Source organism: Lichenostomus cassidix, chromosome 6 (genome assembly GCF_008360975.1).
Source record: "Lichenostomus cassidix isolate B80296 chromosome 6, HeHo_3.0, whole genome shotgun sequence".
Classification (NCBI taxonomy): domain Eukaryota; kingdom Metazoa; phylum Chordata; class Aves; order Passeriformes; family Meliphagidae; genus Lichenostomus; species Lichenostomus cassidix.
The window spans coordinates 12,907,898-13,135,586 of NC_139487.1; the positions used below are offsets into that span (position 1 = coordinate 12,907,898).

The 227,689-nt window shown below is 47.7% G+C and overlaps 6 protein-coding genes across 19 annotated transcripts; 1 reads left to right on the plus strand and 5 right to left on the minus strand.

Moving 5' to 3' along the window:
• Window positions 1–6,228: 6,228 nt before the first annotated feature.
• NPM3 (nucleophosmin/nucleoplasmin 3) lies at window positions 6,229–10,514 on the minus strand. Its single transcript, XM_085065008.1, has 6 exons — window positions 10,372–10,514; window positions 8,609–8,694; window positions 7,807–7,926; window positions 7,493–7,586; window positions 6,949–7,072; window positions 6,229–6,833 (listed from the first exon to the last, which is right to left on the minus strand). Exons 1-5 carry the CDS (start codon window positions 10,412–10,414, stop codon window positions 6,981–6,983), a joined length of 435 nt encoding a protein of 144 aa, XP_084921134.1. The 5' UTR covers window positions 10,415–10,514; the 3' UTR covers window positions 6,229–6,833; window positions 6,949–6,980.
• A 1,285-nt stretch (window positions 10,515–11,799) lies between these two features.
• On the minus strand, window positions 11,800–34,373 carry OGA (O-GlcNAcase). The gene is made up of 16 exons (XM_085065009.1): window positions 33,838–34,373; window positions 30,165–30,216; window positions 29,746–29,843; window positions 28,395–28,525; window positions 27,551–27,722; window positions 26,608–26,706; window positions 26,174–26,458; window positions 25,475–25,633; window positions 23,602–24,212; window positions 23,041–23,215; window positions 19,418–19,503; window positions 18,455–18,559; window positions 16,803–16,888; window positions 15,708–15,900; window positions 14,741–14,900; window positions 11,800–14,089 (listed from the first exon to the last, which is right to left on the minus strand). The coding sequence occupies exons 1-16, from the start codon at window positions 34,022–34,024 to the stop codon at window positions 13,953–13,955; spliced, it is 2,736 nt and encodes a 911-aa protein (XP_084921135.1). The 5' UTR covers window positions 34,025–34,373; the 3' UTR covers window positions 11,800–13,952.
• A 2,746-nt stretch (window positions 34,374–37,119) lies between these two features.
• On the minus strand, window positions 37,120–82,077 carry KCNIP2 (potassium voltage-gated channel interacting protein 2). 9 transcript variants are annotated; one of them, XM_085065014.1, is made up of 9 exons: window positions 81,812–82,077; window positions 42,882–42,981; window positions 41,635–41,755; window positions 41,174–41,243; window positions 41,007–41,077; window positions 40,362–40,469; window positions 39,873–39,977; window positions 39,573–39,635; window positions 37,120–39,242 (listed from the first exon to the last, which is right to left on the minus strand). In XM_085065014.1, the coding sequence occupies exons 1-9, from the start codon at window positions 81,882–81,884 to the stop codon at window positions 39,195–39,197; spliced, it is 759 nt and encodes a 252-aa protein (XP_084921140.1). In that variant the 5' UTR covers window positions 81,885–82,077; the 3' UTR covers window positions 37,120–39,194. The 9 variants fall into 9 exon arrangements, with proteins under 9 accessions (XP_084921140.1, XP_084921139.1, XP_084921137.1 ...); XM_085065013.1 differs by having other exon boundaries at window positions 41,635–41,759; window positions 42,886–42,981; window positions 81,812–82,075; XM_085065011.1 differs by lacking the exon at window positions 81,812–82,077 and adding an exon at window positions 61,814–62,404 and having other exon boundaries at window positions 41,635–41,759; window positions 42,886–42,981.
• Window positions 82,078–89,952: 7,875 nt separating this feature from the next.
• ARMH3 (armadillo like helical domain containing 3) lies at window positions 89,953–210,820 on the minus strand. 4 transcript variants are annotated; one of them, XM_085065024.1, is made up of 26 exons: window positions 210,702–210,812; window positions 203,630–203,741; window positions 203,103–203,159; window positions 202,796–202,942; window positions 200,888–200,995; window positions 199,935–200,027; window positions 199,018–199,092; window positions 198,263–198,349; window positions 196,474–196,530; window positions 195,402–195,445; window positions 194,256–194,316; window positions 193,283–193,329; window positions 192,578–192,653; window positions 189,892–189,985; window positions 184,890–184,991; window positions 180,351–180,409; window positions 178,945–179,010; window positions 177,782–177,851; window positions 176,233–176,293; window positions 173,563–173,651; window positions 160,824–160,906; window positions 160,216–160,342; window positions 157,507–157,582; window positions 123,469–123,547; window positions 98,227–98,343; window positions 89,953–92,350 (listed from the first exon to the last, which is right to left on the minus strand). In XM_085065024.1, exons 2-26 carry the CDS (start codon window positions 203,729–203,731, stop codon window positions 92,258–92,260), a joined length of 2,070 nt encoding a protein of 689 aa, XP_084921150.1. In that variant the 5' UTR covers window positions 203,732–203,741; window positions 210,702–210,812; the 3' UTR covers window positions 89,953–92,257. The 4 variants fall into 4 exon arrangements, with proteins under 4 accessions (XP_084921150.1, XP_084921154.1, XP_084921151.1 ...); XM_085065028.1 differs by lacking the exon at window positions 210,702–210,812 and adding an exon at window positions 210,439–210,675; XM_085065025.1 differs by lacking the exon at window positions 210,702–210,812 and adding an exon at window positions 210,047–210,359.
• A 4-nt stretch (window positions 210,821–210,824) lies between these two features.
• On the plus strand, window positions 210,825–214,971 carry HPS6 (HPS6 biogenesis of lysosomal organelles complex 2 subunit 3). Its single transcript, XM_085065020.1, has 2 exons — window positions 210,825–211,099; window positions 211,371–214,971. The coding sequence occupies exon 2, from the start codon at window positions 211,372–211,374 to the stop codon at window positions 213,817–213,819; it is 2,448 nt and encodes an 815-aa protein (XP_084921146.1). The 5' UTR covers window positions 210,825–211,099; window position 211,371; the 3' UTR covers window positions 213,820–214,971.
• Window positions 214,972–217,180: 2,209 nt separating this feature from the next.
• On the minus strand, window positions 217,181–227,391 carry LOC146435239 (prominin-1-A-like). Of its 3 annotated transcripts, none has more exons than XM_085065022.1 (25): window positions 227,264–227,391; window positions 226,859–227,009; window positions 225,632–225,687; window positions 225,197–225,402; window positions 224,652–224,772; window positions 224,442–224,505; window positions 223,945–224,034; window positions 223,504–223,694; window positions 223,344–223,418; window positions 223,003–223,066; window positions 222,615–222,774; window positions 222,197–222,349; window positions 221,627–221,750; window positions 221,393–221,475; window positions 221,084–221,168; window positions 220,835–220,978; window positions 220,537–220,608; window positions 220,256–220,345; window positions 220,077–220,130; window positions 219,655–219,735; window positions 219,276–219,344; window positions 219,090–219,179; window positions 218,710–218,822; window positions 217,751–217,768; window positions 217,181–217,361 (listed from the first exon to the last, which is right to left on the minus strand). In XM_085065022.1, the coding sequence occupies exons 2-25, from the start codon at window positions 226,986–226,988 to the stop codon at window positions 217,310–217,312; spliced, it is 2,385 nt and encodes a 794-aa protein (XP_084921148.1). In that variant the 5' UTR covers window positions 226,989–227,009; window positions 227,264–227,391; the 3' UTR covers window positions 217,181–217,309. The 3 variants fall into 3 exon arrangements, with proteins under 3 accessions (XP_084921148.1, XP_084921147.1, XP_084921149.1); XM_085065021.1 differs by having other exon boundaries at window positions 226,859–227,072; window positions 227,264–227,355; XM_085065023.1 differs by lacking the exon at window positions 227,264–227,391 and adding an exon at window positions 227,114–227,231.
• Between the last annotated feature and the right edge of the window lie 298 nt (window positions 227,392–227,689).

Consider the following 227,689-nt stretch of genomic DNA (forward strand, 5'->3'; position numbering starts at 1 on the left):
CACTTCCAGGACCTGGTCCCAAGACATTCCTGGCTGGCACAACTTCCCCAGCATCACAGCCCCAGCCCAAGCAGCAGCAACCTCCTCAGGGTCTCCAGCCACACATCATCAGGCAGGGCTGGGAAAGGAGGGGGGTCAAAGCCAGGCTGGGTAGGAAGGGGCTCCCCTGGCCACCCAGGAAGGTGGGAGCCATCACTCAATGCCAGGTGTCACTGTCCTGTCTGTGGGATGGGGTCTGTGGCTCCTTCAGGATCACAAGTAGCTGAGACAGACGCAAAATGCTGTTCCTTTCTTGCCTCACTTCCCAGCCAGCTCCATCATGCAATTGGCTTTGGTTTGGGTCCTCTTAGGAAGAGGACTTCTGCGCCCAGCCTGCAGTGGGGTTAAGCCTAAAACTAACAGCAGCGGCCAGGGGGGAGCTGTACGTCGGCTGTAACTCTACCTTCGTTTGTTTGCTTACAGCATCCACCCAAAATGCCCGTGTGTGTCTCTGGGCCTCTGTGTCAGTGGCAGCTGAACTGCTGACCCCAGGAGTTTGCAAAACACCAGGGTTATGGCCCCTGTGACATCCCAGCCCAGCAGAGCCACAGCTCATCCTTACCCTGGCCCCAAAGAGCCAGGCCCCAGGGCACTCCACATGGCCCTGAGAGAGCTGGGGCTATGGGGGGAGACAGTGGGGCCAGTGGGAGTGAACCCCAAAGAAGTGTCAAGGTGGACACACTTCTCATGGCACCTGCTGCTGTCCAGGTTTGGCTGCAGCCCCACACCTTTTTGTGGAGCACCACCCCACAGACCTGCCTCAAACCCCCTGCTAGTCCTTATCCTAAGCCCAGCTCTTCATCTTCTGTCAGCCCTGCAGCCCCCACCCCATGCTGGGATGGGGACTGGCACAGGAACTGCACCCCTTTCCAGCTTCCACGCCCAGGCCATGTCAGGTGTCTGTGCTGCCCTGCAGACCTCTGTGTTTTGGGAAGGTAAGAAACATATGGCCACAGGCAAAACAACAGCCAGAGCCTGGAGACAGCCTGTAACTCCTTTCTCCCCAGCATCAGCTGTGGTAGGGGACTTTATGGCAACCTGGAGTGCGGCCACAGTATGCACAACCCAAGCTCTCTTAATGGTGCAGACACCATCTCCAGGGTGTGCAGGCTTGGGTCAGGGCTGTAGAGAGCCAGTCTAGTCACAGGAGCAAACACCCATGGAGTTCAGATGGAGTTTGAGAGCTCTCCAAATATTCTACTTCCCATTTTTCCCCTAGGAGCCCAAATCCTACCTCCCAATGGCCAAGCCCCACTGCTAGACCATGATGCCTTCCCCTGTGAGCTGAGCTTCAGGAGGTCTAACAGGACAGACCTGCCACAGGCAAGGTCCCTGCCCCTCTGCTCTCCTCATCCTCTGCTCTGCCCACTAGCAAAAACCCTTCCTATCCAGCCCCAAAAACCTTATTCACTGCAGCTTTGGGGTCTCTGCTTGCCTAAGAGTCTGTCAGGGGAGCAGGGACTGGAGGCATGGGGTGTTCCACAGGCCCTATGCAGAGACATCATCAGCAAGGATACCACTGAAGATAAATCCTGACTGTCCAGCCTAGGGCTCTGCCACAGATGGGGCTGGGAGCAGGGGACCACAACTCAGAGATTCTAAATCCCCTTGGGACACAGCCCAGATTCTCCGCGCAGGCCCAGTTCCCCTGGATGCCACCAACCTGGCAGGGACATGTGGCCAGTAGTGACAGTTCTGTCAGTGTCAGGGACAGCCCGGGCCAGAGTGATTAGATTTGCACCTCGGAGGGGTCGAAGGGCAGGACACCTGTGACCTCGGGGTATCTCTGCCATGGGTGCCAATCACAGAGCTGCCAACACTGCCCTGACGAGAGGCGGCTGTGCGGGGGGCTCAGGAGGGGACAGTGTGGGACAGCTGCAGGGACCCTCAGCCCAGGCTGTCTTGCATGGATCTCTCTGCCACAGCCCAAACATATTCACTTTTAGCACCTGCTTTATGTGTCTGTGGATTTAAACCCACACAACCTGTGCTCCAGCATTATCCCGTGCTTCTCCAGCTGTGTCCTCACTGCAGAAAAAAAAGCCACAGCTGCCACAGCAATACCTTCAGGGAAACAGCCCCCCCATATATTCTGGGCAGCACTGTGGGACTGGGGACACGAGTCCACACCACGAGCAGGCACATTATCACAGCCTGCCACCGCCCGGGGCAGGAGCAAACTCCTGTGGCAGGATGTGCATCCAGACATCTGCTGTGGAACTGGGAGCTGGAGGAACCCCTTCGCCTCCCCCAGAGAAGTTAGGGGGTGAACAGACACGTGTCCAAGCTCCCAACAAACTTGAGGCACCCTGGGGAGGACCCAGTACATGTCTGAGCACCAGTGAGCAGGAGATGACCCCAGACTTGAGCTTCAGCTTCTTCAGCAGAGAGGGCCATTCCCACACTGTGCATCAGCACCATTTCCTTTTTCAAGGCATATTGATGGGAAGAGGATGGGAGTGACTGACAGCCTGGCCCTTCCAGCTCCTGCTGCTGCCTCTCTTAGTTGCAATCTGCCCACAGGTGAGCTCTGCCAGGGCCTGCCCTGCCCTTGTGGCTCCCTGAGGCAGCAGCAGAGGTACCCATGCCCACTGCCAGGCAGGATGGAACAGGGATAGCACAGTCAGCTAACACTTCAGAGAAGAGGACACACTCATCACACCCACCCTCAGGGTGATTCCTGCTAAGGGTGGCCCTGCTGGCCCTTTTCCTGGCTCCTGCTGCCACTGAGGTGCCACATGGCTCTCTGCCCACCTGGCAGGACTGCTGAACCCCAGGATAACAGGGGATGCTGCATCTCCTGGGGTGTCCCCCTCACTTCCTTCGAAGCCCAGGCAGCAAAGACTCAGAGAAAAAGAACTTTGCCCCAGATCAGCGTGGGAACCAGCAACAGAGAGCTCATGGAGCAGGGGACCAGCCCCACCTACAGCACAGTCACAGCTGCGCTTCTCAGCCGCCCTGGGGCCGAGGTCTAAGCCACAAAGAGTTCAAACCCAGCCAGAACTCTGATGGGGCAGAACCAGCTGGGGCATCACAAGGAAAACCGCTTCCTGGCCATGCTCAACGGAGCAGCTCCCCATCCTGCTCCTCCACCCCTGAAAAAGCAACTCAAACCTGACCTCTGAAATCAGAGCATCCTCTGGGAGCTGTTGGCCTGGCCCAGCCACCCAGCTGGAGAAGGCAGCCAAGCCCCAGCCCAGTGAGGCTGCATCTGAGCCAGAGCCTGCAGTGAGCCTCTCACTGGGAGTAGCAGGCTGGTTTAGGAGAGTCACTTACAGTGGAGTGTGTGGCACCAAGGGTACCTGGCCACGGTGCTCAGGTATTGTGACCTCCACATTAAGCCCCACTACAGCCACGTTTCTCTGCTGCATGGCTCTGCCAGGGGCAGGGTTCCCTGCTGCTGCCAGAGCAGAGAGGGATCCATCACCAGCTGTATTAGCATGCAGAGTCCTGAAGCAGCAGAGAGGAGGGATGCTCAGAGCAAACCAACTCCCGGAGCAATCCCAGAGCCATCGTCTGGACTGGGGCAGGTTTGATTCCCCAGGTACTTCCACCTCCACCCCCGCTTGGGAGAGTGATGAGCCCCACACTCTTACATGTATCTCCAGCATGCGGTGCTCACATATGTACATAGAAACACAACTTGATTACCCCCTCACCCTATGGAAAACAAGGCAGCCCTCACACCTGGAGCCTCACGCTTCACTCCCTGTGCACAGAGAGCCTCCAGCCCCCCACCACCACCAAGTATCCCCCAGCCTGGCCATGCCCGAGCTCACCTGCTCTTAGACAGCCCTGTTTGTTTGCCCAAGGTATTTGCAGCCGGGGGCACCTGCTTTGATACCATCAGCTCCACGAAGGAAGCTGCTCACCTAGCGTGACCCCTGTAATCCCATCCTTCCCCGTTAAGTGCTATGTGTGAGCGCATCCCCCCTTGCAGCCTCCTGACATTTCAGCATTTATCTCCCTCTCCCCAAGCTGAGCACACCAAGGCTGTGACACTGCTGGGGAGCAGGGAGCAAACCTCCCCGAGTCACTTAGAAAGGGGCTTGGCAATGCCAACACCCCCCAGCACCTCCATCACTCCCTCTGGGTTTGGGGCATCCACTTCCCCTGGCATTGCCCTACAGCAGCACTGGGCACCAGCCAGCATTTGTGACAAGGGGTTGAACTGGTCCTCCAGTGGGTCGCACAAGCTTTGTCTCCTCAAGCCTCCTGCCACCATTCTCATGTCCCCCATGGTGCCACCTTTGTCCCCTGCCTGCCTCTGTTCCAGCTCCCAAGGACACCAGCAGCCTGAAATCATCTCCTTTTACTACTGAAGAAGCCAAATGCTCCTTCTCATCAGCCAGCACAGCCTCTTCCATTCCGTGAAGCAACAGTACCAGTCTTCCAGGACTGAGCTGTGCCCACTCCTTTCACTCATCACTCCCCATCAGGCTCGGTACCAGCCACCTCCCCCAACCCTCCCTTCCAAGAGGGCCTTGTTAAAAATGGACTGCTGGCTCTTGTTCTCCTGGAGTCAAACTGCAATTCCATGAAGCACAAGCACGATCACGGTCTGGCAGACAGATTATCCCTGACCCCTTCCAGGTGCATACAGCCAAGGAAATCTGCGAGTTGATGGAGTACCAGCTCTGGCAGAGGCTGGGCATTGTCCCGGCACTGTCCCAGCCACGGTTCCATCCACAGCCCAGGACTCCTTTCCCGTACCATCAGCACAGGGTACTGTGCACTGTGCCCACCAACACCTCTCAAACATACCCAGGCCCCAGGGAGGATGCTACTGCATCCCTTCACCCAGCTTAGCTGCAGGAATGTCTCGCTTCTTACCAACTTCCCAGGGCAACGGGATTTGCCGAGAGAGCTGACCGCACCTGTGGGCACAGACACCGAGCGCTAGCCCCGGGCTCACGGGACGGCGGGAGAACCGCACCTTCCCGGGGACAGGACCTCTGCCAGCCGCACCCGCCCCCTCGCAGGGAGAGGAGGAGTAGCAGAGAGGAATGCCCTTTGCATCCCGGGGTCTGCCCGGGGAGAGCGGCCGTGCGCCGGGGATAGCCCCCCGCGGGCCGGGCAGCGGGAGCGGCCGGAGGTTCCCGGTGCCCCGGGAGCGGGGCCGCAGAGCCCGCCTGCCCCCTGGCGGTGCCGCACTGTCCCCCGCCGCCTCTCCAGCCCCCCGGCACCTTCCCTCCGCTCTGCTGCGGGGGTCGTGCACGAAACGGGGGTTCGGCACCCCCGAGCCGGGTTTCTCCGCTGGTGCCCCCCAGGCAGCCGAGGTCGCGTGCCCCGGGGTTGGGATGCCAGCAGTCTTGGAGTAATGGAATTTTTTGGGTTGGAAGGGACTTTTAAAGGTTATCTAGTTCAACCCCTCTGCCATGGACAGGGGCATCAACTAGGTCAGGTTGCTCAGAGCCCTGTTCAACCTGATCTTGAATGTTTTTGGGGATGGAGCATCTACCAGCTCTCTTGGCAACCTGTGCCAGTGTTTCACCACCCTCATTGTAAAAAACCTTTCTTCCTTATATTTGATTTAAATCAACCCTTTTAGTTTAAAATTATTACCCCTTGTTCTACTGGAACAGACCCTGCTAAAAAGTCTGTCCCTATCTTTCTTATAAGCCCCTTTAAGTACTGAAGTGCCACAGAAAGGTGTCCCCAGAGCCAGCTCTTCTTCAGTCCTTTTCCCTGTGCTGCAACAGGCTTTGAAGCCTCGTTCTGAGAGCTAGGCATGGGCTGTTTGGGGCCAGAAGGAAACAGTGGGTAGGTGGAAAGGAGCTGTACAGGTCCCAGAGCAAACAAATATAATCTAGAAAGGAGCCTGACCTGAGGATCTGGATTTCCTACGAGTCCATGCAACTGAGAAACTCACTGTCCGAGGGCATCAGCAGAGCCAGCGTGACAGAACAGTCCATGGTGCTTCTCAGGAACAATATCCAGTGTCTCAGACAAGGAGAACTGGGATAGTTATCAACACATGGGCCAAGAATGCAAGACTGGCTGCAGAGAAACCACCAGAGGAACATTTAAGGGCAGAACCAGCCACTAGGGGTGAGAAATGCCACCTGGCTGGAGAAAGGATCAAACCCTCTCCAAATACCCAGGAGTGGGGGGACACAACTCAACAAAGGTCACAGCTCAGGCTTGCCCCACTGCAGTGTGCATGGGAAGAATCTGCCAGCCAGCAGAGACCTTTCTTCAGACCTGATGCCTGAGAGACCTTTATTAAGTGTAAGAACAGTTCTTTACAATGCATATTGACCCAGAACCTCCCCCCAAATCAGACAGGCTGTGAGCTCCCACCCCACAATAATTGCAGTCCAGAACAGAGCTTGGGCCCCAGTTTCACCATTCCAAGTGCATAAAAATAACCAAACTGTGAGTAAGCAAAGGCAAACACATTAGAATCAGTGAAAGTGCCTGTCCCATAGCTGGCTTTACATCCATCTGCTGGGTAAGGGGCCAGGAGTGGGTATTTCACAGCCAGGAAAAGGGGGTGCACAGAGCTGAGGTCCAGGACAGCAAGAAGGCACAGGGCAAGGATCACCTCCTCCATCCCCAACTCCCAGAACAGGGATGGGGTGGGAGAGGAGATACACCAGCAGCATCCATCCAGTTTTGGGATCACCCTCCCAGAGCTGTGTGAAAGGAGACACCCCAGTGCTGGGAGCAGCCCCTGCTCCCACCAAAAAGTTACAACAGCATAAAAACCAAAACAAAGTAGCAAATGTCGAGGTCCTGGCAAGAGGTGTCCAAGGTAAAAACCATCCACGGAGAGAAGTCCCAGTGAGTACCTAGAGGAAGAACCAGACTGAGAACAGCAAACTCCAGCAGCACATTCCACCCTCACTTGCCACACCAGTATCACAGCCACCCAGATCCTTCCTCCAAGGCTGTTTGGCCCCTCACCTTGTCTGGAGACAAGTTACTGCTTCCTCCTCCTACTTCTTGGCTGGCATAATAGGAGGAAGCTCCTCCTCATCCTCCTCAGACAAGTCATCTTCCTCCTCAAAGGAAGCATCTTCCCTGTGCACTGGGACACAAATAACTGTTATTCACCAGTGTATGTCTGTGCAAATACAACTGGCCCCGAAGACATCCCAAGAGCAGAGCAGCCCATGGAGCACTGAAACAGCTTCCATAGCAGCTAACAGTGGGAAATAAGCAGCATCCCAGTAGGAGGGAGGTCTCGGAGGGGAATAGTGACAGCCAGACATGGTAAAAGTGGACAGTTTGAGACGTCCAGACTTTTCCCAAGCAAGGCTTTATGGGAGGGAGGGAATCCCTGCATGGAGATGGCCCTTGGGGAACTAGCACAAAGGAGGGACAGAGAATGCATGCCAGGCAGCACCCAATGCATCTCCCAGGGGCTCCCGGGCTGGTGGTCACACTGGAGGGAGCCCCTTCATAGCCCTTACTCCTCCCAAGATTTTTCCCTTCCTTCAATCCTTACTGATCCTGTGCCAGCCGGCGAGGTGCACTGGGCCAGAGCCTGCTGCCAGGCGAAAGGTCACTGGAGGCTGAAGCTTGAAGTTGTCCAGACTCAGCTGCAAAGTGCAGAGACAGAGCTGAGTTAGGGGCAGAGGCAAAATGCAGAATATCCTGTAGCTCCCAGTGCAGCACCTGGCCCAGTTAAACACATCCATCTGAGGGCACCCAACACATTTGCCTGTGAGCTGCAGATCCTAGATCAGGATCCACAAACATCCAGAGCTGTCCTGTTCCCTGCAGCCATCCCCCCACCAAGCCTTCAAATCAACCTCTTACCAAGGGCTGGCATGACAACTTCAGATTTGCCACAGGCACAGCAATCTCTTGGTTCTCATGGTTTCGCCCAACGACTTCCACCACGTTGCATTCATCCTTGGCACCATCTGTGAGGCACACCTGGGTGGGAGGGAGATTGTGAACTACTGTTCACACAGGGGACACACCAGGAAGAGCTGGGGCTCTCCATGGGACAAGTAACCCACAGCAATTCTACCAGCCCAGATACCATGCAAGGTGTGAGGATGCTGCTCCACAAAACAGGGAGAGCACTGAACCACCCTGTAGCAATTGTCCCCTGACTGCCTCGGAAGGGGCTCTGTGCCTTTCCCAGCTGTGACTTGCAGTCACCTCAAGGGATGGCCCCCAGGTTGCATTTTCTGCTGATATGATCCATGCTGGCAGGTTCTATGCTCCCAGGAGAGAAAACATCCCCAGAGAGAGGCAGGAATGAAGCCCTGCACCTATCTGGGCTTGGGGAGCAACAAGCCAGAGACCCAGCTGGTGTGAATCTGATGTGAAGCTCCAGCAAGGTCAAATACAAGAGAAAAAATTTTTCCTTCACTGCCTGCTTGGAGCATTCCCCTACTCAGCAGTCTCCTGCTATCATGGGCTTTGCACAAGCACTTCCGTATGATGGATAAACATGACCACTCTATGTCCTGCCCTGAGATCAGCCAGTGCTGGGACCTCAGCCAAGAGAGGTCCCAGGTCCAGCCCTGCTAAGAAAGGAGGATGAGGCTGGAAAGGATATGGGTGACTACAGGAGACAACAAGTACAGTTAATTCATATTTCTCTTACCACAGAGAGTGCCAAAATGTGGTCAGAGTCATCTTCTTCATCCACCTGAAATGTGTAAGATTTGGTACTGGCAGTCAGCTCACAGCCTAGAAGGAGAAGATCAGAAAAGCTGTAGCAGGCATTACACAGCACAAGGCACCACAGGCAAAGGGTTCTGAGGGAGAGCTCTGCCCAGACATGCACATGGCATCCCTAAAACTTTATTTTCTCTTGTGAGGAGCAGCGTCAGGCCAGGGCACCCTGGGCTCCTGGGTCCCAGAGAATTACACACCTGCCTCTGCACCATGCAGGGACAAAACCTGGTGTCCCCAAAGTGGGCTGCCATGAAGCAATGCCCATGGGCACCCAAGGTTCCCAAGCACTGGCAGGGAAAGGCTCTTCCCCTCCAGAGAGCAGAACAGTCAGGGCACACCACTGTGGGAAACAGGAGGGAGCAGAAAAAACAGTGACTCTTCTCATGCCATCGCCAGCACAACCTTTTCTTGGATGGGAGTCTGGAAGCAGAGTGCAAGACCTGAATGATGAGGCACAAGCCAAGGGGAGGAAGTCAGGCCAAGCTGCAGGGAGCTGGAGTCCCTCAAGAGAAGTTTTGAGACATATTTTATTACATATTTCTTCAGACAGTTACAAAACCAAGGCAGACACATAACTATGTCTTCAGCTCTTAGGAACAGGATTCAGCCAACCAAAGGGAGGGAGTAAACTGCCCTGGGTGCGTTTACTTTTTGCAGGATGATTCACCAATGCGAGGCAGATCGGAAAAACACAGGGCTGAACTCTGCATACCAGTGCCGGCATTGGCAAGGGAGAGGAATACACGAACGCAGCCCAGGGCGGGACCTCTTCTTGCCCACGCTACTGTATTCAACTCGCCGAGGGGAGGACCAAACCTTAGGTGCATAAAAGGCCTGGGGACCTGCAGCTCTGCATGGCGCGCACTCTGCATGGCGCGCAGAGCCGCGCTGCCCCGCTCGGGCTGGGCGCTGGCCGCACACGCGGCTGCGAGCAGCGCAGGGCAGGGTGTGCCGGGGTTTCCACAGCCCGGCCGAAACCCCTCCCAGAGAGGAGGGGCACGGCTCCACCGCCCCGCCACAGGCGCTCACGAAACGCTGACGTGCGAGCGTGGGGGATTAACCGGAGGAGCGGGACAGACCGGCGAGAGCCGGGGCTGCCAACCCCCCGCCCCACTATTTCCAGCCCTCTAAAGCCGCCAGAATACCAAGACCCCACGCGGCTCTCCCCGAACTGCCCCGGGACCATCAGCATGTGCCCGTTCCCTCCCAAGCCCGATCATACACGTGTCTCTCCCCCTCGTCCTCCCCGCAGCACGTCAATGCCCTCCACGTGTCTCTTCAAACCCACGTGTCTCTCTCGCCTCCTTCCCCGCTCAAGGTGTCTGCCGTCCCCAGGTCTCTCTTTGACCGCCCCCCGGCCCTATTGCCCCCACACGTGTTCCCCGCCACACAAACGTGTCGTTCCAGCCTCCACGCCGTCCCATTTTTTACTCACCAAAGTCGCTTTCTGCCCCGTCTCTCTTCTGCCCCCCATTTATTGCTCCAACGCGTCTCTCCTGCCCCCCAGTTCCCTTTTACCCTCCTACCTCCCCCTCTTGTCCCCCCACCCCCTGCCCCACGTGTCGCCTCCCCAATTCATCTATGACGCCGCACGTGTCTCGCTTCCCCCCACGTGTCTCTCCGTCCCCCTTCCCCGTGTCCCCGCTCTCCTTCCCCGTGTCCCCGCTCCCCTGGCCCGGCTCCGCTCACCGAACAGGACGCTGCCGGGGCAGGCGGGCCCGTGCGGCTCCATGCGGCGGCGGCGCTGGCGGCGGCTCTGGGAGCGGGGCGGGCCGTGCAGTGCCGTACCGAGCCGAGCCGCTCCGCCCCGCCCCGCGCCCGCCCCCGGGGACCGAACCAAAGGGTCCTGCAGCAGCGCCCCGCAGGCTGTAACGCGGGGATCTCCTGCCCATCTTGCGCCTTCAGAGTTTACTGACCTCACGGCCAGCTGCGGAAACACCACACCGGAAAAATAGCCCTTCTCGTGGGCACCATCCCCGCCCACGGCAGCAGTCGCCCCAGCATGGGGGAGGAAACACAGGGCATCCACAGAGGCAGAAGGCTGAGGGCATAAAGAGGGGTACTGGGGGACTGGAGAGTGACAAGGACGGAGGCAGGGCCACAACGGGAGGGACCTGTTCATCTCTATCCCTTTAAGCATGGGCGAGAGCAGCGTGTCCTGACACTGGGGACTGCAGCACAGGAGCGTTTGAGCGTAGAAGGCAATATTCTACTTCAAAATCTACAGCAGGGAGCAGAGGGCTGGACTGGCCTTTCAAAACAGAAAGGGAAGCAGCCTGCTTGGTGCTGCAGGGACACTGCCAAATTAAAACAAACCCCACTGAGTTCACACTGCATTCTGGGGACAAACCTGGCTCTGCTCCCACGGCCACTGCCAGCCAGCCACTTGCTTTGCTTGAGAGGTTTGAAAAGCTGACCCAGGTCCCAGAATGAGGCAAGTGCTCATGCAGCAATCGTTATACAAGCACAGCCATGTGCTTCTCAGCAGCTGCTCTGCGCAGCCACCTGACCCTACCTGACCCATCTGCAGCCACCACCCTGGAGCAATGGAAGCAGGAGCATCCACTGCTGCATTATGCTCCCTTAAAGGAAGTCTGGTGCAACATCAGAGCCCAGCCTTGATTCCTGGGCCAAGCTGTATTGTACAGAGGCAAGTCTGTCATAACCTCGTGAAACAGGCTCCAAGAAAACAGTCACCTATATGCAACACATTACTCATTTTAAGAGAATGTTTACTGGGCCAGGAGAAAAGTTTTACAACTGCTAACTTCCCTGCTTAGTTTGTGTGTTATCCTGTTCTCTACACAGCTTCTGAACCACCCCACCAGTGCACTTGTACAGCAGGTGAATGAACTCTTGTGAAGTGACCTTAAAACAAGCTGCTTTCCATACCCCTGGCCCATCCCTTTGCTTAGCTGTCATTCTAAGCAGGAAGCTCCTTGCTTTGGGTATCTCAGTATTTAGATTCCCAAGTTAATTTCTGAGGATGTACAACTGTCAGCACCAAAACCAGACAACTCTCTGACAGCTGATCCAGAGGGCATCCAACACTTACAGTGTGATGTAACATGTTGCTGAACCACTTCTGGTTCTGGAAGCTCATACACAAAATACACATTTATTTACATTCACTTCTCAATTTTTATTCTATTTCTCGCATGGTCTTCAAATACAGTTTTACAGGTCTTTTTCTGCTACAGATACTGTTGATCTAAAACAGATTAATGAAAGTGGCATTCCAACCTTAATGAAAATTCATAACCATGAAAGATATGTCAACGTATCACTTTACAATCCTAGAATGATGGTATTGGCCTGACATTCCATAGGCTTAGACAATTAACTTCTATAATAATAACAAATTCATAGGAAGAGAAAATGTGGCAACTCCTTAAAAGCCAAGAAATAAGGCCACAAGCATCCTATGCTGTAATGTTATGCATCCAGATAAAATAAGTCGAGTCTGGTATCCATGAAGAAACAAAACTCTCTCACCTGGTAAATCAAGGTATCAGCTACTCAACATGCACTCAAAGCTGTATAAAAACTAGTGGCATTCAGCTTGGACTTAATGAAATCCCACAGCACAACCCCGTACCTCTCTCTAAAAATGAAATGAACTTGTTTCAACTTAAATACTTCACTACCGCATTAAAAATCATTCACATTCTGCAAAGGGAAAAAAAAAAGAAAAAAAGAAAATAAACACCTTGCACTTGACTGCACCAGAAGGCCAAACACAGCATCTCCTTACGGGCTGCAGAGAGCATTACTGCAGTCTTAATGCCATTCATTACAGGCTGCAAATCAACTTCAATGCAGCTGGAGGCTTGTAAGAGCAACCAAGCTTCCTTTGTGCACCACTGAAAAAACCCCAGGAAAATTTAAACATAAAATCTAGACAGCTGATGGCAGCAGGTGGAAGAAACAAAGCACTGCAAGGTGCATGCCATTGTCCAATCACCTGTCTGGGACACTGGGACTTCCATGAAATACCATTTTCATAAATGATCCAACCTGACTGCCAGGTCCCATATGATGCTGGTTCCATCCCATAACCAAGCATGTCCATCCTGGGTAAAAACATTAAACTCTTGGAACATTTAAAAGTAGATAACCATTTAAATAATGTGTAAAAATGTGCTTATTGTGGCATTTCTTATAGAAAAGTTATTTGATACAAATGTGCAGGACTTGAAGACCCTGATTTAATCAAACTAGTACGAACAGGCTTTGAAACATGGTGACTCTTCCAAGGACAAATCCCAGCTGTGGGCCAGCTCTCTCTCCCTCTCACCATCTTTCATCCATAATCCCATGTGAACATTACCAAAATTAACGGGTTCAGCAAAGCATCCTGTAAATTGCTGTTTCAGTCCCAGGAGAATAATACCCTCAAGCAGTGACAAACTGCTATCTGAAGGAAGGGTCAGTTGGGATCTGCTCCCCTGTCCCAAGATGGTCAGTTCCTAGCCCTGGATATGAGGCACAAGAAGAAAGGTCAGTGCTGAGGACAGACTTGTTCTCGATTGTGGTTTTAGGTTATTCAAAAGTGCCATCTTGGACCTATACCATTTTACTTTTCAAAAGAAAAAGTTACAAAAACTAGTAAACAAAAAGTTAGTCAGCATACAGCTAAATTTATATACACTGAGATTTACAAGTTTGTCATTAAGTGACTTCTGCCACAGACCACTGCACATTCGTCCCTAACAAAACACAAAGCTTGAACCAATGGTCATTAGAAATGACAACAGGTCATTGCTTTATCAACAAGCGTAAAGGTAGTAAAAAATAGAACTGTAACTACTTATCTTTAAAAATGCTGATTGACACAAGCAATCCCTCCCATTTCTGCAACTTCCAGTTGCACATCCTATTCTATGACAGAGAAAAAAAACCTGCATCTTTATAGGCATTCTGCCAGAGACCTATTTTCTGTTGACACTTGAACACAGAGAACTGTCGTCAACCACAGCACCGATTGAGAGGGATTCCTCTGAGAAGCTATAGCCCATGCAAGATTCCTTGGCACTTCACACAGGACCAGGAGAGGACAAGGTTTCTCTTTGTTATAACGATGTTTTCAGCAGCATTATCCCCTTCCAACAAATTACAGTCTGAATGTGTGATGGGTGATTTTCGCATAGCCCCTTTTACCAAGCTGGCTTATTGCTGGCTTTGTGCAGTTAGACCATATGAAGATCCCCACCACTACCTGCCCAGCTGTTAAGGGTCTACAGTACTGGAACAGTTCACTGTCAAGCACTTCACAGGCTTCTTCCAAGGATAACAACATCCTTTGGAAATCCTTCCATTTTAGCAATTTCAAAACAACCCAGCTTGCTGTAAAATTCCAAGATTCTTTTATCATCTGGTCTCACTTCACAAAAAGCCCCACGGGAGCCTGAAGAAGGAAGAAAAGAAAATACTGTTGGAGACCCGTTACAGTAAAAGGCACAGACATAAAATATTACTAGAGTTCCCACCTATTTTAACAGGTAAATCAGTGATCCAATTCGACGTGGAGCATAGTGCCCAAGAGTCTAGATTTATGGCAGCATAGCTGATCATGCCCTAACAGGATGGCATCTCATCAGTCTGAATAAACCCTCTGCACACCTTTCACTGCACACAAAAATATCTGATGCTGGCTCCAAAAACAGCATTACAAGAGGGCACAAAGAAGTACAAAGGAACTGTGAGTGTGGGGAGAGCAGTCAGGGCAGGGAGCCAAGCACTTCCCATACTGAAAGTTTGGTAATTACTCACTAGTGCATACAGCCACATATAAAAAAAAAAGCAGCATCACAGCCAGCAGGGAAAATACAGACTTTTGTGCAATGGTCAAGACGTAAAGATGTGTGCACTCAGTGCCAAATTGCTCCCTCAGTTCTGCCTATCTTCTAATTGGCAGGATAATAGCTAAAGTGAAAAGCTACCTTTTTCAAGGCAGCAGCAGAAGTTAGCTATTCAAAAGCTTCTTCCCAAGTTTGCCTTGCACCCTAGAACTGACATGTAGTTAGGAAACAGGGAATTTTAAGTGCAAGAAACTTACCATTAGCCTTTAGAGAAGAGAGCAGGCAGGCCATCATACTTTTGGCCACACTTGGATCTGTCACTTTTTTGTGGATATCTATCTTTATCAAAGATGGGAAGTTAGCAAGGAATGATTCTGGCAATACTTCTTGTTCTTCATGGAAGCTTAGCATTATTTTCTGAAAAGAATACAGGAAGCAGGTATTTAATAATTATCAAGCTTTTCATTTGCATTCATTGTTATCAGGGGAGACTGCTTTGCTCACGGAGTATACCTCCAAACCAGCAGGCTTTTCAGCTACACCTCTGATGGACCCTTAGTTCCTCATCTGCTGAATTGCTGTCTGTACTCTAGACAAAAAGACTGGGTAGAAAACCTCCTCAGACCACCTAAGGAGGCATGCAAAGCTCCTTCTCAGTGACCCACGCTTGAAGTGAAAGAAAATATAAGCCAACTCATAACCAATAGCTGATGCACAGATAACTCTTTTTTGCTTCTTTGCATTTTTAGTGGGCAATTTTAGGTTGCTTTGCACCATTTACAGCTGTCACACTCCACAAATAATTCATAGATTTTTACACCAAAACCAAGTGCTCTTGAATTTGTTTCCCATACTTAAACTGATGTGACTTGCAGTGCTCTACCTGCAGCACAGGAAAACTAATACTGTATTTTTTAGCAGAACAGAGAAGAAGCAATACTTTATTTTCAAAATGTAATTTTGTCTAGTTAAGGTGCTTTACATTTACTGCATTGATTACTACTAAAATACACCTCATGGGTGTGTTACAGCACACAGCTGTATCTCACTAACAACGAATAATTTCATATCTCCTTCTCATACATCAGATGCTTTAATACATGCTCAAAGTCTGCAGAAAGGTGCAAAAACTGAATTTCATGTGAGCTCAAAATGCAAGAGAAAAATAAGGCCCACTTTGGAAAGACTTCAGCATACAGTTCTGATCTCACAGGTTATACCAACCTCTGCCTCAGACAGCTCCTTGTCACTATTTGGTTTAGTATATTTCTCTTGCATGAAAGGGATCCAAGACATTTTGCATTTCTTAATGAAGGGAGTCACATCAACCGTTCCCAAAGCATAGCCACATATGCCATCCTCATCTTCTAAGACGAAGCAGTAATCCAGGCTGAGGGTGAGCAGACCTCCAACTAACCTGCAGAGTGAAATGTGCAAATTCAGTCAAAATGTCAGTTTGAAAAAGTATGCCCTTTAGGTACCATGGAGGAGACTCCAGGGTCAACCAAAATTCCAGTCATAGAATTAGTTCTGACAAAGCACTAATTGACAGATCAGCTGTCAAAACTCAGCTATAAACAACATCTGCACCTCAGGATTCCACAATTTAATTCCATACACACTGCTCTTCAGCTTTTGCCTTAGTTGTTCTGCTGCCATTTTTCTCTTGTTCTTTCATCATTTCCTTTGGGTATTGTTTGATACCAGTTACATATCCTTCCTTAACTGCCTTCCTGTCACTCAGAGCAGGCTCTCTATTAAATTCTATCTAAATTAAATCCCTGAGACAAAAAAGCCCCACTCAAAGTAGCTCATTTTACAGCTCAGATTTAACATCTTTTTTTTTTTTTTTAACTTCATCTACCATTGCTTATCCTTTTTAAAAGTTCGTGCACATGCTTCAGAAAAAACTTGAGGCACTTGGCTGGGAGACTGTGCCTCAAAAACCTTTCAATTCTATCTTAAGAACTACAGTAAGTTGGAAAAAATACCAGAGGGTAACTACAGATTATGGACACTCTCATGATATACCTTCACAAAATCTTAAATAAGATGCTATGATGCATAGGTTTCATAATACAGAGATTTCAGCTAAATCTATTTTCTAACAGCTCACAACAGGTTACTAGCACAGGAACTGAGACATAAATGTCAAGAGTCTCTTTAAGAAACCAAAATCCCAGCTTCCTGAGGGAAAATTATTTTATCTATTTCAAATGTTCTTTGTATTCCTCGCACACACACTTCTAAACATTCAAATTAAATACACTGTCAGGACTTCATCCTTTAGAACCACCTCTGCAGGACACTAATACATACTTGTCTCCAATTAAATCTGGTAAACTATGGAAGGGTTGATCAGCTCCATCAGCATACATTTCTCTGCAGATCTTATATACAGATGCCTAAGAGGAGAAAAGAGACCATTTCAATTTATTGGTCACATTCAAAAGAGATGATGCCATTAACAGCTACATTGTAACCTACTACTGACAAGCACTGAGTAGCCAGAGATCAAAAGTATCCATCTATGCAAAAGGATGGCCTTCACCAACCCCTTGAAAGTAAGGGAAAGTTGACTTCAAAAACACTGAGGTTAAGTTGAATGGCTGGAGATCATCCTCCTGCTGTTGCAACAGCACAAGTTTAATTCTGAGGGTTAGGCAATAAACACTCAGTGAAGACCAACACCATTGCTATAAAGTCCCTTTACAAAACCTCTGATGTTCAAGCACAGCAACTTAAACTCTGTGAAGGCCAGACACATCCTGCATCTTAAAATGCTTTCCCCTGAATCTCTTTAAAAAAAACAAACTTATATCAGTCATATTTAAATAAAAACTTTACTTTTTTTGTTTTTTAACAAAAACGCTTTGCATTTGACACTTTTCTGTCCTCCTTTCATAAAAGGAGAATGCCTCAGAAGAAATATTGTTTATGACTGCATGCTTAGCTGCATCTCCAATTGCTAAGGCAGTTTAGAAACATCAGTTCCATTTTCTACAAAACAAGTCAGCTTAGGTTGAGTCCTGCATGAAGGTATGGAAAAGGCTGTTTTACTGCTTGTGAGAACAGCACAGGACAGACCTGGCCTAAAAATGGCAGGAAAGAGACTCTTCATGTGCCAGCCCTGTATGTCTGACTGGCTTCAAAGTTAGGACTTACGTGAACTACTGCAAACTCAACCTAGAAGCTCCTGTTTCATTTCAATGTACCCACCAACACAAGATTTCAAGCTGCATTAATCCCTACATTGTCTAAATGGCATCCATAAAGAGTTAAGTAACTACTGGCTGATAACTCAAGTTTCAAGTATCCTCCATGCCAAGTTAATAGGAAAGAACAACACTGCAGATCAGTTCAGAAAAAAAAGTAAAATGCACTAATCAATAATGACTAATAAAATTTTCCTGATTTTAAAGTGGCGATTGCTCCAAAGCCAATTTGACAACAATTCTTTCAATATCACACCAAAAAGCTTCCAACGTTAACTAAAATGGTATGAATTGCTGAACCATGATCACATTTTTCAGCTCCATTTTGAGATGCACCTCAATGTTCTGCCTATACAGCTCTGCAAATACCTGCGGGTACCACAATAATTACTGAGTGAAAGCAGCATACCCACCTACCCTCTAAGGTTAATCCACTACATGTCTCCCTGCTGTAAGAATTCTTCTACCAGCTGTGAACAAATTTAACTTGCCTTTCATAAATATGGAATGCATTCCCAGATTTAAAAGGGTGGTGGAGTGGGAGGCTGGGAATCAAGCTGTGGGTGTATGCATACCGTTGCACGGCATATTGCTGAACCAGAGGTAAATCATTTAACCCCAGCTTTCCTGTGAGCTGGCATTTGTGCCTTGTGCAATATATCAGAACATCTGCTTCATCAGGCAGCAGTAACCACTGTTGCCACTAAAGGAAGTGCATCACTAACAACAGAAGTGACAAGTGTCAAAAGCGGTTACCTCATCTTTAGGGAAGTAGGGTCGTATGGTGTACACTTTGGAAGTGGGTGTTAATGGAGGTGGTTGAAAAAAGAGGTCATTTGCCCCATCAATAGGCAGCAAACGCTGTGAAAACAAAATATTTAATATGACTGTATGAACAACAAAACCCATCACTCTTGGGTGTGCACTGCAGACTCCCAAATTAACATTTGCTACTTGCTACCCCAGAAGAAGGTGGGGTTGGTATGCTTTACAAATGCAAAGACCTTATTTGAATAGAAAATATCCAATTGGTGTTCTAAAATATGCAATTGAAACAGCACATTAAGAGTCTGTTAATCTTAACTGCTTTAAAATACTTTTTACCAATCATATCTACACTTTCTAAGAACACAGAATGTCAGGAGGAAAGGTTTGGTCTGAAGAGGGTTAACTGGCCAGAGGAGACGCTTTATCCCAAAAGCAATGCGCTGATTCAATTTGCTGCGCGCAGAGCACCTGTGAGGGGGGAAAAGTATAGTGCCTGAAAAATCCATGAACAAATCCGCACATGGTACAAACAGCGATTTAGGAATATTTGCCAATTGAATTCCTCGCAATAAAGCGCATGACAGCATTATTTCGAGAGGAACCAAAATTTGGATGACGATCCCTTTTGCTCATGGAATTCCCATCGGCAGACAAGCATGCGCGCATTGTGCAATTGCGGGCGCAGGTAAAAATGCTGTGCGACCTGCAAAGAAACAATGTGAAATGTACAACTAAAGCCGCTGCGCTTCGCATGCGCGTGGGACAGGCAGCATCTCCTTGAGAAATTACTGTAGAAAGGGGAGGAAAATTATTTTAAACCAAGCTGTAAGGCTAATGGGCTTTGGACCAGAAAGCCTTCGGCAGACCAATCCTTCCAGACCTCTGATGTGCAACAAAAGGTTTCTCATAAAACAAAGAAAATGTCATTCAGTTGTGAAGTCATATTGATACCTGGAACTCTCCTGCTAGACCACCTCTAAAGGCCCAGGGTTCTTGGTCTCCACTTAAGAACTGTGCTGAAGATTGACTACGACACCCTGTTGAGATCAGATCCAAGCGGAGAATGTTACGAGAAGGGGGATTTCCTGGGTGTCTTACATGTCCAAAAAGCTAACATACACTTGTGGAAAAAGCTCTCTAACTGAGCTAGAATCCAGGGCTTGGGGAGGGGGAGGGGCTGTAATAATGTATGATTTATAAAGATTTTATACCTGCCCACTAATTGCAGTATTTCAAATTTTTGATTAAGTGTAACAGACAGGTGAGGCAATTCAGCTACACATTTTATTCTTGACCAGAAAGCACAAGAACGGTGCTATGCACAGCTATGTAAGTTTCCCAGACATTTTGTACACTTTTTTTCATATTTGTGTCAGAAACATTCATTTCATCTATGAAAATATGACAACTTGGAAGCTAGGTGGCTCAATAGCTACTACCATAAATTTTAGATCGATCAAATGCCATTATCACAGCCCCTTGAAAAAAAAATGGACCTTTCTGAAGTCACATTTTAGTACTGATTGTTTCTAATCTTGTCAGAAAACTAGGACTGGCAATATATGCAAACAGTCTGGAACAGATCACGCAGCCAGGACAGCTGTATGAAACAGCATTCTTACAAGAGACGACTCAGATTTACATAATCCAGGCTACACCTTCAAAATACTGCTGGCATGTCAAAAAGCTAAGTAGTGTTAACCGGAATTAACTCACAATTTAACTAATACACCTTGGTAGCCACTACTGGTTTTCCTTTTCGTATCTTGATTTTTTTCCTTCATAAGCATAGTGGACACACCAGGGACCTTGCTGCTCAACCAGCAGCAGCAGGCCCATTGCAGCGATCAACTTTAGCTTGCATTTGCTTTAGGAAAGAAGCTTCCATTGGCTGTTTGACTTCTAACACTGCTCTGCCAGCAAGGCACTGCAGCCTTCACCAAGTAACATAAATGACAGCTCTGGAGAGAGAAAAAAAGCAAAGTGGTATCTGAAGCAGAGACCTCAACCACCCGCCTAGTTTTCTGACAAGAGGAGCAGCACAAATACTCTTCCTTTTGTGGACAGCAATCTACCTCCTGTTCAAGTAACAGTCTCAGATCAGTACAGACAAGTATGTTGTGCTAGTCAGTGAGTCCCAAAGTGTGCCAAGTTTGACATTTATAAAAGTTTAGGAATATAGGTTAAATACAAACTACCCTAAGTACAGTAAATTTCAGAAACAATCCAAACACCAGAATTCAAATTTGGTTTTGTCCCGCATTTTAGAATTCTCACGTAAGAAGATAACTTCCACAAGAAGATTTAGTCAATAACTTGGAAGACAGTATCTGTCTGTCCTTTGAGACTACAACTTAACTAGCACTTCCAATTATTACAGTAAAGAGCTGTGTGAATGAAGAGCTGTATAAATGAAAAACATAGTTAATGCCTTAGTCGCTGCGCAAATGTGACTTCAGTTCATGCCTGTTGCACATCTAATCTATCTGAGCTGCCTCACAGACAAAACCTTTCCATTTTAATTAATTAATGACGACGCGCTGCGAACATCTGGCGCTGTCCATCCAATAGCAGTAGAAACTTGTGCTGAGGATTCTCCCATCTGTACACAATGGGGAAGAAGACAATAGAAGTCATTAGTAATCCATAGTACTGTACAGCCACACTAATTTAAGGGACTGAATGCTAGCTGGACTTGGGAGGAGAGGTGAAGAAAGTGAACATCCAGTGGATCATTGAGCACACCACTGTTAAAACTAACTTGTTTGGATTTGTAACGTACTTGACATTATATAATGAGGTATTTTATCAAAGACCTTCACTCTGTATGTATTTACACTAGGGATAAAACACAAGCTGAAGACAAAAATGGCCCCTCTCACAGAACCACTTTTAGCATAAGAGTATTAAACTGTACATGTGAAAAACCCTGAATTTTTCAACCATCTAATACCAGTGTGAGTTCTGGAACAGAACAGTGCCAAAGTTAAGAGAGTTCGTGTTTACTGAGTTGGCTTTTATTGTGAACTATTCCAGATATTTCATACATTTAGAGACTTGAACCTAACTTTACAGGGACACTGAAAAGTGAAGACAATTTCAGCTGAATTTAGTGTGTAGTCTGATAATTTTGAAATGCAGTCTGCATTGGGCTCTCAATGTTTACAGAGATTACAAGAATCACTGTTCCCTTTATAGAGCTTTGGCCTAGAGTTTTAAGCAGATTAAGTTATCAAGAAGAGAGCATTCTGTCTAGCTAAAGGTCAACATAGAGCAAGAATAGTAAAGTTGAGGGAGTTGTGTTACACTTAAAAATGCACAAACTAAAGCTTTTAAAACAGCATGAGGTTGTTGAAGAAATGTTAACATACTGAGTTAACTAATGCTGCTGAGTTTTCTTCCCACACTGGTCTTCTCTGCACTTTGCAGAAGGCAGTCTTAAAAACTCTCTTCTTTATCAACTATACATATAGGGATCAGATATTTAACAAGCACAAAACACAGGAATTTGTTGGGCACAGACCAACTTGATGATTTAACAGGTCTTCTCTGTCCATGCTTAAACCTACCAGTGTTTCAGAATAGAATTTAAAGACAATCCAAACAGCAGGATTTAGACCAAAGTTGTGTAATGGTTAGCCATGGTGAAGTTTGTGACAGCTACAGAAAGTGTGACTTGAGACCATCAGCTTTGCTGTCTGCTGTGTATGTCAAGCAACTCCACAGCATATTCCTTACAGTTGGATTGAAACCTGAAAGTGAAATGAGGTCACTAGAATTACCCAGGCCATGCTGGTGCTATCTGCCAACTTAGGATCTCCCAAAAATCTTTCAGGAAAAATACCAACAAAACAAAGAAAAAAATGCCACACACAACAAAAAAAAAAAAAAAACAAAACAAAAAAAAGAAAAAAAAAGCTGTTTTAAAATCATTTTAAGTCTCAGACTAAATCTGTCCAGAGAGCTTCACAATTTTCACCCATTACCAAAAAATAAAATTACAAAAAAAATTAAAGAAAAATCAGTAATTTGGAAAGTGTTTAAAGGAAATTATTTTGCACCAGAATAGCCTTATGCTAAAGCTCGCATGCGCACAGGGGCTGGGAGGATCACCTTCCTCATGGCCAGGCCCATTGAAAGGTCTGTTGAAGACAGCAATGTTATCAAGACAGAGCAAACAGCAGATGGCTGATGTGATCACATTTCGTAGTGTCATTTCCAATCATACAGCGGGGCATCCAAGGAGTTACATGGCATAGTCCAGTGTGCATTCAGTCAAGAGTAAGTTAAAGTCAACACTTACGTGTCAGATGAGATTCAAGTTTCATTAGCCCAAGAAGAAAATCAAGGTCTCCAATCTTAAGCATCCAGCAGACTTCACTTATAATAGCAAAGCAAACTCACTGCAAGCGTTGCTTCAAATAGCAAGACAGGAAAACCTTTAAAACAGGGTCAAACCAGACCCCCTGTCCAAGAAAACACATTTGCCTAATACTTCAGTTTTCCCCGTGGGCTAATTAAAAACACATTAAAAATATGCTGTCTGGGATTATAATGGCTCCCAATGCACCTACCTAACCACTGCACAAAAGATTTCACCATTGACATAATACTCTTGATATCCCAGACGTAGGAGTACATGTCATAAAGGATTGTCCTGTTGGCACAATTGGAGAGACGAGTGAACATGCCCATCACCAAGCTGCACATCTCTTCAAACTTGGCTGCTCGGTTACGCCATTCTTCTATCTATGAAAAAGATCCACAAGATCAAACACAAGCTCCTAGGGAGGAGAGGTACTCTAAATATGGAGGAAGACTATACAGTTCATTATTTCATTTTACCAGGATGGACTACCACACCACACATGACTCACAGGTACTCTCTGTAGCTGTTAGAAGTGAGGCCAATACAGGGAACACTGGTCAAATGCAGACACCAGACTGTCTTCACAGCTACATGGCACTACATGCCTTAAAACAGTAGATTCCACTGGAGGAATGAAAATTACTGTGACCTGTGATTCATTATACACTACCCTTCAGGTCCTACACAGTAAAACACCAGTCTCTTACAGACAAAAGGTAATTTTGGGATTTTGACTTAAAAGGAGAGAAACAAGATTTGCACTCACTTTTTCAGCATCCTTTCCTTTGCAATTAACGCTGACAACACTGCTATTTGCTCTGAGCCACTGGAATTCCCTCAGCATCTGTGCACCTTTGGGCCCATGTTCATAAGGAAGGTAAAACAAGTCAGCAAGAAGCTGTAAGTCCTCTAATGTCACTGGTTCTACTGTATAAAGGGGCTTTTCATTCGGCCCAGGCACAAAATGTTCTTTGTTAATTTGCTCATCAGTCTGCATAGGTGCAATGTCACTACCAGAGTCTTCCTGCATAGACATCTCCGGAGACTTTGACTCAACTATACTCTCCTTATCCGTATCCATTGGCTTCAGCTCCTCTGCCATCTTGGCTTCAGCAATATCTGTCAGGATCTGGTTTGCATTCTTGTCTGCATCATCTTGTTTTTCCACCACCATGTCCATTGGTTCCTCATCAGATTGCTTCTTCTCCTCCTCCTTGGCCAAGGCTGGTGATTCACTGCTCAGGACTGCACCCTGGCTCATGATGGGCTCCTGGTACACTGTGGTAACCACTGTTGCTGCATTTAAAGAGGATGGTGCCACCAGTGGCCCTACATCCCCTACAGAGGTTTTAGCACCACTGTGGGCCACTTGCCTACCTGAGAACAAGAAGAAACAAGTTTAGTTTTCAGTATCTGCCAATTAACATTCAAATCAGCAACTCCTGCTGATTTGTTACCACAGCATTCCATTAGCACAGCTTCCTTTTGGTACTTTCCAAGTTCATTTCTGTCACTGTAATTCTAACTATTGATTTTGGGGTTTGCAAGTTTCCTTTTCACGTAACTAGTAAGCAAAATTAGGATGAAGAAAAAGTTATGAAAATTAATTAACATTTATGTACTGCTAGCAGCATTTTTTAACTACGTCATCAGAATAAAAAGCTCTCAAAGTCACTATCTTCCCTCTACATCAACTGACTTGGTAAAGCTGTATTTGAATATAAAGGATGCTTCATAATAAAAGGCCTGATGCTTATATATTTCAATTTCAAGTACGTCTTTAACCTGGGGAAAACGGAGACATTCAAAACCTTACTGGATACAGTTTTGGACAACCTGCTCTAACTCACCCTCCCTAAGCAAGGTGGTTAGACTCAAGATAGATCTCAAGAGGTCGCTTCCAACTGGTCATCATACTGTAAAAAGAGAGGAAGACTGACACCTTAATTACTACTCCTCACCCACTGTTTCTGCTGCGGTTGAGTTTTAGAAAGATACAAAACCCTACAGCAGTTCAAAAGTACAAATCTGCCAGAGCAGTTGGGAGAATAGGCTCTTCCATGACATTACCAGTTACCACAGAAAGATGCTCTGATCACCTGAAACCCACATTAGAGAAAAACAGATTTTACCTCACATCCCAAGCTCCCACTGGTACAAAAAAGGTGTACAATGCTGGAAGCAACTTAGCTGGTTTATGTAGACAGAAACTCAGGAAAGCAAAACTATCTTAAAACAACTGGAAGAACATGGAATCTTCAGGACCAGAACTAGTGTTTACTACAATCTAACCAACTTGAAAAAAAATCCCACTGTACTTCTTATTCTCTCAGGTTCCACTGAAGTCTAGTAACAACTGGGACTAGCAAGATCCAGATCCTTTTCTGTCTTGTATCAGAAGTGCCAAAGGATAACACATCAAGGTTGCTTCTGTTGAGCAGTCAGAGCATTACAGGCACACTGCAGAACATCAAGCATTCTTACTTTCTTATTAATGCTCCCCAATTACTAAGGCAAAAAACATTTCCAGCTGAAGTGTATGAATTGCCAGGATCTGCAAAATATTTTTAATCTAAACACAAATACTGATCTAGCACCATTTTTCTATGAACCCCAGAGTGATACCAAATCATACTCACTGCTGTATTGCTGAGGTACTCCAAATTCCTGCAACCATTCTGTTAAGGCCAACTTCAGAGCCATTTGCGGGCTGTAGAGAACATCTGTTTCAATATCTTCATCACTCCCCTCATTTTCCAGTTTAATCTGGATCGAAACTGTGCTGTCTTCAGTATCAGCTAGAGACAAATTTTAAGATGTTATCATTCAAGTTTAATTAAAATAACAAAAATAAAAAGTCATGTCGGACAAGGCACTCAATAACTCAAAGGCTTACTTCACAAAAAGGCCAATTTACTAGATTCTAGCTAGGAAAAGATGAAAATTATGGTCACCATCAATGTCAACAGAGAAACCAGACACCCTGGCATTCAGGGTATCTTCTGATCTGGACTGCTTCTATTCCAATAAAATTATATCCATGGAAACATGTCAAATTTGGGCACTAAGTTTGCTTTCCAATAGTATTAATTACATAACCACAGAAACCTCTTAAGACTAAGAAATTCTTTGATACTATGTGTCAGAGATATGCCCCAGGAAGTCAGTAAAACAAGATCATTATCTACCAGGCAACTGCCATTTACTTATGGAACAGAAAAGGCTAGGTGATCGTAAGAAAAAGTTGGTGAGGAAGAAATAAAATCATTAAAAACACCAAGAATTGGTATGATTTATATGGTTAAGCATAGGTCCAGCCAACAGTTATGCATACTTACTCATCACTACATCTTTTCTCACTCCATTCATGTTAGACTTGTACCAGGTCGCAAGCGTGTGAATGGCAACATAATTGGCTTCAAATTCACAGTTTGGATTGGTCAGAACGCCCTTTAGTCGAGGGATGAGTTCAGTTGACCGACCCTTGTAAGGCCCAAGAAAAAGCCTCTTTTGATCATAATCATTAGCATGAATGTTATCCCAGATAACTGGTGCTCTCCTGATGATCTTAGAAACTTCTTCAATGGATTCTACCGGAATGTCTTTGGATACAACTTTTGGACCTAAGTGGGAAACAGGATAATCAGAGGGCTTTGCATATGCTTGAAGATTTAACCCTCAAGTAGTTGGACAGTTGATTTTACTAAATACTTAGAATACTTAACATGAACAAATTAAAAGAAATAAGCCACCAAACCAAGCAATTTTTTACCTGTCCATAACACTTCAATGCCAGGGAGCAGTTTTTCTCCTACAGTCCGTAAATACGGTGACTGGGCAACATTCGGGTAACAGAAAGTTCCACAGTACTCTGCACAGGAAAAGAGAATGTCGCTGTTGTTAGAAGGATCTACGTGTGTGACAACATACCCAACTGTCCCACAAACACACTGAGAGAATATCACCCTTTGAAATGAGAAACATTTATAAAATTAATCAAGTAAAGCCCAAAAGTCTAAAGTATAAATAAAAAGGACATTATGAATGACATTTTTTAGCATAAGTATCAGAAACAAAGGGTAGATAATTACTTTAAATTGCTCAAATGCCAAAATTAGGAAAAAATTAATCAAGTCCATAAATAGAAGGCCATGTTACAGCAGACAGTATCCAAGAGAATGAGAAAACCCCAAGACTCATTACAAAGTGTGAATTCCTAAAAACATTAACACTGGAACATATGCCTCTAAAGTTAAGGCCTGCAACAGAACCAAAGTACTACAGTGTAAAAGGATAAACTAACAATTTTTGATAAATTAAATGACTCAATGAAGTGAGCAATCTTACTAAAAATAGGAACACCAGTGACAGCCATAAGCACAGACTGTACCTCTACTTTTAAAAAATTCTTAGAAACTAACAACCTGCCAATTCAAGAAGCCAAACTATTTCAGTTCAAGTTTAAAAGAAAAGAAATCTTCCTTTAACCTAATTTTCAGTTCAAACTTCTTAAACTGTTCTGTCAAGCTGCCTTCTTTGCTTGGGATTGAGCCTTTCAGAGATGTATATATTTGGCAAAATATCTGCATACATTTGAATAATCAAACTTTTCTTTGTAAGTCAATTTCTTCAATCAACCCCAAAACACTCCTTAAGGCAGTAAGATAACAGTCCCCCTCCCTTAAGGCTGAACCAAACAACTCTGCTCATTTTACCTGTTGGACAGAAAAGGAATGTATCTGGTTCTCCTAGATATTGGTAAATTTCATTTGTGATCGAGACTTGAGCATGAGCAAAAGAACTGAAAACTTCTTTGTCTGCTGCACACATGTTGTGATCGATATCATCAAACAGCAGTGCAAAAGATCTGCAGCCAAACTGAGAAACCTAACAAAACAGACAAGAGCAAAATGTTTAATTTGTTAAATTATTATTGTTTTAAATCAAACTGCAGAATTTTAAAATCCAATCTATCTTAAAGGGACAGCATGAGTAATGGGAGATATAGTGGAAGCAAGACAGACTTTGCTTTCTATTCGCAATGAATGCCCATCTCTGATCCATAGCTCTGCTTCTCTTAAAGATTAGACCTCTAAAGACCTGCAATCTGTTCTAGTTTTAACCATCCAAAGCTGATCTCACAGGATAGACAGCTGGGAAAAAAGCTAATTCTGTAACAGCTCTTGGACAAAGGAGAGGAGTCAGTTAGGAGAACAAAGATGATGTGTATGTCAGGTCTGCCTGCGAAGGCATTTATTGCGGGCAAGAATTCTCCCTTTAGCAGTGCATCTTGGCTTCAAAATTCCAAAATACTCTGAAGACAAAAATAGCCTTCAGCATCCAATACAAGATGAGATTTTTCTTTTTAAATCTGAGTCATCACTGGCTACTTCTGCAATGCAACCTGAACATATCCATCAGAATTGTTCAGACACCCCCAAACTAACACCAGTGCTGAAAAGGTTCAAGAAGCTGGTGAAAAGCCACAAGAGTGAGCAAGGTATTGGAGCTTCCAAATTAAGTAGCACTGCAACTGTGCTAAGTTTCTGTCATCCTTACCTGGTCCAGCTTACGTTTCAATGTGGATACCTCTTTAGGATTGGAGAAAGTGATGTCAAGTCCAGGAGAGATTGCATAGATGAATTCTATTTCATGTTCTCGTGCAGCTGATATTAGAGTCATTAGCTGCTCTGGAAATCAAATTAAAATATTTCAGAAGGACTCAACAATTAAAAAAATTCTCAAAATTCTCAGGCATCATTTAAAGTATGTTATAAAGTGCAGATGCCTCCTCTATCATAATTAGAAAAAAAAATTGCTGGAATTTCTTGAAACTAACACAGCAAAGAACACCAAATTATTTGTAAGAGTTCTCAGCATCTATGCCAAAAGGAATACAACTGTCCTTGCATCCTGATTTTCCATATTAAAATTTTATAAATATTTTTAAATTTTTTTTTTCATAATGCTGTGAGACAACTATGGATATAGTCTGCTTCCACAGCATGCACATCAACAGTTCTAGAATTGTAACTCAGTTTTTCCACACATACTAGCAATTTATTGCAGTAATATCACCCCATGTGACAATGGTTCACATACTACTCATGTGATTGAATCCTGGGCACATCAAAAATGTGGGGTTTAACATCAGTCTGCAAAAGTTCTTGCTTTAAGAAACAAACTTGCAATTGAATCTTCCATAAAATGAAAAAAGATAATTATTTTTAGCGTATTTAACAATCTTTGCTGTAATTGGCAATTACCCACAGTATCCTTTAGATTGTATTTCTGCAGTGATTCAAACAGGCCTCCAAGTAGGATTATTTAATTTCTGGAGAGTATAACTCTTCACCTCACACAAGGAAAACTATAATCTCCTCTGTCTAATAAAGCATCATAAATCCCATAAACTCCAGAGGTGGATAAAGCAACTCACACTAGCATGAACAGATCTTTTAAGTTCTGACCAACTAGCCAAGAGCTGTTTTTCTAACAGGTACTCTTTTCATTGAGACAAGGACTTAATGAATCACATAAAAGGACATGCTATTTATGAGTCAATCTTTTCTCCCTTTTCTGAAGCAAGAATTTCTACTTCAAAATACAGCCCAGATGTTCAAGAGACAGAGGAATAATTCTAAGCAACCTTTCCCTTGACAAAAACTAAATCTTGTAAGACAAAACCCTAAAAGCAGTTTCAGAAATCATTTGCAGTTATAGTTAAAAGAAGTAAATCCATGCTCATTCCAAAGCTCCAATAAACACACCTGCAGGGTATTAAGAAGAGATCTCCAGTCACCTTTGGGAATGGCTACTGGGATTAAACACACACAAGTATACACAGCAATAACCAATTCATTCAAAAATCTACTTACAGAAAACACAGAGGAGAAATAAAGGCAATTACCTGCTTCCTCCACAGAGTACATTTCTCGCCAAAACATCCTGTGCTTGTAGTCATCCTTTGGCGCATATAGGTATGTATTCAGTCCCCACTTCTGAAGCCTACAAACACAGGAAAAAAGCCTTAAAATAGCCTACAAATGCAGGAATTCTATGTTTTACTTCATTTTACTATTTTACTTGATCTAATTCACTTTTTTCTTTGCTGAACATTGTGTTATACTACTAAGTCACAATTAAGCATGAATTATATTGGACAAATTTGGTTTATGCAAGATGAAAAGGTGCATACAAGTCCCTAAGAACACAGATATTAGGCAAAAAGTTGCTCTAGGTTAGAACAGTAATTCTTTCCAGGCTGAAGTGGAAGATTATGATTACATTCCAATGGAATGTGCTGCAGTAAGAGGAAACATGACTTGCCTTCTAAAAAGTTCTTTCCTCTGCTCCATCACCCAAGGTCTTCCATAAAATCCTATGGGCAAAAAAGATTAGAATCATCCAGTTAGATTATACCTGCTCCATGAAACTTTATATTACAACCTGCTGTCTTCTTCCTCTTCTGCAATATTTGTCAAAAAGCTTCCCAAAGCAGAAAGGGGGGGGTGGAGGAAAGTTAGCATTAGGAAAGTATAACAACCTAAACTGATCTAAATTTAAAATGCAATTATAACTTATTTTATTTCTTCTGATCTAAGGTCTTGTAATTTTGGCCACTGAAGCAATTAATTTTGAGAATACAAACTGTGTTCCTGAGCATATGCCCTTGACAAGTCAAGTCAGCATTATTACAGCAGCAGACTGAACAGTTATAACCTAATTAAACTATCACTCCAGACACCTACAAAATAGACTTGAAGGTGAACACTGAAGACACCTGAAAATACTTACCATCTCAAAAATGCTTAACTGATGGTACAGACTAGAATTTGTATATACAGAATATAGAAATACATACCTGGGGAGATGATGCGTAATTTTAAAAAAAGTGCAAGTCAGTCAACAAAATGCCTAGGATTTCATTCCTTTTATTTTGTTTAATAGGATCCTTGTCAAAATTCAGTTGCAAACTGGTATCTTACTTTACCAATTCCACATTTTACAAGCTAATATTATGTCTGTGAATAATCATATATAAAAGCATCTACACAAGTGATTTTAGAGTGTATTGAAAGTCATACAATTCCATGGAAATCGCAACTACTTCTGGCTTTAAACCTAATCTTTCCATTCTAGAAACATAATACTTTAAAAAAGCACTCTCAATGCACTCTTAGTCAAGCCAACTCACTTACACCTATGTGCAAACAGTTCAACCACAAGTGGGCACTTCAAAACAAAGCTTCACCTTGCAGTCTATGCAAAGACCAGAGACTAAAATAACATGAAATTTAATAAGCTCTTATTTTCAAACAGCATGGCCACTCAGTGGTGAATGATACCACTAATACACAAAGCTCACAAGTCCCTGTAGAACACCAGTTCAAAAAGTAAACAGTATCTTCATTTCCAGAGCTATTGAGGTCAAAACCTTTTACCTTTCAAAACCAACCTTTTACCTTTATAAACTCCAAACTGATGCAACTGAAGCATTTTTTAAATATTGTATTTCAGTTGCATGTTAAGTGTACAATGCTCTTTTAAGAAGCTCAAAGCATGACGCTCAAGTTTTAAGAATTATTCTTTCAAAGAGTGATTTCAACCTGCCTGGCACCACAACGTGGCAAAACTGAGCAACTACTGCTCCTCACAACTGCCCACTGTCAACAGGAAGCAACAAGAGAAATTTAAGAGGTCTGAAAACCTCCCATTTTACTTCACCCAGAAAGAATTTCTTATTTTCACTACAGTTTCTTAACTCTACCTGATGGTGTCCTGAGGGAGCTCGAGAACTCACAAAAGGAGCGAAATCCTAGGGGACCTAATGAATATCACCTATGCCTCATAACTCGTTCACAACACTTTTGCTTTACTTATGATACCACTGTTTCAGACTTACAAGCCTAAAGCAGAGCACAGCCTATTAAAAAAACAAAAAGGAAAATCAGTTACCAAAAATTAATTAAATAAGGCTGAAGAGAACTTGCTAATCTGAAGCGATACTTTTCCATCTGTCACCACAATTCTTAGGTTACTACTGTCACCAGCTGATGACACTTCTTGGACTTTCTGTCCAACTAAAAATTGACCTGGTTTTGTATTACTCCCTCAGGACTGTGTGTCAGGTTAATACAAAGTCAACAGATCATGCCAAAATACTTCATCTCATTACCATGCTCTCCATCACTAAAAGCGAGGACATCCTAGAGGCAGCACACCAAAGCTTTACATTTCACACTCTCTTAGATCTTATTAATCTGCAAAACAGCAAATTTGTTGGCATAAGGTCTTCACTTTCTTAAGGCAAAAAGTGGCATAAGTTCTTCACTTTCTTAAGAGTGCACACCCAGTATTTGACCACTTGCCTTCTGCCTTTTCTATCAAAGATCCAAATTCCTCATCTCAGTGCTTTAATCTCACTATACCTCAGTCTGTGTTAACCACGACTCCATATGTCAGTATTTACCTACACTTCTGAAGTTAATTCCTGTTTTTCTCTTACCTCTGTTAATTCCCTTGAGTCACTAATGAGACAGATGTTTTCACTCACTACCATTTACCTCATTCACCACAAGTTTGTTTTTCTGGTGCTGATGGTTTTCTGTTTGCCCCCCCCCCCTTTTTTTTTAAACACACCCCTATTCCTTTTTTTCCTGTACACATATTATTGTTAGACTGGTGACTCCTAACCAGTGTTTAACAGCTTCATCGGGCAGAGGCCATTTTCTTACTTTGTTTTATGTTCAGTACACTCAAAAAAACACCTGCAACAAAATACGTGCTGAGGCAACCACCAACGTAACTAACGACAGGAAAAAAGATTATGGTATTCTTGGTGGTTCTGACAGAAACCTGAACGAATAAATCATGTTCCAGATGTATCAGCAGGAACATGAGAAAACAACCTGTGTTTCTCTTCACTGTTATCTGTCTCCAAAGCCTTCAATTTGGCATCTGCCTTCACAGACTTAAGTCTATTAACAAATTAACAGCATTTTTTCCCACAGTCTGTATTTAAGCCCTACCAAGTGCTAAAAACCAAAGGTATCAACTGTGCCTAATTCACCTCTCATAGTGATATTTACAGAAGCCAAATGATCTTCTCTTTCTAATATATGAACAGCAAACAGCCTGCAAAGCAATTCAGATACTGACTTTGATACACTGCCTGTCCTCCTCTCTGCTCCATCTGTTAATAATTTTGTTTTCCTACTCGAAAATCATTACAGGTACAGAAATAATAACAGACCACAGGAAATAAACAATTTCAAACCAACTGTTACGCTGGGAATAAACAATTTTTCTTGCTGGCTTTCAACCACCTACCTTAACTAACCTGTCATAAATGCATTATTGAGAATTGAGAGAAGTCCCTTTATTCTGCAGCTTCAGCAACAATTTAAACCTTTTAATGCTGCAACTATGCCAAAAGACAGAAGATTGTTCTACAATTAAGATGATAAGCTATAACACTTCAGAGAACAAAGTGCATTTAATATTAATTACAGAACAGATGTCTATGTAATCACCTATTCCCTACTCCGGGCTGAATACGAGCCTCCAGCGCGCAGGAAAAGCACGTACAGCCGAGATAATCCCGCGGTAGCTCTGCTCTCTGCTACTTCCCCCTTTAGACACATAGGAGCAAGCGAGCCCCAGCACTGCCTCTGCTTCTCTGAGGAATCATCGGCGCGCTGGGGTGCCAGGCCTGCCCTCGCCCCGCCGCACAGCTGCCATCAAAGGGCGCTCCCCGTTCCAGCACAAGCCTCGGGGGCAGAAGCCCCGCCCGGGAGCCGCGGCTCCTCCCCACCCTGGCGGAGTCCCGGCCAAGAACCGCACACCACCTCCCCGCCGAGCGGGCTCCTCCGGGCGGGGGAGGAGACGGGAAAGCAAAGGCAGCTGGGACCAGCCCACCCTCTATCTCCCGCGGCTACCGAACCCCCAGTTCTCCCGCACCCCCCGTCTCCCAGGGCAGACCCCCTCCGAGAGTTCTCACCTTCGACGACTCCGCAGAGGAAACGGCGGGAGCCCAGCGCGGTCTCCGTCTCGGTGTCTGTCTCCTCGCCCCCCGGGACCGGCCCTGGAGTGGCGCCCGGAGGCTCTAAGGGGGCGCCGGGTACCCCGGCAGGGTTGGGACTGCCCTGGGGCTCCTCCAGCGCCGCCTGCCCCTCCTTCTGCACCATCCTGCCGCCCGCCGCCAGCGCCGCCGCTCGCCAGGCCGGGCCGAGCCGAGCCTCGTCCCTGCCGTTCCCGCTCCGCAGCCCCTTTGTCTCCGCCGCTCCGGGGCTGCCGCCGCCGCTTCCTGTTTACGGGGCGCTGCGCCTGCGCGGGGAACCGGCCCCAACCGGTCCGCACCACTCCGCCCGCAGCCGCCCCGCTCCGAGGAACAGCCACGGGGGCAGGGGGAGCGTCTGCCTCGGCGGGAAGAGAGCGAAGGACGCGAGCGGCCGGGACCGCGCCGGTGGAGCAGGAACAACGGGCTGGGGCGCGGGAGGCTCCTCAGGGAATGAGGCGGGCGGGCGACGCGCGCTGTCTGCGCAAGCGCGGGGCGAGGGAGGGCGCGCACTGCGCGTGCTCGGCGGGGCCGGCAGCGGGTGGGGCGAGGCCGCGGCGGCCTCAGGGCGCTTGCGCGAGGGGCAGCGCGCGCCCGCGGCGCACGCGCGAGGGGCCGCGGGGACTGAGGGGGAAGCGGCAGTGGGGCAACGCGCATGCGCTTTGGGGTTTGTGTAGGGAAGCAGCGCCGAGGGGGGAGGGAGGGTGGGGAATGAAGTGTTTACTTCGGTTCTGCGCATGCGCCTCGCGGCGCAGCGCGCGGGTGGGAGCGCGCCTGCGCGGGAGCGAAGGGTGCGCGAGCTCCCGTGAGACGTGACCTACTTATGGCGGTGCCCCGCGAGCTAAGCAGGGTCCGCCGGGGCCGCGGCGCGGAGGGGAGGCTGCGGCGCTGCGCGGGGAAAGCCCCGAGCGCTGCTCCGACCCTCCCGGCTCGGCACTGCCCAGCCGATGACACGCTTGGAGCTGTTTCCGTGCTGGAAGAGAGACGACGGGAATGCTGAAGGGAAGGATCCAAAGCTGAGCTGGTGTCAGCAGATCAGAGGAGCGGTCTAAGGTCACACGGCATCGCTCCGGGGAGGAGCTGCAGCCGCACGGGAGCACGAGGCGGGGAGCGCAGGGCTGAGAAGATGACCTCCCTTGTGGAGACAGGCCAGCAAAGTGATCCTGCCTGCCCTCCCGGCGCTGGGGAGGCTGCAGCAGGTACCAGCCACCAAGAAACTAGTTAGCAAAGAGCTGCGGAAAACCCCAGCTCGTGTGGAAGGGCCGGAGAGCACCCGCAGACATCGGGGCAGACACACCAGGTTTCAGCTTGTTCCCACTGATGACATTCGGGCATGACAAGAAACCTAAGACGGCTGTGCTTCCGGCACCATCAGTACCCGTGCTCAGGAAGCTGCAGCAGAGCCCCTGGCCAAGGAGCATCTCTAGTTACCACCATCTTCAGGCCAAAGCTTTCAAAGAGCAAAAATAGAAATTGTGCAGATACCCTAAATAGGAATCAGCTAAATTGTATTGATACACGACCAGACTTTAGAGAAGAGTTAGAGAGGAGAAATGCACAAAACTTGGGTGGAGAACACACAGAGCTTTCATACACCTACAGAGCTGGGTGGTGACTACAGGGTCAGAAAGGACCCTGGAGGGCTGCTCATATCTCTGATCATGCCAAAATAATCCTGCAGTAATAGTTCTCCCAGTGTTGGCATCTGATCCTTTTACAAAATTCTCGTGTTTCTAGGCAGTATTCAGGATGCTGGAGTGAATCACAGCTCCAGGCTGCATCAGCTGCTTCATTCAGTTGCTCAGCTGTTTTACCACATAGCTGTTATTAATTTTTCCTCTGGAAGCTGGGAAGAACTTGGCTGGAAACAACATGAGGCTGCTCTTTTCCAAGGATCCATCAGCTCTTATCTCTGTTCTTATCATAGACTGAATGACTTAGCTGTTACCCACCTACCTCCTACCAACAAGGGTCATCCAAGCCCTGGCTCACACAGCAGCTTCTCATAGCAAGCTGATGGCACACCAAAAGGGGCTGATCCAGGCCTCCCTGACCTCAGCCCCTTCCTGAGGGCCTGTTTGGGGCTAAACAGATTATTTTTTACTCCCAGAGATTCTTCCCCACCTTCCCCACCCCCAACAGCTACAACCCCTGCACAAACCTTTTCCCATTTGGTGTGAAAAGGCTGCAGCAGCATTATAAAGGCTGATCCCCAGAACGCTGTTTTTCCCATTATCACCTCAGCCTCTTTCCTGCCCTTCACCCTGGGGACAAGGACCCACAGGATCTCATCAGTGGCTCACAGCATCCCTGTACCACAAGAGGGCACATCAAGCCCTTGGATGTCATTGCCCAAAATAGCAACCAGACAGAGCTTGGGGGATAGGATATACCAGGAAAAGTGGGTTAGAGGGGAAAACGTGCTCAGGCCCCTTCATACTGCCATACACAGCCTTGGGTGATGGCCAGCAGCCCAAAAAGGTCCCTGGAGAGTCAGAGGCTTTGGAAAGATCAGACTTACTGCTTACCCAGTCCCACAGTGGTAATTCTCCCCATAGCCAGAGCCCAGCTTTTTAAGATGTTTGGTCTCCAGGCAGCTCTTTGCATTGAGTTTTCAGTTCCTGGACCACAGACTATATAATGCTGGACCATTTTGCTGTCCCACATCAGGTCCATTACTGTCTTGTTCCGCTGCTTTCTTACTTACATGTCTCTGTTTTGCTTCATTTTTCCCAGTTCTCAATGCTGGGTTTTTTCCAACAACCAGTGATTGCCCATCGGTTCATGTACCTAAGAAAAACCCTTTCCCAGTCCATACCTACTTCCTCAAGGTGCTATGTGACCATACTCCTATTAGCTCAGCCTTAAATGCTACATCCTAGCAAGGGCCACCTGGTCCCAAGCTTGAGTTCACCCAGCAGCATCTGTGACAAACTGAAAACACACCTGGCAGCCCAGCTCCTGAAATGTGACACGCTGGATATAAGAGCTTTCTAGCATTAACACCTACAGCCTCTTAACAGGGGAAAGTCTGTACTTACAGGACCACCAATGGCATGGCCAAGCTCAGTGTGCACCCTGTCCCCCATGCAAACTCCCAGAGCACCATGCAGAGCACCCTGCAGCCACAGCACCCCAAAAAGGATACCAACCCTCTGCAGAGACCCCTCATTTTTCTTGCCCCCATCCCAGGCAGCTGAGAGATGCAAAGACATAACGGTCGTGTGCATAGCGATTGTGGTTAGATTTTATTGGTTTTTGTTGTTTGTTGTTTTTTGTTTTTTAACCCATATAATTGTTATAATACAAAATATACAGACTGGAGATGCCAAGCGGGTTGTGGGTCACCATGCCCAGGGGCAGGGGGTCACACCATGCAACCTACAGCGTGAGGGGGGAGGTGGCATCTGCTCCACGTGGCAGGGGACAGTGGGTACCCCTAAGAGCCTGGGGGGAGGGAGAACACAGCTGAAGAGATGGAGGGGTAAGGCCCTCCCATCCTTAGGAGAATGCAAGTGGGAGCTTAGCCCCATAGCAAACCTGGGACACAGGTCTGTGAGATGAACTGTGTTGAATGAGCCTAAAAAACACATCATGTCTGCGAGATGAATAATGTGTCGAATGAGCCTAAAAAACACATCATATCTGCAAGGACTGGGACGGGGATGGCCCCCTGGGAAGCAGCCCCATAGCTTTGGCTCAGAGTTCCAGGAGTTAAATTCTAATGTCTCCAACACCAGGGACTCAGCCTGGGTCTGGGGCCTGGCCCAGCATGGGTGCTGATCCCAGACATTGCAGCTCAGGCCAGCCCAAACGACCCTTGGCCAAGGATGCAGAGGGTGGAGCTACAGTCAGGGGCTGTCAGGGCTGGGTACATTCCCAGTGCCTGTGAGGGGCTTCTGGGGTTGCATGGGAACATTAGCCCATGGGCATCACTCCCCCAGCTATGACTTGGAGTGGTATGTGGGCAGGACAGGCCTGCCTGCACACACCCATCTCCAAGGAGTTGGTGGTGACAAAGACACCCAGGGTCCCCATCCCCAAGGTCCTCAAGCAGGCTCTCACGTGGCCGTGCTGGGACAAGGAGATGAGCCCCCGTGCCCCAAAGTGACTCTCCAGCCTGCCAGCAGCATGGCAATCACTCCTGTCTAACCCCAGCCTCGATTTTCTCCTCCAGGGGCTGCCAGCTCGGCCATGTCACCAGCACAGGGCTATGCCTATGGGAACACCTCTCTGCCTCATTGCTCATACCCCAGTCCCCTGGGCAGCAGCTGGGCTGGGATGGCCCAGGGCACAGGAGCAGGGCAAGAGCAGCAGCAAATAATGCCAGGAGCAGGGCCGTGAGCCCTTTAGGCCAGAATAGTCACCAGAGACCAGCCCATCTCCCTCTTCCTCGTGTTCCCATACCCTGGCTGTCATGTCCTCAGGAAGGGGTGGAAAGGGTGTCTCTCCATTTGAGCCTCAAAATGGATGCTTGGGGTCCCCCTGTGCCAGCCCCCCAAACCTGAGGGACAGGGGCTGAGGCTGCAGCTTTCCCAGCCCTGCATCCTCTATCCTGGGGGTAAGTGCCACAACAAGTCACCCTGGGGGTCCCTTTAGCCTCCCCTCTCCCCCTGTCAGGACGAGCCTCATAGGTCTAACCAGGATCCCTGGGATCAGGGGATGATCCCCATAGCTCATGCAGCAATGAACCGCAGGGGCCCACGGGGCTGCCTTCTCCAGGCATAGCCCCTCTGCCCACCCCCCAGCCCAGTGTCAGGACAGGGAGGGTGGCTGGCAGCTCACAGACAGCATGCCAGACACGCTCCCCATGGCAGGGCACAGCCAGGGCAGGGGAGGAAGCCGAGGCATTGGCGCCCATTGCAAAATTTTATTGGTTTCTAGACAGTGTTGCTGGAGGGTTTCAGCCGGAGCCGGGACTGAGGGCTCCTGGGGAGGATCAGGGTTAGGGGAGCTGTGGCTGCACAAGGTGGTGTGTATGGGGATAACCTCTATTGCAGCCCAAGGCTGCATCTTTTCCACTGGGATTGGGTGCAGGGAGGTCCATCCAGGTGAAATGCTCATCCTGTGCCAGCCATTCCCACACTCCAATGTCTGGGAGCACCTGCTTGGGATCCCCTGAAGAAAGCACAGCTGGCCCAGGGGGAAGGGAAGATCTCCGCGCCGGCTGCATCTTAGGGAAGGAAGGCCCCTTTCCATCTGTGCAGCCAGAGGAGGGGAGTCTCAAAGGAAAAGTCAAGAGAGAGAAGCAGGTTCTGGGCCTGGTGTCAGGAGAGCTCATCTGGAGGCAGGTCCAGGTGCTAAATCACACTGTCGAAGAGCTGCATGGATCGCATGATGTTCTCATCCTGTCGGGAGCAGGTGGGAAGCATGCAAGTTGGGCACAGAACAGCAATCTGGGCAGCTCCCCCAAGCCTGGCTTTACCCTCATGGCAGCTTTGGCACATGGGACAAGAGCCCCACGGATTACAGGCAGTTTCCAAGCTTTACTAGGATGCATGGCTCTCCTCATCTGTACAGGGATGCTGGCATAGGTACAGTTCCCAAAGCAGAGCTCCAGCCTTGCCCCTGGGAGCCCTGGCTTCACCCCCTCTCTGCAGGAAGGAAGCAGGAGGGACAAAGGTCCCCAAGGAAGAGGGTGGTGACCTAGACCAGAGCAGAGCTGCTGGTGACTTTACCTTCTGGCAGGACTCCAGGAACTCCTCGATTGTCACCACACCATCCTTATTCCGGTCCATTTTCTGCAGACAAGCACAGCACAGGGAACATGGCAGAGACAGGCCCAGCCCCAGGGAGAGCCTGGTACCCCCTGCCTAGGACCCACAGGGGCTGGACACAGTGCACACCTGGCCCCAGGCATGCCCAAGCACTAGCAGGACCAGCACAGTTCTGCTTCATCCCTGGAGTAGGGTGTTTTCTACTGCACCCACTGCAGCTCTTTGCTGGAGCTCTGCTTCCCCAGGATGTGCCCAGCTCACCTGGAAGAAGTTCTCCACATGCTCCCGAGGCGCTTCCTCCCTCATGGCCGGGTAGGTATATTTGCCCATCATGTCGTAGATGGACTTCATGATGTCCAGCATTTCCTGATGGGAAAGGAGCAGGGTTGCAGTGTCAACACAGGGCTCTGCCTCCACCAGTCCCCAACCCACGCATTTTTCTTGATGTTCCTGGAGGACCTGCAGGGTGCTCAGTGTGTTTCTGCTGGCTCTGTGCACAGTGTGGGGCCATGTGTGCATGTGCATGTGCGATGGAGCCCCAAAGCTGCACACCACTCATCCACCCTCCATCCCAGAGACACACCGGTGCCAGGGGGCCAGGAGGGATGTTTGCAAAGCTGAGCTCAGTTAAATATTGACCCCCTGAGCTCTCCTCCAGAGCTCAGCCAAAGCCCCCGAGTTCTGCCCTTCTCCCTGCCAGGTGCAGACCTGCACTGACCCTGGGGACCAGTCTGGATCCCTCCATCCCACCTCTTTGGTGATGCAGCCATCTTTGTTCAGGTCATAGAGGTTGAAAGCCCAGTTCAGGCGATCGTCAATAGTGCCCCGCAGGATGGTGGACAGCCCAGACACAAAGTCCTGCAAGGATGGACAAGGCAGGTAATGGGAGTTACAGATACAAAGGGCCTCACAGACACAGAGGGCACAGCCCTGCTTGATTCTCCTGCAGGGGGCAACTCAGCCCCAAAGCAGATGTGCCCTGGGGCTGGGCTGACAAGGTGAAATGTTTGGTATCAAAGAGTCTGAGGAGAAAAAATTGTTTAACCCTATACATTTCCCACACTAGTCCCTTGGGTCACAGCAACCAAGAGGTCTATGTCCATCATGACCTGCTGCTCAGCCAAAGTCTGAACAGGACCCAGCCACACCTATGTCTGCCAGTCTGGGTACCTACACAACCCTACCCAGAAAATACAGAAAGCCCCTTTTTTGTTGCTTTTCACTTGTTTTCTACTACCTCGGGGAATTTAATAATCTCCACCAGGCCTGCAAAGCTCTTCATCCATCTGCAGCAGCAACACCAGCCCACCGTCCGACCCCAGCCCACCGTCCCCAGAGGGATGTGCTCTCCTTGCCCTGCTGCACCCCAGCACTCCCTCCTTGGCCACAGCTCACCTCAAAGCTGACGGAGCCATCATGGTCAGTGTCGAAGGCGTTGAAGAGGAAGGTGGCGTAGGTGCTGGAGTCTGCAGGGAGGAGACAGCATGAGGGGGTGCTGTGTGACCCTCTGCCCTGCAGAGGTACCCATGTGTTTGGGGACAGGGACAGGGATGGGCACTCACCTCCTTGAGGGAAGAACTGTGAATAAATCTGCTTGAAGTTTTCTTCATTGACAATGCCACTTGGGCACTCCTGTCAGGGCAAAGCCACAGCGTCACTTCCACATTACAAAAATGTGGAAAGGGCTGATCAACCCCTCTAAAACCCTGTGGCTTCCTTGCCTTGCTCCACCAGCCCTGTGCACCTTGAGTGGCTGGTAAGGCTGCTTGGAACACCTCCCAGATTTTTTGGGCTGCACCCCTTGCTGGAGGGGCTCTGCATCCCAGGCACCCAGGAAGGGGGCTCTCTGCACCCAAGGAAATGAAGCACAGGATCAGGTCTTACCCCTGGAGGTAAGATCAGGCTGTAGCCTTATATAAACTCCAACCCCAAGGTCCCAAAAACCTTCACAAAGAAAGCACCATCCCGAGGTGGACATGGCAGCAGAGGTGGGGACTACCAAAGCTGGTCAAGGGGTACTCACATTCTTGAAGCCTCGGTACAGGACCTGCAGCTCTTTGCGGGTGAACTTGGTCTGCTCCTGGAGCTGCTCCAGCCCCTCGGGGCGGTGGCAGACGGTGGAGAGCTCAAACTCATCCTCAACACTGTCTGCAAGGAATCCAGGGGAAGAGAGTGTGGCTGAGGCCAGCACTACCCTGCCTATCTTGTCATGCCGGGGTGGGGAGAGGCACCTTGCACAGCACGCCCTGTCCTCTCACACCTGCCCAGGTTGACACATTTTTGGGGTGCTCTCTCAGCCACAGTTGGGTCTGTGCCAGCAGGGGACACTCATAGACACCCTGGGGGCAGACCAGAGACTGACACTGAGCAACAACCCCCCTCCAGTTCAGCCCAGGCTGGGCAGAAAGGAGGTGTGAAAACCCCCCAGTGCTAAGACCCTCCCTGCCTGCCCTTCTCCTCCCACCAGCAAAGGCATCTGCCCTGTGGAGTTGAGACCCTTGACATCCTGCAGGTCTGTGCAGCACCAGGGTTCAATGCTGTGCAGCACCAGCCCCTCAGAACCCCCAGCACCAAATGTCCCCCATCAGCCTGTCCAGATTCCATCCTGCCCACTGTGCTCCCACCTTCATCTGTCGCTTCTCTCCACCACCTGCCAAGCTGCACAACCCCTACCTGCAGCAACCAGCACCTCCAGACCCCACTCAGCCTAGAGAGGCACACAGCAAGTATCCCCGCTCCATGGGACAGTTCAGACCCTGCCCCTCCATACTCACCTTTTCCCAAGGGGTATTGGCTTGCACTGTAGGCCTGGGAGAGACCCTGACCAGGGGCTTGGACTTACCAAGGGGCCAAAGCACATCCAGTGCAGGGGATTAAGGGACTCTGCACTCACTCCCTCCTCAGCCTCTTTCATCCCCCATCACACCTCCATCCCAGACTGACCCTGAACTTAGAGAAACAACCCCCCACCCCTTAAACCAGTTCTGGGAGGGCCTCACTGCCCTGAGCGAGCTCCTAAGCGGTTCTTGCCGCTGTGCCTCCTGTGGGAGCTGCTCCAGGGAGCTGAAGAGGGATAAAACCAGCCTGTGAGCAGGTAAAGACAGAAGTCTGTGCAGAGCCCATGGGATTGGACCTCTCCAGGACACGGCTGATCCTGACAGCCAGGGCAGGGGAGAGGTGGAGGCATCCCCTTCCCGCAGGCAGGGCCAGGGTGGAGAGCAGGCAGCAGCACCGCCGGGGACAAACACACACAAAGGCAAGAAGAAGCACTTGCTTTCACTGAGCGAGGGGATGGATTTGGGCCGGCAGCAGGGCAGAAGTTTGAGGAATCGCTGCTTCAGCGCTTTTTTAGTTTGGACTGGCGGGTTGCCTGGAAGAAAGAAGGAGTCACCAAGCAGAAGAAGAGTTAACAGAGCATCAGCCCCCGGTCCCGACTGGCAGCAGGATTGGGCACCAGGCACGGGGTGAGCTGGGCAGAGGCAGCACATGCAGCGTGAGGCTGGAGGAGCAGGAAGGCAAAACCCAGCCCAGGCTCTGGTCGGCCTTCCTGCTCCATCCCAGGACAAACCCGGCACTGGAGTACCCGTCCTTGGGAAGGATGGGGGAAACCCTGCTAGGCTACTCATACCCAGCACCTCTGTACACCCCCATCACGCCTGGGTGCACTGGAGATTCCAACGAGCCCACAGAGGCAGGAGATAGCAGGGCCAGACTCTGTCCTTTAGCATTGAGGACAAATACCTGCTCCCTGGGGACCCTCCCCGAGGGGCTCTGCAGGGAGGCAGGGTAGGATGAAGCCCAAGAAACAGCCTGTGGATGAGCCAGGGCATTGCATCCTCCCCAAGCTCAGGCTGGGTTTGATCCTGCTGGCACCCAAGGGCTGAAGGCAAAGCATGCACCAGACCCCCATGCAGCCCAGACTGCAGCGTGCACCCCCACCCCAGTGCAGCACTGGGACCCGAGCCCAGGGACCTGCTTTGAGACAGCCAGAAGGGGAATGGGGCTCAGGCCTTCGCCTTGGCCAGGCTACAGGGCAGGGTGAGGGATGCCCACACCAGCCTGGCCCATGGCCATCACATCCAAGTTGCCCTGCATTTATAATAGGTCACCTCACTGCACTGACCCAACTGCCACCCCCGCCTCTTTCCCCTGTTTGGATCCCAATGGCTTCACTCAGCCCCATCTCTCCCAGCTGGTGTTGCCCCATGGCTGCAGACCCCCTCCCTCCCTTCCCACAGTGCCTCAAGCCAGCAAACTCAGCTCAGGACTAATGCTGCAGGTAGGGAAAGGAGGAGGAGGAGGGGATGAAGGCCATGCTGGGCTCCAGCCTCCAAGGGGAGGCAGACAGCAGCATGGGGACAAATGGGACAAAAGGTGCAAAGTCCCCTTGGGGCTCTGGTTTGTCAATGTGTTTGCTCCAAGCATCCTGGACATCTGCAAGCAGCAGGTCACAACGCCTATGAATCCCAAGGCCTGGTTTTAGGGTTTTTTCTCTAGGGTTCTAGTGGATAGCTGCCAGAGAAGCCCTTTCTCAGCCTTGTGGGGTTAAGCTGAGCCCCAGATACTGGGGAAATGGTGTTGCATGGTACCCAGCTCCAGGACTGGAACATGGGTCTGCATCCAGTAGCCACTGCTGGGCAGGTTGGCCCCAAAGTGCCCACAGGCAGAACCTGGGACCCTTTGAGCTCACACCAAGGCAGCTCCATCATTCGGGGGGATGAAGAATAGCTGCAGGAGGTCATTGTCCCAGCAGATCACACAAAGCCACTCAAAGAGGGCAAACCCTCCCCAGGGATGTGGCATCCACAGCAGGTTGATAGTGATGTGCAAACCTATAGGGATGAACAAATGCACCCCCTGGCAGGGGTGCATTCGTCAGGGGTGACAGAGGCAAGGGTGAGGACCAGGATCTTGGCACTGGCAGAATAGCACAATTGGCTCCTGTCTGCTCCAGGGTTTGCAGGCAGGTGAGGAAAGAGAATTTTTCCATCCTAGAAGTGGGCATCAGTTTTACATAAACCATGATTTTGTCCCAGCTACCCTTCCACAGCCTTATTTTGCAGAGGGAAAGGGATTTGCACCTTTCAGTCTTCCAAGGATGCTCTGGGGCCAGGTCATTCCGGCAGTGCTGAGCTGTGGGAACAGACCTGGCAGGCAGAAGTATCCCTTTTGCTGAGAGGGAAGGGACAGGGCGGGCAGAGCAACACCCAATGCCAGGGTGATGGACCCGGGAGGGAGCAGGGCAGGAGGGAAACCACACAGCGAGAGAGATGCAACAGAGAGTAAACTGTGGTTGGACTCACAGGGGCAGCAGGTATAGGCACGTGCAGTAGGTCAGGTCAGGTGCAAGTTACACTTTAGTTTGTTATAAAGAAGGAAGAAGAAAAAAATAAAGAACATGGGCGTTTTCTCAAGGAGGAAACTGAAGGGGGCCCAATTCCAGGGTCCCCAGGACAGGGGAGGGAGCACATTTAGCACATGCAGCTTAAGAACAGGAAAGGGGTGACCAGGACTGGGGTTTTGCTGTCCTGGCTTCAGTGAACACGAGGGCTCTGCTGGGTAGGACACACCACCCTCTTTCTGTCCCCAGCATCCAAACCACAAGCAAGTCTGGGAGCAACCCCTTGAAGGGAAACAGCTCTGCCCAAAGATGAGGAGAAGAGCACAGCCATGTGCTGCCACTCTGGACACAAGGGACATAGCAGCACGAAGCCCTGTCCCTGCCAGCAACAGCTCCTTTTCCAGATGCCTCTCTGCTCTCCAGCCTTCTGCAAGGGCCATCCAGCAGCTGGCACAGAACAAAAAGGGCTGGTGGTGTTTTATCTGTGGCAGGAGGTCTGTGTTAAGGAGGTTAAGTGGCTTGTCGCTTCCCATGCATCATTCCACAGCTCGGCAACTTCAAACACACAAACACACACAAACTGAGACTCCAACCTTGGGCAGCACCAGAAGGGGAAGGGATTTCCCATCCTCAGCTCCACACACTGTTGAAATTAATCCTGAAGGCTGGCTCCGAATGGACCTTCAGTGGGTAGATCCCTGCCCCCAGCAATGATTGCCACCAGGATGGCTGTGGACCACTTTGTATTGAGCCACCAACAGCTGATGTGTCCTTGGAGGCTGGATCCAGCCAATGCCACCATGCCGAGGGTTACCCAGTGCTTGGCTGACACCCCCTTCCCACAGAGGACCCAAGCCTGAGCTGCTCCATGGTCTCCCCAGAGGAAAAGCAGGAGACAGAATCAGTCTGATGCATAACAATGTCCCTGTCCCCCCCACAGAGCCACAGCCACCAGTGCCCTCCCAGTGACAGCTAGCTGGAGACAGCAACCCACCCCTTCCATGGCACCCTCCTGCTAGAAAACACCCTACAATGACAAACCAACAGGCAATACCAAAACTCACCAATCACTCTCAGTAACTTGTTAATAAATGCATAATCATGATGGGTGCATCCCACCACAAGACCCCCACAGTGTGCCCAGCTCCTGGGCACAGCACCGTTCCAGGAGGGGAGCAGAACACCAGCAGCCCACCAGTCACGCAGAACCCACAGCCCCTGCTTGGCCCTCTGGGGCAACACTGGGTCAGTGGGCAGGTCAGGAGGCACTGGCACCCAAGGCTGATCTGCCCCAGCACCCTGCTCTAGGAGCAGGGCTGGGGTGGCAGAAAGCAGCTGGGCAAGGGAACCCTCTGCTTTTTCAGATAGCCTGCCTGGGAAACAGGAGGGCAAGATCAGGGGAGCATGGAGAAGAGGCCAACAGTTCTCAGAACACATTCTTTTCAGTAGAACAGCCTCAATCCCCCTCCAGAGCATCACCTTTTCCCAAGAGGCCAGAAGCAAGTCCCCAGGCTCACTGCCAGGACATAGCACTGGCTCCATCTGGACAGCAGTGTGGCTAGCACAGGTTTTTCCCATGAGAAATTTTCTTGTGTTTTATAAATAAAGTTTGGATGTTGTTGGAACAGTGTGGCAGAACTTGGGCAGTGCAGGCCTGGCCAATCAGGCCTGGGGGAAGGCTTCTGACTGACCAATCTGGGTGACTTTTGAGAACTCTATATATGTGATGAAATCAAAACAATAAAGGTCAGTCCTTCTTGCCACTGAGAACTGGTGCATTCATTACTCTGCTAGCTGCTCAACAGCGACACAGCAGTGCTGAACCCAGCTGCCCCTGAAACCTGTGGCTGACAATCATCCCTGTGCAGGGCTCAGCCCCTCAGGGAAGTACCCAGCCTTAGGCAGTGCCACCAATCACAGCTCTCTGGAGTCTGCAATGAAGGTCAGCAGGAGGAAGAATGAGTCCCTATAGGCGCCCTGGGGAGGTCAGGATGTGTCCCACCAACAGCAGCTCTGCAAATGACCCTCATCAGACAGCAATGCAGAGCAAAGTGTAGCAACGTGCCAGACAGTCATTCATCAGAGGAATGAAATCAGAGCTGGCATCTCCCAGGGCCAAAGAGTCCCTGTCCTGAGGGTGGTACAGAGCTGGCAGCAGCAAAGCTGCAAAGCAAGCTGCAGTTTGTGGGATAGCAGAGGCTCAGGACCAGGATATTCCCCAGTGCCAGAGGCAGGAGCAGCTGCACAACCCTTGTGCTGAGAAGACCCCAGAGGGAGAAGGTAGGGCCATGGGCCAGAAGAAGCTGCAGAGCCAAGTGGGGCTCACAGCAGTGCTGTCCCCATTCCCCTGCCCAGCCTGTGACAGTGCTTCCAGATAGCCTGGCTTTGCCCAAAGGAGGTGTTGCAGAATAATAATTTCTTCAGCCCACACCATGTACAAAATGTTGTGAGCAGGGAATGGGACAGGATACACATTTCAAGGGACAGTGGAGCTCAGGAGCTCCTCAAATGGAGCAGACAAAGCTGCAGGAGTGGAACAGCCATATGCATCACTCTGTTGCAAAACCCCCACACAAGGACACATCCTGCCCCCATCAGCACCTCCATGGCAGGAACACCTCTGGCAGCAGGAACCAGCACATCCAAGGTGCCAGAGTAGCTACCCAAAAAAATGCCCCAGCAGAGCAGCAGCTCCTCTTGGCTGCAAGCAATGTGTTACACAAGAGAGCTGTTGCTCTGCATACCCATTACCCAGATGCCATCCCATTCCCTCCCTAGTAAGGCACAGGGACAGAGAGGATGCGTCTCAGCCACACCCCAGCCAGATCCCAGGCAGCTCAGGGACATCCTCCATCAGAAGGGGGTTGAAAGCACCTCCTGGGCACAGCACCCTCCTCTGCTCCCTTCCCCTCCCTCTGCTTTACTACTAATTGCTCCTCTGATCACTCTTATCCACAAATCCTCCCATTCCGAGATCTGGCTACCCTAGGGGGTGTAATCTGCAGTGCCTTCATCTCACAGCATCCCCAGTGCCAGCACGGAGGCAGAGATGAAGGAGGCAAAGCAGCCCCAAAACACGTTCATTCAAAGTCTGTTGGCAGCCCTTGTCTGAGCTGGGACTATCCATGGCGCAGTCGAGGAAACAAGGCATCAGCAAAGGAAACAAGGCATCAGCACCCTGAAGCTCCCAAGCTCCCTGCACTCCCACCCTCACCAGGCACAAACAACAGGTCATATATCCAGTGCTCTGACATATTTTGGGTCCTCTTCTTTGACCACATCCAGTCCAGTCCTCAGCACCCACATGCCAATCCTGGAAGCTCAACACCCACAGCATCCTCTTCCCTCCCCAGCCCTGGCACAGCCCAAGAGGGAGGGCAAAGGGGCTCTAGCCTCTTTTCCCAGGTTTCCCCCATAGCCACCAGTTCCTGTAGCAGTGAGAAAGCTTTGCCCTGCATGGTGCTGCACCCTACATCCATGGCTCTTTTCTCCCAGCTCACACTTGTCTCTTCAGCTCCAGTTACCTGCAGTCCTTTTCCCTATCATCTGACAAAGCCCAGCCCTCTGCATCCCATTGCCCTCAGACCCCAATAGCCCAGACAATCTCCATCCCCCAGCACCCCCATATCAGTGCAGCCAGTGCCTCCAGACCCAGATATCCCCCAGTCTAATCCTCGCAGACACCCTAAATTTCTAGCATCCTGCACCCAACACCACACATTCCAACGTCCACAAATATTCCCACCCAATATCCTAACACTCTGAAACACCCCCAGACACCCTCACTTCCCCAGTTCCCTACACCCTAAGGCTGCCAGACACCCTAATTCTCCCCCTCCCCCCAAGAGCCCCAAACCACACTAATCCTTCAAAAACTCCCCCAAGCACCCTGTAGTCCTTGAGATAGGAGGAGCACCTCCACCACAACATCCCCATCGTGTTGTAGCCGCATCCCCATCCCTGTCCCAGTCCCACCTCCCCTGGTGAGGTCGATGATGCCCAGGGCATGGAGTAGCTTGAGGCTGGAGCAGAGCAGCAGGATGATGCCCACCGTTTGCAGCCCCTGCAGGTCCCAGGGCGCCTCAGCAATCGCCATCCCCCAGACACACAGCCCCAGCTGGCAGCTGCTCTGGCAGCAACAGATCCAGCAACGCAGGAGAGGGGAGGGCAGGGGAGGGGAGACCTGCCTTGGCCCTCCCTCTTCCTTCCCTAGCACCCTCTGGGGTCCCTTGGAGCACCCAGGCTGCAGAGGATGAGAGCCCACATAACTGCCCAAGGGACTTAGGGGTCAGCTCTCCCCCAGGACACCCCTGCACTGCACAGCCTGATGCAGGCACCTGCAAAGGGGTGAAGAACTGGCACCTGGGGTTGCACAGAGGTGGAGGAGGCTCAGCCACACTGACTTCCATTGGAACAGCAGCCCGTGGGGCCACTGGAACTGAGCAGTCTGCAGGGACCCTCGAGCTCATCACACACTACTGGGATACTGCTGCCACCAGCCCAAGGACCAGCCCTGCCTAAGATCCCCATGACAAACGACAAAACCTTCCCCCCAGCAGTGTCCCCACGTTGCATGCACCCACAGCATGGCACAAGTTCTTTGCCTTGGAGCTCAGCCTTATCCACTGATCATCTCCACAGACACCTGCAACCCTTGTCTCCTCCCTCTTCCCCTGCATCTCTGCACCAGCAAGTCAGTCACAGCCACAGCTGAGGGCTGCCAGCCCTGGGTACCTTGCTTGCTTCTGGAGCGAAATGTGCTCCACAGGGTGCAAAGATGTCCCACAGGGTGTTGCCTGGAAGGAGGGCAGCATGTCAGGGACAGCCAGGGTGGCTGCTCCCCACAGCCCACCCAAAGTCCTGCTTTGAGAGCAGCAGGACAGAGACTCCAGCCTGGCAACAGTGGTTATTAGAAAGTCTCTTTTAGACAGCTGTCTATGCATCTCTCACCTAAAAGCTGCTTCTGATCTGGCCACCTCCTGCACCAGCAGTACAACAAGCCCCAGGGCAGGCATCCATGGGGAATGAGACATTTTCCTGTGTCCCTGGAAGGGGATGCTGCAGCAAGCAGGGACAGCACATCAGACATCCTGCTACTTGCACTCTGGGAACTGTAGACTCCATACTCCATAGAGCCCAGTTCAGGGCACTTCTATTCCCACCTGTGCCCAGTCCTGGGGTCTAATCCTGCCCCTCACAGGGGAGAGGTGAAGGAGACCCCATTGAGCTCCCACAGCACCCTGCAGCCCAATACAACCCTGCATTAAAGAGTCCCAGCCTCTCCCACTAGATTTGAAGGGTTCACCCTCCACCAACAGAGCAGGGCTATAAAGATGGGCTGTTCCAATAGGCTCCTTTGCTCTCTAGATTTATTGCTTTTTCTCCAGCCTGTGATTTTCTTTCTTCCCTATGGCTGAGGGATCTCCTGCTCCCCTGTCTGTTGGTTCAGAGCCCATCCTGGGACCAAGTGGGGGCCCTGCTCCATGTCCAGGTGGGTTCCCTTGCTCCCCTCTCCAGGCACATCAGCAACAGTAAGAGCAAATCAGACCAGAGGGAATTGGGAAAGAAGCAATGTGAAAAGTGATTAACACAAGGCCGGAGGGAGAAGAGATTCAACAAGCTAATTAGGTCTGGCTGGGCTGAGCAGGACGTGTCACCACACAGCAGCAGAGGCACAGGGTGCACCACAGGTACTGTGGACCTTGGGGAGTTCAGGGCTGCCGGGAGAGCCAACACACCCTGCACAGCCCTAGAGCCAGCTGATAAACCTGGGAGCCCTTGGAAAGGCAAGGGTTAAATTCACTGCAGGTAGGGAAATCTCTGGTACAGCCCAGCCCAGGAAACCCCAAACTTCAACCAGGACTGCCTGCAGCTGTCCTGGGCTAGATTTCGATACTCCAAGATTTACCCCCTGCAGCAAGCTCACCTTGACCTCTGGGGTCTGTCAAACCCACCAGGCTGGATAATAATTCCCTGAGCCCAGGGACTCAAGCACCACAGCCCAAAGGACCAGTCCCTCCTGCAGCCAAGACAGCACTCCTGCCAAAGAGGTTCCTGGAAAGCAGGAGGAATCGGGGCTTGGCACAGGACTTTGCTCTCACCAGCACCTTGGGGATTCTCGCTTTCTCCTCTCTCCAGAGGGATCCTCACCCTGAGCCAGCCATGAGGAGGTGTCCGTACTGCTCACTGCCACCACCCTCCTGCCTGTCACCTTTTGGGGTACCAGTGGCACCCAGGCATGATGCTGCTCCCTCATGTTTCTCCCTACTTCTCTGTATCCTGAGCTCTAGGGCAGCAGCAGCAGCTCCCAAGGAAGGCAGAGGCCAGCACACCCCATGTTGGGGGCTCTCCAAGACACCCCCAATCCTGTCTGCCCCCCCAGTACGTACCCTTCACAGCCGAGTCAGGAACAGCCCTGGGGCAGGCACCAATTATCCTGCCGACAGCAATCTGCAACTTCATTTAATATTAATCTGTGGCTGGGCGACGCGGGTGGCTCTCCCGCCTTTTCCCTCCTGCCATCCCTCCTCCCAGCCGGGACCGATTGCTCCACACTGAATTATTGATGCTGCACTTCAAGAGGCAAAATTGATAGCATTTCTCTCCACCTGCCCCATCCTGAGCGCTTGGCCAAAGCAGGCTCTTGGGAGGGGTCTGAGAGCCCCCTGCATGGGTCTGCCAGGAGATGTTCAGGGCTGGGGACAGGCACGATGGCACCGGGCAGAGGTGGGGTGACACAGTCCATCATTGATTATCCAGCTGGTAAACGTCAGTTCCAGCATTGATCACCCTGAAGATCCTGGAGCACAGTGCACTCATGGGAGATGCTCCACTGCTACTGACGGACAGTGGTTGTACCCATGCCACTAAGGCTGTGACAGGGTCCAAGGGGGCACAGTGCCAAGCAGACATGACAAGGGGTTGCAGACAGTCAGCACTTCTGTCCAAGCTCTTTCTCAGGGAAGTGCCAGCTCCAAATGATGGATGGGGTGCTTGAGGCCTCATCCAGCTGAGTTTGGGAACCCATCAAGCCTGGAACTCCCCCAGGGTCTTGCTGCAAGATGCTCCCACTGAACCCTTCCCCAGGCTTAGAGGGATTGGCTTAGTCCCCTCTGGAGCTGCTCCATTCCCAGCCTATCACTGTGGTGGCACAACACTTCCCAGCACAATCTATGCACAGGACACAACTAGCACAGCCTGGGCAGAGAAACAATTGCAGGCAGGGGACCAGCAGGGATGAGGCAGGGAGAGCATGGGCCAGCAGCCAGAGCAGGGGAAGCATGGCCGGCAGCATCGATGGCTTTGGAGCAGGTGGCAGAGCCCTGTGTCCATTAGCAGAACTGAGCCATTAGTGTTTAGTTTCAGGCTCTTTGCGGTCTCTGGGCTGTGACTGTTGACCGAGCCACAGCTTGTAAACAACCCCTGGAGGGGACACAGCATTTTCCAGCCCCAGAAAACTGCCTGGGACCTTCCCTGGAGAGCAAAATCCTACCTGCTGCCTCTCAAGTCAAGGCGGGAAGTGACCTATGCAACAGCATCTCTCCCCCATCCCAAACCACTGCCATTCACACACAGGACTCCTCATACAGTGCCCAGGGCTCAGCTTAATCTCAGCCAATTTCTGCCCCTTGAGCAACATGTTTCCCTGTTCTCTGGGCACCTTCAGGCAATGGGAGCAATTGCTGGCAACCCAAGGCACCTGGATCTCATTCCCACGCTCATGGCTGGGGCACATCTCCAGACAAGCCAGAGGGAACTGTAGCTCCTCACCATGGGAGTGTGGGTGAAGGGGGACAGGCATGAGCCTGTTCCTTCTGGAGGGGTGACAGATGGGGACACAAGACACCCCATCTCCAATGTCCTGCTCTGGCCCATGCTAGGGAAAAGTCAGTAGCAGGTGAAGTGTGCAACTGGAATGTGCCCCGAGTGTGCCCCAGGAAACAGAGGAGCCACACAAGGAGTGGCCCCTGCCTTGTCCTGAGCCCCTCAGCAGGGTTGCTGCAGGGCTGGGGGCTCTCTGTCTCCACTCTTTCCACCACACCAGGGAGCTGCAGAACAGCTTCAATCAATGCCACCGATTTTGGTCCAAAGCTTCAGGAAGCTACACAGGAAAGGGGGAAAGCAGGGTCTGGGAGTGGCACCCCCAAATCACCAGCAGAACTGGGGAGGGGGGTCACCCTAGGCACAGTCAGCATGCCCTTCCCCGGTGCTCAAAAGGCAGGTGTCTGTCTGTCATTTAGGTCAGCTCCTGCCTCAGTTTCCTTCCTGGTATGATCCACCTAGGAGTGCTGCTGCTGGAGCACAGGCACTTAACAGTTAAGCAGTAATGAAAACTTCCACACATCTTTCCTGTCCTGTGATCAGTTTCACAGGATCAGAGGGAGAGATACCCCAGATCTGCCCCCTCCCTCCCTATCTCCAGGCACAGCCAACCTGTAGGTGCATCCTCGGGATGCTGCCTGCTCCACTGCTTTTGGAGGGGAGCATTCACCACTACACCCAGCCCGTGTGGGAGCCAGTGCTGGAGAACCTGAGTAGAGTATCCCAGGGCACCAGTGGACCAGAGAAACTGTCTGTCTCCTCCTCATCCTGTGCCTGCCCTGATGCCAGAGGCCAGGCAGGCTGTGGCATCCTTCAGGGAGGTGTGTGCAGGCATGGAGCTGGGTAGGGCTCAGGGGGACCTTCACAAAATCATCACCCTGGGAGTCCAGGGAACACCCAGCCAAACAGTCCTGACCTCCCTCCCACCATGCACAGAGCAGAGTCCCCCGAGCAGATCCAGACTATGCCAAGTGTGTCCCATGCACACCACTCATCACCTCGCACAGCCCATCCATAGCTGGACAGCTCCATCTGTGTCCCCCCACCCTGCCCAAGGGCCACAGAGGGCAGAACACAGAGGGGAGAACCAGGAGCAGGGAGCCCACCAGGCACCCATCCTGCCTGAGCCTGGCTGCTCTGCAGACTGGTCCTGAATCAACACCTCACGTGCAGGGTGAGGTGACCATAGTCTCTAGTAACACCTTGCTCCTGTAGAGGTGCTGGAAAACACCCTAGTGCCCACATATACACTCACACACAGTCCCAGCCCACAGCACCCCAGCACACATCAAAGTCACCACCATACAGCAGACACCCTGCCAGTCCTGTCCCCTCCCCACATCCCCAGCCACTGGGACAGGGAGGACACTTCGCTCCTTGCATCCTATGCCCCTACAAGCAGCTGACAGACACCATATCCCAGGACTCTGTCATGGATGCAGCAGCCTTGGAGCATCCTTGGGGGCAGTTCTGGACACCCACCACCTGCCCCTCATGTCCCCAGAGGCGACAGCACCACCCCACAGCCGTTACCTTCCAAGGACACAGGCTCGAAGAGGCCAAATTGCTCCAGCACCTTGACGAAGAGGACCAAGACCACCAGCACCGCGATCATCTCAAGGCCTTCCAGGTTCATGGTGGGGGTGTCTCATGGCCCCTCACTCCCCCACCCCTCCCCACCACAGTCCTGGAGCCCCTTCACCCCAGCACCTCAGCCACCAGACCACTCATCCCCAGGGACACCCGCCTGTGTCCCTGGTGGGGGTTCGGCTGTCACCCCTACTCAGGGGCACCCGCCATCAGCCATGGCTGAGCAAGGGGCCAGCGCAGGGCTGTGGTGGAGGCTCAGGGAGCCACAGCCGAGAGCCCAGGCAGAGAAGGGCCGTGCCTGCGAGTAAGAGTGGAGAGAGGCCAAGTGGAGGGAGGCGTGGGGGGTGGCGGGGATGGGGGGGTTGGAGGGGGAAAGAAGGCATGCCCTCCCATTCCAATGACACCACCTCCATCGATTTGCTTAATGCAGTTGCTAAGGAAACGGGCCACAGATATTAAAAGGCACTTGGTTCCCAGGGGGGGACACGGGGAGGGGCAGGACGCTGGGCATTGGCAAAACATCCAGGATGGGGATGACTCAGATTTGTCCTCTATGCCCCAGACATGTGTCTGCCCCATGGGGACAAACTTGGCTGAACACCCCAACATCTCCCTCCTGAAGAGTGTCTGGGGCAACAACTCCATCTGCCCCATTTCCAAGCAGGCACATGGATCCACCTGTTTTTCTGGGAACATTGAGGGAAGATGGGGAGCAGGTCTGGGAAAACAAGGTGGGAGCAGGTCTCGGAGAACAGAGTAGGAGCAGAGGCCGTGATGCAGGATGCCCAAGACACTGCCAGACCCCCAAGTGGTGCAGCAATGAGCAGGAGAGGACGAGATGCAGAGGCTGGGGACCCAGCCAAGGTCACACAACAGCTGGAAACAAAGGGTGAACCTGTGCATCCATGTGCCTCGAGCACACATCCATGCACAGCCAATGGGGCTAAATTCAGTTCCCCTGCTCTCCTTTAACAGAACTCCAGCCCTTGCCTGTGATCACAAGCCACAGGAACCACTGGGGATCCAGGTGACCGTGGTCACTGCCTGTCACCAGGGCTCAGCACCCGAGGGAAGCTCCCCCACAGCTTTCCCCAGGGATGCCACTGGCACTGCCCATCTCCAGGCGGACAATTCCCACATCATGCATGTTGCAAGACCAGTTCTAACCCCAGCACCAGTGTGGTAAGCAGGCAGCGGGGCTGTCCCGATGCCACTGCTGCCCCCACATTTCCCAGTTCATCCCAGGGGCAAAGCCAGCTGCCACAGGTCCAAGTGGGGTGGCCATGTCCAGGCTATGGAGCAGACCCCCTGCAAGAGCTCCCAGCAGGACTGCCCGACACCAATCTCCCAGAAATCCCCATTTCCAGCCCAGTGAGCTGCAGGTTTGTCCCCTGGTAGGGGATGGAGAGGGCTGTTGTCTCAGTCCCAGGCTGTGGCATAGCTTGGCTATCTAGTGGCTCCATGCCACCAGGCTTTGCATCACCTGCCCACTTGAGGCATGCTCCCAAGTTTGTTCTAACACAAGCAGAAGATGCCAGAGATGCATCAGAGGCATCTTGGGGAAAGAGCTGATTGTCTTCCCTAGGGAAACATCCCTCAGGCTGGAAGTTTTCAGACCTGACATTTCCTTTTCTTGGAAAGAGGTGAGTTTCCAGGCACTGAGCCTGGATTTCACGTGTCTGCCTCCCAGTTTTGCCCTCGAGTCAATCCCTCCGGGTCGGGACGGCACAGACCTGTTGCACACTTGCAGGAAGTTTCCCACTGACATCAACTGCATTTTTAAAGCCACTTTTCTTGCTGAGCCCCAGTAACAACCCCAGTAACAGCCCACCCTCTCCTCAAGCCTCTAGCTGCTTCCAGTGTCAATGGCTGTCCTGCAGGCCATGAATCTATTTTTGCAACCTTGTTTTGGCCAGACATAGAGTGAGAGGAATCCTTCCAGCCTGATCCAGAGGGTTTAGGGCAGCTTCTCTCCAAAGGGAACCTGCTGAGCCCTTGTGAATGGACTGTCATCGGTCCTTCATGTGTCTCTGGCAGCATCATGGGGTGCTGGGGCTGAGAGGCACAGCAGCAGGTCAGTCACCGAGAGACAGCTTCCCCACCTGCCCTTGTGCCTCTCCCATGCCAGCCATCCTCCCCAGCAGAGCAGTGATAATTTTCCCACTGGCCACCATGTCAGGATTACACATTTCCATGCTGGAGCCATTAATAAAAACACTCCACTGTTTGTCGCCAGCATGACACAGAATCCCAGCAGGACCAGCATAGGCACCCAGCACTGCTCCCATGTCCCAGTGCCACACACTGTGCCCACATCCCAGCAACCCCAAACTCCCCAGCGTTTCTTGCCCAGAGCATATTCTCTCTGACTGAAGGCAGCTCCAGATGGGCTAGGTGTGACAAAGGACCACCCCTTCACCTCACCGAGGTCCCCAGGGATGTTACTCCATCTGGAGCTGCCCCCAGGATGGAGGAGACACATGAGAGCACACGTGGGACTTCGCCAGTGGAGCCAGACCTGCAGCTGCTTGCAAGGGATGCTCAAAAGCATACATAGCCCACTTGAAGTGTGGGACAGGACTTTCCCCCCACCTATCCCACTGAGGAGCATCACTCCCAGGGGTGCTCCTTGCCCCTGCAGCCAATCAGTGTTTGGCCATGTCACAGGAAGAGCCTCAAGGCCCTGGCTGAGCTGTGCAAAGAGGTCTCACGGATGGATGGAGCAATGCACACTCCAGGCAGGAGAAGCTCTGCACATCCCCAGACGTGATGCCAGTTTCACCCCTCCTGCCCTGCTCCTTGCCCTGGGGTCTCACCCTGCAAACCTCTGGCACTCGCATTCCACTGCAGCGGGGCTTGGAAAGAACCTTCACCAGGGAAACTTGGACCCTCACCACATCTCAGACCTCCCCAGAGCTGAAGACCAAAGATGTGGGTCACGCCCAAAGGGACCCAGAGCCCCAAAATGCAGGTTGAGGCTGAGCATGAGCTCTGGGCACCCTACAAGAGTGGGAAGCTCCACAGAGTCCATCTGCATCCCCATATCACAGCGAGGGGCAGCAGTACCTAGACACGGGCAGCATGGTGGATGCCGGAGCAGCCCTGGTCACAACCTGAGCCACAGCTCAGCCCCAGGGTTGCCACCAGCTGCTCTAACACACAGTAGAGTAGGACCAGGGCCAGGAGGAACAAATGAAGTGACCGAGGAAGAGATGGAGGTCTCCCAGAAAGGCAGAGAGGGAATCTCCAATCCACCTCTCCCACACCCAGCATCTGGCTCACCCCTCCACTTAGTTTGTGGACTCAGACAGGACAGGCCACCCTGTTCCCCCATGTCCCCAGCCCCGTACCTTCAATACCACTGATGATTTTGAAGCAGCGAGTGGTGAACCAATAGGAGATGAGGAGGAGGATGGCAATCAGGGAGGCATAGAGCAGGCTGTCGTTGTGCAGGGGTGTCCTCTCCATGGCTCCATCCCCCGTGCCCGCTCGCACCCCGCACTCAGCCCCGCCGTGCTATGTGGGGCAGCCCTGTCCCGGCAGTCCCCCTGCCAGAGGAGCCACGGCGGGCAGGGAGGCGGGGGGCCGCACGGGCAGGCAGGTAATTGGGAGCGTTGTGTGAGAGCCAGGCTCCCAAACCAATTACCTTAATTGTGCTCAGACAGCACATGGCAAACAGTTAAAAATAACCCTCCTGGCCCGGGGGGAGAGTGGCACCATCAGCCAGGAGAAGCAAGCAGGGGGCAGAGAGAATAGACGGGGATTGTTACACATGTGGTTGTGTCTCAGTGCCATGGGGCTAGCAAGGCATCACCACAGCCCAGGGGCTGCTCTGAGTTCCCTGATGACCTTGGGATCCTCAGGGCTCAGTTCCTTGCTGCCACCCCACAGGTGTCTCCTGGAAAAAGGGCTGCCTAGGGAATGATGCTGCTAGGATCTCTGCCAATGCCTGTGTCTGTCCTTGCTCCAGACATGGGGCCTTGAAAGAAGGTGTCTCTGCAGTTCTGCTATCCCAGAGAGCTGGGTCTGGCAGAGAAGCACTGGCATCTCGTTCTGTGTCCCAGCACAGCACCTCCCCAGGGATGCCTGGGATCAGCATCTGCTTTTCTCAGCCTGGAATCAGAATCAACCAGCCTGATTCCTGCTCTGCAATGCCAGGTGCATTTAGGCAGTGTCACTGTGGGTTTGGGCACACTCACTCACAGATACAAAACCACATGGGATTAGCTGCACCCATGCCTGAGACACCTGTGGTCCATGGACTCTGCTAGGCCCTATCTGCTGCCCAGTGAGATATATGGCTGAGGAAGACACTGCACCCAAGTGTTTCATCCCAAACCTCTTTGCACACGAGTTGTCCCATCCCCACCCTGCAAGCACAGCCAGGGGATATGGCTGCCCGGGTGTGGGTGAGGAGTACAGAATTGCCTCAGATATTCCCCTTTCAGGGAGCAGAATCCAAGCATCCAGATCCATCCCTCCCTTCCTCCCTTCTCTCTCCCCCAAGATCAACTGCTCTGAGCATCCACAAGTGACACAGGACAGGATGGCACAGTGGCCCTGGCATATGCCCATGGCTCAGCACTGGGGAGGGCGGCAGGCCGTGTAACATTTTCCCAGAACCAGCTATGCCATGACGGGCAGCCCAGGCTGGCAGAGTCCGTGCTGCCTGTCCCACTTTGGGCTGTGACAATAACAGCCAGAAAGTATCCCCTACTCAGCTGACCCCACCCTGGCTCTCTGGTGTTGCCGGCAGCACAGCCCTGCCACACAGCTAAATTTAAGCACCCCGCCAGCCACCTGCTGGGTGGTGTATAAATAACCCCTGGAGTGGGGTTTCTTGCCCAAAAAGCAGCTCCATACACGCAGCATGCAACAGGCACACGGGGGGGCAACACCCAGAGCCATCAGGTAGCCAGGTGGCTGGTGCCTGGATCCATCCTCCCAGCACCACCAGCAGCTGAGGATGGGGAACTGTCCCCCACTGCAGGATGGAGCAGATGGGGACAGAGCAAGGCAATCATCCACCGTCAAGGGACCTACCTCTTCAGGAGGGGACCATGCACCTTGACTGTGGCCAGGCTCTGCCCTCCTTGAGAGCCACCCTTGTGCCTACCCCTAAAGTGCTCTTCACTCAGTGCTGCAGGGTGTTAGGGCACTACCTCTACAAAATGTGCCACCAGACCTCCTGGGCCACAATGAGGTGATGGTCCCTGGGCACAGCTGGGCAGCTGCCACCCAGGTCCCTTAGATGCTCCTGACCTGCTGGGGGGCCAGCCTGATGAATAGGAAATTCTCCTTTTTTTTGGTTCTCGGGGCCATCATCCATTAGGGAGAGTTAAATTTAGGTTAAAGCTGATCCCTTATTACCTTGCTGCTAATCAGAGCGTGAGCAGATTATTAATAAGCACATTAAAATATTGGTGAAATGCTATTTTTGGGAGGTGAAGTCACAGTTTTAATCTGGTTAATTGATTGAGTCATTTCTCTTTCCCCTCTCTGGCGACCCGTCCTTGGCCAGCTCCCCAGGGCACCCAGCCAGGGGGCCCCCTGCCCTGGGCCCACCTGGTCAGGCACCCAGTGCCTTCTGCAGTGAGCTCCATGGGACCTCCTTTGCTTATGCAGGGAGGATAGAGAGGATCCTTGTCCCCCAGAAGGGAATGATGGGGTAGGATAACAGACAGGGAGTGGTCAGCATCTTGGTGACCCACAGACCAGAGCAGCAGCTGGGGAGGAGGGGGTGCTGCAGATGGGAGAAGGTTGTGCTAGCCCCCACATCCCACTCCTAACTCAGAGCTGCCCAGCTTTGGGTTTCATCCCACTTTGGCTGGTCCCAGAGACTGGGAGGACACCAAGAAGAGGGTAATGGCAGTCAGTGCCCCACGGCCAGCCATGCCCTCTGTGCCCATCCCAATCCCATGTACACTCAGCAGGGCTGTAGGGAAAGCCCTTGGTCCTGCTGAGCACCACACATGGCCAGTCCAGAGACCCAGTCCCAGAGAACACCTGCTACAGCCCCAATGTCATAGTACCCATCTGCAAAGCCCAGGACACTGGGAGAAGGACCTGCAAGACATCCTTGCAGACGGCAGGGTTCGGGAACATCCGAGGTCCCATTCCCTCTTTGCTCCATCACCTGCAGCTCTGCCCCTCATGGCCAGGGCCAGACTCAGCTGACTCATCCTCTGCCCCCTCCACTCCAGGCGAGTTGGCTGGTGCCCGATGGAGCCAACTAGCGGGGATGGACCTGGCACTGCCTGCAGCACGCCCAGCCTCCAGAGCCTGGCATGCTGCTGGGCTTGGGGGACTGTCCTCTCCTCTGTTCCAACCAGGAGCCTCCATCCCAGGGCTCACATCCCTGTGGACAGGAAGGTAGCATGCCAGCTGGGCATGGCTCACGGGTCAAACATTTCTCCCACATCGCAGCCTCCAGGGCTGTGCCAAGTGCATCTCCACACTATGCCAGCATTTCTCTGGCCCCAAGGATAGGCACGGGCTGTTGGAGACCAGGGGTTTCCCAGGCAAGGAGGGGACTGAACCTGGGAGGGGTTTTCCAGGCAGGCTGGGTGCTGGCAAAAGCAGTGCAAATCCCAGCCCTGCTCCAAGGCGTGACGCTGCTACACTGGTCTAACAATGCTTTCCCTGCACTCACAGTACAGTGCATCCCTTCCCAGCACTGCTGGGGACCAGAGGGGCAGCCCACTGGTCCTCAGCAGGGCAAGGCCATGGGGACTACAACTTTGTCCCTGCACAGGAACATAGGGACAGGGGTGGGAGTTGAGCACCCGGAGTCCCAGCACACACACGGGTGCATGATGACCTCCCTGAGATGTGTCCATTGGGTTTAGGAGGTGGTTCTGGGTCCACCACCCAGAAGAGAGGGTTCTGGCCAGCTGGCAGGCCAGTGCAGGGGCTGGCACAGGGGTGAGGGTCCTGCCATGGCTGTGACAGCAAACCAGGAGCACACAGAATGCAGCTCTATCCCCAGGACCAAGCATCCCAGGACAAAAGCATGGGTAGATGCAGGCACCAGGATGTGTCCATGCCCTGGCTCAAGCGACACACCCAGGGCTTCTTTGTCCAGATAGATGGAGGGCACAGCTCCAGCCCCAGAAGAGTCAGATTCCTTGACATGTCAGGGAAGGGTCAGACGAGCTGCGATTTATTTGTACAGCAGTTCTTTCATGCTCCGCTTTGCATCAGTCCCCTCCCCAAATAAAACATTCCCACCGCCCCAGGTCCACAGGGGGCCTTCAGGGTCTTTAATTGCCTCCTGCAACCATCTTCAGCTTTGCTCCACACGGAGCTCAGTGCAACCCCTTCACCGGAGGCTGATGCACTCAGCACCTAAACAGCATTTCTCCCCTCCCCAAATAACCCCACAGAGCTCACCAGACAGACACCCCCTCTCACAGAGCAGCGGTCCCGCGTCCCCCAGGGCGGCACCTACCTTGGGAGAGAGTCCCGGTGACAAACTGGTAGAAGAAGCGGATCACCCGGCCCAGCTGCCTCTTGCAGCGCTGCTGGCAGTGGCTCATGGCTCCAGCTCCCAGCGCTGGGGAGGGACCCAGCCGCACCCCCTCCCGGCCGCCAAACAGCCCCCCAGCTCCTCCGAGCACCCGGCGATGCCCGAGGGAGGACTGAGCCTTTCTGCCCGGAGCGAGCCTGCGGGCATCGGCGTCCGGTCCAGCCCGGCGGAGCGGGCAGCGGCAGCGCCCGGCAGCGCGGCAGCCGCCGGCCCCGCTCCCCGGCGGCGGGCAGCGGGAAGTTTTGCGCGGGGATGCACCGGTGCAGGCGGGCAGTGGGACAGAGGGTTCGGCGGCGATGCCTCTGCCGGGGCTCGGGTTCACGAAAGCTGACCGCTGAGAGGGAGCGGGGTGTCCGGGCTCGCCCCCCGCGGCCGTGCCCGCCCGCCGGCCCACTCCGTGCCGCAAAGTTGCGGGGAGCGGTGGGGAGCAGCGTCAGGGTGGTGCGGGGTGCCGGGGACACCCGTGGTGCCAGCCAGCTCTCCAGCAGAGGCGGATGGACGCCTCCCTGGCTGGCAGAGCCTCGGGTTGCCCCTGGCTCCTGATCCGCCCCTTGGCACCAGCTCGACCCGGCACTTCACGCCCCGGCTGGCCGGGAACCAGAGGTAGGTTGGTATGGCAACCCGCAGACTCCACAGGTCCCGCTGACCAATGAGGTACTGCTCCATCCCAGGGCCGCCTCTCTCCAAGAGCAGGCAAGGATGCTCCTTCCGGAGGCAAACAGGCACCGAGAGCATCCTGCATCCTTGGGCATCAGCCATCCACTCCCACTATCAAGTGTTGTGGGCATCCTGAATCCCTGGGCATGGGTCCTTCAGCACTGCAAGTGTCCTGCATCTCCAGGCATCCACTCCTGCTGGCTCCACACAGGGGAGGAGAAAATGATGGGTGAAAGGATCGAAGGAAGAGGAGTCAAACTGCAAGACCACCCAGGCTAAGAGCTGCTCGCTCCAAATCTCAGCCTGGCAGCAAGTTGCTAACTTGCACAGTATGTCAGAGCCAGAAGACAGACTGTGTGGTGGCAGTGGGATTTCCCTGCTCCCAGAACCACCCTGAGATTGTCTGTGCAGACTCAAAACAATATCCGTTCCTCAAGTCCCATTTTCCCAGCTGTATTTCATCTCTACAGTGCATTCACACCCCACAGCAGCAGGATCTATCAGTTCTGAATCCATCCAGACTCTATAATCTCATAAGTTTCATCTCTTATTAATAGGGAAGGAAGAGAACCAAAAGGGACCTGATGGAAATTACAGCTTTTGCTCCCTCAGGGATGGAAAAGAGGGCGGAGCTATGACACAGCCGGGAACAACCAGATTGTCCAGTCCCTATGAATACCTCAAGAAGGAGTCCCAAGAGAAGGGGTAAGAGCACCACCACCTCCTACCAACCCTATACCAGGGTTGGCATAGGGGAACCTCACCTCCTGCTCCCCAAAAGAAGGGCCATCCCCCCTCCAAACCAAGCCCCCTGCCATCTTATACAGGCTATGACCCTGCAAAAGGGGGACAGCCCCCCAACAGAATATCTCCACAGTATGGCATGACAGTGTCCCAGGGCAGGGGGGACCCACAGCAGGGGATGCTGCACTGGTCACTGCATAGCTAAGCCAGGTTTGGAGAGATCCTAACCAAGACACTGCACACAGCACAGCAGGGACTTGCAACCCTATAATAATACATCCACAAAGCCTCAGGCCAGGGAAGGGCTGCAGAGGGTATTGATCTCACAAGGGGAAGGGGACAGTCCAGGCCAAAGTGGGCAGCTCAGCAGACAGAGACACAGATGTAGAGACAACGTGTGAATGCAACACCTTGACTGAATCTACCCCTGTGAACTGCTTGCCCCCAGCTGAAAGTTCAGAAATTTGAGTAGTCAGCAGTGCACAGTCCACTCCTGCCACCTTCCAGGGACAGGTCTGGGGTTTAGGACCCTCATCCGTGTCTACAGTATCCAGGAGCTCTGCCCCTGGCTCAACCCCACACCACAAACACATTGGGAGAGTTCCTTGCAGTGATCAGGTCTCATGAGTCGTGGGATACAAGGCCAGATCCTGCAAATGAACAGCTTCCCCCCACGCTGGGGCAGAGGGGCAGCTCCGCAGCATCACCACGGGCACCAGCCAGCGCAACTAAGACCAAGGCAGCTGCAGCATCCCAAAGCCCCGCGGGATACAGGACAGGTGACAGAACAGCCACAGGAGGGTGCCAGAGCCCACAGGACGTGACAGCACACAAAGTGTGCAGATCCATCCCAAACCCTACTATCCAGCTCCTTGGAAGCCAGTTTCCATTTGACAGGGAAAGTTAGTCCATCCCAGCGTGTCCCGGGCAGGTGAGAGATGCAAGTGCCATCCTGTGCACCCTGGTTTTCATGGTCATGCAGGGCAGAGGATCTTCTGCCCTTTCCAGATCAGCAGGTGCAGACCACCCTCGTCACTCTACTCCTCCCTGGCAAGCCAAGCAGGAATTCAGCACAAATCAAAAGGAAACCACAACGCAGAGCTGTTCAGCCCACCCTTACACAACTTTTCTTGCTGAAGATGCCACCTGGGTCACAGGTCACATCCTCCACGGGTGCCACTGCAGGGTGCATCCTGCCAGCCTCCTGCCCCACTCCCAGCCTGTGGTTCTCCCAGATCTGCTCTGTGCTTAAGGAGGCCAGTGGTTCCCCAGGCCCTGCCCCAGCTGCAGCCCCAGGTGAACTCACAATGTTTCACTGTGATGCAAAGGACACAAGCTCCCAAAAAGATACTTCGAGTCAGCCTGTGAGCCCAGAGCATCTGCTGGGCCCCCAAAGGGGACGTGCCATTGCTGGAGCCGCAGCAATGGGAGGGAGGAAGACTATGGCTCCAGGCTCTGTCTCCAGCTCTGCTGCCCCCACGAGCTTTGACTCTGGTAAAGGAGATGCTGCCTGCACCTCCTAATGCCGAGCCCGCACTGGGGACCAGCCCAGCTCCCCGCTGTAGGGGATGAAGGACAAATTCAGGGAGGCGGAAGACCAGCATTATCCCCCACCACCCTGCCCCAGTTCCCGTGCCTGCCTGCGGGCTGTGCCGGGACACCTCCAGCTTGGAAGCATAGGAGTCGGGACAGGTAGTAGAGGCGATGTGACGCACCTGCGGTGTCACGGGTGGGGACACGGACTGCCCACGCCCCGTGCCCCGCGCTCTGTGCCCCGCGCTCTGTGCGGCCGCGGTGCCGCTGCCTGACGCTGAGAGGAGCCCCGGTACAGCGCAGCAGAGCGGCAGAGCGGCGGGAGGTGAGCCGGGGACACGGCTCGTTCAGACGGCTGTGGCAGCTGATGGCACACGGGGGACAGGAGGGGACACGTGTTGTTGTGTCGGAGCGTGGCCCTGCACGCGTGTGAGAGGATGCACGGGAACCGCAAAGGCCATCCCTGCACGGTCCGCTGGCAGACTCTTGGAGGCTGAAGGGACAGTGGCAGCACCACCGACGAGGGGGACACGACACAGCTGCCCACACCAGAGCCATTGCTTCCTTCCCTACCCAGGTCCTCTCCTCCTGAGATGGCTTCCTGGAAGATACATCCTTCCTAAGCCACCGATTACCGGGCTGGTACCTGCCGCGGGAGTGGAGGGAGCCGGGGGAATTCACGCTGTTTCCTGGCCATGAAATATTCATTAGCACAGCCGCCGAGAGAAGGGGGGAAATAAAAGATAAACAGAAGAAAGTGGGGGGGGAGACAACATAATGCTTGCAGGCAGCTCAGCGTGGCACTGACAAGCCCATGGAGTGGCTGAATCAAGGTCTTTATACCAGTCATCACACCAGTGTGTAGGTCCCCTGGTGTTCATGCCAAGCCTGACTCACTGTCATGGGTGTTGTGGGCATATAAACACCCCTAGAAAACGCAACCAGGAAACAGCAGTCCTTGCAGGCACATCCAGCATGGGTAGGGATACCCTGCTATATGCACATCACCAAGGGGCACCATGCTGGGTTGATGATCAGAGATTGTTCCTGCCTGTGCCAGCCCTGGATGGTGCCTGGGCTTCAAAGTATTTCAGCCTGGGCTACATCCCCCACGGACAGCACCAGAGCAGGGGCCCAGCCCAGGCCCACCTTGGCCAGGGCATCTGTGGGTTCTCTGGAGTCATCCCATGGCTGGCAGAAAGCAAATGCCATTTCTCTCAAGGAGAAAGGGCTGTCAGGGTGGGAGGCATATTTCCAGTAATGAGGAAGGGCAATCAGGGTGGGAAGGAGGAAAATTTCCATTACCAAGGAAGGACAATCAGAGTAGGACGGATGCAGGATACCCTGCAACCCTGTGCCAAGCCTCAACCCACAACTCAGGCCCACAGAGACTGAGCAAATGCCCTGTTCTCTCTGTAAATAATTCAGACTCACCCTTTTTTTTTGGGATGGAGGGCATACACATCCCAGCAATGCCAGACCCACAGTGTTTGGCAGGGACAGAGCAGGTCCTGGCTTCAGGGAGAGCTCAGCATGACTCACCCCAGAGCCAGAATATGATGAAGGAGAAGGAGATGGACACCCCAGTAGCAGGGATCACTCCAGGAGCCATGAGCTTCTGGTTCCAGACACACCACATCGGGGTGGGTGGCTCCGTGGGATCCCAACACCGCTGCCACCAGCAGAGGAAGGCTCAGCCCAGCCAGCCCTGCGTGATGCTGCTCTGCTCCTGCCTCCTCCCAGCCCGGGGAAACCGCAGCCTCCGGGTCTGGGGGAAGTGCTGAAAACGTGATGCCAGAGAAAATAAATAAGGCAGCTAATGAGGTAATTTGCATAGCTATTAGCAGTCAGGATTTGCAGCGGGTCTGACATGGGATGTGCTGTCACAGCGAAGCACAGCCCGAGGGCTCTGCTGTGCTTGCAGAGGGAAACACACAACACAGCCGTGCTGCACGGGCACACCGCAGGCACCCACCGCAGGCAGCCGCCACCCCACCACCGGCGAGACAAGGGGGCAGGAGCAAATCCAGCAAAGAGGAGGAGGAAGGCTCGGAGCAGGGCAGACGGCCTGGGAGGAGCTGTGTGCTCTAACCGTGAGCCCCTCCTGCCTTTGGCCACACACCCCGCGGCTTGGCCCTGGAATGTACAGATCATGGGCCAGCACACAGCTCCTACCTTGCCAAGGCACAGAGAGCATCCATGAAAGGACGAGCTTGCGAAGGCCAAGGAAAAGCTGCCAGCAGCCCAGGCTGCCTCACGGGGCAGCTCTGCCATGTCACTGCCAGCTGGCTCCATGTGCTTTCCCATCCAGAGCTGGCCACAGCTCCCTGCATCCCTTACCTCTGCTTGCTCCCTTGTGAACCTGGCCTAAAACACATCCCAGGACAAGCACAAACCCTTTCCTACCCCAATGCTCGCTGCCTGGCTCCCAGCAGAAGGTGCAATTTTTGGGATGTAGGACTGTGCACGAAGCATAACACCATCAACAGCTCTGCATCATAACTACGCCCATCCTTAGCTGTTTGGGTCAGGAATTCTTGAACCACAGCAGGCAGGAGGGCATTGATCATCCTGATACATTTGGGAATGCAGGGGCAGCACACCTGCAACCTGTGACACTGCAGGATCCCCAGCCTGCTGTGCCCAGTGAATCAGCCATGTGATGGAGAGGAATGGCACGCAGGGCACTCTGCCTGGTGCTGCCAGGGCATGTCTGGCTTTGATCACAAACATGCGACGACAGCTCAGCTCGTTCTCAGCCGGTGGATCTTGTTAAAAAATGCATGTGACGTGATCTGTCTGCTCGGGAAGGCACTGCCAGGGAAAGAGCCCAGCCTCACGTTGTGCACTGGTCCTGCAGCACCCACCTGCCAGCAGCTGGCAGGCAGCAGGTGATGGGGCAGCAGCCTGGCTCTGTGGCACCACGCTGGGGACCAGCACATGCCAAAGCATACCTGCAATGCAGGGACAGGATGGGGACAATCCCACCATCTGATGGCAGAGAAAAGCAGGAAGACCCAAGGGATAGGTGGTTAGACAAACAGACACAAACTCCACCACCAGCCTGGGTGGTGTGTGTCAGGCCAAGACAAAGGTCAGAGCCCCACAGGGATTACCCTGGTGTGTCCATCACCCCCAGAACCCCCGTGATGGCCCCCAGACACCCAGGTTACACTGAGGTACTGACTGCTACCAAGCAGAATTTTTTTTTGTCAGTTCTGCTAAATATTTTAGGTATTTACACAGAAAAGCTCTCTGTGCTCAGCGGCATGTTGGCCCCCTTGGCATCGCACAGGCAGCCACGGACACACCCTGTCTGCCAGTTCATGAATAATTCACTGACCCCATGAACAGGATAGAAGCAGAGGGTAGGAAGGAACAAATTTGGAGGAACAAGCTTCATCAACCCCCGCCCTGCTCCTGGGGTGTGCCCCGAGCCTCTCCATGTCCTGCAATGGGAGAGCAAAGAACTGCACCATCAGCTGCAGGGAAACAGAAGCACAGGGAAGGAAAAAGAGCCAGGAGCTGAACCCAGCCCTGGTTATAGGGCTGACACATCAAGAGTGTAGATGTAAGCAACTAGAACCATAACCTGCCTGGACCATCTGGGGGCATTTCTGAGCTTACTTTGTCTGTAAAGCACAGCAATGTTGGGGACACCCAGAATATATCAGGCAGTGAGGCAGAACAGCCCCCAGGACCTCCAAAGAGCATGGCCTTCGTAAGAGGGCACTTCGGTGCATGGGGGTACACAGCCCTCACTGGGGCACAACACAGACAGAGCATCTACTTACCCTGAGCTAGCATCTTGTTGCCCCTCAGATGCCCACCTTGCTCCACGCCCATGGCACCCCATGAAAATCAGCAGGGGTTTCCATCCCCAGCCCTGTTCCAGCGCCCACTCCAAGCTTCACCAGGGTCTCCTGAATTGAGAGGCTGGGAAAAATCTCAGCCTGGCCACAAGTGATGCCAGCCCTGCTCCCAAGGCTGCTCCAGGAGAGGACATGGCCCTCAGCGTCCCTCCAGCCTTGCCACCCTCAGCACCCCTCACCAAGCCACAGTGACGGTGACAAATTAACGAGCTCCATGCAGTGACACATAGGTTGGGCTCCAGTAAATGGGAGGTGGCACTAGGCTCATTTCCTTGCAATCAGCGCTCGTTCGGCCACCAACAGGTCTGTCTCGGCAGGGTGACAGGAGGAAGCACAGTGGGAACAGGCTGGGACACGACCTCAGATCCCACGTGTGCAAGCAGCCCGGGGCTGCCTGTGGGCCAGGGAGAGGGACACCCTCTGTCACCCAGCCGGATGCCGCCGCGCCGAGTGACACAGGCTATTAGCACCACCGCTTATCCAGGGGCTCCCGCACACGCTGGCTGCACAGCTGAGAGAGGGAGATAAGACGCCCGGAGGGGAAACATGCTTCAAATGGCAGGAATCTCCCCCAAAATGGACTTGGCTTGAAGGCACCGAGAGTGTTTGCTGCTATTAATAACTCCAGCGCTGCAACAAGGCGCGTGCCCTCAGCTCAGGGAGACACAGCAGCCAGGCAGGGAGGGAGAGCAAAGTGGTGCTGGAGATGGGGATGAGGTCCTGGCCCATGGCTCCTCACCAAGCCCATGGAGTCCCCATGCCAACAACACCCCGGCACTGGCCCGAAGCCCCTCGATGGGTGGCAGGGTGAACCTGGGGGGCTCTGAGCAGGGCAGAAACACAAGGTCAGTGCTGTCCTTCCTACAGCCCACAGCCCTCCTGCACCTTTCTCCAGCCTCAAGCCAAGGCACTGAGCATCCCCATGGCTGAGCTAATGACCCTCCACGCCAGCACTGACCCTCTCTCCAATTTTACCGTGTGTGATGGCTCAGCCCCCAGCCTGCTGCACTCTCTGCCCCATGGGGCAGCAGGGCCATCCAGGACACCTGCTCAGTTCACTGCCGGCCTGGGGGGGGCCCCGAGACTGCCTTTTTAAACTGACATTTTGGGGACAGGAAAGCTGTTTTAGGTTGTTTCAGAGGCAGTGTTTCCATTGCAGTTTGTCTGCCCCCACTGGAGGGAGGGATGCTCTCCCTGGAAGTGCCATGGCAGGCAGCTTTGTGTTGGGCTGTGGTGCCCAGCACCAGCTCCACACCACGGGGTCATCCTCATCCCTTCTCTGCCTACCCAGTACCCTGTGCTCAGGAACACATGCGAAAAAATATTCCTGGGTTCCCACTTGGGCAGGAGGGTCAGGAGCATCCCGTCTGGGAGAGGGGCTGGTGGGAGGCACAGAGAAGAACCTGGGGACCTTGCTCCCACCCAAGACCTTCTCAGCATCAGCAAGCTGTCTTCCACACACCTTAATGAGACAATCCCAAAAATGAGCACACCGAGCTGAACAGCTTCCCCTCCCTGGAGCCCCAAGGCACTCTTGATAGGAATAAATGTGCCTAGCAATTATGGAGGGGGAGTATAGCCTCCCAGTGCAAGACCTGCTGAGAGACTCAGAAATAAATATGTTAATAATCAAATATCCATCCTGTGTCTGAGCTCACGGGAGGACTTTCAAGTCTAATTAGCGGAAGATTTGTACCATCGCTGCCAGGGCTCGGGGGACAATTTGCTGAGGTTCCCACGAAGTGAGAGGTTCTGCTATAATTAGCAAGCAGCATCCCGTCTGCAAGGATTACCTCCAAACCTCCCCTGTGTTCTGGGCTGGGGGCAGGCAGGACCCAGGTAAGCCAAGATGAGAGATGGCCTCAGGCTTTGATCTGTGCAAATCGAGTCTGGAGCTGCAAATCCAGGGCAGGCAGGAGGATAGGCGGTGAGGATGGGCAGCACACCAGGAGGAGAGCTACCCTGAGCCTGCAGGCCACCCCTCACCCCCACCTGTACACAACCCCTACATCATGGGTGTACTCCTCTCCCCACAACATCCTGCCATGAAGACCCAGGGTGCCTCCAAAACTACCCCATCTCCAAACTGATATTTTCCAAACCAGAGCCCCAACGCCCAGGGCTGTCCACAGTGGGGAGCATTTCCCAGTCTACCCCAGTCAGACCTGTTGTACATCTCATCCCCAGTCCATCACAGCAGAATAGGCAGTGCCCAGGGGAGTACTCCCACCACCCCAGCCCACGTGTTTTTAAACAGAGACATATCCAGCTCCTAAGGATGCCATTACAGACTCCATTTCCACTTCTACAGCACATTGTGGGGTGTGTGTGATGGGGACAAAGGAGCACCCAGAGGAGAAAGACACGGAGGCAGCACCTGGAGGTGCACCACTGGCAGTGCCCAAACTCGGACCAACCTCCTGGGGAAGGTGCAAAGGCAGAGAGACAGCAGAGGGATGAGGGAAGGATGGAGACAGTGCAGAGGGAGCCATGTCCATGTTGAGGACCAACTGCACCACCAAGGTTGCTCTGCTGAGCAGGGTGTGGGACCCATGCATCTGGTCCCACCAGAGGAGAGCCTGGCAGATACTCAGCCAGAGATCACTGACCTGGCAGCAGCTGCCAGGCACACTCATTAGCACCAACTAATTGTGGGCAGAGGTGGCTGCCCTGGAAGCAGGCATCCTGCCCACACACTCTTCCCAGCCCGACAGTGGGCAAGGCTCCAAGCAGAGGGGAGAATTACAGATGGGGTGTCAGGGGTCACATCCAGGGCACTTCCTCAGGGTTGCCCTGGAAACATCTGTACCAGAGATCCTGTGCCCATGAACAGCAAAGCCAGCACCTCATCCTTCCCAAGAGCATCAGGTACCCCATGTTCAGCCCTGTTGCCCAGGCCAGGGCACAGCCATCCCCATCCAGCTCCTTTGCCAGCCCTGAGAGGTCTCCCCAGTGCCACGGGGTCATTCATGCTGGCTAATAAGGGGTTACCAGCCCCTCACTTCCCCACAGTTATTTAATTAAGCAGTGATAAAAGAGAAGATGTATTATCCAGAGAGTGACAGTGAGTTGTAATTACAGCAGGGCAGGCTGAGAAAACAAACAGTGCTGAGGGAGGCGCAGGGTGGCACAGGGCTGGGAGGACACCGCAAGCCCTTGGGACCAATGTCCCGGTCCCGGCACTGTGGTCCAGGGCAGAGGTGGAGCTCTTGAGTCTGTGAGGAATGGAGGAGGGGAAAGGCTCCTTTGCCTCCATGGATGTGGTCCCAAAAGACCCTCACCCTCCATCTTACACTGGGTTGGGGCAGCCCCAATCCCAGCCTCTTTTGGCGGTGCTGGGTTGGGACCAGCTCCAAGGAACAGGAGGTTTTCAGTGAGTCACTTTGAAATATTAAACACCATCTCCTTCTTCACCTTTCTGCCTCAGGGTAGCCCCCTGCACCAAGGGAACTCACTGTCCAGCTGAGGCGAGGGGACAAAGTCCCAGCTGGGACATGGCACCTGAAAGAGGCTCTGCCTGCTCCTTCCCCTCTACTCCCCCCAGCCAGGCACGATGCCCTTCTGCTGGGTTACTCCAGGCTTGGGTTTGAAACTTCCACCTTGTGTCTCGTGCACATCATGGACAGGGGCAGAACATGGTGCATGGCCATGCTGCAAACAAGCAGCTCACAGCCTTGTCCCCACTCAGCCACCCAGCAGCTCTCCCTGACAAGGGGAACAGGTTCACTCCCACGTTCCCTTCCAGGGGCTGGAGGGTACCACGGGTACCAGCACAGTGGCAGTTGAGACACATCAGGGTGGCTCAGTCTTGAGGACTGCACAGCACTTCCCACCTATCCTGCACCATCAGACCCTGTGCAGCCCCCAGCCCCAGCTGCACTCCTTCCCTTCGTTAAATCCTCCTGCCCTCAGCCCAATCCTCTTATGCTCTCCCTCTCCCATTACAGCATCTTTAAATTAATGCCTGACTGAGCATGGGATAGAAGGAAATTAACCCTGGGCAGGGGGAGCAGCCTCCACAATGTCTCTTATCACCTAAAGCACTCTTCTTCCCTGCCCTTCTCTCACTCGACATGCAGGGGAGACACTGGATTTACCACAACCACAGCGAGCATCACTTGAGCACAGGCTCTCAGCCCCCACAGCCTTTAGCTGGTGGGGGTGGCAAGTGCTCCCTCCAGCCAACCCCCTGCTTCGGAGGTTGCAAGGTCCCCAGGAGAGACAGCCAGCTGTGCTTGGGTTTACACCAAAAACAGACAGCTGGGAACTCACTGGGAGCAGTTCCAGAGCTGCCTGCACCCCTGCTGGGACACCTTGGGGTCCCCAGTTCCGGAGCAAGAAGCCAGGAGGGATTTGGCTGCTGGTGGGAAGCACTTGTGACCCTACAGCTTGGGGAGCTCAGAGGAGCTGGAGTGAGTAGGAGGCAGGGATGTGGCCGGAACAAAGGGTGCCACAACACACACCCTGACCAATGCAGGGGACATTTCTTGCCTGTGTCACTGTAGGGCAGGTGGAGCACGCCCCTTTCGGAGGATCCGTGTGAGGGTAAGCAGACACCAAGGCCATGACGAACAGCTCCATCCCCCCAGGCTGGGATTCAGGCAGGACTTGACGGGTTTTGGAAAAATGCCTCAGGGAGCCAACACCACTGCTGCCAGCATGGTGCAGCCATGAGACCAGCAGGATCCCATCAAGCTGCCCTCTCCCAGGGCAGTGGTGGCCAGGGCCAGGAATTGCTTGCCAGAGCAGAGCTCCCGCTGATCCTCTCCGTTATGCAACAAATTATTCCACTCGCATTAATGACTTTGCGGCAAAGGGGGAAATGACATGAATGATTCCTGGTGCCTGGGAGTGACTCACTTTGCACGATGGAGGGGAGGCAAGCAGGGAGGGCGGGCTCCAGGGGAAATTTGTTTGGGTCAGCATGAGCAGCAGGGGCCTGGGGATGGGCTCAGAAGATCAACTTCTAGAAGCAGACTGAAGGGGAAAGAAAGAAGTACTTAAAGGCAGATTCCACCAGCCGGGTGAGGGCTGAGATGTCTCCAAGAGATGCTGGGATCAGTCATAACCACAGCATATCATAACATCTGTCACTGTGCTGCCCAAGCCCCACTCCCTTTCTCCACCTGTGCTGCAGCCCCAAAACCTGGCACCAGAAGCTGTCCCTCCTTCCTCCAGAGTCAGACAAGACCTCCAGCAAGTGCAACCAGGGCTGGGGGTGCTGTGGCCCATCACTGAACCACCCAACTCCAATGTGCTCCTAGGGGTCCAGCAGGATGGGCAGCTGCCCACCATGGCCCTCGAGGCAGCAGTGGGTGGGGGCAAGAGGGACCTCTCACATGGGCTGCAGTACAGAGCCCGGCATCTGACCCACTCCCTTCTCCCTCACCTCTGGAGACTTCACTAAATCACACCATTAAAAATTAATGCATATTCCTTCCTGGAATAAATCAAGAGCTGTCAAGGGCCAGTGCTGCCAGCCACCTCCTGGGGACACCAGAGACACATGGAGATACACTGGGGACTTCAGCAACCCACTGCCAAGTAGCCCCAGGGGGGCCCTTGCAGTGACAGAGGGCCGGGTGGATTATTGCCTTTAAACCCATTCAGGGGCTTTCTGTAAGCAATGCAATTTTAAAAAATTCAATCTAGGAAGAAGCGATTAACCAAAGGGGCTAGGAGCAGTGGCTTGCCTGTCTAATCTCGTTAGCAAGCAGGCAGGTTCTCATTTCACCCCACCACAGCTGCATGGGCTGCAGTAACCAGTGAAAGCAGCTGGATGACTCTTCCCTGGCTCCTGACCTGGCTCCTGATGGGTGTGCAAATTTTCTGGTGCCTCCCTGCATCCCACAGGCTACAGCTGGGTCAAGGAAACTCCTCTTCCCTGTGACTCAGATCCTGGCCAGACCATCACCAACACTCCATCCCTAAAAAGCACTTTTTCAGTGTCCAAAACTGTGGTTGGTAAAGGGAAGAGGACAGGAAAAGGAGCTGGTGCATCCCAGCTCTGCTCCTGGGGTCAGTGCTTGAAGCCAGGAGCTGGGTCCCACTTTCTGCCCCACAGAGGCTCAGTGACTGGGTCATGCAAGTCTCTCATGGTAGCATCTTGCCAAGAAACCTTCCTCTACTTCAGACTGCCGAGCCCCTTCCCAGCAGGAATGTCACTGCCATGGGAAGTCTCACAGGGACAGCAGGGCAGGACAGCCCAGGGAGTCCTACCCTATCTGGTTCTCAAGTCTCTGCAGGAAAGAGCTGTGGCAGCAGATTTGTGCCACCACCCCACCTGCTGAATTAGTCACCTCATCATTGTCTCTGACCTGCTCCCTGGAGAGGGAGCGCAGGTGAAGCTGTCCAAATCCACTGCCAGCCTGGCATTGTCCCCTGGGGCTCTGAGTGCTCCCAGCCCACAGGCACTGCTGCTGCTGCTGCTGCTGCTGCTGCTGCTGCTGCTGCTGCTTCTGCTGCTGCTGCTGCTGCTGCTGCTGCTGCAGTGTGGCCCCTGTAGACCTTTCTGTGAGCAGTCAGACCCCACACCCTCCTGTCCAGGACAAAGCTACTGCTTGTCCAAGGTTCAGCCCAGGTCTCTCTAAGCGGAGTGTGGATCAGGTTTGTCTGCACACAAGGATGTGCAGTGCCCCCACCTGCCCAGGGCACAGCCCTCAAAACACTCACTGCGGGTGAAGCTGGCACAGGAATCAGATCGTCACCAATGCACAGAGCTGGGGCTGCTGCTTGTTTGTCCTGCAGACCTCAGGGTCCCCAGGTGGAGTGAGCAGGAGCAGCATGGATGGGACATTGACCATCTTGCCCAGAGTTCCCAGCAGCAAGGCCAACACTGACCTGGGGTTGGGAGGGGTGCCAGCTCCCTGAACAGGAGCAATCTCCAACCCAACAGGTTCAAAAGCAGAGTGCCTCCTGCCAAAGTGAGGCTGGAGTCATCTGGAACCGGATGGAGCTGAGCCGCTGGGGCTGGAGAGGTGTGCAAGGCACGGATACAGAAGTGCATGTCAATGGCACCCCTGCCCAGGAGTGCCCATAGGTGACTTGCCCTGTCTGGACCAGAGAGGAAACATTCATGGAAGCCCAGGTTCAGAGGCAATGAAGATGAAGCCCTGCACATCCCCCATCCCTGTCAACTCCTGTTGAAGGCAGCACTATCCTGCCCCCAGCTCCTCTCCCGCAGGGCTCTGTCTCCAAACAAGCTAATTACTCTCACTGCTCCCCAGGGGCTGCACCACCCGTTTTCATTTGAAGCGGAAGACAAATTTATTTAAAAGCCAGAAGCAGCCAGAGCCACAGCAGCTCGGGGATGGGAGGACCCCAGTAAGAGATTCCCATCCAGCACAGCCTGGCTGCCACAGACTTTGTGAAGCACTCCGGGTATTGCTGGGAGTGGGGCCACTCATCCCCATATCCTGCCTCTTACCCCCATGGCATGGCAAGCAGCCAGTCCCAGCTGCCAGCAGAGCACTCTGGCATGGACAATGGGTTGAGCACAACCCCTGCACCCATACACAGACCCTGCTCCATGGGAAGGAGCTCCTCTGCCCCTTTGCTCCCAGGGAAGCTGCTTGCAACAGCCCCAGAAGTTCACTTGCTCAGCAATAACCACCCTCAGAGCTCCACGGTGTTAGTGAAGGGTTGTGATTCCCCACCTCAAGCCCCTCACCATGGCATCAGCCCACCCAGCTCAGCACCCCCCCGGCGAGGGCCAGCAGGGAGATTCATTTCACTAAAGGCTCATTTATCTGCGGTATGATTAGAGAGCAGGGCTGGGATCCATCCTGGCAGCAGGAGAGCGATTTGCCAGCAGATGGATTTATCATCTCCCAAGCACAGCAATTTGGCTTAAATGAAACCAAACCACTTCTCCTAATGAAAACATCCCTAATGAGGAGAGCCAGCAAGTGAGGCAGGGGCAGCTCCATGAATGGGGTCTCTCCTGTCCTTCAGGGCTGGAACAACCCACTGATGTCCCGGCTGTAAGGCATGAGGCTCAGCTCCAGCTGGGATGTATGGATCCAATACAGCCTGGAAGAAACCGGAGTTTGCTCTAGGGACCAAACCTCATCATGTCCTGGCTCCCAAAGCTCTGAGGGCAAATGGTTCTGGCACTACACACAGTATGAGAACATTACCACTGAGTCGAGACACCTTCTCCACCAGTAACATGGCCAGCAGTGAGGTAAAGCTCTATGCCCAGACACAGAGATGGTGAAAGAGCCTGTGCATGGCCAACCTTGTGCAGCAGGAGCTGTATCCCTTGGCCAAAGTTGCGACAGTCCATGAATTATGCATCAGCATCTGTAAAAATCAGCCGTTTAACCGCCCCAACCAAATCCGTGAACTTCCTGTCAATTAATCCTGTGCCACCAATTCCCCGTGGACTCCAACCTGCCTTTGCTTGAAGGGATGCAGCAGCAGCTGCCAAAACTTCAGCTCCAGCCTTTCCACCTGCAAAATTCAACCTGCCCATGAGCAGTGGTACCCAGCAGCATCACCCACATGCTCCTTGCCCCATCTGTGGCTCTGCCTTAGGTTTGGAGCATCCCCTCCATCAAGGACCCTCAGGATCTCAGCCTCTGGTCAGCCAGTGCCACAACACCCCATGAGAGGGGAGTCATTGGAATCAGAGGACTGCAGACAAGCCAGGACAGCAAAGAGGGAAGAGGAAGAGGGTCGAGATGCTGGGAGGAGGGAGACAGCAGACAGAGATGAGGCAGTCAGGCAACAGTCCCATCACCCCAGGAAGGTGCAGCAGCCATTGAGGGCAAGGCGCTTTGGCACAGAGATGACCCACGGGAGCTCCTAACCCTAGCACAAACACCCTTCCCTACAGTACCCCACCCTGACACAGGACCTCCTGGGAGCTCAGGGACCTCGCTTGAGGGTCAGTGTGGCTTCCAGCCCAGCCTCACTGCCGGGCTGCAGGAGCAGAAGTGGCAAGCAGAGGCAGGTCGCGTGGGGCAGCAGCAGGAGGGGAGGCAGGTTGGCAGGGGAGCAGGGGGATGGATGGGCAACACACAGTTCCCATGGATCAAATACCCAAAGAAAGGACTGGTGGGTGTCATCCCTTCTGGGGGCTGCTGCTAGGAGGAAAGGACAGTTCAGCACCCTGGGCTGTTCTTGAGGAAGCAACTGGGCAAGAGAAGGAGCTTTATTCTGGGTGTGGGTGAGATGGTCTTGGGCAGTCTCCACCCCAATGGCCCTCCATGGGATACACCCCAACACACAGGCACAGCACACAGCTGCCATCCACACTTACAGTCGGGCTCCTGGCCAGACCCTGCCTGCCTCATGCCCTTGCTCCCACCCAATGACCCTATCACTCTATCCTCCAGCTGCAGATCCCAGAGCTTCCCCCTACACACCCTATTATTTGGGACAGGCTAGTACTGACACCTCCTCCACACTCTGGGAAATAAATTATCCCCCGTGCAGATGGAAGTCCTACGCTATGGCAAGCTGGTGATGTTCCCCCCACCTGGCTGATCACGGGCTGTGAGCAGACACGATGAAGCTGCCAGGTTTGCCGGCAGCAGAACAAGCCCCTGGCATAGCCCTAGATCTCCCCATCACCTGGGATCCTCCTGCGGCATTGCCGGGACACAGCTCCACAGCTTTATCCCATGGCAGGGACCAGAAACTTGCTCCCACTGTCCTCCCACCGACCCGTCTGGCCTGTCCTCCCTTTGATGTGTCTGTGGGGGACAGCATGGCCCCACCTCTCCTTTCTTACTGCCACGGGGAGAAATACCTCTGAAACACACTCCCTCCAGGCAGGGAGGAGAGCTCAGCCAGATGCTGCACTGCCACTCAGCTCCTGCCTATGGCTTTCATCTCACAGGGTGGGCTGCTAACAGTGCTAGGAGTTGGGGAGTCCCCATCCATCAGCTGTGCCTCTGGAGACAGGAGGATCCCAAAGCTCTGCAGATGATCTCTATAGCAATTGCTCAACCCTGCAAGCGCTGCGGCTGCCTTTGGGGTGGAGCAAAGCGGTTGCTCGAGTCCCCAGATCATGACAACTGGAGGAAAAAAGCAGGGGTGAAAAGTGAAACTCCTAACCCCCTTCTGGGGACCCAACAGCACTGGAGATGAATCCGTCATCTTTCCAAAAGGCAGTTAGGGGGTTTGCCCCACCCCAAACAGCCTAGATATTGACCCCGTGCTGGCTGTCCTGCTCACACGATACAGCATGCCTGGGAGGGGCTTGTCCAATGGGGTAAGACAAGTCCCGGGTCACTCACCTCTGCTCCCCGTCTGGGACTGGGGCAGCCCTGATGCCCACACATCCCTGTGGAGCATCAGGCAGGAGGGAAACCCACCTCCTATCTCACTCACCTCTCACACTGCCAGAATTCAGGGTCAGGGATGCGGTACCTGTGCTTCTCAGGACAAAGTGGTGCTGGACTCCCATTTCTTCTGCATGGAGAGCCATGGCCAGAGCAGTCGAGAGACACTGGCTCTGTGTTCTGCTTGCACACTAATCGCTCATGCCATTAGAGGCTGGAGAAATAATGTAATTTATGGATGGCTTTCATTTCTCGCTAGCGTCATCTAAATATCCCAGAAATGGACCCGTTTAATTTCCTGGTGGTGTAACCTAAACATTTCTCTCCTTAACACCCAGGTGGGTGCCCAGCCACAGGCTCAGCAGCCAGGCATGGCTGTTTCCTGCCTTTGCCCCACGCTGCCACACCAGGGTCAGCACAGGCAGGGCCCATCCTAGCTCTCCCCATCGCAGCCAGCCCGTGCTCCCCCTGCACAGGGAGCGCTGCTGCTCTCCCCATTGCTCACACACAGGCAGTTCTCATTCACTCGGGCCTCTCACACACACATCCACGTGCCCGCACAGCCGGGGCGGCTGGGCACCGCTGGAGATGCCGCAGGGAGTGGGGGCTGTCCTTACATCCTCATTTTCAATGGCTTTTTAAATTTAAGAATGAGTGGACATTGTGAAGAGTTTCTACCATGAGCATAGCTGGGGGTCCTGCTTCCTGTTAGCCCCTCTCCTCCTTTTGGAAGTGGGTATTACTCACCCTTCTCTGAGCATACATAGGTGGGAATCACATTGCTCTCACCCCTGTTTTCAGGCAGTGATGGGGAGGCAGCAGGACTAGCTGCTGTCCCTGTGCACACCAGCAATCGCTGGAGCTGCGGTGGGGCTCTAGCCTCGCCTGACACCAAATCATCTGTCAGTGAACAGCTCTCCCATGGCAGATGTCCTCTAGGCTCTGACACACCCTGATGAATGGGAGTCTCCAAAGCTGCAGAACACCCTAAACTGCTTGTGCTTGACCCCAAGCAGAGCTGAGGTACCAAACAGCAGGTGCCAGTGGCAACCCTCCCATCGGCAGGGAGAGACTAAGCTCACACTGGCACTGCCAGCTTCACCCCAGGGCTTTGCTACAGCCCTACGGAGGTTCTAGCTCCTCACCACATCTCTAGGATATCAGGAGAGCCAAGACCACTTTTGAATGCAAGCTAGTAAACCCTCCCTAGAGCTCAGGTTGCATCCCCTCTCCTGCCTGCATCACTTCCACACTTTCAGGGAGAAAGACAACTTTCCCTCCACAGCGGGGGTCGGCTTCAGCGCATTCAGCCAGCGCAGGGGAAATCAGTGCCACTGGAGCAGCTCCCTCTCCTCCGTGGTGTTACTGCAGGCTCTGCCCTGGCAGGTCATGGACTTGACAGCGCCGGGAAATGAGTGACATGCCCTACGGGGCTTGCTTCCTGCTCTGGGAAATGGGGCAGATATTTCCAGCCTCATTCCCCAAAGGCTTCCCCAAAGCCCCATGCCTGCGGGCAGGGACTTGCGCGGTGGCACAGCTCGGCTCCATCCAGGCTCGTGCTGCACAGCTGGCTCAGAGGTAAGCCCAGGCATAAAAGGTCTCAGTCTTAGAGAGACTGGAATTTATTTTTAACTTTGATATGATTTAAATCCATATGGACATTTTAAAGTTACCGGAGAAACCAAAAGTTGTGTGTGGGTTCCAAGTTCCTACACAGCTCAAAAATATCTTCCCTGCAGCACGTTTGGGCAGACAGTAAGCAGCGTTTCCCATGTGTGGGGCTGCTCAGGAAAGCAGAGCAAGGGTCCTGCCCTGCTACCACCTCCTATTTGAAATTCTAGAGCAAAGCCTGAAATCCACCCCAGACTTTGGCAGAAAAAGCATCACCGGGACTCAGGGAAGCCGCCTGTGGACACACAACAGTCCTGCGGCACAAGGACACTGAACCCCACTGGCTAAGGAAAGGTACAGTTCCATCGCGGGTCCCAGGAGGCAAGTGGGAACTGCTGCCCCATTTCACAGGTGCTGCGACAGAGGCCCTGAAAGCGGACAGGATTTGGCCTGATCTGTGGAGAGCACGTGGGGAAAGAGGGGTGTTGCCAGCTCCAGCCCAGCTGCTTCCCTATCGGACAGTGGAGGATGAGGTGTGACGGATCGACAGATGTTGTGGGATGTGGGATGCCCGGAAATTCCCTGATGGGGCAGAGGATGGAGTGGAATACAATAGGGTCACGAATGGGTCGTCTTAATCCTCTCTGTCCCAGAGCTACCCCATTCAGGGGCAGGGCGTCTCAAGGGATGCTCTAGGGAACAGCGGGTGATGGGTGAAGACACCAGGCACCGTGGTGCTGCTGAGGTTCTCTGAGCGGAGTGAGCCTATCTTTCCTGGGGAACGTGCTGCCGGGATGCTGCTGTGCCACCCCAGGGTGCAGCGGGGGCCCAAGGCATGGCAGAGAGAGCCCAGCACCAGACCCTGGTGTCCCGAAGGGCTTGGGAGTAACAGTGAGGGAGTGTGAGCTCGGGGGGCGGCCAAGAGCGATCCAAGCATCCCTCCCGCCGTACAAGGGGCCTTTTCCTTGCCTCGGGACAACCTCTGCACGCTGGGACCAACCCTATCGCCCCCGGAGCATCCCCCCGGGGGTTGGGACTGTCCCCCTGCTCCAGCGCCGGGGTCGCAGGCGTTTTCCCTCTCCCCGAGCAAGGCGTGCTGCGAAGCGGAGCGGGCAGGGAGCGGGGCTCAGCGGGGCTGGAAGCGGGTGCCCGGGACCGCCCCGCGCCGTGCTCCGAGTGGCTGCTGCACCTTCCCCGGCGGCGGCACTCACCCGTCAGCTGGTCGTAGGAGCCGTCTAGGTCGCGGGAGTCGGACAGGCTCTCCTTCCTGCCCTTGCTCCGCATCTTCCCGCCCCGCCGAGCGGCGGGGGGAACGGCGACGGGGCGCACGGGCAGCGCCGGCGGGCAGGAGCGCCCCGCGGCCGCCGCCTCCCCCCGCCCCGCCGCCCGCGCCGCTCAGCGCGGCAGCGGCAAGGGGCCGGCGGTGCCGGGAGCTGAGCTCGGCTCGGCGCGGCTCGGCACGGCAGCAGGAGCGCGCAGCCGCCCCGGTCCCCGCCGCCGCCGCCGGGGCTGGGCACGGCCGCCCCCTCCCTCCCGTCCTTCCCCGCCTCTTCCCGGGAGCCGCCAGCCCGGCCCCGCCACCGCGGGGAAACTGAGGCACGGGCGGGGGGCGGAGTGCGGGGGCGCTCCCGGGAAGAGACAGGGAAAGAGCTGCTCCGGACCGCACCGAGACACGATCTCCGGCTGTTCGGGAGAGCGGCGGGGGTCAGACACCGCGCAGGGACGGAGAAGGGGACAGAGATGGAGACGGCGTGGGGCAGGAGGGGCGCAGACCCTTACAGCCCACTGCGGGGCAGCGAGGCACCCCCGAGCCCTGAGGGTCTCTGCCCGTGCAGGGCTGCGCCGTGGGACCCCCGGGAAGGGGAACCCCAGCCCTGCCCACTCCCGCGGGGCTGTTGCATCTGCGCCTCGGGGGAGAAGCTGGATGTAAAATCGGTCAGAGAGGGAGGACATGGGCAGGGGTCAAGAGATGCAGGAGAGGTGTGGGGAGGGCGGCCAGGTCCCCCTGCCTGCAGCCAAGCACAGAAGCGGGTCCCACTGCCGTCCCCACCCCGAGCATGACTTTCCATACAGGGTTGGAGTCTTTAGCAGGATTTTACCCCCATCTCCTGCAGCCCCAGGGTAAGAGTGAAGCAACAGCTTACTTGTAGAGACTACCAGAGGCACGCTGCTGCCAAGAGAGGAGCTCACACCCCACCGGTACATCTGGCACTGGGAACTTGATGTCCTGCTGCTGCCCCTGGTTATTTGTTGCCATCTGTGTAGGATGCCATCCCCGGGGGATGCAGACTGTGCTGGAGAGTCCCCTCCACGGACAAAGCCAGGGGCTTTTGTCATGCCACTGCCTGAGTACTGACTGCACCATGACAGAGGTCCTGGGCACATCTCAGGCGCTGCCCAGCGCCCATCGCTTCCCAGAGCTCCTCCCTTCATTCTCTCATCCGTGCAGAGAGACAGGAGAGCAGGGGCTGCGGGAGGAGGCAAAGCATCCCTCCTGATCCCTGTGCCCAGCCCGGCCCACAGGAGCCGCAGATCAGAAGGGAATCCAGATCAGCAAGGAGGGAGGGCCATGCTCACGAGGCAGCGTGTTGTCAGCGTGCTTTGGTGTCAAGCCATGAAAGAAGCCGCCTTAGCGAGGCAGTGATGCTTAGCAACTGCCTGGATCTAAAAATAAGAGCCATTTAGCAAGGAAAACGCAGTGGAGAAATGCTTGGAGAACTAAACACATTCCCCCAGCCCTCCCTGTGGCCCTGCCAATGCACAGAACCTGCATGCACAGACTGGCTGGAGAGAAACTCCCAGGACAGCTCTGGCAATGCCCCCTCTGCTTAGCCTGACAAACAAAGCTGGAGCCTGGCCAGCCCACAGATCCCCTGCACTTCTGGGCTTGTCCATCCTGCTGCTCCCTGGTCTCTTCAACCTCCCTCCTCCAACCTCTCCACCACTTCGTCAGCCACATCTTCTTGGTGGCTCTTGGGGACCAGCAGTGTTCCAGGGAAGTAGGTTGGGAGGGCTGTGTGATCCATGCCCAAGCTCACCCACTGACTTCACCTTCCCTGGGGTCCATCCTGCTATGGATGTGGCAAGCCCAGCAGAGCTGCACAGGGAAGTTTTCACCTTCTGCCATCCCTGGTCCATTGGGAGGCAAACATGGCTATTTTTATCCCAGCTAAGTGCTCCTGTTCCTGCAGGCAAACAAGAGATGCTTTGCCAGACTGGGGAGAGGGGGGAAATTGGGCAGTTCTGTGGATATCACAGGGTAGGATGGGGCAGCCCCAGGCCCAGGCTGACATATCCCACCCTCCTCACAGTGTAGAAAAAGGGGGACACAACTCACTTGGTCGCTGGTTACAGTTCCTTTCCTTAGCAGACACGAGGGCTGGGCATTCTGCCAGGATTCGCAGCCTTTCAGCCTTTCTCTGCTTGGGAAAAATACAACATCCTCCCCTAAACGTTCCTCTGGGCACTGGAAGCTGGGGGGCTGCAGGATGCCAGGGTGGGAGAAGCAGGAATGGGTCTGGTCTCTGCCCTCTTGTCCAGACCCAGAGAGGTGCCCTGCTGTGGGTGCACTAGGTGCAGAGATGCCTTGGTGGACATGTCTGGCCAGAGACAGGCACAGTGACAAAGTCACCCCGCAATGCTGAGCGTCCCTTGCAGCACATCTCAGCCTCACCGGGACGTGCGGCAGATGCAGAAAGACCGGGCCAGGCTGAGGAAAATCACCCAAGCAGTGTCTGAGGCTTTAATCAAAGTGTGCCTTGTGCAGCCCGGCTGCTGCTGGCCACATCCACCACAGAAGCAATCAGCGGGTCCAGAATAGGCAGGAGCTGGTGGTCTGCACTGCTGAAGATGTCACTGGATTAACTATTTCCACAGGATACAAAGAGCTCTGTCAGCTCCTGAGAATGCAGATCCCAGTTACAAGGGGTCACTGGGAGGAAGGGCCATGCCCTAGATGGCCGAGGCATGGCACAGGCTCCACAGGCACAGCTAACCATGAAGCCCATAAACCAAAACCCAGGGCCAGGGAAGTGTGGAAGGCAGGCAGGTGGATGGGTCGAGTCAGCTGAGGTGGGCAAGGGCCTTGTGGATGCACCCAGGCCCCCAAACTCATCTCTGGGATTGCCACAGGAGAAACAAAGCCACGTAAACAAGTGCCCAGGGCTTGGCACAGCCAGCAGTGGGGTGGGATGGCTAGGAAATGCAAGAAGGGAGGCAGGCTGGGGGCCCAAATGGTGCTGCCCCCTGAGGTGCACCCCAGGCCATGTGCATGTCAGAGGCAGCGTGTCCCTGGGACCCACATCAGGATGGAAATCACCCATTCACATTGGCCCAGGCACAAGGCATGTCCCCTAAGTGGCCTATCTGTCACCCTGTCAGAGACAGCAATGCTTTGATAAGGGACATCTGCACAGGATTACTGCTGCTCCCCAGGCAGTGAAGCTGCAGCCAGAAATTACTCTTAGGGTGAGAAAGGCTGGAAAGAATGAGCAGAGCCATGCTGTCCAGGAGCCTTGTTTGTCCCCAGCCCAGCATTTGGTCAATGCAGCCTTGTCATAACTGGGAAAGAGGACAAGTTTGGGAATTCACTGGATGAAGAGCGTGCCTGGAGGCAGAGCTGTGCTATGCTGCCACCAGCCTCACCCAGATCCAGGCTGAACTGAGCTGAGCCCACCCACAACCATCTCTGCTCCTCTCCAGGACACTCAACCTGCAATACAGTGCTGATTCATTCGGCTCATCCATGCCTCCTGCTCCCTGCTAGGACACCCCAGCTCTGGGGGCACAAGTACCCACATTCCCCTGCTGAAAACTCCAGGCTCAACACAAAACACAAAACAGCTCCAAACCACAGAAGAAGACCCTGGAGAGGAGGCAGGAGTGCTGGGATCTGTGCCCCAGGGGTAAAAGAATGCAGGGAGCTCTCCCCCAGGCCCCTTGCTCTCTGCAAAGAACCTGGGGTAGGTGTGACTGGGGGACAGGGAGAGGGAAAGACGTAATTTAACACTTCATTAGGTAACTACAAGGCATTGATCTGCCCTACCAGCCTGCATGCTCTCTAATTGCATATCTCCATTCTTATTAGTTCTATCGAAAAAGCAGAGAGCAGGACTCAGGAGTCTGATCCTATCTTTAGGAAATTTCAAACAGAGATGTAATTGTCGAGTGCTCGAAATCACGGTGCTTTATCCACTGTTAACAGTATTTTAAAGCCATGGTCATCAATAGCAGTCCTTGGGATGTGCTCCCAGCAGATGCCATTAATCCTATTTTGGCTGCAGTCACCAGGTGTCTCTGGGCTCAGATTTACACTCGGTGACAAGGGACAGCTCTGCTTCCACAGCAGTGAGGGCTCCCAGGCAGCTCCTGGGCTGGGACATGGAGTGCAGCACCCAGGGACTGGTTCCAGAGGCAGAGGGCAGAAACAGCAGCTCCTTAAACAAGCTTCACCCCTTGCAAACACACCAGCAGTCACCGCCTTGGAGATGAGCAGCTTTGCACCAGGGGCTATTCCCCTCCCAGGACCCAGACAGGCCCCCAGTCCAAAGCAGGGATGTTCATGGCTGCACAAGTGTCTGGAGAAAGCTCTAGGCAGGGCAAATGGGCTCAATCAGGAATAAACCACAGTATTTACTACATCTGCAGAGGAAATGGATCAGGGTGGCACAATACCAAGATAAGCCCCTTGGTCTCTGCAGGGAGGTGAGTGTGAGGGTCTCTGGCATCTTGGAACAGCTACAGCAGACCAGCAAGTCCCCAGGACACACACAGGGGAGGGCTGCTCCCATCTCCACTAATCCACCCTGCAGACATACATGGGCAGGTGGGAGCCACTGTAAGATTCAGACCCAGGGGGAATTTCGGCTGCTGAAAATGTTGCGAAGCTGGAGGAGGAACAGATGATGCTGCAAGCTGCTGGGAGAGCCTTGCAAGCAGGAATACTGCAGGAGGAAGGGAACCTCCTCTGTCAAATGCAAACCAGCAGGTGTGAGAAATCTGGGTGTGCAGGAGGCAGAAAGGACTTTGCATCACACTTTCTATCCTCGAAAGCCAGGCACCTGCCTCTGCTAATGCAGGGAGGGATTCCCCAGCATGGTCTCACTGCTGGGTGGGCTGCAGGGCACTCCGTGCCCACCTAGAATGTTTCTTTGCCACTTCTTCATTACAGATACAAAAACCTGGGCAAAGACTTGGTCTGAGGAGTGAAGACTGGAGCATTCCTGGGCTCAGGATATACCCTGAGCCTCACGAGCCCTCCCAGCATTACAAAGCATCTCATGTTTGTGTGCTCAGGGCCTGTGGGCTCAGCTTTTATTTAAAGAGGAACTAGATACTGTTTCCAGCCTTCATTTATGCCACGCTGGATGCCACACCAGGGACTCTTTCAGCAGATCAGGTCTGCTATGAGAACAGATGTGCATCTCTGTCACGAGCGACTCCACACTGCAGACACGTGTCCTCCTGCTCTGCCAGGGCAGGGCCCTCTGCCCAAGCTCACCTCATAGGAAGGGATATCTGCTATGACTGCAGTCTCAGCACTGTGCTCTCAGCTGCCCATCCCATCAGCCTGGCAATGGCTACAGCAGAGGGGCCAAAAGGAGGGTGTGAGGCTGGGATGCTGCAGGTGGGTAGTGCTGGAGTACCACTTGCTCCACTTGTAGGCTGGGGGAACAACAGGACCAGAGCTCTTGAGCAGCCGCAGGTCATTAGAGCATCCTGGCCCCTGTGCACTGCTGGGAGGGCCCTGGCTGAACCCTGGAGCAGGGGAGCTCCAGCTAATTAGTCATTAATCGCTTCAGAAGGGAAACGAGCCAACCCAACCTCTGTATGCCTGTAGCAGAGTGACCTGTGTGCCCTGAGACACAGCCAGGCTGCCCGTCACTGAGAGATGGCTGAGGGTTCATCTGCCACAGCAGAGCTGGAGAAGCAGCCCAGAGCAGTGGATGTCCATCTCCCAGCAGCCTCCCCAGCCCCTCCTGCCCCCACGGGATTCCTGGGAGCTCCCAGCCTCTGGCAGTAGCTTGGCAAGGCTCTGAGCTGTGCTGCAGTGAGTGGCAAGCCCAGCTCATTTAATCTATTCAATTGGATTCAATTTCCAGCCACATGATTCAATTAGCCCTGGAGGGACAGCACGGAGAGCAGAGGCTGCAGAGCATGGCCCAGCCCACGCTCCGGCAGCTGCCAAACTGGGAAAGGACAGTGCAAGACCCTGTGCTTGTTCTGGCCCTCTGGGATGTGCTGAGATGTTGGGGGCTCCAGGGGAGCCCCGTTCTGTCCAGGAGAGCAGGGGCTCCTCTGGGCACAAGCTGCTGGCCCTGAGTGATGTGTGGGCAGCTGTAAGGCAGAAGCTGGGGAAGCTCCACGCTGGGTCAGATCCGAGTTCTGCATCCCTGAGCACCTGCCAGGGTGGCCCAAAGCAGCTTTAGAAAGACAAAAGCATTGAGCAATGCTCCCTCGAGGGTGCTGCCTACCACACCAGTATTTGGGATGACTCCTCTGCTTGATCAGTGCTGCCCTGGGCACAACCACACTGTGCTGTACTGCAGAGAACCAAGACTCTGGCCAGCACGAAGGAATCTCAGCAGCCCCAGGGCCCTCCAGGCTCCACAGGCCTTGCAACAGCCCTTCTCTGATCCAGACTCCCATCCACCACTCTTCTGTCTGCCCTCCCCTGGAAGCATGAGCAAAGGCATTAGTAAGTTGCCACTAGGGGAAAAGCATACCTTATCCTGGCCCCTCTGGATTTCTACACTTCCCAAAGCCAGGCTTTACCTTTTTTTTCAGGTTACTGCAATGGCTCATCTACCAAAAAAACCCATCACCTTTGCAGGAACACAGTTCTGTCCAGCACGACCCTGCTCATCCCAGTAAGTACCAAATGGGAAAACAGAGCCCCACAGGAGATGAGAATAAATATCCATAAGGCATCAGTGCTGACACCAAGAGATGCTTTTGAGTGCCAAGAGCCAGCTGTAAATCTTACATGGACTGCTGGCCACACTGTCCCAATACACACAGTGGCAGTTGTGACTTGGCAGGGGGAACAGCCACTCCCTCTGCCTGCCCTGTACTGGAAAGGGAGTTGGGAAAGAGAGCAGCTCCACCGTGGGAGGGAAGTGTAGGGAAGCAGGTGAAGCACACTCGAGTTGATCCCCTGTGTAAGTGCTGTCTAGGAGACAACTCTTTCCAGGATTTCACCTCCTGATATCCACCATGCAACAGTGTGCAGGACCCTAGAGCAGGGAGTGTCCAATTCCTCAAGCAGGAGAACAGCACCCCTCACAAGACACCAGGACATGCTTACACGGAAGGCAGCTTGATAGTGCAGAGGAATGATCCCTGGGCTGTGGATGCAGGATCACAGCAGGCAACAGCCATGACAAGAAAGAGGACAAAGAGGTTTGCAAACCAAATACAGCAGCTGAGCAAAGGTGCACCCGACCCACTGGCTGCTGTACATGATCAGGGGTTTGCTACTACCTGCTCCTGGCAGGCCCAAAGAACAGACAAAACATCACATGGAGCTACCAGCCCGTGTAGGGAAGACTCAGTTCCTGAGGAGCTTGAGTCTGCATGAAAAGTGGGACCTGTAAGAGCTAAGGAAAAAGAGATCAAAAATCATAGTGGCACTTACAAAACAATTTTTAGTAACTCCCTCCAAAGTTTAGCTCAAATTCTATTGTCTTGCAGAACTCGGTCATTATTTTGTGAAATATTTGTCTCCCTGCAGCTCCTGCATAATTTAAAGGCAGCAATCTGATTTCTTCCCATACTCCCCAAGCCTCAGAAACAGCTCTTCCAATAACAGACAGAGTTATGAATTAGATATAACAAAATACACTCACCTGCTCAGATCAGAAACGGGAAAAGTTTGAGGCTGTCAGACACGTCCTGAAGCTGAACGTTCAGACTTAAACGACTTGCTGCTTAGTTCAAGCTGGCCTCAAAACATAGATACTAGTAGGGTGTTTAACAAAGCAGGTAAACGTGCAGCAGAACCTGTGAGCAGGAGTTTGCTGACACCAGCAGCAGAGAGCATCACACCATGCACAGGCAGGTCCCTGCAGCCCTCGCTCAGGGGCTCTCAAGCCTTGCTCATGGTTTCCTTAGTGCCAGCCCCAGGGACATGTAAGAGGAAAAGGGATGCTGACTAGTGGATGGGACCTGCAGACTGAACCAAGGACAAAGCATCACTGTGCAGCACCACAACCTCCCTCTGCACAGGCAGGAAGAGCCCAAGGGCAGGTGACAGCCCTCCTGCGGCCCATGTGCCACCAAATGGTGACAGGGCCACCCCCATGACCACCCCACTCTCCCTCCTGTGAATGACAAACACCGCACACTCCAGACAGGCGGGGCTCTGCTATTTATTGAGCTCTAGGTTTGTATGTACATCCATTTACAGTGCTTGGTTCAGTGACAGTGTGACAAGAGGACATGTGTCAGAATCCTCCCCAGCTCAGACTTGGATGAGGGCTGGGCTCAGGAGCTGATCTCCCTCACAGCCTTCTTGGGCTTCTATGATCATCCCAGCAAGGGAGCATCCTCAGGGAGACAAGAGTTCTGATAGCTGAGCCCAGAGTGAGAAGCTGAAAATTCCAGAGGTTGCCGAGTCAGAAGCAGACTCATCCCAAACTCTCTCACGTACGTGTCTAGGCTCAGCCTAAATGGGATCGGAGAACAGGAGGCATGGGGACAGCTGGATGACTCAATGTTCTGACAGTCACAATGCTGGGGCTGCACCTCAACTCCCCTTGAGAAGGAACTCCCCCCTCAGAGGTGAGATCCCCCTTGTCCCCTCCCACACAAGCACCATGTGCTGCAAACTGTTCCTCATTTTCCACCAGAGAATCTGCCCCCTCTGCATGCCCTGGCCTGTTCTCAAGCAGTGATTTTATGGAGCCTGCTTGCTCTCCTAAGCACTGTCCCTCTGACACATGCACATTTCCATACACTTGCATGGCAGAAAGCAAATAAGTGTCTGGCTTAGCTGTTAAAAGCCAGACAATTCCCTGCTGAGGAATAGTATCTTCTGCTGAGAGAAGCCAGTGCTCCCAAGGAAAACATAGGGACTTCATCTGGTGCTGTGCCCAGTGGGTGGCCAAGGACACAGCTTTCAGTTTCCCATGCTCATAGCAGGTAAGATGAAACATTAACACAATTAACGCATATTAGCATGAAAAAACCTTGCCTAAAAATGGTAGTAAATGAGCATGACATCCACATTACTCACACTAACCTACAAGGCTAAGAGCAGGACTAGGCACTTTAACAAAAAAAAACAAACCTGTTTTCTAGGCGGGGAAAAAAACCATGGATCTGGGATGTAAATAACTTCTCTGCTTCAGTCCACCAAGTCAGGCCAGATCCTAACATCATAACATCACTGCTAGGAGCTGAAAATGCATAAGCATTTTCAGGGAACAGGTGTGGAGCAGGTGTTTATGCTGCATATTCCTGAGCTGGGAGCCTGACACAGCACTCTGAACAGACTCTGCCAGATCTGGGCACTTCTGAAATACTGGCTCTGGAGCAGAAAGGTCTGCCTGTGCCCCACAGCATCATCCCAGAGCTCTTCCTTAGGAAGCTCTCAGCAGACCACGGCTGTAAGTTGCTCGGTGAAGACAGGAGGGCAAGCGAGAAAGTGAAGTCACTGCTTCTCCAGATGCATTTTAACTGTGTGCTACACACAAGGGAAAAACTGGAGACTTCTTCATTCATGAAGGTCACCAGGCACCTGCAAACATGTGCAAGGCAGACGTTCCTGTGAGGAAGAGGAGGATTGTCGCAAAGCAGTCTCTGATGGGCCATAAGTTGAGTGGAGAGAAGGAGTCAGCCTGTTCTCTGCCCCATGAAAGCTAAATATCTAAAAATGTCCCTCTACCTTAGAAACAACAGATGAGCTGGGGCTGCTGGAAGCAATAGTGACCCCAAGCAGAGCTGGTCTCCAGTAACAAAGTGCTCTGTTTGATGACCCATAGTCTTGCATATTGGCTCACACTGGACTCCATAAGCCAACAGCCTTGGAGGCAGACTTTCTCCTTCTCCAGTAATCTGATGGCTTAGTTGAAAGGACACCTTCTGGCATCAGGAGTCAGTAGTGAGCAAGGCCTGATCCTTGGGGAAACTCTTGTATAATCCAGAGCCATTCCCAATGGGACAGCAGTGGATTTGACTTACATTACAAGAGGACATGTTGACCCAGGCTGATGGAAGAGAACAGCCCTCACCTGGGATCAGAGAGCTTTCCCCATAGAGCAGGTGAGCAATTGCTACCTAGAACAGTTTCACACAGCTGCGCTGGTTTTATTATTTCAGGTGTGAGCTCTCCCCAGCTCTGCTACAAAGGTTTCCAGTGCATCTTCCCTGAGGCTGTGGAGGGAATCTCCCATTGCTACATCACAGGAACAGCTGCCCACTCCCATGGCACCTTAAAAAATTGCTTCCTCAACATGCCAACCACCTCTCCTCAGCCCAAGTTCTGTTGAAACACATTCTTTTGGGATCAAACACACAGCAGCAAGGCGTTCCCCTAAAAGAAACACAGTCCCTTCTGCAGGCAGGAGGCAAGGGGTGACCGGCTGCAGAGCTGGACTGTCCCTGCCCACACAGGCTCGTCCATCTCTGCTCAGCCGGCGCAGCGGCAGCGTCCTCCTTCAAGAGATTGTAGAGAATTCCTTCAGCAGCAGTTCCTGGCTCAGCGTGTTGAAAGCAAGGTTCTTCCTCACATTGATGCTGATGGACCGAACCTGACAGAAACAAAATGAGATGTTTTAGCCACAGGACTCTTCCCGGCTCCTCATGAGCCTGGTAGTTTTGACACTGCTGACCTCCATGCTCAGCATGAAGCTGTTTTGCATTTACAGCTCCACAGAAATTGCTGCACCAAGCTCTCAATAAGACTCCAGCCTAGCAAGGAAATGTTGAGGTTCAGCCATTTCTTGGAAAAACAGGAATCTCTGTAGTGACATGCCAGCAAGGAGAGTAAATTCCCAAGGAGACAGGGATGGGAGAAGATGCTCTATGTGGATACATGAGCTATGATGTGTTTACTGTTCTGGGGCAAAGAGAGGAAGTGAGCACTCCCAGGTTGCAGCTTGAAGATCATATTCTATCAGTGCCCATTGATAAAATCCAGCCAGCATTTCCTGGATGAATGCATTGTCATGGCCTCTGTCCTGCTCCAGAACCCACAGAGCCAAAGATACAGACTGAAGGAAAGGACAGAGGCCATGCCACTGTGCTGTAAACACAAAATATCACCCTGGGTTCAGAGCCAGCTGAGTGTACTGCGAGTGCTGTACACGTGCAGCTGGCTCACTGACTGTCTCTGAAGAAGAGACACCTTTATCCCTCAATGACATCCAGACTTCTGGTCACCCACAGAGCATGAAGAAGAGCTGGGCAGCCCTGTTGACAGCAGCTTCCCTCCCCACCTTGTGCCTGCAGACTCGTTGGCCAAACACGCAGGCCCCAGACTGGGCTCAATCTCAGCTGCACTTGGCAACGAGAAAACAAAGTCAAACATCATCTGTGTCAGCGACTGTGCAGCAGTGACAGAAAGCAAAACTGACACAAGCTCATCCAAACAACGGGATTACAGTTCCCAGAGACTCGGAGCCTGTGATAATAAGGTTGTTGCTGACCTGGTTAGTGTTTTGTGCTTTATAAAAGCACTGGGGGAAGAATTACAGAGATGCATAATAAGGAATCCAACACTGGGGGCTGGAAGAGCACACAAATAAATATGCATACTGCCAAGGGTCCCACTTGCTGCCCTGGTGAGAAGAAAACAGGGAAAAGGCAGAAGGCCACCCAAAAGGCAGAATGTGCAAGAGAGGGAAGGAAACCAAAACTTGGAAAAAAACTAAGGGGAAAGCTGTGAAATGAACCTCAGTGAGCCCTGCTGCATAGACCCTTACAAACTGAGCATGCCAGCAAAGATATCACTCCTTAAAGACAAAGTACTTAAGTTTTATGTCATCTGCAGAAACCACAAACTCTTCTTCACCATGATGCTTGGCAGAGACCCCAAGTATCTTTATTCCCTTTGAGCATCCCCGCACCTTTCTTCTTTAGGTGTCTTTTGACTTACTCCATCCTCAAACAGCTTGGCACCATGCCTTGCAAGATCACCACAGGTTGTACCCTGTGTTAAACACCACTGCAAGTGGTCTCCAGAACACTGGTTGGCACTGGGCTGTCTTGCTGCCAGGAGACAGGAGTCCCACTGACAGGATTTGGTCCCAGGCCTACCAAGTGCTCCCATGCCAGTGTTCCAGTCAGTTCTTACAAGAAGGAAAGAACGTGGGTAATGAGCTGTAGGGAAGCCTCTGCCCTGGGGAATGTGACTGCCTGAAGAAAAGGGGCAGATGCTACAAGTAGCGTAAGCGTAAGAATAAGTATCCTTATTCTGACTAGAAGCATTTCTGTGGGTTCCAGCAACAGAAAGAACAAGGAGGAATGAGCTCCTGGCCTCAGGAACTGCTGCCAGAGGCCAGGCATCAGCAGTAGAAGATTCCCAGCTTGTATACACACCAAGGTCTCCAAGAAGGAGTCTCTGCAAGCCCAGAAAGGGAGGCTGGAATGGCACAATGAGAGCACAGGGCTTAGCAGAAATTGTAGCTATAGGGTAGAGCACAAGAAATTAATTAGCCTGATTAGTTTGCAAAGAGAAGGAGGAATAGAGCAAACACACTCCATTATGTAAAATGAGGTCAGAAAGAGAACAGTGAGTAATATTTATCTGGCTCCCCAGGGATGGAGCAAGAAATACTCAGCCTAATTTAAGACAAAGAAGATTTACACAGGAAAAGATGGAAATACTTTTAAAACCTATGGCCTGTGAAGCTGTGGAGTAACTCACCTAAGGCTACTGTGAAGCTAGTTTCATTTAAAGACAGCTTCAGGTTTCAGGAGGTGCTTTAGATACAAACTTTGGTCAAGAGCAGTCTAGATGGATGCAGACCTGCCTTAACACAAGCTGGGGAGAAGAGTGGGCATGATAACACACAAGAGTGACATTTATACAAATCTCTGCCCAGCATTTCTTCTGCTGTGAGAAATCAGGCAGCCTGAGCCAACCTGCTTAAAAGGTAAGAATATTAGTGTTAAATCAAGTCATCTCCAGCACCACGGCTCAGCATAAGGAGTCAGAGCTCATCTCCCTTTTGGAGTTGGAAGACCAGACAGTGACAGGGAGATGTCAGTCTGCAACAGGGATAAACTTCAGAAGCTTCCTGTAGTCGACTTAAGCTGCTCCATGAGGATACACCCCAGGACTCCTCCTAGCTCATGGTGCAGTGGGCAGTCCAGGCCTGGCTGCCAGCCTGGAATTTACCATATCCCTCCAGACTGGCTTACACAAAGGCCCCAAAACCACAGAAATTAAGGTCAGAGCTTTAACATTCATTCTGCGAGGAAGCACAAGCAGAGCACATGTCCCCTCTTGCTTCTGTATGGATTGTCCTGAAGCATTAGGGCCAGAAGAGCTTTTAAATTGTTTTCTTACTATTAGCCCACGAAGTTTGAAGAAATGGGAAATGCATGAAATGCTGACATCATCTGGAGAAGGATGAGAGAATGAAAGAATGGATGATGCAATGGCATTAACCATGGGGGGAAAACACGATTCAGTTCTAGTTTTGTGTCATTAGAGCTGGAAGTGTGCAAGGTTATACTGACACTCCTACTTCACAGCAGGTCTCATCAATTAAACCTTTCTAATCAACAAGCAGCCCTTAAATTATTTGCACAATGGGAAGAAGGTTTACACTGACTACTACACTTAATTAAAAGTCAAATTAAAATAATTTCCCCTGTAGAAATCAATCCCTAATCAGACTATGTTGAGACTGATGAAACCTATCCAACTGCAAAGACAGAGAATGTTTTGGAAAGATGCTGAAATCTCTTTCCACACAGTCCTCCAGCTGCAATGTGAGGCACCAAAAGCTAACATCCAAATCATTCATTCTATCAAAGCAGCACAGACCTCAAATGACACCCCTGAGGCTTCAAAGGAAAAGAAATAAAAAGTATTAGAAAACTTCCTAACTTCCTTCCTTTAGCCCCTCAAAGGCAGCACAACATGCAAAAAAACCCAGTTGATAAAACAATCTGCACATCACCTTCTGCCACAACGTGGCTGCAGTATCGCAGCCTTTGAAAACCTCTTTGTAAAGGGAATGGGAGAAGAAAGCAGATTTTTCTTTGGGATTAGCAAGAAAGAGCAGCACTGAGGCAAAGCAAGAGAAGTGCAGCAGTGCATTAGCAAAGCAGGTCAAAAGAGTGAGAACAAGATTTCTAAGCATAAAGGAGCCCACAGAATGGCTTGGGGAAGCTTCTGCTCACCTACTTAATGGGAGCAAAGAGAGATAAAAAGATAGCTAAAAAGGAAAACGTCTCCTGTGTGTCATTCCCCACCCAAGACGGGTTTGCTTTGATGCACTCACAGATAGTGATAAGAAAACCTGGTAGAATTTGGAAATAATTATTTGCGAACAGATCCTGTCCAGGAAGACCTGATAGGACTGATGTGAATTTGAAAACCCGTAGTTCACCACCAGCCCTCCTCCTTTGGTACAGCCCACAAAGAGAACTGCAGCAACTTCCCTTTGCCCCCTCCATGAAATCCTGCAAACCTCAGAGGTCAAACACAAAGCACTGGGTAGGGGGTTATTATCCAACATCAGACCAGCAAGAGAAGCTGAAGTAAAGACTCAGAAGCTTCACAAAAAGAAAGCAAGTACCTGGTTTGAAGAGGCTATGGGGAGGATAGGGCAGATTAGGGCCTTTTTGATGAGTTGTTTGAACAATTAATAAAGTCATCAGTTACTGTGCACCTAGAGAAAAACAGAGTGAGGAGGCCAGGAGGCCAACTGGATTTGCTGAAGACAAATCACGACGTATCAGGTTCATTTCCCGCTGTGTTGAGGGAACGGCTTAATGGAATGCAGGGGATTTTCTGTAGCTGTGAGTAAAGAACATTTAATAGGGTCCCAATTCTCAGGGCATCTAGAGACGTGGATTAAACAGATTCACAACTGGGTCAAATCAGCACATTTATACAGTAATTATTCAGGCTTTCATATGCTCTTGAGGAGAGGGTCCCAGGGGTACCTGGATGGACAATTTTCAGAAGGGAGTTGACGGGCTGGTTATGATAAACAGATTCTTAAATGATACAAAATTGGGATTTGGAAAAAAAAAAAGGAAATTGGTCGAGGAAGAAAATAATTTTAACTGAAGTGTTTTGTTTTGTGGCTGTGATGATCATAGGACTGAGAATGTCATTTTAATCAATTGGCATGATCAGCCTGAGCTTCTGCCAGGCCAAGTGGAAAGTGGGACATGCTGGAAGCAGAGCAGTCATGTGGCCAAGAGGCTGGGGAAGGAGATGCTGGCTGAGGGTGGGAGCCCTTGGGACAGAACAGATGACAACAGAAACAGGAATGTGTTTTATTTCCAGTGCACAGTAATAGAAGAAGCCTGTGTCACTGGAAGGCTATGGCCAAATTTCTTTGCATGTATTCCAGGAAAGCTGTATCAAACAGCAGGCCAGAGAGACAAAAACAGGCACAAAAGAACACAGAAAAATAGCAAAGAAGCAATTGCAAATGGGTTTTCAATTGCATTTACTACCCAGTGTCAGGGCTCGAATGACCCCCAAAAAGAGCTAAAAGCATTCTGTAAAAGGTAACAAAAGCAATTTGGGTGCCTGTTCTGGAGCAGAGCAGACAAGAGGGATGCACAACATGCCCAAACTCATGGAGACTCGTGACAGAGTGGGCAGGCATCAATTACTCATCAATCAGCAGGAACAGAGCTGGGAGAAAGAATCAGTTCTCAGACTGATGGAGAAGGCTGCCAAAGTTAGAGATCCCTCCCTCTGTTGAAGGTGTAATGATTCAAGAATGAGGCTTCCCTCAGAGACTAGCCACTACAAAAACCCTGCCTCCATCTCATGCGGCTGTTGGACAAGAAAAATTCCATCAGGGCTCTCTGGAGCAAGGTAAGCAAGCTGGATTGCTGAAGAATTATAACTACCAACCTGAATTATTTAGACTAATTTTTGTCTTCGCTCTATAATTTTTCTGGGGCTTCCTACCATAAGTCTTCTCTTGCAGATGGAGACATTTCTAGGGAATGCCTTCAGTTGCTTTGCTTGGGAACCCTATTTTGTGAGCAATGGAGGAAAGAAATGAGCAGGAACGTGCTTCACCAGCATCACATCCTCTGCTCAGTCCCAAACTTTATGGTCCCCTTAACAACACCCAAAAAGCAAAGCTGCTCTGTGTGATAAACCCCAGGTGGGAGCAGTCAGCTCAGTCAGCTTCTCCCCATACAAATTTACCACTACAAAGCACAGCAAATCCCCATGGCAAAAGGGATAGAGACTGTCTGACCAGCGCTGGCCTAAGCAGCCTGGAGGTTCCTCTTCAGCCACACAGGGAGCTCCAGGGAGCTCTCAGATCTGTTAAGATCTGCAATGTCTGTCCAGATCTTGCCCTGTCTTTGGAGGCAGTCCAAGGGCTGCTCAGCTATTCCCCAAATGCCACTGCCCAGGCCACAGGTAAAGGCTCTGGAAGAGGGCTCTTGATTGTGCAGAGTCAAAGCAGCTTACCAGCTCTTTGAAGAAGGCAGCCTCCTTATGCTGCTCTGAGTAGCGCTCGTACTGGTCCAGTCCATCCTGCAGCTTCAGGGTCAGCGTGTCGTAGTTGGACCGTACTACTTCCAAAACCTGCCAGAGACAGCCAAACACAGCACAGGAATCAGTATCCATGGATGCCTCAGCACAGGAGGAGCAAGGCTGAGATAGATCACAGCTCTGGCACCTGTTTTCACAACATGGATGGCTTTAACAGCCAATATTTGGCTCATGACTAACAACACGGAGGTAGGCACTAAAGTCCTCCTAATGCCAGCAAGGAACAGTCCTGAAATTTACTGAATTTCTCCATTCATGAGAATGGTAGATGTAACCTACATCCATGACAGCAGCAGCTTTCTGTCATCAAAAGTAGACATATTAATAAATCAAACAGCTAATTACCATGTGTACACCCAGATACAACACAGTAGGCACTGTACAAACACTGTTTGCCCAACCCCACTGTCCTTCCAAGGTTAGTTTTGCCAGCATACTTCCCACCTGGCTTGTGAATCACCATTCACAGCCTGCTAAATCACCAGCTTCTACAGCTGCTCAGGTCAGCTTCCATACAGAGCACTGCACGTCTTTCCTGATAGGAACAAGCTTCTGACAGGCACTAAGAGAAGACCAGCCTTGGTATGGACTCTGCTTTTAGAAACAGATTAAGACATTAATCCAGGTCTTCCTGCCCAGGAGATACTTTACTATCAGCCTTCACTGCAACCAAAGCACTTCAGCTTTTATTACTGCCCTACTCTGCTCCCACATTGGGCTATACTTGCAAATTCATAGTTACACATCTCCGTCCTATTGAACTACTCATTTTCTTAACTAGGGAACAACAAGAGGGACTCCCACAATGATTTTTAGCTTTAAAGCATTGTGTGGACTAACATATTCCTCAAAGCATTTGTGAGATGGTTAGTGACAATAATCTTCCTACAAGGAGCCATAGAGCTCAGCACTCCTGGGCAAACATATGCCTGAAACACAAGAACTCTCTTCTTAGGCTAATGCCATTTGCTCTGAGAGCTTAACAGTATCAACATCTGAGGTTTGCACTACAGTAGCCCCTGCTTATGACAAACCTCAGCCAGGAGGACAGCAAAGGAACTCTGCTCCAAGGCATCACAACTCAGAAAAGATCCTAAGAAGGGCATTGCAGAGGATTTAAGACAACAATGACCAAAACAACAAGGAGCCCTTGCACTTTTCCTCTTGCACTTCCAACAATGTAAATACTCTCAACCACCCCTTCAGGCAGCTGGCAGCTCATGCCCTTTACAGGACTGAATCTTGTCCTTACACCCTTTATCCCAAGAAATCTGACTTGCATAGGGCTCCTTCAAAAGCTTGTTTCCCCCAAATTCAGCATGTGGCAGTGGTGCACAGAGACACCCCAGGGCCTCAGGTGGCAGAGCCACAGGGAATCATCCAAATGAGGACAGAGGCAAAAAAGGGGTTCCAAAAGTGGTTCCCAGGTAAGATGAGCATGCAGCAGTCTCTGCAGCTCAGCAGTCCTCCAGCATTGCAGAGGCAACCAAAGGATAGGAATAAGCATTTTGACTTGAAGGTGTCAGAGGCCTTTTCCAACTGCATTGATTCTGACTCTGCCAAGTCATTTAAGAACAGCCTGCCAGGGTCCAGCTGTTGCAAAGGCTCACAGCCTCCTCTCCAGGACTCATTTCCTAATGCTGTTTTGTTTGTCAGCTCCACTGGCAGAGAGAAAGAAAGAAACCCCTACGATGACAGCCATCTCCAAATTCAGCCTGTCCTTGTTTTTGTGTGCAGAAGCTGCAAGAAGTATTGCAGAGTCAAGAGCAGTGATGAAAGAAAGCCACCTGGGCACAGGAATAACTATCCACTAGGGAGGGACTGTAATAGCATAATGCACCTTCTTCTGAGCACAAAAGCTCTGGCAGCTTGCTCCTGTCAATTGGAGGAAGCCAAATTGGCCAAAATTAATAACCTGCAGGGGAAGAACCTGGTTTGAAAAGTGAAGAGTTGAACAGGCTTCTCCAGCAGTAACTCAAGAACAAAGACATTTTATTTAGGGCTACCCCACCCCCCAGGAACCTTCCCTAGGGCTCCTCTTCACTCTCCTTGTATTCCCACACATACAGGCATGCACAGTGCCACACAGGTGTGATCAGTCAATGGATGCACATGTTTCTACAGGAAGAATCAGGATTCCTCCTTGCTAGCTCTGAGTAGAGATCTCTTCAGATATTCAAGAGAGGCACCCTCAGACCGTGGTGAAGAGTACTAAACTCTGAGGACATCAGTGAGCTTGGTAACCAGAGCTTTAAATCTGCTCTCTGGCAACACTGAAAGGCAGCTAAAAACTCAGTTTGATACTTTAGGATGAGGACAGGGAAGGAAAAAGAGGCCCCAAAGTCTCTACTCTGTTATTTATCATAATCTCTGCAGTGAACTTGAGATCAGCTTATCCCTTTAGCTACGTGTTTCATTGGCTTCCACTCCTTATCTCCTTTAATTATTAAGTAGAACTTAAAAAGAAAGGGTAAGTTTAAAATAAACAGCTTCTCCCCACTGCCTGATAATTTCCCTTTCTTGCTGCTGCTGAGAAAAAATGCTACGTGGGATCTGAGATGAACCCACTCACAGATCATTTCAACTTCATACCTTGTAATGGATAGAAACTATTACTGAGATTAGGACCTGCCATCCCCAAGACAATTTCATCTGCTCTTTAAGATGCAGCTGCTAGACAGAGGACAGGTCAAAGAGCAGCAGGAGGTATTAAGAATATCTAACATGAAGTTTTAAAAGGCATCAACTTCCTACACAGATGACAAAAAACTCACATCCTCTGTGTAACAGAATTGTGTGTTAGCATCCTTTGCCCTTCTTACACGTTGCTTTGACTTTTGCTCAGGGAAACTACTGCAAAAAAACAGCCTTTTTCCTTAAACACATGAGATCTTTATCTGCACCTTTTGGTCAGATACAAAGGAGCGAGAGCAATTTAATTTTGAGATTAAAGCATTTCTCCTTCAAGGTCTTGTTCAACACATTCTTCTTAGAATTCTCTTGTCTAGAAAATATGAATTCCAAGATGGTCAAGTATGAATAACTTAGAGGAAGGGACTTTCAGCTGGATTCTTCTGAACAGATTTTAAATAATCATTTAGATATCTACAATCTCATGAGAAGACAGAAAAACACCAGTTTTAGAGTCAGGTAAGGATAGAGGAAATTGGACTGCAGGCAATCTCCAAGGAGCTTGATGTGATATCTCTTGGATTGTAAGGATAAACATGCAGGGGAAGTTTGGTTTGTTTTTTTTTAATGGTTTACCAGATCTTTACAGTGGGAAAAAAAACCCTAATGGAGTCAAAATCTAAAATTCTATTTGTAGGTTACCTTAGGGGGATCAGTGTCTTAAAAAAGCAGCATGATGGAAGTGAGCAACTCAGACACGGTCAATACAAGAAGTGCAATGGCTGCTGAATTCCCTTCCTGCAGTTACCTGTACCAGCCCCAGAGGCTACATTCACTCATTTATTCCACTGCAACAAACCAGGACTCAGTGGAGCTGCACCACTGTAATTTAAAAATAATTTGCCATCAAATTAACCCCCTGCCCCACCACTCACTCACTGACTGCTTTCCAGACGTTCCAGAGAAATTCTAGCAATTCAGGTCCCTGCATGTGTGTCCCCAAACCAACTTTTCAGGAGCTGTTCTGAACAGCAAGTGCTTTCTGTGGCATTCAGATTTCAGCTTCCTCCTGCAGTACAACTGCCCATGCCCCACAGAATTCTCCTTTGCCAGCAACACCAACAACTTGTGAGTAGAGGTATCCCCTCAGGAACATGGCAGGAGGGTTGGCTTCCAAAGGAGGGACTGATGTGAGGCTCAGCTCTCTGCAGCATCCCACCCATGCCATGCCAGGTCACTGCACCCAGAGGAATCAGATTATTTCACAGAGTTTGTGGTTCCTTACTTTGCTCCATCCACCAGCTCACTGCAAACTGGATGGACAATCTTGGTTGGCTGAGTCAATGGCCTCCAGTGGGCACAAGCTCTGAAACCATTTCCCCCAGAGCCAACTGTCCCTGCCCTGAAATTGTCAGCATTCAAAACAGACCATCATTCTGCTGTACCAGTCACTACACAACGACTTCTTCCTGACTGTACCAGAGCCGTTCCCCCGACTGATCCTCAACAAGAGCCAACGTACTGCACTCCCACAGGGGAGACCAGACCTCCTGGAAGAGCCTGTCCTGGGGAAACAGGGATTATACACAGCAGTCTCCTATCCCCATGGTGCCCAGGAGAACACAGCCACTGTTAGCAGCAAAGCCACAGGGGAAGCTGCACCAGCAATAAAACCTAATGGGCAACACGCAACACTAGGGCTCATCTATCTGGCAGACATCATTTGCTTCATTGCTTAGTAACTTTTTAACCTGCAGAATCTTTCATCATCTGCAACTGCAGTCTCTGCCTTACTAGAACATAAAATTAGAGAGCACCAGCAATTCACAGCACCCAGCAAAGGACCCAGCAGTGGCTAGATTCCAGGAAGCATGCACAGGTAATGACAGAAAAATAAAAGGAAAAACAGAAGCAAGAACAAATCAAGGTCTCCACACTGTCTTTTTAATCAGCACAGAAAAGCACAAAAATGCAATCAGTCAGCATCACCAGTACCTCACTAAAGCCTCTCTGTGCCCATAAGATAGTCATTAACTACCATGACACAGGAGCAGCTGGAATAGCACTGATTGAATGCTCTCACATCAAGCAAAAGGCAAAAATCCACCCCAACAATGCCCAGGTTAAAATGCACTTGCCCCCTCTGCAGCTCACACACTTGGGATGGGGGAGGCTCTCCAGGTCAGGACTAGCAAGCCCTCACAGGGTGGAAAAGCCATGGGCTCTGTCCCATCTGTCCCATGCCAGAGGATGGAGCAACCATTCTATGGGGCATGTAATGCCAGCCTCTCATCAGCGTTACTGCACAATATGGCACAGGGACCGAGGGCAGCCAAACATGCCTTCTGTCCTCCCTGCAGAGGTGGTGGAGTGCCTGTCACTGCCTGTGAACCACACACAGAGAGAATTCTGGCAGTCCCACTCCCAAACCTGGGCAAAGCCCAAAGCACCACAAGCAAACTCAGCAGTCTGTCCCCTCAGCTCAGAGGGTGGAGGCTGTAGGCATTAGGATTTTCCTATTCCAGTAGAAAATGTGCATTTTACATTGCAGTCCTCAAACTGGCTTGTTTATTCCAGGTTTAGTACAAATCTTGCCCTTTTTCTCCCTCCCTAAGCTCCACAACAACTCACAGTCCCTGTGTGTTTCTCCTCATGAATTCAACTGAATAGGAACATTTCTCACTGTAATGAAAAGGCTGCTGACACCTGGACTACGAAGAGGCTCTTGCCTCTCCATAATAAAGTGCTGGATAATTGACATCAATTTTACAGTAGTAACTTCTAATTAATACGGAAAATGATTTTTTTTTCCAAGAGCCATCACACTTCTCACACAGCAACTTTAAAGTTGCTGATGCAGGCTGAAGTCTTTGTTGAAATTAATCCCCAGAAGCACCACAGACAAAGAACATAACTAAATAATTAGAAGTTAAATAAAAACACACACACACAGCTGCCACATTTCCCAACAGACTCTGCCCAAACCCCAGCTGCACTCGTCTCCTTCTCCCTTTCCTCCTTCACTGTCTGCAGGAGCCAAGTTCAGAGAGGCTCCACTAAGGCTGCCAATGCTACACACACATGCTGGAAGCAGCTGCCATTCATACTGGCTTCCAGGAAAGCACCCATCCAGGTCTAGCAGCAGCACAGAGCTTTTGGCTGACCCAACAGTACCCAACCTTTGCAGCTATGCTGGAGCTAAATGCAGTGCTGATGCTTTAGCACCATTCCTCACCCCCACGCTGATCAAGCCACGACTATTAATTCCATGTTCATGAATGCTAAGACAAAGAGGAGGAGGATGTTGCTATGATAGTTTCACAACTCAGATTCCCAAGACATGCTGCGTGTACAGCACATATCTATGGAACCAGAGGATGTGGAGTGGGTCTGATGGGAAAGACAAAGATGTGGGCTGGAGATTCAAGTGTAATCATGCCGCATACATGCAAGACTCAGAGCACGTTGCCAATCCTGCTCCGGTGCCGCAGATCTCCTGCATCCAGCAGCTGCAGCTTGTACTACATGCAGTGAAGGACCCATGGCCCTCTTGTGCTGTGGGCTGAGAGCGTGAGCCTGAAAGACAGCCCCCACCAGCTCACACATCTGTCATTCCCAGAGTAGAAGGTATCATCTGTTCTGCCCTGAGTATGGGAAAATTTCCTGGAAGAAGGATATTTTTCCAATAGTAAAAAGTACAGCCAGACCAAAAGATTAAGTGAAAGCAAACAAGGGCAAATTTCCCCTCTGAGGTATGAAACAGGATGCCACTAATGCAGGATGCACCAACACTGCTGAGCAGTATGACTGTAAGAGGTCACTGGGGGGAAGAACAGCCTGCAGATGTGGAGCAGCTGCCCATGAGCTCCAGGGTAACAGTGGGACATGGGAACATGCTTCAGTCCTGCTGTGGAGAATCCAAAGCTGATAGAACTCGAAGTCCTGTTTACTGTCTGGAGCTGGACACATGGACAAGGCTAAGTAGCACATAACAAAGATGAGTGAGCCAGGAAATAGGGAGAGGAGGTGCTTTACCCTGCTCTCCATTGCTAAGGTTGGCGCAGGGACCCTTGCAAACAGTTCCCACACAGTTTACTCTGACACTTTTTAGTTCGTGTTTGTCAGTCTCCCTCCACTCAGCTCACTGAGCATTAGCCAGGACACTGCTTGCAGGAGCTTGGAAATGAACTGTCTCTGCCCACCAGTTTGTCCTTTGTCCCTGCCAGTCACTTCTGGCAGTCCTGCTGTGTTCAGTGAACTGCTCCGTGCCCAGCCAAACACAAGGAAAGTCTAACTCTCCATGTCCCAAATCCTTCTTGAGGACTGCTTTTATACATCTGCACTTAAGTGGCATAGAAATCCAGGCCTCACCACTTCTCTACACAAGGCAAAAGGTTTTGATTGTACATAAAAGATTACCATTATTATTTTACTTAGCAACATCAAGGAGGAACATTTCACACCCCCTTTTCTCACCTCAGCATAGAGCCAGTCAGTCAGGCTCAGATGATACATAGTAGCTCAGATGCTTGTTCAATGATCTCACAGGGATCTGTGATCTTTAAAGGAACAAGCCTACCAAGGCAACAGTTTCTATCCATGGAGGGCCACGGTTTGGTTACAGTCTTTCTCCTCTACCCACAGGTGCCTCTTCTAATGATAAATAATTTACAAACTCACTCAGAAAATTACTGTTCTCTGAACTCTGTTAGCAGAAATGGCATCCTATTTTGAGACAAGAGTTATCTGCTCCAGAAATGTATTAATCCCACAATCCATCGGAAGCCTTAGGTGTTCAATCCTATTTAATGGTGGTAAAAAACACACTGATCCAACCAATCTGGAAACCACTCAGATTTCTGAAACATCTCAAAGCCAAAACTGTTATCCAGCTCCACCAAGAAGTAACTGTAAATGTACAAAACAGTGCCCATTCCAAGTTTCACAGGACAGGCATTCCCAAGAATCAACATATTGTACCCTTACTTTAAGAAGCAGTAAGGCTGCAAACAAGGAGAATGGCAAGTACCAAGGGAGACGGATGGTCTCTGTGTGCACAGCTTGCAGAGCACTTAATTTGTAAGAAGTATAGACAAGCAGAACAGATTAATGTGCTGATAACCCTGGACATTCCTGTAGCCATCACCAGGACTAGGTAGTGCTGTGCTACAACATCCTCTGAGCTCCAGCTGTCAGGTAGCTGAAAGCTGCCCACCTCGCCAGGAGCCTATGCCAGGAATGCTTCTGCTGCAGACTAATTTGAAGAAGTCACATCTATACACACACACGACAACTCCCACATGTGTTAAACACACTTTGATCAACCCATTCAGGTTTGGAGCACATGGAGAAAAAACTGCATGTAGCCTCACACTGCTTTTTCTGAAGACTAATCCACTTTTCCCAGTTTTAAAGATGGTCAATTTGTTTATAATAATCTGCAAATCCCACCTGGCACAAAGAACCAGACATTCTCTGTGGGGCCCTGGGTGTCCTTTCCCAGACTGCAGGGACAGGCTCTCCAGAGAAAATAAAGGAGGCAACTGCACCATTCAGGGGGGGAAAACAGGTTCAGTGGGCTTCTGCCAAGGGAACAAACATCCATATACTGCACAACGCTGGCACTTTCAAAATCTAGGCAGGGAAAAAGAAGTCAAAGATCCTGAAACAAATTATCTTTAAAATTATCAGTTAATAAAATAAGCAGTCTCCAGAGCAGACGTTTAGATCTGGAAGGGGAGATATGCCAGAAACCGAATGAGGCCCCTAAGCTTGCCTGGTTTTAGAAATTTTGTTGAGAAAGGCAGACAGCATAAGAAAGGCCAGGATGATGGCAGAAGCATAAAACCCTGAGATAGATAGATTTGCTATTTTGGAGTTACAGCCCATTTTGGAGTTGTGAACCCTTATCTCCAGCTGGTGGCATTTATGAAAACATTTCTCACTGTTAGGTACGTAAGAGCACTTGCAATTCTGCCAAGGTTTGAAATGCACTGCAGATAGCTATGGACTGGACCGTTAATTTTTTTATTTCCCCGTTGTGCTTACAATTAACTTAAGTGCTGAAATGTGATGGGCTATTCCAGGAGAAGCTTTTTATCTACCAGCTGCATTCTCACAGAGCAGTAAATCAACTGCTGTCACCAAAACATCACAGAAGAGGACAAGAGCATCCTTATGCTCACTGTTATCATTCATGTTACCCGTTCAGCCTAAGTGGCTAACCAGCATTCAGCAAATGAATTCTGTGATTTGTGTGCAACCTTTGGTGCAATTCTCTATTTACAGAAGACCTTGTCCTCCTGAACACAGAGGAAAAAAATAGCAGCAGCTCTTCTGCACCTTTTAACTGACCAAAGCAAGGCCGGTAACCTTGGTCCCCGAAACAAGATAAAAGAGTTTTAAGTTGTGAACTGCTGCTTCAGTTGAACTGAGAAGCCAAGATGTGCAAAGCCTACAGAAATCAAAGACAGATATAAGAACCTTAAAAATGGTAGCTGAAGATTTTCAGAAAAGGTTTGAAAGAAAATCTTTCTAGGACCAATAGCCAGAAAGCATCCTGGCAAATGCTGGAACTCAAATACACAGCTTTCAGCTGAGATTGCCTTGATGAAATGACAACAGGATACCTGATATACACCAGAGGAAACTCATTCCCAGTAAAGAAATTCAAATTTGCCCAGAAGACAGTTAGCTCAGGAATAAGGCTGTCTAGAGAACAGATTAAGGCAGGATATGCAACAAAGCTCTTTCTGTTCAATCAAACCAAGGCAGAAGTAAGTGCACTGCTCCAGTTTGAAGAAACCAAAACCTAATTGTGCCCAAGTTAAAAACAACGGGGAGGCTTATTCTGGTTATGGCTTAATCAAACACCTGCAGTCACATGAGGCTTCTGGAACTACGTCACCTGGTCAGGTTCACAGAAATCAGTAGAGGATCCAAGAGAGCTTGTGCCCCTCTCACACAGCCACCAAGGACTTCTATGGGATATAATGATTGCAGACTAACTTAGAAATAAAACCAAACCAAAACTCACCAGGACACTGACTTGAACATCAAGACAAGAGAAAGGAGACCACAGACATTCCAGAAAGCTAGGGAGCTTGCCATGCATTTTGATTTTCTTTTTTGATCTTTTATAGCAACTAGCAAGCAAATGGCCTTTATGAATGTACAGCCCTGGGTCTGATGCTTGCTGAGAAAAAGTGGATGCTAATCTAGCTCATGACTTTTTTTTTTTTAAATGATCAGAAATCTTTTTAAACTTGGTTTGCACAGCATGAATAAATTTAATTAAAGGAAGCAGCAAAACTAAATACCAATAAGCTAAAAAACTGGCCACGAACCAAGTGGATGCTGTATCTAAAGTAAGCCAAATCAATATAGGACATGCTAGAGAAAACCAGCTAGGACCGGGGAAGGAAGGTACACATTTGGAGAGGCAGAGGTTAGAAAGATCAGTTCCCTAGCTCCTAGTTACATTTCAGCAATTAGTGGAAGTGGTAAAAGGCAGTGATTCAGTGGCCTGAGGAGATGCAATGAAGCCAAGAAATAGGAAATACAAAGCTCACCTGCCTGACTACATGTGGAAAATAAACTGAAGTCTGTTCTCAGATGGGGAAAATGAAAACCTTTGAATGCAAGCAAGAAGTCTGGATATCCAAGAAACCCATTGAGCAAATAGCTATTTGATTATTTGCACTATTTTGCAGTTCTACAGTATATTTAATGAACTAAGGGCATTGGAATCAATACACAAGATATAAAACATGGGTTATCAGAGACTTACACAGAGACAACACAGTTCTCCTTTATTTTTCTGCTCTCTCTAATAATTTCTAATTCCCTATTTGCCTTTATGACTACTGTTATGTCCTGAGCCAACATTTCCAGGCTCATCACAATGACTCCATGAGTTCTTTCCTGCATGACAGTATCTAGCAGACTTTTCTACAGTTTAATGATTTTGAGAGACTTACAAATTCAGTCTACAAAAATGCCTTCTAAAGATAGAGCTCAAAAGAAATAGAAGATCTATAGTCAATTGGTTAGCTACAAATAGCTGTAGCTACAAATAGCTACAGAGACTGTAGTAGCAGTATGCTAAGGTAGCAAGCTAATAAGGAAAGGTGGGCTTGGAAGTTTGTGTGAGTCAAATACAAAAGTTCGATACAAAAGCTCGATACAAAAGTTCGAGCTCTTAAAGCTTTTGCAAATCTGGAGTTGGAACAGACAGCTATAAGCTGCTGGATGATCCTTATAGGCAGAAAATCCTGTAGTGAAAACAAAACCTCAGTTGCAAAATGTCTGCTATAAGGCTGCAGTTCCAAAAGTGGTTTAAGTCAATCTAAGTGCAGGTCCACCTGAACTGCAATCCAGAGTCTGGAGGTTTTTCTTTCCAAGTCATTTACTGCAGAAGTAAGACATTCTACTGTGCAAGTCCAAGTCTCTCCATTCTAAGCACAAGCACCAAAGGTGCTGGGGACCAGGCAGTACTGACATCAGGAGGGACTGAGAAGGTAAAGGAGGAGCAGAGATGACTGAAATACTGAGAACACAGCGCGCAAGTCAGGTTTATAAGAATTACAGAGTGATGAAATTCCTACCAAGATGAAGGGATCAAATCAAATCTGTCCCAACTGACTCCTCACAAACCCCAGACACGTTCTGGGATTCTAGACTAAGCTGCATTGCACAGCTGGAGGAAAAGGAATGGACAAAGCCTGTGATGGGGGCAAAAACAAGGGAACCAAATAATTTCTGATATAACATGCTGAAGGAGTGATGCTTGTTAACATTTTAATTTGTTGAATTATTCCCTTTTGTGCTGCTTGAATGTGTCATTCTTTTGAAACTCCATCTGGGCAATGACCAGAACTGAAACAGAACGAAACCATTAATGCTTGAAAGCATCCATGGCCAACATAGAAAACATTTTCTGCCTGCAAAACCAGAACTGCTTGAACTTGACTGCTAAGTTAATTTAAAAGAAGCATTTAAATGGCTATTGGGACAGATGGAAATGCAGAGACTGCTATCCAAGATAATCACTAGCAAGGCCAGGCCTGATGAGATGCTAAACATTGTAGGATGGAACACTTTTTGACTGAGATGGAGATATGCTGGGTAGCTGGCCAGCAGACAGTCAGCAACGTGAAGCTGAGTGGGAGCAGAGACTTGGGCAGGGACCACACACAGAAAACAGCTCAGATGTTTCTGAGAAATTGAATTGTCTGCTGCTTATTACTGTCCTTCTCAGAGAAGGACATCCATGTGCAATCCCCAGAATAAACACAGAGGCATCAAAGGTTGCTGACACTCATTTGTTTCTAGTCCTTTCTCCTTATACATGACAGAAACTATCAGTCCAAGATAACAGCTATGCCTCTGAAGAAGATTTCCTGGTATGGTTAAATGGCATCTTGCAATCAAAACATATTTGGAGAACAAAAAGGCTTTGTATGCCTTGGAACACAGTGTTTATCCCGTAAACATTTTTTCCCCTTAAGTCCTTAAAATACCAGACCTACCAACTCTTCAGCACCAGTGTTCTCACAATGCATATGCTCCCAGCAACAACCCCTAACACCACAGGAGACAAATCCCTTCAGAATGGGTGGCTGACAGAGACTGAAAAGAGGCATCTTACCTCTGTGACAGTGAGCTGTTACCTCCACAGACATTCAGATGCTGGATGGGCAGAAGGACATGACACAAAGGGGAGGTTTATTGCTGACAGGCCAGGTAAGATTACAGTGTTGGCTGTATATCCACTGCTGACAATCAAGGAAAAGGAGACTTGTGCTGACACCTGTTCTCTCCGAAGAATGAGGAGAACAAAAGAACACAACTTATGCTTCCTTTCCAAACCACCTTTAGCTGTTGACTCCTCAAGTTGAGCTGATCAGCAAGCTGAGCAGCAAGCTGGAGAACTACTTGTCCACACTGCCTGCCCTCTGAATCAAAAACATGCACCCTTTGGTGTCACAGCTCTAAACAGAACCTGCTGGCTATAGAAATGGGATATACTGAAGACTTAAGCAAAGACAATGCCACTGTCCTGGGGATACAGTGCTGAACACCAATGCTTCTGCTTTCTCTATATACTTCTCTTTTGCCATATTCCATGGATCAGTACCTACAGGATCTGTGATGGAAATATCACCTCCACAGTAATTTCTGCAGTGCTTGGAGGACACCATTGTTCCACAGCCTAAAAATCCCTGTGTGAGGATTTAATACTCCCAAGTGCCTCCTGGACATCAAACATTTTCAAAACTATTAGCTCTGATGGGTTTTTGAATAAGGCTCAGGGAAGCCACTTGCTCAGTATTTCTTATGAGAAAAAGATAGCTCTGATCTGGTAGAATAAAAATTACTGAGAGGAAGGAGGAGAAGGAGGAGGAGGAGGAAGAGGAGGAAGGAAGTCCACACAGACCACATTGCCTGCAAGCATGGAAATGAGATTTGATTTGCTCTGTGATCCAGAGGTGTGTTCAATTTCAGTTTGAATTTCCACTGCGTAAACTCAGCTTGGCTGAGCAATGTCCCCATTAGAGACTGCCCAAAGCAACATAAGGTAATCCACAAATGATCTTGGAAGCTAAAAGTTCAAAGCCTTGGTGAGGTGGGGATTTTTAGCATATTTTTGCATGTGCAACCCAAAAACCCATGTCTTCTCAGAAGTTCGAGGAAGACAATATAAAGAAAGCAATTAGATGCAGTGCCTACACAACTCCTTATTGTTGCCAATTAATCAATTTATTTATTTAGTTCACTGGTTAAATTTCCTCTTCCTACACCAGAGAGAACAAGTCTGGGTCTGTTTTCTATGAGTCAAAGGGATTAGATGACAAGCAGAAGTCACTCACTAAAGGGACCTAAGGGCTTCCGTTCAGGGATTAATAACTCAGCAGCTTTTTCTCCAGATTTTAAAACCTTTAATTTGTACTGCATCGGCTGGTAGATTTATTTGCATAACTATTTTTGTTTAAATGAGAATCAAACTCTGCTCTTCCCAAAATGCTGAGGAATTGCCCTATTGGTATTATTCTCACATCTGAATTTTTGACTATATTTAAAGAGGATTTCATGCTTGCTTAGCACATTTCTTAAGAAACTGTCCCTTATACTAATACACAAAAGTTCAGTTTCTGAAGTTTCTTGTAGCCTGAACAGGTCTGACTTAGGAAAGACTAAATGTCTTCCATATGCCTTTTTAAGGCCCAACTTGTGACTGTGCCTAGAGCTTTTATTTGGTGTATTTTCACAAATTGCAATAAGTAGAGCTGTTCACTTTGTTTACTGCTTCTAGACAACAACTGCCATCTACAATCAGCTCAGAGAGGACAGCAGGGCAGGGCTGGCAGCAGCCACAGGACGCAGCATAGCAGCAAGTGATGGTTGTGCATTAGGAAAAGTGCCATCATTTTTCCTTCTCAGCTCTCTAAAACATGTGAAGGGCACTAATTAACAGGCTACCCAAGGCACACAAAGACTACAAAACAAGATGTCCCTAGTGTCCTGTTAAGGCCCAATCCTAAAATGACTACCAAGGCTTTAGGAACCTACTGAACTCTCCCAGTCACGAGTCTCCAAAACTAGTATAAGAAAGAATTGAAACATCATAAGAACTGCAGAACCAAGAAAAAACAAAAAAGAAATGAAGTGACCTACTTTATATTCTGTTGTCACATGTTGAAAGAGACAGAATCAAAAAATGCCAGAGTGGCTGATGTAAAGGAATCCTCTCAAACGCGTGCACTGTCAGCAGAGCGATGGCACTCAGCCACTCACAGGAAAAACAAGGACAGGGAAAAAACTCCAGTCAAATAGTGTGCCAGAACAACAGTTCAGTACCCAGAGAGAAGGGAACATACAGTAGGAGCTGTAGAGAACAAGAGAAGTCTGAGATCTGAAATGCCACTTGCCCTTATCCCAGCAGGCTTATTAGAGCCTCTGCCAGCGAGAGACGCTGAGCATCAGAACGATCTGATCGCCTTTTCCAACAGCAAGTGACAGAGGACAGCTGTCTTAAACATTTTGTAGCTACTTCTCCAGCATCTGGTCTTGACTCAGTTACAAGCAGCAGGGCAGAAGAATTTGCAGCAGTCTGTAAGCACCCAGGTGCAACTGAGAAAGGTGACTGCAGAGTGTTAACAGTCCAGAGCCTGGCTTAATCTTTTAAATAACAATGCTGTTGAGCATTGGTAAGTAAGGGGCTTGAGGAGAGTGTAGGCAGGTGATTTCCACCCTCCATCCCTCAGCTTTCTACAGAGGAATACTATCAAAATAAAAACCACTTATTCCCCGGATTTGGCTTCGCTGATTTTTGCACCATTTTTTTCTAAAACAAAAATCAGGATCAAACCAATTGGCAATTCTTCTTCAAGCATCTTAACCTGACCTTTTCTAAACTCATCAGAGAAAAAGGTCTCACTGACATACCTAACCTGAAGTCACACTGAGTTACGACCTATCTCATGTATGAAAAATATGGCAGCTTCAATCCTCATCTCACAACAGGACAGTTACCTCCATCTTCAAATCACGCTTCACTCAGCTGAAGGGTTTCTTGGTAAGGATGAGGGACCAGACGATGCCTTAAGCTAATAATGCAGCTGACAAGGCCACATGTTAACAACTAAGTTCCTGAGCAATTAGGACAGGAGTGGTCAGTGACCAATTCCTTTATGCTAAAACATTTGGTATGACATTAACTGCCCAGCCCCAGTACTGCTTAGTCTTAGCTCTGAAGCATCAACACACTAAATAGCAACAGAAGCAGTTTAGGACTCAAGCAGTCCAGGAATATTATCCCTCTGGGCACAGCTGAGGGTGGAAAGCTCAGCAAAATCTGCATGATGTGGAAAACTGTCATCAGCCAGAGAAATTAAGTTCAGATCATGTTAATATTCTCCTCTGCAAAAAGTGTGTCACGCTCAGGTATCTGCAAAGAGGCTGAGATGAAGTATTACAGCAGCTTTCTTTTTATTCTTTTGAGAAGGGGAGTTTAGCCCAGCAACAGACCTAAGTTTCCTTTCTATACCTATAAAGTGACTTGTAGGTGGTACTGTAATTAAATAGGTCCATCCCTTAAAATAGCAAAGCACATCTTTACAGCTGAGGTGTGAACTAAGACTCTGTAGTGAGATGCTTCCATCAAGTCACTAGTTTTCAGGAGAATTAATGACAGGCTAGAAAATTCCCAGAAAAGCAACCTGGATGCAAAAAAATAAAGCAGACAATCAGAAAGCCTAAGTTTCAGCATGCCTACCTCAGCTCCCTCACAAATTCACATTTCTGTTTTCATCAGCAGGAAGACCGTTCCTGTTCTAGTGTTTCAAGATTTTCAACAAAGAGAGCACTTACTGCAAATAAAACACAGCCATAAGAACTCTACACTGTAGTTCACAGCTACCTTTTTTAAGAAATGAAAGGGACAAAAATACCTGCAGATACAGTCATATGAAGCTCCATCTAGATCCATGTTCTGTGTAATAAGCTGTTGCATAAAATGACAGATAAACCTTGGGGTGACAGGGACAGCTAATGTTTCCTGCAAGCTGGGCAGATGCCTGACTCCAGCAAACCACCAATACAACACAGCTGAGCTGAGGCTGGTATCTAGGTTTGCAGAGAGGTATATGTATTTCTAGTGCAAAGACTCAGTCATTAAATAGTCAGCTAAGCACACTCTTCCTTTCAACACTTGGAAAGAGAACTACTGGCAGAATGAGCGACATCTCGGGGCTCTGTGTGACCTCCAGATTCACATATGGATTGATTCATCCTGGGTTTGGAACATTAATTGTCACTGAACTAGGAGAATGCTGCAGTGGACAATACAATACCAAGTGAAAAGACTGGTGCCTTACTTGCAGGAAGAGCAATAGTTTGGTTCACAATATGCTGAGGAAGCATAACCAGAGGGGAGTTGATAGCAGTGCCCAGATTCTCATAGTATTCCCACAGCACTGTATTTCCAGCTTTCCATTGTGTTAAACGTGCCCATGGTGCTCCAGGACAGCTCAGTTTGCTCTGAAAAAGGTATTGCAGACATTCCCAAAGCCAAAACACCCCAAGAAGAGTTAGCTAGCCACGTCATGTCAACTCCCTGACGCTAAATCTCATTGCTATAATGATGTCTTGTCTGTCCCTGCTAGCAGCTGTCACTGTCTCAGAAACAGAAACTCGTTCATGCCATCACAAGTGGGAAAAGCACTCATAAGAACTTCTACAGCTTTCACACAGGACCCAAACCCAGCACTTTCTGAGTAGAGTATGATTTCAACAGCATTCTCTGTGTGTTTTTACATGCAACTCAAAACTAAATGCAGTCTGCCAAATTACAGCTGCTGAGGGAAATACACTTGGGAGATTACGATAAGGTTTGTGCACAAATAAGCCTTCGGCACAACATTTCATTAGTGGGGTTCTTCACACAGTGACACTTAGTGGCAAAGTTTCCAACTAGGAGGCTAAGCATATGGCAGGAGTCACTGGAAACTATGTTATTATGTGACAGTCTGCAAATTACCTTCTTCCCCAATTGTTGAGATTATAACAGCAGATTTTCCATACTTATCCATCTTACTGCCAGAGGTCATCCTGACTAAGACCTGTTTTCATAGAAGAGAAAAGCTTGCTAGTTAAAACTAACATTGAGACAACTGTGACACACTGGTTAACACTGATACAAGTGATGCTCTCTGGGTTGCATCAGCTTATTCCAGAAATCCTATGTATTGTCAGACAATGCTCCAGGACAATTTACCAGTTTCTTGTCTGGGAGGCCAGAATACGTTTTTCCTCTTAGAAATTCTTGCTGTAAAGCAGTTATTGGTGAAGAACGTAAATCCACAGATTGGAAAATGTGAAATAGGAACTCCTCCAAACAGGTGCTCAGGTGAAAGCAAACACAGGGCTATGAATTAATCCTTCTGCAGGCCTACACCCCTGCCAGCTATGAGGCAGATGCTGCTGCTCAAACAGCATGTGCTGCCAGCAACACTTAGCTCCCCAGGAGCTTATTTGTGCCTTAACTGAGCCCTGGGGGAATCCAAGGGCCCTCTGACTATGGCAGTGGAATTGATTCACAGCCTCTGGCACCTGGCTGATGAACCGCCTTCCCCAGTTCCATCTCTCCAGACATCCATCCCCCCAGATGTGTCTTTTGAGTGGCACATCTTGGCTCCCTGAGCAATCCCACTGCCTGCCTCAGATCTCCCGTGAAGACAGAAGAGTGACACACATCAGGGATGCTGCCCTCTCCACTATTAAAAGGTTTGCCTTTGAGGTCCCTACCATGGACAATAAATTTCTACATATTATCTTAACACCCAAATGTCAAGTGTCAGAGAGCCAAAGAATTAATCTTCCAGCTGAGTGGAGCTCAGTTCATATGTGGCACCCTTTGGCTCAGCAGCATTTACTCTCCTGCTCTGGGAGGGATGGAGACCACAAAGCTCCGTTTGTTTCCCACTTCAAAATCAGAGCAATGACCCAATTTGTCACTTTTGGGAAACAGCTGCAGCTCCAGCTAGAGGATCCAGAAAAGGAAGGCAGAAAAACAGCATCTGTAACAGCAGGATACTACCAGAGAAGAGGAAGAGTTGCAGTTTCTAAAGACAGGAGTTTTACCCTAAAGAAGCCCCAGAATGAGCAGGGCTGGCAGTCACTGCAGTCTGTCCCCTTTTGTGAGAGGAAAATGTGACTTCAGGAGTGGTTGCTCACAGCCACACTGCTGTCTGTAGCTGGCACAGCAGGCTGTAGCCTGTCTGCTTTTAGAACTCCTGAGCAGAGGGACGACTGAGTGTAATGAAGCTTAGGGTGGAGCTCAGGACTAGAGCAACAAATCATAGCGCTATAAATCCAGCTTTACAGAGGATGACCCAAGAAGTTTGCATGGTATCTATATGCATTATGGCGACAGCCAACACCTATTGTTCCTGTTTCACAGGGATTAAAAAGCCTTCTCAATCTGAAGTTTTACAAAATGCAAATTGAATTGTGCCTTCACACAAGCCAGACGTTGACAGCTTCTGCTTTAATCACAGATGTGCAGAGTTGTAATTTAATCTTTATAAATGCAGACTGTTTTGATCATTCTCTTGCAATCCTCTGTGGAGCTTTCCCTGCCCTATACTGGCGCTTAACAGTGAAGGGAATCCGTAACACTGCTCTGCACTTCCACAGCAGCCTTCCCTGGCAGATCACACAGCACTTCAAATGCTGCCTGGTTTCCCCCAAGGGCTCCCCATTGGCTTCCCTCACTCGGGAGGATACAGGGCTCAAGGTTTGCCCAAAGCAGCACAACAACAGCAGGAAGGAGTTCAGACCCCACCCTGCAGCCCCTTCCTCTAGTTACCCACAGCCCCTTCTCTAGGTTTAGTTAAGTACCACATAAAGCAAATCTGCTGGGCATATGAGAAGTGTTTTGTGAAACAAACTCACTGTATGGTTCTTGCTCAGCACACTCCCAGCTGTGAATCAGGTTGGGCTCCTAACTTACACCTCTGAGTGTTGCTTCTGTAGCTCCAGCACAGAAACTCACCTAGCTCCAGGAGACTTGACTCAGTGGCAGCCAGCAGCATGTAACAGCTCCTCAAGGCAGCTCTTCCAAACTAAGTCCCCAGCATTCAGTAGTCACCTGTAATACTGCAGTTTTCAGGCCCTGATCAGTCCCTGTGGTAGTGGCAAAACTAGGCAAGGATGTGAAAACAGCCATAAGAACCGAAGACAAGCCTTGCTTTGAAGTTTAATGGACTTATTTTGTTACTAGTTTGTACTTCAAGGCAGTCCCTCCTCTGCCCAAGGGGACAGTTCACTAAAGTGCTGGAAGCAAGACACGCCTCAGCATCTGCAGTGCACAAAGGGTGGAAAGACTCCTCTGCTCCAAGAGCACCCAAGGTATTTCAGGGTCACAATCTCTGAGGCACAGAGCAGCTAAAAGTACCACCAACAATAAGAGGCAGGATGCTGGGGCACCTTTGCGATGAGACTGAAGGAAAGGAATTTAAGGGCTTCTTCCATTTCTTATTGGAATGGGGTTGCATCTCTCCAGTAGCAGCTGTTTTTAAAAATCAAAGTCCTTCTTTTGTCTCTCAAATGGCCTACCACAGTTGTCCTCCCTCCTCTACTGACGCACAGTTTGCTGCATTCTGCATGTTAATAAAAGGCACTACACAGCACAAAGTCACTGCTCCAAAGCTCACCTCCAGCTTCAAATCTCCTTGCTGCAAAGCTGATCAGACCTTGGAGCCTGTTCAGACCCATTCAGTCAAGCACACTGCATAAAGCAGCCTGAGACAACCAGTAAATTGCAGGGATATTTCCCTGATAAACAAAAAAACTTAAAAAAAAAAGAAAAATAGGACGATAGCTAAACAAGAGAAAACTCCCATCAGCTAACCAAACCAGTAATTTGCCAACTCCAGAAGACTTTTTATACAGATCCTTTCCAATTTCACCCGGTGCAGCTCAGCTCTATTTAAACGATAAAATCTGTTTCAAGCCATTAGTCATGAGTAGGTGTCTGTAATGAGACCATGAAAGCCAACATCCCTGCCTCATTTGCAAAGACACGATGACTTTAAATTAAGGCCTTGCCTTGGTGATCCCTCCTTAGCTGGAGTTTCACATTCCCACTTCTGTGTGGAACACAACACTAACAGGCTTGAGATTTTCTACCCCAAAGCTCACTGCACTTCAGAAGTAAAGCACCATTATGCCAAGACCACTATAAAGTATTTCTCTAGCCCTCATGACATGTTATATTAATGTAAGAGATTAGGGGGATTTACTGTGGTAGTACCTAGCACTGATGATACTCGGCATTTAAAAAACATCAAACACAGACACTGCCAAGAGGCTTTTAACACCATTGCCAACAGTGCTAAAAAAAGACAAAGCATTTGGTATCTGCCAGTGGTTTTGCTACTAGTTATGGAAACCAGAACAAGGTGAATAAACCCTGACATCAATGGCTCGGAATTAAAACACTTCAGGGCACCTAAAACCTACTACACCCTTTTGTGTCTTTCTGTTCAAGTCACTTGTGGAAACTACCTGAGTTGCACTTCAGGTTAGTCCCTCAAAGCCTCACCAGGTAACAGAAGGCCATGTGGATTGGGGTGGCAAGAAGGAGCATTCCGTAGTTGAGGTATGACCTCAGTGAAAGGGAAATGGCTTTGCGAGATGGCCTGACCACACTGGATTGCAGCTACTGGCAGTGCTGTGTTAGTGGTTGGACTAGATGATCTTAAAGGTCTTTTCCAACCTAAAATTCTATGATCCTACCTGAGTTACAAAGGTACTACAGTGTGAAACAACCCAAGTATTACACTCATTTGTCACAATTTCAAAAGTGATACAGTTGTCCTGTTTTTCCACCACAATCTGTTCTGGCTCCCAGCACTTTCCATCTGCAATTACCAGACATAAAACAGGTGTTCACAGCAGTCTCACACTGAACTTTACCTCCATTTTGGGGGTGGCATAATGTCCCCACTGTGGCTGGAAGAAAGAGGGGCCTCTATTAAAAAAACACAGATGTTTCTGACTAACAAGCATTATCACTCCTGCGTGTCTGCCATCTCAATTTTCAGACCTTAGAGAGGAAATCATGGAGAGAAAAAGTGCCAAAGAGAAAATGAGACCTTAGTGAGCAATTTTCTAACTGGCACAAGACTTAATTGGCATGCAAGGCACCACAACATATTCCTGCTCAGAGAAGATTCAACCAAAACTACTGGGTTCCTCTCACTTTAGCCTTCTGAAAGCTGTGCTACATTGCTGCCAGGTAGAGAGCTTCCTTCTTACAACCAGCTGCTCTTTCACATCCAGAAAAGGCAGATGTGAGACCCCACCCAGACCATTAATGCTGTGTTTTCATCCTTGCTGTTTGTCTACATTTGCTCTTCCAGAGCAACTCTTGCGTTGCTGTTTCCTCACTGCCTTGACCCTGTTCTCTACAACTGCTTATGCTAGAAAATATTTTGGGAGCTTCTCAGATCAGATATGGCACTGAGAAAGTCTACTGCCTGCAATGTATTAAGTACAAGGCAGTCCAATCATCTGGAAAGTACAGATAAGCCTATGAATTCATTTCATAAAAGGCTATTTTGCCCTTTGACTCAAGAATGTACCAAAACCTCTTTGAAGACATGGGAATAATCACTTGCATGGAAGAGCTAAAATTACATTGGCAGTTAATGGCCAACCCAATCTTTTTGACTGTGCAGCATCTTTCAGTCCCCTAAAGGATGTGCAGGGAGGAGCTAAATGTGTTGAGAGAGAGAATACCACAAAACAACAAATTAACACTGAAGTCAGGTTTAACAAATTAGCAAGTGAGGAAAGATGCCAACAACTGGCTAAGACATTCCCTGCTTCATGGTGAGGAACCACAGCAAGGTCAAAACAGCTAATGACTAGGAAGGATTCTGAGTTTGCCTCGGCAAGGAAACGCTTTGCAGAAAAGTACTGAGGATCCCATGGTGTTTATAGACTGAAGTAGCTCATCATTTGTTTGCCCTTGGGAATCTCCCACTCTTTGCTGGAGAGAATACGGGGTGGAAAAGGTCTCTTCCCTGTGTTTCTGATCAGAACACAGGATATACCCTTTAACACTGGACAAACGCCACAACAGTCAGCAAAGCAGTACCATGAAGTCTTACAAATCTACCTGCCTTGACCTGTCTATTCAGACTATGGTTCCTAGAAATCTCTAGGGCTGAGAATATACAGTGTATTAACAGTCTATGCTTAAAACAATCCCATGTCCATCATTTTCAAGGGCCTACAAATCCCCCAGGATGTAATACTGTTAAAATTAATGCTTGTAAATAAAAAAGGAGAAAGCACTGAAATGACAGACTTAGAATGGTAATAAATGGACATTAGTAATTAACAAGGTAATAAAGGCTTCAATAGGATTAGGAAAAGGAGATAAAGCCAAATCTCTTTCAGCTAATTACTTAGCTACTTTTAACGATACTAAAATACAAAAAAAAACCCAAACAAACAAAAAAAAACCCAAAAACTAACATACGAACAGGGTACCAGAACTTAGGTTCAAGTGAATTTGAAACAAATCAGCACAGCTGGAAGTTCCCCTTCAGACAAAGCTCTGTCACAGCCATGTCTGCCTCTGCCAGATTAACAGGAGATTCTCAGATACCACATAGGAGTGTAAGCAGCCACATGAGAATCTCCCCAAAGACTACTAGTATCTGAGAAGGAAATCTTCATTAAAAGAAAAGTTTGACCCTTAAAATTGTAAAAACAAATGTTTTCAGTAAAGAAGCACCACTGTTCTGAAACTATTGGAATAACTCAAAGGAGAAAATGACCAGTCCCAAATGCAGTACTTGTATGTGGACACACAAGCTAAGTGTCAGCATTAAATATTTCAGTGTGGTACATTTCAAAAGACAGGGCTGTAAAGGATGGTGGATTCTGTGTAGAAAATATTTACAGAGAGCAGAGAAATTGGTAATTAAATGAACACACAAGTTAAAACAAAAGATACAGCTGGAAGGAAAAACAAACAAGGAAAGAGACTGCAGCAGCCAAAAGGCAAACTTGATCCCTCTGCTTCCCACACGCATGCTGAACAGCTCACACACGCTGAACAGCTCACACAACGAAAACAACAAATTCTGTTAGCCCACAAAAGCCAGACCCTGGGCTTGATCTGGGCCAACTCCAATATCTCTCATGTACTTACGGCTACTGACAGAAGGGAACCCACAGTCCAACACACAGATCTAAGCTCATTGACATAAGTGAAAGTGGAGGCAAGCAGTCTGCATCCCTCTCCTCCCTGTGCAGTAAATTGCAGAGTGCTGATTAAACACCCTCACTGAGACCACACACTCCCTCACCACAGTGACATCTCCCTTATTTCTCTGCAGTTCATCTGGGGCTATTATTGCTTTATTTTGTTTGATGTTCTCCCTATGTTGAGAGAAAGTATGAAGGGAGAAAAGAAAAAAGAGAAATCTGTCTGTCTTTCAACTTCTAATCATCTTCCTCAAAATGCTTCATGCATCAGCACTGATTTCATTATCTGCCTGCTGCTAGGGATTTTATTTAAAGAATAACACACAAGGAAGAAAGGATTTAACCTGACCTCCCTGAACTGCTGGGGGATGAATACTACACAGAGCTGACAGTGAAAAGCTCATTTCCTTTCTCAGACTAACTCAAAGACTATGCAAAATTCCCCTCTATCCAAGCCTCCAGTTTTAAATTGGGCTATCAAAGGCTTTTCTTTTTTAGAGGCCTGGGTTGATGTAATCACTGTATCATCAATGAATGAGGATTGATAACACAAACCATCACAAAGCATAGCTGCGGATACAGTGACTCTCAGAGGCAGAACAATAAGAAAAATTGAGTAAATTAAAACCAATGTTCTTCTATCCAGCTATACCAAGAAGAGAATAAAAAGCATTAAGGGCCACCTTTTTTCCCCTCACTGCGTCAGTACAGCATTCATCCCAAGTCTTTGGGGTGTTACATATTACAGATCAAGTACATTAATAAATGAAAAGGTTAGTGGGAAACATAGAAGGGTATAATCAAGAAATTGTAAAAATGTCATGGACAGAAAGAGAACCTAATTGCAGGGCAGGATACAGTCTGGACCTCTTAGCAAGCACAAGCACGGGATTCCATCCAGTGGAAGGGGAAACCCAAAGTGACTTAAATGAGGTCTGTACTAGACTGCATAAACAATTTTTTCTCCAGAAGGTCCAGAGGTGTTGATGCAGCTGTGTCTGGGATGATTCCCCAAGCTCGCATAGCAGCTCTGCATTTTGTCCACCACATGCTCCCGCAGAGTCATTTATCTCTCCAAGAGTGATTAATGTATAATTCTGATATTTTATTTTGGGAAATAGGCCATCTCTTCCCTTCCTGAGACCACTCACAGTAGCCTATTTTCAAAAAGCCACATTTACAAATTTATGCAATACAAGCAGAACACGAAGAGAGCAAACCAGGCCAAATTAAGGAAGGGAAACTTAACCCAATCACCCTCTTTATTAAAAACCTCTGCTTTTTAGAATCTAATCCAACTGAATTCAATTACCCATGAAAATTCCTACCAACTGTTGCCAGAGTTCTAGGTCCCCAAAATCACCAAAAGAAAAAAAAAAAATCAAACTACACCCAGCAGTTCTCTGATAACTAAGTTTGCTGCCAAAAACTTGCTGTCCCATTCTAAATGCCAGCATCCTCACAGTCTCCAAACACACTAGCTGACAATGCTGTATATTTTCTCATTCATACTCATCCTTCTACATTTGCATGACCAAAATCTCTGCATGAGGTGGTAAAATTGGCTAAAGCAATTCTTGTTTTTCTTTCTCTCACCCACATCTGAACAAGGAACAAGAGAGTCCCACTTGCATGTCTCTTAGTGCTACCACATCATCAGTCCCAGTGAGCACAAGGTACTCCTGAACACCCATATTTCAGAGGTCAACATGAAAAAAGGCCATGGCATGCCTGGCTTACCTGATCCTCAGAGAGCTGTGATATGTGATTCACTGCAGCATAAGACTCTATCTTCGGGTTGAAGTGATTGATGATGGCTCTGAAACAAAGGAGGGAAATTTTCAGAGGTCTCAGGAACAGCTTAGAGATGCAGCAGAAATTCCCTGCCAGTCTGAGTATACGGAGCCAGTCCTGCAAGAAATTCCTCCCTCACAGTACCACACAGTACTGTTTGCTCTGCTGAAGGCACTCTCCCTGCTGAGGTCAATGCAGATCTTGACAACCAGCTCGCTGGGAATTGCAAGCACAGGCACTGTCCTACACATGGGTGCATCTGTCCCAGCAGATACTGGACTGTGCTTACTGCTCTGGCAGAGGGAATTGCTAGGAAGAGGCGGCAAATTGCTCTGTGCTCCAGCAGAGAGGCAGCAAACCTGGCCATCGCTGCCCCACCCTGCTCAGGAACTGCAGCTCCTCATCCCTTCTAAAATCAGTGTCACCCAACATTTTGAGTAGTGGAACTTTATTACCTGATACGATGAAGCTGATGGCTTATTGCTTTGGATTTTCACTTCATTTAAGATGTTGTGGCTGGCTCTTACTTGTGGTCATCCAACTACAACCACCACATTTTGAATTCTTACCATTATGATTTCAGTCCTCACCCCCAGTTTAGATCATTAGAGATAACTTATGCCACTGTCCCAAACACAGCAGTGAATTCTGTGTGAACTCCTGCTCCTCTGTTGCATTTCTCTCATTACCTGCACCAACAATCTTTTCCCTTCTAGGTGAATCTAGAAGCAGATGGGAGGAATCTCAAACTGAAAGCAAAATAACAATAGGGGAAAAAGCCCCACCAAACTGCAGCTGGAACATTTCCTCAGCTTTCCTTCTGCTTGTCAGGTGCAGCTGAGAAGATAAATGGCAGGACAGTTAAGACTCCCTGGGATAGAGTTTGCAATTGCTCTAGTTGGGATATTACCCATGAGACCCTCTGCTGAGGTAAATATTCATCATGGGAACAGGCCATGTCAGTGCTCAGCATAGATGAGCTCTGACTGTGACTGGAGAACACTTGCTCAGCCAGATTACACTGCAGCAGCAGTCAGGGTTTCCACTCTCATATTCATCAGCATGAAAACTCACTCCAGTTCTGTTGTACTCTAATGGGTTCCCTCCTCCCCCTGCAGAAGGACTTACAGCTGCTTTCTCCAGACCTCATCACAGCTAAGAGCTTGTGCTCCAGTCTAGGAATATGTGATATTCAGTGGTGCCAATCAGAGCCAGGGGATAAAAACCTGCCTAGAAGCATCCTTAATTCTTTAAATACACAGATAAACAATGTGGAAGGTGTGGGGAGGGGGAACAGAAAAAAAAAAACAAAACCAATCCCAAAAAAACCCAACCCAAACAGAATCTGCAATTCATAAGCTCACAGAATTGTTTCAGTTGTAGAGGGATCTTTAAAGCTCATCTAGTAAAACTCCCCTGCAATGAGCAGACACATCTTCAACAAGATCAGGTTGTTCAGAGCCCGATCCAACCTGTCCTTGAATGTCTCCAGGAACGGGCCATCCACCACCTCTCTAGGCAACCTGTTCCAATGCCTTACCACCCTCACTGTTTAAAACTTATTTCTCATTTATAATCTAAATCAACCCTCCTAGTTAAAACCATTGTCCCTCGTCCTGTTGCAACAAACTCTGTTACGAAGTTTTTCCTCAGCTTTCTTATAAGGCCCCCTTTCAGTACTGAAAGGCTGCAACAAGGTCTACTCACAACCTTCTCTTCTCCAGCTCTCTCAGCATGCCTTCATGGAAGGGTTCATCCCTCTGAACACCTTCATGGTCTCCTGCACTGGCTCTAACACGTCCACGTCTTTCCTGTGCTGAGGACACCAGAGCTGGACACTGCACTCCAGGTGGGGTCTCACGAGAGCAGAGGAGAGGGACAGAATCATCTCCCTCACCCTCCTGCCTATGCTACATTCACTGCAATATGCCCAGCCACTCCTTATCAACACATCAGGCACCAGTCAGCACTCAGGGCCAGTCTCTCCTGCAGCTGCTCCTATAGCATCCATACACACTTGGCACAGGGTGACTTCTGCCCTCTCACCAGCCTTGCCAGTTACATACAGAAAACAAATTCAGCAGGGCCCCTGCCAGGCTTCCCATAACCCCCTTCCCTCTGGAGAAGGACAAATGGGCAGGTAGAGACATGCCCAGACTCCTCCTATGTCAACGTGATGAGAGAAGCAGCTCCTGTGAGTCATGATCACACTGCCCATTACCCAGTCTCTCCAACACTCCGGCTTTCAAGCTGCATGTTTCATGCCTGGCTGGAGTCATATTTATACTCCTACAGGACACACTACAAGTTATTGAAAGAAAATGGAACACAAGACTTACAACAACTTAACTTCTGGCTTGACAGAAGGTTTGGCAGCTCAGAAGGGTTCAGTGCACTCACATGGTTCCAACATTTACCAGGGAACAGATTTAGCATTCATTTGTACCCACTGCTGTGAAGCACTTCAACATGGGCCGCCTGCTCACAAGTCCCTGCTTGGATCTGAGCTAGTGGAGCGGCACCTGCAATCACAGCTGGGATTCACCCAGTGAAAGCAAAACCAGCAGCCAGCTGCCACTGCAGTAAGAATCAATAGACATTAAGGAATGGAAATAATTCAAGTCTCCTTCCTCATTTCCCTGAAGGTGAATGGACAACCCCTCAGTGACTAGATGAAGCTCAGCTGTTTAACTACGAAGAATTCCTCACCAACCTGACCTTCCACAGAGCTGTTTCCCTGAACCCACAGGCAGCCTGGGGCAGAGAAGCATGAAGAACTTGGATTTGGTCCTGGCTCTGTGTAGCCAAGTTCTTACTGCCCAACATACCCATCACAGCCAGGCTTAGCACATGGTGCAGCTCCTTCTCACTCATCTGCTACAAGAAATTCCATTGCTATCCAGCCCAAACAGCACCTTTCTGCATCAGCTATTCTGATACTCCTCTGCTATTCTTCCATCTTGCAAAATAGATCTTGTCCCTGGGGCATGTTTTTAGCAACTGGCCTCCTGGGATATTCACTGAGTAACAGCTGGAATTTCACTTTGCAAAGATGCCTCTTCACCAGCATTTGATCCTGGAGACAACAGGAGATCAGAGCTTTTGAACACTGTCTCCCGTTATGGGCAACAGACCAGTGCTTCTGCCACCATTAGTTCACACACCAGCACGTAACAGATGATGATTGGCAATGATTTATTTTTACACTGTGATTGCCTCAATTATTGCCATACCAGCCAGTAGCTTTGGGGAGGGGGAAGGGAGTGGTTAAAGCACTTAGAAAAGATTTGTGATGTGCTCTACTGAGATACTCATATTGATCACAGGGGGAAAAAAAAAGAAAACCCTTGTGTTTGGTATTCATGAAGCATGAGCATCTTCAACACATTTGTAAAGCAAGGAAATGGTGAAGTGTCAACTGAAAGACAAAACGCTGCAATTCCCACACAGCCTTCCACAGTGTGTGCATTTACATGTTTCCACAATGCCAAGCCCCTCAGTGGGGTTGGCTGCCATTTGTCACACAAATTTCACAGCACTTCTGGGACACAATTCTCCAGGGACTGAGATGTAGCCTCACTGAGAGATGTCACTTCAGCAATACAGCCTCCTCTGACAGATCCACAGTTCAGCAGCAAACTGACGAGAGGAGAGGAAGGATGCTGAATAGGCAGAAGGTTCAGGAATTAAAAAACTGGCTTCCAGTGTCTTGAGGCTAATGTTTAGTGCTCTATGGCAGATCACAATCCATCTCCACATTTTTTATTCCTCAATCTCCTATGGAGAGATCTTGATCTCCCAGTAAATACATGAGCTACACCAATGGTCTCCAAAAAACACATATATCACTTCTTCATGCAGCTCTTCAAGCTACCTACACACCATGATGCCAAGAAGAATGTAGAGCCACATATGAATGAACCTGCATATTTCTCAGGATGAACAACCTAGGGCACTTGCATTTATGTACGTTTGCATTTATTGCATATTTATTGCATATTTATTACATTCATTTAATTCTTCCTGAAAAAGGGAATGATTGCAGGAAAAAATCACCCTGATTTAGGAACCTCAAGGTGCAAATGAATCATTTATTTGTACTAGCTGTATTAATCATGTTATTAGACAGTAAAAGTGGGTGCTGCTGTAACAGGTATTGTACCAATCCAGGTGGTGGAAAGCCTGTGTCCCAGGGGCTAAGGATCCAGAATGCAAGGGAACAGGGAAAGCACAGGAAAGCACATTGGCAACAGAATACATAACAGTGCTGCTACTTACTGAGAGTCATGAAAGACTTCAGTTTGAGATAAACCATGGATAGAAAAAACACCGAAAGAATACTGAAGAAGTAGAGAGATAGGAAAAAGGAGATAGAAGGGCAGATAGGATCAAGAAAAACAGAGGTGAAAAACTGCAGAACAGGGAGGATCAGAGAAAGAGCAACCGATCCCAGGGCAGTCTGTCCTCTGCAAACTGCAAAGTTACAACTGCTGGAAAGTTTCTACTTTGGCTATTCTTGAGGCTGCAAAAATTGGCCAGTCCTCAAGTGACTGTTATTTACCTTTTCTCCCTCAAAAACATATGCTGGAAGGAGACAAGCAGAAGAATCTCCATGTGGACCCTACTGGGCTTTATTATTCTTCAAATAGGGACATCACTAGGGACTGTGGCTCTCACCTAGAGCTACGGTGAGAGAAGGAATACACCCAGGTGAGTTGTATTCCCCTCCCCTCACTTCAGTGTTCACTGCAACAGGACTTGCTTCCAGAGTGGCTGCAGTAGCTCTCCAGACAGTAACATTTAAAAACTTGGGTTTATAGTCTTTAAAAACTGCCTAGAGTTACTCCTTGATAGGCATAAACAACCAGTGTTGCTCTGCAGCAGGCCCAGAGCAAAAGAACTTCTGAAAATACAAAGTCTGTTGGACAGGAAAGGGATCCTATGAAAACCAATATGGCATGTATGGAAGAAAAGATTTAACTAATTCCTCAATTTAACTTGCCACTAGTTGTAACATCAGATGTGAGAAGTGAAACACACCAGCAACACGAAGGTACTGGTCCCACAATTCACAGCCTCTTCCAGCCCAGGTGACCCACCATGGCAAGGAATGTACCTCGCCCTCCTTAACCTCACAACGAGCTGGTCTGGGTCCAATGTGCAGGGAAAGCAAAATCACTCTGCTCAGGCTGGCAGCATTTCTTCAGCACGTTTTCTCTGACCTCCAGACTCTCCGCATCAAGTTATTGCAGATGAGCTGTCTAATACCCACTCTTGCCTGACAGCAGCTACATTTCCAGAGTCCCATAAGACAACACTGTCCTCTTGTCCTGAGCAGCAAAATGAAGCACTGTGGAGGCGCTGAAAGTAGGCTAAGGGAAGAACAGAAAGGCTGCAAAGCTTATTATAGAGATGGGAATGCTGAGCCATCATTTCCTGCATGAACTTAGCCTTTGCACCTACTTCACAGGTCCAGCATGCAGTGCCTGACAAAGTATTGTAGATTCCCAAACATTTCTTGTACAATAAAAGCAACACTGCAAGTTCGCTTCTTCCTATGTTCTGTTAGACTGGAACAGAAAAGCCTCAGCTCTTGGCTGGTATTTACCCCTTCACGGGAAATTGAGGGTGACTTTATACTCACTGCAGACATTCATCTTCTCATGTGCTCAGCAAGTGCACTAGGCAGCAGGGAATGCATCTCAGTCTTCCCTGAGTAAAACTGAATGCACGGCAAAGGCAGCCAGTTCACTCTCCCTCTGCAATAAAAACTGGCACTATCTCAGATGGACAAATACTCCAGCATGCACTAAGCTTCATCCATGATGAAGGCTAGAACAGGCAAGCAGGAAAGGGCATACTTGTCTTTCATCATACTACATAAAGCTGCTTTACTACAAAAAGGAGGACTGAGATAAAGTAGTTATTGTTCAGGAACAGGAATCAATAAACAACCAGTTTCTGTGTGATTTGCTACAGCAGTTCCCTCTCATACACCTTAGTTTCTCATTTATGAAATGGAAAGAAGAGCAATCACTTCCACAAAGTGTTTTAAACCAACATGGTAAGAGCTCGGTGTTCAACTATGTGGTATGTTGGACAGTGCTCAAGCACAAGGCAGCAAGTAAATGACACATAATACAGAGACCAAAATGAACACAAACCCTCTATCCTTTTCTCCCGTGCATGCCATCACAACCATGGTTGCTGGAGACTTGTGTAAAGCTTCCAAGCCAATCTTCCTGTAGCAAGCTGTGTCACAGCAAGTGCTGTTTGGGGCAAGGATCCTGCTGACACTGCTCTCATAGGCACTCCCAGCACTACCAGACAATAAAACCCCATCTGTTCCATGCCAGCAACAATTAGACTGAGTTGCTCCATATGTACAACCCCACCTGGCAGGAGGTGAAAGGGTTTAGATTATTTTAACACACGTCCATGAAGCACTGCTATAAAATACACATACCTACCATACCTACGCTGTATGCACCAATTAAAAGCAAGCAAACTCCCTGGAATTGTGCACCAAATTCTTCCTTTTACTGCGGTTTAACTCCAACCTGTTAAATTTATTTTGCTCCTACAATTTAATGAGTACTGACATTAAGCTGAAAGTCCACAACTCACAGTGGGAGGCATCTTCCAGACACAATAATAAACTGCAGGGAAGAATCCAAGACAAAAGGATATTTTAGTCAAAAGCACTTGCTTTACAGCTCACTGAAAATATCTGAGTCAGCACTGCAGCAATTTCACAGGAGAAGCAACTGCTACACCTGTTCAATTTTGCCATACTGAAACCTATTGATCGCGATGACAGGCTCCATGGCAGAGGGAGATACACTGTCTATTTATTTAATAAGGAGGGTACAAAAGAGTGCACACACAGCAACTGAGCTTCTCACATTTCTCAGCATGGTTTTACCAAGCTCAGTTCTGCAAGGGCAGAAGCAGAGGATGAGCTTTCTTAACCATCAGGCAGCTACACAGTGCATCTTGACACTTCGTTGTTTGCTTGATACTAAGCTGGTATCACCACTGCTTGCAGGATATGCTGATTTTCTCTGTTTACAGTCCATGTCTATACATTTAAGTCAAGCAAATCAAATAACTCACTTAACCTCTATTTGTCTTCTTAACTAAGGAAGTCCTCAGGGGTGAGCAGTTTACTCATCTTTTGGAATAGCCACCTAACCTCACTTGAAACTACAATTTAGGGAATTTGTCCACTCACCTATTTTCATACCTTTTCATTTTCATTTTTCATTTCATTTTCATTTCATATTTTCATACCCTGTTCTCTTACCTCATATGCATTCCTTTGTCCAGAGTTCTTCAGGTGTACCAAACAAGCACAGTCCACAGGCCACAGAGGCTGTGGTTCTTTTAGTATCCAAGCACCCTGCCATGCAAATAGCGTGATAGCCTCTTGTAGCCAGGTGGTGTAGAGCAGTGAAATGGGTTACAGAACACTGCCTTAGCACCAAATACAGCCCTTCAGCTATACCTGCTTTTAACTCCCATGTACAAGGCAACCTGCTCTCTAAAACAAACAAGGTATGAAGAAACAACTAATCCAGAAGGGGAGGAAAAAAATACAAAACAAGAAGGTAAAAAAAGGGAGAAGAAGCACATTTGACAGTGGGTTGCCATACATGTTTGCATGGACGCCCTCGCCTTCTCTGGTTAGGACCTGAAGTAGAGCATTTTGGCAAATACTTATTCTCTGCAAGTTCTGTATGTGTGTCAGCACCTACACATTACTTCATAATTCACGTTACAGGATGCCATCTAAGCCTCCTGACACACAAGACACATTGCAAAACCCCAAACAGAATAAAAACCTGACGTTTTTTAAATTAGTTTTAGTATCTTCATTAGTATTTAATCACAGGATGTTTAACTTTGCGGAAAGCCTGGATTACTGGATGCCACATCTAGCACAGAACACCATACGAATGCACACACCAGCTCCCAAACACACCAAGCTAAGAGTGAAACTTAGAAAGTTAATAAACCATCCCACTGGGACCTTTTAAAGCTCTCTGAGAAAGGCACTGAGTGGGCTGCTAGTTTAATTAACTTAGTGAAAACTTGCCGTCAACCCTGCATTATCTGGAGTGCACTGGAAACGACTCCTACTACCTCATTTTGTCAGGTGTGAGCCAGCAGGGATTGCACAAGGCCCTGAACACCCTGTTTTCAGGCTGCAGCAGCAAGACAGAAACCTCTCTCTTTAGGTCATGGAGCACAACCTTATTTTAGACTCAGAGTAAAACCTGTGCCTGCAACAGAAGTCCCAGAGGGAAAGGAAGGCAGTGAAGCATCAGCATTTGTCTGTATTGAGTGAGTAAAGGGTTAGAACAATGCAATCGAGTCGTGAAGTAGCTGGATATTAAATTACAGAGAGAGGAGGGGAAGGAACACTGTCTAAAGCAAGAATCAGCTGCAGTCAAACCTACTTTGCAAAGGAAATTAAGACGAGTCCCACAACGATCTTTAATTTAACTTAATTACACCAAGTGTCAGCTATGGCTGTACCTGCACAGTCATGTAAATCTGAGTGTTCACAATATCAACCTTTGAGACAATACCAGCTACCATGCCAACGAAAACCCATTATTTACAGTCCAATATTCTGAAAATACAAGATGCTGCAAACCTCACAATATTTTCTTGTCAGACAGGTGCAAACAAGAAACACATTTGTTGAAAAATGCCTAGTGGAATTCAGGTCCTTCCAAAATCCAGGACCAACACTGAAGCATGGATTTTGTTGACAGCCCCACACACACCCCAAATTAAGATGTCACCAGATATCACCTGGGACAAGGTGAAGTTGGTTTTCAATGCCAAGGAAACCTAGAGTAAAACAGCATTACAGCTGAATGAATTGTACTCTTTTTATGATATTTATTTCAGGTCTGAAAGGCTAGAGGACCTGTAGTTGATTAACATTCTGTTTTCCTGAGACAGGGTGCCTGGTTTATGGACCAGTGGAGAGCTTCATCTCATCTCCTTTGCTGTATTTCATGTGTACCCATCTTGTTCCCCATTTAATTCCCTTAACCTAACCTGTCTCCCTGAAAGCCAAGCTCCCTCCATCCCAACATCCACACATCTCACAAATACCTACATTATTGAGATTTCAACTCTCACTAAGAGGTGATGATCAGAAGCAAGTGATTCATTGAAGTTGATCAAGTTATCAGCTGAGTTACTGACAACAAGCAGCAGTAAATCCATTGTGACTGCAGAGTAAGATGCTATAGATAAACTTGCCTGTGCCCACACACTCTCAGTTCAATGGACAAAAGGAGGATTGGGCATGAACTCATCACAGCCCAAAGGACAGGGGGCAACTTTTTTCCAATCACCTGCCTCACCAAGAGTTTCCAGAATCACTTCAACGGTGATGAGAGTTTTCTGGGGTTTGCTTTTATTTTATACATCCTTATCCTGCAACAGATTTCAGGCAGAGGGTCACAAAACCCATTCAGCTCAATCAGCCATTGAAGCGTCTGGGAACAGACTTTCCCATGTCACAAAAGAACAGAAATTTATTTCTTTTCAAATCACCCACCATCATCCCTGACATACCTACACATGCTCACCTCTCTCTCAAAGCTTTGGGTTTATAATTCAGATATATGCTTTTTTTTCTGCTCTGTCCTTTGTATGGGTTAGCAAAAGCAAGGCCACTGAAGTGCATTTTCTATTTCAGAAGTGAAGTATGGTTCTCCAAACCTAGAAACAGCAGCACACCAAACATTTCAAAGTTAACTGCTGATGTTTTCCTATCCATCAAGTCAAACAAAAAGCCCAACTCCTACAGTGTTCTGCTACTGATATGTCTTTCGTGCTTTAGAATTTAAGTGTTTTTCAAGACTCTTACAAAAACATAATGCAAGAAAAGGCCACATGATTTTTAATCAGTTACATGTGACATAAAGCAGGTGACAGAGGATCTGCAAGACATAAGGAAGGGGCCCTGGATTTTCTTTATGGAAAGAGAGCTAAAAGTTCGCCTCTGCTTTTTCCTTATAATTGCTAATACACAACCACACACCAGGAAGGTACAGTAGCTTTGGACAGCTCAAGCCAGTTCCTTTGTGAAGCTTAAGCTGCACAATTCTTACACCAACAGTTCTAATTCAACATGTCAGACCTTGGGCCAACCTCTGACTTGTGCAACACAGACTGTTCTATCCACTCCTTTCTTTTTCTTTCTGAAACACAAAGCATCTGTGTATTCAGTTGTTGCTGAAAAGGTTTGTAGACACTCAGCAGTTGGGGAAGACCACACCACTTCACAATTCAGCAAGCACAACTGAGGCCAAACAAATGTTACCCATAATCAAGTGAAAATGAAAGGGAAAAAAAGCAAACTTGATGAAAAAAGCCACATGTGTTGTAGTTATTTGAAAAATAATTAATATCAAAAAAGCAGTCACCACACTTGGTTGCATTCATTTCTCTAAACTCTATTTGATTCAGAATTGCTCTAGTGAGCAACAAAACAATCTAAGCATTGAAAGGCTGTTGAAACCCTCACTTGTCGTTTCACATTGTCAAAAATGCAGTGTTGACTACTTGTCAGCTATTTGATTTTTTCCTCAGTTCCTTTTAGCTCTTCCATTCAAATACTGAAGGCAACACTTCTCTGGTGGTCCGCCCACTGCAGCAGGCTGATTCCTACTCCTGTCCCACCTAACCACTCTTCTGTCTCCAGGCAAGGGGCCAGAATATTTTCCTGGTGTTGCTTGTGAACCAGCATTAGCAAAATCAGTCCAGCACTAGAAATGCTTGAGATAAGAGTGCTGTCATACACCATGAAGGGAAAGCTGCCCAATTTAAGCATTTTAAAAAACATGGAGAAACAGTAATATCTTTTTTTAAAGGCATTCAGCACATATATACAGGTCACTATTACAAAATTTCAAATCGTCAATGATTACTTCATGCTTTTGTGATACTGCAGATTCCGCCACGTTTAGAGAGGAAAAAAAATTTGCATGCCTTCTTTCCCTTGGCTAGCATTCCTTCTGAGCATATGCATAATTACTTACTATTGACAGGCACACACTTAGAAATTTCTGACAACTTAACCCAGATCCACCACTGCTCTAGCCTGACTGATATAGCATTTACTGCCAGGTAAAATCCTGTAAAAATCTTGCTCCAAAAACTCCAGTCAAATTTGCAGCAAAAAATGTGTTAGAGCAACAGAAAGCAATCAGGCTGTTCACTGTTCACCTACCAAACCCTGTTTTCCCTTCACTCACACTGTTCTTGCTTAAACATAATTTTCCTCGCTGTATTTAAAAAGCATTCTTTGCCAGCAGCTCTGAAACTAATCTAAGTTAGCTTGCATGGCTAAATTTCCTCATCGGTTGCAAGACTCCTAAAGGAATTAAATCATGCAAGTCATTAGAGAACTTTGATTATTATTTTAAATAACAGGTCAGATGATTACAGAACCCATTCAGTATCAAAGGGATTAACTGCTGCTTTAACAGCCGGGGTGGGTTAGCCCTGGCTAGATGTCAGATGCCCACCAAAGCTGCTCTGTCACTCCCCTTCTCAGCAGGACAGGGGAGAGAATATATAATGAAAAGGTTACAGGTTGATATAAGGATAGGGAGAGATTACTTATCCGTTATCAGCTCTGGCAAAAGAGACTCAAATTGGACAAGTTAGTTTAATTCATTGCCAACCAAATCAGAGAAAGGTAATGAGACCCCTCACACTCTTTCCCTGCTCTAGTGTGGGGTCCCTCCAATAGGAGACAGTTCTCTGGGAACTTCTCCAATGTGAGTCCTTCCCAATGAAGATCCCTTCACAGGGTGCAGTCCTTCAGGAACAGACAGCTCCAGCATGGTCCCTTCTGCAGGATCATGGTTCCTGCCAACAAATCTGCTCCAGCATGGGCTCCTCTCTTCATGGGCCACAGGTCCTTCCAGGAGTCTGCTCCAGAGAAGGCTTCCCATGGGCTCACAGCCTCCCTTGGATCCAGCACAGGACCCTCCACAAACTGCAGGTGGATCTCTGTTCCACCATGGACCTCCATAAGCTGCAGGAGCACAGCTGCCTCACCATGGTCTTCCCCACAGGATGCAAAGGATTCCCAGCTCTGGCACCTGTAACACCTCCTCCCCCTCCTTCTATCACTGAACTTGGTGTCTGCAGAGCTGTTCGTCTCTCCAGATGCTGCTGGTGTTGTGCATCACCTTTTTCCCTTCTTCATTATCTCAACAGTACTACCACTGTCACTGATGGGCTCAGCCTTGGCCAGCAGCAGATCCACCTTGGAGCCAGCTGGCACTGGCTCCACTGGACATAGGGGAAGCTTCTGGCAGCTCCTCACAGAAGCCACCGCTGTAGCCCCCCACTAGCAAACCCTTGCAACACAAACCCAATACAACAGCCAGCATGTGCTCGCTGAGCAACTGAGCAAAGTGATATGGGCTGTGGCATTTGATGCTAATGAGCAACAGCACTTAGCAGTTTGCAAGAGCCAAGGCTTGGCAGCATGCTCACCATTCCAGAAAGCTAAAACTGCATAAACCTCTTTCTGGAAAAAAAACAAAATGTGGCAAGCAAAAACGGATATAAACCCAAACAAATAAAATAAAAACATGAATGCTATCTAAAGGGCAGAACTGTACTTGGATTCACAGACAAGCCGCAAAATACCTCAACAAGAAAGTTGAACAAAATTTAGAAGTCTTTTTCTCCCCACTCCATATTTGTCCTTAATTTGATTCAAAACTTTGGACAGAATTCAAGATTTCAGTTCAGTTTTGAAATACAGGGTTTGGGATAAAAGTTGTGACAAACCTGCAGGTTTGCATCCAGCTATTTTAAAAAATGAGGTGATATTTCAAAATAAGAATTGGCAAATATTGACAACTGTTTTGATTTCAGCTGTACACCGGAAAATGATTACATCCAAGTTCTTTCCAAGCAATCTCTAAAATAAACCCACTGTCTGCAGCACAGAGTATTTCCTTGCACACTGCACATATACACAAAACAGACCTACCAAGACTAATGGTTTGCCTCCTTTCTAGCAGGACTCCTCTTGCCGTGGAGCAAGATGTTCATCTCAAGATCTATGGATCTCTAAGCCTTCAGAGGCAACATCCCTGCATTCAGAGGAGATGTACAACTGCTCTGCACAAATTGCTGCCAGGGTCCTGGCAGGAGGCCAGAGGTGCTGGTAGCAGGACCAAGTTTGGGGTGTATTACCCTAGGCTGGGATGCCTGTTCACTGCTCAACATGTTCATCATTCTGCCTTAATAGAGGCCAATATATTTTCCCTGACCTTTACTTTCCACAGTTCTCAGAAAGCCTGAAAAATTAATATTCAGGCAACTTCTAAGGTTTCATTCTGCATATTGAATGATTAACAGGGAGTGCCAGCAGAGAAACAAAAACCTCTTGCCTCAATGCAAGTGGCACAGGAGAGCAGGAGTAAACAGAGTGCTTAACCTTCTGAATAGCTATGGCAAACCTGAATGCTTGATGTGGTGCCCCAAAATACCTCTGCCATTATTCAGCAGGCAGAATTAGGAGGTGGCATGAAAAGAGCAAAGACAGACCCGCAGCCCTTGCAGATTCTCTGCAGTTAAATGCTGGGACAGCTACTAAAAGCTCCAAAACAGGTTGCCCTGGGCTTTTTTACACCCTCCCTCAGAGCAGCTCTTCATGACCCAGCAATGAATCTGCATCATGTATTGACTGCTTCTCCTGTTCCGTTAAATGGTTTTTAACATATCCTCAATCACACCATCACTTTTAAGTATTTTTAACCATTCCAGGAAAACTGCAGTCAGACAGCTGCAGAAAGGTCGAGTTCTCTTCCAGCTCTGGCAGGAGTTGGGATTCCCCACAATTCGCTGCAGCACAGTAGAGCACAGTTTCCTTTCTCCTGGTGGTGAGCATCATTAGGATTCAGTTCCTGCCCTACTTTTACACACAAACCATTGCTATAGGACTGCCAGTCGTGTTCCAATTGTAGAGTGTCTGGATACATGGATACAGGGGGGTCTTTTCCAGGTGCCAGGCTGCAGATCCTGAAGGTGATCAACAGGTCCTCTTGTGCCAAGGGGTGTCTTGGCATCCTCAAGATTATAGTGTTTAAGAACACCAATACTTAAACTCACTCTATATGTATGCAAAAAAAAGACTTTGCTGAAATAATCAGCATACTTAACCCTTCTTTGGGTTTGAGACCAATTCCTACCATGGTTTACTGCTCCTGTCCATTAATTCCAAAACTAAACATGGAAAATTGAGCAAAACTCATTCAGTAAAATCTTATTTCTAAAGGCCTCTCTGAAGCATTCTAGCTTTCTTTCACTATTACAACTGAGTACAAAACTCCTTCCATTCTGAAACACAATGGGAAAAATCTTCCCTAAAAAAGTCTGACATGTACGGGAGGAAATTTAAATTACAGATGTAATATTTTTGCTTGGAGGTTTAGCTAGTGAATAATTTCTACACACTTCCTTGCAGCACAACTCCTTCATCCTGGCCCCTACTTTTTCAGCACAACCATCACAGTGACTGCGAACTGCAGAAAAATGAAAAGCTTGTGGCCTCCTGACATCTCCTTGAATCTAACCTTTGTCTTGCGAGCTTAAGAGCAAAAATGTTTCAAAATAATTCTCAAGGCTGCCCTTCTGTTTAATTGCTCCGTGGATAAATTTCAGCATGCCTATGACTGATGGAGTGGAGGAGAAATCTCTCATTGCAAAGATAAAAGCCCAAAGCACAAGAATCCAGAATGAAATTGTTAAGTTTTAAATGCAAAATGGTATCTTTGATCCAATCTACCTGATTCATGACACTACAAATTAGTAGATCAGCTTATCTGAACTTCTTTATATCACATTTTTCAACATTACCCTTACACCATTACCCTCATGTCAGTAGCTAGCTAGAGTACCTTTCACCAAGGTATTCTATTCAGATAGGAACAGGAGAAGAAAACCTATTCTTTCAGTCATTTACTACAGTGGTGAATTACCTATTAAGAAATTGAGTATGCAATTTGCAGCTGCAATTTGGTTTCAGTGTCTAGCCTTATGTTCCTTTTCTGTTTTGGTATTTTATCTCGAAGATGCTTGAACACTCTAAAGAGCATACCATAGGTTTTGTTTCAGAGATTATGATACTGAAATCTTGAAAGCATTTTCACTAGTCTCTCAGAACTGATGCTCCCCTGTCCTTTCTCCAATTTTTCAATATCCTTTTCTGAAACAGACAACAGGAAAAAATTGCAAAATATGTACCATTGTAAAACCAACTTCTGTCTCTTGTTAATATTTCGAGGGTCAAGTAAACCTTTTTAGCTGAATGTTTCACAAGAGACCTAGAGTAAAGCTGTCAGTCAATGCTTCTTGGAACACTGCTTTTCAAGATACAGCCCCTTTCTGCAAACTGGCACTTGCTTTTTCAAGAACTGCACTGCCTGACAGGTTAAAAAGCAATTCAGATCACACGCTTCATCTACTTCATGATTTAACCTTCTGCCAGTCTTCCAGTAACTTGCAACATTCATCAGAAATTCTTATATCCCTTCTGATCACTGAAAAACTTATCATGTAGCACTATTTTCACGCTCATCACCTAAGAAAGGCACCCTCAACATTCTTGTCTTCCATGACCAGTGCTTTGTGACATCACTCACTCCTATAAATCTCCAGCATTGTTACTGATGCCCACTGCTGGCTCCAAGGGAAACATTCCGAATTTCATGTGTCCATAGAACCTTAGTAATCTCTGCTATATAAACTGACACACAAAGGCTCTTAAATACTATTTCTGTCTATGTAGTGAGTTTTCCAGTTGTGCAGTTGAGCTGTAATTGTCGGCACATAATACTTGAAGAACCAACATCAAGCCAAGTCTCACCAGCAGCAATCTCAAGGAGGTCTGAAGTCTTGCCCTGCGCTGATATTCAAAAGCTCTCCAAGTTCCTCTAGGCACCTGGAGCTCCTGCAGTAATGAATGCTGACACATGACCCTGAATTCCTAAAAACTCTTTGCCAATGGACAACTGTTTGTATGGTTTGTCTGCTTTAGCCAAGACAAAGTGCTTGATGATAAACACTTTGAATCAGAATTAGTAAATTCTGGACTTGTCATATTGCTGTCATCTGCAATGTCCTATTTGATCACATCAGCAGTTTTGGAGCCATCAAGTGCAGAAAAGTGACAGGAAGACAAGTCTCAGCTCTGACAATGGGCTGCATCCATGTTTCCTCTCAATTAACAATGCTAACAGCACAAAGACACATACTTTATCAAGGAATTGTGGTAACTACCAGGGAAACATTGATTAGAATGAACTTATGAGCATACAAATACATTCTCTTTCCTCTACAGCAACCACTGTCCATCAGCTCATCCCTCCAATGCAGAGAACTCAAGATGCCATGACCACAGACCACTTTGAAGAAAAATCAGCCTTGATATGATGAATATTTCTAATGGAACAATCTAACAAATACCACATCCCTTTACCTTTTTGCTTTCTTTACACATAATTGAACAGAACAAAAATCCAATTACATTTCTAAAAAGAGGTCACCTCTAAAACTCCCATATGCTTTCTGCAAGACTGCCAAGGAGTTCTCATACACATCTGGACCTAGTCCAATGTGAAATACATTTTGGTGCCCTAAAGTCCATGGAATTTCAAAAGGACAAATTATTCGTCAATGTCCCCTACGTACTAAAATGCATTCTGCAATGTTGCTGGCACAAAGTGGCTGTTTGCTATGAGTGGGCAAAATTATTTATTTAGTATATATACATATAGCCTCTGAAACACTGCAGTCCTGGTGACAAAGAGGCGTGTAAATGTGAGCAATATGCAGATAAATCACAGGCGCAGGACTGGACTTGACTATACTTCCACTGTGTGTGTACATATATAATCTACAAATAGTTTTAGCTGAAGTTTTGTAATAGTTCAACATTAAAAACTCTTCTTTTCATTAAAGTTGATTACCACTTTCAAATACCTATCTTCCTGCCCCAGTGTATTGATTAATATATTAAGCTAGAAGAAGACAATAAACTTTTTGCTTCACAGCTATTGAGAAACTCCTAACCATGATTATATTAGCTCTGTTCAACCCAGACCAAAATGATTTCTGGGATGTTCCCATAGCACATTTCATCTAGTACATCTGCATTATTTATGGCATTTACACAAGGTGAATTGAAGGCTTTTATAAACTAAGACACAAATCAATATAAGCTCTCAGCAGATGGGGCCTTAGTAGGGTTCCACAGCAGCATCATTCCACACCAAGCAAACTCTTTCAACTCAGTAACTGGTAACACAGTAGGAAAGATTTGTTCAGAAAATCAGGAATCAGAGACACCCTCAGTACCCAGCCTTTCTAGGAGAACTGTACCTGCCTCATTCAGAGCCTAAACAATCAGGACTAGGTTTGTATGCAGTAGGCAGCTTGAACTGCTTCACATCATCAGTCCACAAGCATGACAATAGCTCTGTTTCATATCCCTCCCCAAGCTAAGATAAAAAGGCTGTAACACAGATGGCTTTCCCTGTCAGAGGTACCACGGACTGGGATGGGAAGCAAATTCAACCTGGCACTCAGTCAGGTCAGCACTGTGCTCCAAAGGAGACCCTTCTCAGCATCTGCTGTGCTGGTGCCTGTTGTAGGGAGCACAGGTAGGGATGTAAAACTGGCCTGTGAGACCAAAACTGCACAGGAGAACCAGCTGGAGCCACAAAGTCTTAGTTCCTCAGCAAGGGAAAGATCCCCCCCACCTCCATACACAGGTAGTCCACACCCAAGCCAACATGGGACAGCAAATGACATTAGGATATGTGGCTTCAGTGATGCCCGTTTTCAGATAATGCTCCTTTAACTCACCTTGGCTGAGTCCATAGATAAACGCTCATCACAAAGAACAGATCATTATTTGAGGCACTTACAGCAGAGATCAGATTACCCTGATCCCTCTCTTTTCCTAACTCATCTAACTTGTGCACTGAGAATTCAAGGTAGTTTTTTTCCTTTGGATTTAGTGAAATCAAAGTTGTCTTCAGAGATGTCAGCAAAAGAACCTTTTATACATCTATTTATAGAGCAGTGCATTGGGATCTACAGTAGCTAGAAAGAAAAAGGAATGAATGATAAATTATCCAACACAAACTTCCTTTAGAACAGTAACCGGCAACAGAAAAAAACTGATTATATTCCAGTTCAATTCCTTGCTCTACAGATGCAGTAAAAGGATTTGTCCCCTTAACTAAATAAAAAAAACCATAAGGCTTCTATACTTCTATACTTTTATTCAAAGAAGTCTCCAAAGGTTCCATCAACTCAGCCTTTTTTAGCTAACAAACAAGAGGCTACTGAAATTAGAAGATTTTTATATTTGGGTTGGGGCTAGCAAGAAAGAAAAAAGACAAAAAATTCTGTTAGTCTTAATTAAAATCATGTCTTGCTCAGCTGGCACGAGTTTTACTTTCATGCAATTTACAAATACGTGATCCTGACAGCCCTCCATGAGCTCTTTCTGGAGAAAAAAGGAACAGTGAAGATGACTGAAATCCTGAAGTAAAATCATGAGGCAAGAAAAATCTTCCATAGTTAAACATTCTACTCTTCTCTTCACCAGTGCTCAGAAAAATCACATACTTCTCTGTCACTCTCAGAAAAGAGCAAAAGGCTGCCAAAAAGGAGACCAGCTCACATTTTTTCTTAGACACCTCTCTTCTAAATTACCACAGACAGTATTCCTGTGCACACATAAGTAACAGCAGAAAGCCACAGGAAGGCCACAGAAAGCCTCCTCTCCTGTATACCATGAGTGCAGGTAGAAGTGGAAGTAAGAGACTCCTTCACCTAACAGCAAACCCTTACAGACACCTAACATGGGAATTCAGCCTTTTCAACTTGAAAGCAGTGACAGATTGACAAAACTAACCATGTATATAACCCAGATGTGTGACTGTAAGTGAACTGCAACGCCTCCATCCTGAAAGCAGTGGGATGGGGATGCTGAAATGTTGATTTACCCTTGGCTAAAGGCTTCGAAGCAAGTAACTTATTCCTGAGAAACTGCTGACAGATAAAATTTATGTAAACATTAAAAACTGCCATAGCGAGGCAGCAAAGGCCAGCTCTGTGTCCCTCCTTCAAAACTGTCTAGAATTTGGAGCTCAGGTAACAGTATGAAAGCAGATGAGAATAAAATGATACTGCCCCAGAAAGAACCCTTACTTCCAGCCACATACACTCCAAGATTATATGTGAAGCAGAGGTGACATCTGTATGATCCAGTAACCCATGATTAAATTCTGTTCCATTAATTTGTATAATCATTGCTTTAAATTCACATAACCTTCCAGACATTCCACAGCTTAACTATGTATTGCATGAAGCAGTATCTCCTTGGTTTGAGTTTATCTGATCTTCTGAAGCACCCTCTTCTTATAGCTCCCCTTCACCTTCTCTCTGACATTTGGTAATTTTTACTAATTCTTTTATACATTCTCTGCCATGTCTCCAGTCTGAAGACTTGTCATGTATATAAATGTTCTTCATAACACATCTGGTTCCATGCCTTCAGTCATTCTTGATGCCCCTTTCTGAAACTTTCCTCAGCCTCCCACATCCTTTCGAATTTTCTAAGTTCTGGATACACTGGAAATGAAAGACTAGGTTAATAAATACAAAAAATTTGCTTTGCCTTTGGGAATCAATTCTAATAGAAGATAATACACTATTTTCTGAAGGAGAGGGGTTCAATTGAGAAGCAAATTTTAAAAAAAAGTTATTACAGTTGGGTAAGAGAGAAGCTCCATTTTAGACCCAGAGATCTGAATAACTTTAAATCAATTTAAATAACTTTAAATCTTTAATAACTTTAGTTGATGTGCATTACATATTTTAGCTAGAATGGTTTAGCAGAATAAACATCAAAAAAAAGTAAAGAAAACCAACAGTTTGTCAATAGAGCCTCTGTTATGCTCCTGTGGGAACATTAGGTTATGGGCAAATCCCAGGCTTAGCACTGCAAAAGAACAGGGGGTTATTCTGTGTGTGCATGTTGCACATGCAGCCAGGTCCTGGACTGATGATGGGAGCATGAACTAATACCCCAAAGGCTAGGGCAAGTCTGGTAACAAGAACTTAAATTCTTTTTTTCTTAAATTTTCCTTAGATTTATTACTGCTGGCCTCCTTCAGTAACTGCACACTATCATTGCAATTCTAGTGCTGTTCAGCTTCTTTTGTTTCCATTTCGCAGGTTTTCAGGAAAAAATGTGCCTTGGGCATGGTCATTGAGTACAGAGAAGTGCTCCAAGAACAAGAAAAGCATATATGGTCCTTCCCTTCAAATTTGCTCTGAAACACCAACAGCATAGAGAACACTGAACTGCTATAGTATTGACTTTCCAAGTGAGACAAAAAGCAAACATCCTTGCCACTCAGTAAGCTTTACACTTCTCAACAGAAGCAGAAAGCTAAGTTTATCTGGATAAATTTCTGTTTGTGTAGCAACCCTGGAAATTTGCCTCCACAGCTTCAATTCAGACGTTTCTCATTCCTCATCCTAGACTTGTCACATGATGAACCTGTGCAAGATTAGCACCATTTCTGCATTTCAGCAACACTCCAAAGAAAACACAGAAAAATCTCGGGATGCATCCTCCACAGTGTGTAATACTTCTATAAAGGAACCCAGATTATTTCTGGAAAAAGGGCAGTATGATTATAAAACGGTGGTCAAAAGAAAAATACAGACAACTTTCCTGAGGCTAGGAGAAAGCATGCTGTGCTAAACAATTTAATAATTAAATTGAAGTAGAAAATACCACTGTAATTAACATACAAAGAACCAGCATGGCCTAGCTAATCTCATCATGAGGAGATCGAATAAAGTAGCATGCGCTTTATGGAGCAATTTAATCTGGCAAGCAATTAATCGTAAGAGCACTAAGTCAAACGAACAGATTTCCCTTTAAGGAGATCACATTCATCATCTGTAATGTATTCTAAACTGCAATTTGTTAGCCAGCCCCTGAATTTTACTGAAGACATTTACTGTCTTCCTTCAGTGGAAAAGTGATCCCTGACTGACAGGAGGGAGTGGCATCAGTCTTTTTGAAGTGGCTACCCTATTAACACTAACAGCTTCTCAATCACTGATGCAGGGAGTAAATAACCTACATATAACATAACAGCAGCTACATTTTTTTTTACAGGCCTTATACTGTACAAAACACTTCAAGTGGTACTTACTACATTATTGAATCACATCTTAAGCCATGGACCAACATGATCTGATCCATCTCTGTAATGCTCTGGAGCTGATAACATTACTGATGGGGGGAGAGGGAAGTAAAAAAAAAAAAAAAAAAGCCAAACCCACAAAAAATCCCCACCTTCGCTGCTCATTGAGAACCTCAGCAGGTATCTTTCACCTGGGCTCCTCCTGGTGCAAGTCTGGGATTCAGGCTCTCCCCATTCTCTCAGCTTCAAAATAATCCTTCCCTGTTTAGATTGCATCATTCTAACTGATTACAGGAATGCCCCAGACTCTCAGTGCTTTTAATTTTAGAAAACCTTTTATTTCCAACTTTTATTTATTCATGATACTCCCTCCCTATCTATTTGTTCCCATTACAAACTACACTTCAGCTTCAGAAGCTGTTCTACATCACTTTTGTTTTCCCCTACATTAGCAGTATCCACTAGTTCTCTCTTTGCTGGATTGCGCAAAGCATGAGCCAAGTGTCCTTCAGAAGGAAATCACGATTCCTGATGCTTGTCTGCATCAGTCCCCATACAAGTTTATCTTTCTATAAGATGAATTTGAAGGCCTCCTCTCTTCTTGAGAAAGGAAAATACTTAACAGAAAGTCTATCTTCCTCTGTAGACGGCATTATTTTTCTTCTCCCTGAGTGCACAGTTCGGATCATGAAGATTAGCAGGCTGAAAGCAATCAAAGCTCACACCCTCCAAGTACCCTTGGCCTGAACTGATTCCCCTCAAAACACAGCAAATACTTTAAAAATAAAAGAGGATGAGCACACAGAAAAAAGGGCCCTAAAAAAAACCCCTCAGTACAGTTAAGTTTTAACAGGGACCACTAAAGTTTACTGAAACATATGTGGTAACATTTCATCTAGAAAACCCACACAATTCAGTCAAATGAGGCTATTGGCCATGTGTGAACAAAAGCTTGGAAGAGACATAAAGCTTCTGCCAATGCCATCCCTGCCCCTCTGTCACTCCAAATCAATTCAAAGGACAGATTTCTTCACAGTAATGACAGGATGAGACCTATGCCTGGCTGCTTTCAGTCTTCTTCCAGCGTAATTTCCCTTATGCTCCACTCAGACTGAAGGCATGAATATTAAGTGGCCCCATGACAAATCAAAGTTAAATATGTAGTCCTGGAGATAGAGTACAATTTAAAAAAATAATAAAAAAAAAAAAATCCCTGAGCTTTGCTCCAGATCAAGTTCAGTTCTCATTCCAGAAACAGTTAATGCAAAGCTTATATTAAACTGATTACGAGAAAATACTGCTTTACTCCACTGTCAAAAAAAAGCATGGGGGAAAAAAACTTATTAAACCAAAATTAATCAAAACAAAGATTTTTGTACTCCCAGAGGGGAAGAAGAAAACTCCACACTGCAAAAATATGTCTAAACTAGAGAAAAACTCCTGAAGACTAAGCCTTTAAACTTCTCTGACCTGAACCTAAGTGCATGGTATTGTTCCCTAATGCCTTCCTGCTATATAACATCATACTTTGGACCAACACCACATTAAAATGACAGCAAGGGCAGGCACAATTCATTTAACAATTAATCTACCCTAGCTATCATTTTCACTTGTCATTAGCTGCCTCTTAAATGCCCTCAATCTCATATAACCATAGACTCTTTCCTTAAACACACACACAGGGGAATATGCCATTATGGGCATTATTCAAAGCAGTGCTTTCTGTGCCCATCATCAACCACAGCATTAATCACACTGACAACAGTTTCTCCTCACAAATGACTGAGTTGCGTAGTTGGATCTCATCAGCAGGATGCAATTTAATGGTAAGATTACAGACAGCAGACAATGCAGGGCATCTGCAACAACACATACTGTGAGTTCTCTAGTTTTTACCCTTTACTGATCTTTCAGGGAAAGAAAATAGATGCTGAGCACCACAAGCTCCTACTGATTTAAATAAGTGCTCTACCCTGCATGTCTAGCAGACAGGCCCAGAGTCAACATACAGCACAGCACAGCACACTCCATGGAAACAAGCTTTCTTGCTTCTTTTATCATTTGACCATGCGGTGAAGAGATTGCTCTCTAAAATCAAATGGGTTAGGTTAAAAAGGACCTTGGGAGATTTCACGGTCCAACTTTGTACTCAGCACTGGGCCAGTTAACTCACAGCTATGCTCAGGCAAGATATGAATAACTCCCAAGGATGGAGACTGCACTGAGCTATCTGTTCTAGTATTGGATCACTCATGTCGAGAACAACCTCCCTTTTTGCCATCTGACTTATTTTATTTCCTAGTCAAACTTAAGATCCTGGACAGTCTTATTTTGTGACTCTTCATTTCTGACATGAGCTCATGATAAGAGTAAAAGTCACCAAACAAGGAAGAAAAATTGGTGGTACCCAGTGAGAATTGCAGAGTCTGCTCCTTCAGCAAGGCTCAGAGTATCACACATGGGCTTAACCTCAAAGCAAGCACAGCTTTCAAACTAAGGAATCAAGTACAATGTCTGGCAGACCTATTGCTTTCTAAGTTTACAAGGGAATGTCTGCCTCAGACAAGCTGATCTCAAATATCCATTAAAAATTAATGCCAAGCTCAGATTTCAAAGCAAACATTGCAAAATTGTTGCAAAAAAGTACTGCAAAATTATAAGGAAGACATTAAATAATTACAAAAAACTATAAATAAAAGCAATTGGCCTTTACTCATGTACACTGCCTTGCTTAACAACTTCCCTGCAAAACCTTTTCGGACACCCCACAAAGGACATTATATGAAGCATATCATATTCACACCCCTCTGTCAGCAGCAAGAGTTTTACATTAATTAACACAATACATAACCTTCTAGAAGAAGGATTCAGTTTAAAATTCCTCATCCAAAATGTGGGCAACATCACAGGTTTGTTCAGAATAAAAGGCATTTATCCTGCCCCCAAAGCACTTACCAGCCACATTTTGCACAGTGGATTGCAGCATTTTTTTACAGTACCCAAAGCCATCATTGAAATTCAATGTTCTAAAGTTTGAAATCATCCTTCCCTTGGCCACAAAGGTTGCATTACTTCCCATCCTACACAGACTCAAAAACTTTCCATAATCCAACTAATGAGAAGAAAAATGTCACTGTAATTAACACACAAAGTGATGACCTAATTAATCACTAAAGCAGCAACATGAAAAAGCCTTAGGCTTTCGAAGTTTTCTAGCAAAAGGATTGCCAGGGAACTTTTAAGGTCATACCACCTTTGGTCACCGTCAAAATAAGACACATTTGAGACCACACTTTTATATCCTATCAAACAGGACTCCACTGCAGTGAGATGCCTTCAGTGTGTCAGTTATCTCCTACTTCAGACTCCCAGCTGAGTAATACTCATGTTCTCACATTTTGGGCTCATAGTGCTATTGTCTCAAGCCCAGTACTTAAAGCTTGAGGCAATGGTTATGTTGATGTTAACAGCAAGAACAGTTTGCAAAAACCACCCTGCACTATACCAGCACAAGCAAGAAAATATGTGTTTAGACCCCTGCAAAGAGTCACACCAGTGACCACTGATGACTCTGGACATAACCACAAAAAACACTTTGTAGCTTTTAGCTTAAAACTAGTTTAACAGGTCAATGCTGCTAAGAGAGACTGTCTTGTTGTCCCTAACATTGAGCTGCTTGTGTCCCCACCCTCTACAGGTTGACACAACTAACATACACATATGCAATGAAGGTTTGGGAACAGACCAACACTAAAACACATTGTTTTGTTCTTTTTTGTCCTGCTTACAGAGTTTTATCCTGGGTCAGGTCCCCAGTCTCCTTCTTTACATGCAGCAGCACAATGCAGGCTGCTCCCACAGAAGAGAAGGCAGGAATACACAGCAGGTGAACCCTCCTGCTCAGCAACCCTGCCAGTTTATACCTGCTCCAAGCAAGCACAGCACAGGCTGAGGAAGCACACCTGGGGCAGTTTTGCCAGAGGAAAATCCTTTAACTAAACCCTTACCAGCATGAGATATCAGAATCTGGTACCCAACGCAGATGAATTCTTCATGAGATCACTGTTACCTTAACCTGGTTGGCTTTGACTGCTGAGAAACAGCCAAGCACATGGGCATTTCTGACTGCTGAACCTTCAGTCAGCATCCCTTGAAACAGGCAACAGAAGTCTGACCTCAGAGCTAAGGGAGAAATTGCTACTGTTTGAGCATTATGCCATCATTTTCTGAATTTTCTTCTCACTGCGAGGCTTAGAAAAAAAATTTAAAGACTACATAGTGCAGTAATAAAAGGTTGCGTTCTGGGATTCCCAAGCAGTCAATTTAATTCAGGCCACTAGCAACTCTGATGTATCTTAGCATTTCTGTCTGGACTCAGAGATATTAGAGCCCATAGATCTCACATTTTGGAAGGGGCAGAGGGGAAATAACACTCACTCAAGCTCTGTTTTTCCCCCTTCCCTCCAAGCATCATTTTACTCTCACCGTAGCCAACTGGTATTTAGTGGGAGTTGCAAAGTTAGCTCCTGTGCTGGTAGGGTGAGACAACCTTCTCTGCCTTCATGGCTAGAGCTCCTAAAAACCCCAGCACCTTAACATTGAAAACTAGAATGGGTATTTCTTTTAATGAATGAAGTGTTGCAAACAAGATGTCTTCCTCTCACAGTTCCCTGGGAACTCAGCTCCAGATTCTGGTGCAATCTGGACTGCACCAGAAAAAAAAAACCAAAAAAAAACCAGACTGCAGTTCTGCAGTCATGCTAACAATGTATTATCCTTGCTTTCAGTTCAAGATCAGGTAGGTACTTCATTACCTTAATGAGCAGATGTACTTAATGAGTGGGTACTTTGTCAGTTTAGTCCTAAAGGAAGAATTAAGAGAACACAGCATTTACATACCGTAGAGCAAACCCAAATTTTAGGCCCCCCACTAGTATAAGATAAGAAGAAATACATGTTACTGGCTTTTGAAAAGCTTTTTTTTAAGTACACATCCCACAGCCCAGACTTTCAGAGGGAATAATAATTCTGGCTGCTGCTGTGAGCAACAGATTTCTTTTAAACAGAACGAGCAAAACAGCATTATACTACACCACTTTTCAAGGGAAAAAGGTGTTATTTAAGCTCACAATGATTTTTTCATTGTTTGGGTTATGAAGAAAGTTGCTTAATGTTCTTTCTCCATTAAAGCGAATCTTGAAAGCCAAATTTGAGACCAGCAGAGATCAGGGTCCCTTATATTTACCCAAATAATAAAACCAGCATGGACAAAGTTTCAACAAGCTATAAACAGCTGTTTCAAACTGTGCTTCAATCATGTTCCAGTAGAGCCAGTTCTTGGGGCCAAGAGAATCTGGTTGCTTCCTGGCTGCAATTGAGCTACCAACAAAGGCTTTGACTATAAGGTTGAAATCTATCAATTAGGAACTGAACACATGCCAGCCACATTACCAGAGAAATAATTAAGATTGTTCTCATAAACAGGAGGAAACAATACAACAATTCAGAGCAAGAAAAAGCAGAGCTCTCTGGATTTTGAGCTTCAACAAAAAACCCAAGATGTTTACAAGTCTGTGCCCTAGCTTGGCAGCACATGCTTTAATGCATTACTGAGCTCAGACATAAGTTGCCTGTGTCCAGCAATGGGATTCAAGACCAAAATATCTGCAAGTGAGACAGAAAAATAACTTCTGACCAATAAACATTATATCCACTTCTGAAATAAACCAGAAGTACTCCCCATGCTGACATATATTCTCCACTTCTTTTATGTTTCTACAGAGAAAGGTATTTGGCAAGCAAAACAAAAAAGAATTTCTTGCCTGGTGCCACACTTCTTCAGACCAGGCAGTGCATAGTCACTCACATAAATCAAATAGGAGACTGCAATTGCACTGCGAAGTCTCTGACTTCTCTACTGGCTGTTTTCCCAAAGCTTCACACCCCAAATTCATCAGCACAAAAGCTGAAATTATGTGTCAACATTACACTTCCAAGGCTGCATACACCGCTTTCAAAAAAATAAAAATTGCTGGCAGCTTAACCACCTTGTAAGCCTACAATCTGCACCCATGAGTCCAGCAGAGATCTGCTGACAGGAATTCCCTATTCACAGAGCAGTTGCATTTGACACAAAGCAAATAAAATCTGGGTTCTAATACATCAGTAATGGAGGCAACATTTCTCAGCAAACTTTGCTAAGTAGCCTACAGGTCCTGCCTAACTCTCCAAAACTTTCAGATCTCAAGGAAGGAATGTTTCCCATAAAATGTCCAGGAGGAAAAGAGCTCACAGGTGGGCAGACTGAAAGTGAGATGCTCACCTTAAGAGAATCATGTGAACTAAGAGACCTGCTGAACTTCTGAACAGACTGCCAAGCAGTGGCTGTGCTGCAGACAAGTTTCCTTTCTGCCCAGCAAACAACCCTCCCTTGTAGAGAAGCCTCACCTCCACAGAAACCCTACAGAGCAGCTGAAGTACAGAAGTGGATCCTGCTCCCAGTCCCCTCTTGAAGGCCAGCCTGTCACCTTTGAGACATGAGGAAAGGAGATGAAAGCAGCCAGTACAATTGCAGGCACTGGAGAAAAGCTGAGAAAGCCAGTTAAGTGAGGCTGCCATTTTAGGAATAAATCACCTCAAGATCTTCCCCAACACAATCCAAAAAGCCTTGTTTACTTTGAGGATGAAATTTTAGAGCAAAAGTGGTCTCTGCAGAATGACATCCAAGTGCACTGAAGGAAGCACGCTATGGGTATGGTATCTCAAACAGAGACAATTCTTTGCCAAACAAACAGCTTTGCTTAAAATCAGCATCAGCTCCAGAAACCTTAAGTCATCACAAAACATAAAACCAAACCAAAAAACCAAAGAAATCAATTCTTCCAAAAACATACTGAGAAAAAAAAGTTAATTAAAGAGAAAACAGGCTTGACATTGTCAGAGTCCCTTCCCAGCCAGCCATGACTGAAATAGAAGTAACTGCCAGAAAGAAGGAAGGTGACCTGGGATGTACCTGACTTGCTGAACCATGCTGCTGTGTTTGTGGAACTGGTCCATACAATGCCACTTGACCAACAGATTTGCTCTCTGGATTTGGGCCAGTGGCAGAGACAACATTTAATTAAGCCACTGCATGAATGAGAAAGAATGAAAGAAAATTACAGCAGAATGAAATTGGCTATGGCTCTGTAAAAGAAACACACCAAGATGAATCAGCTAGTAAATAAAGAGCAATAACCAAAAACCAACACTGCTGTCTCAAGAAAAAAATCAGACAATGTACAAGAAATGAAGTGCTGAAGTTACACAACTAGATGAAAGCCTTAAACGCTAACAAAAATAATTGAAACATGGGTTAGATTGCTGTGAGAAGATAAAACATTGCAACCCAAGATAGGAATGCTTCTTCCCTTCTTTTCTGATTCTTCTGTTAATACATTGCTGGTCATAAGGTCTTTCCCTTTCAATCCACCTGCTTTCTCTGTTCAGGTGCCAGCTAATGCCAGAATCTGTTCACATCAAGATCTGTTGCTCCTAGCAAAGAACTTTCCCTCCCACAATACTGCAAGGTCAAGTGAAAAACAAGCACTGGTAGCAGGTGAACTCTGAGTAACCACTACAACTCTGTTACAACCATTGTGGCATTTCAGGAACTGTTCTACTGTGCCAGAGCCCCTATGGAATCAAAAAAGCATGCAAAAAGAAACACATGAAATGACAAGAAGGGTCTGCTAGTTTTACTACTGCAGTAAGGAGTGACCACAGATCACTAAAAAAGAAACAGAACAAAGCCAGAATCCTTATCTAGAGTATGCTTTCAGTTTTTCAGCATCAGACTTTTTTCAGACTACCACCTGAAAACTGCAATGAACTAGTTCTTCAAATAGCTTGGGTGCATAAAACTCAGAAGTTTTCTTACAGTGTTTTATTAACAATTTGATCCATAATCTTATCAAGCTTGTGTTATGATTTAAAAGTACCAATAAAATACATTTCTGAGTCTCTCTTTGGGCTTTGTTGATTTTTTCTTATCAAAAAAATAATTGTTGACTGTCTTGTAGTATCCTGTGATCTGAGCTCAGTCAGGCTGATTAGCAGTGACAGCATGTCAGAGGTCATTACCATTAAACACACCTCAGTGAACAATTCAATGGAGTTGTTATTCCATCAGTGTAGTCCTCACAGGTGGTTTTAAGAATTGCAGGGAATGAACTCCAGATCACTGTGGGCTGTAACCTGCATGCCTGAGCACCCTCTACTGCTCAGCTCTGGCTGGCCCTGAGCAGTTCCACATGGTCCCACAGTCCCAGGGGACCACCCAGTACAACAGTACTGCTGGAAGGAGCGACGCCTGAGCATCCTTAGTTCATATTTGTGGCTCATCTCAAAGAAGCTGAAAACAAGCAGGTGCTTGGAATTTTCAGCTAGGAGATTATGGGTTTAATAAGCCCATTGTAAAAGGCAACATGTTTGTGTATGCATTCTATAGGTAAATAAATATACACAATTTAGGTGTACAAATGTATGTCTGTATATGTATTTACATACATATTTATATACACACAGACATCCACATATCCATATACAGATATACACATTCATATATGTGCATATACCTATAATATGCACACAGATATCCATATTGTACAGATATGCACATAGATTTTCTTGACCATTTCTTCTCATAAACAGGCTTTCAGCTTGCCCTCTCCTTTTCACTCTTTTATTCATATTAGCATGAAATGTGTGTGTCCATTATGTCTGTACAAAGAGGAAGTGTGTGTGGGTGTGTGGGGGTGTACAGATACAAATACGTATTTTGTAAACAGTCTCAGCTGACTGTAATCCATGCACAAAATTCCAGAACGCCACACAGATGCACTTCTCTATCAGCAAGTCCACTTTCACATATCGTGCATAAAAGCCATGGCAACATGACTGCATCAGCAGCATTTTGGTCTTCTCTCCCCTTAAACACATGCTAAATTCCTTGCAGTCTGGTGGAACAATGTTGAAGGTACTTTGTGGACTGCTTACACCCACCCACTTTCTAACAAGTATCTGAATGGAGCCTCCTCCTCTGTCAAGGCTTTCAATCCGTGCAGTTCTGGAAGTGCTGGTAATTTATCAAAAGCTATAGTTTCAGGGTCAGGATGCCAAGTGTCCTACGACAAACAAGCACAGCCCAATTTGGCCTAAGTAAAACTGCAAATGTTCCTTCAGAGTGCTGCTGTGTAGACTGGCAGGAAGCATAACCATTTTATACACATCCATGCAATGCTCTAAGTGCTGCTCCCAAATCCCCCATCTCTCCTTCAAAACCCCAAAAGCAGCCCTGGGAGAAGCAGTACCTTCCATACAAGGAAAAACCATCACACAGGGTGGCTCAAGTGGAACAAAAGTAGCTTCAAGATGGAAGAGTGAATGAAAGCACCCAAGCGAGGACTGCAGCTGCGACAGCACAGCAAACACCTCAAAAAATAATCCTGTCACCTAGTTCCATGCTAAAAACTTACTCTCTGTTTTTTAAAAGTGTTTCAGTGAGAAAAATAAAATTACTTTAAAAATTACAGTGGGGCTAAATTTCAGACAATGGAGAAATTCAGACTATTAATCATTGAGTTAATCTATTTATTCACCTTGGAGAAATCCTGATCAGGAGAAAGTCTGTTAAAAGAATACAGGGATTCAGCTGCCACCTTTCTCACTGAATAGGCAATCAGAAGATGCCCCTTTGAACCCTCTGTTAATAAAATTCTCATTAAATGCAAACCTGCACAATGTTATCTTGAAGAGGCTCATTAGTTTAAAAAAAAAAAACTTGTCTCAAAATGTGTTTATTTCCTCATAGGTGAGAAGGTGAGTTTTCAAACCACCAACTGCTGCACCTTCCTATTTCAACCCCATCAGTGCTGCAGCTACATCTTGCAGTCTATCACATCTCAATTATTTATGAAAACCACAGAGACAAATCCACAGACAGAAGTTATAATGACTATTATGAGATAGGACAGCAATCAGAATCACTCATTCTGGTCTGGTATGTAAGATTTTCAGACAGATAAGGATATTATTATTCTTTCTTCTTCAATATTTCATTTTCTTTGGGTTGGACAGAAATTATGAATTATCTGTAGAAAGGAGAGAAGGCAGGAATAGCCTCCCTATCTCTCAATACTCAAAAAGAATATTCATGACTGCTTTTTTCACGGGAGTAACGACAAGAAAAATCAAATAATCAGCAACAACAAAACTCAAACTGTCTAGTGGAGAACTTTTAGTCCAACTAAAAGGTACAGTTCCTACCGTAATAGGATAAACAAAGTGGGATCTCTCTCTGAGGCTGAGTTTAAAGAACAACTTGTCAAAGATTCTCTAGGCATTACTCATCCTCACTCCCTGTTAAAGCAATTAATCAGCTGAGCTCATCAGTCCAGCACTGTGGGGTACAAGCAGGACTGTCTTGGTGTATCCTCAACAGCTACTCCTGTAAATGCATTGCAGCCTTGAAACACTGTAAACAATTCACCACTCCTCTCCAGGCACAAATACACATAAAATTGTACACTAGAATTTAAGACATTTGTTAAAGCCCACTGCATGCATGCACAGGCAGATGCTTTTACATTTATATAACCCACTAAAAGCCCTAGGATAAGGAAATTGCAATGTTTATTTATTTTTAAATAGCTTGTGTAATGAGACAAAGATTTAAACTAAAGCATGACTTTGCACTGCACAGTTACAGCAAAAAGCAGGTAATCGTTGCTCATAAAAACTTTCCAGAATGATGGAGCAAGGCGAGGGAAAAATCCAGTGTGAATTTCTCTAAATTCCTTCCCTTCATGGCAAACTGCTAAGACCACTCTCAGGGAAAACTGAAGGGGCACAACCAAACAGGAAACCCAGATAATTGGGTGCTAAGGCAGGTTCTAGTCCCAGTCACCACTTTGAAACATCACATTGTCAAACACCTTCACAAAAGCACACTATCTTTGGATTTCTCTGGCTGCTCTGAAATTTTTTCAGCTAAAGAACCCTTCAAATGTAGTATTTTTACCATCAGAAGAAAACAAACGAGAAAATAAAATTCTTCCCTCCCCACCCCTTTTTTGAGAGCGAGGAAATAAGATAAATCAAACAGACTAACTTCTCAGAATTCCAATCCCTCTCAAGGCCTTAAATCATCTGTAATTTCAACCTTTTTTAATTCCACTGAATGAAAAGCAGCCATTCATGAAATTTCAGCACAGATGAGCAGTTGGGTGGAGCAGGGGAAAGCTACCGGAAACACAGAAAAGAAACAGATTAGAGGCTTCACTGATTCCAGCGATCACCACATTCTGAACATGTCTGATACAGGCTGTCCTTGGAGAGGTATCATGGTTGCATCCTGTCTCAACTGCATGCTGATCTTCACAAAAGCAGCTGTGAAGCCAACAGGAAATAAGCCCATGCAAAGCCTTGGTTCCAGAAACCTGAGGTGAGCACGAACTCTCTGTGACCACTTTTCTCCCCAGTTTAGGCTTCTCTCCCTGGGTATACAGAGCATTCCCAGGGCAGACACTTTTTGTCACTTTAAGTGACATTAGTTAACAGCTACCTGCTCTGCTCCTTCACTCCAAGTGCACTACCTACCCACAAGAGTTCACTTAGATTTGTTTAAAAAAAAAACCAAAAATAAGGATAGTAGCAAAATAAGTCTATAATCATACACGATGTTATCAAGCTTACAGACTTATTAAGGGAATCTTTAAGGCAGTTTACAGACATGTAAGATGTATTTTCACTTGAAAGATGCCCTCAGAGAGTTGGTCCTAGAGTGTCTTTTGTAGTGAGGAAAACAACAAGTACTAGCAATGCAGCAGTACTGAGCTACTTGGTGTTGCACAGACTCCAAGTGTCTGGCATCACCAGAGAAGTGATAGATTTTTTTTTTTCACTATAAATACTTATATCTTTTATGGTTTGTTTACAAGCCAGAGCTAAGAAGTAAATTTTCCCTTTCAACATTCCTCCATTTTCCAATCAATCAGATCCACGATCCTCTTTCTCAGTACCCAATTTGGTCAGTAGTAGCTGCTTCGGGTGCCAGAAAAATAAATTACTGCCACTGTGAAAGAATACATACCTAGATTTACACTCCTTAGCCTTACAAGTAAAGCGTAACTTCTCCCCTTCTGCCCTTGAGCAGGAAGAAGAGGTTTAAGAGAACATTGAAATGTCCTTAAATAATCAGTTTTAAACACACACAAAACTCTTGCAATGTTAAGAGGCCTTGAATCTGCTTATTACAGCAGGCTTACAGTCCCCTTCACAGCTTCATGGAATTGCAATAGAATCACGCAACAGAAATCCATTAGGTTCACAATTGCTGTGCCAGCACAGCATTATTCTCTACTGTGTAACTTCTCCCAAAAATTATGTGAGGATTAATTCATTACAGTTTGTGCCATGCTTTGAAAGCATTCAGTCTACAGAAGAGCTGAGAGAATTATTAGAGGACAATCAAACCCTGGTGATCCTTCCTTTATCCCTGGGGGCCCTGTTTAGAGCAACAATTTAGCCCAACAAGTAGGATAAATTCAAAACAAAATTCATTAAAAAACAACTGTGAAAGAATCCTGATAAAAATGTAGTCACACAGAAATAAGAATCTTTAAAAGAGTAATTAACTAGTACTCCTTACCTAATATTGACTAATGCATGGGTCACCTTGCTTGCAGGTTCTTTCCATTGACCAGCATTGGTAGACAGCCTTAGAACTGCAAGGAGAAGACAGTTAACAGAGCTGGCACAGAACTGGCAATTTCATAATTCAAAACAGGAAAAAAAATAAAATCTGCTTTGGTAAGATGGCAGTCCAGGAACCACATCAAAACAAAGGTCATCTTTGAGATGATCTGTGATCCAGGGCACAAGTTCCCTTCAAAGCCCATCTAAGAAACATAAGGAACACGGAAGGGGTGAGAACAGAATAATGACTCAGAGGCAGAGGGGACAGAAGAACCTGGGTCCCCCTAATTGCTTTCATTATCACATACACAGTTACTTTTCCCCAGAAACAGGGCAGCATCCCAAGTCTAGAATAGCTTTTATTCCACACGCAGCTGTTCTCCTCCAGCTCCTGCTTATGCAAGGTTCCATCTGAACTGGACTACATACCGCAGTTTAAACCTTCTCCAGCAATGATGAATTCTTTACATTCCCATTTATCTGGAGTTGCAGAGAGAAATTACACACCAGCCTAAGGAAAAACACTTCGTGTAGGAAAAAGGGTGGTGTTCTCTTGCACAGATGGTCGCTGACAGACTTAAGAGTAGATCTGAAAACATTCTGCAACAGGAAGAACTTCTAGGGAATCCAATTCTTTTCTGCCAGAGTACCAAAAATATTTATTTAGGTCAAAATATGTAGTGTTTTTACGGTGGCAGTTACCTGCACATCTCTTGGTAAGTATCAAAACAGCAACAGATCCTGTAGCAGATGTTTTGATTAATTTCCATATTGCCTGAACAAAGGGAATTTTCTATGAATTTGTACATACAGGGCTTTCTGGATGTTAGATTCCACAAGAAAGGTTCACCCTCAATATAAAGGGGAGGAACAGCTCATCATCCAAAAACATAGATGCTACAAGTGAATGCATAAGCAAAGTGGCCACATACTTATGCCTACAATTGCAGGACAGAAGCTTTCAGTCCTGCAGATCTAGATAAAGTTCAGTTTCAGAACAAGAGGAAGAAACCCAAGTCAGTTAGATTTCACCTCCACTCCCAACATGGAAAGTTTCAACCACATTAACAAAAAAACTGAAGGACAGAGTAGCTTTCACATCTGTGCTAACAAATACCCTAAGGCTAGGCGACAGAAGGGTCACTGTAGTCTCAGATGGGCTGACAAGCAAAAGGGACACCTGGTAGCTTTCATCAGCTTGAGACAGTGCTACCTTCTCACCTTCTACCACTGCATGTCACCTGCAGAAAAAAGTTGTCAGCCCTCAGAGTAACATTATTTTGTCAAACAGTGGGTACTGTACTTGAATATCTGAAGTAATATATTCAGAGAGTTTCAATTCAGGCATCTGCAAGAGTAATTCAATGGGGTTTACTCTACGTAGCAGTATGGCAAACATTCATGTGACAAATGAATTGTTTCAACAGATCAGGTGTGCTCTTTGCAACCCAAGTGTGGAAGTATTTGAGTGCATTATTCTTCTATTCCACTTACCTTCAGCTTCCACAGGGGATGGGTTTGAAAAAATTATTAGCTAGTAAAAGCACCTCATCTTACTAGCTGCAACTCTCAGGAGTAGAAAATGGGTTAGCAGGAAATCTTATGCACTCAAGAGCACACAAAAATGGCCAAGTGATCCCTTATGTAATGGCTGAAAACTCTGGGAAATTTATACAGAGGGGCATTTTGTTTCTGCTTGCAGTTACAGGGGGCAGTCAGCTACTTTTATTTAGGTAAGGATGTCTCTCTCCAATGTCAGAGGAGGGCTGTGGCCAACTGTCTGCCCTTTAACTCTCCTTATATGCTTATATTAACTCCTGTTGTTCACTGGGTGATCACGCTGAGAATGGAGCAGAGGGTGAAGGAAAGAAAGGTCTTTCTGGAATAAAGCAAATAAAGAACACAGCTATATTCTTTTTTTCACAGCTTCAAGTATGCAGCACACCAGCACTGCTGCAGCTACCCTGGGCTGCAGGTTCCTCTGTGTAACACTGCCTGATTATGCCTCCATGCATTCCTTGCTCTTCTTTGTTCCTCTTTTCCCTGCTGGGTGTCACTTGGCTCCCTTCCCTCTCTCGTTGAAGGATGGCAGCTTCTCCCTGTTTTGCCAGTGGGCACATTCTTCAGTCCAGTGATTCACTTGTCACTGCAAGCAGGTTTGTGAGGGCTGTTTTCTTGGTTGCTTTGGCAATGAGTGCAGTAGATGTGATTTGTCTAGCACAGCAAGCTTGTTGCTGTAAGTTTCTCAAATTCTTTTCCAAATTCTTATTTGCATTCAGTGTTTCTGTATGCTGGGTGGTTCTGCAGCATGTACCTACCTTTTAACTTGAAAGTGTCAAATGTAATAGAGGAAACCCACACAAAAATGCATGAAATACCACATACTCCATTGTGACAACAAATTTCTATTTCCAACATTAAGTGAGAGAGAGGGGCAAGGAGTCTGTTCATATATTTTTCTTACTTAAAAAAAATTACCCTTTTAACAAGTTTATCCTTCTCTCAATTCCTAATTTACCGACATGCCCTAGTACACAAAAACGTTCATCCAGCACGGCACACATCAGTAGCAGATAGACAGGAAACACCTGACACAAACATCCCTCTTCCACCACCCTCACTTCCAGGCAGCAGGAGTCCTGACAAGTCAGGAGGTACTCACCCATAGAATAAAGGTTGTCAAAATTCTGGTGCATCCGAATGATTTCATAATACAGCTCATCATAGCTGCTGGGAGTGGGCAGAAAGGTGTCTCCGTAAGTGATGAACATGTTGAACAGGTTCACAACCTAGACAAGTGAAAAGAAGTTGCAACAGGAATATTTATCTCAAATCTCTTCCACAACAGAAAAAATACAAACTAGGTCCAAAACCTTCAAAGAAATAGCTTGCAGGTGCAGCAGATAGTATTACATTACTTCATTGCTTTATCTATTGTTTTCCTTATAGTACCAAAGAGACAGACAAGAAGCTTAAATACTATTTTATCTAAGGCCAGAAAAGCATGTTTCTATTTTGCATAAAAAGGGCCACAAGAAAAAATATTATCAAATTTGAAAAATTAAACTAGGCCTTTCTTCACATAGATTTCTTAGTTTCAATGAGCAGTCCAAGCATGGCCCTTTTCAAACACCTAGCAAAACCAACCACCGTGGTATTCCTCTGCTTCATGGCCCTGCTCTCATATCTCCTTAACAGGCCAGAAATCTAATTATTTAAGATTCACTCACAATTAAATTGTTAAAAATAAGAGAATTTGTGTGTACTCACCATAAGAGCAAGGGTGAAGATATTGTGCTTGGCCAGCAACACAGTCTCATTTGACATGAGGAACTTCAACAAGTTGATCAAAGCTGGGAGAAAATAATAAGTATTTTTAAATACTATAAAAAGCAAAGCCAATCTCAACAAGTCACTTAAATACAGATCCATTTACGTTATCTAGTGTAAACTAATCTAAATGCCAGTTATTCACCTCAGAAATACATCAATTTACGTGTAGGGTTTGCAAAATTACTCTGCTGAACAGGTAAGTGACAGCTATTTTACCTTCCCACATTTATTCTCCTCCACTGACTTCCCAGTCAAATCTACTCAGGCTCAAGATAAGTCTCTTGTTAGCTCAGTCAGTTCATGGAGATTTTTCTATCTGTTAGATCCTGGAGTGAGCTTCGGGTTTGGAGAATCCAACTGTCTCATTTCTGCTTCATATATCACCAACATGATGTATGCATAGTCAGCCCCAAACTGTCACTCTTGTTGATACATGCAGTAAAAAAAAAAAAAAAAAAAAAAAAAAGGGAAGAAAACCCCCACAGCACAGCTTTTCTGTAGCTCTGTGTCAATGCTGCTGCACTGGTAAAAAAAAGAATGTAGTACTTTATTGTGTCAGTTATGCAGGGCTGTGCCGTGAAGATTACAGATCTGGTTCACACTTGTCTTGAATAATAAAACAACAAAAACTCCTGCTGTAACCACCCAGTATCAGTTAGTAACAGTGGTAATTAACAAAAAGGTTGGCTAAAAATGCTTTAATCAAACAGACTTTACAATAAACAACTGAATTCTATTTGCTTGAATTAAATGTAAAGTTCTTTATCTTTTTTCTTCTAGTTGTTGAAATTTTCAGAAATCTAGTTTCTTCTGCATTATAGCTGCTCAGGAGTGAAAGCTCATGCCTGACTAGAAGAGGTTCCTAATGTACTCTCTGCTCTGAAGTCAACAGATTTCAAGACTTAAAACATCTGAATTTAGATGTCCTGAAAAGTCAAGCTGGAATCCTATACACATTTTTTAAAGAAGGCTCTTAATTATCTACTAATTGGTAACTACATCTAACAGAACAACACTAGGCATTACGCCAATTTCACACAGGCGCAAGTAAAACTTGTTAATTTGTTTTTCCCCTAACCATAACACAAGTGTCACACATTGCCCAGTAAGCTGTGAGAAAACAAACTGTGGTTTGGGACAACTCCACAGTGAATGCAGAAAAGACCATTCACCTCAGGCCAAAGGTACAGGCTATGAAAGAGGAAGAGATAAACCACAGGGAACAGGAATGAGGTAAGGACAGAACACAGATACCCATCCCCTTCAAGATTACAAAGTATTCACAAAAGGTAAAATCAAAAAACCTACAGCAAAAAGATGTGAACACACTGGTCAGATCTTAAATTAAACAAATCTGTCAGAATTCTGAATGCAGTCCTGCAGCTCCTATTTTACAATACTACAAGTTCACCATGACTATCAAAAGTTTATATATGCTCACCAAAAGGGAAGCCTACAGCCCCAAGATGGATATTTACTCATCAAAGGCAGAAGCTACTTCAGTTTAATTTTCCATCGGGTGGCTGGTGCTGAACTGCAAACCAGGAATGAACAAAATTCTCTGCAAACTCCAGACATGCAAGAAATGTATCTTTTAGAGCTATTGCAGGATTTAACCATCAGCAATAGCATTTCTCCCTTCCATGTCAGCAGCTCACCTCATGAAGCAGATACATTAACACCTTTTCAATCAGCCACATAACTCTCCATACCATCATCACCCCATCATCAAACTCCCGGGACCAAAAGCAGAGCCTGGATTCCACAATAACACAGTTCTGGAAATAGCCCTGTCAGTTACTTTTCTGCAAGACAAACATTTCAAAACAAAGTAGCAGATACAGATGGGCTCTCCACCAGAGCAAAGATCCAGCTAAAAACAGGTTGCCAAGGTAACCAAACCTCCACAGCAAAAAAGTCTCCTGCAGTCAGAGCCTTGGACTGCAGACAGCTGCCCTGCATCTCTGTCACAGCAGCTCATCGGACATTTCTCCATCTCATAGTTACAAGCATTGCTTTGCCTCCTTCCCAGCCATGAAAGTCCACAGGGCCACAGCTCATGACCAGGTGCTGCTGCTCAACTACCAGCAGCCTGGGTTCGTGGAAAAAGAGTAGCAGAGCTCTGGATTTCCTACAAGTGGTGAGAAGCCTCTTGTTCATCCCTTTACTTCTTGCTCTCCCACAGGAGCCCTGCTGAGCAGCCTTTGTCAGCAGGTCATGGCACAGCATGACGAGAAGCCACCACTGAACATCCAAACACAGTGAACATGAAAACCGCCCCTGATGAGGAGATGCTATTTTTAAAAGAGCAAGTGTATTTGTCCAGAGGACAAGCACTCACCAAATGACAAGGACAAGCACCCTACTGCCCACCACAGTACTTCTCACAGAGCACCCTGAAGCACTTGTACTGCTCTGTATTGGTGACAACACTTAAAGGAAAACTTGCTTGGTTCTATCCCTACATTTGTTTAAGGCATTGTGATGAATTTATGCTCAATTTTCCTGTTTCAGTTAGAAAGAACACGAGAGACTACCACTGCCTGAAATCAGTATTTATACCTGAACTGCACTGCATCATAGCCCGCTCAAAACTATCTGTGCTGTTCCTTCCCTAAGAACTAGGAAGGAGAGGGACATGCCTCACATGAAGAAGAAACTGAGTGCTGGGCTCAGAGCCTGGTAAAAAGAACTAACCCATCAGAGGTTTACAGTCACTGTGTGCCCTGCACTGACAAATTTATTAGCTGCTAGGAAACCACACATTCCTAAAAAAGTTGCAGTGTTCCTAACTGGGGTATACACTACAGCAATGCTAAAGGAGCAACCAATCTTTTTCCACACCAGCACATTCTGCAGCAGCCTTTACTCAACTGGCTCTAAGGAACAGCATCACTGTGGAACCTTTAAATCCCTTTGCCATGTCTCTGTAGTTTGTTTGTAAGGCAGACCCTGCACAGAAAATGAGGGCAGCTATGCCCTGAAGTTTTCAGAACTAACAACTTTTAGATCTGGCTTCACATGCCTAGTGCCCTTCAGCAACAATTACACACACAAAATCAACCTTTAGAGGAAAGTCCAACTGTCTGAACACCCCTCTGCCCTTGAGCTCCTACAGAGCACTGATGCTACTATTCCTGAGCAATCTGAAGGCAAAGCAGATGTGTCACTTTTTCCCTGCTGCAATCAACTGTTCGTCTCTCATACCCCACCTGCAGGCTGCCCTCTCACACTAGCCAGGAAATTATCCTTTATTTTTTCCCAACAGAGAAGCAGTTCAGTCTCTCGGCTGCACAGGCAGACCCAATGTGATCCTTGCTTGGGCTCAGCCACCTTATCCCAAATTATGCTCCAGGATTTAATAGGAATGGATGGCTTGGCATGAGATCTATTTCAACATTAACTGGAAAATAGCACCATTTTTGCAATAACCTCTAGAGTATTTTTTTCTTCCCCAAAGACATCTGTCTTTGGCATTCATTAGCAGGACCCAATACATCCACTGCAGTGAGTCTTGAAACATTGGTAATTTCACAATACAACAGTGCCACTAGAATTTCTTTAGCAACAAAGGGAGGAGGCTGTAACTAAACAAGCAGCCACCAGTATTTCCATGTAAGTGACCTGAGCTGATATGCTTCTTAAGTCAACAAGAAGAGAACACAGCTCTGGACACCTGTATTTACAGCCTCAAACCCAAGCAGACAAGCATGCTGTGTGGACACAGAACCATTTGATTGGCTGTGTGTGAAAGTCGTATAAAGCAGGTTGGTTCTCAGGCAATTTTCTCTCCAAAGGATTATTACAGTGAAAGGATGAAGAGTGACATCACCAGCTTTTATATACCCTCCCTACTTTTTAAACTGAAATGACTGCAGTGAAAGAACCTCTTAGCTCTTTCACTGAATAGCTGCTTTTGAAGACAGACATTTTCCCTTATCAGCTGCTGTGGCCACTCTGCCAAGGAGCAGCAGTACTCTGGCTCAGTTATTTGCTGCCCACCCCCAAGCCAATCCTCTGTGAGAAGACTCTGGGCAGCCACCCTCCCTCCTCTTCTTCCACCAGGAAGGAGGTAATTCCTGGTCCTTCACTCCCTCCTTCCCCTATTCCTATTCCTACAGCAGACTTAGCTTCTCTCCATGTAAACCTTGTTTCAAACAGAAGTATATTCAGCCCCAGCTGAATTGGAATTCACACAAAGTTTTTATTTAGTGTCTCAGTGTTCTCTGTTTGGATCATGTGTAATGCAACAGGACCATGGAAGCAGACCAAGAGAAAAGGGGGAAAACAAAGTAGTAGTGCCATCCCTTGGGCAAGTCAGCATGTAGCACAGACTCTGCCAGGAGCATCAGATGGCTCTGATGTGTTATTGCACAACAGAGCAGAAGAGAATAGCCCTGAGACACTCATCAATGAGAGCTTGGATGGGTGGAGCACAGTACAGAGGCCTCTGTCATGGCATCTGCTATGCTTATAGGTCAAAAATCTTCTAATGGTGCATGTAATGGCCCTCAAGAAAAGAGCAAGGGAGAGAGGTATGTGAGGGCTCCTCAGCTGCAGTATAACATCCATTAACAGGATCTAGTGCTTTACTAAAATTCTCCAATTTTCTACCCTTCAACTTTCAGGGCACACTGGGAAGAACAGTGATTTTCCCATTCCCTCTAGAAGTTACCACGGAACCAACAGTATATTCAGTGCCCTCCATACGGTGTCTCAAATCACACCCCCTTTAGAAGGCTCCCCACCCATATTCCACTAGAAGGCAGCTGATTGTGACATGTGGGCAACACTTCCATGCTGCAGGCTAGTCCTCTGTCTACAAGTGCTTCAGCAGCACAGTAACCACCTTGGATCTCCTACACCCACCCTGTTCACATGTACATACTCTCAAGGCAAGGTCCACACCACTCACTGTAGCATATGGTAAGTCAGATATGGTAAGGTTTAGTGCACTAGGCTGCAACTAAGAAAAAAGTGGATTAGATTCTTCAGGAAGCAGCACTGATCTTTCTGCGTTTTAGTTCTTCCAACATACAAGAAAAACAGGACCATTCTATTTGAAACAGCACTGAAAGCATAAACAGAGCAACACAAAGAGTCCTGGCTGTACCTGGCCAGATCAAAGGTCCACCTACACTTAGTGTTCTGTCTCTGAATGGTCAACACCAAACTCCTGTTGAAAAATAATAGGCCAAACAATGCTTTTCTTCCAGATGCCAAAATTCAGCATGATTCCCTTATGTGTGGGAAACTACAGCACAGAATGTGAAAAAAACAGATTCTCACAACATGACAATACCGTAACCACAGACCAGTCCACTCTCTCGTTTCAGACTGGAAGTTACAAGTGCTAAGCTAGGTAACCATATAGCCCCCCGTACAGCTATGAGGAGAAGAGACCCCGGAACAGACTAACCACCTCCAGAAAATGCTATACATGAAAGGCAATTCAGAATTAGGGAGGCAAAAGGCTCAAATATGACATTCTAAGATGACCTAAGTGTTACGAGGGTGCAAATCTGGCTGCATTTAGCATTAGCAGGCACTCAGAAGAACAGTGATCACAACAAACTCAGCAGGAGATGAGCATCTACAGATTGGGTTTGACAGGAAAGAACCAACAGAGGTATTTTCCAGATAGAGTTGTAGGGATAGGAAGCGTGTCCGAGGAATGGTTACGTTGCTATTACAAACTAATGCACCAGAACTCCCTGAGGCACAAACTATCCCAGCATCCTTGGACAAGTGAGCCAATTACTCAGTGACAGCACTTGCAGCTCCCGTCAATCAGCCACAGCACTAGAAAACAAGACCGTTGCACCAATGCTGCAGTCCACTCCCAGGGGAAGCAATAAAAGCTCTGTCAACACCACTAGTCAACATGCTCCATCTCCTGCGCTCTGCTCTGATCAGGAGGGAGCACCCTGCTCACTGCTGTAACAATTACCTGGCTGGACGCTCCTCCGCCCTCCCTGATTGCTGCCACAGGCACTGCCGAGTTCCTCCTCCCGGCCACCACAGCTCTGTGGCAAAAAGCAGCTGGCAACTGGCAGGCTCCCCATCACTACCACTCTACAGCTGTTCCGTCTTTTCCCCATGACTCGCTCGCAAGGGCACATCCATGAAAGCAGGCTGTTTTCTTAATGAGAATCAACAGCTTGCCAGAGGGCTGGAGCACATACTGGCATAACCCATCGCTCCCAGGATCAGTCAAGCAGGCTACTTCACTTCCAACCCTTTACTTTCCTTATATAGCCCCCATCCCCGGTACTCACTGTTCCCACCTAAATGGAGCCAACAGTGTGAAATTGCAAGCTTAATGGAAATGCTGATTGCTGATGCCAGAGCAATGCTGCTTGATGGCAATCCAGCAAGCAGTAAGAAAGAACACATATTCTCCAACTTGAGCTAAAGCTCAGATGAACAATATGCTTTTTTCTTAAAAATAAAAAAAAAAATTAAAAAGCACACACCCACAAGCTTCATCCCTCCTTAGAGGAAAGGGTGGTATTGAGCTGAATTCTGTTTTGTCTGACAGTGTAGATTCACACTGTTAAACAGTAGACTTGGGAGTTAAGGTTGCACATTTTCGTCCGGGGTTTTAAAACAGAAAAGGTGGAGGATCTGGAGAAAGAGCACAAATATTGTGTGACAACATGGAAAGATAGCAAGGTAAGGAACACAGGAATGCTGCTGCTTGAAAACAAAAAGGGGGCAGGGATAAATCACTGTATTCTGAATGCTGCAGTCCCTCCGTGAAGAGAAAGAAACAGCTGTGAACAGCTGACTGTAACACTTGTATCATCAATGGGACCATTTCCCAGAAGAAATTATCACACTAGGTTCTGCAAACTGTTCGGGGTTTGCAATCAAATCCTCCAGTATTTGCTAGCCTTAAAATGCGATTTACAGGACAGCACAACATGTGTGGATGAGATCTGCCAGGCTGAGGCAGGATGACCAAAAGGTTGTCAGACTTTTCCCCATGCAAATGATGAAATTCCCTTTGTGCTCATGTGAGCAAGGCTCTGTTGAGGAATTCCCATCCTGATCTCACCAAGTGATCTATAACAGCCACATATCTTGCATTATTCTTTTTCTGTCCATTGGCTATCAGGGTCAAACTCTTTATCATCAGGATTAAAATATATTAATATAAAGTAAAGGTAAACTAGAATTAAGTAAAAGCAGATGCTTCCTAAAAATGACCCATGCAGAGAATTTAGAACATCCTCTTTCATAAGAAAGCCACTGAGTTTCTGCATTTCTTACATTATCTTCTTTACGAGTTTAATATCAGGACATTTCACCAAATGGCTGCATGCTCTCAGGAAAATATCCTGGCTTTGGTTGAAGGAGGTAACGTGTAAAGGTGAGCACAAAATTGTCCCACCAGTTGAGAATGACAGCAGAATACTACAAGCAGACATTTGCCGTCTTCCTTCTGACCTTCTCATCTTTCTGCCTCTAAGTGAGCTTTGTAAGATGGGACTGGGGTTTTCTTTAGGGTAACACTGAGTGCTGCCAGGAATACAAATTAAATAAATCAATGAATATCAACAACACACACCACAACCATAAACAAAAATTATTTTATAAAACCATCTTTCTATTTCAATCCTTTCCTGAATTCCCTGAAACAGATCACAGGATTAACAGCTGCTTACCTGAACCCAGCTTGTGCCAACACAGTACCACATATCCTAAGCACCAGCATTCCTGAGTAAAGAAAACAGGACCCCCTGAGGGCTGCCAACTCCCAGGATGTGCTCCATGGCACATAATAGTTAGGGACTTTAGTTTGTGTGAGAAACTAAGCCATTTGCTAACTGGCCAAGCAGCTCTATGGTCTTCCAAACTCGCATGGCATCTAGTGACCAGGAACTTTGCCAGAGAACTAGACTGTCTGGTACACCAGTGTATGAATCCTGCCTCCACAAGAGCTGCAAGATGATAAAGTTCCCTTGCCAGGTAGCTGCTGCAGAATATAACAGTGGGATTAGAGATGAAGGGAAGACAACATCACCTGACTTCCAGTCTGTTCAGCAACATAAATCAGAGAACTGAAGCAGACCTGATCAACAGTTGTAGAACCAGAAACGACACGTATAACAAAGACACTCAGTAATCAACGTTTCAGTCACAGAAATAATAAAACGAAGTGATTAAACACTACTATTTTAAATATGCACTGTGTAAGGGCAGTGTTGTATATACTGAAAGTTGGGGGGGAGATTCTCCCCTGCAAATAATTGCTTCTTTATTTTAAAATCTCCCACAGAGTAACCTTTCACATCTTTAGTATTCACACAAAGATTTTGAATGCAATACTATCCTTGCTATAAATACAGAACCTGACAAAAAGATCTGAAGAGTATACAAAGCTGGAAAATAAGTATACTTTGTCTAGTAGCATTGTAAAAATCTGGTATGATAACCTTAAAACAAAAAAGAAGAAAAATTAACTTCTTGAAAGTGCTACATATTTGAAGTACTTTTATTTTAACAGTGCATTCATCCACCAAATTAACTAAGCTACAAGATAAGGAACTATAGCCTTATGTTGAAACAGTTTGGAAACTTGTCTTCAACACTTACTAATGGCAATATCCACTTTTAATCCTACTTTGCATTCAATTGCCCCAATAAATATTTCACCATTATTATTATTATATTCCAGATTTTTTTATGCTCTACTCTTGCTATTGAAAGTCTGTATTAGAATTGCTTTTCTGTTTCTTTAAACATAGCTTTTGCTTAAAGCAAACCATAGCAACTGCAAAGAAGTTACCTGCACCCCCTAAGCTCAGAGTGAATTGCTCAAGCATTGCTAATTTTGAGGTGGGAGGAGTTGAAGAAATGAGGTCTTTTTATATAAAAAGCTTAAATGACTCATGAAAACTCTTCTGGCATAGCTTATACATGCTTGACAACAACAACAACATATATAGCACTGTCCATCATTCAAGTGCTGTACCAACTAGCCCAAGAACATTGGGCATAACAGGCTGTTTCTGAGAAAAGGGAACTGGCTGTTCCCAAGTCTCCTAATCGGCTCTATGAAGTACCTCACACTTGACATTCAATTAATCAGTGTTTAAAAAGTATAAGGTACCTGGCATAACAGTTCAGGAGATTTCAAGTGGTCATATCCACTTAGACTTTCTGACCTTGGCCAAATTTCCAGCCTAGTCACCAACAATGGTACATTGTCAGTGGTGAAAAACCTGAAGGTTTTCTATGGAGGTCAAAGGGAAGAGATTCATACTAACCACAGATGGAACTGAAGTCAACAGACTACTGAAAAGGGCTATTAAAAAAGAGCCAACATCAACAGACATCCCTGGATCTGAATGTCTGGTCTACCTACCAGTAACTGCACATTTGCCAATCACTTTCACAGGATAATCAAATTACAGTTGCATTCACTCCCCAGCCCTCTTTTTCGGATGTTCCAGAATTTAGCTCCACTAGTGATCTGATATTTATTTTCACGCTGCTTTTAGCTAGAGCCAGCTTCTACACACTGCTTTGCCACCCACCAATTTTCCTTTCTGTCAATCCTGTTTCCAGCAGGAAAGATCCCTGCATCTTTCTGTGTCAGCTAAACATTCTTGGTCATCTGGTCAGCACAGCTAGAGATTTATACTGCTTTGAGTGCCACAGTCCTGGTCCCTTGACGTAATATGAAAAAATTATTCCAACAGAGAAGCTAAGGCTGGATCACATCCAAAGACTCTCTAACGATATTGCTCTTCTTTAAGCTCAGATGTTGCAAAAGGAAGTTCAACAGAAATAAGATCATATGGAAACAATGTGCCAAATAATGGCATATTCAAAAAAGTATAAAGTATTACAGACTGCATAAACAGCCTGATATGTGTCCTGAGAAATGCCAAAGCACCTGGCTCCACTACTCTTCTCTGCCATCATTACAATTTAAAATCAAAAAAAGTAAATGCAGAAACTTTCTCCAAGTGCTTTGGGCCTTCCATACTGAAGACAAAGCATCCACAAAGGAAGGACATCAATCCATCAGATGACACACAAGTGGCTTTCCTTAATTAGGGATCAGCTAACATTAGAACTGGTAAGTGAACAGAAGGCTCCATACACTGCTACTGCTTCCACCTACAACCTTTATCTCGGTTCCTCCGCCCCCTATACCGACTACCTACCCCACAGTATTCTCTTTGTCTTCTCCCACTCGATTTTCTGCCTGAAAAAACTCTCCTCCTTTTATGTGCCAGGTAGAACTCTCTCCCTTTCTTTCAATACTTCCTTACACAAATTCCCTCCAGCTTCTTTGTTCCACTCAGCTCTGTTGGGGGGCCTCCATTGCTATTATCCAGGCTGCACCCCACAGGGGCATTGCTTCAGTCATCACACACTTTGTCATTCCAGAAGACAAGTGTGGGCTTGAAGACCTTCTGTAAAGCACACCTGATGGGGCAGCCTGATATCTCAGACCTTACAGTGAATAGCTGCTCCCTTTTAGCTGCTCATCCAGCAGTGACAACTAATTCTTCAATTCAAAATAAAAGCCTGATGGCCATATGAAGGATAGAAATTAATTCAGCAGTCTTGTGCTCTCGTTTGGAATTGTCCATCACCTAGATCAAGCCCACAGGAAGAGCCATTCTTTCATATCAAAGGCAGCAGCATTCTAGGTAACCAAAGAGCAACCTTGACAGGGTAAGAGTTAATTATGAAATAGATCTCAAGACAGGGCTGTGAATTAGCATTTATTCTGCAACATATATAGCATTCTAGAAGGCCCCCTGGAGCAGCCAGAACCTGTCCTTTTATAGATGTATGTACCATTGCACCCAGGGCTTTCCAGCCTGTATAAACCACTTAGCAGCTACAGAAGAATCTCTCTGTTCACCTCAACATCCTTTAAAAAAAAGTAATTTTGAAACATTCTTAAGGTAGTTTACTACCACGAGAAGATCTCCTTAAATAGACAGAAATCTATAGTAAGCATGGAGCTCTTCAGCTACGTTAGGTGTACAGATATTCCAGGTCCTTCACAGAAACCTGACCAACCCAAGTGTTTCTATGTTACTGCTTTGCTTTCAAATCATGTGCAGTACTTAATACTGCTGAGGCACTTTATGTTTCCAAAGCTCTGTACTAACACCAGCTAATTATAGGCAGCTTACAAGAATATCCCAAGATGCTGAATCTTGGTGCGTTATTGAGGATTTTTACTTTTTCCCCTTGCCTAAAATAGGGAAAGTTAAAGATTGAAAGATGCCTAAGAGCTTGCTCCCTGAACTGTGGAACAATATTTTCAAGCAAAAGGTACTATATTTGAAATTTCCATTCTGCCAGTGTGTAGAAAAGACCCAGGCCAGTCTGGCCAAATAGAAATGGCTCTTGTTCACTGTAAACACTGAGAAGATATCACACACATTACATTGTCAGATCCAATTTCCATTCACAATAGACATCCACATTGTACACACTCATCTCCTGAACTGGCACTGCACTGCAGCCATGCCTCTAGGGGCTCTGTTCTGAGGAAAACAACTGAAAAGGAACTGCTAATCCCTTAATTAGTGGCACCCGCTTCACCTTCTGCAGGAATAATTTAGAAAGCCTAAATGGGCCACATGTCACACAAGGTGAAAATTTAATAACTGAAAATGACTCAGGTTGTTGGTTCATTTCTCTGTACCTACATCTCAGCTGGGCAAGGCTACTGAAGGAAAGTACTCAGTGTCAATTGAGAACAGCTTCACAAACCACTCATCACTGCCTCTTTTAAAAGCCATCCTCTCTCAAATTTCTGATGGGAGTTTCATTACACCAAGCAAGTTGCTGATCCTATGTCTCAAGCACAGCTCCAGGAATACAAAATTAGGGCCATGTTCTCTTGAATTTTCATAAAGCTCTTGTTTAAGCCACAACAGCAAGGGGATCAACTGTACTATCCTGGCTGAGCTACTTCACTGCTTGCTAGAAAAGAACTGAAGCACAAACCATATCCACCAAAGATGCCTGTTAGGTCTCATCATCAATTCTGCTACTCCCTTCCTCAGACCTCCCACGCAATGATTGCATCATACAAGAGTCCTACAAAGCTGTCCAGTAGATTATGTCAAACCCCATAATACTTATTTATCTATCTTGGGATGCAAGTGGCACGAACCAGACTATCTACCATCAACTCAAAGGTCAGAGTTAAAAGCCTCTCTTCCCTCACACTGACATTTCAAGGCTGCTCTCTTCGGAAGCTGCACACACTATTTATGTGTGTGCTTCTCTTACAGTAAAAGGAAAAGCAAAGCCCATCTCCTTTTACCCAAGAGCCTATCTCCTTTCTACTCACAAATATCTGAGAGAGAAATACTACTCCATAAAACATGACTCCATTTTCTCCAATCAGGTAAAGAGGGACTCAGGTAATGGAACAGAAGAACAAAGACATTTGGATACCATGGTGACCATGGACAAACAAGAAAGTAAATTAGCTACCATTATGATAATGAACTGGCTTTCCAAAGAAGGCAATTTGCATGTAACAACTAAGCAGCAACATAAAGATGCTTAAACAGAAGTACTGCTTGCTTTTCAACCCTGTAGCAATGGAACAAACAGTCACAGCCACCAACCAACCACCACTCCGGTTTTTTCCTGTTTGAGTGTCTCTGCAGAGGCCAAGTACCTGACCAGAGCTCCCTCCAAGTGTAATGAAGCCTCACTCTGCATTTCTTCTGGTAGCACAGCAGTTTGTGCACAATCTGAATGCACCGTCTGGAAAAGAGAGGGCAAAGCATTAATGACATCACATTTTCCAGCAATTCTACATAAAACCTGGAAGTATCTCCAAAATCAGCACCAGGGAAATAGACAAATTCAAAGACTATCAAAGGGGGATGGGAGTTTTGCCTTTGGCCTCCTTCAGAGAACAAGCACCCATAAAAAAGGAAAATCTGACAAAATGAAAGAAAGGGGCCTGTATGCTAATTTAAACTCAACAGGGTTGGACTGACCACAAATGCATGTTTGCTATTTAATAAATACTTTTCACTGTTTGCTACCCTTAACTAGAGGGCCTCATAAGCTCTACAACATGAGTTTCTTAACTTGCAGGCTCCATGTACATGAAATACTGCAAGTTATTGTAAAATATGGACACAACAGAGCTTCTCAGTTTCTCTGGCCTTAATGATGATGCTAAAAGAAATAAGGGTGTCAAAAAAACTATAGGATTTTTAGTTTGACTGAGGTGTGTGGTTTAATTACATTAAAAAAAAAAAGATATTTCTATCGAATTTTCCTTAAAAAATAATTTAAGTATGAGTTTTGGAATGATCATGCACTACACACACAAGCTTTGGAATCCCCCAACATACAGGTAGTGTACTTTTCAAGTGTCCAAATCCTGTAGGTCTCTATAGCATCTACTATTCATACAAACTCTTAGGTGCACAAACATTCTTCACAAATAACATCCAAATTAAAAATACAGTATAATGAGTAAATTCTCTAATGCTATCATTAAGGACAAGACAAAAAACATATACAAATTTGAATTTGTTAGGCCAAGCTATTTTTAGCTATTGACTTGTAGAAAAAATAGAAGCAAGACTACAAAAAGGAAAAATCGCTATTTCTCAAAAACACATTATCTCATTAAAACATACATTTTTCTGAAAAGACACTGATGAAGACACTGTACATCAAATAAACATGGAGAAATCAAATTCTAAAAAATTGCATGGAATTTATTCAAAATTACGTGGAAAGCTCAAGATAAGGCTTTAAAAATAAGGCTGTAGGAAAAAATAGGCAGAAGATATACATTATTCTTTTCAGACCCCTAGATAATCACAAAAATACTACAATGAGGTAGGAACTGAAACTAACTTTGAATAAAGGTAAAACTATATATAATCGCTGAGCATGACATTAAGTGCTGTATTTCAAACTAGATTCTCACAAATTCAAAAAGGAAGCAAATCAGCCAGGATAGACAGCTGTCTTCAGCCCAGAAACGGCAATCACTCTGGGGAGAAATCTCCTATTTCTGATGTTACTGTACTGGATAATGCCCAGCACCTTTTCACCTCTGTATCTGGCTTGGCTATAAGTCAAGTTATGAAGTTATGCATCCTGGTAGGGTGCCTCTGTTTTTTCATTTTGTGCTGAGGATTCATAATGTACATAATGGACAAAAAGCACCCTTAGTCTAAGCAATCTGGATTTCTCTTTTAAATATTAATATGCCGAGCCTTGAGCAGCTTCATATTGTCACCTTTTAAACATACTGCAGAGAAATATGATACTACTTGTGCATTCAGAACACCCATTTTGTCTGCAATAACTGTGTCTGCTATGGGATGGCTTCAGACAGGAGCACAGTGAAAGGACTGCACAAACATGCCAAAATGAATGGATACAAATGTCCACTGATGGTTTGCTACTGCTCATTATATTTAGTGTTACGGGGTTTCTAGATGTGATGTCGCTTCTGAGTCCAAGCATTTCACACCTTTCTAGTGAAATTCCAGAGCATTACACCCATCTACAAAGAGGTCTGCAGTTGTCATTACAAAAAGAAAAAACATTTCTCACAAACTCACTTGAACTGTACAACCCTTGAAAAGGCACTGTAATTGCAAGGTTATTTGGGCAAAATCAGAACATGCTGAAAAGTTACCTTAAGGGAAAACATCCTATGTGTCTTTATCTTTTCTACAGAATATAGTGCTGTTCACGCCTTGGGGAAATTCAGCACTGTACAAACAGTCAAAGCAAAGCCAACAAACTGTCTAAATCCTACTTCTACCCTCCAGGCTAAAGCAGTACAAAGCATTGGAGGGGGCCCTGTGGGACACATGGAGTGCTCATGAGTAACTCTGTCCTCCTGTCTCCTTTGCCCATCGCTAAGTTTTACCCCTTGCTGCCTAGCAGGCTATTTCAGGCTTAAACCTCCCTCCCTCTCTCCCTCCCCACACTGCCTTCCAGGCCTCATGTCAGTCATCCTCGCTTTTTCAAAACTGTCTTTTCTGTTTCTAGACCAAGATTCATCTTCTGGGAAGTGGGGATTGTTGCAATGACTCTGCGTTACGAAACTTCTTTTAGACTGAAAAGCTCTTTGTGTTAGATCAAGTAGATTAGGAAAACAGCCTGAAATTGAATTGCTTTCAATTTTCTGGCACACAGAGGATTTTTGAAGTAGAAAAAGTTACTGGAAGAGTTCATGAAAAGCCATCCTGCTCCCCACCAGCCACAAAGTGTTATTTCAGCCAGAAGATTGCTCTATGAGCAGGATTCCACCTAAATTCAAACTTCAAATGAAATCACAATGAGTTACCCCACAGATACTTACACATAGAGATCCATAGGAAATTCTTTCATCATGTGTGTTACAATGAATTCCACCATCAAATCTGACAGAAAAGAAAATTATAAAGTAAGTATTGAGCTGGCTACTGTTAACTTCTAGTGGATTACAAGGAAGTCAAACTGCCCCACCTACCTATCTCTACCAGACAATAGTCCCGCTTAGATGAAAGGAATTTTCACTTTGTTTGTTTGTTCTAAAGAACATCAGACATTTGCTAGAATTAGAAAAGAAACTACTGGAAACTGAGGGTACATTCTGTAATTTGCTTTGAGGCACTGCTTCCCCATATGCTTTCCCCCACTATTAGTCAAATAAAGACTATACCATGAATAGTCTAAACCATGATGTTTAGAATTGCTCTCATATTTCAAGCCCTGTCTCTAACATAAAATTCCATTACGAAACACATTTTAGAAATTTTTTCTTGCCAGAAACAACGCACAACCTATATGTTACCTAAAGAGACATTGTAAATAACACCTATTTTTCCTGAAACAAATTTTGAAGCAAGTAAAGCCAGTTTCATCTCAACACAGGTTAAGCTTTGGCTTAAGACTAATTCAGGGGGAAAAAAAAGAAAAAAGGAGAATGTGTCTAACATTTAAGGGCTTCCAATGTGAAGATAAGAAGCAAAGAGTATACAAATACAATTGAGAGAAGCTAATAAATGATAACTGAATGCATGCGTGGGTGTGTTCAACCCAACTTCAGCATGAAATGCTTACCCCATGCCAGTGGTAACAATTGTGAGCTGTAACCTCCTAGGGCAGTAACAGCCCAGCAGTGTGACTCAATAGTGACTAAAAACAGTGTAGATGAAGAGTGCATGAGATCTGATAAGTCTAGAATGATTCTTCATAAAGTTGTTGTGTCTTGGCTTCAATAATCGCATTTGAAAATGCTGAAGTCTAGGACAGATTCCACACCATCAGGCTGAACAGCCATTCAGGGATCCAGGCTCTTTCCATTTCTGAACCCATATATGCTTTTGGCCTCCACAGTAATGAGAGTCACAACTTAATCATGTGCTGCATGAAAAGCTTTCAACTACGCCTCCATATCCACAGGCAAAACCAATCCTAGCTACTGACATTCCTGTTGTTTTTTTGCTCAGAAAAGGCCCAATGCCCAGCAAACACGTTCACAAATATGTGTACTTTCTATAGGCTTACCATCGTCATATAATCTACAAAGTACTTGTGGCTGTTGCCACACTCACCTAAATGCTGCATTTGTTAATCAACTGCCCTCATTCTTGTTACTAACCCAGGTCAAACGGGCCAAGCAGCTTCTGTAAAACTTTCTGTAAATGTATATAGGATTTGTTGCTAGAGAGCTGCAATCTTGGATTTGTCTGCAAGGCAGCCATGTATGGAGATGGGCATGGATTGCTGGAAACATCTTTAGTATGTAACTGTCCTTCTTTTAAGTCCATCCACTGCTCCATTTAATCCTCAAATCTCGAATTTCCATTGCACAACAAGAGATGCTTCAGGAGCCACAAGCACACACGTGCTCTGACAACACTCACCAAGCACTGCACACACCAGCGGGCGACAGGGCAGGTTCTTGTCTGCTGCTTTCTTCCGATGTCTCATTGGCTTCAAAAACACAAAGATGAAAAGAAGTCAGCAGCAGCCTGAAATGACAGTCTGTGTATATCTGTCATTTTCAAGCTAATAGTACCATCAGTACAGGCTTCCCTTTGTCTTTTTCTCCAACTGCCATCTTATACACATTAATCCTAAAGGCCATGGCTGGAGCCAAATTGTGCCTGCTTTCCAGCAGGCGGATACCTGGGGGTTTGTTTCTCTAGCTATGTAACTGGAGGGCACTGTTATACTGAGGGAAGGGACCACAAGACCAAAGCAAATCACGCAGCAATTCCTCCCCCTTGGTTAACATACTGATTTGTTTGTGACCCAGAAGACTGACTGGCATTCTTAACAGGGTGTGCAGCAGTCAATGGCTTTAGTGTTCATTTTAACAGACCCGAAAGGCTAACTGGATAGCAAATTTGTTGTTAAATGGTAATGACTAGCATGCTTGGAGTATGGCCTCCATAAAGTAAGATGTTTGTTTCTTTCTTGAACAGTGACTCTTCCAAGTGCTGCTTCACTGTCAGATGAGGTGGAACTTGCCAGTACCACAAAGAGAAAATGCATCAAGTTAGGATAACTGCTAAAGCTACTTGTAACTACAGAGCTTCATGAGCCAGGTAAGGACATTTCCTCCACAGAAACCTATAGGAAAAAGCTCTGGAAAAAAATACTTTCCTCACCGAAGGTGATTCACTCCACTCAGGATGAAGCATAAGCCAAATGAGAGCACTCAGTGTAATTCTAGCTGGCTATTATATATCACAGGAGGGCTAATGCTGGCTAAAGATTAAGGCAGAACATTCTCTCTACCACTGATTTCCTCAGAGACCTCATAATACACAGCTCCTCCTCAGCTACACAGGCCTCTGAATTCACTGACAGGGCAAGTAGCTCTTTGTTCTTTGAAGAAGGGAGACATTCTGAGAGCAATTTCAAAATCATTCCCCGACTACTGCATTTCTGACAGCATTTCCACATGCCTTAGCAATCCAGGTTAGATGTCTGTGACACAGTTTTCAACATATACTTTTCATACATACTCAAACCCTCCGTGTTTGCATCCCAAAGAGAAAATCTGAAGGAAAAGACTCACCATTCTGTGTAGGTTTACACGAAAATTCATGTTGTCATCATGAAGAAAAGCATTAGCATATTGATCCTATTGAAAAGGGCAAGAAAAGGGAGGAGATATGAAAAGCCCAACACCCTACAGTTGCCTTTCAAATTACACATTTCAGCGTAAAACTCCCAAGATACAGCCATAAAGTTTAAAAGCCATATGTCCATTTCCTCTTGTCCCACCCATGGTTCCAGTCACACAAGAGTAAACCCTGCCTGATCCCAATTCCCCTTTAGGAAAATAAATTGCTAACAAAACAAGCAGTAGTTCAGTCTTTAACTTTCTCCCCTTTTGCTTATTCAGACTCTGGACTGCACACACCACAGTGTCAGAAGTTTAACAAGCGCTCCAGGTGTATAATATATGAGGTGGTTCTCCAGCACACCAGTTCCTGTGACCATGTGGATAAAGGTTTAAATTGGCATTTTGATGCCAGAAGCTACTGCAGTACTAGCAGATAGGCTTATGAGCTGTGCCACCCCTCAGGCAAATCTCATTCCAAGACCATCTCTAAATTAAAGAGGCTTTTCCAGATAATGAACAGCCAGAATAGGTAATAAATATACCTTCCCTTTAATACCAGAACCAAGGAATGCCCTTGTTATGCAGAAACAGAATTTCTTATCTTGTGTTATCTATGCATCCACCTGAACAACAAGTGCCAAAACCATTTAATTAGAAAAATTTGAAATGTAGATGATTCATTTTCAGGCTGCACCCTGTAGAAACATTATTACAGAATCCTTACACTGACTATGAACCTCACTCCTGTTTATTCAAGAATGAAAGGTCTTTACTTGCAAGGAAGCAAAATGTAAATGTCACGCAAACACAACCACCATTCAGGACAGCAGTCAGCCATTAGTACATCCTCCCCATGAGACAGGACCACATTCAGCCAGGACTGCTGACATAGCTCTGTGATGCTGCTTTCTCACCCCACTACCACATTTCCTACTTGTCTTGCTTGTAGGGACCCACAACCACATGACTTACTTTCAGACTTGTATCCTTCTCTGGCAGAAGGGATATGGCACAGCTCATGCTTACCATGAACAGCACAGAGCTGAAAGCCATTTGCACATTACTCATCTAAAAGCCACACCACAAGGTCACTCAACAGCTAAGAGAGAAAATGCTTAGGTTCACTCTTTTTTCTCTTCATCCCCAGGAGCTGGCTAAGTCAAATATGATGATCCAATTTTCAAGTTTCAAGTCAACTTTAACAGTACTGCATCAAGTATAGTAGCAAACATTAAGTGCCTGAGGACCTCACCATGCAGTACCATTGTGGATATTCAGCTCCTGCTCCACAGGAAGCAGAAGGATAGAGCCCTCCAACACACCATCTGCTGAGCAGCTTCACACAAGGAACCTACCTCTGCTATGCATGTCAGGATAATGAGGCACAGCTTGCCACTGTGCAGCCGGTGCTCATCTGCAAAGGAGAAAAAAACAAGTCCTCCATGAGCCACACAAACCCAGCAAGGCTGAAGAACAAGACAGCTGTTGCAGCAAAAGAAAAGCCCAGCTTGGAGAGTCTTCACAGTCCTCATTCCTCCATAACAGCTAATAGCTTACTCTCATAAGCACTCACCCTCCAGCCTGGCCACTAAATCCCATCCCCTCATCACCAGTCTGCAACAACAACAAAGGCTCAGAGTTGGACTTCCAACAGCACTATAACTATCCGCTGGGCTTCTGTCTCATTCAGTGTTACTTCCACAGATATTCTAAATACTGTCTTTCTGTCACAGCAGAGACACACTGTTCCCTCCCTTAGACAAGGTGGAAAGCAAAACATCACCTTTGTAGGTTATGAAACAAGCAGCAAAGCTTTCACAGAGGCACAGCACTGTGTAGCAGAATGACTGCTGACATTATGCTCTAAGTTCCAAATTTTAACCCCAGTACTGAGAGACATGACCTACTTTGCTCTGTGCAAAACCATGAAAGAAGGGAGTCTGAAAGACTCGGCATTTTAAGCCAAGAGTTTCACCCTGATCAGTTCCACAACTTCTTACTCATCTCACAACTTCAAACAGCTTTTGCCCTGAATGACAGCTGGAGCAAAATAGAGAGGGACTAAGGCAGAAGAATGCAATTTTTATTTTGATTATTTAAAACTCTCCTCAATTTTAACCTTGAATATTAAAAAAAAACCCAAGACACATATAGTCAGGAAGTAATGTAGGATAGAACAAACCTCTGGTTCAATCCTTGCTCAAAGCAGGGCCAGGTAAGATCAGGTTGTAGAAGACACTGTCCAATCAAGTACATTTAAAAGTCTTTGTTCTAAAAAATAACGTGCTCAGGCCACACACCCACAAATCCACCAAACAAACCAACAACATACTGATAACTAAATTCTGAGGAAGCTTCAAATTGCACATTCCTGAGATTTCCAGCTCCTTTAAAGCATAGGACTACTTAACATGCCATCCCAGACATCTGCCTTACAGTCAAACTCGAAGGAGAGGGAAATCTGAAACAGTCAGATGCGCTTTCATATAAATCAGAAGACAGCATCAGCCAAGTTCTTTCTTTGCAGGTGACTTTTATGAACACTTTCCTAGCTGGTGTGTATATGGCAATTATAAAAACAGATAGAATGGGCTTAGCTAGCTGCTCTGTCTAGTTTGACACCTCTTTTGTTTTTCTTTCTATGCTGCTCAGGGACAGGTATTTACTAACAATATGTGCCCTGAAGGGTGCTGATTTTATCTTGCAACACTAAGTAAGATGAAGAGGAATTTTGGAATAGGAGAATTACAAGTCTCTCCTATCTCCTTACCTCAGCTAAAATGTTTAAGTTTTGTACTCCAGCAAACAGGAGAAATGGCCTAGAATAGCACTGATACACAAGAGTCTTGTTATTTTCATATTGCAAGGCCTCCTTGTATATTTCTGTAGGTGCTGTTACCACTTGCCTCTCTGGGGATCACAGTGTAAAGGCTCCTGTTTCACACCATGAACTCTGCCTTCCACTGCTGCATTGTGAACGTCAGACCATTTTCAAGAGCTGTGGGGCAGCTATGCAAGCAGTTACTTGCACAAGCACTTCATATCTTCACAGCACCCTTCATTAAAGGAACAAAGCAGACCACTTTCTACAGGGAGGTATGTCAGTATGAACCCTGTTTCACAGATGGGAGAAAATGACACAGAGGTTTTGCTTCTCCCAAGGCAGTTGCCTCTGACTGACACAAGAGAGGATAACAAGAGAAGGATCTAGCAAGCACCATCTATTAAATTATGCTCTCTGGGACAGGACCAAAAGAACTGCCTAGTCCTGGATGTGGAACAAACCAGTTTCCCCTCCAACTGTTCCCACTGTCTCAAAACACATGGAGTAAATTAGAATTATTCATTCTTCTTGCTATATTGGTGTCACATAGAATCATAGAATCTATGATTCTAGGTTTAGGTTAGAAAAGATCTTTAAGATCATGGAGTCCAATCATTAATCCAGCACTGCCAATCCACCAGTAAACCATGTCTCTAACTGCCACATCTACATGTCTTTTAAATACCTTCAGGGATTGTGACTCGAGCATTTCCCTGGGCAGTAAAAAAAAAAAAAAATGAGGCAGTGCTCCATTTATAGTTAAAATATAAGGACAGAAATATACCCACTAGAATTAATAAGTATTGGTTTGGAAGGCATGCTTTTTTTAAAGGATCAATCAGTGCAGCTCATTGCTACAAACTATAATGGTGGGAAGGAGATTAGGTCTATCTGCACAAATTTCAAACCTTATAAAAGCTAGAACCAAAGTAAAGAAAGAAACAAACATCAACTCCTGTCTCATAATATAATAAACTCATCTCTTGCTGGTTTGTTTAGTAAGGAATCCCCTCTATCAGATTTCACTCCATCTGAAACTAATCCAGCGTGGCAGTTTCCACATTACAGTGCAGACTTTCCACATTACAGGGACTAATAAGAGCAGAAGTTAAATTGAAAAACATAAAATTGTTCCATCAGAGACTTGGATCAGCAAGACAGACCCTGAGAAAAGCAAATGAGAATGATTAGAGAGCCTGTAGGTCCTCCTCATGTGTGCAATCTATTAAAATGACTGAGCCAAGATTGATGTGGTTTAGTTCAAAAGACAAAAGCAAGAGCAAATATGAAAGCAGACTTCAAATACGTAAGGGCTGACACAAAGAAAAAAGAAACAATCCATTCTCAATATCTATCTTGGAGAAGATAACTAGTAAGTAATTTAAATCTCAGCAAAGAATTTAGGAAGCATGCAAAGCTTTCTCACAATAAGAATAGTTAAACACTGGAATGGACAGTCTGAAAATGATGCTCCAGTATTACAGTGTCATCATCCAACCTGGCAGCAACACCTCTGAGAAAGGTATACAGGTAAACCTGATTCTGCCTTGATTCTGAGGAGTCATGGCTTAACCCCAGACAGCAACTAAGTACCATGCAGCTGCTTACTCACTCTCAATGCTTCTCTGCTCCCCACAGTGGGGAGAAAAATTGGAAAGAAAAGGTAAATCATGTGGGTTGAAATCAGACCAATAATTGAAACCTCATCATCATAATCATGGTATTCATTAATAATCATCAGCAGAGTGAGAGAGTGTAACAGAACTGAAGAGAAACAAGTGATGCACGATACAATCCACAATACAATTGCTCACTGCCTGCTGCCCATCCCATCCCCAAACAGCAATCAGCCCCTTCTGGGTAGCTCCCACAGTTTATATACTGGGCATGACATTCCACAGTGTGGAATAGCCCTTTGGCCAGTTCAGGTCACCTATGGGGCCATGCTCCCTCCCTGCTCTTTGTGTACCTCTCACTGGCAGAGCACAAGACACTGAGAAGTCCTTGACATAGGGTTAGCACTAATTAGCCAGAGCCAAAATATCAATGTGTTATCAACATCATTCTCATACTGAATCCAAAATCAAAGCACTGTAACAGATATTAAGAAGAAAATTAACTCTGTCCCAGCCAAAATGAGACAGGGGTGCACTAGATGCTTTCATGAAGTTCCTTTTGGTCCTAACTTTAATTATTACTTTTTCTTCAACTAGCTTGCTTACTGAACAAGACCAAGACAGCCAAATACAATTTCACTGCAAGCTAGCAGGTAAAAGGAAACTGCCTGCTCTCTTTTTCAGTTCTAAGCATTCACAAAGTTCAGTAATTAAGTGTGTATCATAGCTCTGCAGATATCTTCCTATTTCTGTTGCCATATCTAACTTAACAGCAAAAGTCAGTAGCAGGCTGAAATCCGGTGCAAAGACCACTTGTTATGTTTACACTATGGTCCTGCCCATATATCCAGTGGGCAAAACAGCACCCTTGGGTACCCTGAGCAGGAGATTAAGCAATACTTCAACTCCAGCAAGCTGAAATTAACCCCCACAGAACTACAGGAGAAACACAAAGCACAACATAGAAAGATACTTTCTCAAGCAAATTACAGCCAGTGCAGTTTAATTTACAGCAGTCCTATTTATAATTACAGTTTAATCATTGACTACCAAAGGACAATGGAAGTATTTCCTTCTAATGCTGAGCTTTGCCCCCTGTGTCAGTTTCTAAGTGTTCTTAAAAATACAGATCTCTGGTCTCAGACTTCCTCTCTCTGACAGATAGTTGTGAATCAGATATGCTCACACCTTCTGCATATAGACAGGCTTGGTTATTAGGTATTATCATTTATTATTACATTCATTCCATACCTGACCATCTCTCCTGCCAGCATCAGGTCTCTCCTAGTTTCATATGTCTTATCCCACAATAAGAAATCACTGAATTTTTTCAAAAGGTAGGATCTTCATTCTTTTAAAGGGACTCCAGTTGACTTCTATTTCTGGAGCCATTAGGCATGTTCCTGTGCCCTACTGACTTCAAAAGCACTGCTGCATCCACTGAATTCACTTACCTTTTGTGTCCTGCATCACAATTGAGCTGTACTTCAAGAAGGTTATCAACAGGTTGCTAGTTTGCACATCAGCATCCAAAGGCAGTTCTGCAGAGCTTATAACTGGAACAAAGCAGATAAGACACATTTATCCTATACAAAATCAAGAAATAACTATAAAGAGAACTAAGACACAGACTGACACATCTAGGGTAAGATCAGCCTACTTGCAGGGGCATCTGACCTCCTGCTCCATGACCACCCAGGAAAGATTTTTTTATGAAGATTGGTACCACCCCCTCAGAGACCATTTATCTTGCTCTAAGCACAGGCTGTGGTACCCTGCAAAGTGATATCCTTCTCTGCCCTGCCCCTGCTCCTTCTCCCAGGGAGATGAGCCCACTGTTGTAGCATTCATCAACATCCCCAACCTAGGGAGCACTAGATATTTGCACTGATATCAAATTAATTCCTAAAAGCAACACAGATGACATTCACACCATTTTCAGTTTGGAAAGAGATATGCCCAGCAAAGGCCCTTCTCTGTTTCAGCACTTTTGAAATTTCAGTTCCAAGAAGTCCATGTCAATTCCATTCCTCCTTCCCAACAACAGTCTCTCTTGCAGAAGCAATACACAAGACCTAATGTAACAATTATTGCATGACCAAAGCGATAGAAAAGGAAGACAGAAAGAGCAGCTTTATAAAAATCAAGAAGCAAAAGCAGTCACAGCTTGTGCTAGATAAATCACAACCCAGCAGGTTGCAGAAATGTACTTTCCACACCCGCAGCAGTTCATTGGCATTTCTCTAGGACACCAGCTGTACTTTTGACACCTTAACAGTGGACATCATCTGCCCTAGACTTTACAAGAAGCTATCTCATTTCCTCAGCTAATTGCACATGTGCCTCCTCTCTCATTCCCCATGCACCACCTGAAGCACTGAGTTTATGAGCTGTCAAGGTTCTATCATGTGACTGAGCCACATTTTTACTGATGACTGAGCCTGAGCTCTCCTAAAGGGCCATTCTCCGCTTTCCTATTTGGAAAGCTTTACAAGAAATATTGAAAGGGAGGAGAAAGATAAGTGGGGAAAATGCATCACGCATTTACCTGTGCATCCGGCCAGATACGTCTGCTATCATTTAAGATAAATTAGCTCAGGAAGACTTCAGTAAAGCACTTAATACAGTTATGTATAAAAAAATTAAAAGTGAAAGGAATAGGTGGGAACCCATAAAGAAATTTAATGTACATCAAAGATCTAGCAAACAAAAAACAATTGGAGAAATTGTTAGTCTGAGAAAAAATTACTCTTGAATTCTGTAGGCATCAGTTTAGAGAATGTTTTGGGTTTTTTTTTCTGTGTGACCTGGAGATAAGAACAGTTGCTTGCTAATGAACCTGCTAATAGCAGAAAGCTGGGATATGTAAACACAGAGGAGTATCAGACTGCACACAAAGAATGGCATAAAAACAAGGACAGATAATAAATACGAGATGGAATTCAACTGCACAAACCATAGGGTCAGGAATTCAAGGATTTATTTCCATGGCATACTGAGAGTTCATCAGCTGCAAACAGGATACCATGATGCACTACGAGATCACAAAATGACAAGGTACCAACATGAAGGACTCAAGAGAGCAGTTCTACAACATACATCCAGAAATGCACTTCAGCAGGAACAGGAATACTGCAATGCCTGCATAAGGTGCTGGTAAGGCCCTGTCTCAAACATTGTACATAATTATGCAGAAGCCATGCTCAAAGAAGATGAACTTAAATTTGAACAAGTTTAGAGAAAGGCTAGTATGTTGATCAGAAGAACAGAGTACCTTTCTTGTGAGACAGCAAAACACACAGGTAAGTAAACCAACACGTGAAAACGAGCCATCATTGTTTCAAGGGAGGGTTAACAGCATTATAAATGAGCATGAATTGACAAGAAATGCAGGTTGCAAGGTTGAATATTCCTAACCAAGGTAAAAGATGCTCAAAGTGCCCCCCAACAGGAACTATTGGGAAACAAATTTAACAGATTTAGTCAGAGCCTGATAAATTCATGGGATTCAGTGATTATATGCCTGCAAGCACAGGGCACTAGGCTCAAGAGTCAAGGGGATCTTTTCCAGCCCTGTGCAGCTGTCCTGACATGACAATAACATGACTGTTCTGGCTGCCTAGGGGGTCAAACTCACTGGTTTTCATATTCAGGAGGTGACAGGTGGCTTGAATTACAATTGACAGAAGTCTCTCTCTTCTCAAGCTATAAAGATAGCCTAAGACAGAGCTCTCTGCACTGGAAACAGATCTGCAGACCTCTAATAAACACATCTTAAGCACTGTATCATCTCTTTTCCATCTATCCATCCTCATGAATGCTCAAGGCTTTTCTCACTGCTGAGGAAAGAAAAAATGCATTTATCATGAGATTGGACCTTGCAAGAAGTGAGGAACTACATCCCATTGCTGAATGGGTAGGCTGGGGGCCCTGAAGGGAAGTAATTTGATCCTGTACACAACTGTGTTTTGGTTCAGAGAAAATTCTGAAAAACACCTTTCAGAATCAAGGCTTGTATCTCATAACCCTATAATGAGGCAAGTAAGGCTTCAACTGGGGCAAGAGCAGGCACAGAAGGATGAAGGAGACAAGCCAACAGTAAAATGCAGGATTCTTTAAACTGAGCACTGAGAGGCCCAGAGTACAGTAGAGGTTCTTGTGGAACTCAGATTATACAACCACCTTGAATACAAAACTGTAGCCCTTGGAAACAACAGATGAAATAGATGAATGTAACTTCACTGCTCGAATCACATGGAAAAAAAATCACAATGGGGCTTTTAGGTTCTAAAGGTTGCACATCCCCAAGTGTCAGCTGGTTTAGTCCATTCAGTCTTGAAGCCCCGGGGCTCCTGACACATTGCTAATGTGCCAGGTCTGTTGGCAAAGTCTGTGCACTGAGATTGGAAGTTTTTTCACTCCCAATATTATGAATAGCTCAAAGATTTAGCTAAAAGTCTGAAAAATGTATTTATATCCCCAGTGGATCTTTCTTGAGCTGTTACAATGAACGTAGTGAATGAATATTTAACAACAGTAAGCAAACTGACATTTAGATAACTATGGTGACAAGCACACTTGATTTACATATTATGGATAAACAGTTTCTAGCAAAAGCCTCCTTTCTGGAAAAAAAAAAAAAAAATCACTCTGAAGAACACATCACTGCTTATCCTGGTTCACGATACAGACCTTTTTTTAACACACATTTTGAAACTTTACAAGGTCTTAATTCACACTATAGTTTAACAGCCAGAGAAATTTCAAACCAGAATATGAACCTGGTTTTTATCCCAGACAACATAAAAGAAAAGCATCTGAAACTCATAGATGGATTTCTACATTTTACTGTAACTTGAAAACAGTTCAACTACAGACTTTTTTTAATGCAGGAAAATGAATGCAATCTTTTCATTCCAAAGCCAAAAAGTCTCTTGCTAACTGGCAGCCATAGGCAAATTTTACAGCTGAGCTGCAAGACCTTAGTAAATGAGGAAAATTCTGACATCTTTAAAACAGCAGTATTCAAGCACCACCAAACTAAACCAAGCCAGAAGCCACCAAAAAAAAAAAAAAAAAAAAAACACAGAGTAGGGATCAGCAAGCTGACAGCAAACAGAAATAAAGCTTCCCGAGGTAATTGCTGCACATTAAGATCACATCCTCTTCTTAAATTTAGTAACCTTACAAGCTGCAAGAAGCCTCAAACTCCAGAAGATCTCTGCCTCTACTGAAAGCACGACAGAGGCTTTGTTTTGATTTTGTGTTGTTTTGTGCTGTGGTAAAAGAAAAAAAAAGAAAAAAAAAGAAAAAAAAGGGAAAAAAAGGAAAAAAAGGAAAAAGAAAAAAAAAAGAAAAAAAAAGAAAAAAAAAAGGAAAAAAAAAAGAAAAAAAACCCAAACCAAAACATAAAAACAAAAAAACAATAAACCACCAACAGTCCAAACGAGGTGTAGATGTGGGTAAGCACAAATTGTCAGTCGTATAATGTGTTGTGGGGGCGGCTACATGTGCAATGAACACGTTGAACAGAAGCCCACAAAATGCCCATCACTCCACTGTTCATGTTATATGCACACAGAGACTTGAAACATAGGGGACTTTTTATCTGAAGCTTTTGTTATCCATGGCAACAAGACAGAATTCATCCATGAGGAGGATCATCCTTAACTAGGGTATCAAATGACCTGAATAGATGATATAACTGAGTAACCCAGGCTGCTTTTCCCCAGAAATATTTTTGAACTGTGCTCTATTCAAATTGACTCCATTCCTTCAGTAAAGACTCTTGAGCTCAGATGCCATTAAAGTACATGAAGACAGCCATTTCATTTCTTCTCCAAAACTAGGCTATACCTATCCATACCTTAAAATATAAGGATTTTATTTTAGACGATTTCAAAGCATATTTATGTGGACACATAACATCTCATTTAGAAGAAAGATCTCAGGGTAAGCAGTCCTTTACAAAGCCTATCAAAGAAAAGGCAATAAGAGGGAGGAATACTTCCACACCCAGACTGAATTCAAATCCCAATTAATTCAAAGCTGAGGACAAGTGCATTAACGACAGGCAGAAATCCACGGCAACTCTCTGTAAATCTGTTCCAATGACAAATAATCCAAGGCAAAGGACCTGACACTAGAAATATTCGTAAGTAAAAGCCTACATAGAATAACTAATGGGCTGCATGTACCTTCATGCAGATATTTGGGCAGTACTGTTTTCAGAAGGAATATCAGCATAATTTCATACAGCAATACACAAGGCAAAATAAAAATAAATTTCAGTCAAAGAATCTTGCTCATGTTTAGTAAGGCAAGTCACTCCAGGAAGAGACCACCAAATTTCATCTGCTCCCGCCAGATCTCATTAGTTGCAATCTTCAGAAAATAGTTTGCAGTTATTTTTCAGTTTTAAATTATTTTTCCCCAGGAGATCATTACATTTCTTACCATCTGAAGAAGGTGGGGTGGTTCCAAGTGGAGTGACAGGTGTTGTTGGAATTGGGCTCGTCGGTGTCGTCATCAGGCCCATTTCAGGATGGCTCTAACAGAAAACACAAATGCACAGGTCAACTGCTTCCCCAGGCATTAGAAACACAGATCACTACTTGTACTGTTCCATGCTCTTGCACAATAGACATGACTAATGAAGTCTTAACCTCTCCTCCAAACAGCCAGGCCATGGTTCCTGACCTTGGATGTCTAACAATTAAAGTGTACATCAATTTCTCTACTCCACAAAATACAAAAGTACATCAGAAAGTGGTGGCTCTCCCCACCAGACAGAAAACATGCCCTTCTCTAATGGAGAAGGTTTGCAAAAGCCTACAGCGTTAATAGCTTCTAATTTCCCTTAAAACAACCTAAGGATGTGCATTTGAAGTCTTCCTCCAAGATCCTTTCACATCTCTTTCTAAGAGCAAATTCTCCTCACCCCTGCCCCCTACCTGCTTCATACTCAAAGATGATGGCATTTTATTACTTTCCTGTCTCACCATAAAGCCCAGGCACTGCAGGAAAAGAGTGCACAACATAAATAATACTATCATTATTGATCCTCTCAGCTTCCATCAGCCAGTTACTCTCCCCATTTCATCTCTGCTAATAGTTGCCTGCCTAATTACTGCTTTGACTTCACTCTTTGCAAGCTTCCGGACCTATCCACACTAGTGAGAGCGTAGGCAATCTGCCATGCTATTTTTGAGTCTGGCTGCCAAGCAAAGTGTCCATTTCATAGGGCAAGTTTTACATAAATGTATCATCTGCCTTAATATATCATCACAATTTCAAAATAAAAGAAAGATACAGAACTGCTGATTTGATGTTAGTTCCACAGGATTCTTCACAAGTGGGTATCCTCAACACTGCCTTTGAATATCTCATTTTATGAGCAACTATAAATGCATGTATTTTATGGGAAGCACAGACACACGTACAGCAACTCAAAGACAATTTACATCCCTACAGCTACCAACTTAAACTTTAAAATATAATTTTTCACTGAAAGTCTTACATAAGCCAGGTTTGCTTCCATAGGTTTTGGGGTTTTACCTTCTTTCTCCAGAAGAGTAACTGGCAGTTGAGAGACAAGAGTGCCACCCAGCAGCAAACCTGAGCACCCACAGCTGGTGAGCACACACTTAACACTCCAGATATCCTCACCACTGAATCCCTGCTCTTCCCATGCGCCACGCAGCAGCAGGGAGCCATTCATGCAGGGCCAAGCAATGGACACCAGCTTAGGCAAGAGCATTCATCAGCTTTTACAAGATTTTTCCAACATGACATGACCTACCTTGCTCTCTCTTAAATGAAGTATTACAGACAATCCATCCAAGAACATCAGTTCTCCAATTCAACCCACTGATCAGTGGCTGCTTCAGCTACCACTTTCACAAATAACTAGTCTAGCCTTTCATTGTTAAGAGCTTTTACTCTAGCTGATCTTTTTCTACTCTGCTCTTTTCCCTGCCAAATGGTTCTCTTCCCTCAGGAGTATCTTGACCATAGAAAGGCCAAAGTTGGTACTACACAGAACTGAAAGAGCAGAAATCACTCCTAAGTGGTAGGAATGAATAACCTGGCAAAAGACAAGCAGGGAACCTCAGCAAATTAACCAGCCATGAAACAGAAGCTTTCTTCAGAGGCTGTAGATATGCTTATCAGACCTCTTCCATCACCACTACTGTCAGGAGTCCCCAAAGGTCTCCTCTGTCATGCCAAATGCCTAGCCTGTGATGTATAGATGCACTCTGAGGACCTGAAATAACTGGGGAAAGGTGTAAACATCTTTGCTGATGTTGTTTTTCTCACAGATTACAAGCAGTACCTACAAACCAAAAGTAAAAGCCTGAACCTGAAGGCTTTCCTAAACAAATCAGGCTACCCTTTCAGCATGATCACTAGATCAGACAGGCTCATTATCTGCCTCCCCGCAGCAACCACCTCTGCAAACTCACACAGCATTTAGAAAAGCATCCAGAGATTTGTGATCAGAGCAGCCCACTGCCTCTCAGAAGGCTGTTTCTCCACCATAAATAGCCCAAGGCCAAGTGCTATGCTCCAGTAACTAGTTCCCATGCCAAAGGGGCTGGGCTCTCCAAGGAAGTCTGAACACAACATAGTATTTGAAACAACAGTTGTCATATGTCAGTTAGTCCCTAAGTGAAGAATACCCAAACAGACAACATGCAACCCATGCACACCCACACAGAACAATTCATCCAATTTTGGAGATGAATCACCCTCTCTCAACCCTAACTTAACAAAACTGTGGTTTGCTCTGAGAGCTGCAGCAGCCTTATCCCTACCAGTTCACTCTCTCCATCTTGTCCCTAAATACAGTATCAATAGGGCACATAAAGCATTCCATGCAGCCCTTTCCATACAGTGGCAAAAATGAATCATTCCAACATGAAATGTGACCTCAAAATTCTACTCATTTTTTGTCAAGGCGGGAAGTATATCATAAAATGCTTCGCAGGCCCTGGCCTGCTTCTATCTTTCATGCTGATCCTGTGACAAGTATACAGGAGGGAAAAAAAAGAAAACATCTTTTCACCAATTCCATTTCTGGCTCTCTAATTTCAAAGACATCCAATATAAAGAAACAGGAAAACATTCCACTGAAACTCACTTGTGCCAGAACTGTGATGAAATTCCGGTTTAAGTGAACAGCTTCATAGAGGGCCAGAAGGATTGCTTCATTTGTTCTGTGGGAAGGATACAGACAAAGGCAGTTAGTGATCAGAATATCAGGAGCCAAGTTTTTCAGAAGCATGGCCTATCTGAAAAAAAAAGAATTTTTTACAACTATAAAAAAACTCTGCCTCTGCAATCCAGCTATTCATCTGATTATTATTAGTACTAACAATAGTACTAGTAGTAGCAATCCATAAAAATATCTATATTTAGAGCTCAACTACAGTCTTTGTTCCCTTCCTGTGGAAGGTGTTTCTAGTTGCTCAAGCAGCACTTTCCATTTAAAGTCCTTTCTTTTAAGAGCAGAGGGTCCTAAAGACACTAAAACCCCCATATTTATCACTTGCCCCTTTTGGCGGTGTGTGCATGAACCATCACTTCCCACGTGCCACCTCTGACACACCTATTATATGTTATAAATGCCTCATAAAAACCACTTTTTTTTTTTAATAGACTTCCTTACAAGCAATTCAGCTGTGGCTCCTCCTGCTGAACCCTTCTCATGGAAGGGCAAATCCACAGTTTGCAGGGGAGTGGTACCATTTAAGTGACAGGAGAACCTGCTCTTCTAGTTTGCTTTGTGACATTAGAGAGGATCGTGCCGATCAGTTAATTGCGTACATAACATCTGTGAACTTACTGGACAGAGATCTTTTCGTCAGCATCTGCTATGAACATGCTGCCCACCTATGGAAAGAGAGAGCATTGCACAGCAGGAATTTGGGAAAGCTAATAGACAACAAGAGATAACACACAGATACAAACACATTTTATTTTGCTGTACTGTCACTGACCAATGCTTCACCTGTCAAATCACGAAAAAGGAAAAGGAAAAAAGGACTGGCTCTTGAATCCCAGCCTGGTTTAGTCTGCCATTCTGTGAGAGGACACCAGAGATCATTTCCTATCTGCTTGCCCCAGGGTGGCTGCAGTTTTACCAAAGCCACTCCTGACAGACAGCTTCCACCCTGAACTATCCTCACAGGAAATTTTCCTGTCAAGTTAGATCTCAGAATACGATTAAATCTCAGACTCAAGCAAAGCCCAAGTGAACAAGGAGAACAATAGATGCTCTGTACAAGGAAGAGATTCACAACTGTCTTTCTAGGGTACCCCTCCAAAAATGCAGGCAGTGCCCACTGCAGAATCCAAGCTTTACTCCATAGCTGAAGTGCATCCAGACTTGAGCAACAAAACAGTAAAGAAACAGAACCTCAAAAATTAGGTTTAGACAGACCAGACTGTGCCACTATGATTTATGCCACATCAACAGAGCAGCAACCAGTTTTTAAAAATACATAGCTATCTAAAAAGGATTAAGAAGTTTAAAAAAAGAATTAGATGTTTAAAATAAAGTCAACTAGAATGAAGAAGATGCAGGAAAAGAATTTCAGCTAGCAACACAAGAATAGAGCTCTTGTCCTTTGAAAGAGCTTTCCCAGCCAGACAACACATTCCTCAGAATACGGCTATTTTAGCTGGATTTAATTTTGATTTATTCAATCCATCTCTACCTCCCACATTCCAAACTCACACTTTTTAGAAACACTATCCTGCTGAACTTACATGAATGCACCCTTTTAAGAACAGAAAAACACAGCTTCCTTGCTTACCATGTTAGTTAGGGCTGAGAAGAAACCAGTCTGATGCTCCTCTTCCTTATCTTTGTATTGCCTGAACAAAAAGGAGTAAGGATGAAGCTTCAGAATTAGAAATGGAACCAGGGTTACTCTACGTAAATCCCAATGAGATACTCTTATTTTATAAGGATATAGGATGGGGGAAGACTCAACATCCACAAGCCATTTTCAAGAACTCACAAAAGAAGATGCAAAGGGTATTAGAACATTTGTAAATTGGGTAGAGTTGCAGTGGGGCTGCTGAAACATGTGGAACTTGAATAATGCTTGTGCTGTTACAGAGGACACAAGTAGTTTGGGCTGACTCTGAAGGAAAGGATCAAGTGACTTAGGAAATTTTGTCCTGCGCTGGACACACAATAATAAACCATATAAGCACACAGAGTCAGTAACCACAGAACAGTTTCATTTCAATCATCATCCACTATAGATGAAATCAGAGCTGGTCACCCTACGGCCAGCAGAAGCCACAGGGACCATTATGATTCATGGCCTGGTCTCACCTGATCCCACTTTCCTGGAGCAAGTGAAGAGGCTGGAACTAGAGGAAGTGAAGTCAACAAACTATTTGGGTACCTCATATTTAAACTACACTACTTCATCTAGCACTCAAAGGGACTAGCAAAACTCACGTGGCCATTTATTTTGTCTGTCACACAGGAATCTGATCATACACAATGTAATGTACAAAGAAAGCAACTCTAAATTCTTGGGAAAGGGGAAATTAAAGAGCTAAGCACAGCATTTCAGCTAGATCAATTTTCTAACACAGAAGTTCTCTGCAAATTATTACCTTTTCACTTGTAATTAAGATTTTATGCAAAGTTCATACAGAGGTAAAATCCATGACAGTAAAAACATATAATAGGTATCTAACCCTACAGCAAAATCTCTCCTGAAGCACATCAGCCCAGCTGGTACAGATGCATTGAGACTTGCAATGACAGCATCAACTGAACCAAAGTACCTCAAAGCATAAAACTATTCCCTGCCTCTCCAGGTGCAACAAGGCTGTTAGGTGATAAACAAGTGCTTTAACATAAAAAAAAAAAAAAAAAGCTTTGTGAAAATGCACAGCAACTCTCGTGTGTTGAAAAACTAGACACAACTATGTTTTACCTGTTATATTCTGATAAAGCCTGGGCAATGACAAGTCCCATTCCCTGAAAAAAAGCATTAAAAAACTTCACATTAAAATATCAAGCAAGAAAGTCACACATTAAACACACATAGCAATGCTGCCCCCCACCCCAGATCACCTAGCATGCTATGCAGAATTTCCTTGAAGCTGTTTGAACTATTAAGACGTGCTATGACAACAAAATTATAATCCAAGAACTAAGACAACAAACTTTAAAGTTATTTATCTAATTACTACATTCAACAGAGACTGTTTACTCTCCTTGGACCTCCAGATAAAGTTCTCACTCAAGAAGCTTCAATAAAGCATCAAGAAACTCAGAAGCAAGTTGGTGTCAGAGGAGGGACATCCAAAAATCCAAAACAAGAGCCATAAACACCAATACCCTTTGACTTCTTGAAAACAGCCTCCACCATTCCAGAGCTACTGAACATCCTTTCTGTCAAGCCAATTTAATTAACTCAGAATAACAGTTCTCACCCTTTATTTAGCATGGTGCTTGCTTTTTACTTCATGTCTAAAGAACAGCTTTCAAGTCCAGACCTCACATAGCTCAGTGTACTGTCACATTTTAACCAGGCCTGGATAAAAAACCCAGACTGTGGCTAAAACTCAAAATACATTGCAGGTATCTTGACTCAGATACAAGCTTCCACCAAATTACACTAATTGACTTGTGGACTGGTAAAATTGAGTGACTGGAAATGAGATCCCCTTTGGCATAAACCATCCTGTGCCTCTTTGGCATGTGACAGCAAATAGTGTACAGATAGTTCATGAATGTATAACAGCTCAATTTTAGCATGTTCCTTGCTACCCAGCTTTTTAACCACCCCCACCATTTAACTGGTGATCAAACTGTCCAAATTATGAGCTGCCTAACCTATTGCAAGAGCACAGTTAGGGCTGAACAACCACTGTACTGCTGTTCCTTATGGCAGCACTGTTCCAAGACCTGATTTCTAACCAACACCATGGTTGCACTCATTACACTACACCCCACATGAAAGAGCATCCCCAACAGTACAGAGGAATCAGTCAAGTACTCACATTGAGTGTGGCCTCATCATCAACAATGGAGAGCTTCACAATGTAGGGATTCACTGACTGCTCAGGGTGGGGGGAGAAGAAAGAAAAAAAAAGTCCTTTTAAGTTCAGCCTTCAGGAAAAAAAAACCAAAAAAAAAAACCCCAACACTATTCTGTTTCCAAGTTTACCCAGCCATCAGGGAAGAATCTCTGTCCTGCCCCATAAAACAGTATACATGCAAAGAAGCAGGAGACATAGCACATGCTAAGGCTACTTTGCCCAGGACACCTTCTCTTTACTGACTCAGCCAGGCAGTCTCCTGATTTTATTGAGAAAAAAGAGAGTTTCTGTCCCTCCATGAGCTCATCCGTCAGTCTGGAAAGTGGAGCAGCAAGCCTGTTATCTGTGACAGACACAGTTTTGCAGCAGGAATAGGCAGTGAAGGTGGGATGGAGCATTAGTTCTCTGCTATCTCCCTTCTGCAGCACCTTGCAAAGATTGCTTTAAGCAGCACCCAGGAAGGCAGGACAACATTATAGACTCTGCTGCTGCTGGGTTAGAGATCAACACTTTGTTTATACAACTGGAAATCTCTGGAGAATATAAATTCCTTGAACTTAGCTGAACAACATAAACTACAGTCCACAGGGATCCATGCCTTAGGGATGGGATTACACAGCTCTCCACCATTCATGTCTGAATGCTGCAATAAGACCTCTGGTCTTCTCAGGCCACCCTCATAAATAACCCCACTTATATGATTCCCAACAGTTTTCTCTCACAGCCACATACTGAAATCAAACTCCATGTTGCTGTTCCATGCTACCACAGCACAGAATGCTGAACAGAATCTGTAATTCATGATTCTGACATCATCGACAGGAACGAGAAATTGACAGACATTACTTTGAGACCAAATGTAGTTCCTGTCCTTGCATATTCTCTAGGCCTATTCATAATTCAGAACTAGACCTATTATAAAACCAGGTAGGTTTTAAAACCTGCTCCCTCCTCCTAGCAATTCTGTTGAAGAGGGGGTATTCCAGAACTTTGCTATTTGCTGCCTGCCAAAGTCTATTAAGATATTCCTATTCAAAAAGAAAAAAAAACCCTGATCATTAAAGCATCATGTCTCATACAAACAAAAGCCAACATTAGGTGTTGTTCTGACATTCAAAATGTTTTTTTCAAGCTGATGAGTAACAGAAAAAATGGGAATACACCATAAATATAAAGAGCATGATGAATACAGCTCCTCAAAGAGGAATCCATCAAAGAGACAGAGAGAGACTTCTCTTGGAAATACTAGCTGTGATGTTTCAGTTCATTCTTTGGTCACAGCTTCACCATCTCTTCTGGGGATCTGTGCTCTTTCAGTCAGCTAGTCAGGTCCTGAATCACAAATTCATTCTGAAGCCCAGGATGACTGACAGCTCATTTTACTTTGGAGATTATGTATAACCACACACTCTCACACACACACGAGCAGTCATGCAGTTTGGCACAACAGTAACTCTTCCAAAAGGACCTTCCTCAGACTGTTTCCACAAAGGAAATGGAAATTCTCTGGGTAGTTTCTTTCATGCTGGCACAGAATGAGCTGTAGGAGTATCATACACATTTGATTATACACGTACATCAGAGAGCATAACACGGCTGCCTTGCAAAGCTTCTGCTGCTCTGTGCTGATGCTCTGATGCTACAGTGTGCACAGCTAAAAACTGTACTGTGTGCTGCCTTCATAATCCAGAGGCCACTCTAAATTAACAAAGTAGAGAGAAGTGATGTTTCTGTTAACCACAACACCTACCTCATACTTTCTGTAGTTAACCAGCAAGGCCAGAAGGACAACAGCATCATAGCCATGTTCCCTGCGACTGAGAGGGCTGGACAGAATCTGGAATAAACAATCACACTGCTCTGTTCAGGCCTGCTTCAGGAAGCTTGCAGTGACTCAGACAGAGCATAGCCATGAAATGTATGTGTAAGATTGTGTCCCATCTCAAAGAAGATATTTAGGATAAAGGGAGTGTCAATGCCTCAAGGAAGTTCTGCACACAGAGAAGCTTATTTATCACAGAAAGCATGCACGTAGGCTTTCAGGGCATAAAGGGCAAATATATTTCTCAACAGCACTGGACAGTATCTCAGTTAATCACCAGCATTACCAGTGCAAGTTTTCTGGGTTTCCCCAGGCTCAATTCCACTTCTAAAAAACAGTTTATCAAAGAGCAGAAAAAAACTTGATATATCCACACTGCCTTTTGGAAAAAAGTTTCTCCAACACAAGAATTTTGTGTGAAATTAGCCCAGAAATCTGTTCAGCTTCTTTCTGTGCAGAAATGTCTCAAGTGAAAATACTTTAAATAGTCAGTAGTGACTAAAAACAGCAGACTAGAGTATGAAGGAGACAGCGTTACAAAACACATATATGACTGAGCTATGGATGGAAGCAACAACAGTGCCAGTGAACCATGCTGCACTGAAAAAGCTGAAAAACAAACACATCACTGAAAGTTCTCACTATGGAGGAAGATCCCCGACAGCAGAAGGAAGAACTCTTACCTGTAAAATAGCTTCAAATATGCTGTTAATCATCACATACTCCAGGATGGTGTTCTGGCTAATGTTATCTGTCACCTGAGTACAAACACAAGTTTTAAAATCTCATCTGAACCCTCCACTGATGCTGTAGCTGCCTCTGGCACTCAATGGGAACAGGAGAGTTCTACTCCGAGATGGACACATTCATCCAGAATCTCATGCTTAGCAAGTCAAGGTGTGACTAGCAGTAGAAGAAAGCTGTCCTGCCTCCCAGCCCTCTCTCTGCCAAGAAGCACCACCCACGGACTAAGAGCTCCTCCGTTCCTCCACACGTTGGTATTTTACACAGCTGCATGAATGGCAACAGCCATCAGCTGTTGCAGGCTCTGCACAGGAGGCAGAGAGTGAAAAACAGGGCACATCTGCTCCACTGAGAACCTTCCCATCATGAAGAGGGCAGTGAAGACCTCCCCCACTCTCAATTACCTCTTATCACAGTCAAAACAGTTCACAGCTGACCACCTCCAAGAGCTGATGAGTGGCCTTTTATTACAACTTCCTCATTCTTCACATCCTTACCACTCTGGTCTACTCCACACTTTCTGTCTTTTCTTTCTTCCCATTTATCTGAGACTTCCTAAATATCTTTCTCCTTAAAAAAACCCCACACCTGTGAATCCAACTGACACTTCCTCCTGCCTCTCCCCTTTTGCCCCAGTTGGCACCTATCTTACCAGATGAAAAGTGTCTGCCAGTCAGTGTTGGCATCATGGTTAGAGCCATCATGCCTATTCTAGACTGACCCTTGTTCTTATTCAGTTTCTTTCCCCTTCTTAAGCTTCCCACTGCAGCATTCTGCTCAAGTTTTGAGACAGTTCCATCCCTCAGATGTGGCTCATATAAGCCCTTAAGTTATTATATAGCTGTTAATTACTTACTGTCACCAAGCATAGAAGTAGCTTCAGACACAAGCTTTTGAGGCTTTCAGAACCTTCTGCACAGAGGAGGGAGTCCAAGCTCTCCATCAGATTCTAAAAACAATAGTCACATTATTTAAAAATAATATTTTAAATTACTTGAAATGTTTTTTATAAAAAACTTTTTGGAAGATTCAAATACAGGAGCATCAATATAAAGCCACGTTATTCCAGAATCAATAACTGAGCCATTACTACTGCTACACAGGCCATATTCATACTATTACTTCTGAACATTCTTTTGTGTTAACGACAGTTGAATGACTACTGGCATAACATCATGATCATTTTCCATGCGTTTTCTTTAGATGCAGCAGCACACCTCCAATTACAATACACATGTAAGTTATGCTTAAAAATCTGATAGGCAAATTACTACTTAATGTTTTCCCCAAATGTACTACAACTTGTATAGAGAATAAAAATTGCTACTCTTGTAGAGAGATGAAAGATACAACAAGAATTCGGCTTTACCACTGGTTACTTTGTCATTTCCCAAACTCAACATCTTTATAGTGAAGAGTATCAAGTAAGTTTAAAACAGTACATGTGCTAATGGAATGGGAGAACACAGTACTTGACTCTCAGACAAAGATTAAGCACAAGGTATGAGGTTCAATACTAGGTAGTAATTAGCTGTGACAGCCTTTTCTGGCTTTAAGGTCTCTTAACCATAGTGACTGCACAGCGTGGAACTAAAGGAAAAGAAAATGCTCTGTTATATTACTAACCAACCCAGGGACCCCAAATGTCTGTGTCACTGCCAGGTACAGAACTTCAGGACAGCTATTTTATTAAGTGGCTCAAATATTTCCCCCCAAAGCTGCTAACTGGTAGACACATCTGTCTACAAATCATTGCCCTTGCAACACAGCTGCTGTGCAAACTGCTCCTGTACACTGCTAGTGCCTCACCTTCATACATAGCTCTGCCTTATCAAAACCCACAAGCATGTTGATGATGTCAAACCCAGAAGTGGATTTGTTCTTCTGATGGACACCCCGAATTAATGCACACAAAGTCTGCAAAGGGAAAAAACAGAAGGTGACATGTAAGGCAACACTTCCAATTCAATAATAGCAAAACCCACTGCGCGACCCTCTCCTAGCACTGGCAGATACTGAAATTAATACCATCAGCCTGGAAGCCACACATTTTGTCTGACCTCTCCTCCAGCTCTGTCATTTATAAAGAAGACTTTGGATGCTAAAAACTCATAAAAAATTGGAGAAGAATGTATTTGTCTGTATGTTTCTTGTTTGATCACAAATTTCTGTTTGGTTACCACACTGCTATACCAAGTCAGTACTATACCAAGTCAAACTCTGTCTTTGTCAACTACAAGAACTAACCTCCCCACCAAAAAATAAAAAAGAAAGAATTGGCTCCAAGGCTATTAGGCAGCTTAATTACTGCTTCATACCAAGTTCTTGAAGATCACTGGTAATACACAGGTATCAGAACACTATGCTTCCAGAAGACTCTCTGAAACATTTATGGGTAGCAAATGACTCATTTGTCCTAAGAGAGGGAAATATCTGGGGTGACTTTTGTCATCAGGCACCTCTCAAGCTTGTGAAGAGGGGAACAAGCAGGAATATAACCACTGCAGTTTTAAATCCCACCTTAAATTCACTTGTGAGAAGTAATTAGTTTCAGATGTAAAGCTGGAGACAAAACAGGCCTGATGGAATTAGCAGACCTCTAGAACCATACAGAAGCAAAAAGGTTAGGGTAGGCATCCTTTTTTTGGTTACTGTCAGAAACAGACACTGGGCTAAACAAACCTTGGTCACCATGCTCATTCTCAGAAAATGATTGCTTAAGTACGTTTTGGCTTCAGGACCACTTTCCACATAAACACAGTCTGATAAAGGGAATACTCTCCCAGTTTAAGCTCAGGACATGTTACCTGGTTCCTATCTACATACACGCAGCAGGATTCTTGTGACCTGCCCTTTTTCCAGGAGTCTGGATACAAGTTCAGAAACTCAGGGCTGGTCTAAGCTGTCTATGTAGCTATAACAATTTTAATAGCACCCTTGCAAACTAATTCTAAAAACAACAGTAAAACAACACAAGATTGTATCTCAGAGATGTGAATACTCTGTTTTAAATTGACATTTCCCAGCTCACTGTTGGTCCAGTGTCTCCTACAGATGACTTCTTCAAGCCTGAAATTCGTATTGTGTATTCCTACAGCTGAGAGAAGCAAATGAACTCATGAAACTGTAAGAATCAGCTTGTGAACTAGTAACATCAAATATCGTGACTGAGGAGGGAAATCTCCCATACAACATATGGGACAGAAGAGCTTTGGTGAGGAACAACATGCAGGAAAATGTCTATTAATTCTGGCTGATAATTCTTCACCGTTTCCAATTAGGAAGTGTCCAGCTGAGGCAATTTCCTGCATAAATTTCACACTCACTTCTCCAGAGCTTTATTTCTTTTTTGACCTATATGGAAATTCAAAAAGGCAGCTGAAATGAGGGAGAAGAGGTAAAAGTAAAACACAAAGCTACACAGCCTAAATACTCTTGAGACCCCAAACTGACAGCCTACAGTGTGAACAAGCGCCTTTGTCTCCTCATTGCCATCCACTTCACCCTCTATCATCAAATCCTCTTGAATTCTGAAACCATCTATTGCTCTGCCAAGAGTAAAGAGACTATGAATGTTTGGATCTTCCACAAACAGTAAGTAGCAACATCACTTCTCCTCAGGTGCAAAGAAACAAGCACAAGGTGTTTGATACCAGCAACAAATATTTTCTCTCATCAGAAGCAGAAGAGGGCATTCCCTGTCTCCCAGCATGGTACCTGTAATGCATTCACCACTCTGATTGGGTGCTCCTCACCCAGGGCCTGGATGCAGTGCTGAAACAAGCAGTTGATGTTATCTTTTATCTTCATTAGTTCTTCCCCATCCAAAGCCTCCAGCTTGCCTTCCAGATACTCCAGGTTGACCTGTCAGGTTAAGAAGCAGTTCACACACATTATACCATCACTGACACCTTAGAAATAGAAGTCCTTGCACAAGGACTGTTCTGCCTTGACAAGTCTGTTCTGCCTACGAAGTCTGCCACTTCGTAGGCAGAACAGCAACAGGATGTTCACATTCTGTTACCTTCATGAGAAACAGCTCCTCCCAGAACCTAGGGTTGCATTTACTGGGGTCCTCTGTCTGAAAGGAAAAGGAAAAGAAATAGGCATGAGGGCAAATAAATCATTCAGGCAGAATATAAACAAAGTCTGTATCACGGGTAGCTCAGAGTCCGCATCAGCTGCTGGATGACCAAGCAGTCTCACATTGCAGATTTCTGGGTACACAGATTTCCAAAAAAAGAAGGACCAACAGAAGTAGCTCTCAGTTGGGATGCCTCTGTTTATTTTCTGAATTGTTCTTTGAGAAATACTGGGAAAGCCATGACTTCCCATAGATGGTACAGTTCTGGTAAACAACAGGACAAGGAGGCATTACAGAAGAGAGCAGAATACAGAGCTCTGCATGACAGCAGGAGAGCCTGGAGCATGTGCCTACACTGTGCAGGCCTTACCTTGGGAAAAAAATCCTCTCTAGAGAACCCTCAGCATAAACTAAACCAAGAAAATTTAACACAACACTTTCTAAAGAAGAGATGCTCAACTCCTTACCGTGAAAATCTCATCATACATCAACACCACTTTCTCTTTCAATGGCTTTTTCGAGGCTGAAGATTTCCGGAGCAGCCCACCTTTCTTCTCTGTTTGGGCCATGCTGTATACCCTGAAGGTAAGAGCAAACAAAAAAGGCTCAGAAAACCTGAACTTTTCTTCAAGGCATATCTGGCCTGCATCAACCATGAAAGACTTTTTCACTGCACTGAAATACTAACAGTCTCTCACAAGCTGTAAGTAGGGGCATTTATAACTATACCAGATAAGAAATCAGATCAAAGAACCCATCTAGTCCTATATCCCATTTCAAAGACATGCAAAAGTTCAGACACAGGCAGAAACAGAATAAGCTCCTCATGGATAAATTTTCTTAATTCTTCTCCATTAGAAAGTGATTCACGATCCAGACTGATGCAGTTTACATCTAGAAAAGTATGCATTTTTTAACTTCACTGGAGGAATTTTGATACTTAATATCAAATGGGCACCCAGTCCTTTTTGATGCCGGTCAAGGGCATCTGGTGACAAAAAGCTCCCAAAACACTTTGAAAAAGTCTTCTCATATCTATTTAATTTGCTGCCTACCAAAGCACTTCAAATTCTGCTTCTGCACTCTGAGGCAGCATGCAACAGTAAGAAAGCCTCCATAAAGCACTCCTGCCACCTTTGTTCATCCCTTACTCTGCACCTTGGCATCCTTATCTATGCCAGCTGCTCTGCAAATCAAGCCAGAGAGGAACCCCAGCCTCAAAACCATCCCATGTTGGTTCCATTTTGGGAGGAGGATGGAAGACAGGGGACAAGCTTTACAGAGATTTTTTTTTTTTTTATTTAAACCAGATGAATTTCATGATCCATTTGACAGCAAAGGGTCTTCTAAAAATGCAAGGAAGTTTTACAATCATTAACTGGTGTCTTACTGATTATACTATTAAAAAAAAAATAGTATCTTTATTATAATATGAGCCATTACACAAATGTGGTCCTGAGCCTTCCAAACAGCCCACTCCAGGGGCTGAGTCAGAACACACAACTTACCACATATTCACAACCTCATGTGTGATGCTACAAAGTCCAGCACTACCCAACCTCATAAATACACATTTATCTGTAATCACAGATCTTCCTGGAAAGCATCACAGCTTTAGCACTGTTCTAACCTCCTCCATCACTACAGCACGTCAGAAGTACTTAGCAGAAATGGGAATGCCATCCCTTCTCATACCCCTGAGCTCCCAGCCTTTCTCCCATACCTCCAAAGGTAACTACACACATGGCAGCAGCATACCACACACACAGGCTTGCCTTAAGTCATGCTCCAGAAAAACGTGGGCACGCTCTCGTGGTAATTGCATTCAGCCATGATAAATCACGCACAGAGAGCTAAGTTCACTGTTAGAATCTAAGACCCTAGAGCTTTCTGAGCTGGCAGCCATGGAGATAGTTTCAGATGTAGCCTCAACCCAAGACTGCATGAATCCCCTTCCACAACCACAGCAGGTTTAGATCTGTCTTTCCCTCAAAGACTAAGTGCCATCAACTACTGAATACCAGTTCCAGGACTCTTTTGCATTCTTTTCACTGCAAACAATTTCTAGCTGACATACAACTATGTTCTCAACTAGGACTCTCAGGCTTCCAGAGCTGTTTATTCAAACATCCATCCCTTTAGCCATAAATCTCAGTTCTAACTGGTAGAAAAACATTTTTAGGCCTGGAGAAACAGCGCTGCTGCAAAGGACCCTACCTGTGAAGGGAAGGAGCTTTGCCTGGATGGGAAAGGGTAGAACAGAGGGCAGTAGATCTCACACCTGAAAAGCTAACATTTACACAGGCACAAAGGTGTTCTGTCATCCCACTAGAAAGGTGGCTGCCTATGGGCTGGGGTGAGAATGGAAATGGCCCTGAGACAAACTGAGAGAATAAAGCTTAGCAACTACTGCACCATAATCTTCCTTAAACACTAAAATTATTCCCGTAGCCTAGTAGGTCTATATATCCAAAAAAGATAAGTTTCCAAAAAAGATAGTTGGAAAAAAGTTTCCAACTAACAAATGAAACAGAAAAAGAAAACATTATTCAACCATCTTGATAGCTTCTCTTTTACAGACTTTGCATTATTTTTAAACTGTCATGGGAAATAAGACATTATTCTAATTAGAAACATAATTGGAAACACTGAGAAATCTATTAAAAACCAAATCAAGGGTGATGTCACTTTTATCCTAGGAATACAAATCTTACCCAAGACTACATAAAAGAATTTTCCTACTAGAATTGTAAGTATCTGAACCTAAAACAGCTGCCAGCCCCAGCATACAAACACATCCATCAGTGTGCTTCTAATTGAATTACAGCTAACGAATCCTAATGTCAAAACTAATAAACTAACTCTCAGTGCTTCTAGGTCAGTGTTCTCACATCAAATGTGTACATGAATGGGAGGGGATCAATACACTCTGTTTAGCCCCTGGACTTTCAGAGCTGCATTTTAACCCTTCTCCTACATTTCCAGAAAGACATAAACATCGAAATACTCAAGATACAAAGGATGAGCACCAGAAGGATAGCATGATGATGTGAAAATTCTAGCCTCTGTCATAATAGGACTTAGGATTCACATTCTCTCAACCAAAGCTGCAGAGAGCACATAAAAAGACAACTGCTAGAGGCAAAGATTAAATAATGTTCTTGTTTATAATTTGCTGTTCTACAAATGAGCATATGGAGGAGCAAGGAGAGAAACATAAACCTTGCCTTTCATGCCAATGCATTATTAGGCTGTATTTGTTTCCTGACCTATGATGATCAAGCCATACAAATGTTTTTTGGGGTTTTTTTCCCTTTATGCAATTACATTTTCTAGATGTCATAAAGACAAACAGAAAACTGTATTTCGCTAATGGAGACCTTCCAGGCAGCTGCAGAAAACCACAGTTAAATGCTCAAAACATTTACAAATAACTTGTAGAGGTGTCAAATTATCACGATGCCATGACAGCTTATGAAAACAATGACACTGAATATAATTAACAATTTTCCTTTAAACGTCACATTTAAAAAGCATCAGTGCATTTTCCACATTTTAAGTTCAAATGGATAATTTATTCTGTCAATAGGTCATTCCCATTAACACATGCTGCTAAGTGAATCCTGCTGTATTCACTGACTGCATAGGAGTACTGCCCCTCAGGGCCAAGAGAAGCACACGCATGGGGATTTTTAGAACAACAAATACTTTGCTGTGCAGGAGAAGATCCAAGATACTTCATCTGGAGCTAAAAGAAAACTTGACAGAGCACGAGTCTTGGCAGCTCAAAGGCAGGAAGATAAAAGCCACGGCAGACACAAGCTCAAGCAGACTCTTGCTTTATCTCTCATCAACCCCAAAAATCAGCTGATCCAGTTAGGAAGGGATGAGCACATCCAACCATCCACTTCCTTTCTGTTTCATTCCAGAACTCGTAACAGAGATTCCAACCAAACATATGACATTCCAATAAACGCAGCTCTGTTAGCTTTTCATTAGAGTAGCCAGAGGAAAAATGAACCTGATATATTGAGTCTGAGATTTACTCAGACCTGTGCACATTGAAAACTGCTCCACAATGCTCCACATTGTTACTCAGCTCCTGTACAGACTTACTAGTATTCCATAGACTATATTTTAATTGCAAAAATACTGTATTACTAATACATAACTAATACATAACACTACATAACACCAATGCACTAACACTAATGCACATCTACACCATAACAGCATCAGGATCCAAAACTTGTAACGTGTAATCTTGCATGCAGCTCATCAAGCACAGCACTTTGCATTCATTTGCCTTGGATAACAAACGTGAGAGTTTTCAAGATTAGAGATGCACATACACAACCCCCATATGCAACCAAACATGAATAAGGGTATTTCTTGCAGTGTGGACCCCTCACAAAATATGCTGTAACACTTTTAGGCTAGACAAAAAGAATACAGATGACACAAAATGGTATTTTCACATACTGACTTACTTGGCAAGCTATTTACTCCCTACCTGAAAAAGGCAGCGCAAATGATGTGATCTATATTAGTTTGTTAATGTCAAAGCCCTGAACCTCAATCAATACTTATGAACACTCCGAGTAAGAACTGAGATACTATTGCTTTTAGAATCCAATGTGCCTTGACTTGCCAGATCTACTAAGATTGGACTCACCTGTTCAAATATTTCAAGGCTAGCAACTGCCTCCTCCCTCCCTGAGTGTATGCACCTGGGACTCGGTGTGATCATGCTTTGCCTTTCAATGCGTTCTGCAGATACATCATTCAAGATTAAAGGAAACTTGTTCAAAAACTACCTCAATCATGCAAGAGGCAGGGAAAAACCCCTGTCTAGAAGTCAGCATGCAGCTTCTAAAGCAATGTGTTATAAGGCAAGTACTCATCAAATTCTTCAGTGAAGTACCAGGAAAAGCTTGCACTTAATCCATGTGATGAACCTGTGGATTAAATATTGGACCTGAACAACAGGCAGTTACAACACAGGTCCCAGTGCTCATCCATCGCTGGAAGCAACAGACAACCTGCAGCCAGCATAAGAGTTTATGAACCCCAGCGTGCAGGGAGTGCCTGCACCAGTTCCAGCTCCTCCATTAAAACCCCCAGGACCACCCATCAGCAGCCCAACAGACAACTAACAAAAACAGAGAAAGGAAGAACACACTGGGCTAGATTTTGTCAAGGCTTTAGCAACTGTCATGACCAAATTTCTGCTATAAGCCCTTTTGCAGCTTATTCTCCACCACCTCTTGCGTTGGCAATTACAGCTCGTGCAAGTACATCCACACTGCTTTTATACTCCATCCATTCTTTACAACTTCATGTGTGTATTGTCCATTGGAATAAAAACTGCTCAGACTGTGCCTTCCTCTACAACTGTAAGGTGCTCGACCCACCAACAAGGGAAACAGTAACACAGCATATAAGCCTTGGATCCGTGCAGCAAAATATCCAGGTGCCTTCATGCAGTATGTAATGAGAAACATATTCTGAGGGCGTGCTGATGACAAAAACCCATAGAGATCCTACTTCTTTTTCTGCAGTACGCAACCCCCAGCACAGTCACAGTATATGTATTTTTACTGGAAAGTCCTTCCATCCCACTCAGAGCAAAGCAGTGTACGTGCTTCTACATAGTACAGTCTAAAGTTACATCTCTTCTAACCCATTTTTGTGTCCTTCAAAACTGGGAAAAGCAGCTTCCTAATGCAGCTACAACCATGCAACCTCCTCCCATTGCACCTGCTTAATGAATTATATAAAAGAATAACATTCAAGCTACAATTTTAACACTTCACCAATAATTGTATTTAATTTTTATCTGTCCAGTTAAAATAACACCCAATCCATCAACTTCACACCACCAACTAGCTATGCTCTTCCTGTCAAGTCCATCCAGACAAGCACTGCATGCTTCCACCAGCATCTGTTCACACCATTTTCATACAAGTTAATTTTTTCATTTCACCACACTTTCTCTCTGTACTGGCTACCATGTCCAGCTCTCTCACGTCAGAAAATGATTTTGGGTTTTCACTTTTCAAGCCCTTCAGAACCCATCCCACATAGTTTTTCATTAAATGTTCCGCACTGCCTTTACACTCCCACCTAAAAGCTCATGTCACTTGCAGACCTTTTCAGATGCCTTCCTTTTGAAGAAAAACACTCTCCCTGTAACCTCTCTCTGCCCTTTCCCCATGGCTTCAGCTGGTGGTGTGGATCCAAAGCCCGTGCTGAATACAGTGCAGCTGCATGACCTCGGCTCTGACTTCTGAGGTAGCTGCAATGTTCTAAGAAGTTGCACAATAAAGTCATGCCAAGGTAAGAAAGGCAGAGCTGCAAAGTGGGCAACATTTTCAAGACACAGACCATCAGCAGTGCAAGTAATCAGGAGTTAAAATGCAAACATGAAAAGGTGTAAGTTCTAAAAAAAAAAAAAAAAAGGGAGCAAGAATACAGCAACTCAGCAACTCTGAGCAGCAGAGGCAGACCCTTCCCCTCCTGAGGGATATCTGCATGGATGCCTGGTGTGTTAGCAGGGGGAGGGAGCAGATGAATGCTTAGCCCAGCAGCTCATTAAAGCCTCACTGGTCCTTTTGTGCATGTCAGCCAATAACTGTTTAACATTTTTACACTGTATATACCCTGCCCACAGTATCTCCTTCCACACAGCGGAAGTGCCCTAAATGACACAGTGGATCAACCCATTATTACTGGAAAGACAAACCGATGTCCTTTCCCCACCTCGAAATTCCTCTTCAGCATTTTTGTCACACTTCCTACTAGAGCTCAAACAGCTGGTGAACTGCAATCACCACGTATCGCTATGATTCAAATTATCTCATTGCTTTGCATATTCCACCCACCTGCTCACCCTAATTGGCTCTCATCATATATTCAGATTACAGTCTCTGCTGAGGAGCAAACTTTCTTACAGCAATATACGCAACAGGGTTTGACCGAGGCCGCAGCTTGCTCGTGCAGCAAGTGCCTCTGCCTTCAGCATAATAAACACTGCAAGCTCCCACTGCTTCACCACTGTTTGCTGATCCCCTTTACTTTGCCCATTCAAGTGTTGGGAGAAGGCTGGGTAAACCAGGTAATTGGAATGACCGGCGAACGCTCGTTCTTGTCCTAGAACGAGTCATCTCGAGCCCAACCCAGCCGGCACAGGGGGACAGCGCGGCCCACGAGCAGCCGAAGGGCTGGGCTGCGGCAGGCCCCGAGGCCTCCCCGGGCCGGCACCCGGGGCACGCACCGGAGCGCTGCGGCGTTACCGGCGGGAGATGAGAGGCACCTCCCGCTGTAGGGGCTGCGTGCGGCCGCTCCCGCAGCTGCCCGGGCTGGGCAGCGAGCGGCCCTGGCACGGGGTGCCGGTGCTCGGCGAGGCCCCTCGCGGCGGGGAGCGCAGCCGCCCCGCGGACCCCCGGTGCGGCGGAGTCCCCGGTGTCGGAGGGACGGCGGGGGCGCGTCCGGCCCCGCGGGCGGGGTCCCGTGTCCCCCCGCCGCTCCCGCACTCACCTGCGGGCAGCCGCTCCCCGCACACCGCGCAGGCGCCGCGCGTGCGCCCGCCGGTTCCCCGCGCGGCCGCGGCTCCCGCAGGCGGGGCGGGCGGGGCAGGCTCCTCCCCGGGCCGGCCGGGGCTCGGCTCGTCCCGCGGGGACTGACACACGTACGCAGACCCCGCCACACCCCGGTGACAAATGGCCCCGCCGTCCGGGGGGACCCGCGGGCCGTCCTCGGGACGCGGCCCCACCGCCCAGCCCGCACCGGCGGCGGAAGTAGGAGCGGGACGGCCCGGGGCGGCGCGGCGCGGCTCCGCCCGGAAACCCACGGCCCCGTGACTGCGCAGCGCCGAGCGGAGCTGCCACCGGCCCGGGCCCGGGCCCGGCCCCGGTCGGCAGTCGCCGCCGCGGCAGGTGGGTCCCGGCGGGAGGGAGACCCGCGGGTGCCCGGGGCAGCGCGGAGTCCTGTCGGGCGGCGCTGGTGGTGCGGGGAGCTCGGGGCGCGGCCGGTCCCTGGGAGTTGCTGTCGCGGAACCGGCTCGCCGCGGAGGGAAGGTGCCCGAGGCGTCCGCGGAGGTCTCCTAGAGAGCCGGGGGAGCAGAGTGCAGCGCGGCCCCGGGAGGGCGCTGGGCGGCGGCTGGGGCTCCGTGCCCCGGCTCGCCCTGGTGCACGCTGTCGCTGACAGGATGAAGCTGCGTCAGGTCTCCGACTTGAGTGACTTTAGCCGAGGCCACTGGCTGCGGGAGCTGCTGTACCGCGGAGAAGAGTCCAGCCACGTCCAGTCCAGCCCCGACGGGCAGCATCTCCTGCTCCTACAGAAGAGCCAGCCGCCCACCCTGCCCCGGCTGGTGGCCTTCCAGCGCCACAGCATCGGTGGAGCCGACCTGGAGAGGAGCTGGCAGCCGCCCCAGCCAGCCCTTGTGGGACTGCTCTTCCTGCAGAGCCCTGTGGTCCTGGGCTCCTGGGTACTGGCCGTGGTGTGGGAACATGGCCGGACCGAGGTCTGGCACTTTGTGGTGGCCGTGGGCTGGCAGCTGCTGCAGACGCTGGAGCTCTGCCAGGGTGCCCGGGCACGAGTCGTCTCTGTGTGCAGCCAGGGAGCCAGCCTGGTGTGGTGTGAGGAGAGGCCACCCCTGGGTGCTCACTCGGACATGAGCAAGTGTGCCTTCAGGTTCTGTGTCTGTGCCCGCGCTCTGGAGGCAGGGGAGCAAGGTGTGCGGCTGGGCACCGTGAGGATAATCCTGCACAACAGCCCTGAGTACCAGGTCCTGGCCTCCCCCCAGCATGTCTTCCTAGTGCCTACTGCTGCTGGTTTTGCCACCACTTCCAAATTCCTCCTCATCTGGCATCCAGACAAGGCAAAGCTCATCATCACAGCCCCCTCTGCAGGCTTCGTCCACAGCAAGGTGCTGCACTCCAGCAGCGAGTCAGACTTCAGGAAACTCCTGCTGGGTTCTGTGGGCCTTCTCTCAGGTTTTGCGCCTCTGGACATTCACACCTCCACTGTGTCCAGTGCTGGGGGTTTGCTGCTGGTGAGCACAAAGGGTTCTGTAAGTGTTGTGGAGCCAGATGGGACACAGAGGCATATCTTTGACCTGGAGGGCGGCCCCCTGGCTCAAGGGAGTCCTGTCCGGCTGAAGACGTTTGGCAGCATCCTGGCCTGTGTGCTGGCTGGAGTACTGTACCTCATCGACCAGAACAGTGGAAGGCTCATAGAAAAGGAAGTCCTGAGCATGAAAGAAGTGCATTTCTTGGAGTCCCTGGGAGAGAAGGACAGTATCCAGTTCCTTACGCAAACTGGCATCTACAGCTTCAGCTTCTCCAAACCTGAGGACAGCAGCAGGCCTGAGCCATGCCTCGTGGAGATGGTATTTGAGGAGGCCTGCAGATATTACCAGAGGAGGAGCCTCAGCAGCTCCAAGCTGACAGTGGAGAAGTTGAAGAAAGGTGGTACGTTCCAGGCTCCTGTGGTCCTCGCTGCCATCCTGCAGCACAGTCTCCACCAGAAACAGAAACCAGCCCGAGGCCTACAAGACACTTATGCCAAGCTGTTGAGCACAATGAGCCTTGAGCTGCAGAGCTACATGAGCCTGGAGCTCCTCAAGACCTGTCTGGTATGTGCCCCAGAGAGTGAGGTGGAAAACTACTGCAAGGAGCTGGTGGAGCAGGAGGTCAGCCGCATTCTGCAGTCTGACATGGACAAGGACAACTTGGCCTATCTGAACTCTGTCTTTGCCTCCTTTCCAAAGGCTGCCTGGAAGGCCATAAGGAGCTGCCTGCAGCTGCAGCAGAATGGGGATGGCCTCTTGGTTGCCAGGGCCACCCCAGAGGTATGGAAGAAGGTCCTGTGTCAACCACATCTGGAGGAGGTGGGTCAGAATGGGATGGTCCCACTCTTTGAGCTCATCTGCGCCTCCTTCCTGAAGTTCAAACCCAAGTGGTTGCCCAGCTTTGTGGAGCTGACCCAGCAGTACGTTAGCAGCTCTTGGTCCTACAGCAGCAAGGAGGGCCCAGAGGGCCGGGTGCCACTGTACAAGAGAGCCCTGGGAGTACTGGCTCGAAAGAACAAACATGGTGAGGCAGATGACGACATGGAGCTGGAGCTGCTGCTCTGCAGCAAGAGGCCTAAGGCTGTGCTACAAGCTCTGCACCTTCTCATCCGTCTGAAGCGGTGGCAGCGGGTGGTGGAGGTGGCAGAGAAGTTCTCCAAACTCAGCCCCTTGCTTAACAAGGAGATATTCACCACACTGCTGGCTGAGTTTGCCCAACACCGGGAGCTGGACCCTTATCTGGACAGGCTGTGGCCGCTGTGCCCTGCTGAGCTCACCGCCTCAGACATCCTCAACATGGTCCTGCAGCACCTCCCTCACTCCCAGGAGGACCCAGTGCCTTTCTCCAGCGAGGGGAACCAGCTGACTGTGGGCTTACTTAAGCCACTGCTGCAAAGGGTTCTGCAGCGTCCCAGTGTCCAGGAGGAGATGTACTCGGATGCCCTACAGAGCCCCACCTTCCCCCCTCCCACCCCACCCCGAGAGCACAAAATCCCCTCAAAAGCAGTGGCTAATGATGTTCCTCAGCCACCCATGGCAAGGACTTCCTCACCCTCAGCACTGCTACAGGATGACAGTGTGTGAAGGGGGGAAGGACAATGTGATCCCAAGCCCTGGAAGGAAGGGAAAGCTGTATCCACCCCAGGAGATCCTATCTGTCCTGGCAGTAAAGAAGCCTGCTTCTTTGTGAAGCATCCCCGCAGCAGCATCTCAAAGGGCCTGTTGGGTGGCTGGGGTTAGGGGATCTCTGAGCCAGGGCAGGCTTTCTGGCTATTCCTAGTAAGTGCAATTGTGTGTGTGCCAGTGCAGGAGCAAATGCCGGGTGCATTTGCAGATGAAAACACTGGCTGCGTTACAGGACTACAGAACTGCTCCCTGCCCAAAGCACTTTGGTATTGATTTGTTTGGCTCCTTTTTAACTCCACTGCTACTTCTCTGACCTAGTACTGGTGGTGGAGTGGTAGGCAGGGATGCACACAGTTTTTGCCCCCATTTTCTGCTCAGTGAGTTGAGTGATACCTCTAAGCTCTGCCTGTGAGAAACGAGGCCTGTTTCTTGCAGCTGGGTCACTGAGTCCTGCTGCTTTGGGCTCAGTCAGATGCTAAATGCCAGTGTGGCACAGCTCCATGGCACTGGGGGTCCCAGTGCACACGCTGGCAGCTGCAGCACTCCACACGTTGTCTCGCCACAATTCCTCTGGGATCAGTCCTGTAGCTGTGACTGATTGCAGCTACTTAGCTGAAAAGAGCAGCCTAATTCCCTTATCTCTCTATCCCAGACAGTACCCAAACTCTCTTCTGAGCTGAGAAGCTTGCAGCAGCCTGTGTGAGCTTGGGGCTGGCCCTGCCTCTCCCTTTCCTTTGTGGAAGCTTAGATAATGCTGCAGGACACCCGGGTGCTCTGTTCCCATCTCCTCTACCTTTGCCCTTTGCATACAAAAGGGCTTTGTCAGGGTTGTCTGGCTCATATTGTGCCTCTGTTTGCAAAATCAGTGTAACTTGAGAGCAGTTGTGCAGGAAGATCCACGTTCCAGCCTCTCTTGGGTGCCCTGTGCCTGGCCCTCTCCACCAGGAGGGAGACCCTGGCTGTGGCTTTGCCCCTGCTTTCTGGGCTGCGATGTAAAGGAGCTGTCTCTTGCCTTGCTGGGCTGCGGGAGATTCACCTGCATTAATCCTCTTGAGAGTGGTCTTAAGTGTGGAAGACAGACTCCTTTTAAAAATAAATGTTCCTAAAGCAGTGCTGAGGTGGTGGTGGATGTTATGAGGGTACCCACCCTGAGGAGGAGGGTGGTTTTGTTTTGCTTCTGGTGAAAAGTGGCCAGGCTCAGCTCACTGGTGCTGCCCATTGTGGCTCACTGCTGGTACAGCTGGGCTGGGAGAGCATGCCCAGCCAGCCTGTTCCCTGTGGTACTGGGCTGCTTATGAAGCCATGGAGGCAGGAGTCTGCACGGGCAGGCTGGAGTGTGTGCCACAGAGAAGAGCCATCCAGGCAGTGCATGGCTGCGCCTGGGCCAAACAGAGAGGTGAGGAAGTAAGGATTTTTTTTCTCAAGAGCTGCAAATTGTCCATTTTTTAGGAAAACTAGCAACAGGGAGCACCTGGCTGGCCCAAAAAAATCCTGCTGCCAGGCACAGTGTCAGAGCTGCCGTTGGAGAGATCTTTGTTTGTGAAACCACTGTAAAGATGTGGCAGCATTTCCCCCAGACAAGGGCTTGGTTGTGGAAAGTCCCTGTGGTGGAAAAAGGCCTGGCTAAGAGGAAGAGGAACTGCTGCAACGGTTCCCTAGGGGCTGGCTGGTTATTGATGAGACTTTCCTTGTGGGGGGCCTTGTGCTGTGGCCACAGGGTGCTGAGAGTTTCCCCCACACACAGTGGAGCCACCTTGATTTTAGCAGCTCCCACGCACATGAGCAGAGGGAGTGTGGTCTGAAAGGAGTGCTGATGGCATTGGCTGTGAGCATTTTGTAATGAGATGTCCTTGCCTCTTCTCCAAGTAGTTGCTGGCCTTGCCTGGCACTGCTCTCACCCACCTCCCAGCGCTGCTCAGGAGAATGATGGACGGACCCAAGCACCTCTTAGAGCCATGGCTCCAGGGATTGGAACACTGCCCTGGAGCAGCACTGAATGGGGAGGTCCTGAGAGCAAGCCCCACATCTTGGCAAAGGTTGTGAAGTAATTTGGGGGGACATCTTCATTGCCAGGGCTGGGTTTGGGTGCAGATGGCCACGGTGACACAGTAGAATAGGGTCAAGATCCCTGCCTGCCAGCACTGGCTCTGCAGAGAAGGTGGAGCAGGGAAGAAGCAATGCCCTCAAAGACAGTAAGTGGAAACTAAAGCCAGCAGCAGTCCTGCTTGAGCTGGCGTCCCCAAGGCACAGCAAGGGAAGAGGAAGCGGGGAAGATGATGCAGTAGGGAGAGCCTAAGACTTGGGGGCAGAGGTTTCCATGTGTGGGCCCTAGACAAGCAGGAAAAAGTCAGAATTCTGGAGGCAGATGGTTCAGGGCAGGGGAAAACAAGACAAAACTGAGCTGAATGCTTTCCAAGGGGGTGCTGGATATCCCACTCCACAGACCAGGAAGGGTGGGCATCCTCTGGGGAGCAGGAGCCAAACCACTCCAATTCAGCTGAGTGATAGGCAAGTACAGGGCTCTCTGCAGTCAGACCATGCTGGGGGGAGACAGCAGGAGGTAAGACTGGTGCAGCTTCAGATAACGCCCAAAGGAAAAACTAGCGGTTAGATCTGAAGGCAAATGGAAAAAGCAATAAAGCAGATGCACGTAGTAGGGGGGAAGCTGGATGGCCTGGGCCTCTCACTCTGCTCCAGAGAAACTTGGACTTTGCAACAAAGGAAATGAGTCAAGCTGCTCACGTATATCCCCTGTGCCCAACATGGCTTTTGGGATGGGCCCTGAGCTTGCACCAAGGAGCAGCACAAAGCAACACCTGAACTCACCCCATGGCTCTAGACCAAGTCACCCTTGGCTTGTCTGTGCATGCAGCTCTTTCCATGCAGAGCATGGGGCATGCAGAGGTAGGCACAGAAAGTACCCATGCCACCTTATCTTGCAGAGGGAAGGTGTGGGCTGCAGGCACCCCATAAACTCACTGGAAACCCACAGATAATACATACCAGGGTTGCCAGAGAAAAGAGGGAAATGCTCACGCATTGGGGTGGCACCCACGGACTGGAGGCTCTGGTGCTGACCCAGTCAGGTGCAAAGGGCTGCCCAGTGAGGGGAATGTCACCCAGCCTTGGTGACACTGAGCAGTGGTCCCGTATCGATCCGTATGCTGGCTGTGGGCAGAGCACATCTGGGAACATCTGAAAGAACCTTCTGGTCCCACACACAGCCCCATCTTGTGCCAACAGTGGGGAACTCTCCATGCCCCTACCCCTGTGTTCTTCCATCACAGCCAGACCCAAGGAGCACAGCCACGTCCCACTGTGCACACAAACACACCATTTATTATTTGACACCAAAAATTACAGCCTTGGAAAGAGGCAAAAATAAATAATCACATTTTTCAAGTGGGGAGGTCTGTCCATTTCCTTCTCCATCTGTGGGTCATGGGGCCTAATGCCTTGTGGAAGGCCTGGGAATGTTGTAGGAGTTAAATGCAAGTGGCCTGCAAAACAAAGGTCACCTATGTCACCCCCAGCCACAAAGGGGAGCAAGGGACAGCTCAGGATGTACTGGGATGGTCAAATATCATCTCACTCTTATCACCCAGTCCCACAGAAAATAGGGTATAGAGACAGCTTCCCCAGACTCACCAACTTTGGAGACTGGGAGCAGCAGCATCTCCAAATGTACAAGTGTGGGAAGATGATAGGGTGCCCCACAACTGTTTGCACTGCACAGGTCCCACCTTCACAGCCATCCCCTGCTACCAGCACACTCCTTGGTCTGCACTCACCCTGCTCCCCACCCACCTCCCTCTGTGTCCCAACCCCCTTCATAACACAGGGGCTGCCCCCCACCCCACACAGGGACATAGCAGCGTCAGTAGCTTACATCTCAAATTCTTCTTTCCTGGAGGGGAGAAAAAAGAGGGGACAGTGTTAGTGGGGCGAGAAGATGCCTTGTGGAACAGCCCAGCACCTTGCAGTGGGACAAGGTCTCCCATGGGTCACAAAAGGAAAGCACTTGGGCTTCAGGGGGTTGTGATCTCCTCCATCCTGGCTGCCTGATCTGAACACAGAGCACAGGCTTACAGCCCCCCAGTGCATCAGTGCTCCTTCCCCAGGCAGGCAGGGCACGGCCCCACACTCAGCAGCTCAGCAGCACCCAGCTCCCTATGCACATCTTCACTTCCCTGAGGTTCCTGGGCAGCTGAGCTTATTTCTCCAGCCAGCTCAAAAGGGTGGCAGGTGGGGGTTGGAGAGCCCCCAGTACACCAGCTGCACCACAGGGCCAAGATATAGCCCTCAGAAGTTGGAAATCCAACTGGAAATCACTCTCTGTCCTTAGGGGTCAGTGCCTTTACTGGTGGTGCAGCTGCTGGGCAGAGCATCCCAGAGGGCTGGGAAGCAGCCCTGGAACACCAGCAGCCATAGGTGTGTGAGCAAGCACTGCACCCCCATGGCAATGCCACCAGCCGCACAGCACATTGCATTCTGCACAGCATCCGGCTGTGCTCCCATGCTGGTGCTCCAGCACAGAAACAGTGCAAAACAGAATCGGGGGTGGACTCAAGCCAGGCTGGGGCTACAGCCCTGCCAGGCTCCATCCTCCTAAGGGGGATACACCTTTGTCTGCCCAAAGTGGAGGTTCAGAGTGGGCAGAGACAAGCTCTTATCCAGAACATCTCCATCCTCAGAGGCTGAGGCCCCAAGCCACCTCTCAGGTCTCCCCCAGCCCACGTTTCTTTAGCATCAGCCCCACAGTCTACCACAGGACATGAAGGGACAGGTGGCAGTGTACAAGGGGATTCCACACCCAATGTGCTCACAGGGGGTGGGGCTGCTCCTCACCTGTACCCATCAGCAATGTCCATGCGGCGGTAAAACTTGGCGAGTCTGACGGTCAGGATGATGCTGGGCAGCAGGAACAAGGTGCACCAGCCCAGACTGAACCAGAAGGCATTCTGGGGAAGGTGGAGGAAGAGCCATTAGGTACAGGCAGTGACTGGGAGCACCTCTTTTGCTCCCAGGGTTCCCCAATGACCACCCACCCCTTCTCAGAGCCTGGCCTTTGCTCTCAGCCACAGCAATTTTCTAGGGAGAAGCTGAGCACAGCTTTCTGTGGATCCCTCATCCTGTGCATCCCTCATCCTTCCCAGCATCCTGGGACAAGAGGACCTCACTGGCACCCCACACATGTGAGTCACTCCCCACACGGCTGCCCCACTCACCACGGAGTCCATGATGTAGTCACAGCCAATGACCTCTACATTATCCAAGGACTGGGCTATGGGCTTGCAACGTGCCACATCATCTGTCAGCTGGGAACATGGTGGGGACAGCATATGTCAGCAACCACCAAGCCCTGCAGCTCATTGCCCTCTTCTCTCCACCTCACCGCAGAAGGCTCAGCTTACCCTGCTCTTGGCCCATGAAATGTAGGTCTCAAAGATATCCAACAGCTGCTCCAGGAAGGCCCTCGTCTCCTGGAGGGGCAAGCACATAGTGGAGATGCTGCACCACCAGCCCCCTCCGTGCCCCATGTCCCCTCCATGTCAGGATCAGGGCTCTCAGACCACATCAGCCCAGCACCAATAGGGCTGAAAGCTTCAGCCCACCCCAGTCCCTTGCCAGGGATCCCATAAGGGAAGGGGGCACCCAGAGGTGCAGGAGATACACAGGGAAGACAACAGGGCACGATGAGCAGCCAGACAAGGTTTGGCTTCTCTTCACAGCAGGAAGTCTTGGTGAGGGGTCTGGTCCATGTGGTCTGGCAGCAGGGTAAGGCAAGCTCACATTCTTGATGATTTTTGGCGTCTCCCTCTCCAGGAACTCCTGGGTTTTGTTGGCTTTGTCCAGCGCAGCTGTTGTCTGTCCCTAAGGTGAAAGGTGCTCTCAGCAGTGTGATCTAAGTGAGTTCCCTGCCCTTCACTGACCCTACACAGCAGCAATCCCTGGGGCATAGCCTCTCAGAGCTGTGATATTCCCAATAATCACACATTGGCAGTGCCAAGTACCTGAGGTAGAAGAAGCCTGCACCTGGCAGGGTCCATGGCCTCCCTCCCTCTATCCCATGAACAGCCCCTGCAGCACATGAAGAGTCCCTCAGCAGCCACCAGTCCCCCAGACTGCAGGTTAGCCCCACATCTCCACTGAAGGACCTCGAGGGTGCTTTGCAGGGTGCCCAGGACTGGGGTGCACTCCCCTTGTCAGCTTACCTCTAGCTGGGCAGCCCCATTCTGCACTGAGTGGATGTTCTCCTTCAGACTTTGCTGGGGATGGAGAGAGGGGAGTCAGAAGTGCAGACCCCACGGCTCAGACAAGACCCTGCCAGCAGGCTCTGAGGTGTAGGAAAGCCCAGCCCAGCATCCCCAGGATGTCCCCCAGCATTGCTCACCAGTGGCCCAGAGAAGCTCGCCTGCATCTTCTTGTCCAGCTCCCTCAGTTGACGAGCCTTATCTTCCAGGTCCTCCTTCACATCCGTGCCCTGGAAGAGCTGCAGTCAGCAGTGCCCAGCTCTGTGCCTCACCACAGCCAGCTGATGAGCCAGGCTGGGGAAAAGAGCTGGGTGAGAGTGAAAGGCCTCCCCTCGACACCCAGGCAGGCACAGAGAAACACCTGCAACCAGTGGCTTTGGGGACAGGGTGGCCATGGCCCTGGGGTGTCATGGTCTCTCACCTCTTTTTCTGCCAGCTGCTCCAACTCTGCAGCCAGATCCAGGAGGCTTCCCTGGGTCATATTCTGCTCCAGCTGGAAAAGACAGGGACAGAGCCATGAGAATGAGGAATGGGGCTCATACCCCTTCTTTGTGGGGCAGAGAGGAGCCAGGACCTTCTGGGCAGAGGATGTGCCTCCTTACCCTAATGGGTTACACAGATGGCAGAGGACTCCCACAGCAGCAAAAAGGAGAGAGCAGTCAACCTCCTCAACCCACATCCAACCCCCCCATCCCAATCCCAAGCTGCACCCAGCACACCTGCTCCAGGGTGAGGGTGAAGTTAGGGGGCTGTCCAGCCCGGCTGGCATCCAGCAGCAGTTCTTTCTGGCTCTGGCTGAGCAGGGAGATGGGGCTTAGGGTGATGTTCATCTTCTCAAAAGCTGTGGAGATGTTTCCTGTGTACTGCCAAAGCAAAGAGGGCCATGATGGGATGTGTGCTGGCCCCTCACTGTCCCCTCAGCCCTGCGTCCCAATCCCTGCCCTCAGACCCTGGCACCCCACGCTCACCTGGCTGATATTCAAGAGCTCGTCCAGGGACACCCTCTGGTCCAAGTGCAGAGTTTGCCACAGGGAAGCATCCTTCTGGCATTCCCTGCAGATGGGGGCACAGGACTGTAAGCAGGGCAGGCGAGGGCCATCCCCTCCCAGGAGCATGTCCTCGCCTGCACAGGCAAGTCACACTTTGCACCTTCCCTGGGATCAGTGCCTGCCCACAGCCAGGGCAGGTAGGGCAAGCTGCCCCACTCCTGGAGAGCATCTGAGGGCATTGAGCAGCTGTATCCTGCCCAAAGACACCATGTCTGGGCTGGGACCCACCTGTATATCTCTGAGAAGTTTGCCTCGACGCCCAGGATCTCTGAGAGATTGAAGTTAGGGATCCGGCCAGGGGTGTCCAGGAGCTAAGAGCAAAAGAGATGGAGAAACTACACACAGTGCAGGGCAGGACACTGGAAGTGCATCTCAAATGGCCAGTGCTGCTTCTGCTCTACCAGCAGCCTCATTTAGGCAGCAGTGGCTCCAGGCAGGGCTGTCTCTCCACAGAAAGCTTACCTGGAAGAGCTGCTGGTTGCGCCAGGACTCACAGAAGAACATGTAAATATTCCCCCCCAGCATGAAGATGATGAGCACCAGCAGCATCAGCAGCCAGGAGAAGATGAAACTGAAGCCAACCCCTCTGCCGGGACAGAAATGCCATCAGCACGTGTGGCCCCCAGCTTGCAGAGCCCAGGGGCTGCACACCCCTCACCCCCCACAGGTCTGGGAACACCACCCTTCCCACAAGCACATCTCTGTTCTGCCTGCAGCCCCCAGAGCATGACCAAGCTCTGCCCTGGACCTTGGATTCCAGAATAGCTTCCCACAGCTTTGCAAGCCAGAGGACCACAGGACCATGCACTCTCTGCCAGCCCTGGCTGGCACGGGGCAAATGGGCTCCTCTCAAACACCTCTCACCAGCACCATGTTTTACCTTCATTTTACCACCCGCACAGGGAGCTGCCATGGGGCAGGCTAAGAAGCTGCAGTAATATGATGATTCAGGAGCTTGAGCATTCCCAGGCCAGCCCTGCCCACCCATCCCACCACTCCCACACATGTCCTTGGCAGCCAAGGGAGCCTCACGCCATGAAGAAGTTCCCGCCAGCAGTGGAGAGACAGCTGCGCTGCGTGGGCAGCACACCGTCCTTCAGCCCCAGGGGCCCCAGCAGCAGTCCAAAAATGTTGCAGAGGACTACCAACAGCACCATGAAGCACAGGACAGCACACACAATCAACCTGGGGCAAGACAAAGGGCAGGAGTCAGGCAGCAGGACCTGGCACCTCGAGCAGAGCCCAGTAGCCTACCAGCTGTCTTCATGGGGAGGAAAAAGGGTCCCAGGCACCACAGCAGGGAAGGGGCTGGTGTGTCTGCAAGGCACAGCTCTGACTACCCTGGCACCCACAACCCCACCACTCAGCAAGCCCCCACCTCCAGCAACTGGAGGATCAGGAGCCTGAAACTCTCCAGACAATGGAGCTGGGGATGCAGCCCCTCACCCACCTAAGCTCATCCCAGGCGATGATTGGTTCCCTGTACTCCTCCAGCACTGATGTGGTACTGTTCACAAAGGAGCCAACTTTCTCCTCCAAATCTGGGAGTGGCAACTCTTCCTGCAAGGTCCTGATCTCCTGCCTGATGAGGCCCAGCTGGTCCTGGCTCTCTGCAAGGAATGGGGACACGTCGGCATTGAGAGCTGCTGCCCAGATCCTGCAGGGCAGTGGAGACTCAGAAAGGATAGGAAAGGGGCAGTCACAGACAAGGATGACATTGGCATTATGGCACCTGGTGACAGCCAGAGCTGCAGGGAAGGCCTCCAGGAAAGAATGGGTTGGCAAGGGAGAAAGGAGCCATAGGAGAGGGAGAAATCAGCACACACAGCCCTGCTTACTTGCCACCACTTCCTGGGACTGCTCTTGCACCTTGTCAGCAGTTGTGTTCAGAGTTCTGTTAACCTGCATCCAGGGGAGCACAGTGTACAGCTCAAATCCCTGCCTGCAATCCAGGGCTGAGCAGCACATGCTCTTGTCCCCAGATCCCAGCAAGGTTCCCACAGCACCCACTCCACCCTACCAGTGTTCAGGGATGGTTGGAACAGCGAGCAGACCTCTGGCCAGCCCTTCTCTCCATGTCACTGAGTTCCTGACAGAGCTCTTCCCAGCCCAGTCAGCACAGCCCCAGCAGTGCCAGGAGCACCCAGTTTTGTGTCTGCATGAAGGGGACACCCCTTACCTCCTCTAAATCGTTCTTTATGTTAGAGTCAGAGACACTACGCAGTGCCTCCCGCTGCTGCTCCACACTGGGGATCTGCAGGGAAGAGCCTGGAGTGAGGGAGCTGTGGGGGCTGGGGAGGGGATGCTGGGGCCCTCACCCACACCCTGCCCCTCCTCACCGTGCTGAAGTTGGCGGTGAAGGTGAGCCCATCCAGGGACACTTGGCTGCAGGGCTGGCCACAGTGCTGCAGGGTCTGGTTGAGCCTGTCCCGCAGGCTGGCCAGCTCCTGGCTGTAGTTGCTCTGCAGCTTCTCAAGGTCTGAGCGACTCTTGGCAATGCTGTCAAAGGTGCCCTTCAGCATCTCCATCCCTGGGGAGACAGCGGGGAGCTCAGGGCCTCATCCTGCCAGTGTGGCAGGGACTTGTTCTTACCCAGCTGAATCTCGGGAACCCATAAAAAAATGCAACTTAGGGGCATGTCCAAAGTCACGGTGCTTGCCCCAAGTATGGAAGGGAGGCCATACTGGGAGCCTTACCCAAATATGCACCTACCCCAGCTCTCAGTTCCAGAATCCCCCTGAGTCCCCTGCCAGGCTCCCAGGGATGGGGCCATTCATTACCTTGCAAGAGGCTCTGGAGGGATTGCAGAGCCCCATCCACGCTGCTCCTGATGCGTGAGGTGATCGTGCTGCCCAGGTTGGGCCCCAAGTCTGCAGAGATGGCAGAGGCGGTGTCAGTGACACCCTGCAAGGTCATGGGGCTTGCAGAAAAGCTGGTGAAAATGCTGACACCACCAGCACCCCATCCCTCACCCACCCCCCAGGTGGGGGCAATGGGGATATCCCCACCCACCCATCATCTGCACCACCCTTCACAAGGAGGAGCCTGAATGGGGAAAAGCAGCAGCTGGAGAAGAGCTGGAGCCTGGAGGAGCCTCCAAACATAGTCCCTTTAGACCTCCCCATAAAGAGCAAGCCCAGTGCCCCCCAGGGCCAGCAACCATCCACAGGGCAGAAAAACCCACACAACACCCCCACTGCCCAAGAACCCCCAACGCTGGAGCAGCTTGCCACAGGGCCATGGGGATGCTCCAGCCCCTCCCATTGCACACCCTCACCCTGGAGGCTGTGGTTGGCGTAGTCTAGTGGGAGGTCGCTCCTGTCGATGATAAAATCAATTTGCTGTGGGGACAGAGATGTGGTGTCAGTGAGGATGGGGACCCTTCTCTGCTGCCAGACCCACTGTTGCACTTCCCCAGGGGGCTATTTGGGCTGCTCCTCCTGCCTGGCCCTTTGCTCCCCAGATGTGACAGGGGGACCATGCGTGCCTGGGGGATGGAGGCCACGTAGGTGTGGACGTTGTCCAGAGTGTTGTTCACATTGGGGAAGGTGCTCTTCACAGCCTGGGAGAAGCGGGCGTTGCTGATGAAGGCACAGACATTACCAGCCCTACAAGAGAAGGGTGGCAGGGTCAGCATATAGGGAGCTCAGTCCCAATGCTCCCCTCCAGTACCCTCCAAATACACAGGACTCCAGCCTGCAGGCTCTGGAGAACACTAGTGAAGCTTGCTTCCAGTGCATCCCAGCAAGTGTCCTGCTCTGAGGGACCAGAGAGGAGGGATGCGGGAAACTGAGGCACAGGGGAGCCCAGTACGCCTGCATTTCCCCGTGGGGCAGCTGTAGGGAAAGGTCTGCACCGTGCCAAAGCGAAGCCCCCCAGGAGCAGCTTCCCACCGCCGCTGCTTCCTCTCCTTTGTCCCGCCGTGCCGAGACCTACTCATGAACAATGGCAGTTTCCTGGCACAGCCGCCAAGCGCCAGCATTTCCAGCCACCCCTGGGTTCCATCCGGAGCCTCCCGGCCGGCACACTCACAGGAGGAAAGCGGAGACCAGCAGCACGGAGGCCCAGAGCGCCCGGCGCCGGCAGCCCATCCGCCGGCTCTGCTTCTGGTACATGCGGCCCCCGCAGTTCCCGCAGCAGCGGCAGCAGCAGAAGCAGCATCCCACCAGCGGCACGAGGATGATGAAGAGGATTCCAATGGCTGCGCAGACCAGGAAACCCAGTTCGTAGAGCAGCAGCTGGGATAGGGAGAATAAGAGGCAGCATAACGCTGGAGCTGCTGAAGGCTGCTCAGTTCTGAGGCCCTGTCCAGACCCAAACAGACAAAATGGGTCCACCCAGGGAGCTGCACATCTTCCCTTGATGCTGCCCAGCATCCAGGGCTCAGCCTCAGAGCAGCATCCACCAGCATCCCCCAGTCCACAGTGGTCTGGGGCTGCTGGCTCTCTGCCCCAGCTGCCTGCTCACCTCTTGGACGTGCTCCTCGTTGATTTCATTCCAGGACTCCCCAAAATTAATCAGTTCTGGGGGACAAGAAGCACAGAGGGCTGTGAGCAGGTGCTGGGTCCTGGGGGGCTCTCCAGGAGGACCCTTGACCCCGCTCACCCCAGAGGGGGGCTCCCAGCCCCAGGCATCACCTGCAGCTCAGACCAGCTCTGAGAATGGCATTTTTCACCCTTTCAGCTTCCCTCCCCAGCCATCACATCACACAGCATTTTTGCACCCGGGAGAAGTGCTGCCAGTCCCCAAGCTCTCAGGGGTCCACAGAACAAGGGGGTTCCTCACCCCAGTGGGCAAAAGGTACATTGTCCTAGGGCTGCCCTCCTGCAGCCCAACCCCACGCAGAAGCCTGAAGGCACTGCCAGCGTGGAATGAGTACTGGGGCAAAGGCCCACTGCCACGGTCCCAGGGCTCTCCCTGCCTGTGCCACACACCCTCACTACAAGCCATGACGGCACACGAGGCCATTGATTGTACCCTGCTATCTACGTGACAGAAGTCCACAAAGCCATCGAGGTGCTTGCCAGCCACACCTTTGCCAGCAAGTTGATGGTGAGCAAGGGCTGAAGCTTGTGAGAAAGGAAGCACAAGTGCCAGCAGCCAGAGTGGCATTTCTCTCCAGGTGGGCAGCACCTGCCCCACAAATATTGAGCAGCTGCAGGGTCCTGGTATCACCTATGCAAACCTGCACCTGCTTTGCAACAGGAGCAAGGGCAAGTGCTGGCAAGCAGGGCAGTGCACAGGGAGAGCACACAGTGCTGCCATGCGGGCATTGGCACTGAGACACACTGTTCTTGGTGGCCAGCAAGCACAGAGGGCTGAAAGACAGGCAAGGACCCTGCAGGCAGAGTGGGGCTTGCTCTGCACATTTTTTGGGGCCTAGGATTAAGATTTTTTGGGGCCTTGGAGGAAGGATGGGGCAGAAGTCTGCAGGGTGGCATTACCACTAACGCCTGTCCTCGGGACCTGCTGAGACAGCCCCACAGTTGTTATGGAACATGAGCAGGACACAGCTGGCAACCCTTGGGATTCCACTCCGATTGCCCTAGCCATAGCCCTCCTTATCCAGTGCCCCAGTGTTTAAATTCTGGATGGACAGTCAACACTGCAGGAGGGCTCATGCTCAACAGGGACCCTGCGGTCCCAAGCAGCTCCCCCACCACCACTGCCAGCCCCCCGCCGCCTTGCACCCACCTACGGGCAGGGGGTTGGGCTGCACCAGCCGCAGGAAGCCGTGTGCCATTGTCACCAGCCCTGGCGTGCTGCTCTCCGGCGCCTCAGGGCCAGGACCGTACGAGGGCTCCGAGATGTTCCCCAGCTCCATGGCAGCAGCTCCAGTGGACACCTGGGCACAGAGAGGAGCCGTCGGTGTCGTCGGGGCACGGGACCACCCAACCTGCCCTGCCTCCTGCCTCCGACCAGGAAACGCAGAGAGAAAAAATCAGGCACCTGGCAACTCCTGCCCGGAAGGGAAGACCTGCGGGAGAGCACCGAGGAAGGATGGGGAGTCCTGTAGGCAGTGGGCTGGGACGCCAGGCAGTAGGTGCCCACGAGGGACCAGGGGGGCTGCGGGGGATGAAGCGGAGTCAGAGCACTCACCCTGTCCTCTGGCACTTCTCTGTACCCACTGCTGCCGCACGGTCCGGCCGCACCGCGCCAGCGCCCAGGTCTGTGGTTTGTTTAAGTTTCAGCGGTGGTTGCTGACAAGCTGCCGGGGCAGGCGGTGATGCCGGGATCGCCCCACCCTGCCCCTTACAGCTCTTGGCACCCGGCCAGCTCGGGCCGCCTCTCCATACCGGGTTCAGGGTCACCACCGACCTGTCCCGACCTAGGAACGGGGAAGAGCCACTCTCCTCGCCCTTCGCTGATCTCCCGTGCCCATGCTGGTTTCCTCCTGCGCCGACCCAGGAGATGGGTGGCCTAGGGTGATCCCGAGGGCAGCCGTCCCGCCCGCTCGGCCCCACACCATCTACTTCCCTTCGGGATGGGGTGAGCCGTTCACAGTTTCAGTACAAACGAGCTCGA

Coding starts and splice junctions, on each gene's coding strand:
- NPM3 (XM_085065008.1), bottom strand. CDS start 10,414: ATGGAGCCGCACGGGCCCGCCTGCCCCGGCAGCGTCCTGTTCG. Junction 8,695..10,371: donor CCCCGGCAGCGTCCTGTTCG/GTGAGCGGAGCC, acceptor TTCTCCTTCTAG/GCTGTGAGCTGACTGCCAGT. Junction 7,927..8,608: donor ACATTTTGGCACTCTCTGTG/GTAAGAGAAATA, acceptor CCTCCCACCCAG/GTGTGCCTCACAGATGGTGC.
- OGA (XM_085065009.1), bottom strand. CDS start 34,024: ATGGTGCAGAAGGAGGGGCAGGCGGCGCTGGAGGAGCCCCAGGGCAGT. Junction 26,707..27,550: donor ATTCCTTTTCTGTCCAACAG/GTAAAATGAGCA, acceptor TTTCCTGTGCAG/AGTACTGTGGAACTTTCTGT. Junction 24,213..25,474: donor AGTACCTCAGCAATACAGCA/GTGAGTATGATT, acceptor TCTTGTTCTCAG/GTAGGCAAGTGGCCCACAGT.
- KCNIP2 (XM_085065010.1), bottom strand. CDS start 61,901: ATGAGCCACTGCCAGCAGCGCTGCAAGAGGCAGCTGGGCCGGGTGATC. Junction 42,982..61,813: donor CACCGGGACTCTCTCCCAAG/GTAGGTGCCGCC, acceptor TCTTTCTTCCAG/GCAACCCGCCAGTCCAAACT. Junction 41,756..42,881: donor CCCTCGCTCAGTGAAAGCAA/GTGCTTCTTCTT, acceptor CCTTGCAGACAG/TGTTGAGGATGAGTTTGAGC.
- ARMH3 (XM_085065024.1), bottom strand. CDS start 203,731: ATGGCCCAAACAGAGAAGAAAGGTGGGCTGCTCCGGAAATCTTCAGCC. Junction 184,992..189,891: donor CACCCCACCTTCTTCAGATG/GTAAGAAATGTA, acceptor GCTTTGTTCCAG/TTATAAGCTCTGCAGAACTG. Junction 160,343..160,823: donor TCTTCACCCTTGCTCTTATG/GTGAGTACACAC, acceptor TCACTTGTCTAG/GTTGTGAACCTGTTCAACAT.
- HPS6 (XM_085065020.1), top strand. CDS start 211,372: ATGAAGCTGCGTCAGGTCTCCGACTTGAGTGACTTTAGCCGAGGCCAC.
- LOC146435239 (XM_085065022.1), bottom strand. CDS start 226,988: ATGGAGCTGGGGAACATCTCGGAGCCCTCGTACGGTCCTGGCCCTGAG. Junction 225,403..225,631: donor ACGAGGAGCACGTCCAAGAG/GTGAGCAGGCAG, acceptor TCCCTATCCCAG/CTGCTGCTCTACGAACTGGG. Junction 224,506..224,651: donor ACGTGGCCTCCATCCCCCAG/GCACGCATGGTC, acceptor CTGTCCCCACAG/CAAATTGATTTTATCATCGA.